The sequence below is a fragment of the Natator depressus genome, chromosome 11 (genome assembly GCF_965152275.1).
Source record: "Natator depressus isolate rNatDep1 chromosome 11, rNatDep2.hap1, whole genome shotgun sequence".
Lineage (NCBI taxonomy): Eukaryota > Metazoa > Chordata > Testudines > Cheloniidae > Natator > Natator depressus.
Window position 1 is genome coordinate 4,530,058 of NC_134244.1, and position 210,761 is coordinate 4,740,818.

The 210,761-nt window shown below is 46.3% G+C and overlaps 1 protein-coding gene across 1 annotated transcript; it reads left to right on the forward strand.

Moving 5' to 3' along the window:
- The first annotated feature begins 12,453 nt into the window (after nt 1–12,453).
- Nucleotides 12,454–176,054, forward strand: MARCHF4 (membrane associated ring-CH-type finger 4). The gene is made up of 4 exons (XM_074967045.1): nt 12,454–12,933; nt 134,938–135,093; nt 144,058–144,250; nt 166,954–176,054. The coding sequence occupies exons 1-4, from the start codon at nt 12,454–12,456 to the stop codon at nt 167,313–167,315; spliced, it is 1,191 nt and encodes a 396-aa protein (XP_074823146.1). The 3' UTR covers nt 167,316–176,054.
- Nucleotides 176,055–210,761: the final 34,707 nt, after the last annotated feature.

Consider the following 210,761-nt stretch of genomic DNA (forward strand, 5'->3'; position numbering starts at 1 on the left):
AGCTGTAGCTCACGAAAGTTTATGCTCAAATAAATGTGTTAGTCTCTAAGGTGCCACAAGTCCTCCTTTTCTTTTTGTGGATACAGACTAACACGGCTGCTACTCTGAAATCTGAGTGAGTATCACTGATCTAGGGCATTGCTTGGAGGCAAGAGAGTCTCCTCCCTCACATGTTTCTAAGGCACTACCGGTTTGCATCATAGTGATTCTTGTCCTCTTTTGACTGTAGTACTTCTGACACATGCCAGACTGATGCCCCTAACAGAGCCCCACTGAAAGACAGCCCAGGCCTTGTCAATACAAGCTTTCCCCAACAATGTGCCCCGGTGAGACCACCAGCATCTCAAGGGTCAAAAATCTCTTCTCGTTGAAACTGGTGTATATCCACTAACACGTCCCACTCACTGTGCTTGCATTTCTTTTTCGCTGTCGTTTCCAGCAGCACTCTTTATGGCAACACTGCATTTAAATTCACTCTATCCTCTTCCTCCCTATCTTCTCTCTTTCTGATATGAACCCTGGACTCATTCCTGAGCAGACACAGCATTTGTCCTCATGCTAAGGTGCACAGAGAAATCATCAGAAGGACCGATACATGTTAGTTTAAAATGACCTTTCATTTGTTGACTAGCATTCTATACATCTTGGATGTGCAATTATAACACCTACAAAGAAAAGGGCTTGAGACAACTGGTTATCTTGGTACCCTAGCCATCATCAGCCTGTTAGCTCAATATTTTGTACCCCATGTTTAAAAACAGGTTTTTATTGGTAGGATTTACCAAGCAATTCTGCTGCATGAATTATGGGTAGCCAACACGTGTGAGCATACATGTCCCTGAGGATGTTACCTATTTGTGTAGACTGAGGATTCCCCCATTGTACGTGCCTTCCCATCAGCCTCAAATGCACTGCATTATATCAATCTTTCCCCTTAATGCTCCAGATGAAGTCACTTGAGTGACATGACGTGCTCTTCCCTCTTAGTGCCTGGGACTGAGAGCTCTGCCGCCACAGAGCTTCCTACCTCTGCCAGCCTGGAGAGCTCATCTATTGTTGTGATGAAACTAATGAGATTATCTGGCTTGTAAATAACAGCTCTGCAGGTACTGCATTTATGCAAAGTGTGCATGTTTGTTTGCCATTCATGCAATGAGATGCCGTAGCTCAGGAGGTTATCTGGGCAGGCCAAGATGCGAAATCCTGGTATATGGATTTGCAAGGCTTTTGGGAAACAGCATCAGACATTCTAGTGGTCCATGTCCAGGCTCTTCTCCCTCCATTGTGCAATAATAGTGTCATAATGCAGAGGGATGATTTCATGCTTCCCCTTGTGCATAAGCACATTCCAGAAAACTAGTGGACAGAGGGGGAATGTGGGGTGTACATTTTCCACCTTGATTCTGGTAACCCAAAATACCTTGGGGAACCTCTGCAAGAGGATACACAGGGGGCATTGCTGAGTGGGGTTTAGATAGCAGGTGGTGTGGTCTGCTAATGGATTGATGCCCCTTTTGGCCCCAGAAATTAGCTAATATCTGAGGCCTTGCCACATTGTTTCTATTAAGAGGAGAAATTGATGATCAAGTAGAGTAGGGGCGCTAGGGGACAAGAGCCGAGGAAGCATTGTTCTAGCTCAGCCATAAAAAGAAACTGCAGAACTGGAATTAATTTGCAAACTGGACACCATCACATTGGGCCTGAATAAAGTCTGGGAGTGGATGGGTCACTACAAAAAGTAATTTTCCATCTGCTGATACTCACACCTTCTTGTCAACTGTTGGAAATGGGCAACGTCCACCTTGACTGCATTGGTCTCGTTAGCACTACAAAAGTAATTTCGCCTCCCTTGCTGTTCACCCCTTCTTGTCAACTGTTGAGAACAGGCCACTTCCACCTTAATTGAATTGGCTTGTTAGCACTGACCCCCCTCACTTGGTAAGGCAACTTCCATCTTTTCATGTGCTATTATATATATTCTGCTTACTGTATTTTTCACTCCACAGCATCTGATGAAGTGGGTTTTAACCCACGAAAGCTTATGCCCAAATAAATTTGTTAGTCTCTAAGGTGCCACAAGGACTCCTCGTTGTTTTAGCCTAGGCTCTGACACCCTGAGCAGTGGTGCTGGAACTAGGGGTACTGCTGCACCTCTTGGCTTGAAGTAGTAATAACAAACACCAAATATACGATTTCCATCATCAGCACCCCCACTATAAAAATTGTTCCAGCACCCTTGGCCCTCAGCAGGCCAGAGTAATAAGTAATTAAGCAGTCTTTAGTCTAGCCTCCTGGCCAAGGCAGACAGCAAACACAGTCTAGGGGCTTGCAGGCTTCTGGCTGGGGCAAGCCACAAACAAGGCACAGGCCTCCCAGTCTAGTGGGATTAGGCCACCACCTGAGGGGTGGGGTTGGTGGCAGGGGGACCCAAGTCCCCCCTACTCCACTGGGTCCCAGCCCAGGGCCCTAACAGTGTTGGGGGATCCTGCCACTGGGTCATCAGGGATCTTGCCAAAGCACACTGACTCATACTGCGACCACATAACCTGACTAATATCTGGTTCCCCGGACTACTTCCTACCCCAATCCACTGGTGTAGCTCCATAGTTTGCGGGTCCTCAGTCTCCTCCAGGTAAGTGGCAGATGGCATTCCCAGCAGCTCCTCTCCACTCTCAGTCTCCTCCTCCAGGGGCAAGGCGCTACACAGCTCAAGGTCTGGTCCAGAATCTTGCAGCGGGCTAGAGACGTCTGTTTCCTTTGCTGGCACTGGCCCAGCTGAGCTGAAGGTCCCTCCTTTTATACTTCCTGTCCCTCCCCTCTGCTTCTGGAGTGGGGGGCGGGGTTGGCTTGACTCCGCCCACCAGGAAGAGGGTAGTGGTCCCTCCGGCTCAGGCTCAGGGGGAGGCCATTCTGCCTCGCTACAATCTGACTAAAACAGGCTAAAAATGCAGTATGTGCAGTTAGAGCCCTGGATCAAACTTGACCTTACTCAGGACAGCACAACCACGTCTATAATGCTCAGAAAATACCTAAGGGCTCAGCCTGTTATTTCTCTAATGTCTAAACTCCAGGCCCCTCTAGGGTCTGCATTTCAAGATGATTACTGCACTTCTTGAGTAGTTGAAACTGCTTGGCCTTTGGCCTGGTGCCTTCTAAAGCTACTCAAGGTTCGTTATAATCCCCCTAAAATACACAATCTGTCATGTCTGATTGCTTAATTAAAGTCACAGATCTGCCCAGAGTCACCCATCGTTTTCAAAATTTCTAGGCAGATATTGGCTCAGGGCTTGAAAGCAGAAAACTCCATGCTTTGGAATGCTGGTTCTGGTAATGGCATGCACTCAGCTTGCAGTTTTGAATTTTGAATAAGAGGAAGAAAGGGAGGAAGTTGTCCCTAGGACACCCGTACAGAGAAGAGCAAATGGGTTATAGCGGGAAAAGGAACTTGGGTTCTTTTCAGGATCGTTAGTTATATAAATACAGTGAGATCGAGAGTGTTATTCTCCGTTGCGGGAATTGATGATAAAAGTATTTTCACATTTTTAACACCCCTTACCCTCTGCCCAAACAGAAAGTGAGTGCCCGGCGTCAGCCCAAAGCGGGCTGTGCTACCTAATGCTAACAGCATGGAACAGAAGTAAGAGCAACGCATACTTGGGAACACTAGAGAGAGTTCGGGGGAGGTGTCAGAGGCGTCAGGAAGAAGAATTGCAAAAGCTGCCACCATCTCGCGGTGGGGGAGGTTTAGGTTGGATATTAGGAAAAACTTTTTCACTAGGAGGGTGGTGAAACACTGGAATGCGTTACCTAGGGAGGTGGTGGAATCTCCTTCCTTAGCTATTTTTAAGGTCAGGCTTGACAAAGCCCTGGCTGGGATGATTTAGTTTGGGATTGGTCCTGCTTTGAGCAGGGTGTTGGACTAGATGACCTCCTGAGGTCCCTCCCAACCCTGATATTCTATGATTCTATGATCTTGCTTGACCAAGGAATCCATGGAAACTTGCTAATGGCTTACTCACCACAGTCTAAATGCAACACAGGCACCATGCAAACAGCATTAGAAATTAACTGAAGGGTCTTTTGAGAAGCTCATTTCAATCAATAGACAGGTTATTGTTAGGATTCTCTGAGCCAGTGCATCCTCTAGCCACCCCTAGCTAGCAGCATGCTTCCCCTCAGCAGATGTTCAGCCTCATGGACAGAACCCACCATAAACCCTGGCTGGAGCTGTCCACTGGCTTCGCCAGCCAGCTTATGTTAATTATATCAATATTATCTCCATTCAGGAAGAGATACGGGAAGCCTTGCTGTGCCGTGCACTCACAGGGGTACTTAGCTGATGAGCAGCTCCTGATTGTTCAGAGTGCAGTAGGAAACTTCAGCGATGGTTTGCCGGAGGGATGTGGCCAACAAGGCAATCAAAGCTGCCGCTGCACCATTAAGGAGCCTGAAGCAGAATAGGAAGCGCTGTGCTTCTATTGACTGAGGAGGTGGGTGGCAAAATGGGTTTAGGTGACTGTTTACTTTCTAAGTGATGGAGAACACAAAGGGAGGTTTCAATGGCTACTTTCTGGCTGTCTGATGCTAGCTGCCCAGGAAGCATTTTCTCTCTCTCTCTCTCTCTCTCTCTCTCTCTCACACACACGCACGCACGCACACACGCATGCACGCACACACTTGAATTGGTTGTGTTTCAATCAGTTTGCTGCTGTTCATTCATTCATTCTAATAACTCTTATTATTTTTTCCCATTTGAATTTTGTCTCTGACCTGCCAGTGTTTAAACAGCTTTTCAATACCGAGCACTCCGGTACATACAGATGGGTGCAGTACAAATAGACAGAGAGATTATAGTGAGGGTTTACTTGTGAATTTTGGTCAAACCTCTCTCTCCTTCCCTGCTGTTTTCTCTGCCGAAGGCTGGCCCCTTTGCAGGGAGGTTTTGTAAGTGTGGTACGGCTGCTGTTGCTAATGTATAAGGTGCTGAGGCTAATCCCAGTTTGCACTGTGATAGAGAATAAGGGATGGGCCTTTGGCTACTGAAAAAACAAGTTACTAGTCCAGATGATTCCCTCCAACTCCACAGAGCTCCTGAGCACACGGCATGGTTCTTCAGGCTGTGTGCTTGATCCAGGATTTGGCCCAAAGCAGTGTGGAATTTCTCTGCTCCACTGTTCTCTGATCAGGGTTTTTGAAGTCCCTGGCGTGTAATTGAATGGTAGCAGACCATTTCCCTCTGCACCCCCGCTATCTTCCTCATCCCCCTTATCAGAAGATTAGTCAATTGTCTCAAGGTCTCTAAAGGCCCCCTTACCAAAGTATGTCTGTAAAGAGGATAAAAAGCTTAATAGTGCTAATAAGGATTATTATTACTAGTCTTATCAATAATAGTTAAGGGGGAGAAAGATTATCACATCAGCATATTGGCTTACTTTGGGAGGGGGGGGAGAAAATCTAACAAACTGTTTCATTAAAAAGAATTAATTGCACAGCAAGTTCTGAAGGCCCCAAAAGCTCATGTTTATGCCTCTAACACGCATAATCCCTTATAGTCTGCATATCTAGTGGTTAGAGCAAGGGATGAGGCATCAGGACCCCTGAAGGCAGGTCCTCTCACTGCAGGACGAATGGTGCCCATTGATTTTGTGTGCTGTAACATGCAGGGAGGGAGCCAAGGCTGTATTCCTGACTGCCACTGACTGACTCTTTACTTTTTGGAAGGTTTCAGGGTAACAGCCATGTTAGTCTGTATTCGCAAAAAGAAAAGGAGTACTTGTGGCACCTTAGAGACTAACACATTTATTTGAGCATAAGCTTTCGTGAGCTACAGCTCACTTCATCGGAGCTCACGAAGGCTTATGCTCAAATGGATTGGTTGGTCTCTACGGTGCCGCAAGTCCTCCTTTTCTTTTTGCGAATACAGACTAACACGGCTGTTACTCTGAAACCTGTCATTGTAAGGAGAGTGATCACTTTAGATAAGCTATTACCAGCAGGAGAGTGGGGTTGGGGGGAGAGAAAACCTTTTGTAGTGATAAACACCCATTTTTTCATGGTCTGTGTGTAGAAAAACATCTTCTGTATTTTCCACAGTATGCATCCGATGAAGTGAGCAGTAGCTCACGAAAGCTTATGCTCAAATAAATTGGTTAGTCTCTAAGGTGCCACAAGTACTCCTTTTCTTTTTACTTTTTGGAAGTAATTTAGCCCACCAGTTTCAAATCTGAGTACCCTAAGTTAGGCCACTAAATCCATATTTAGGAACTGAAACAGTGTTTGAAACTGTTGGTCTTAACCTCTGTAGCAGGGTGGCCACTTACTGAGCACCCTTTCGTGGTCAGATGTTGCCTTGCAGGCACCCCGTAAGCCCCCTCATAAGCATGCCAGACAGTCTCTGTTGTCGCTCACAGCACCCTTTCTAGGACTGGTTTAATATCAAATAAAGTTCACACAGTCCTTAGAGTCCTTACTCAAAAATAATCCAAACAGTCCTCAAAAAGGCCCCAACACAAAGCTCTAAATCATAACTCAACAGTTCATAGTTAGCTTTGGTTCTTTTGCCACACCCAGACCTCTTCCTCTGTCAGGGTATTCCACCTGAAGCTGCCAGTCCCAGACCTTTCTGACTGGAGCTCTGGCCCTGGCTTTCTTCTCCTTCAGAGTGTCCCTTGTTCTGAGACAGAAAACAGCCTATATACTGCCCTCCTCCAGAGAGTTCCTCCCCATTGGCTGGAAGAGATGGGAGCCCCACCCCACCCTACACAACAATGCTCCTGAACCCGGGCCTTAAAGAAACAGTGACTTGGATTCCCCGCCCTCACCTCATCCAACTCCTAATTACCTGGGCCACTTCCTCTTTTCTGCTACAAGGCCATTTTCTAGGCCTTTGTTCATTCCAACACCTGAAACGGCGTCTTCTGGTCCCCTTTATTCTTCAAGGGCCAGTATACCCTGTTACAGCCCCTTTTCTCCCCATTTGTAAACCAGTGATAGTAATACATGTCTGTCTTTGTAAAGCATTCCGAGAGCCTCAAATCTATTATGGTTTTATTTATTTCCTCACGTTTATAAAAATATCTATGGGCAGCCGACCTGTGCTCCAGGTGCCTAGCCCGTACATTAAAATGCACAATATAATATAAAGGACTGCCCATAAATGCTCCCTCTGGAAAAACCTGAGGAGGGAAAAAGATGATAGCCACATTATTATTACAAGGTGGTTGGGTTTGTTTCAATTCTATTATTGGTGGAGGCATTCTGAAAATATTGGTGACATTAAAACAATTGAATAGGGCAGTAAAGGGAAGGAGATGGAGAGTCATTCTGGAGAAGCCAACCTCTCACCAGTCCGTCTGGAGCTCGGAAAGTCTCTAAAAAGCTCTTTACATTATTTTTATCCAATGACCCTAATAGAATAGGAGGATTTGAAATTCACAGAAGCCTTAATCTACTTTTGGAGGTCCTAGAAGGGCAATTTGTTCTGTTGTAAAAGACTCGCTTTTGAAAGGCATGGCAGACCGCAGTGATGAATGCTTTAACTTTACAGCATTTTGATGTGTCATTTATTTGCTGTAAATTAATTGCATCTGCTGTTTTCATTTTGCTGTGGTGAATAATCGGTTTTGCTCTATTCTTAATTAGATAACACTATCGGATCTTCTACGGATTGTGGTGCTACCATTTACTCATTTATTATACTTATTCCAAAGAAGGCAATCTCAGAACCCTCTCCAGGACCCAGTATAACCTTTGAGTGACGTTGGTATTCTTTTCCTATCGGCTGTAGGTATTGAAACCCTGTTGATGGAGGGATTTTTATGCAAGGAGTGGCTAGAGGATCTGCCTAGGATTACCAAAGGTTTACAAGCCTTGAAATCGCAATAAAGTAGTAATTTTTTCCCTTCTTTTTTGGTTTGATGATGCCTTGTTGGGTAGTGTGACAAAGTTCCTCCTCTACCTTGGTGGGTCTTGCACTTATTGGAGGATTTGCTCGCCTTGGAGCTTCACGGCAGCCCTCAGTTTGGCTGTTTTCGTGAACCCACAGTCTAGGTCAACTCCTCCTGTGTCTGACCAGGAGTTGGGAGGTTTGGGGGGAACCTGGGCCCACCTTCTACTCCAGGTTCCAGCCCAGGGCCCTGTGGAATGCAGCTGTCTAGAGTGCCTCCTGGAACAGCTGTGTGACAGCTACAACTCCCTGGGCTACTTCCCCATGGCCTCCTCCCAACACCTTCTTTATCCTCACCACAGGACCTTCCTCCTGGTGTCTGATAATGCTTGTACTCCTCAGTCCTCCAACAGTCCGCGTTCTCACTCTCAGCTCCTAGCGCCTCTTGCTCCCAGCTCCTTACACGTGCACCACAAACTGAAGTGAGCTCCTTTTTAAACCCATGTGCCCTGATTAGCCTGCCTTAATTGATTCTAGCAGCTTCTTGATTGGCTGCAGGTGTTCTAATCAGCCTGTCTGTTTTAATTGTCTCCAGAAGGTTCCTGATTGTTCTGGAACCTTCCCTGTTACCTTACCCAGGGAAAAGGGACCTACTTAACCTGGGGCTAATATATTTGCCTTCTATTACTCTCCTGTAGCCATCCGGCCCAACCCTGTCACAGTAGGTAGAGGAACCAAATTGGGTGGGGGGAGGGGGCGGAGATATCAAAACTGCCAGACACTGGTTCAAATCCAGGCATCATCTGTAGTCATCAAAAGTCATTGATGACTACATCAACAGCTGCTCAGTGGCCTCTGAAATGAGTCAGTCCACTGACTGCAATGGGATTGTGAAGATTGTATATCTGTAAATCATGCAAGAATTTGATCCTTCTTGTCCACATCAAAACTGGTACCTTTGTTCATGGCTTCAGCAGTGAAGACAAAGACTGAATCTAAAAGGATTGCTGCCTTTCCTCTCCTCTTTATAGGTGGTCTCTCCATATCTAGGTGGAGGCCCATTGGTGGGAGAACATGGCTTACAATGATCACTGCTGATGTAATTGACACACTTGGAAGGTGGATAGCTAATGGACTTCAGTGCCTATTGCTGTCAAGCCAGCTGATGAGTGGGCACAGCAACCTTATCTAGAGTTTTCAAAGCAGATGAAGCAGGGACTACAAAGCTACCCTGTGTATTGTCCGTGTTGTCAATTATCTTCAGCAAATACCTGATAGAATGATGAGTTCAAATGTATTTACTCTGCACCAGAACCTGTGCTTTATAGTAAAGGATACTTAAATAACAACACACTTGAAAAGAATAAATTTATTAATGAGCAAACCCTCCTGGCATGAAATTAAAAATATTGATGATCATACCTAGTAAACCATGAAATCCTCTGCAACTAATTAATCTGCTAGGGAAAAGTTCATCAGTGGAATTTTTTCATCTTGAAATTCTCTAAAATAAATAACTGCTACAGAATAAATCTGTCACATATAATATACATCTTGACTTCAACTGCACCTGAAAGTTTCCACTCATTGTTTCATAGGTCCCATCACAGAATGAAATACTAGTCGGAAGTAAAACTAGACCAGACAAGATGGATTTCTTCACACCTTGAGGCACGTGGTCTTCTAATTATTTAATAACGCTCTGATTCTACACTGTCTTCATTCATTCCTTTTTAGAAGGAATTAATTCTGTAGTTCCCGGTTTCTGAAAGGTGATCATACTTGTGTCACTAGTTGTTTTTGTTTTGTTTTTTGCAGGGGTCATGAAAGCCAAAGTTTAAAATGCTGTCACTTGGGATCTATGTATATACAGACACAAGCACACACAGACATATAAATGCAGACACACATAAAACATAGGCACAGATAGACACGCAGAGATACTTTCATGCACACACACATTCCCTTGGAAGCACAGATACTTAGACACTGATAGACATACACACAGACATTCACACAGAGATACATTCATGCACACACACATTCATTCATACACACACACGCACGCACATTCACACACAGACAGACATTCATACACACACACATTTGTACCCACATTCACACAGACACCCACACATTCATACATCCACACACATCCACACGGAGACATTCATGCACACACAGGTGTTCGTACATATACCCAGAGACATTCATATATACACACAGACGGTCGTACACTTACGCACAGAGACATTCATACCCACACATTTCATACACGGACACACAGACCCTCACACCCATGTGCACACAGGCATTCATATACACATACATTTGTACACATCCACACAGCCACCCACACACTCATACACAGACATTCACACAGACGTTCAGACACCCCCCCCCCGACATTCAGCCACACACATTTGTACACCCCCACGCAGACATCCCCACACACAGACATTTACACACACACACGCACGCGGGCGGCATGAAAACACCCAACCGAGACAGATTCACAGACAGGCTGTATGCAAACACGAACCCCACCATAACAACATAATACCTCCAGGAACGAATAATTTATCAGCGTGCAGCTCGGAGGCCAACGCAGAAGGCGGTTGCACCCCCCCGCAGCACAGTCCCTGTGTGTCTCTCTCCTCCCTCTCCCTTCCCTGGGCTGGTTGCGTCAGTCCCCCAGCTGCCTGACGTGCCAGGCCTGGGAGGGAGCTGTCCAGAGGCTCGTGGTGCTGAAACTGCCGCAGCACTGGCCAGCCCCTTTTCTCCTCCTCCTTCTCCTCCTCCTCCTCCTCCTCCTCCTGCTGCTGCTGCTGCTCCAGGAGCTGTTGGGTTCCCAGACACACTTTCCACCCAACCAACATCTTTTCGCCTCTTTTTCTTCCCAAATGGTCTACTGAAAGCGGTCGGCAACCTAGGCGGAGGGAGCCAAAGGCTGGGGGCAGCCTGAATTCTTGCCTTTATTCCCCCCTTCCTCTTTCCTTTTTTCTTAATTTTTCCCCCCCAGGGGGGAGGGGAGGAGAGAGACCCACGTTACGCCCCCCTCCCCTCCTCAGAGCCCCCACTTGCCCTGCACACACGCCTCCTTCCCCATTGCATCCAAGGGAGGTAGCAACAGCAGCATCATCACTGCAAGCCGGATGGGAGAGCTGAGAGGAGGCTGATGAGAGAGGCAGTTCGCTGCTGCCAAGACGGTAGGAGCTGCAGGCAAAATAATCCATGCGTCCCCGTGTGCCTGGCGCATTGTGTTTCATCAGAGGTTCTTAGACGGGGAGGAGAATTTTTTTTTTTTTTTTGCCAAAGAGACTTGCCATGGTTGAATGTCAATGCCAGTGAGAGAGAGGACAACAGCCGGAGGAGGAGGAGAGAAGGGGAGGGAAATGAAGCTGGGCTTGGTGGCGGGGAAAAGGAAGGAGCCTTGCCCTGTACAGCCAAAGGAGATTCCTGCAGTTGCAGAGAGAACCGTCCCTGCCATCCTCCATGCAGGCTGTGCCGGCTGCCAATGGGTTTGATGACGTCCCTGTTTGGTGAAAGGGGAAAGGAGACGTGACCATGTAAGATCCACCTTTGCCTGGTCAATTACATGCAAAGACTAGATCCGATTTCTACGGGTTTTTAGTCCAGGGGAGTAACAGCTGGGCAAGTACTAAGCTCCCCCCTCCCGCGCCAATTGCCATATTTGTGAGTGTGGTCCAGACAGCTGCTGGAGTGGCGGAGGTAAAATAAAACACAAGCAAATGCTTTGGGGGATAAACTCATTGGATGCTAATCGTGTCTCGCAGGACTTTTAATATTTATCATGAAACATTTTGAAAACAACAGCAACATTTGAATGAGCCGGTGAGGACAGTGTTTCAGACGTAGGGTGTTTTCACCCCCGTCCCCCCAAAATAATGTGAAGGACCTTTTGTCAGCGAAGGCAGTTTTGATCACGAGAAGAACAAAACCCAGTTTTGCATTTTATTAGCCGGCTGTGTCTCCCGTCTGATGCCACATCCTCTTGTACCATTTCAAATAACTCTGCTGCTAACAGCCAGAAGCAAAAGGAAATCCTTGACATGCCAAATACTGTTGCAAGAACCATATTTCCCTCCTTTCTCCACAGCCGCTGGAGAGACCCGACCCCGTTCGTTACAGGTGCAGGAGTTAAGACTTTCCAGGAGCCCCCGCGTTTCTCTGAACCCCCCCCCCCCGGCCCCCGCGGAGGGTTTACTTCTAACACCGGATTATTTCGAAACAAACTTGTGGAATTTGTCCAGTTATAAACAAAAAAAGAGGGGGGGGGGGAGAGGGGAAGGGCAGAGATAATTTTTTATCCTTATTAATGATCAGCGGGTTGCGGTGAATTTTAACCAGCTCTTCCTCCAGATCCATTTTTTATTAATTATTATTATTATTATTATTAATTACTGTTTTTAAAGAAAGAAAAACGACCCAACATTTTGGGGTGGGGAGCGGGAAGGGAGACACCAGCCAAGCAGCCCCCCTGGCTCCTGGGCTCCCCCCGGCTGGCTCCTCTTTCCCGCCCGTCCCTGCCCGGACGGGGAAGGCACATGTTCACACCAGCCGGCGTGCTCGGCTTCGGGGGCCGCCGCTGCGGATTGCGGAGCCCGAGCCAGATGTCGCGCCACCCGAGCCTCCTCAAGTGCCGCTGCCGCAGGCTGTTCAATGACCTGAAAGTCTTCCTGCTCCGGAGACCCCCTGCGCCCCCTCCGCCCTCGCCCCCCTTCCCCATGAACAGCGGAGCCCCCCGCCCCGGCGCGCAGGCGGCCGGCCGCAGCCCCCTGCCCGCGCTGCCCGGGGGGCGAGGGGGAGCCTGGAGGGCGCCGGCCGCCGGCGGGGGCGGCCCGGCCAGCCCGCCCGAGGAGGAGGGGAGCAGCCCGGCCGGCGAGCCCCCCACGTCCACCATGAGCAGCGCGTCCTCGGAGGACTTCTGCAAAGGGAAGGCGGAGGACAGGTACTCGCTGGGCAGCAGCCTGGACAGCGGCATGAGGACCCCGCTCTGCAGGATCTGCTTCCAGGGGCCCGAGCAGGTGAGCGAGCCTGGGGGTGGGGGTGGGGGGTGGGCGAGCCAACTTCCCAGCCAGGCGCTGGGGCTGGAGTCCTCTGTGTGTCTGTGTGTCCCTCACCCCCCCACCCCAGCGCTCCTCGCTGCTCCCCGGTAAGCTGGGTTTGCTCTTTGGAGAAGGGTGGTGCGGATTTTCTCTTGGGCTGTGAGCCTGGGGCGAAGGGGGTGTTTTGGAAGGGTCTGAGCTGGAGCTGCTCTGCCTTGCAAGCTTTGTGCAGGCAGGGGAAAGGCGGAGACACATACTAGCCGCCACACGCCAGTGTGCCCGCCAAGGGACTACCCCACACACAACTGCTCACCTGGAGAAACACAAAGGCACACCCAGAGACGGGCACAGACACAGCGCACACATGCAAGGCCGCAGAACTCAGGGCCACAAACACAAACAGCCACACATGCCCACACCAACGCCCACGCAGACGAGGCACCAAAAGACAGACATAACTCACAGCCCAGAGACACCACACACAGCACTATGCACAGACACAATACACAGACAGGCCCAGAGCCACGCTATGAAAAGACTTTGTTTTACTGCATGGACATAACGTGATACCTTGAAAAAGGTTTGGAAAAGGAGCGCAGCTTAACTCAGTCTAGTTCTGGTTCTCATTCACTGGATTTGGGGCCAGATGCAATTTTGAAGGTGACAGCAATGGTCTTAGTGCTAATTATTTACGGTTTCTTTACTTGCTTTTTGAGGTGTGGCCCTGATACATACATATCAACTTTGTTTAATAACATTGTGAACATTTAAAAACCTAGATGCTCAGATGTTGCATTTGAGTTATATCAGAATATCCCCAGCGTACTGGATAACTCCTTGATTTGTCTCTGGATTGGCAAGTGGTACTTTTGTTGATTTTGTGGTTTGCAGCTTGGCCTAGGACTTTTTAAAAGAGAAATGTCAGGTCTGGGGCCATGGCCTGAAGGCTTCCCTACAGAGTCAGAGAGAATATTTTATATATCGGGTAAAACTTTGAATGTCATGGCTTTATCTGTGCTAGAAGGATTGTGTATAATCAAAGTCTCACCTTAACTTCTCCTTAATTAAAGGTTTCAGAGTAGCAGCCGTGTTAGTCTGTATCCACAAAAAGAAAAGGAGGACTTGTTCGTCGCTAAGGTGCCGCAAGTACTCCTTTTCTTTTTCCTTAATTAAAAATACCCTTCTATATTTGAAAGATGCCTGGATCTGTTTAATTACTCCATCACTATCTATAAATGGATAATGACTCAAAGAACACCCAGAGGAAAATTATAGGAAAAGATCTCCATTGCATTAAATCCTATTAGGGTTTAACAGTCACTTCCAAGACTTAAAACTAAAACAGCAAAGTTGACATTCATTACACAGGAGCAGTTTTAAGGGGCAGATGGTTAGAGAGCAATGACTTCCTAGAGATTCCTTAGTAGAGATGTCCTGAGCCATTTTATACTGCATGGCAGGAATTCTCAAACTTTTTTTTGACAGTGTGGACGTCTTAATAAAGAGATTATTTGGCTGCCTGCGGACATCTCCCCCTCCCCCCATTTGCAATCATATAAAATCCCTGGGGCAACAACAGCAATTGATTATGAGGAAAAGTGACAGTAAGAAAGTATGAAATGCATAGTTAGCTTTTTAAAACACAATTTAGTGGCTGTAAATACACAGCAGGAATCAACACCACGTGACCAGGCAGCTCCCCGTGGAATGTTACCAAATAGTCTGCAGATTATCCTGCGCCCCCGCCCACAGTTTCAAAACCGCTATTGGTCAGGACTACGCTAAACTTTGAATAAAGCAATGGTGCGAGATTATACGTGCTAAGAGTGCGACCTAAAAACATTCCTTGGGACAGGTTAATAGTAGGCCAAAGAAGTTTCTCTCCACCAAAATGTCTAGGGTGCTGCACAATATGGGAAAAAATACACGGTAATCAAAAATAAAATGTGACATTTTTTTCACACCATTTTCTCCAAACTACAAATGATTAAAAGTAGATCAAGTATTTTAGCCTAGTACGTTTGGTGCATTTAGTACACGGGCAAAATTCACACTTAGTCTAAAACAGTTAAACGCAGCAGGAAAGATTACAGACCTGAGGCTTGATCCTTCAGCCCTAACATGCAAGTAGCCTTTACTCACCAGAATAGTCTCACTGACTGCCATGTAAGCTCTACTCACATGAGTTGCAGGGTCTGGCTGTAAGGCAAAGATCTTTGGGTCTGTAAGATGGTAGATCAAAACCGAAGTTCAGTTAAACCAGATTTTGCCCCATTCTCTGCTTCCTATTTTGGTAGCTCTGCCTCTGGTATAGTAACCCAGTGCCATGTGGCTGTGCTTAGGGTGATAGTATTGTGATCCATGTCCTGCCACGCCTACTAAAGGTGCCAGCATCTTGCATCCTCTGGTGGTACGCTCATTTGTGTCTCTCATAAGTAGGATGTTCGGTGTTGAGGGGACCTGACCCATCCCAGTGTAAGCCCCTATCTTTCCTGAAGATTAGTTATGTTTCTACAGCAACCCATCTGTATAGCACAGTCCGGCAGAATGAGCCCTCTTCATACCTATAGGTCTCTTAGATCAGAGTTAGAGGGCCAATGGGACATAGCCCTTTGGAATGGCTTATCTATTTGATTGATAGCTGAAGATGCACTTTTCACAACATGCTTTTAGAGGAGTAAAAAAAAAAAACAAAACAAATCACTCACCATTTCCAGAGGCAGTTTATGTCTGGCTTATTTTATTTTTTTCATCTCTTTTAAAAGCAGCACAGTTGAAGATATGTTCAGCTAGCTGCCTGTATATTTTAGCTATTTCACCTTTATAGTACTATCTGCACTACTGATCATTCTGCCCAGACACAGGAAAGGTGACGTCTGTGAGGCTCTCGTTTGTGTGTGTGAGCAAATAGATTCTAAGTAGAGTAAAAAGCCAGGTGACTGGCTACCTTGGGGAACAGGAATCCTTTAAAATAATTGGATGCTTATTTTTACACTTCAAAATCTACGTTGTATTTTAAATGTGAGGCTATTTGCTGACCATCAGCCAGTCTATCAAAGGGAAAAAGTGAGCAGATGTGACCTGCAGGTAATAAAGTTCTGTCACTACTCTCTCCTTTTGCTTCTCAAATCCTCTGACTTTGTTATAATAAAGCTACTTAGGGCTGGAGTCTGCCATCCTTACACTTTATTCTACAAGTAAGCTCATTTTCTTCAGTGGGATTACTTGTGGAGTAAGGCACGGTTCATTATGAATGAGAGTATCAGAATGTGGCCCATATTTATTGGGCCAAATCCTGAAGTTTTTAACCCAGAGCCAGATTCTAACCCCAGTTTCACCGGTATAAATTCAGACTAACTCTTTGAAGTCAATGGAGATACTCCGGAGTTGTACCAGTATGACTGAGATCTGAACTGGCTCCTGTTTTTATTCAGTCCTTATTCTGTTAAAACTCCCCGTGGGCCAAATCCTGAGGCCTTATCCAGTTTTTGTTCAGTCTTGATTCAGGTAAACACCTATTGATTTGCCTGTATAACAACTCAGCAAGGTTCTTTCAAGATTTGGCCTCTTAGAGCAACAACAGTGATGAACGCACATGATATTATACCAACCTTGCATGTAATTTTACCAGCCTGGGCACAAAATTTAATTGCCAGGTGACAAATGATGACAATGATCAAAATGAACAAAAATCTGAAGCCAGCTGCCCTAGAAAGGAATGGGCAAATAGACTTTTGCGAGGCTGCTTTACGCTTTATGGTTTGTTGGGAACAAAATCTTCATTATAAATGGACTTTTAGGCATTCTAGGCCTATTTACACAAAGTTATGGTGAGACTCCAAAAGATGTTTTAATCCCATTTTTATTTTCTTTGTTTAAATATGACAACACCAACAAAGTTCCTTACTAATCTGGCTTCTCAAGTAGGTTTTATGCAACATCTAATGCAAAACAAAGTCTGTGGGGATTTTCACTTTAAATTTACGATGGTCCAACATGTGAGAGGCCTCAGGCACTGAGTTACTTGTATCTTAAGCTCCTTGTGCGGTTGTGGTTCTTATGTATAAGCTGATTGTTTTATTTAAAACTATGTTGGGGGAATTTAGTAAGGAGAAAAGCTCTTTATTGTAAAAATGTTTTGACACTTGATGGTTAGTTGAAAGCAACCACTAATACAAAGAAAAGCATGGATTAGATGACCAGGTGAATAAAATGTCAAAGTAACAAATTCTAATCCTGGAAGGTGACTGTTTATTATAACCAAGGCTAGCTGTCAGAACAGGTGATTGCTTTTACTGAAAGGTCTGGCTTAAATTGTAAAATCTATCAGGCCGGCTTCTGATCTTGGCTATTCCATCAACTTTCAGGGAGTTATTCTGATTTTCACTGGTTTAACTGAGTAGAGACTCTGGCCCATTGCATCAATTAATTTTGAAGCTGTGAACCACAAAATGTGAGCATGAGGGGTAGCGGGTGGGAAGGAAGGGTCTTTGCATATTTTCTTCTGTTTTGCTTTATGTGCTCTGTTTCGCAGAGCATTGCCTGGCTCACTGGCAAAGTTCTCCCAGAGATAGAAACTAAAGATGAGCTTCACTGTGACAAATGTTCCTCGATGTTTCATAGGTGTGGATCTAAACTGGAGGCAAGCCAAGCAGGCCAGCAAAAAAATGTGGATAGAATAAAAAGCCTCATTCATATCAGTGGGTTGTGTGATTGCACATGTAACAGTGGGTAAACAATCCCTCTGTGGTTAGAGTCCCAATTTTGGTACTCATTATAAAGAAAGGAACATCATTAGAAAGAAAATCAAACTTATATCAGACTTGGAAATCAGTGTGGTTTCTTACAAATGGTCCTGCAAATGATTCATGGCTACATATATTTTCTAGCTGGCACTCTCCACTTGTTTATCTTTTCTCAGCTTAGTTGTACTTTGTGCTTCTTCCAGGGAAAGTGCTTTAGAGAGAGAGAAAGAGATTTGAAAAGTAAATAGAAATGAGACTGGGGTTGGCTAAGTGGGATTGAAGAACAGGATATGGACTCTTTCACGTCTAGGCGAGTAGTATGAATTTAGGTCAGTACTGATTAGAGATGGTCTGAAAGTGGAACACTGTATCCAGCCCCCCTGGATTTCAGGGCAGTTTGGATTCAGATCAAATGGTTAACACAAGAACAAGGGGACAGTCAATGCAATTAAAAGGTGGGAAATTAAAAAGTGATAAAAGGAATTTTTTTTCACATAATGGGTGACTAAACTGTGGAACTCACGACCACAGGAAGTCACTGAGGCCAAGAATGTAACAAGATTGAAATAGGGATTGGGCAATAGAGTTATCATAATGAATAATAACATTCTAGGAAGGAATATTAAACTTTGTGTTTCTCAGTTTATGCGAATCTCTATTAGAGGTCAGAAGGGGAGCAGATTGTTCCATAGCTGTTCATTTCTGGGTTCTTACACCTTCCTCAGAAGCATCCAGTATGGGCCACTGTTAGGGACAGGATATTGGATTAGGTGGACCTCAGGTCTGACCCAGTCTGGCAACTCCTATGTTCCTAATTCTAGAGCCAAAGCTCATGGTTTGAGCCCCTCCCTGGTCAAGATTGAAGATGCTACCATCCGATGGCTGTTCAACGGCATATATGAAATGAGTTAATGGGCTCTTAGCTGAATTCCTGATGCACAGGTGGGCACTTCACAAAATCCATGACCACCATTAGCCTTCTAGTTGGAAATCTCCACAGAGAAGCCATGAAACGACCCAGTCATGGAGATGGCTCCATTCTAGAGACAGTCCTATCGAGCAACATTGAGGACTAGAGGAACATATAAGGACATTTGTGCTCTGGTGTCCAGGCTATATCTGCCCTATGGATAAACAAAGGACTTCTGGGCCAGATTTTCCATTGGCTTCAGTGGAGTTACTTCTGATTTACATCAGGTTGAGAGCTGAATCAGGTCTTCAGTTTCCAGAGTCAAATGAAGCAGAAACAGAGAAAATACAGCACAAAATCATGACAAAGCTCAGGGCAGGGACATGACAAAGAATGAGAGCAAACAAGTACAGTTCTGAAATCAGTATTATACGCAAGGGGAAATATAGGTGTCTGAGTGAGAGAAAGGTGGGGAAAGAAATACTGAAGGAGCAGAGAAAGCACTGTTTTCTAACTTTGTGCTGAAAGTGACCCGAACATCTGTGTTTTGGTAGCTAATGTGTTGAGTCATATAACCGCAGTGTTCCCAGCTCGGGTCTCCAGTCCATATTCTTTTCATCTGCGTGTTTCTACATGATTCATTTTCTTGGTGGTAACAAGGGTAATATTCCCTGGAAAAGAGCCATTTCTGTTCAAATGAAGCTTAGGGTTGTTGGCATCATCTATCTGGATTTGGGTTTGTGGATTTAGACTCCCAGAAGTCAGAGATGGAAAAGATTTCTTGGGTCATCCAGTTCATATCTCTGCCCTTCAGGATCTGCTCTGCAGCTGTCTGCTCCTGCCCTTACACCTGATCATTATCATCAATTGCCTGGAATAACTGTACCTGTCCCAGGGTGAACTCCCAAATTCCTTGCTTGGGCAGAACTCCCTTTGGTTTCAGTGGGAGTTCTGCCTGAGTAAGAGCCAAATATAAACTGAAAAGAGTTCAGAATTAGACCTTAGTTTAGGGTTAGACCCTGTTTCTGTTGACTTCAGTGGCAGCTGGATCAATCTCCAGATCAGGGATGGGCAACTGGTGGCCCAGGGACTGCATTTGGCCTGCCAGGTCATTTCATTTGGCCCGCTCAGAGGCGATGGTGAAAATATTCTTTGTTGGGGCTGAGCAGGTGCATAGATACCAGTGGGCCTAGCACCCAGGCCCACCTAAATCTGAGCACCAAGCACAGTGCTCAGAGTGAAGGAGATTGCAGGGGGCAAGAAGTGGAGCCTGGGACTGGGAGCAGGAGCCATTGTGCCATGTTGCAGTGCCACCCATTGGCTCAACAACCTCTCCATCAGACATGCAGGGGAGGAGATCTGCTCTACACCACCTGGCTCCGGCTACTGCCTTCCCATTGGCTCCTAGCTCCCACAGCCAATCTGACTGTGGCCAGCCACACCCTGGCTGCGGGCAGGTTGGGACACACCTCTGCCAATGGGGAGGCAGTAACCAGAGCCGGGTGGCGTAATGGCAGAGCCCCTCCCCTGCTCACATGATGAAGGGGTGGCCAGGCCAAAGTTGAGTGGTGTTGCCACCGGGCGCATGGGGACTTGCTGCTCCCAGTCTCTGCCTCTGCTCTTTTCCCCTATGGACACAGGCTCTGCCATGCACCGGGCTCTCCATGGACACAGGCTCTGCCATGCACCGGGCTCTCCATGGACACAGGCTCTGGCTCTGTCCCACACAACTCAGCTCTTGTTACTTCCTTTCCATTGGCTCTGCTGGGGGGCAGAGGGGGGAAGAACCTGATTGGCTTTCAGCTCCGAAACAATCAGCTAATGGTGGCGGGGGTCAGTAAGTAGAGCTGGGTGGCGTGGGGCAGAGTTGGCGTCTGGGTTGATGGGGAAGACTGTGCCAGCTCAAGCTTAAAAATTGTTCTTCTCTGTGGCCCACCAAAGGGTTTTAGTGGATTTTGTGGCCCTCTATACCCTTAAAGTTGCCCACCCCTGCTCTGGATAGTCAGCGCCTTGCAGCAGGGACCTGATCATGCATGTTTATTACCATGCTGTGCACAGCTGTGGTCTCCTATAAATAGTAGAAAAGGAAATTTGTCAAGTTGACTTTTAAATACCCTAGGTGACAGGGCTTCCACGTTCTCAGGCTGCTGAGACCTTGGAGCCTATCCCTTTGCTTGTGATGCCCATAGCTACCTTCATCAGTAAATCGGCAATCTTTGTTCTCCTTCACCTTCCCACACACAGAAGGCTTCAGCTAGGAATTTGTCTGTGTTTATGTCACTGCACTTGGACAGACATTTCAAGCCATGATTAACACGAGAACGGCCGCACTGGATCAGTCCAATGGTCCGTCCAGCCCAGTATCATGTCTTCCAACAGTGGCCAGTACCAGAGGATTCAGAGGGAATGAACAGACCAGGGCAATTATTGAGTGATCCATCCCCTGTTGTCCCAGCTTCTAGCAGGTAGAGGCTTAGGGACACGCAGAGCATGGGGTTGCATCCCTGCCCATCTTGGCTAAGAGCCATTGATGGACCTCTCCTCCAGGAGTTTCTCTCATTCTTTTGTGAACCCAGTTACAGTTCTGGCCATCACAATGCCCTGGGCAACAAGATCCGCAGGCTGCACTTGTGGTTGATGTCAGTTAGTGACGGCACAACACACGTTGCTCAAGTTGTTTGCATCTATATCTTCCTTGTTTGTTATTTTTACCAAGACGTCACCTTCTCCTTGCAATGTTCACTTAGTACAACGGAAATGTAATTGCATTTCATCCTTCTGTCAAGTGTCTGCCGATTCTTGTGAAGAGGCACGAGGCTTCACAGCTTTTTGCCTCTGCTGCTGCTTGCTCTGCTCCACTCAAGGATGGCCCTGGTCTAGGAGTAATGCACTTGGCTCTGACAACAGTAGTGTGAGTCATAACAGTTAAAGTACATGAAATTATATTATATTATATTCCTTTGTGCATGCTACACAAAGTCTTTGAAATGTGTGCATAAAGCTTGCATTTTTATCCTGGTGCAGGGGCAAGGGGCTAGGACCAAGTCCTGCCGGATATAAAGTGCCTCCAGAAGGATGCTGCACACCCATAATGGCTTCATGGGGAGGTTAAGGTGCTTGGTATCTCAAGATTTTGTCCTTAGAAAGCGGCTGTTGCTTGACTGGTTCCTGACAATTCCCTGGATCTCTACCCAATTTCTATCCTCTTTGGGGTCTTGGTGGCTTTTGACGCTGATTAGCATACACCCCTCTTGAAATGGCCTACACCCCTCTTGAAATGGCCTGTCCCTCATCTCCCCATCCCTGCATCTTGTGGCTCCTTCCTCTTCTCCTCTCTGATTGCTCCTCCACTGGGGTCCCACAACGCAGTTCCTTCTTTGGTGCCTTCCTCTCCTCCCTTGACACTGTCTCAGAGTGATCTCATCCAGTCACACGGTTTCTTTAGGCCAGTGATTCACAGATCTGCCTTTCTGCTCTTGGCCTGCCTCCCTCCAGGCAGTCCCACACCACTGCTGGCTTCTGGACATCTCCTCCTTGGATGTCTTGCCATCAGCTTAAACTGAACGGGGCCAGAACTGAACTCTTGATTTGTCCTCCCCTACTCTCTTGCCTCTCCCTTTCTTTAGCACTGTTGACAGCTCTTCCATCCTCTCAGTCACTCAGGCCATTAACCTGAGTGTCATCTTCATCTCCCTCTTTCTTGCCCACCCCTCCAGGCTTTTTCCTACTCTATTTCTTTCCTTCCTGTCCAGACAATGAGAACGCTTGTCCAGATCCTCCTCATCTCCTGTCTTGATTACTGAGACCTCCTCCTCTCCAGCTTCCCTAACACTTACATCACCCAGCTCTGGTCCTTTCAAAACACAGCTATTAAGATCATCTTCCTTGCCCATCACTCTGATGGCATCACCCCCCAATGCTGAATCTGTCCACTGGCTCTCCCCATCTTTCACCACATCAAGTTCAAACAGTTCTGCTTTTCCCTTCTTGTCCACTCTTATTTCTTATCACTTCCTCCTACACAGCCCCAATTATCCCAGCTTTGTCTGCCTGTTTGTCAGTGTCTCACACAAATATCTCTGTGCTTAATAAGACATACTGTCTCTGTGGCATGCATCCCAGTATTAAAGAGAAAGATGCCTAGAGAGCACAGGGCAGAACTCTAGGGCTGCATTTAATGCCTCCCATGGATTGCAAACCTTGATCCTGTACTGGATCTACACTTCAAGACAAAAGGTTTCATGTATAGCAGAACTCCTATTTTATGAACTAATCAGGGAGTGAGGAGTTCATAAAATCAAAAAGTTCAAAAAAAATGAACATCTCGAAATGACAGTAGGTGTGGTGCATAAGTTACAGTTCACCACATTGCTTTCTTCTTGTCCTTTAAACCGCAGCAAAGCAGATTCCAATGCACTGAAGGAATCAGAATATGAAGGGAAATTGATTTGTTCTTCATTGACATCACTTTTGTTATATGATTTTTTTTTATCCCATCGGGGAAAAATGGTTTGTACAACTGGCTGTTCGTAAGATTGGTGTCTGTAAAATCAAGGTTCTCCTTAGCTTAGGGAAATATTTTGCAGGATATGTTCTTAGGTAATGGGCCATGCTTAACAACAGCAGCAGCAAAAAAGACACACTAGTTTGTAGAACTTTAAAAAATATATCATTTGCCTAAAATCTCCACTTTGGGTTGGGTATTACCATAAATTAAAGGATACTGTCTGATCTTTTTGTCAATTTCACTTGCAATGTTTACTCATGTTAAGGATGTATATCCATGGAGACCTTCAGTTACACAGGGAGCTTACTTGGAGGAATTGCAGGGAAAGTCACACTCTAAGTATAAAGGAGGAAGTGACATTTTGGGTCCATCTTTCACTCCCTTCTAGACTTCACTGGGGCTTTCTTATAATGGATTTGCACAAGGGGCAGAGTTAAGGCTATGCGTACTTCTGACTGCCATGCAGGCTTTGTTTTAATTCTGCAGCAGCGTCTAGAGGCTTCAATCAGAGATTAGGGTCTAGCACGCAAGGCACCGTACAAACAAATGAAGCAAAGACAATTCCTGCCTCGAGTGAAGTGCAGGACTAAACAGCCTCAACAGTTTCTTAATACAATTTTCTTGATGGCGTTTCCCAGGGTTTTCTTGTTAAAGGAAAAATCATTCAAAATCGGGATCTCTTTGGCCAGCTGTCAGTTGCACATCATGTCCCATGCAACTGATGAGGTCTGTGGGCAGCAGTTGGTGCCAGGGCCCCGGTCTCAGCAGCTGGAGAGACAGTTCACAGGAGGCTCTGGTGTAAACACAAAGCCCTCTCTGTTGCAGAGCTCTTCACCTGTGAGTCCGAGGGGCTGCGGCGTGCATGCCTTCGGAAGCCCTACGCCCATGCGAGTAGAGCACTGCTCCAGTGAAGCTCACAAACTGTGCAGGCAGGCAGACTGCAGACTTGGGGGGCTTCCTTCTTGTGATCCTGCACCCTGGAGGCTCCTGAACAGACAGTGAAGCGAGAGAGTGAGTTTGGGGGACCCAAAGACAGGGACCATTAAAGGGAGGGGGATTTTGAGGCCAGGAAGAAGTTGAAGCCCTAGAGATTGAAAGTGGGTTTGTCTTCTGCGTTACAAAAATCTCTATGCACAAGGTGAGTGAAGTTTTCCATGCAAACCCAGATCCGTTTGCACCGGCTCCAGCAAGCTTCTCTTGGCCAGGTGTCAGATTAGTAAAAAAAAAAAAAAAAAAGGAGGGGTTGGTTCTGGTACTGTCTCAGACTCTACCCACAATCCAAGCCTCACACAGTTGTGCAATAAGAATATCTTCAAATCCTTACACTATGGAAGAGTTAACCACGTTGGGATTTAAATGGTCATCATTAGGCTTCAGAGTTGACACCTGATTGACATAAATGGGGACAGCTCTCATTTCACATTGCCTGGAGCCTTGGGCTGACATCACGGCATCAGTCTATGGTTTGAAGATTTTTCTTCACAACCATGAGGGCTAAGAACAGAATTTCTAGTAAATGAAATCTTAGATTTGATAGCACAAGATGAAGCCTGCAAATAATAGCCGTGGTTTGTTGGTTTGCCGCAAGCCAGCCCAACTGGAACCAGTTTGCAGGCCCCCCATAAGCACTTCCTCATTGCCATTCTCCCCAGGTTTATATTCTGCAACTTCCACAGGTCTCCGAAAATGTGCAAGAGGATAGCTTCTCTCCTTCCCTTCCTGCTGGCTTCCTAAAGTCTGCAGGAACAGATCTCCTCTCTGGCCTCTCCTGTGTATGTCCGGTGGTTCACAGAAGAGGAACTGAGACCCTTGGAGGTATGCATGGGTTGAAGCAAAAATCTGTGAGCAGCTTATGATTTTTAAAGTGTTGCAATTCCATTAAATCAAACCCACTGATCACTAGCATGCTCCCAGACGCATAGATTTTACGGCCAGCAGGGACCATCGTGATCATCCAGTCTGACCTTCTGCACATCGCAGGGCACAGAACCTCACCCACCCAGTCTTGGAATAGACCCCTAGCCTCTGGCTGAGTTACTGATGTCCACAAAGCATGATTTAAAGATTCACAGCCCTTCTCCTCGGGGAGGGCTGTTTCCCTGCAAATTTCAGCTTTTTTACCTCCCAGTTAGTTTGGCTGGAGAGTTGTTTGAAAACTGTAACGTTGCTTTCAATAATAGGAAAAGATCCCCCCTCACTACTCTCCTATTCAAAAATTGCTGAACCCTTTTTGCAAAGACCACGCTTGGAAAATTTCAGCCCAGCAGGTGAATGTTTCTGAAAGTGATGAGTTCGGAAAATAAAGGATGAGTGGGAAAACCTACGGAGCAGTATCCAGAACAGTCACTATGGCTCGTATTCCCACACACAATGATAATTGATGTACCAATTGAATCCAACCTTGCCGGGGATGCTTGTCATTCAAACAGCATCGGCTGGGGCAGTCTGGCACTGAAGAGGTTAATGGGAAAAGGCTAGAAGTTAGGGCTAATTGGCATTTTTAGGAGCTTGGCTGATGACAGCTGAGATTCTTGCAGCCTACCAAGCTCCGCGATCATTCCAGCAAGCCCAAAGCAGAAGAGCCATGTGATAGGGGAAGCAATTATAGACCAAGCATAAATAGCTTGAGTGTAAATTGTGGGGAGAGTATCAGAAACAATTGGGCGAGATTTAATGAGAGAAAGAACGTTGATTAGAGGCAGCCAGCCTGGATTGGTAAGTGGCAAAGGGAACTAGACTGCTGGAGCTCTTCAAAAGATATTATTGTCACGGTAAACTTAGAGGAACGCAGCGGAAGATACAGGCTCATGGGTTTCCACCAAGCATACAGTACAGTTCCACTCCAGAGATTATTTGCTAATGTGAGCAGTTGTGTGCTTGTGTGTGTAGCTGAGCTTGTGGGTACATTTAAGGGGATCAGAAGCATACTGGGGTGAAAGACAATAGCTCTTGCAGCTGCCAGGACACTGGCTTGTGGGTTCTGTCCCCCCACAACTTGGTCTGGGGGAGGTGCTCCTGCAGTGTCGATGATATGGGCCAGCTGATAGTGTCAGAGGTCTCCGGTGGCACAGAAGATGTGGCAAATTAAAGATGGAAAAGGCCTCGACCACCTCCCTGACTGATACAGGACTGTTCTTTGCAGCACATGATGGGGCTTCATAGCTGTTCCCTTTGAAGGCTGTCGCACTTCCTAATAGAGCTCACCCTCAGGAAGATTTTCAGTTATACTCACCTTGAACGCTCCTGTTCCTAAATCTCTCCTGCTACTCCTGGTTACTTCCCCGCCCAACCAAATAATTCATCTTTCTTCTTAGCGTTTGCATTCTCTGAGCATTTGTAAGGTTGCTATGTCTCCCACCCAAATGTAGCTCTTTCGGTCTTCCCTCATAAGACAGTTCCTCTATGCCTGAGAAATTGTTCACATCTCACCTCTGCTAACTGGAGTTTATATTTCTGTGCTCTCCACAATGGGCCACTTAAGTCCAGCTGATAACCCTAGTTAAAAGCCAAGTGGCCGTGTCTTCACTGCTATGTTAACCTGAGTCAGCTAATGAGGGTTAGCTAACTTGAGTTAAGAACACACCTTTTTCACAGTGTAGGCATATGTCTACACAGCAAAGAAAAACCGGCGGCTGGCCAGAGGCAGCCATGGGCTTTTCTTTGTTGTGTAGACATACCTTTACAGACAGGACTCTTGCATTCTGTGTATGGTTCTGTATGTTCCTTATTAGTTACAGCATGGGAATTGGAGTCAGGACACCTGGATTTTGCTCCCAGGTCAAGTGGATAGAGCAGCATGATTGCCAACCTGGACTCTTGGGCTATGTTTACACTGCAATCAAACACCCACAGCTTGCCCTGGTCCGCTGAGTGGGGCTCGGGTAGCTATAAAATTGCCATGTAGACGGTCAGGCTCGTGCTGGAGCCTGGGCACTGAGCCCCGTGAAGGGAAAGGGTCCCCGAATGTGAAACTTCATTGCTTGTTTGTAAAATACTTTGAGAACCTCAGATGAAAGACAGTATATAAATGCCAAGTATTAGTATTATGAGTAAGCTGGGCATGCTGGCAGAGCATTAAAGAGTAGTAAACAGAGGGATGAAGTTGCAAAGTGAGGCCACATTGAAGCAGCTAGTACAGTATTAATGAGCTTAAGAGACAGCTTGACATTTTTATAGAGAGACAGACAGATGGGATTTGAAGCATAGAACAATGAAGTGAGGTCAGGGAGGTGAGCTGGCTTTATTTGGCCAAATTATTTTCCTGTCCAGCAGTTCTTTATCCTCTTGAACTGGCAAAGTGCCCTTTGTCGTTGGCCCTATCATGAATCTTCAAGATAACCACTCAGTAGCACAGCTATGGAGGACTGGTCAGGAAGAATGAGCTTGTTTATGGAGAACTGCCATGTGATAGGAAAGAAATTCTAACCATTAGCCGGATTTATCCTTGAAGTCCATGGGGTTAAGCTAGAACCAAGCTGACAATGTCTAATTACAGAGAGAAAAATGAGTCCATAAAAAGCAGTAATAATAAAATATCTTAAATATAATTAAAAAGAATAATTTACAGTCAAATAGGAAACTATGATCTTGACAACCAGGTGATGCAAGGTACGGCTGAGGGTCTGCAGCTCAGCATGGGAATATATGAAAAAGGAGATTTTCCAAATTTCTGTTTTAATTAACTGAAATTTAAAAGTACTATTAGCACTAACCAAAACAGCCAATATATTCTGCACCAACTTCAATCTCTTGCTTTCACCTGCTTTTAAATGCTGGGTTCTATTTTCCCAGTCGAAAGGTGAAATCAATGGCAACACTCCCGTTGACTTCAGGGCTTTCACCCTTGCTGTCTACAGCATCAGACTGGAATTCCTGTTGAGAATCATCCAGAGGGCAGCAACTTCCACGGAAAGGCCAGTCACACTTACGGAGAGATCATTCTTGGTTATGGAGAGAGTGAAGGAGCAGCAGACATTTTTCAAGCCATTTTTAAAAATCTGTGTATCTGTCAAAGGTGTTAGAACCAATCCCTGTTGGGGAGTTTAAGCATTTGTGGAGTGTTTATAGTGCATCACATTAATATATATATTAATCATATATATATATATATATATATGATTCCTGACTCTGCAGAGAGTATATGTGTGCATGTATGAGAACTCAAGAATTGTAAGGACAAGAGAAAGTGCCAGTTAATGGTCTTACATGTAGTTTGATAAATGTAGCTTGTAGATTGACATAACTGGCTTGATTTGCCTCTACCTTGCATTTGGCATCGGCCATCACATGTGCACAAAGTGACTGCAGAGTGATTGCAAAATCCTACCGTTCTGATCCGGCAGTGTTTTACATTTCCCTTGTTCTGGTGTAAATGACCATACAAGGTGCAAGGCAGGAGGGAATCAGCACTGATAATCTTATGCAACAGGCAAGGATGCAGTAACAGATGATTTTGTGGATGGAGGTCAGGAGACCTGCCTTCAATCGCTGCCTCCGACTCACTCAGTGTGTAACCTTGAGCAGGTGGCTAACAGTCAACGTGGCCATTGATTTTTGGGTGCCTCAGTTTTGAGTGCCCAACTCGAGACACTGTGGGCCTGATTTCCTGGCACTGGGCATGCTCTGCACCCATTGACTTTCTTGGATGATCTGGGTGTTCAGTGCCTCTAGAAGCTAGGGCCAAGGCAGTTGAGTCGTGCTTTGGAAAATGTTGGCCTTCGCTTCTCTGCCTGTTTCTCCTCTAAAAACAAAGGTTCTGTGGGGACTCCACTTCAGTTCAGTCACTTAAGGTGCACATGTGCTCCAGGAACCTTTGACTGGAGAAGGAGCACCCGCTGGGACGCACATCTCGAAGAACTCCAGGGACTGCATCGGGTGAGTAACCTCTTCCTCCCCACCTCATAGGAGAGTTATTAATTCATTGTTGTTAATTCATTACTCTTCGGAAAGCACTTGGAGATCCTCACATAGAATTCGAGTTTGAAGTGCAAAGAGAGGGTGCCGCTCTACTTACCATTGTCAGCTGTCTGAAGCCCCTACTTGAAAATTCCCCAGAGCCCTTGCTTAGCTGGTTCACTCTGGACTTGAAATAGTAACAGGCTTAATGCAAGGGACTTCTCTAATCCTGGGGGGCTGTGTGGGCGGTGTGAGCGATGGCTCGGAGCAGCAAACCCACTTATGCAAAGTGTTTCACTCTCTCGGCAGTGTAGCTTAGGAAGGATAAGATTAGAGGGGACCTCACCAGCAAAGTGACTAAAAGATTTATCTTATTCAGAGGGTTGGCTGGTACTTAAGGAATTTACATTATTGGGCTTTCTCAAATCTCTCTGCTGGCTGAATGTATCCTTCATGCAACAGAATCATAGATTTTCGAGGGTAAGAGACCTGTTATTACATCTCTGATCTGTACTCCCCTGGCTGGTACAGGATTGTTTCACACAGCCCTATTGCTCTGTCCAGACTCGTTTTAAATGTCACAAGTGATAAGGCTTCTACCAAACCCTTGGGAGATAATTATACACTCTATTAAGTCTCAGTGTCAGGACATTTTTCCTGATGTTCATTCTTGATTTTCCTTTGCTTAATTAATTTCATCCCATTACTCCTAATTAATGCCATCTGGAACCACCCACTCTTCTCCTTTCTTGGTATTTATACCTTGGGGAATTTGCAGTCAAGATGGGCTAAACCCCTTTAAACCTTTGGGGGCAGTTGGGATCCAAACCTCACAACTCAGGTCCATCTCTCTAAAAGGGATTCAAACTGGATCATTGGGTCCAGATCCATCCCTTAATTTTTGAAGAGATTTTAAAGAAGTCTTCTGTCCACCTAGCTGCATCTACAGTGCAGGTTAGGTCAACCTAACTATGGCGCTCAGGGCTTAAAATTTTTCACAGGCCTGAGCAATGTAGCTAGGTCAGCCTAAGTTTTAGGAGTAGACCAGGCCTTTACTCTTGTTGGAAACCAAGTTCCCTGTCTGGCCTGACATAGAATCATGGACTGGAAGGGACCTCGAGAGGTCATCTAGTCCAGACCCCTGCACTCATGGCAGGACTAAGTATTATCTAGTCCATCCCTGACAGGTGTTTGTCCAACCTGCTCTTAAAAATCTGCAGCGATGGAGATTCCACAACCTCCGTAGGCAGTTTATTCCAGTGCTTAACCACCCTGACAGTTATGAAGTTTTTCCTAATGTCCAACCTAAACCCCCCTTGCTGCAATTTAAGCCCCATTGCTTCTTGTCCTATCCTCAGAGGTTAAGAAAAACAGGTTTTCTCCCTCCTCCTTGTAACAACCTTTTATATACTTGAAAACTGTTATCATGTCCCCACTCAGTCTTCTCTTTTCCAGACTAAACAATCCCAATTTTTTCAATCTTCCCGCATAGGTCATGTTTTCTAGACCTTTAATAATTTTTGTTGCACTTCTCTGGACGCTCTCCAATTTGTCCACATCTTTCCTGAAATGTGGCGCCCAGAACTGGACTCAATACTCCAGTTGAGGCCTAATCAGTGCAGAGTTGAGCAGAAGTATAACTTCTTGTGTCGTGCTTACAACACTCCTGTTAATAGATCCCAGAATGATGTTCGCTTTTTTTGCAATAGCGTTACACTGTTGACGCTCATTTAGTTTGTGGTCTACTATGACCCCCAGATCCCCTTCCACAGTACTCTTTCCTAGGAGGTCTTTTCCCATTTTGTATGTGTGCAACGGATTGTTCCTTACTAAGTGGAGGACTTTGCATTTGTCTTTATTGAATTTCATCCTATTTACTTCAGACCATTTCTCCAATTTGTCCAGATCATTTTGAATTTTAATCCTATCTTCCAAGGCATTTGCAACCCCTCTCAGCTTGGTATCATCTGCAAACTTTATAAGTGTACTCTCTATGCCTAATCTAAATCATTGATGAAAATATTGAACAGAACTGGACCCACTCTGTGGGACCCCACTCATTATGCCCTTCCAGTGTGACTGTGAACCACTGATAACTACTCTCCGGGAATGGTTTTCCAACCAGTTATGCACACACCTTATAGTAGCTCCATCTAGGTTGCATTTCTCTAGTTTGTTTATGAGAAGGTCATGCGAGATAGTATCAAAAGCTTTACTAAAGTCAACATATACCACTCTACCGCTTCTGCCTTATCCACAAGGTTTGTTACCCAGTCAAAGAAAGCAATCAGGTTGGTTTGACATGATTTGTTTTTGACAAATCCATACTGACTGTTACTTATCACCTTATTATCTTCTAGATGTTTGCAAATTGATTGCTTAATTATTTGCTCCATTATCTCGCCAGGTTCAGAAGTTAAGATGACTGGTCTGTAATACCCCAAGTTGTCCTTATTTCCCTTTTTATAGATGGGCACTATATTTGCCCTTTTCCCATCTTCTGGAATCTCTCCCGTCTTCCACGACTTTTCAAAATAATCGCTAGTGGCTCAGATATCTCCTCAGTCAGATCTTTGACTATTCTAGGATGCATTTCATCAGGCCCTGGTGACTTGAAGACATCTAATTTGTCCAAGTAATTTTTAACTTGTTCTTTTCCTATTTTAGCCTCTTCTGATCCTACCTCATTTTCACTGGCATTCACTACATTAAACATCCAATCACCACCAAGCTTCTTAGTGAAAACCGAAACAAAAAAGTCATTAAGCACCTCTGCCATTTCCACATTTTCTGTTATTCTCTTTCCCCCCACTTTGAGTAACAGGCCTACTCTGTCCTTGGTCTTCCTCTTGCTTCTAATGTATTTGTAGAATGTTTTCTTGTTACCCTTTATGTCTCTAGCTAGTTTGATCTCGTTTTGTGCCTTGGCCTTTCTAATTTTGTCCCTACATACTTGTGTTATTTGTTTATATTCATTCTTTGTAATTTGACCTAGTTTCCACTTTTTTAGGACTCTTTTTTGATTTTTAGATCATTGAAGATCTCCTGGTTAAGCCAGAGTGGTCTCTTGCCAGACTTCCTATCTTTCCTATGAGGTGGAATAGTTTGCTCTTGTGCCCTTAATAATGTCTCTTTGAAAAACTGCCAACTGTCTTCTATTATTTTTCCCCTTAGACTTGCTTCCCATGGGACCTTACCTACCAACTCCATGAGTTTGCTAAAGTCTGCCTTCTTGAAATCCATTGTCTTTATTTTGCTGTTCTCCCTCCTACCATTCCTTAGAATCATGAACTCTACCATTTTGTGATCACTTTCACCCAAGCTGCCTTCGACTTTAAAATTCTCAACCAGTTCTTTCCTATTTCCTATTGTCAAAATCAAATCTAGAACAGCCTCTCCCCTCGTAGCTTTCTCCACTTTCTGAAATAAAAAATGGTCTCCAATACATACCAAGAACTTGGGCCTCTTGTTGGGCTGACTGCCCAGGAGGAAGTCTCTCTGTCTGTCTCTCACTTTACGAGAGAAGAAACAAACGAGGCTGAGATCTTCATCAACCAACTCGGCCCAATGCAATCTCAACATGCATTTTATCTTTCCAAAGCTTTCCACAGCTGGCAGGGTATGCAGCCTGAGTGATGTAATGTCCTCTCACTCTGCTCCAATGCTGATCTGTTGAGAAACCAAACCAAGGTGTTTGCTGTGCTGGAGGTGTGAGGTTCTTATGGGCAGCCAAGTTTCAGAGGTGTCTCACCTAGAGGCTAAAGAGAGAAATTCACCAAGAGCTGCCTGGCAGAGAGCCCCTGAGGGGGAAAGCCTACAGCGGGTACTGCAGCAGAGAAGTGGTTACAACGTTCCTCATTGCTGTGGGAACCCTGAGGGAAGGCAGCGTCAGTGGTCCAGGCTGATCTAGGGGTGCAGTTGACAGTTTCCAGTGACAGCTGCAACAGATCTGACCCCAAAATTTTGGTCATTACGTTGTGGGTACCTTTCCTTGGGGGACTCAGGGCCTGGTTAGGCTGGAGTGTTAGAAGCCCTGAATGTTCAAATCGACACATCAGTTGAGTGGGTTTTCTGCCCATCCAAGCCCCCGCGCTGACGTGAGTTTGAAAGCTTTCCACGCAAGGCAGGCTCATGCAGCATGTTCAGAGTGTAGGTCCATAACAACCCCCGCTGGGTGCAGGTCCATTCAGTGCAGTTGAAATAGGTCAGGCCTGGCTGTGAAGTTGGATAGGTTGGCCGCTGCCCAGTTTGGAGTTGCTACTGGTTCCTCTCCCCACACCTTAAAGGTTTGCCCGCCCCCCCCGCCCAGTGTGGCACTGATACACATGCTAAGGACTCTGCACAACGTCTTGTCTTCTCTCTTTTGTGAGGTTTTTTGTCTCCTTTGCACTCCTCAGAGCCATCCCTACGGGTTTCTGAAAGCACATCAAAGCTGGAACTCTGGACACACACACACACACACACCCCCACACGTCTTGGCTGAGTTCAGATACAGATGCAAGTGACTGAAGGAGCCCTTTATGTTCTCACCTGACTTATTCAGCCTGCTCTGCAGTGTCCCAACTTCAGTCTTATTGACCTTTAAGTGCCTAAGCTCTCCCAGCGTGAAAGCCTTCCGTAATGAGAGCAACAAAGCCACGGGCCAGTTGCAGACATTTCCGTGAGTGGCACATGGTGCTTAACTAGTGCACAGGAAGCTATTCATGACTGACTTTCCTGTGCATGCCAAAAGGCAAATGCGTGGGCTGCTCACTGCTTCCTTTCCGCATCTGTTGCCCTTTAAGATCAAATTAAAGCAGAGTCACAGAAATCAGAGATGGAAATGACTGGTTTGGTCACTGAGGGGCCACCACCCTCGCTCGTGCAGAATTGTTCCTGTTTCAGTGGGTCTTAAACATTTTCATATTGTGACCCACATGCAGCTTGTAGGCCTGATACCACATTTTCCCTTATTGCTCCATTCTGTCCCTCCCATCCCAGTATCACCAGCTGACTCTCCACACCCCAACTGGCTTTCTGTTTCCCCCTCTCCTCCCCTCTTCTGGCACCTGTCATTCTCTCTTATTCCCCCTCCCCCTAGCTTCTCCCCATGCTAGGGCTGTCGCCCAATGGCAGGTTCAGGTGATGCATTCCTTCTGAACCTCTCAGCAGGGAGGTGCTAAGCAGCTGATTGGCGGATGGGAAGAGAGGCTGGAATGGTTGCTCTTCTCAGCAGTTACTATAGCAACACTTCTGATGATTAGCCCAATCCTTGCAGCGGGATCATGGAAATTGCAGCTTAGGGTGCTCTGACCTTTATGATGGAGGCTGCTCCATGGACTACCTGGAGGTGTTCCATGGACCACGGTTTGAGAACTGCTCTCCTGCAACAGATTTTCAAGAGTGTATGTTTGAAGTGCCTTGTTTCCACTCACCCGGGTGGGTAGGGCATGGTGTTTTACATGCCCTTACCCTGGGGCCAGCTAGGGAGAGCCAAACTGGTTCGGATAGAATAAGAGCCATCCTGAAACATCATCCAAACTAGAACCAGACCGCCATCCTTTTAACTTTTTTGAGGCTTTACAAAACTTGGTTACTGTATACTTTTCTTTTCTTTAAATTTCACCCTCACACACACCCCGCCTATGCACTTTCTGGTTTTGTATGAGCCTAGAAGTGGACATACCTAATAATGGAAGAGGCTGTTTCATTTGTGTTTCTAACATGGTCAAATTCAAGAAGTACCAGAAATCTGTGAGAGCCTGTTCTCCCAAGAAATCCTGGACTTATTAGATTTCCAGTAGAAGTGGAGCTAGACCACAAAATTCACATCAGACCTTTCCCATAGCTCAGGGACATTTGGACCCAGGGATTTGATTCTCTCCATTAGAAATAGGGCCAACTGTGAAGTGTGGGTACAGAACTTTGTGATTACTCATATCTGGTGGCTAGGGTTGGATAATACAAGAACTAGGGGTCACCAAATGAAATTAATAGGCAGCAGGTTTAAAACAAACCAAAGGAAGTATTTATTCACACAATGCACAGTCAACTTGTGGAACTCCTTGCTAGAGGATGTTGTGAAGGCCAAGACTATAACCAGGGTCCAAAAAAGAACTAGATAAATTCATGGAGGATAGGTCCATCAATGGCTATTAGCCAGGATGGGCAGGGATAGTTCCCTTGCCTCTGTTTGCCAGAAGCAGGGAGTGGGCAACAGGGGATGGATCATTTGATTCATTCCGTCTGAGGCACCTGGAATAGGCACCTGGAATTGGCCACTGTCAGAAGATGGGATACTGGGCTAGATGGACCTTTGGTCTGACCCAGTATGGCCATTCTTATTTTCTTATGTTCTGATGGATAAGCATTGGATTGGTATCAGCCCTTTGGAAACCCTTATCTAACCTTTCACGCACTTGAATGGCATGTAGCCTTAAAAAGGCGGTAGAGGGTTTTTTAAACCAAGGGCTGGGTTTTAAAACCGACAGGTGTGGAGGAGCACATGGTTTGGGCGGAGACATGCCTCAGGGATGCCTTTATTAAAGGGGGAAATTTACATCCTAGTAAAAAGGATAGGAAAAAAGTTGGTAAAGTACAGGCAGGAGCTAGTGAGGAACAGTCAAATATAAAAGAGTCCCATTTGAATAGAACATCAAAGCAAGCAACTGAATATTGACAACATGCACAAGTGCTTATGTACACATGCTAGAAGTCTAAATACTAAGGCCAGGTCTACACTACCCGCCGGATCGGCGGGTAGTGATCAATCTATCAGGGATCGATTTATCATGTCTAGTGTAGACGCGATAAATTGATCCCCGATCGCTCTGCCGTCGACTCCGGAACTCCACCACGGCGAGAGGCGGAAGCGGAGTTGATGGGGGAGAGGCGGCCGTCGATCCCGTGCCGCGAGGACGTGAAGTAAGTGATTCTAAGTCGATCTAAGATACGTCGACTTCAGCTACGCTATTCTCGTAGCTGAAGTTGCATATCTTAGATCGATCCCCACCTCCCCCAGTGTAGACCAGGCCTAAGATGGGTGAATTAGATTGCCTGGCATTAAATGGATATTGATATAATAGGCATGGCAGATACTTGGTGGAATGAGGATAATCATTGGGGCACAGTAATACCATAGTACAAACCGGAGTGGCATTATATGTGAAAAGAAAAGGAGTACTTGTGGCACCTTAGAGACTAACCAATTTATTTGCTCATGAAAGCTTATGCTCAAATAAATTGGTTGGTCTCTAAGGTGCCACAAGTACTCCTTTTCTTTTTGCGAATACAGACTAACATGGCTGTTACTCTGAAACCTGTCATTATATGTGAAAGAAAGCATAGAGTGAAATAAAGTAAACATCTTAAATGAAACGAACTGTGCCAGAGAATCTCTGTGGGTAGAAATTCCATGCTTGAATAATAAAAGTATAGCAGTAAGAAAATACGATGGCCGCCTGACCAGGATTGTGACAGTCACTGTGAAATGTTCAGGGAGATTAGAGAGGCCACACAGGCAGAAAACACAATAATAATGGGGGATTTCAGCTATCCTCATATTGACTAGGTGTATGTCATCTCAGGAAGGCAGGCAGAGATGACATTCCCAGACACAACAAATGACTGCTTTGTGGAGCAGCTTGTCCTGGAACCCACAAAGAGAGTGGCAATTCTCAATTTATTCCTAAGTGCCACACAGTATATGGTTTAGGAGGTGAATATAGCTGATCCATTTGGCAATAGCTACCATTAATGTAATTACATTTAATATTTCTGGAGGGGGAAAAGTGCTAAATAAGTCAATTACAGTAGCATTTAACTTCAAAAAGGGGACCTACGCAAAAATGGGCAAGCTAGTTAAAAAGAAATTAAAAGGCATAGTCACAAGGGTGAAATGCCTGCAAACTGCATGGAGACTATTTTAAAATGCCTTAATAGAAGCTCAAACTAAATATATATACCCCCCCCCAATAAAAACAAGAAGAAGAAGAAGACCCCAAAAATGCCACCATGGCTGAACAGCAGAGTAAAAGAAGTGGTTAGAGGCAAAAAGGCATTCTTTGAAAATTGGAACTCAAATCCTAGTGAAGATAATAGAAAAGAGCATAAACTTGGGCTAGTCAAGTGTAAAACTATAAGGCAGCTCAAGAAAAAAATTGAAGACCGATGAGTTAGGGACACAAAAACTAACAGCAAAATGGTGGGTTTTTTAAGTACATCAGAAGCAGGAAGCCTGTCAAACAGTGACTGTGGACACTGGGTGATCAAGGTGCTAATGAAGCTAATTCAGGAAGACTCAGCCATTGCAGAGAAGCTAAATTAATTCTTTGCATTACTTGTCATGGCAGGGAGTGTGAGAGAGATTCCCACATCCCTGAGCCATTCTTTCTAAGTGTCAGAGTAACAGCCGTGTTAGTCTGTATTCGCAAAAAGAAGAGGAGTACTTGTGGCACCTTAGAGACTAACCAATTTATTTGAGCATGAGCTTTCGTGAGCTACAGCTCAAAATCTGAGGTATTGTCCCAGACTGAGGCATCAGAAGAGGGTGTTTTGGAACAAATTGATAGTCACCAGGACCAGACAGTATTCACCCAGGAGTTCTGAAAGAACTCACATATAAAATTGCGGAACTACTAACTGTGGTATATAAACCTGTTTCTTATATCAGCTTCTGTACCAGATGACTAGACGGTAGCTAATGTAATGCCTATTTTTAAAAAGGGCTCCAGATGTGATTTTGGCAATTAGAGGCCAGGCTGGAAAGCCTAACTTCAGTACCAGACAAAGTAGCTGAAATTGCAGTAAAGAACAGAATTATCAGACACATAGATGAACACAATATGTTGGGGAACAGTTAACATGGCTTCTGTAAAGAGAAATCATGCTTCACAAATCTATGACAATTCTCTGAAGGTGTCAACAACCATGTGGCCAAGTGTGATTCAGTTGGTACAGTGTGGACTTCCAGAAAGCCTTTGACAAAGTTCCTCATCAAAGGCTCTTAAGCAAAGTAAGGAGTCATGGGATAAGAGAGAAGGTGCTCTCATGGATCAGTAACTGGTTAAAAGACAGGAAACAAAGGGTAAGAATAAGTCTCTTTTCACAGTGGAAAGTGGTAAATTGTAGGGTCCCCCAAGGATCTGTTCAGGGACCTGTGCTGTTCAATATATTCATAAATGATCTGGGAATAGGGGTGAACACTCAGGTCACAAAATTTGCAGACAATATAACATTATTCAAGATAGCTAAGTCCAAACCTGAGTAAGAAGAGTTACAAAGGGATCTCACAAAACTGGGTGACTGGGCAACAAAATGGGAGATGAAATTCAGTGTTGATAAGTGCATAGTAATGCACATTGGAAAACATAATCCCAACTGTACATACAAAATGGTGGGGTCTAAATTAGCTGTTTCCACTCAAGAAAGAGAACCTTCCTCCCTGAGGAAGTAAAAGGCCGAGGCAAGGATCATCGAATCGTGGAAGTCAATGAATGGCTACGCAGGTGGTGTCGGAGAGAAGGCTTTGGATTCTTCGACCATGGGATGGTGTTCCAAGAAGGAGGAGTGCTAGGCAGAGACGGGCTCCACTTAACGAAGAGAGGGAAGAGCATCTTCGCGAGCAGGCTGGCTAACCTAGTGAGGAAGGCTTTAAACTAGGTTCACTGGGGGAAGGAGACCAAAGCCCTGAGGTAAGTGGGGAAGCGGGATACCGGGAGGAAGCACGAGCAGGAGCGTGTGAGAGGGGAGGGCTCCTGCCTCATACTGAGAACAAAGGGCGATCAGCGGGTTATCTCAAGTGCCTATATACAAATGCACAAAGCCTGGGAAACAAGCAGGGAGAACTGGAATCCTGGCAAAGTCAGGGAATTATGATGTGATTGGAATAACGGAGACTTGGTGGGATAACTCGCATGACTGGAGTACTGTCATGGATGGGTACAAACTGTTCAGGAAGGACAGGGATGCCAGAAAAGGTGGGGGAGTTACACTGTATGTAAGGGAGCAGTATGACTGCTCAGAGCTCAAGTATGATACTGCAGAAAAACCTGAGAGTCTCTGGATTAAGTTTAGAGGCCTGAGCAACAAGGGTGATGTCGTGGTGGGAGTCTGCTATAGACCACTGGACCAGGGGGATGAGGTGGATGAGGCTTTCTTCCAGCAAGTCGCAGAAGCTAGTAGATCGCACACCCTGGTTCTCATGGGCGACTTCAATCATCCTGATATCTGCTGGGAGAGCAATACAGAGGTGCACAGACAATCCAGGAAGTTTTTGGAAACTGTAGGGGACAATTTCCTGGTGCAAGTGCTGGAGGAACCAACTAGGGGCGGAGCTCTTCTTGACCTGCTGCTCACAAACCAGGAAGAATTAGTAGGGGATTCTTACCGTGGATGGGAACCTGGGAGGAGTGACCATGAGATGGTCGAGTTCAGGATCCTGACACAAGGAAGAAAGGAAAGCAGCAGAATACGGACCCTGGACTTCAGAAAAGCAGACTTTGACTCCCTCAGGGAACTGATGGGCAGGATCCCCTGGGAGAATAACATGAGGGGGAAAGGAGTCCAGGAGAGCTGGCTGTATTTCAAAGAATCCTTATTGAGGTTACAGGGACAAACCATCCCGATGTGTAGAAAGAATAGTAAATATGGCAGGCGACCAGCTTGGCTTAACAGTGAAATCCTTGCTGATTTTAAACACAAAAAAAGAGGCTTACAAGAAGTGGAAGATTGGACAAATGACCAGGGATAAGTATATAAATATTGCTCGGGCATGTAGGAATGGAATCAGGAAGGCTAAATCACACCTGGAGTTGCAGCTAGCGAGGGATGTTAAGAGTAACAAGAAGGGTTTCTTCAGGTATGTTGGCAATAAGAAGAAAGCCAAGGAAAGTGTGGGCCCCTTACTAAATGAGGGAGGCAACCTCGTGACAGAGGATGTGGAAAAAGCTAATGTACTCAATGCTTTCTTTGCCTCTGTCTTCACGAACAAGGGTCAGCTCCCAGACTACTGCACTGGGCAGCACAGCATGGGGAGGAGGTGGCCAGCCCTCTGTGAAGGAAGAAGTGGTTCGGGACAATTTAGAAAAATTGGACGTACACAAGTCCATGGGGCCAGATGCGTTGCATCTGAGAGTGCTAAAGGAATTGGCGGATGTTATTGCAGAGCCATTGGCCATTATCTTTGAAAACTCATGGTGATCGGGGGAAGTCCCAGAAGATTGGAAAAAGGCTAATGTAGTGCCCATCTTTTAAAAAGGGAAGAAGGATGATCCTGGGAACTACAGGCTGGTCAGCCTCACCTCAGTCCCCGGAAAAATCATGGAGAATGTCCTCAAGGAATCAATTCTGAAGCACTTAGACGAGAGGAAAGTGATCAGGAACAGTCAGCTTGGATTCACCAAGGGCAAGTCATGCCTGACTAATCTAATTGCCTTCTATGATGAGATAACTGGTTCTGTGGATGAAGGGAAAACAGTGGACGTGTTATTCCTCGTCTTTAGCAAAGCTTTTGACACGGTCTCCCACAGTATTCTTGTCAGCAAGTTAAAAAAGTATGGGCTGGATGGATGCACTACAAGGTGGGTAGAAAGTTGGCTAGATTGTCGGGCTCAATGGGTAGTGATCAATGGCTCCATGTCTAGTTGGCAGCCGGTATCTAGTGGAGTGCCCCAAGGGTCGGTCCTGGGGCCGGTTTTGTTTAATATCTTCATTAATGACCTGGAGGATGGTGTAGATTGTGCCCTCAGCAAGTTTGTGGATGACACTAAACTGGGAGGAGTGGTAGATATGCTGGAGGGTAGAGATAGGATACAGAGGGACCTAGACAAATTGGAGGATTGGGCCAAAAGAAATCTGATGAGGTTCAACAAGGACAAGTGCAGAGTCTTGCACTTAGGACGGAAGAATCCAATGCACCGCTACAGACGAGGGATCGAATGGCTCGGCAGCAGTTCTGCAGAGAAGGACGTAGGGGTGACAGTGGACGAGAAGCTGGATATGAGTCGACAGTGTGCCCTTGTTGCCAAGAAGGCCAATGGCATTTTGGGCTGTATAAGTAGGGGCATTGCCAGCAGATCGAGGGATGTGATCATTCCCCTCTATTCGACATTGGTGAGGCCTCATCTGGAGTACTGTGTCCAGTTTTGGGCCCCACACTACAAGAAGGATGTGGAGAAATTGGAGAGAGTCCTGCGAAGGGCAAAAAAAATTATTAGGGGACTGGAACACATGAGTTATGAGGAGAGGCTGAGGAAACTGGGATTGTTTAGTCTATGGAAGAGAAGAATGAGGGGGGATTTGATAGCTGCTTTTAGCTACCTGAAAGATGGATCCAAAGAGGATGGATCTAGACTATTCTCAGTGATAGCAGATGACAGGACAAGGAGTAATGGTCTCAAGTTGCAGTGGGGGAGGTTTAGGTTGGATATTAGGAAAAAAATTTTCACTAGGAGGGTGGTGAAACACTGGAATGCGTTACCTAGGGAGGTGGTGGAATCCCCTTCCTTAGAAATTTTTAAGGTCAGGCTTGACAAAGCCCTGGCTGGGATGATTTAGTTGGGATTGGTCCTGCTCTGGGCAGGGGGTTGGACTAGATGGCCTCCAGAGGTCCCTTCCAACTCTGTTATTCTATGATTCTAACTTGGAGTCATCGTGAATAGTTCTGTGAAAACATCTGCTGAATGTGCAGTGGCCGTCAAAAAAAGCGAACAGAATGTTAGGAACCATTAGAAAAGGGATAGATAATAAAACAGAAAATATCAGAATGCCGCAATATAAATCCATGGTACACCCACATGTTGAATACTGCATGCAGTTCTGGTTGCCCCATCTCAAAAAAAGATATATTAGAATTGGAAAAGGTGCAGAAACAAGCAAGAAAATTGATTAGGGTATGGAACAGCTTCCTTAAGATGAGAAATTGAAAAGAGTGGGACTGTTCAGTTTCGAAAAGAAATGACTAAGGGGAGGATATGATAGAAGTCTATAAAATCATGAATGGTGCAGAGAAAGTACTTGGGAAGTGTTATTTACCCTTTCACATAACACAAGAAATAGGGGTACCCAATGAAATTAAAAGACAGCAGGTTTAATACATAAGGAAGCACTTCTTCACACAACACACAGTCAACCTGTGGAACTCCTTGCCAGGGGATGTTGTGAAAGCCAAAAGTATAACTGGGTTCAAAAATGAATGAGATAAGTTCATGGAGGATAGGTCCATCAAAGGCTATTAGCCAGCAAGGTCAGGGATGCAACCCAATGCTCTGGGTATCCCTAAACCTAAAACTGCCAAACACATTTGACACTGGTCGCTGTCAGAGAGAGGATGCTGAGCTTGGTGGACCATTGGTCTGACCAGTATGGCCATTCTCATGTCTCGACTCTGAAAATAGATCATATCTTAAAACGTGTTAGCTAACCTGTTTTAACCAATAAGATTTTAAGCAGGACTTTACGCCTAGTAATAAGTCATATTTAAAGACCCATTAGCTGATTGTGGTCAGCTGTGGGTTGATTCCTAGATTTCTCATGGTAGAGATGACCATAATCAGCTTATTTTGATCATGCCATGTCTTGTCAATCCCAGGTGCAAAGTACTCCCGAAGATCACATTAGCTAGCACATTTTAAAACATTTGCTATTTTCCTAATGTAGACATGGGATTTGCTCAGACTAATGAAGGAACAGACATCAGAAAAAGGATGCAGAAAGCTAGAGCCAAGCATTTGGAGGGCAAAGTCACAGTACAACTTAAGAAGAGTGAGAAAAGTCTGAAAATGATCTCCTGGGTGTGTGGCCAGGCCTCCCGGGTTCTATTCTGTCACTGACTCACTGTGTTTTCAGTAAACGAGTGGTAACAACACGTACCTACCTCCAAGTGGCATTGGGAGGCTGTGTTAACTATTGCAAAGCACTTTGGGCACCCCAGAGAAAAGAGCCAAAGGAATTGTTTTTAAACAATTTCTAAAAATCTTAGTTTTCTTTTACTACACATTTTAGGCTTTCTATGAAAGAATGTACTCCCAATAATGGGATGTCAGATGTGCGCAGATGGCATATTTTGATTCAAAGCAGGTTCTAGTCTTCACCCACGATCAACCTTGAGAGGATACCAGCCTCACATTGTTCTTTAGAAGACAAAACACAAAGGGAAGCATTTTAGGGCCAAGCCCTCTTCAAAGAAAGAAGCGTAGCTGTCTTTCTCCGCTGTCATTGTTCTACGTTAGTTAAAGGAGAGAGCTCTGCCAAGAACAATTAGACGCAATGAGTTTTGTTCTTTCCCAAAGTAGGAGCTTTAATGTGGTGCTCTCATGGAACATTCGATTTTCATTTTTAAATGCGTTTTGCTCGGGAATTCGCTGTGCTTTTTAAAGGGACGCTGCTGAATAGATTAGGACTGGCATGCAGATTTTGTTAAAAAGAAAAACAGTTTCACAGACCTTAATAAATCCTTTCATGAAGTGTGGGGGGGAAAGTCATACACGAAATAGCTCATTTAGAATTAGATCCTTGTAGCATCGCGAAGAAGGCTGGTGCAGTGGTTAGCGAGCAAGCCTGGAGAACCAGGTTCAATTCTCTACTCTTCTTCTTCTGCCCCTGGATGAGTCACTCTGGGGCGGGAGCCACCAAGGTATATAGCACTTAACTCCGATTGAAATCAATGCTTTTTGAGGTGCTGGGTCTCTGTGCCTCGGGTTCCCCTGTGTGCAATGGGGATAATAGCGTGACCCTGCCTCACATGGGGGTTGTGAGGACAAATACCTTGAAGATTGTGAGGTGCTCAGATACTAAGGTAATAGCAGGTCAGATAAGTTCCTGAGTCAGACAGCTGTAGTATTAATATTGTTTTGGTCCTTTGTTCAGCAACAACAATATATTGGAGCTGTGGCGCACACAAAATGAAGCAGGCCCTGCTCAGAGAGCTTTCAGTCTATGGCCTGATGCTGCAAACACTTGTGCACCTGAGTTGTCCCACTGAAGGCAAGAGAATTAGTCCCATGCTGAAAGTCCAGTGTTGACAAGTTTGTGGCCGAAGGCACCAATCCTGCAGTCAGAACTGCCCATGCAAAGCCTTAAACAGGGCTCCACTCACCTGAATGCAATTGCAGGATCAGGGCATAAATAAGGCTCAGTTCCAAAGGATGTGCAAGGAAGAACAGAGGAGGAAATAAGGACATTATTGATTATTCATGATAACAATAATTAATAACAGGTTTCAGGGTAACAGCTGTGTTAGTCTGTTTGCAAAAAGAAAAGGAGTACTTGTGGCACCTTAGAGACTAACCAATTTATTTGAGCATAAGCTTTCGTGAGCTACAGCTCACTTCATCGGATGCATAATAATAAGCATTATTACTGATTCACTTGTGCAGTGTCAGGAACACGAGCAGACTTTTACCAATGCAAAAGAACTAGAAAGTGAAACTCACTACAAAGTGAAACGGACAGTTCTGCCGTTCCAGATTCAATAAATAGTTCTGAATAAAATGAAGCATATGAACAAACCCAGCAACAAATGAACAGCATACGAAGTGTAGAGTCAACTGGATTTTTAATGTTTTCCCCCTTCCAATAATCTAAGGAGCTGTTGGTGATGGCAGCTAAGAAACATTTTTCTAAATGTAGGCTGTATCCACAGTCCACTGAGATCATTAGGGAACAGTCCCATTGATCTCAATGAGCTTTGGAGCAGGCTCTAGATGAGATTAAGTGCCTTGCCCAAGGTCACATAGGAAAGCAGGCTCAGGGGTTGCTGGCTTCCAGTCCTGTGCTCAAACTACTGGCCCAGAAACAAAATTATACCCCTCTTCATTTTGCTGGCAAGCTGAGCTCTGCAGGGAAAAAAAAAACAAACCTTTAGCATCCTTAATGGGTGAGTGGTGATGGCAGGTTACTGATCCGGAAATGCTTACACTGTGTCAGAAACGTGAGTGTCACTTTACTCTTTTATGTAGAGTTATCTAAGGTCACTGTCAACATAGCTGGAGCCTACAGTGATTTTGGTTTTTTGTAATGAAAAATATTTTCTTAATTTCCTCCCAGCTGCTTGCTCCCCATGCCTGGGTGAGCTGATCCCCGCCCCCAGTGGCTGTGCGGACTGAAGGCAATAATTGGGATTATACAAAGTAGAGACCTGATCCACTGCGGGAGCTAAATTGCATTACGCTTCTTTCTTTGTCTTCTCTAATGGACAGAACTGGACGTTTATAACTTCAGCTGTGCCAAAGCTCACACAAAGGAGCATCACCCACATTGCTCAGTGCCGGGGTGGGAAACGCAGTCGGTGATGTACGAAACACGGGGTACAACCAACAGCCTACACCAAACAGCCCTCCCCAAACCCTTCTTACAGTAGCGGAGAAGAGTGTTAGATCTAGAGAGCAAAGCAAAACGAAAAATATAATCCAGGACCAAAGCATTCTACTACAGCTGCCTGAGGTTAGGCCTCGAATGCCATAGTTAGGCACTGAAATAAATGGCTTGATTTTTCTACCCCAGCTCAGATTCAGCAGGATAATCAGGTGTGTGTCTAACTTCAGATATGTGAGAAATCCAGCTGAAGTTATTGGAACTGCTCACGTTATTAAAGTTAGGTACATGCTTAAGATGGGTGCCTAGCTTTGGACATCAAACAACAATGCTCAGGTTTGAAACAATTTGGCCTAAGTTAACTCCCGCCTGTGGGTCCCCTAGTGCATCTTTTCTTCTCTGTCTCACTAAGGCTGTAAATCTCCCTTTACTTTTGTGACTTGTACAGGTCCGAGTGCATTGTCATTGCTTAACTAATAACAAAGCCCTTTTGACAAGGCGGCTGTTTGATGGGCACTGTGCAATTAGCTATGCAAAGCTGTAGCTTGTGTAAGCAATGGTTTCCATTTCATGTTTTATTTGCTCAGTTAACAGAATGGCTGGAAAATTCATTCTGGTTTTCCAGCCCTGGGTGTAGGTATTTCCTGTTTAATTTTATCTTGACAGCAAAGCATTGTACTTGAAAGGATAAAATTAATACAAGAAGCAAGACAATAGGAGATTGTAACTAGCGAGAGAGAGAGAGAACTGCCTTCTACTGACTAAAATCAAAACTGTATCCTATAGATCTTATACTGATAACAGCTCTTACAGATTCTCCTTTAGTTTAGCTCAAATTAGGAGGGTCTGTTCCTTTGGAATAGGAGGAGCTGAGTTCTTACCCGCTGTTGCTGAGCAGTTGGAGGCTTTGCTTGCATTTCCTCCCAACCCTGAGCAGGAATTATTCATGGCATTGCAGACGTGGAAGATGGAAAAGACCAGTTCGGTCAGCAGACATCCTCCTGCCACTGGAAGGTTGGTCCCTAGTTTAACCTGCACCTGCAGTGCTTTCTCTAGCCTAGGCATCTCCCACCCCCCTCAACTCCACTCCCTCCCGAGCTGTGACACCTGCTCCCCCGCATGTACCTGCTCCAGACATGACGCTCTGGGCCACAAACATCCCAGCTGCGCCTGACCTGTCGCCACTTTGCATGTACAAGTGTCTGCGTTAGGAGTCTAGGAGTCCTGTCCAGAACCCAAACCCTCCAGGTTGAAGTGCATTGTTGCCGCCACGGCAGGCTCAGCTGTTTCCTCCCTGCGTGATGAACCAGGGCAATGACTTTCCTTGTTTGAGGCAGAGCTCCTTAGCTGGGCTGCTCACTACCAGCAGACTAGAGTGCTGCAGTCCCCTTGGTGCTGGCCCCCGGCTGCTGCTATTCACAGACTCATAGAATGTCAGGGTTGGAAGGGACCTCAGGAGGTCATCTAGTCCAACCCCCTGCTCAAAGCAGGACCAATCCCCAACTAAATCATCCCAGCCTGGGCTTTGGCAAGCCTGACCTTAAAAACCTCAAAGGAAGGAGATTCCACCACCTCCCTAGGTAACGCATTCCAGTGTTTCACCACCCTCCTAGTGAAAAAGTATTTCCTAATATCCAACCTAGACCTCCCCCCACAGCAACTTGAGACCATTGCTCCATGTTCTGTCATCTGCTACCACTGAGAACAGTCTAGATCCATCCTCTTTGGAACCCCCTTTCAGGTATTGAAGGCTGCCATCAAATCCCCCCTCATTCTTCTCTTCGGTAGACTAAACAGTCCCAGTTCCCTCAGCCTCTCCTCATAACTCATGTGCTCCAGCCCCTTAATCATTTTTGTTGCCCTCCGCTGGACTCTCTCCAATTTCTCCACATCCTTCTTGTAGTGTGGGGCCTGAAACAGGACACAGTACTCCAGATGAGGCCTCACCAGTGTCGAATAGAGGGGAACGATCACGTCCCTCAATCTGCTGACAATGCCCCTACTTTTCCAGCCCAAAATGCCGTTGGCCTTCTGGGCAACAAGGGCATACATTCTCCCCCCTCCCTGCCCCGACCCTCGACCAGCATAACTTGCAGAAGCATGGAGGATATGACTGACCACAGACCGCATTGCTCCAGTGTTGGCTGGCCATGCCCTGCCTATGCTTCTCTTGCTGCTCCGGCTCCAGACTGGACCCATTGGCTCAGCTAGTAGCCACATGGAGCTTTCTTCTTGACCTGCCACGATCGTCTGTCTGAGCAAATTACCTTCCATAGCTCTACAAGGAGTCAAATTGTTCCCGACCGTCAGGCCACTGAAGCCAATGAAGTTGCACCAGGGATGCATTTGGCCCCAGATCTCTAAGGACCTCGTGTTTCTTTTCTTTGTGCCTCGAGCATTCTCACTATGCTGGGCGCCTGTGCCAAAGAGTTCAGAGTCTGAATCAGGCATACCTGGGCTGCTCAGAGCCTGAAGATCCGTGTTTCACGTGGTGCCAGGTTGTAATAACGTAAACCCAGGTGCTCAGCTGATGTAAACCAGCACATTGGCTCCAGTGCATCAATTCACACTGGCTGAGGAGCTCACCCATATAAAGTGTCCCATGGACCAGCTGAAAGTCCTTGATCTCTGTCCATCTTAGGTGCACAAAGAAACCCACATTGTCAAGCACCGAGGGGTTTTTTTTTTATTAATTGTTTTTCCCCTAGTGAATTTAGTGCTGGAGAAAGGCACTGGATTAACAGCCCAGAGGCTGAAGGTCTCTAGTTATCTACAGAATGGGCAGAGTATAGTGCAAGCTTCCCCTTGCCCAGATGTACTTAACCCAAAGCTGGGGAGAGAGAGGATCTCCGAGTTTCTTTTGTCTCCATGACACATTCAGTATTTGGCCTCTCTTCTGGGGCAGTCCTCAGGAGAGCCAATTGCAGAGCGCTTTTTTTTTTGTCATGTGAAATGATTTATTTTGTTGGTTCAAGTGGCCAATAGCTAGCAGGTTTCACTGGTTATCTTCTAAGGTGCTTTAGGGAAACTTGTATAAGCAAGGATCCCACAAATGGCTATTGAAACTGGTCCTTGTAATGTAGCTTAGCATCCTCCATCCTCTTTCATCCTGCTGAAAAGCCCTGGCATTCCCTGCTAGAGCTCTGCTGTTTGTCTGTCTGGGCACAGCTTTCTGCCAGGAGCACTCTCTCCTCCGGACTGAAGGACAGGTAGGCACTCCTATAACAAATGCCACTCCATGGGCTGGCAGTGGCATGGCAGAATGGAACCTCTGATCACATCCCCTGGAAGATAAGCTCACTTTTTCATTGGCTGGTGTTTGTGCTCTGTCCATTCCCAGTCCCGAGCAGTGGAGTGGCAGAGGACCCACAGCATTCCCCGAGCCCGTGTTCCTTGGGCATTTTTTACACTGTAATCCTATTCAGACTTCAGTGTGTAATTTAATCTCAGGACAGAGTCTGAGACTGGGAGTCAGGAGATTTGGGTTTTCTTTCCAGGTCATCCACAGACCCACTATGAGACTTCCAGCAGCTCACATCTCTGTTCTGCGCTGCAGTTTCCCCACATGTAAAATAATATCGACCTCACATGGCTACTAGGAGATCCTTGGATAGAAGGAAGTAAAGAATGGCAAAATATGTTATTAATGTGTCTGCATATGTACCTGTGTTTACCCAGGTCTACCCTTTGTACCTTTCCATTTGCCACACCCTGTTGGTTACCCTTACAGACTGCTAGAAAGCTGAATTCTAATGATAAGCACTGCATATGGGCCTCTGCTAGACAGCTGAAGGCATTTGCTCCAGCCCATAGCTTCCACTGAGTGTGGGGGCTGTCCAAGCAGAGCCCATGGTTCTAACTGTGCAACTCCCATTACCTCTAGCTCCTTTAGCCCTGGCTAGAGGTGCATGGGGTGAAATGCCTCTCCAGTAGCCTTGTACCTGTGGGAACTGATAGAACAAGAATGCTTACATGAAAGACACAGTGGAAACCTGTGTGTATCGCATTGGGGGTGTAATCCAGCTGCTTGTTCAGTACCAGTGGACCTCAGCTTCTTGGTGAAACCTATTTGCTTTCCTCCCTACTTCAGTACCCCCAAGTCACCTCTGCACCTGGCCAATTTACCATGCAGGTAGCTTTTAACTGTAGAAAAGGAGGAAAAGCTACCCAGGAAAGCTGCTGCAGCTGTTAGCTTTAGAACCAGAAATGGCAAGCAGCTGTGAACAAGCTGAATGGGAAAGAGGGAAGATCCCAGCTGGGCTGACAAGCGGATTTGGGCAACAAGCAGCACTACCCTCAAGGAGAATGATTTGTTTGTCTTTTCATTCGTGGAGCCTGTCTCAAACCATACTATCAGCAACCCAGCCACTGGGGGAGGGGAAACCCATTACAGTATGAATAATGCTGTGGCCTTGTCTATTTTGAAGAAACTTGCACCAGGGTAAGTGAATAGAATTAATCACACTGGAGTAAACAGCTAATATAGATATGCTGCATTGATAGGAAGTGGGGATTAAATCTAAAAAGAAGTTTTTATTTAAAGGAAAAGCAAAAAATAAGCTTTGGTTGAGGGAGTTCTTGTCCAACCACTTGCATCAAAACTGCCTAGCTCAGTTGTGGGTCTCCTTCTGGATATAAAATACATTTGAACAAATTAAGCTGTGCCCAAGTACCAGGTAGCGTTTGAGGTCTGCTAGGATGTTGCTCTCAGTAGTTACTTATTCAAAGGGGCATGATCTCAACCAGGGTCTGGGGCCCCCTGGGGGGCCATGAGCAGGTTTCAGGGGGTCTGCCAAGCAGAGCCAGCCTTAGATTTGCTGGGCCCCAGGGCAGAAAGCCAAAGCCCCACTTTCTGCTTGCCACCCCTGAACACTGGCCCTGGCTTTTATATGTAGAAAAATAGTTGTTGTAATACAAGGGGGCCGTGGGGTTTTTATAGGATGTTGGGGGGGCGCCTCAGAAAGGGGAAAAAGTTGAGAACTCCTGCTGTAGCGGTAGCTAGCTTCAGCTCTAGCTGGGAGCCTGTAGAGAGACACAGAAAGGACGGGAAGGGAGAGCTGCCCTGACGTGGTGTCGGAGAAGCACTGCCCCCGTTAACAGACCTGATGGAGCATAGCATCATGATGGCTGATTGGGGATCCATCACAGCAGAGGCTGAGTGGCAGGAGCTTAGCTATAAGCCCTCATTATTAAAAAAATAGCCGCGAATTAGCAGGAAACGCTGTGTAGCCCAGACACAGCTGCTAGCACCACTTTTGTTTATTCCGTGGAGTATTATCTAATAACTCAGTGGGCCCGGATTACCTGAGGTGCCAGGAGTCCTGGAGCTAAGCCAGCTCATTTATTTCACCTCTCCTCACTCCAGGAGAGGTAGAGCAGCACCTTGGTGATGTCTCTGGGCTCAGCGCTGACACAGCTCCAATGTAGCGCTCTGTACAAGTGCTCCCACATGCAGCCATTTAGATGTTCCCACAGGGGGTGATAAATGCTTGGGAAAGTGTTTAATTCTGTTGCACTGTATGTTTCTCATGCAAATCTCTGCACAGCTGACATGGTGGATATACTAATAAAGGGCTATAAGACAGCCAGGGGCCTTACAGGGTAAATCAGGTCCGGGTACTGCACTGAAACCTCAAACAAGGGGAAGTACTTTTTCCACACAACACATAATTAACCTTTGGAACTCATTGCTATGGGATGTCGGGATGGCCAGAAGTATAAATGGGTTCAACAAAGAAATAGATAAGTTCATGGAGGATATGTCCTTCAATAGCTATTAGCCACGATGGTCAGGGATGCATGCATGGGGCGACCCCAAACTTCTGACACTGGGAGTGAATGACAGGAATAGATCACTCCAAAATTTTCCTATTCTGTACAGTCTCCTTGAAGCTCTGATACTGGCCACTGTCAGAGACAGGATACTAGGCTAGATGGACAATTGGTCTGACCCAGTATGGCAGCTCCTATGTTCTTAGCTTTCAGAAAGTGGCATTGGAATTGGAAGCTGACCTGAATTTCACACCAAATTCCTATCTCTGTAATGGGCTCCCCAAAACACACACAAACTTTGGAGAGTTCCCACTCCAGCTCCGAATTCCTCAGCCAATTCAGCCAACCTCCACTGGACGTGAGGAATGAATTACACACTTGTTTAGGTGCAAGAGGAGGGTCTCTTGTCCTGAAGTATCTAGTATTTCCACTGCCGGAGTTGGGATCCTGGACTCTTGCAAGCCAATGGCTGGGTGTAGTATGGCAAATCCTATAATCCTATGCAAATATGAATCATTTTTACCCTGGCACAGGTAGTATGGAGAGTGATAAATGGGTTCCTATACCCTTGGGTCGCTGCATTAGACGTTACTGTACATTTAAATAAACCTCTCAGTGCTTTATAAAATATATGGGCTCTGGGTCCTTACTCAGGACAAATTCCCACTGATTTCAGAGAGATTTTTGGACTTCAGAGTTTTGTCCTATCAGGTGTATGACACACGACAGCTTGGTGCAGTGTAAAGGTTTTAACAGCATGAGTTTGAGATGGCCATCTATTGGTCCAGGCCACAGGATAACTACAACTTATCCTATGGTTCTGCCATTCGTAACATGGATTTCATGGCATACGTATGAATTACTTTGCCCAGCAATAGAGGCTCGCCACCTCCAGAGTAGTGGCTGTTTAGTCATGCACAGCAAAAATACATACGAGAGCACGGCTAGAAGTTAAGAATAACATATTCAGTTAAAGCTCCAAGGAGAATTTCGGCTAGTGAAATATAATTAGCTATGTGGAAACTGGGCAGAACAGGCATTGACAAAATGCCCAACCCTTTGTGAAAAGTGCCACGAGATCTTTACTGATGGCAAGAGAGGACCAAAGTCAGGGTTCCTTGGCTAAAGTCAATCTGGCTCACTATTAACAGTAAACAGTGGAGCGGCAATGGATAATCAGGACGGCTGAGTTCAATACCCAGCTGGTGGCTTGCTTTGTGACCTTGGGAAAGTCACCTGGACTTGTTTGTCTTCACTAGAGATTTTTTACCGTCTCCCTAACAGGTAGGCAGGTAACTTGAAGTCGTTAATGGATCATTAAGGTAAATGGCACGGTTATAGCCTGGAACAAATGTTTAACTTAGCATTTTAATTATCCCAAGGTAACTGGCAATCAATTAATTCAACCGCTCTGTGCCTCAATTTCCCTATCTGTTAAAAATAGTTAGGGATAATGCTACTTCTCCGCCCCTGCATAGCCCTACTGTCTACAGCCAAAAGGAGCTATCAATGCAGAGCTTAGCAATTTTAGCAACGAGCCTAGCCATGAAGTCAGCTTCAGGGAATTTATAGCCTTTCAGCGCTCCCCACCCACAGCACGTCCTCTTAATTAATTACGCCAACTGAATCCTTATATCATTATCTACTTGGCCGCAAAAGGCCCTCCCAGCTCTCCCTTATGCCTCAGTGTTTTATTAAAATTGTAATCTCCAAAGTAGTGAAAGCACCTGTTCAAGGATGGGTGTCTTAATGCCCAAATCTTTGTGACACCTGGCTCATAGGCAAAATTGGTGCTTTTACTGCTGATCTAGGGCCACTTAAATTAGCTGTCAATCATATGGGAGGATTCTAACTGGGCCATCCCCATTCAAATATCCAGCTCATATACTGACAGCCATTCTTGGGCTTGCTCTGTGTGACATTATGGGTGTAATATAATATCTCATTAAAAGGTGACACAGGGTCAGAAAGAGTTAATTAACTCACAGACTGACATGACCCATGGCTGAACTTAAAAGACTTGTTAGGAAGATATGTAAGTTAATAGACCTCTGAAATGCAAGCCTTCGTTGTTAGAGATAGAAGGGTAGACGTTTGCTCAGGTCTTGTGATGTAAGCAAACAATTCTTGTCTATTCCTATGGCTCTGATTCAAAGATCTTTAAAAGTAGTATTAACATTGAGGAAGACACTTGAGTGAAAGTGTTATTGTCTATATGTCTCTTGGAAGGTTGTGGTAACCTGTATCTGACCTGTTTAATGGATAAATTACCCTGTGCTAATTGCCATGATGGTTGGGAGACAGAAAGTTGAGCGTATTGTTTTCTCAGGACAAAAGGCTGCTGGAAATGTATTTAAAAACCTTGGGATACAATCCTTCTTCATCTCAGATCTGCTTTGGGTTTCAAGAAGGGGAAACATTAAGCCGTAAGAATTGAGATCCCCAGTCATTGACTGGACTATAACCTATGGACTATTTCTAAAAGGACTTTTGGCAACTACAAACTCATCTCTGCTAGGTATCTGAACCTCAAGAATGGAATTCAAGTCTGTCTGTATATTGACCTTTCAACCAACTCTCTCTCTTCTTTTTTAATACATTTTTAGTTTAGTTAATAGGAATTGGCTGTAAGCGAGTATTTTGGGTAAGAGCTAAGTTATCATTTGATCTGGGTCTGGAGCTTGGTCCTTTGGCAGGACTTTTTTTTTTTTTTTTTACTGGGGTGTTGGTTTTCATAACCATCTGTCCCCATAACAAGTGGCACTGGTGGTGATACTGGGAAACTGGAGTGTCTAAGGGAATTGCTTGTATGATTTATGGTTAGCCAGTGGGGTAAAACCAAAGTCTTCTCTGTTTGGCTTGTTTGGTTTGCCTTGGTGTGCAAAGGAACCCTTGGGCTGTAACTGCCCTGCTTTAAGCAATTTGTCCTGAATGGGTACTCTCAGTTGTGTCCCACCAAGGGCAGCATTGTTACACTCTGCAAGACGTGTTGAGCTGCAATTTGTGTGAAAGGCATTGCACAGAATAAAATGACATTCTACTGAGACAACAAATCCATCCTGAAGTGGCTGGATGTCACGCGACTATAACTTTGTGCCAGTGCTTCGATTTGTGCTCAAGCCCTGCGGTCTTCAAGCCAGTGGCAGCTGCATTCAGCACAGACATGCACTCACCCAAAGAAGAATGGATTTACTTAAAGCCAGTTTTGCTCAGAAGCCCTATGAGGTGCACAACAGTCTTGTGCAGGCAAAGTATCTGGTTAATAATAAATTACATTGATCGAAGATGGAGTCAGATATTTTTTAATTTGCATTTGTACATGGCGTCTGCTCCTGCATAGAGCTGCAGATCCTCCAAAAGACATCAGAAATCAGTTCCAGTCAGCATAAAAGGTTAGTCACAAGTCTAGTCCGGTGACTTCAGTGACAGCTGAGTAACCCATTCCAGTGAAAAAGAGAAAGTCAGTGCTGGTGGTTGGTCTAAAATTGGACCTCCCTTGCTTTCTTGCATCGCTTTGTCAAGCTCATCTAATTCTTTGTATTTCAAAACAAATGTTTCAGTACTGTTTTCTCTTTAAAAAGGAATAATGCAAATATCCCTTGAGCAGCCCTACAAAGCCAAACACATATGTGCTGCCCAGCACTCCAGAGCATTGATACAATAACAAACCAGTCTGTGCACGAAAAAGGAATTATTTCAATAAGAATGTAAGGACAGTCCTACTGAGACAGACCAATAGTCCACTGAGATCAGTATCTTGTCTTCCAACAGTGGCCAATGTCAGATGCTTCAGAGGGGATGAACAGAACAGATAATCATCAAGTCCCCTGTCGCCCATTCCCAACTTCTGGCAATCAGAGGCTGGGGACTCCCAGACCATATTAATAGCCATTGATTGATCTATCGTCCGTCAACTTATCTCATTCTTTGCTGAACCCAGTTATTTCACAACATCCCCTGGCAATGAGTTCCACAAGTTAACAGTACATTGTATGAAGCAGTACTTCCTTTTGTTTGTTTTAAACCTGTTGCCTATTAATTTCATTGAGTGACCCCTGGTTCTTGGGTTATGTGAAGGAGGAAATAGCACTTCCTTATTCACTTTCTCCACACCAGTCATGATTTTGTAGACCTCTATCATATCCCCCCCATGTCGTCTCTTTTCCAAGCTGAAAAGTCCCAGTCTTTTTCATCTCTCCTCATACGGAAGCTGTTCCATCCCCCTAATAATTTTTGTTGCCCTTCCCTGTATCTTTTCCAATTCAAATATACTTTTTGAGATGGGGCGATCAGAACTGCACACACTATTCCAGGTGTGTGCATACCATGGATTTATATAGTGGTGTTATGACATTTTCTGTCTTATTATCTATCCCTTTCCTAATGGTTCCTAACATTCTGTTCGCTTTTTTGACTACCACTGCACATTGAGCAGATGTTGTCAGAAAACTATGCACAAAGACTCCACAATCTCTTTCTTGACTGGTAACAGCTAATTTAGACCCCATCCTTTTTTTTTCTTCTTTTTTTGTCTGTATATTTGGGATTATGTTTTCCAATGTGCATTACTGTGCACTTATCAACATTGAATTTCATCTGCCTTTTTGTTGCCTAGTCACCCAGTTTTGTGAGATCCCTTTGTAACTTTTCGCAGTCTGCTTGGGACTTAACTATCTTGAGTAATTCTGTATCATCTGCAAATTTTGCAACCTTAGTGTTAACCTTAGTGTTTTTTCCAGATCATTTATGAATATGTTAAATAGCACTGGTCCCAGTACAGACCCCCCAGGGACAACACTATTTACTTCTCTTCATTCTGAAAACTGATCATTTATTCCTCCTAGGACTGTCAATTAATCACAGTTAACTCATGCAGTTAACTAAAAAAAATTAATCGATTTAAAAAATTAATCACGATTAATCGCAGTTTTAATTGCACGGTTAAATAATAGAATACCAATTGAAGTGTATTAAATATTTTGGATGTTCTTCTACATTTTCACATTTTATATATATATATATATATATATATATATATATATATATATAAAAATAGTATTCTGTGGGTCTGGTGGCACCTTAAAGACTAACATTTATTTGGGCATAAGCTTTCGTGGGTAAAAAAAACTCTTCTTCATCTTAATTTACCCATGGTTTTTTACCCACGAAAGCTTATGCCCAAATAAATCTGCTAGTCTTTAAGTCTTGTTGTTTTTGTGGATACAGACTAACACGGTTACCCCCTGATAATTGGATTCTGTGTTTTAATTGAAATTAAAGTGTATATTATTGTTTATTATAAATATTTGCACTGTAAAAATGATAAACAAAAGAAATAGTATTTTTCAATTCACCTCATACAAGTACTGTAGTGCAATCTCTTTGTGTGAAAGTGCAACTTACAAATGTAGATTTATTTATGGTTACATAACTGCAGTCAAAAACAAAACAATGTAAAACTTCAGAGCTTACAAGTCCACTCAGTCCTACTTCTTGTTCAGCCAATCACTCACAAACAAGTTTGTTTACATTTACAGGAGATAATGCTGCCCACTTCTGATTTACAATGTCTGCTGAAAGTGAGAACTGGCATTTGTATGGCACTTTTGTAGCCGGCGTTGGAAGGTATTTACGTGCCAGTTATGCTAAACATTCATATGCTCCTTCATGCTTCGGCCACCATTCCAGAGGACATGCTTCTATGCTGATGCCGCTCATTAAAAAAATAATGCATTAATTAAATTTGTGACTGTTCTCCTTGGGGGAGAACTGTATGTCCCCTGTTCTGTTTTACCTGCATTCTGCCATATATTTCACGTTATAGCAGTCTCGGATGATGACCCAGCACATGTTGTTCATTTTAAGAACACTTTCACTGTAGATTTGTCAAAACGCAAAGAAGGTACCAATGTGACATTTCTAAAGATAGCTACAGCACTCAACGCAAGGTTTAACAATCTGAAGTGCCTTCCAAAATCTGAGAGGGATGAGGTATGGAGCATGCTTTCAGAAGTCTTAAAAGAGCAACACTCCAATGCAGAAACTACAGAACCCAAACCACCAAAAAAAGAAAATCAACCTTCTGCTGGTGACATCTGACTCAGATAATGAAAATGAACGTGCGTTGGTCCACACTGCTTTGGATTATTATCAAGCAGAACCCGTCATCAGCATGGATGCATGTCCCCTGGAATGGTGGTTGAAGCATGAAGGGACATATGAATCTTTAGCGCATCTGGCACGTAAATATATTGTGACGCCGGCTACAACAGTGCCATGAGAATCCTGTTCTGACCTTCAGATGACATTGTAAACAAGAAGCAGGCAGCATTATCGCCTGCAAATGCAAACAAACTTGTTTGCCTGAGCGATTGGCTGAACAAGAAGTAGGACTGAATGGACTTGCAGGCTCTAAAATTTTACACTGTTTTATTTTGGAATGCAGTTTTTTGTACATAATTCTACATTTGTAAGTTCAACTTTCATGATAAAGATATTGCTCTACAGTACTTGTATTAGGTAAATTGAGAAATACTATTATGTTTTTTTACAGTGCAAATACTTGTAATCAAAAATAAATGTCAAGTGGGAACTGTACACTTTGTATTCTGTGTTGTAACTGAAATAATATATTTGAAAATGTAGAAAACATCCAAAATATTTAAATAAATGGTATTCTGTTCTTCTTTAACAGTGTGATTAATCATGATTAATTTTTTTAATTGCTTGACAGCCCTAGTTTTCTGTCTTTTAACCAGTTAATGATCTATGAGAGGACCTTCCTACTTATCCCATGACAGCTTACTTTGCTTAAGAGACTTTGGAGAGGGACCTTGTCAAAGTATTTCTGAAAATCCAAATACACTCTATCCACTGGATCAACCTTGTCCACATGTTCGTTGACCTCCTCAAAGAATACCAGTAGATTGGTGAGGCATGATTTCCCTTTACAAGAGCTGTGTTGACTCTTCCCCAACAAATTGTGTTCATCTATGTGGCTGATAAGTCTGTTCTATAGTTTCAACTAATTTGCCTGGTTCTGAAGTTAGGCTTACTGCACCTCTGGAACCTTTTTTAAAAATTGATGGTACATTAATATCCTCCAGTCATTTGGTACAGAAGCTGATTTAAATGATAGGTTATACACCACTGTTAGTAGTTCTACAATTTCATAGTTGAGTTCCTTCAACTCTTGGGTGAATACCATCTGGTCTTGGTGACTTATTACTATTTAAAATTATCAATTTGTTCCAAAACTTCCTCTATTGACACCTCAATCTCAGGACAGTTCCTCAGATTTGTCACCTAAAAAGAATGGCTCAGGTTTGGGAATTGCCCTCATAGCCTCAGCTGTGAAGACTGATGCAAAGAATTCATTTATTTTCTCTGCAATGGCCTTGTCTTCCTTTAGCACCTCGATCATCTACTGATTGTTTGCCAGACTTCCTGCTTCTGAAGTATTTAAAGAAAATTTTGCTGTTAGTTTCTGAGTATTTGGCAAGTTGCTCTTCAAATTCTTTTTTGGCCTGCCTTATTCTACTTTTACACTTAACTTGCCAGAGTTTATGCTCCTTTGTATTTTCCTCACTAGGATTTAACTTCCAATTTTTAAAGGATGCCTTTTTACCTCTAACCACGTCTTTTACTTTGTTGTACTGTGGTACTTTTTTGGTCCTCTGACTATGGTTTTTAATGTGGGGTATACTTTTAATTTGAGCCTCTATTATAGTGTTTTTAAAAAGTTTCCATGAAGCTGGCAGGCATTTAACTCTTGTGACTGTTTCCTTTTCATTTTCTTTTAACCAGCTTCCTCATGTCTGTGTAGTTCCCCTTTCTGAAGTGAAATGCTACTGTGGTGGGCTTCTTTGGTGTTTTCCCTCCTACAAGTATGTTAAATTTAATTACATTATGGTCACTATTACTGAGTGGTTCAGCTATATTCACGTCTTGGACCAGATCCTGTGCTCCACTTAGGGCTAAATAAAAAATTGCCTCTCCCCTTTTGGGTTCCAGGACTAGCTGCTCTAAGAAGCAATCATTTATAGTGTCAAGAAACTTTATCTCTGCATCCCGTTCTCAGGTGACAGGTACTCAGTCAATATTGGGATAGTTGAAATCCCCCATTGTTGTTGAGTTTTCTATTTTTGTGGCCTCATTAATCTCCCTGAGCATTTCACAATCACCATCACCCTCCTGGTCAGGTGGTCAGTAGTATATTCCTACTGCTATATTCTTATTATTCAAGCATGGGATTTTTTTCCATAGAGATTCTATGGTACAGTTTGATTCATTTAAGATTTTTACTCTATTTTACTCTATGCTTTCTTTCACATATAGTTCCATTCCCCCACCATCATGACCTACTGTGTCATTCCTATATATTTTGTACCCTGGCATTACTGTGTCCCATTGATTTATCATCGTTTCACCAAGATTCAGTAACATCAAGGTTTTGTGATGCCTATTATATCAATATCCGCATTTAATGTCAGGCAATCAATTTCACCCATCTTAGTTAGACTTCTAGCATGTGTATACAAGCACATATAAAATTTGTCACTTTTTCAGCTGTCTGCCATTATCGTAGATTCATAGAACTGTAGGGTTAGAAGGGGCCACAAGGGTCATCTAGTCTAACCCCCTGCTAGGATGCAGGATTTAGTGTGTCTAAACCATCCTAGACAGACGGCAATGATCCAGCCTCTTTTTGAAAGCCTCCAGTGAAGGAGCTTCCATGACTTCCCGAGGCATCTGTTCCATTGTCCTACTGTTCTTACAGTGAGGGAGTTTTCCCTGAGATTTAATCTAAAACTGCTATGCTTTGGTTTGAACCCATTGCCTCTTGTCCTGCCATCTGTGGCAAGAGAGAACAGGTTTTTTCTCCATCTTTTTTATGGCAGCCTTTCAAATATTTGAAGACCACTATCATGTCCGCCCCCTTAATCTCCTCTTTTCCAAACTAAACATAACCAGTTCCTTCAGCCTTTGCCCCTATGGCATGCATTCCATCCCTGTGATCATCTTTGTCACTCACCCCTGGATCCTTTCCAGTTTCTCTACATCCTTTCTATACATTGGTGACCAAAGTTGGACACAGGACTCCAGCTGCGGCCTAACCAGCACCAACTAGAGCAGTACTATCACCTACTGTGACTTGCATGCCATGGCTCTGTTAATGCAACGTAACATTGCATTTGCTTTTTTTTTTTTTTTTTTTTTTTTTGCAACAGCATCACATTGCTGACTCATGTTGAGGTTGTGATCCACCACAACTCCCAGGTCCTTTTCAGCAGTGCAGCTGCCCAGCCAGTTATCCCCTGTTCTGTATTTGTGCATCTGGTTTTTCTTCCTTAAGTGTAGCAGTGCACATTTGTCTTTGTTGAATTTCATTGTGTTTTCTCTAGCCCAGCTCTCCAATTTATCAAGATCCCTTTGAATTTTAGCTCTGTCCTCCAAAGGGTTTGCAATCCCCCGTCGCTTTGTGTTATCTGCAAATATGATCCGTATGCTCCCTACTCCTACATCCAGGTCATTAATAACTATGTTAAACAACACTGAACCCAGAACAGATCCCTGTGGAACCCCACTTGAGACCTCCCTCCAATCCAACATCATTCCATTAATAGTTACTCTTTGTTTGTGGTTGATTAACCAATTCTGTTATCCTCAGTGTGAGGGGATACCATGACATCATCTGGAAGGAGTGTCCCAACCATGGGATCGTTTCTCTCTGCTCCATTTTGATGATCTCCTTCCCTGAGTCTTTCATCCTCCTCAACAGCATAGAGGCCGTCAGACTGGGGGTGGGACCGCTTCACTGTGTCCCGGAAAGTCTCCTTGACGTACCTCTCTATCTCCCTTAGCTCCTCCAGTTCAGCCACTCTGGTCTCCAGAGCCTGTATTTGGTCCCTGAGAGCCATAAGCTCCTTGCACTGAATGCACATACATGCCACCTGCCCACAAAGCAGGTACTCCTACATGCTGCCTTCCATGCAATAAACTGGATGGCTCCCTTTCAGCTGCAGGGCTTCCGCCTGCATTCTTTTTACACCTGCAGCTTTTGGGGGGGGGGGTCTTTGTTTTTTTGGCAAGTGGGAGCAAGGAGCAGTGTGCTTATTGCCCTAAGTTTAGAGAATGTTAATCAGGTGTATCTAGCTCTTTCGATCCCGCTCTAAGTTTCCCTCACAAAACTCCCATTTGCTAGCTTCTCTGGTCGCTTAGGAGCCAGCTTTTTAAACCCCTGTTTTCCCTGAATAGCTCTGCCCCCTGGTTAAGGTTTAATGGGTGCTAAAGGGCTTAGAGATCAAAGCCTTGTCAAGAAGCTCTTAGCTTTGCCTAGCAGGCCGCTAGGCTCAGCACGTGCCCCCCCCCCCCCCAAACAAACAGACCGCACTATATACTGCAGTCAAGCAGCAAGCACACAATAACCAAGTGACAGATAACAAACTCACCCCAATGGGTCATGTAGTCTCTCCTCCATCGCCTGGAGAACTCCCTTGCACAAGTCTCCTGTTTGCTGCTCCTGGCCGCTAGCCAGGCAGTTGTTATGTCACGGAGTGCGGGAGGGAGGAAGAACTGGGAACCAATGAACAATACCTTGACAGGGCCCCTTTGCAAGTAATTTTTGTTTATCTCAGCAACACACAGATCCTCCACTCCTACTCTGTGTTGTTTCGGTCTGATGCACTGTTCATTTATAAGTCTTTAAACACCCTTTTCCTACCTAACAATCACCATCTTTCTGTTCAGCTTTTCAGCGCGCGAGGGTGCAAAGAGGAGATTTACAACAGAGTTCAAGGATCCCCAGGGCCCAGACTGTCATAGCTTTATCCTGGCAGTCTTCTAATGATGGCTCAATGTATAATTGCATTTCACCAGAACACTCTGGGTCTCCCAGGATATCTGTGCTCATGACTTAGGAGAAAACAAACTTCTGTGGCTTCCTAACCCAAGCTTGTCCAGGGAGCTGACCAGAGAACTGGCACCTTTCTTGCTTCTCTCTGGCAGCCTGCACCCCAAACACCCACCTCTCCCTGCTGGCAGCAGCTCCACGGCTGGGGGAGAGACACCTCTCACCGGGGCAGCCCTGCACGCCCCAACTTGCTCCCTTTTCCACCCACCCTTACCTCTCTCCTCTCCAGGTCCCTGTGGCTGCGTGCCTGCGTGGCCCTTTATAGCCTGCTGCATGGCCGTGCAGCTCAGAGGGAGCTTAGCTGGTGGACTGTGGCATTCAGCCCGGCAGAAGTGAAGATGTGAGTTATCTGACAACTGTGCAGGATTGTGCATAGCAGTAGTCACAACTTCTGTCCGTTGCAGCCCATTTTAAGGTTAGAAACTGCTGCTTTCTTGAGTGAAGGTGATAATTTTTCTCAGCTGCAGATAGTATTCTTGACCCATAACTGGTGACTCTCAGCTTATGGTCCTGATGTTGGTACAGGATGGCATCTAGTCCTTTACTGGAAACATCTGCATGGAGAATAAAGGGTGAGGCAGAATTGGGATAAGCTATTATTGGTGGCTGTACCAGGCAGTTAACGAGCTAGTTTAAAACACCTGGGTGTTACTCCGTTCAGGTAACTGGCTGTTTGGAGTGTATTGGCCCAGATTCCTTGCCCTTTGACTTCTTTCTTTTTCTGAACCCCACTTTCAATCTGATGAGCCAAACTAGTAAAACGTAATCTGCTCTTTCTTCCTGTAGCAATGAGTTGTAAAACCTTACCTCTTAATGCCAGTAATGGGACAATCGCTGATCTTCCAACTCTTCACAGTGTAAGTGGCTTGTTATGTGTTTGATTAAAGCCAAACCACATTTTGTTGCAATTTTACTGCAATTTGTCCCAGAAATGCCTAGAGAGACACAGATGTCTCTTAAATGCTCATCTTTTAGCTGGTATATGAGCCCTTCTACCTCCATAAGGAGGTAGGGAGAGCAGCAGAATGAGGACAATGGACTTCAAAAAAGGAGACGTTAACAAATTCAGAGAACTGGTAGGTAAGGAAGGAAATCTAAGGAAAAAAAGAGTTCAGAAGAGCTGGTAGTTTCTCAGAGAGACCATATTAAAGGCACAACTGCAAACTATACCGATCTAAAGAAAAGATGGGAGGAATAGTAAGAGGCCACTATGGCTCCATCAGGAACTCTTTAATGACCTGGGGGGGTGGGGGGAAGGAAGCACACAAAAAAATGGAAACATGGACAAATTGCTAAGGAGGAGTACAAAAGACTAGCACAAGCATGTAGGAACAAAATCAGAATGGCTAAGGCACAAAATGAGTAACACCTAGCAAGGGACATAAAAGGCAATCAGAAGAGGGTTCTTTAGATAATTAGTAGCAAGAGAAAGATAAAGGGAAGTGTAAGTCCTCTCTTTAGCAGGGAAGGAGAACTAATAGCTGATGACATCAGAAAAGCTCAGCTGTTTAATGCCTATTTTGCATCAGTCTTCACTAAAATGGTTAAGGGAGACCAGAAACACAACACAATATTAACCTAAGGGGGAAGGAATGCAAGCAAAAGAGGGAAAGAACAGGTAAAAGAATATTTAGGTAAGTTAGATTTATTCAAATCAGCAGGGCCTAATGAAATTCACCCTAAGGTACCTAAGTAACTAGTTGAAGCAATCTCCAAACCAATAGCAACTATCTAGTGAGGTCCTGCAGTATTGGAGAAGGGCACAGGGTATCTATCTTTAAAAGGGGAAACAAAGAGGACCTGGGGAATTATTTACTAGTCAGCCTAACCTCAATAGCTGTAAAGATACAGGAACAAATTATTAAACAATCAATCTGTAAGCACCTAGAGGATAGTAGAGTTATAAGGAATAGCCAACATGGATTTGTCAAGAACAACTCATGCCAAATCAGCCTAATTTTGTCCTTTGACAGGGTTACTGGCCTAGTGGATAGCGGAGAAGCAGCAGACGTGACATGTTTTGATTTTAATAAAGCTTTTGACACAGTCTCACATGACATTCTCATAAGCAAAGTAGCAAAATGTGGTCTAGATGAAATTGCTGTAAGGAATGTGTACACCTGGTAGAAAGACTGTACTCAAAGAGTAGTTTTCAATAGTTCACTGAAAAACGGGGGGGGTTAACTCATGGGGTCCCACAGGGGTCAGCTCTAGGTCTGGTATTATTTATTATTTTCATCAATGACTTGGATAGTGGAGTTGAGAGAAAGCTTGTAAAATTTGCAGAAGACTCCAAGGTGGGAGGGGTTGCAAGCACTCTGGAGCAAAATAACCTTAATAAATTAGAGAATTAGTCAGAATTAAACAAGATGAAATCCAATGAAGATAAGTGCAAACTACTTCAGTTAGGAAGGAAAAATGAAACGCACAACTACAAAATGGGGAACGACTGTGTAGGTGGTAGCACTGCCAAAAAGCATCCAGGGTTTACACTGAATCACAAATTGAATATGAATCAACAGTGTGATGCAGCTGCGAAAAAGGCTAATATTCTAGGGTGTATTAACAGGAGTGTCATATGTAAGACACAGGAGGTAATTGTCTCACTGTACTCAGCACTGGTGAGGTCTCACCTGGAGTGCTGTGTCCAGTTCTGGGTGCCACACTTTAGGAACGATGTGGACAAATTGGAGACAGTCCAGAGGAGAGCAACAAAAAATGATAAACGATTAGGGCTATGTCTACACTGAGCACCTTACAAGGGCACGGCTCTTTATCACTAGGAGAGAACTCTCCCGGCTACAAAATAAAACCGCCTCCAAAGAGGGGCAGTAGCTTCGTCGCCGGGAGTGCGGCATTTTTGTTTGTTTTTCGTTGGTAAAACTTTTGTCATTCAAGAGGGTGGTTTTTTTCACACCCCCAAGCGATAAAAGCAATAAAATGACAAAAGTGCCAGAGTAGACAGAGCCTTAAAACACCTGGCCTATGAGGAAAGGTTAAAAACCCTGGGAATGTTTAGCCTTGAGAGAAGAAGGCTGAGCCGGGGCCTGCTCCTCCAGTGTGTGAAAGGCTGTGATAAAGGAGATAGTGATCACTTGTTCTCCATGTCTGCTGAAGGTCGGACAAGAAATAATGGGCTTAATCTGCAACAAGGGAGACTGAGGTTAGACATTAGGAAAACCTTTCTAACTATAAGGGTAGTTAAGCTTTGGAATCAGCTTCCAAGGGAGGTTGTGGAATCCTGTCAGGGGAGGTTTTTAAGAACAGGTTGGACAAACACCTGTCAGGGATGGTCAATTTTTACTTGGTCCTGCCTCAGCGCAGGGGACTGGCCTTGATGACTTCTCAAGGTCCCTTCCAGTCCTACAGTTCTTTGATTCTATAGGAATGTCTTCTATCTCCCTCCCAGTCATGGTTCTTGCAAACAATTAAATCCTCCCCTCTGCTTCCAGAGAAAACTTTCTTTACGCAAAAGCTCTTTTCTGTTTGCATTAACTTCTGGCAGCTTTTCCTGGAACAGTCTGAAGTAGCTTCTAGGTAGGTTTGTCTCTCAGAGAGGTCGGATCACTGTAGATCAGCTTCTCCTGTCTGTGCTTGCCAAATATTACACTCTCTGTCCAGGCATAGGTTTAAAACTGAGCTCTTATCAAACTTCATTTTAAAAAAGACAGTAACAAAGGCAGCCTGCATTAGCCCCACACCAGCTCAGTCCCATTGGAACACCATTACACGCTCCCTGTGCTGGGATCACAGCTTTTTTGCTTCCCCACTGTGTTCCTTTTACTACTTCAGCAGCGCTCCAAACTCTTCAAGGGGCAGGGCACAGGTAAATTAACCCTGGCTTTCCCTTATGAGCGCCATATAGCAATGCAGAGGAGATGGAGAACAGTGGAACTCAGTTGTTTGGAAGGCTGTTGGAGCAATAAGATGGGTCAAATATTTGTTGGACGAGGTGGGTTTCCAGGGATCGAGGAGACCCTGGAGTTCTTACTGCGGATTGAAACTGCACGTGCAATTGCCTGCTTAATTTGTATGCACAGCTACTGAGATTACATGAGACAATTGAGTACCTGGGCACACCAGAGGCTGGTTAGACAGATAAATACAGATATGGTCATATCACTGTGGTAGTGTGTACAACAGCAATAACAGCAAGTGGGAATTAGATTTTACACTCATTTCTGCATGTACAATCGCACAAGCACATTTTGAAAAGCAGGTCCTAACTGTCAGGGGAAAAGCAGCAGGGCCGAGCTGATAAGGATCTTAGAGGTACTAGAAGAGAATTTTCTCTGGAAGGTATTTTTAGTCTGAATTTGCCTAGTTGCAGCATCCAGGCATTGGATCTTGTTATACCTTTGTCAGCTAATCTGAAGAGCCATTTTACTATCAAATCTTCTCCCTGTGTAAATATAGATCATGATCAAATCACCTCTTAACCTTCTCTTGACTAAGCTAAATAAATTGAACTTCTTTAGCCTTTCACTAGAAGGCAAGTTTTCAAGATCTCAAATCATCCTTTTTCAGAGTTGCAGCCGAGTTAGTCTGTATTCGCAAAAAGAAAAGGAGTACTTGTGGCACCTTAGAGACTAACAAATTTATTTGAGCATAAGCTTTCGTGAGCTACAGCTCACTTCATCGGATGCCACAAGTCCTCCTTTTCTTTTTTCAAATCATCCTTTATAGTTCTTTTCTGAACTCTTTCTAATCACAAAATTGTAAAGGGAGCTTGGGAAGGCAGAATGAAATTACTCAAACTGGAGTTTGGCCAAGACACTGACGTTGACATCAGGGCATCAAAATAAGGACCAGCAGCTGCCAGTGACCATATTCCAGTTGAGAGGACTGAATTTTCTAACTCTGGGCAGTGGTGTTTGAATATGAAAGAGTGGGATCTTCCTGCCCCAGTGAATGCTGTTTTGCCTGCTCCCTGTGTATTCAACAGCATTATAAAGAAGTCTAAGGGTATGTCTAAACTGCAAACGAAAACCTATGGTGCCAAGACTCAGTGCCTGGGTCAACAGGCTTGAGCGTGCGGGGCTCGGGCTGCACGGCTAAAAATAGCAGTGTGGACGTTCCTGCTCGGCCTGGCACCTGAGCTATGAGACCCTCCCGCCTCGCTGGGTTTCAGAACCTGGGCTGCAGCCCCAGCAGGAACGTCTACCCTGCTATTTTTAGCTCTGCAGCCTGAGCCCAAGTCAACTGACCCAGGCTCTGAGGCTCAGCACTGCAGGTTTTTCTTTGCAGTGTAGACGTATGCTGTGACAGACTGTACCCTTATGTTCATCACTTTTACAAGACTATGATAAATTTTGTACTAAGTATGCCTTGTGAGGTATCATTTTAAAACTCATAATTTGCTGATCATTATTGTCCTGGTCAAATATGTGTGGCAACGGTTGTATATAAAGATATAAGATTCTACTGGATGGCATTGCTGAGACATGCTCCAAGTTCAGAAAAGCAGGCGCAGACCAGTTATTCAGAGACAAAAGACAAACTGACGCCTCAGCCAGGGGTCAGAATAATCAAGTGGACTATCACCGGGTTAAGCAGCCATTCTTTGGCACGAAGAAGGGTGTGAGTGAGAAATTTACATCTTGCCGGATGTACCCTGATTGTACACCAGGTTGCACCCTGGGGAATGTCACATACCCTGAGGGGTTTTTTTTCTTATCTTTTTCAAATTAAAATGGCTCCTGTCTGGATCTGGTTCACTTAGGGTTAATTTCTAGCTTGGAAATGTTCTAGTTTGCATGACTCTCTTGTTTGTTTCTTGTGTATACTTTGTCAAGGAAAGGCTCATCTAATGTCAAGAGGTTTGACACAAATTAACGATGCTATCCTCAGCCAGATCATGCTTCGTAGCCTGGCATTTGGCAGAGGCTGTGGAGCTAGATTTAAAAATACCCCTCAAGATGCTGTCAGCATTCTTTCCTAAAGGTCTGATTCAAAGGTTGGTCATAAGGATCTGCTCAGCATTTTCTTGACTTTCTCAAGAGTACACGGCAGGGATACATCAAGCAGTTCAACTAGAATAAGGATTTACCCAAATCTTCGCCCAAAACTCATCTTGTAACTTACTGGAAAGTTGAACAAGTTCATTAACTGTTTCACTTTCCCATTTTCATGAGCCTCTTCCTTGCTGGTTCTGGAACCAGAACGTTGAAATACTATGAGAACAGCTGGATAATTGTAATATTTCCAACCCGACTAATGCACAAAGTACAAAATCTCATGAAAGCAGTGATCCCAGTGAGACTTCCAGTCCAATTTTGCAAATCCAAAATTGTAATGTACTGGCTTTATTTATCGACCTGTTCAACACATATATCACCCCCAGAACCACAGTGTCTGAGTGCCTTCCTGCAAAGTATTATTTTCCCCATTCAGCAGATCATAGAATCATAGAATATCAGGGTTGGAAGGGACCTCAGGAGGTCATCTAGTCCAACTCCCTGCTCAAAGCAGGACCAATCCCCAACTAAATCATCCCAGCCAGGGCTTTGTCAAGCCAGGCCTTAAAAACCTCTAAGGATGGAGATTCCACCACCTCCCTAGGGAACCCATTCCAGTGCTTCACCACCTTCCTAGTGAAATAGTGTTTCCTAATATCCAGATGAGGAAGTGTGGCACAGAGACATTACATGACATGCTCTAGGTCACACAGGAAGTCTGTGGCAGAGATAGGAATTGAACCTAGATCGCCTGAGGCCCAGTCTAGTATCTTAACCATGGTTCTTACCTTCACCTCTGTGTGAGTGTGATATTGCTAGTGGTTTGATCAAGGGTATCAAAACCTTCCAAAAGTGGTGGCTGAGACCAAATCGGAGCAAATCGGTAGTCTCTATTTTCCACGCTGATAATAGAATCACACAAAACTCTCCAACTGTTGAGTTTTGTGGTGAAATTGTGCATTATGACCCATAGCCAACATAAATATCTCCGTGTCATTCTTGACTGCACACTGACCTTTCATGACCACCTCAAGGAAGTGGCCTCTAAAGATAAGACTTGTATCAACATTATTCAAAAGTGAGTGGGAACCAGCTGCAGCTCAACTGCCCTGGTGCTGCGAACATTGGCCTTGGTCCTGGTGTACTCAGTTGCAGAGCACTGTGCACCGCTGTGGACTAGAAGCTGCTTTACCCAACTTGTGGATAGGCAGCTGAATCAAACTGACACTCCTCACAGGAACTTTAGAATCAATGCCACTACCGTTGCTTTCTGTCTTAGCAAACATTGGATCTCCAGCTGTCCACCAAGATATAGCCAGAGCACAAGAACTTAAATGCACCGAAGACTACCCAGAACTTCCCATCCGACAGGTATGGATAACGTACTGCAACAACACCTGAAATTGCGAAAGCCACTGTGGACCACGTGACCACCTCATGGCTCTGGATTCAGCCAGGGAACAGCAAAGTGACTGGATCTCACCCACTCTCTCAAAAAAGCACATTATTACTGACCCCAAAAGCTACCCTTCCCGTTTCGACTTGCCAGGCAGACTTTGGACCACACAGAACTGCATCTGAACAAACCATGGAAGATGCGGCTACTTGATGCACAAGTGGAAAATCAAAGACTGCCTTTCATGTGACTGTGGTGAAAACATCCAGAGCCTCAAAAACACCATAATGCAGTGCCCCAGATATAGCTTCAAAGGTGAATTGGACGATATCCACCCAGTCACAGAGGAGGCCTTGAAAGGGCTTATGGACCTACAACTGCATCTATAGAATGTTGCTCTGCAGATGCCATATGCAAGAGAGAGTGAGATCAAGGATTTGGGGCTAATTACTGCTATCAGCTAATGGAGTATACTAGAGGCCTTTGTTCTTGGAGTTGAAATGGCTCTAGTCTCAGATCCTTGCTAGGTGCCTGTATGTTTTACATAATGTTGTCTCCATAATGTTGTCTCCAAAACTTAAGTTGAAATTCGTGCAGGCACCTGAGCTTTCCATGGCTTATCTAAATGGAACCCCAACGCCAGTACATGTTAGGTTCTCCCATCGCTAGTGTCTGAAGAAGGGTATTGAAGGGATCTTCAGGTGTGATGTGCCTTTTCAGCAAGGAAGATGGTAATGTAAAGAGTGACAGTGACTAAGACCCTATCACCCAAAAGATCACAGAGATTGTGTGGGCTGACGTATGACCATAAATCTTGATACGATTTGGGACCACAGGGGCCATAAGCTGGTAAATGTGGAATAAATGAAAGGTCCCCAGAGTACGGCACAATAGGCTTGTGTGCAGTGTCCATTGCAAGTGGCATCACAAAATGCTTCAGAGTCAGTCAAGCCATAGGCTCAAGAGGGAAGGAAGTGTTTTAACAAGATATTTAGAAGACGCTAACGGTTCTGTGTTTTGGATAGAAAAAGGGAGAGATCTGGGAGTGATCATAGCCAGGCTGGTACTTTGGGAGACTTCCAGTTTAGACCCACAGTACTGCATGAAGTAGTGCTGATTGATTCAAACTGGTGCTCTTCTCTCTGCATCAGAACTGACCCAGTGCCCTAGTACAGTATTAGGGTGTCTTTATGGCTGGAGGTGCCAGCTTTCGGACGAACAGTAAGACCTCTGGCGATCATTAACAATTCTAGGATGCTTTTTGAAAGAGCATTGAAACTGCAATGTCCAGGTCAGACTCCAGTTTGGCTAAGTACTGTATTTGCCGCCCATCTACATTTCCCTACTGTTATTAAGCTATTGATGATTGTTTATTTCCAATAGCGCTCATTGTGTGCCATACAAATATAAAGCGAGCCCAGGCCCCACCCTGAAGCACTTACAAAGAGTTACCCTCTTTTTCATTTCTTATATTTAAAACCTGTGGTGGTCTGACTGCTAGTATTCTAACTAGTAAGAATCATAGAATATCAGGGTTGGACAGGACCTCAGGAGGTCATCTAGTCCAATCCCCTGCTCAAAGCAGGACCAATCCCCAACTAAATCATCCCAGCCAGGGCTTTGTCAAGCCGGGCCTTAAAAACCTCTTAGAAAGGAGATTCCACCACCTCCCTAGGGAACCCATTCCAGTGCTTCACCACCCTCCTCGTGAAATAATGGTATGGATGGTACGCTTCCCCAGATTCATGGATGCATGCACCACATGCCTACTATGGGCCTACTTTTCTTCGTGTCCTGTTAAAACAACAGAGTGAAGCAGGAGTAGTGGGGAAAACTTTGTGTTCCAGCTGGTTCCTGAGAAAGGATCCAGACACGCGCAGTTACAGGCAATATTCATACTAAAAATAATCAATCCTTCTACATTCTAAGAAGGAATCGAAGGAGGTCGCTGTCCATAAAGAATTTTACTGAAGTCAATCCAATCTGTAACTTAAAGCTGGTCAAATGTCCTAATACCGAAGCCAAATTGTTATCTAATGTCTGAACCACAACCTCAGGGTCAATTACAAAACTTCCTCCTTTGATTTTCAATTTTTGTGTGGTGGCTAACCCTTTTCTTCCCCCTACCTCCAACAGAGATATTATAATACAAACATCAGCAGAACACTTTTGATCAGCAGAAGTTTACCAAAAATGGCACATGATAATTTCAAGTCTTTCATAGAATCATAGACTATCAGGATTAGAAGGGACCTCAGGACGTCATCTAGTCCAACCCCCTGCTCAAAGCAGGACCAATCCCCAGTTTTTGCCCCAGATCCCTAAATGGCGCCCCTCAAGGATTGAACTCACAACCCTGGGTTGAGCAGGCCCATGCTCAAACCCCTGAGCTATCTCTTCCCCCCCCCCCCCTTTCAGGACTTTTCAACACAGAACACATCGTAATGAGTAATTTTATGAGACGATATTTAGGGCTGTTTAGACCTGGGGAAATTTCTTTCAGGCGCTTTCCCTGTATGGCCTTTATGGGTGTTCATCCTCACAGGCATGCATACTTGCCACATTTGCACTTTCACACCCTAAATTAAAGAACATAAAAAGGCTAGGGGGATGGCATCGTTGCAAACTCTTCAGCTCTTGCAGTCTCCTAGTCTCTCAGAGTAGGATCTAAGACTGCAATCCCGGAGCCAGATGGTGATTTTTCTGCTGGCACAGGCCTTCTCCCTAGCAGGCCTCCTTCCTGTGCCAGGTGAGACTGATCAAAGGCTGGAGTGGCCTGGTCACTAATGTGATGAGTTCCTCTCCCCAATGTGATTAGTCTTGGGGATTTTGGCAGGGGGGTCAGTCTTCTGTCCGTTGGCTTGTCGACCTAAACAGTGAGTTTTCTTTGCCTTATCATTAATTCATATAAAATTTTGCAAAGTTTGCAAAATTCACTTAGTCAGCCTGGTGGCACCTCACCCCATGGTCTTTGGGCAAATCAGGCAGAAGACCTACCTTGCAGCCATTCAACTTGGTCCAATCAAGTTTGAACTAGATCCCCCTTAGCGAGCATTACTTTGGAAAACCAGCAAATTTCAAAATATTTGGTGTTTTGCATACTACAGAGATTACAAGTCTGTGACAACCCCCTCCCTCCACCTCAAAATATCAAAAATCCAGACCTGAAGAAGAGATCTGTGTAAGCTCAAAAGCTTTCTCTTTTGCCAACAGATGATATTACCTCGCCCACCTTGTCTCTGAAAATCCAGATACACTTTTGAGGAAGCTGACATGGCCATATCTGTCCATGAAAAGGTCTTGAGATGGCATAGCTTAACAATTTTACAGAAAGTTCAACATAAAAATCATATTAAAAATACCTACTTGGAAAAAACAAAAACAAACCAAAACACCTAGCAACACCCAGTCAATCAACATTCATCCTTCAGCAAAATTAAAAATAAGTCTGATCTTATGATCAGTTTTTATCGCTTTTGGTTTCTTCTTTCCTTTTTTTGTGCCTTTCTATTCCGGAACTAGGTTATATGTCAGACAGCTTATTGTTTGGAATCTATATTTTGACAGAGAAAAGGTACTTAAAGCTTATCAAGAAGATTCCCACTTTACACACACACCTTTTTATATAAGATCTGTATCCCAATATTAGATCTGCATTCCAATATAAGCTATTCCTCTCACAAAGCTAGGCTCTGTCAGACCAAGGGCAGTTCAAGAGTCAAGAACTCTTCACTGGGCTTGATGTACCACCAGCCCCATCTTACTTAAGCTGGGGCATTATACACACAAATGCCATAGAACCATAGGGTTAGAAGGGACCGCTGGGGTCATCTAGTTTAACCCCCTGCCAAGATGCAGGATTTGTTGTGTCTAAACCATCCCAGACAGATGGCTCCAGCCTCCTTTTTAAAACCTCCTGTGAAGGAGCTTCCACAGCCTCACAAGGCAGTCTGTTCCACTCTCTTACTGGTTTTACAGTTAAGGCGTTTTTCATGGCTTTTATGGTGTCACAGAGAGAAAGAGAGGCCATGACCCGACCACTTAGCACTTATAGCCTAAAACTTGATCTTAATCTTTGCTCAAAATCCAGCTGGCAGCTAGTGCAGCTCATGGAGCACTGCTGTCGTGCTCTCGGTAGGCAATGCCATTTAATAAGTGGGCAGCCACATTCTCCATTCACCGAAGCTTCTGAATGACCTTAAGGTGTAGCCTGACGAGCACATGCGACAGTCCAACTGCAAGGTGAATGTGGCCTGATGTCTACGGTGAGGTCTCCTCATCTGAAAGAAAAGGATGCATGGAAGGCTGGAGGCTTCCAAAAGGAGGCTGGATACCCATCTGTCTGGGATGGTTTAGACACCACAAATCCTGCATCTTGGTAGGGGGTAGACTAGATGACCCTTGCGGTCCCTTCTAAACCTACGGTTCTATGTGTGTCTGATTCTATGACCTATTTGGCAAGTGCAAATGGTAAGGTCCTGATAACCATAATGGTCCAGCTGAAGCCAGCAAGACTCTTAAGTCTGTGAGTAAGCCGTTTGAGTTCAGTGGGACTGTGTCGAATAGCTGTGTAAGATCAAAGACCAAAAGCATTCTTGGAAACTGCTGCTCTCTGAACATTCAAATGCAGCTGTGGATCCAAGAAGCAGCCCAAGTCACAAACCTGAATACCAAACAAGCATCGCCTCGGAGACTCTCTTTCTGGTTACTTCATCCACCCTATAAATATGATCTCAGTCTTGTCTGATCTTGAGTCTTAGCCGGCTAGATGTTGGTTCTGCCATAGACTTGTTGTGTGACCTTGGGCTAGCTGCTTAACTGCTCTGCCTTCATTTCTCCATCTGTGAAATAAGGATAATGCTTCTTCTCCGTCATTCTGAAGGTGCTTTAAGTCATGTAGATGGAGCCTTTCCATTAACTTCGACATTGTTGCTTTGCACTTGACAGAATGTTACGGAACCTTAAGCTCGGCAAGCGTGTGTAAGCAGCTGTAGCCAGTTCACTGAATGGGGGGCAGGAAATAGTGGGCAGGGATGTGCCAAAGGAGGCACAGAAGGTGATCCTGGATGCAGCTGATGGACCATCCCACTTTCAGTTTCTATTTCCACCAGCAGAGAAAAGAGGATGTTGCTAACTAGGGGTGGGCCCAAGGCAAACTTCAGACCCAGCCTCCTTTCTGGGCCCCACACTTTTTAAAAGTTTGGGTCCAAACTTTGCACCTCAAGTCCATCCCCACTGCACATGTTGCTGGAAATAGTTAATTGCACAACAGCAGAGACTAATGCCACCCGTTCTCTCTCTCCTAATACCCAGCAGGGTCCAACCTTTCAGTCAAAGTCAACAGCCTTCTGAGCAAGGTGAAGAAGGTTTCTTGTCTTGTCTCACGCTTTTCGGTCAGCCCTGCCATATTTAAAGACCTGTGAATGTGTATCACCCCACCACTGTTTCATCCCCACTGACACATCCCTTACCTACGCTGGACATCAGCTGTGATTTTCCTCTGTTCTCACGGCCTCAGCAAGTCCCACCCTTGCCCATCGGCAAGTCAAGACCACAGCACAGTGAGCAAGCGCCCCCCAACCCTACACACCCTGAGCCAGAAAGGAAAAGAGCTTTCAGTTCTCCCCAGCTGAAAACTAATGGATTTAAATACACTCTCTCTGAATGATCTGCCCCGAGACTGTGCTGTTGGGAGGTATAAATTGCCCAGCTCCTGCCTGCTGTGCTGAGAGCACTAAATGACACACCAGGCTTTTTGGCCAATTTGGGTTATTTTTATGAATCAATTTTTATTTTTTTTAAGGCTGCAGAAGGGTTTTTTTTGCTCCTCCCCCCCTTTGCCCCACCCCTTGTCTGTTTTTTAATGGAATGCATTTAGAGTTCTTTTTTTATACAAGATTATGGCATGATTGGCTGTGTTTAAACCTATTGTCTCTGTTGAAGTTTTTGGTACGGCTGGGGTTTATTTTTGCGCGTGTGTCAGGGCCGAAGCAAGAAGAGAAAAAGGTTTGTTTCTCTGAGTCATTGTGCCTGCAATGAGAACCCTTCCTGTCAGAAAGGAAGCCCCGTTGCCACAATGACACCGCCTGCGTCACGCAGAGGCTGCTCTCAGAGCAGAATGCATGATCTTTTCAGGCTAAGGGGGAACTTCTCCCCCTACCCCCAAAGGAAAAATGAGTCCTTCCTTGAAACATCCTCACCCAGGCAAGGGACACCATTATTGCATTTGCAGTGCCATCCTTCTGGAGCATATTCGCCATGCCCAATGTAAAGGCTTCATGGGGGCGGGTAAAGTTGGGGACAGAAGGATGGAATTCACTCTCTCCGCCCCTGGGAAGAGTGTGGGGCTTCCATCTAGGTTCAAGGCGCTGAGGCAGTTGTGAGCTCTGCCCTATTGGCCTACTCAGAACCTGTCAGGAGGCAGAGAGCTCTTCCATCCCAAATGGCTGCTCTGTCCATGACCCGCTCAGAGTTAGTCTTAGTGGAAGGCTGATAGGCAACTGCCTAGGATGTGTGTGGCCAGCCCCCTCCCCTAACTAGCTGGGACAGGTTTGGGGGTGGTCTTCCCTTTTTGGGGTGTCCTCCCCACCAGGTAGCAGCAGCTTAGGGTCCTAGAGTGTCTGGCACTGGCCTGGACCCACTCACCCCTTCCAAGAATAAAGGGGCACTTCCATGGTGCTGAGGGCCTTGTGGTGAGTGAATATTGCCCTTTGTGCACTCCTTAATGACAAGGAGGGTCTCCAGGGCAGGGCTTTGTCTCTGGCGCACGCGTGCGCACACACACACACACACACACACCCCCGCTGGTTCCCAATGTTTACCAGAGTTCCTTAGAAACATTCCCCATCATTTTCTACAATGCCACGGTCAGCCACCAGCCCTGGAGACAGAGAGTCTGTGTGTACGGACAGGGCAGGCTCCTCACAGGACTCCCCTCAAAAGGGGAGATATCTTGTATTTATTGCTGCTCAGGGCTGGAGTACGCCAGCCCCTCAGGGCCAGTAGCATGCCAGGTGTACCACCACACGGCGGCAAGCACGGTAGGTGCTTCAGCAGCTAGGCCTTGTCCCAGTAGCTACTCAGACCCATGGCTAAGGGAAAGGGTGTTTTACGAGGGCTGGCAGGAAAGGGAAAGATTGCGGATCGCCTAGGTACAGAGGCTTGAACAGTTACAGTTCAAAGTGAGCGTTAGTGGCCAAAGTTTGGGTCCCTGGGGACAGTCCAATTGAAAGTCAGGGCTCTTAGGACCTAGTGCCTGGGGGCCCCTCTTCCAGTCCAGTCTCTGTTCAGCCAGGTAGGAGCTTGCACGTTTCAGGCCAAGCTCAGTTGGTGTCTCCTTTGGGCCCCTTTGCACTGGCTCCCTGCCCAGCACTGCTGCTCTCGCATAAGTCCCGCACAGACCTGCACCCAGCTGTGATGTCTGGCACTCACCGTCTGTTCCACATGGGACTCGGCATCCATTCCTGCCTTCAGCTTCTCTCTAGCTCTGTGCTTGCCATGCCGCCATTGCTCCCCGTCAAGGAGAGCCCCGCCACTCCCTGGTTCAGGACCTTTCCTCTTACCTGGCCAAGGGAAAGGGATGTGCAGTGAGGAGGAAGCTGATGGGAACTGTAGTCCTCTGCGTTACAGATCCATCACGCTATGCAAAGCAGAGTGTTGGCCTGCAATGGAGACAATATGGAACTGGAACCAGGGGGATATCAGACTGGGGAGGGAAACTGGAGGGATGGACAGAAGACCAGAGAGATCACAGAAGCGGAGTGAGCAGACAGAGGAGCAGGTAGACACAAGGTGATTGGTATAGAGGGGAACAGGTCTATGGGCAGTCTGGAAAATCAGGAAGATGATTCTGAATTGCATCCAGAGATGGACTGAAAACCTGGGAAGACAAGGATAATATTGATCCCCGGGATATTGCCTGTCCGTGAGTTAGGCCTGGGGGGTTCCTGAAGACATTTGCGTGCTTTAGGTAGCTCAGTGCCAACCCTGCAGCAGATTGTGTAAAGACTTCCTTATCTAACATATTGATCATGATTAACTCTGCTACAATGTGTATCAAATTGATTAATACTTATTACTTATTCTTATTGCTTGATACTTGGTACTGATTTTAGTCCACTGAGCTGGCTTATAAACTTGCCTCAGACACTAAGATGCTGACATACTCCAGAAGATTAGTTTCCTTATGCCACCATGGGAAAGGAAAGCTTCTGCTAGGGGTATTACAATATCTTGGGGAATGGGAGGGGGTCTGGCACAAGCCCATGTGACGTTGGCAGACCCGTTGCTGCGACAGCAAATAGCAAAGTGCCATGGGCCCAGATCCTCAAAGGTATTTAGGCTCTAAACTTCCATTTACCTTTGAGGATCTGGGCCATGAGTCCTAGTGGTGCTGCCTCATGCCAACATGAGTGCTGAGAAGGAGTAGGTTGTAAGTTGTGTGTCCTCGATTGGGATTGGGACTGGAGTGGAAGTCTCCTGTAACTGAGCCTGGCACACCAGTTGTTTGGCTCTTCCCATGCCCACGCGAGTCTCCTCCATCCGCCTCACAATCCCAGTCAGCTTCGCCCAGGGCCTAGGTGCACAGACTGTTACCTCCACACCAGTCTCAGCTTCCTCTGTGGCTTGAATTTAGATTCAGGTGTGTTTGGCTCAGAGGGGGCTGATGCAGGGGTGCTGGAAGCTCCCTAGAAGTGGGGGGACGCTAGTGCCTAAACCATAGAATCATAGAATCTCAGGGTTGGAAGGGACCTCAGGAGGTCATCTAGTCCAACCCCCTGCTCAAGCAGGACCAGGCTCCAACTCAATCATCCCAGCTAGGGCTTTGTCAAGCCTGACCTTAAAAACTTATAAGGAAGGAGATTCCACCACCTCCCTAGGTAACACATTCCAGTGCTTCACCACCCTCCTAGTGAAAAAGTATTTCCTAATATCCAACCTACACCTCTCCCACTGCAACTTGAGACCATTACCCTTTCAGGTAGTTGAAAGCAGTTATCAAATCCCCCCTCATTCCTCTCTTCTGCAGACTAAACAATCCCAGTTCCCTCAGCCTCTCCTCATAAGTCATGTGTTCCAGACCCCTAATCATTTTTGTTGCCCTCCACTGGATGTTTTCCAATTTTTTTCACAGCTTTCTTGTAGTGTGGGGCCCAAAACTAGACACAGTATTCCAGATGAGGCCTCACCAATGTAGAATAGAGGGGAACGATCACGTCCCTCGATCTGCTGGCAATACCCCTACTTATACAGCCCAAAATGCCATGGGCCTTCTTGGCAACAAGGGCACACTCATAGATTCATAGATATTTAGGTCAGAAGGGACCATTATGATCATCTAGTCTGACCTCCTGCACAACGCAGACCACAGAATTTCACCCACCCACTCCTGCAAAAAAAGCCCTCACACCTATATCTGTGCTATTGAAGTCCTCAAATCGTAGTTTAAAGACTTCAAGGAGCAGAGAATCCTCTAGCAAGTGACCCGTGCCCCATGCTACAGAGGAAGGCGAAAAACCTCCAGGGCCTCTTCCAATCTGCCCTGGAGGAAAATTCCTTCCCGACCCCAAATATGGCGATCAGCTAAACCCTGAGCATATGGGCAAGATTCATCAGCTAGATACTACAGAAAATTCTTTCCTGGGTAACTCGGATCTCACCCCATCTAACAACCCATCACAGGCCATTGGGCCTATTTACCATGAATATTTAATTACCAAAACCATGTTATCCCATCATACCATCTCCTCCATAAACTTATCGAGTTTAATCTTAAAGCCAGATAGATCTTTTGCCCCCACTGCTTCCCTTGGAAGGCTATTCCAAAACTTCACTCCTCTGATGGTTAAAAACCTTTGTCTAATTTCTAGTCTAAATTTCCTAGTGGCCAGTTTATATCCATTTGTTCTTGTGTCCACATTGGTACTGAGCTTAAATAATTCACTGTTGAATAAAACTGTTGACTCATATCCAGCTTCTCATCCACTGTAACCCCTAGGTCCTTTTCTGCAGAACTGCTGCCGAGCCATTCGGTCCCTAGTCTGTAGCGGTGCATGGGATTCTTCCGTCCTAAGTGCAGGACTCTGCATTTGTCCCTGTTGAACCTCATCAGATTTCTTTTGGCCCAATCCTTCAATTTGTCTAGGTCCCTCTGTATCCTATCCCGACCCTCCAGCGTATCTACCTCTCCTCCCAGTTTAGTGTCGTCTGCAAACTTGCTGAGGGTACAATCCACGCTATCCTCCAGATCATTAATGAAAATATTGAACAAAACCGGCCCCAGGATCGACCCTTGGGGCACTCCACTTGATACCGGCTGCCAACTAGACATGGAGCCATTGATCACTACCCATTGAGCCCGACAATCTAGCCAGCTTTCTATCCACCTTATAGTCCATTCATCCAGCCTATACTTCTTTAACTTGCTGGCAAGAATACTGTGGGAGACCGTGTCAAAAGCTTTGCTAAAGTCAAGGAATAACACGTCCACTGCTTTCCGCTCATCCACAGAGCCAGTTATCTCATCATAGAAGGCAATCATGGCCCTGCCCATTCTCCGCCTCTTCTCCCAATGCCCCTTGCTCTGCCCTACTCCCCAAGGCCCCACCCTCACCCCACCTCTTCCCCAAGGCCCCATCCCCTGTTCACTCCTCTCCACACTCTCCCTCCCATAGCTTGCCCTTAAGGCAGGTAAAAAGTGATGGGGACATGCCCCCCTAGCTTCCCCCCATTCCAGTGTCCCTGGGCTGCTCCCCATCCATCTCTGAGCTAAACTCTTCTGACCTCCATTTACTCCTCTAATTCGGTGTCGGTTGTTTTGCCAGGGAACGTAGTTCTCATTTTCAAAACGCTTTGGGCTTGTCAGACAGAAGGCGCAATGGAAGGGCAAAACATAGCAACAACTAAATGTCCCCCTCACCGTTCAAGGCCTTCCCTTGGTCGCTGGAGAAATAATCCATGCAATGTCATGAGCGGCAGGCAGTTCGGCAGCTCCTGTTCCCACCCTTCCCTTCTCTAATACTTCACTGCGTTTGAAAGCTCTTTTGATCCACTGTCCCATTGTTGTCTCATGTTGGCAACTGTAAGTTACAGTGGTCAATTATGTTAACGAACAGAGTTTCTCCTCAGCAGTATCTGGTTGCCCGTGGGCCCTCCCTATGGATTTCCCCTTATCCAGGGACAAAGTCACCCCTCCCCATCCCCCCACAGCCTGTCCTTTTGATTTTCTTTTTTGGAAGTTTTTTGACATCTGACAACCCGTTGCCATGGCTACCGGCCTATGCTGTGGCATTAGACTTTAAGCAAGACCAGTCCTTGGGATTTCAAAGTTCCCTCACATCTTCAGCGGTCAGGAGGCTGGCTCCCCAGCCTGCCTTCCTCTCCGGCATGCCTATGAGGCAGAGAGAATGAGGTTAAAGTTTCCCTTTAATGAGCGAGTGACTGAGCAGAGAGTGCACGACTACATTTCTATATATTAAAGACGCTGAAAGAGATTAAAGGAAACAGGCTCTGCTAACGGATTAGCAGATTTGTGTATTCAACTGTCTCTTTCAATTATTATCCACCTAATTACAAGCATGATGGAAGTCCACTCAGTGAGGATTAGAGAGAGTTGGATCTAGCAGCCAGGGATCTAGCTAGGGCCTCTGGCTCTAGACAAGGTGCCTTTATGAATAGTTGGCACCTTGCTGCTCTTTCACAATACAAGGCAGAACAACCCCTCTCTTCTTTTATTGGGTCAAGAGCAACAGAGTCTCTTCATGAGGATTCAGGCTCTTGGTACTGCCTTCTTGTAATGGTCTTTTTATTCTTGATCCAGAGCACAAATAGGCCTTCCAGCAAATAAGTGAGGGTGGATAAGTTTATGGTCTAGGCACAAAACTTGAGGGCGTTGGAATGGGTGTCAAGCAATCTCAATTTCATCCCTGGCTTTGCCATAGGTTGCCTGCACAAGTCACTTCACATTTCTTTGCTGCAGCTTCCCCTTTGGTAGAATCCCAGAGGATACCAAAGAACTTTTCAAGAACAGACATTGGTGCTTCACCCATCCCTGAAATGCAGCCACTGGCATGGCAGGACATGGCATCTGTTTATTCATAGATTCCAAGGCCAGAAGGGACCATTGTGATCATCTAGTCTGACCTCCTGTATAACACACACGACTTCCCCAAAATAATTTGCAGAGCAGATCTTTCAGAAGAACATCAACTCCATCGGTGCTGGGAGTAGCGACAGCACCCCATGGCTTGAAGTGGTTTCTATCATATGCAGTGGTTTACAGTTTGATTCAAAGGCTCTCAGCACTTCCACGATACAAATCATTCCAGTGCCCCGATCAACTCTTCGCTTTAAAAATTGCCAGCGATGGAGAATCCATCACAACCCTTGGTAAATTGGGCCCATGGTTAATTATTTTGTTAAAAATGTAGACCTTATTTCCAATGTGAAATTGCCTACTTTCAACTTCCAGTCACTGGATCTTGTTATACCTTTCTCTGCTAGATTGAAGAGCCCATTATTAAATATTCCACCCCCTCCCCCCGCATGTAGGTACTTATAGACTGCAATCAAGTCACCCTTTAACCTTCTCTTGGTTAAGCTAAATAGATTGAGCTCCTTGAGTCTATCACTATAAGGCAGGTTTTCCAATCCTTTAATCATTCTTGTGGCTTTTCTCTGAACCCTCTCCCATTTATCAACATCTGGCTTGAATTGTGGGCACCAGAACTGGACACAGGATTCCATCGGTGGTTACACCAGTGCCAAATACAGAGGTAAAATAACCTCGCTGCTCCTACTGGAGATTCCTCTGTTTCTGCCTCCCAGGATCACATGAGCCCTGTTGTGATCACATGTTGTGCTGGGAGCTCATCTTTAGCTGATTATCCACCAGAACTCTGACATTTTTTCAGAGTCACTGCTTCCCAAGATAGAGTCCACCATGGTGGAAGTATGTCCTGCATCCTTTGTTCCTAGATGTATCCATTTACATTGAAGAGCACACTGCAGCGCTCCCCAAGAATTCAGGGCAGGACGTTGGCTCAAATTAAAATGTGGCCAGGACATAGAGGTTAACACTGCTATTCCTGCAAAAAGCACCCCAGGATCAGAGATGGTCCCTTCTCAGAATCTCATGCTCTTTTGAAAGATGGCACCCCTGGCAGCGCAGCACTGCACGATACCAGGGTAGGACATCGGATCAGTTCTGACTCAACAGGAAGAGTGACACTAACACCACGTACATGGAGATCTTGGCATGTAAGTGTACTGACCGTGCCAACCTTTGGGTAGCGTGTGAGATCTGACAAGACAGTAGCCCAAGACTGTGCGACTGCATCTACAGGAGATGCTTGTCATGACTCCCAGGTTGCGTTAACAGTTTGATCAAATAGCACATAGCTATTTTTTTGATTTATTTTGTAAATAACTGGCAAGAATTTGAAACACAGCAATCAATAGGGTTAAAGTATCACACCGGACCGTGCTAGATACATGATTTTCAATAACAGGATTTTTAATTAAGAGAAACCCAAATGTATATGAAACCACAACAAAGTCAGTCATTTTATCTAGCAGGCTTCATGGAATTTCTTTAGCATCAAGCGATGAGGCAGAACCCCTCCCCCCCCCCCAAACAACGCTTTCTGGGTGTGAATTGAGCCACTAGAGGGAGTTTGGACTGTCCCAGGTGCTTAACAGAGACATATTGAAACTGACAAAGGCAAATCTAATTCACCATTTTAATATCAGGGCTGCAGAGTTCAAACAGAGTGCATCCCTGGTTACCACAGCAGCTCATATCAAGACAGATATGCAGGAAAAATGTGATAAAAATCAGACTCGCACTCCTGAGCATGTGGGTTTTTTTACTGAGGTTGCTAAGGGTGGAGGTGACACAGGAGATTTTACTACAGAGAAAAGGATGCATTTTTTTGTTGGTGCTGTGGCTCTAAGTAAGTAGCATGTTCAAGGCAGTGGTTATTTTTAGGGGATGATGAAATGACTATATTTGTAACATAAATACCAAAAGATAAAATTCTAGCACTGGGACAGCTGGATAGTCCAAGACGTTGTTAGCAGGATTAAGATTAGATTAAATCAGATTTTGGACTAGATTTTGTACTGTACCATTTCGGTTAGGCGTTGTACCAGTACAACCCGTAGTGTGGATGCAGTCATACTGCTATAAAGGTGATCTATATGGGTATCACTTATTCCCCTTTCCTTACATGACTATCCTGCATAAGCACCTTTAAACCAGTATAACACACTAGGGGATCTACAGCAGTATAGTTAAAGCAGTACAACCTTTTGGCTGTAGACGAGACCTAAGGAGCTTTTCACTTCTTGGTCACAGATGTAAATCCAGCATGGGTCAGGAGTGACTGAAAGCTATTACCCTTTGATGGCTGTTCAGTGAATAAGTAAATGGACCCAGTCTAATTCTACACACCACAAACCCCACTGAGCACTATCTGACACGCTTGGTGATCATATTGGGACTGCCCAGGGACATTGACCTTTTTCCTGTCCACTTTTAAATATCCTCAGCTCTAGGGATCCCATCATTTCCCCAAGGAGCTCATGCCCTGGTCCTGACTGTTTGTTTGTGATTTTTTTCCTGTTCCATCTAACATTTCCCTCTGCTCAGTTTGATCCCATTACACCTAGTCACACCACCTTGGATCTCTGGTGTTTATTCCCTTCAAATACTCAGAGCTTAATTCTATTGCCCTTAGGTCTCGGTTATGCTATGGCTTAGTGTGGACTTGGAAATGTATGTGCCTCCCCATGGACTCAGCTGCCTTCTCTACAGGAGGAGGTTCCTGCGTCACAGGCCCACTGTCATCCACCCTAGATTGTAAGATCCTTGGGGCAGGGCTGGGACCTTTGAACAGATCTGAGCACATCTGTGGTGGTTAATAAATAACTTTGTAATACACAAGGAAGTGTTGGCACCTCTACTCTTACTGTGAGGACATTAAAACACATCTCAATATCTAGTCTGCAGCATGTTGGGTTCACCTCCGAGGCAGAGCGAGGCAGATCCAGGAACGCGACAGGGGAACAGAGAGAGAGGGGCTATTGATTTCAAAGTCTTTACGTGTTGGGAACTCCTTTGGGGTTCTGCTCACATGCTGTTACAACGCGAAGGCCTTGTGAACCCGGCTGCATGGCCGAACACCTCCTGCATGCCAGCCGGGCTCTGCATCTCCCAGGTGCTCGTCTGCTTTCACAGAGGCAGGGGGAGAACTGAGGGCAGAACCTACTGGCCGAGCAGAAGCTGCCGTGGTAATTGTTTGCTTTTACATCAGCCCAGCAGGGGAAAAATAAAGGTTGCACTGGTAATTTCCCTCTGGGAGCCTTACAGTCAAATCCCCAGTGGGTGTAAAGCAGAGTAGCATTGCTGACTTCAATAGCACCACACCGATTTATACCTACTGGGGATGTGCCTCTTAGAACTGAGCTTTAACGTCAGCATTGAGAGCTTTAGCAAAAAATAGATTTGACTGCATGTTCCTGTGAGCTCTGTCCTCTCTCTCGGGCCGTCCCAGGGTAGGTCTATACTGCAACTAAAAACTTGCTGTTGGTCCATGCCAGCTGACTTGGGCTCAGGCTAAGGGGCTGTTTAATCACAGCATGGTCATCATGGCTCCGGTTGCAGCCCAAGCTCTGGGACCTCTCACACTTCACACAGAACCACCATTCAGCTCTATACGACCCAAAAGACACCTTCAATTCAATTCAAATGGAGGGAAACTCTGAAGTAACTCTCTACAGGGTCAAATTTTGGTCTGTTACACTAGTGTAAATCCAGAGTAGCTCCACTGACCTCAGGAGTTACATTTAGGTCTTAAAATATATAGGGGGAGAGGTGGCCACTTGCCCGGGAGTCAGAACGAGAAAGCTGGTCCTTCAGCTCTGATACTACAGACCTCTACCATGTAAGTGCTCTAAACTGACCCACATAGGAGGTCCTTGCTCCTCTCTGTGAGCTGGCCACTAGAGACAGTGCCACCCAGTCCTGTGTGGTATGCACAGGAAGCCTTTACATTGCAAGGGGGCAGTCTTGGGGCACCTGGAGGAGAGGCTAGGTTGGGTCTCTAGGGCAACACCCATCCCCCCATTACCCCCATCCCCTTCACCTATTCCCCCCATCTCCAATTTAGTATAGATTTGTGAGCAGGTCAAGTATTCCCTTCACAGCAAGGACAGATCCAGATTCTTGCAGTGCCCAGGCCTACCAGCAAGCAGTGGGGGGGGGGGGGGATGAGAAACAGCTTGGCTTGAGGGCTGTCTATACAGCAAGCCCCAGCAGAGAGGGAACAGAAATATTCTCCCCTGTTCTGGTGTTTAAAATCAGGCTGCAAACCCACTCAGGACCCTCTGGGTACGTCTACACTACAGAGAGTATCCCAGCATAGCTATGCCGGCAGAACTCCATAACGCAGCATACATAGGTGGAAGGAGTTTTACCATCGGTGCAGGAGCACCATCTCACTGAACCACAGTAGCTACTGACACAGTTGCATCTACACTGGGGGTCAGGTTGGTCATACCCCGGACCGACATTGCTTTGGTTGACCTAACTTTTAAGTGTAGACCAGGCCTCCATGGCTCAGTGCTGCTGCTGTTCCTACTGCATTGACTTGGAACGTCTACTTGTTATTTAAAACATCCAGACTGGAAACATTATACAACTCTCAATTGAAGGTGTTTGGTTGGTTGGTTCTGTTTTGAAAGTTAGAAACAGATGCAGCTTAGAAAAAGAGCCTCTGCAGGTAAATTCCACTTTCCAGCTGGCCAGAGGATGAGCACGGCAGCAGCATCTGGAGATCCCAATCTGAAATAAAACAATAAATAAGCGGAAAGGCCTGCTGAGACTCCTGCATTTGAACAGACACTCACTCGTTCTGGATTAATTTTGAGACATTTTAAAAAAATACCCAACCCCCCCTGAAAAACACACTCAGCACTTTATTTTTATTTTTTTTTAATCACACTGGTTTAAAAATGTCCGAACTTGGAAGCCTCAGATGACTCGTGTATTAGAAACAATAAATTACATGTTAGCCAGCGCAATTAGGCTCAGCCCAAACGTGAAATGCTCCTTTTGGAAAGTCAGCAAAATCGGGTGAGCTTTTTAATTTGTTGAATTACTTGAATCAGTGGGTAACTTATCAGCAGGTTAGTTTTTGAATCTTGTCTGCACATTGGATCTAGGGCTTAACTCTTCAAAAGCTGAGATCAGTGGGACTCCCTGCAACAGTAAGTACTCTGGCTCAGCACATGATCAGCCTCCTATCCCACCAGGGCCTTTGACAGGTCTGGATTTTTTTCACAAATAAAAGTTGTAAGTGATTGAAGATGGCATAGCAATAAGAATCGGTATGCCATATTAAATATACTGTAGTTATATACTGCCTGTGATTATTGAACAGATACGTTAATAAAACACGTCAAATAATTCATAGATTCATAGATATTAAGATCAGAAGGGACCATTATGATCATCTAGTCTGACCTCCTGCACAATGCAGGCCACAGAATCTCACCCACACACTCCTGCGATAAACCTCTCACCTATGTCTGAGCTATTGAAGTCATCAAATCATGGTTTAAAGACTTCAAGGTGCAGAGAATCCTCCAGCAAGTGACCCGTGCCCCATGCTACAGAGGAAGGCGAAAAACCCCCAGGGCCTCTTCCAGTCTGCCCTGGAGGAAAATTCCTTCCCGACCCCAAATATGGCGATCAGCTGAACCCTGAGCATATGGGCAAGATTTACCAGCCAGATACCCAGGAAAGAATTCTCTGTAGTAACTCAGATCCCACCCCATCTAACATCCCATCACAGGCCATTGGGCCTATTTACCATGAATATTTAAAGATCAATTAATTGCCAAAATCATGTTATCCCATCATACCATCTCCTCCATAAACTTATCGAGTTTAATCTTGAAGCCAGATAGGTCTTTTGCCCCCACTGCTTCCCTTGGAAGGCTATTCCAGAACTTCACTCCTCTGATGGTTAGAAACCTTCGTCTAATTTCAAGTCTAAACTTCCCAATGGCCAGTTTATATCCATTTGTTCTTGGGTCCACATTGGTACTGAGCTTAAATAATTCCTCTCCCTCTCCGGTATTTATCCATCTGATATATTTATAGAGAGCAATCATATCTCCCCTCAATCTTCTTTTGGTTAGGCTAAACAAGCCAAGCTCCTTGAGTCTCCTTTCATAAGACAAATTTTCCATTCCTCGGATCATCCTAGTCGCCCTTCTCTGTACCTGTTCCAATTTGAATTCATCCTTCTTAAACATGGGAGACCAGAACTGCACACAATATTCCAGGTGAGGTCTCACCAGTGCCTTGTATAATGGTACTAACACCTCCTTATCTCTACTGGAAATACCTCTCCTGATGCATCCCAAGACCGCATTAGCTTTTTTCACGGCCATATCACATTGGCGGCTCATAGTCATCCTGTGATCAACCAATACTCCAAGGTCCTTCTCCTCCTCCGTTACTTCTAATTGATGCGTCCCCAGCTCATAACTAAAATTCTTGTTAATCCCTAAATGCATGACCTTACACTTCTCACTATTAAATTTCATCCTATTACTATTACTCCAGTTTACAAGATCATCCAGATCCTCCTGTATGATATCCCGGTCCTTCTCTAAATTGGCAATACCTCCCAGCTTTGTATCATCCGCAGACTTTATTAGCACACTCCCACTTTTTGTGCCGAGGTCAGTAATAAAAAGATTAAATAAGATTGGTCCCAAAACCGATCCCTGAGGAACTCCACGGGTAACCTCCCTCCAGCCTGACAGTTCACCTTTCAGGAGGACCCGCTGTAGTCTCCCTGTTAACCGATTCCTTATCCACCTTTCAATTTTCATATTGATCCCCATCTTTTCCAATTTAACTAATAATTCCCCATGTGGCACCGTATCAAACGCCTTACTGAAATCTAGGTAAATTAGATGCATTGCGTTTCCTTTGTCTAAAAAATCTGTTACTTTTTCAAAGAAGGAGATCGGGTTGGTTTGGCATGATCTACCTTTTGTAAAACCATGTTGTATTTTGTCCCAATTACCATTGACCTCGATGTCCTTAACTACTTTCTCCTTCAAAATTCTTTCCAAGACCTTGCATACTACAGCTGTCAAACTAACAGGCCTGTAGTTACCCGGATCACTTTTTTTTCCTTTCTTAAAAATAGGAACTATGTTAGCAATTCTCCAGTCATACAGTACAACCCCTGAGTTTACAGATTCATTAAAAATTCTTGCTAATGGGCTTGCAATTTCATATGCCAATTCCTTTAATATTCTTGGATGAAGATTATCTGGGCCCCCCGATTTAGAATCATAGAATACCAGGGTTGGAAGGGACCTCAGGAGGTCATCTAGTCCAACCCCCTGCTCAAAGCAGGACCAATCCCCAATTTTTGCCCCAGATCCCAAATGGCCCCCTCAAGGATTGAACTCACAACCCTGGGTTTAGCCGGCCAATGCTCAAACCACCGAGCTATCCCTCCCCCCATTAAGTCCCATTAGTCCCATTAAGGTGTTCGAGTTTCGCTTCTACCTCAGATATGGTAATATCTACCTCCATATCCTCATTCCCATTTGTCATGTTACCATTATCCCTAAGATCCTCTTTAGCCTTATTAAAGACTGAGGCAAAGTATAGATATTCTCTAATTATACATAATTATTCCATTATTGCATGAAATTTGACCAATCGTTTGTTGTATTCCCGAGAATTATATAGAAAAATATTGACGTTAGTAAATGTTACCCTAAGAATACACATGCTGTTCAACAGTTTATTGAACATATAATGTATTATAAGAGCATGGTTTGTATTAAGCAACACACTTATGCAAAAATGAGAGAACAGATGGGAAAATTTGCAAAGTTAACAATGTAAGAGACCTGCCATTCTTCGTGCTGGTGACGTGTAGTTTGTGTCCAATGGTGATGCTACTTCCTATTGGCCCATCAAGTTAGCTTGCTGCAGTTGTGACCAATCAGAACCTGCAGAAAAAGTCTACTCCTCATATGCTGATGATGTGGGTATCCATGGTTTTCACTGGTTAGTTATTGTATATTACACCAGGAACAGTTTGCTATTCTCTCTGTATTGTGGAATAACGAATGGTCATATTTTCACAGCATGCACATTGAATGTAATATCACATACAGAGCTCAGTTTATGGCACATACAGAAATAGATTTTAAACATATTTCCCTGCATATATATTTTGCGCATGGTTCTATCATGTTAACATTTATTTTCTCTTCAATTGTCTGGAGACGTAGTCAATACCCCCCCATATTTCTTTGCACTTCTGTTGAGCCAGCAGAGACAGTTCAGTGGCTTAGAGAGTGGCTATTAACTTGAGAGAGCGGAGTGCAATACCCTGCTCCATCAGAGATTAACTGTGATCTTGGGCAAGTCACTTAGTCTCCCTGAGCCTCGGTTTCCCCTCTGTGAAATGGAGACAATAGCATTGCCATGCCTCACCAAGGTGTTGTGAGGATAAAAATGGTGATGGTGATGGGACCATTCAAGTACCGAAGATAGATAATTACTGAATAGATCTGAGCCCAAACTAAAACCCTAAGTTCTCAACATCCCCAGCCTCCAACAAAGTTTTTATTAAGATCAGAACTTTATTAGCTCTCATATCTGTAATGGGCTGAACCAAATCGCCCCAGATTCAAACACCTTCCTAACTTGGAGAAAGTTCAGGTTCAGATTCAGACCCAAACGGGATAGCTTTGGGCCCAGTTCTAGTAGGAATGTCTTGAATTTGGCAATATTTCTAATGCCAGAGGGCAGTTTCAGATCTCTAGAGTTCTGCATCTTTAAATACTGCTCTCTCTAGACATTAATGTTCACTAATGTGGAAGCATCCCAGGGGCCCTCTCAAGAGATTTTCCTAAGATCTACATTTTCTACTGTGTCCCTTCCCTTTCTCCAAATTTCAAAATTGAAACTGCTCCCTGACTTTTCCTGGGATGCATCCCCAGAGCTGTCTGCTTTCAGATTTCACTTCCTTTTCGAAGACTGGAAACCGGTTGTGCAACTGGCTGGCTCAGGGGACTGGTAATGGGGCACTGAGTTTTTCATTTCTAGCTCGCTGGTTTAAACCCAGATTAGCAAAGCGTGAGTCTGATGCCTTGTTGGCTTCTTATATGAAAGAGAGTTGGTGATTTCAATATCATCGCCCGTAGACAAGGGAGAGCTGGGCCTGTAAGGGGGTAAAGCTCCAAGCTCTGGTCTCGGCCTGAGACAGGTGACTTAGGGGCTCGTGGTGGCAACCTAGAAATGACACCTCTTATATAGTGAGAGGGATCTGCAGGAGAGCCAGGATGGCAGTAGGCTGGGGAAGTTTGAAGTGGGAGCCGGGGAGAGATCCACAGGAAATGCTGGGAGGATCTCCAGACATGGAATACTGGAAAGGATCGGATTGGGCTCAAGAAGAGGCAACCAATCTAGACCTGTGACCCAGGGGTAGAAAAGGACTAAACCTGAAGTAGGAGAGGGGATTATGTATGAAGCCCTGCTGACTGGGGAAGGAACTGCTGGTGTCTGGGAGGGCCAAGTGAACTGCTTATGTTGTGGAACCAGAATGGCTTAATAAATTAGACTCCAAGAAGAGGAGCATTAATTAAAATGCCCTGGCACATGTGAGTTGATGGGAGAGTCAGAGGGGAAACGGAGGCTGGGGCGACTGTGTTGCCACACTGGTGAGTGGCTTCCTCTGGACTGCAATGCTTCCAGTGTCACAAACCCATTAACAATGAGAGCGCTCGCTGGCACTCCGGCTGACTAGCTCAAGGGAGTCCAAGAACTGAAAAGGGAGGGGGGCACTGAACTTCCCTCTAGCCCTTGTCGTAACCCTTCAGAGAAGAGTTGAGAAGGAGCATGGAGGATGGCTGAAAAACCACTGTCCTGTCCCGTCTTGAATTGCAGAGACCTCAATCAACATGCAAGTCACTGTTTAAAATAATGGGGAGAAAACCCTGGAGGTTAGTGTGGCTAACATGCAGCCATTGCATTCTCTGTCTCCTAAAATGAGGCATTTTAATTAAAACCTGCAAATTGGACATCACATTTAGAATCATAGACTCATAAAGTATCAGGGTTAGAAGAGACCTCAGGAGGTCCTCTAGTCCAACCCCCTGCTCAAAGCAGGACCAATCCCCAACTAAATCATCCCAGCCTGGGCTTTATCAAGCCAGGCCTTAAAAACCTCTCTGGATGGAGATTCCACCACCTCCCTAGGGAGTCCATTTTTTCTAATGCAGTAGGGTTTTGTCTATACCCTGGGAGGGTTTAACTAGTCTCAGGTCCACTGGGGTTATTCTGCATGGCAAGTCCCATGTCAGTGGCCTGATTGTGTCTTTGCTGTTGTGCTTCACCATTTTCTCAGCACCCATTTATAGTTGTTATGCTCAGCTTATCGTAATTAAAAGAACATGAAATGCTGTCTATTTCCACCAAAGAGAGCAAGAGGAAACTCCACTTACTAATCGTCACTTTCCAGCAACTCTAGTTTAGCTAACCTGTGCTCGGACAGGTTGCACAAATTATACTAACTGTAAGAAATCCCCATGGCTTGTTGCTTAGGAAAACCAGTTACCAATTGGCCAGATGAAAAACCGAAGCTGATTTTGACCTGTGTAGATCCAGAGTGTTCAGTTGGTCTGTCTGGATCAGCTCATTGGGGGCTGCAGGGAAGCTTGTCAATGGAGATCTAGATGGATGATAATTTGGGGGATTGCTCATTCAATGAGATTTTCTATTCCATTTCCTCCCGCTGTTCCTGATTGATAGCTCTTGCCCAGCCACAGTGGGAATTCCTGCATCACTGTCCATTACTCATTGCTGCCGGAGTTACTGTGTGCAGATGAAAGCCACAGAGGTGACTGCATATTGCATGTTAACATGGGATTTCAAAAAGAGATGGGAAAGGGGGCAGGGACAGCTGTCTGTTTTTACCCTGCCTTCCTTTCATCCCAGGGACTAATGCAACTTTTTGTCAACTTTGCAAGAGCAGGACTGTTAACCTCTATGTCCTTGCCAAATTTTAATGAGGGTAATTTTTTTTTCCTGCTTTAAATTAATTGGATGTATGTAAAGTGCTTTGAACGTGAGGAAGAAAGTGTATATAAGCAGTACTAAGTCATTATTAAACCCCCCTGAAGTTGCAGTTAGGAGCAGTCTTCTTCATTTCCTATCCTAAACTTTGTATAGTGTTGGTGTTAGCTGTCATGTTCCACCACAGAGACAGTTGCATTTCAGCAGTAGGTGATGTAATAGTCATTTGGGGTGAACGGTGCTATAGAAAAGTAACATATGATTATTATTCTGCATTAAAAATGGAAAATCACCTCAAGTGTGTAATTTTATAGGGTTCTTGGGGTCCCCTCAGATCAAGGTGCTTTATAAATATAAAAGATGATGCATGGGAAACCCTATGACTGTTCCCCCGGTGGGAAGTGGAGTAGATAGAGATTTCAGGTCACTGAAATCAGCTGTTGATCAGGGAACCTTACTACAATGAGTGGAATTGTGAGCTATCAGGTGGGGTGAGTGGGCTTCTGGAAGCTTTGAGGTCTGGATGAAATAAAAACAACTTCCCACAGAAAGCATATGGGGGAGACAAATCTCGCAGGTGTCATGTCTGAACGTTCTTCATTCCCCAGATGTCACCTCTGTCCTAGGTCTCCGCTGCTCGGCTGTTGTGTCTCCACTCTCTTGCAGGAGATACAGAGTTTTTAATAAGTGTTAGGCATGCGCTCAGTGCTGTCCAAGAAACAAAGCTAAAGATGGTCCCAGCCCCAAAGGGTTTACAGTCTAGAGTTGGACATGAGACAGAACCCACTGGGAAATCCAGAGGAGGGGAGACAGTGGTTGCTATTATAGTAACTATAAAAGCATTTCGTGGAGGCATCAGGGAAGAAGTGAGTCTTTTGTGGAGAGATTTGAACCAAGAGAGGATGGTGCCTTGGCAAACGGGGTAAGAGAGTCACTCCATGTGTAAAAGGCAACATGGAAAATGATCCAGACAGGAATGAGAGAAGGGAATGAATGGGGCACCAAAACTGGCTTTGGGGCAGGGAACACAGCAGTGTGGGCTGACGTGAAGTGGCACATGGCCTGGAAATTGAAAACAAGAATTCTGACCTTGATGTGTGTTAGGATATAGATATTCAGGCCTGTCTGCAAAGGCCTGTACTTTAAGAATTTAGGTGTATTCTTATCACTTGGCTAGTTCTAGAGGTACAAAAGAGAATCAAAATCACTGTCTGCCGGTGTAAGGGCCTTTTCTTACTGTGACAGTCTGAGGCCCTGTGCTTAGGCTAAGGCCTTTGGCTAAGCAGCAGAGGCAGCCATAAGCTAGGAAGCGACCGGTCACATCCTCACATCCCAAACTAGTCACATTGAAAGAAGGTGCTAGTGGGCTGTTAGGAATACAATCCTGTCCTGATAATGCCTATCACCTCCAGAGAAAGGGAAGTGCCTAGAAAATGTAAAAGGAAACAGCATCCTGTCTGGCAAGAACTCACTTATCAATACTGGGATGTGAAATCCTCACTTCTGTATTGTTTTGTCATTATAGTTCCCACTTTGTTATTGTTTGTCTGTATAATCTCTGTCTGATTCTGTGATTGTTCCTGTCTGCTGTATAATTAATTTTGCTGGGTGTAAACTAATTAAGGTGGTGGGATATAATTGGTTACATAATTATGTTACAATATGTTAGGATTGGTTAGTTAAATTTCAGGAAAATGATTGGTTAAGGTATAGCTAAACCGAACTCAAGTTTTACTATATAATCTGTAGTCAATGAGGAAGTGAGTGGGCCTTGGTGGGAGGGGGTGGGTGTGTGTGAGGGAGAGAGAGATGGGAACAGGGTATGGGGGTGGAGAAATTGGAACCATGTTTTGCTAAAGGGGGAAATGGGAACAGGGAATGAGGGTAAGGAAATTGGAACCATGTTTTGCTAAAGGGGGAAATGGGAACAGGGAATGGGAGTAAGGAAACTGGAATCCTGTTTGGCTAAAGGGAGAAATGGGAACAGGGACACAGGTGTAAGGCTCTGTGGTGTCAGAGCTGGGAAGGAGGATACTAAGGAAGGAAACTGGAATCATGCTTGCTGGAAGTTCACCCCAATAAACATCGAATTGTTTGCACCTTTGGACTTCGGGTATTGTTGCTCTCTGTTCATGCAAGAAGAACCAGGGAAGTAAGTGGGTGAAGGAATAAGCCCCCTAACAATGTGATGCTCACAGGGGAAGGCGGGGGAGTGGTACAAGGATGGGGTGACGTGGTCAGATCACACAAGAAAGGTAATTGTAGGGACCAATTTGGGATTGACTGGAGATGGGGGAGTTGGGTAGCAGGGAGGTGAGAGAAGAGGTTGCGCTGATCAAGATGTGAGATGATCTAGACTGTCACTGAGTTTAGCTAAGAAGGTTCCCTCCTCTGGCACCTTCCAGCTCAATCTACTCCAGGCAGGATGATGAGTCCACAAATTTTGCTGACTACGAGAAGACTGCATGCAGGTCGAAGGCAGGATATGGCTCTCCCCAGTGTGGTCATATCAGGAGCCAAGTACCATTTTCAGAAGGGCCCTGTCTGTCCTCCCCACCCTCCAACTTCCTCAACCGCTTGCTGAAGAAAAGCCAAAAGCCTAATCAATCTCATGATCAACATCCCACCGCCTGATACTTTCATCCCTTCATGTCCTCAGTGTACTGCTCACTGGGGCCACCTACTGCTGGTTGAAGGGACGTTGCTTGGCAGTGGGGTATGGAGCACGAATCAGAACCTCAGCCTAGGTCATTGAAAGGGACCCAGAGTCAGAGTTCCAGGTTTTGCCCGGGTAACCGCTTCTGGCAGTTTCATACAGGACAGTTCTGGACTGACTCCCATATACTGTGACTACCTGTGTGAGTGGTTTCAGATAGGTAGGTGCATGGAGTCCTACCTGCCTTGAAAGCGTGGAAGAGAACATACACCCAGTTAGAGGTCTGTTGTCTATGGTGTCTGCATCTCGTCTACGTTCTACCTAGGGTCTTCTCTCAAAAGGGCTGCCATTACAGAAACCAACTCCATAATTTAAAGTGCCAGTCCTATTTTATTCACCTAGATCTTCACCCCATCCAGCCTTCAGAACTCCTGATAAACTGTTGAAAATGATCCAAGAGCTCTTTATGGTCTTTTGTGTAGTAAATTTAATGTTAGTCTTGCCATTCTCCCTTGCTGGTCTGCAGCCGCTCACACTGTGTATAAAAAAAATGATATAAACTGAGGAAGAAATAAAAAGCGAAATATTCTGTAGCACCCCGCCCCCACCCTCCAAAGTACAAGTGTTTTGATTCCCAAAGAAATTATAATAATCTAAAACCGACAGTATTTCTGTGTGTGTGTGTGTGTGTGTGTGTGTGTGTATTCAGTTTCCACTAACTCTTAATGAGAAAAGTTATCCCTACGAAAAGATAAGTATATTCAAAGAAGATTACTGAAGGTGAGTAGTCAACTGATCAAAAAAGGGTTTTCTAGGCTCTGTAAACATTCAAATTCTAGTTAACATAATTGTTCAGGAAAATGCAAAAAAGCTTTCCCACCATGGATGTCTTGAAATGGACAGGTTTCAGAGTAACAGCCGTGTTAGTCTGTATTCGCAAAAAGAAAAGGAGGACTTGTGGCACCTTAGAGATTAACCAATTTATTTGAGCATAAGCTTTCATGAGCTACAGCTCACTTCATCAGATGCATCAAATAAATTGGTTAGTCTCTAAGGTGCCACAAGTACTCCTTTTCTTTTTGAAATGGACATTTCCCCATTAAGATCCAGGGAGGAAACTGTCCAGCTACTCAGGAGGAGGAAGGGAGTTGTGGTGGGGTGTTTGTGTGCCATAGAATTACTACCTCATGCTGTGAAGCAGAGCCTTTCACAAACGAATTAGGGCTGGGCTGGCTCACTGCTTGCATGGGAGACCTTCGGGTGTAGGACGGGGTGTTAATGAATCAGACTTAAACCCAATAAACTGGTCAGAGTTAAACCCAATAAACTGGTCAACTCCCACCTGCTTTCCCACCCACCCCTTATTGTAACAGCTCTGTGCATTGCGAAATTGCCGTATTAAGCAATTAGAGCCAGTTACCCGTACCCTCATATGAGTAGACTTATTAATTTTAGTATGGACATTTATGCGAGTATGGCTTGTAGGGTCAGGCTCCTTGATTGCACTATATATAGTGACTATGAACTCACACACACACACTGTGATATATGCAAATTTCCAGTGTACAGAGGAGCCTGCACGAAAGAACCCTCTGTCACAATTCTGGGGGTCACCAGAAGTTGACGTAGTTACACAAGTTCTACTTATGTTACATCTTGAAGAAATGCTTATTGTCAGCTGTGGTGCAGTATTTTTTTTTAGCAGCTGTGTGAACCAATAAAGCTGGTTCCCTGCCTCAATCCTTCTGCCATGATCTATCTCTCACACTGGCTGTATCATTTTGGGGAGTTAGTTTTTAGTTGTAGCTTGTGCCTAGAGGTTATATCCACACAGGGAAATGAAACATTACACGGTGCCAAAAACATTGCCTCCTTACATTGTGTTTTGTATTTTGGAAGACAGGCAATACCAAATTCAGGTCAGTCCTTATTGCAGCAACAGCAGGACCCCTGATTAATACACAGCACAGGGTCTCATCTCTAGAGATAATACTAGAGATCACTTGAGAGTTAATATGCATGGCTAGGCTATTGATGGTTTGGAGACAACATTGTGTGTGATATAAGGCAGCATGGTCCAGTGGATAGGGCACTAGACTGGGACTCAGGAGACCTGAGTGCTGTTCCTGACTTTGCCACTGACTAGCTATATGCCCTTCTGCAAGTCACTTCATCTCTCTGTGCCTCTGTTTCCCCTCTTGTCTATCTAAGACAAGAAATGATGATGGGTGTTGTAAAAAAAAATCTGTTGTGTGTTTCACTCTCCTTGCCTACTTGAGACTGTCACACAGACATACAATCATTTAACATCCTGGCAGTATCACTCCCATTATTGACTGCATTGCAGATGGTACGATTATTTATTAATATGTTTTTAAAAAATCCTAACAGCGTTTCAGCAGCGGACGGCTTTTCATCAGGGTTCCCGCTCCCACTGAAGTCCGTGGGGAGTTTCACCGTTGACTTGGATGGAAAACAGGATCAGGGCTGCACTTTGTTTGGGGACCGTCTTTTTGTTCTGTACAGCACCTAGCACAATGGGGTCCCGGTCTGTGACTCGGGCTGCCAGGTGCTATGACAATACAAAGAGTAAACAATAGTAATAACAAGTGCATGCTCTTTCTCTTTCCTTTTAGATGCAGAGGGCATAGTTAGGACTCAGGTGGGGAATTAGCTCTCACATCCACATTAACCTGATTTTACAAAATGTATAAATAGTAGAACTAGTCTTCAAAATAGCGTGGGCTGAAACAGAACCCACGGTCCCAACACACCCAGTCTCTGGAGGAGTTTGGAACCTGGATCCCGGATTTATGGCTTCGTCCTGTCCCTGCAAACACAGAGGAAGAGAAATGACGGAGGAAACTTCTCAATATTTATTTATTTATTGGCCTTGTAGCCGTGTTGGTCTCAGGATATTAGAGAGACAAGGTGGGTGAGGTGATATCTTTTATTGGACCGACTTCTGCTGGTGAAAGAGACAAACTCTCAAGCTTTCACAGATCTCTTCTTTGACGCTTGTCTCTCTCACCAACAGAAGTTGGTCCAATAAAAGATTTTGCCGCACCCACCTTGTCTCTCTATTTATTGATTAGCATTTCTGTGGCCCTCATCACTGCAGGGTAGCATCTGAACATCTTCAGCGAAGCACTCAAATTCCATGGTAATGAATTGGATCTAGATTAGATTACTCTGAAGAGACGCAGCCTTTGCTTAGAGTTTTAGGCCATCACCTCCCATTGCCTTCTCAGGATATGGCCAATGCATTATTCCGTCTCTCAAAGGTTATAGTTCAAAGCCACATCATTATTTTTCATAGCCAGATAATATGCTAAAATCCTGGCACTGACCTCACTTTCCTGGAGGCAAGTCTAGCAGACTTTGTGACTGATTGTCATTGCCAGCAGGCAGGGGCATCACGCCTGAGCAGGACCGTCTTTGTATTTCACAGGACAGAGCGCATCTTTGGAGCTTAATATCTTGGGCCTGATAGCAATAACCCCTAGCTCTCTCATAAAGATTTCTGACCTGTACCTGAAAGCACTTCACAAAGGAGCTCAGTATCATTATGCCCACTTTTACAGATGAGGAAACTGAGGCAGGATTTGTCACCCAGTAAACCAGTGGCAGAGCTGGGGTTAGAACCCAGGTTTTCTGTGTCCCAGTTCGGTGCTTTATTTAGTAGACAGCTCTGCCTCCCTATAAGCAGCTCCCATGATGTGTGTGCCAGGCTGCTGATTTATAATGCTTTTCTAGATTTGCCTCATAGAAATGGATGTTATTTCAATTCAATTATTGCGAGATTATGCTCCCCTTTGTAGTACCAACGGAGTCAATTTAGTAACGGTTAGCGTGAATAGGTACATTTGTCTTATGCCCATGAAATTACAGTGTAGTGAGAAGGGTGTCCTGGGAATAAAACATTATTATGGAATGTGAAAGGGGTTGTTTTTTCAATTCCCTTTTGTGAGGGATTTTGTTTGACTGACAATAGAATCATAGAATCATAGAATAACAGAGTTGGAAGGGACCTCTGGAGGCCATCTAGTCCAACCCCCTGCCCAGAGCAGGACCAATCCCAACTAAATCATCCCAGCCAGGGCTTTGTCAAGCCTGGCCTTAAAAACTTCTAAGGAAGGGGATTCCACCACCTCCCTAGGTAACGCATTCCAGTGTTTCACCACCCTCCTAGTGAAAAAGTTTTTCCTAATATCCAACCTAAACCTCCCCCACTGCAACTTGAGACCATTACTCCTTGTCCTGTCATCTGCTATCACTGAGAATAGTCTAGATCCATCCTCTTGGTATCCACCTTTCAGGTAGTTAAAAGCAGCTATCAAATCCCCCCCTCATTCTTCTCTTCCATAGACTAAACAATCCCAGTTCCCTCAGCCTCTCCTCATAACTCATGTGTTCCAGTCCCCTAATCATTTTTGTTGCCCTTCGCTGGACTCTCTCCAATTTCTCCACATCCTTCTTGTAGTGTGGGGCCCAAAACTGGACACAGTATTCCAGATGAGGCCTCACCAATGTCGAATAGAGGGGAACGATCACGTCCCTCGATCTGCTGGCAATGCCCCTACTTATACAGCCCAAAATGCCATTGGCCTTTTTGGCAACAAGGGCACACTGTTGACTCATATCCAGCTTCTCGTCCACTGTCACCCCTAGGTCCTTCTCTGCAGAACTGCTGCCGAGCCATTCGATCCCTAGTCTGTAGCGGTGCATTGGATTCTTCCGTCCTAAGTGCAGGACTCTGCACTTGTCCTTGTTGAACCTCATCAGATTTCTTTTGGCCCAATCCTCCAATTTGTCTAGGTCCCTCTGTATCCTATCCCTACCCTCCAGCGTATCTACCACTCCTCCCAGTTTAGTGTCATCCGCAAACTTGCTGAGGGTGCAATCCACACCATCCTCCAGATCATTAATGAAGATATTGAACAAAACCGGCCCCAGGACCGACCCTTGGGGCACTCCACTAGATACCGGCTGCCAACTAGACATGGAGCCATTGATCACTACCCATTGAGCCCGACAATCTAGCCAACTTTCTACCCACCTTGTAGTGCATCCATCCAGCCCATACTTCTTTAACTTGCTGACAAGAATACTGTGGGAGACCGTGTCAAAAGCTTTGCTAAAGTCAAGGAATAACATGTCCACTGCTTTCCCTTCATCCACAGAACCAGTTATCTCATCATAGAAGGCAATTAGATTAGTCAGGCATGACTTTCCCTTGGCGAATCCATGCTGACTGTTCCTGATCACTTTCCTCTCGTGTAAGTGCTTCAGAATTGATTCCTTGAGGACGTCCTCCATGATTTTTCCGGGGACTGAGGTGAGGCTGGCCGGCCTGTAGTTCCTAGGATCATCCTTCTTCCCTTTTTTAAAGATGGGCACTACATTAGCCTTTTTCCAATCTTCCGGGACTTCCCCCGATCGCCATGAGTTTTCAAAGATAATGGCCAATGGCTCTGCAATCACATCCGCCAATTCCTTTAGCACTCTCAGATGCAACGCATCTGGCCCCATGGACTTGTGCACGTCCAGCTTTTCTAAATAGTCCCGAACCACTTCTTCCTTCACAGAGGGCTGGCCACCTCCTCCCCATGCTGTGCTGCCCAGTGCAGTAGTCTGGGAGCTGAACTTGTTCGTGAAGACAGAGGCAAAAAAAGCATTGAGTACATTAGCTTTTTCCACATCCTCTGTCACTAGGTTGCCTCCCTCATTCAGTAAGGGGCCCACGCTTTCCTTGACTTTCTTCTTGTTGCCAACATACCTGAGGAAACCCTTCTTGTTACTCTTAACATCCCTCGCTAGCTGCAATTCCAGGTGTGATTTAGCCTTCCTGATTCCATTCCTACCTGCCCGAGCCATATTTATATACTCATCCCTGGTCATTTGTCCAATCTTCCACTACTTGTAAGCCTCTTTTTTGTGTTTAAGATCAGCAAGGATTTCACTGTTAAGCCAAGCTGGTTGCCTGCCATATTTACTATTCTTTCTACACATCGGGATGGTTTGTCCCTGTAACCTCAATAAGGATTCTTTGAAATACAGCCAGCTCTCCTGGACTCCTTTCCCCCTCATGTTATTCTCCCAGGGGATCTTGCCCATCAGTTCCCTGAGGGAGTCAAAGTCTGCTTTTCTGAAGTCCAGGGTCCGTATTCTGCTGCTTTCCTTTCTTCCTTGTGTCAGGATCCTGAACTCGACCATCTCATGGTCACTGCCTCCCAGGTTCCCATCCACTTTTGCTTCCCCTACTAATTCTTCCCGGTTTGTGAGCAGCAGGTCAAGAAGAGTTCCACCCCTAGTTGGTTCCTCCAGCACTTGCACCAGGAAATTGTCCCCTACAGTTTCCAAAAACTTCCTGGCTTGTCTGTGCACCTCTGTATTGCTCTCCCAGCAGATATCAGGATGACTGAAGTCACCCATGAGAACCAGGGCTTGCGATCTAGTAGCTTCTGCGACTTGCCGGAAGAAAGCCTCGTCCACCTCATCCCCCTGGTCTGGTGGTCTATAGCAGACTCCCACCACGACATCACCCTTGTTGCTCAGGCTTCTAAACTTAATCCAGAGACTCTCAGGTTTTTCTGCAGTTTCATACTTGAGCTCTGAGCAGTCATACTGCTCCCTTACATACAGTGCAACTCCCCCACCTTTTCTGGCCTCCCTGTCCTTCCTGAACAGTTTATACCCATCCATGACAGTACTCCAGTCATGCGAGTTATCCCACCAAGTCTCCGTTATTCCAATCACATCATAATTCCCTGACTTTGCCAGGACCTCCAGTTTTCCCTGCTTGTTTCCCAGGCTTTGTGCATTTGTATATAGGCACTTGAGATAACCCGCTGATCGCCCCTTGTTCTCAGTATGAGGCAGGAGCCCTCCCCTCTCACACGCTCCTGCTCGTGCTTCCTCCCGGTATCCCGCTTCCCCACTTACCTCAGGGCTTTGGTCTCCTTCCCCCGGTGAACCTAGTTTAAAGCCCTCCTCACTAGGTTAGCCAGCCTGCTTGCGAAGATGCTCTTCCCTCTCTTCGTTAAGTGGAGCCCGTCTTTGCCTAGCACTCCTCCTTCTTGGAACACCATCCCACGGTCGAAGCATCCAAAGCCTTCTCTCCGACACCACCTGCATAGCCATTCATTGACTTCCACGATTCGACGATCCCTACACCGGCCTTTTCCTTCCACGGGGAGGATGGACGAGAACACCACTTGTGCCTCATACTCCTTTATCCTCCTTCCCAGAGCCATGTAGTCCGCAGCGATCGACTCAAGGTCATTCTTGGCAGTATCACTGGTGCCCACGTGGAAAAGCAGGAAGGGGTAGCGGTCCGAGGGCTTGATGAGTCTCGGCAGACTCTCTGTCACATCGCGAATCTTAGCCCCTGGCAAGCAGCAGACTTCTCTGTTTTCCCGGTCAGGGAGGCAGAGAGATGACTCAGTCCCCCTGAGGAGAGAGTCCCCAACCACCACCACCCGCCTCCTTCTCTCAAACAAAATAATGTTTGAACTGATGAGCAGAAAACAAAGGAAATTCTGCCATGGAACAGAACTGGAAATTCTCTCAGTACTGCCATTGATGGGGAAATTGCTCACACTCAGCAGCAGTTTCATGTCGTAGGGCAGGGGTGGGCAAACTTTTTGGCCCGAGGGGCCACATCTGGGTGGGGAAATTGCATGCAGGGCCATGAATGTAGGGCTGGGGGTTGGTATGCGGGAGGAAGTGCAGGGTGCAGGAGAGGGTGTGGTGTGCAGGAAGGGGCTCTGGGCAAGGGGTTGGGTGGAGGAGGGATGTGGGGTGTGCGAGGGGGCTCAGGGCAGGGGGTTGGGCTTCGGGGTGCAGGAGGGGTGTGGAGTGAAACACAGATCATGAGGATTTGAATGGAATCAGGAGAACTTTTGAACTTTTGAAACTGAACAGCTAAAAGCCCTTGAAACTCACACTTGAGGAAACCTCAGTATAAAAGTCTGCAAAAAGTCACATACTTATGTACTACAATACGACACAATACAGTACCTCACCAATGTTCCCTGTTTGCTAACTCACACAGGTACAGTTAGTTAGGTACAGTTAGATCTAAAGAACACCACCAGATAGCTAGGGCTTTCCTAACGGACAGCCTTGAGTATCTCCTGAATGACATAAAAGCCTCTCGCGCCCAAGTAGGACTGAGTGAGCCATCAGCAACCATCAGTTCAGAGGAATGGAAAAATGACTCCTCAGAGGAAATGCACCCTGAGGGATGGTCATCTGTGAGGAACATACTGCTAATCAGTATCACTTATACAAAACTTTTACAAGTGGAGAGGCTGTCAACTTCATCTGCTCTCGGGCTCTCGTGACACCTACTGCTGGCATTGTTTGTATTTTGACTGACCTCAGCCTCAGACAGGTTTTCCTTAAGTGTCTATCTAGCTATTATGGTTGCAGAGAAAGCCTCCATAGTGTGAGATGAGCGTAATCAATGAGGAGACCTCTGCCTGAGTTTGCAGAGAGCCTGAAAATAGCTCTGAGGTGTGAACTGCCATGTTCATTTTAGCCGGGGGGGTGGGGGGGTGCTCGGATGCCACTGATGAAATTCTAAATGGCACCATGGTAAACTATTTCACTGCTCTTCCAAGCATGGAAGAAAAGAGAGGAAGAGGGAGAGCTACCCCAGGGTTTCCCAGCATGTGTTGGGGTGGGCACAGAAGATAAGCAAATTAAGATGTGCAGACCTTTAACAACACTCGGCAGGGTTGCGGAGGGGCATGCTTGGTTTCATTTTCCTGAAAGGGACTGGGAGGCTCAGCTTTCAAAAGTTCGTGGTTAAGACATTCTTGGGTGGGCAGGGCACTTAACAGGGAAGCATGGTGGGAATGTGGATGTGAGGCAGGAGCACCATGCATAAACGTTTTTAGGGAAGCACTGAGGTGAGCTTCTGTTGGGAAATATTCAAAGCTGATCTGAACACTGGAAGTACTGCGCTACAGTCCTATTGCCTTCCGTTCCCCTCTACCCTGCAGGAAAAGAGCGTCTTTTAACAGGAATTCAGTATTACTCAACAGAATTCACTGTGCAGTGCAGATGGACTCGTATGACCTGAGGGCTCCTGGACTGTGTGAATGTAGAAACATTGTGCATAAAAATCTTTAGAATGAGGCTGGATATATTTCACGGAGCAGCATTTTCAGTGACAGCCATTAATCCCCTAATGGTAGATTTTGTATCTGATAAACAGGGGGTAGCAAAGAAAAGAAAATCTTGTGGAAAAAGTTCAAAGCTTGAGTTCTCATTTTAAACTGGGCCATGTCACCTGTCTGACCAGAGCCTAATGAATCTTCCTGAAAAGACTCCACCAATATTTAAGCATCCTGCCAGAGGAAAATGCTCTGACATGTGGGGCGGGTATGGACTCACTCCAAGCGCTGCAGGCTGTTGGTTTTCCCCCCCACACTCAATAGTTGTGAATTTAGTAATAAAGTTAATTTGAATTTTTTTAAACAGTCTGTTCTTCACTGCTAAATGTCTGCTTGGGAATCATCCTTATGATGTGCTATGAATACATGTCCCAATTAACCAGCAGGCTGAGGAGAGGGGGAACGGGGAGGCTAAGAAAAGCTATAACATGCTGTCTCCCAGGGAGTCTCAAAGTATTTTACAAACGTGAACTTATCATCCTGTGTGGGAGGGGAGAGTTTGATATTTTCTTTTTACAGGTGGGGAAACTGAGGCAGGTGATTTACCCAAGTTCACCCAGAAATAGAATCCAAATTTCATGACTCCCAGGTCTGTGCTTTAATCACTGTCTCCTTTCCCCTGTTGGACTCTATTGTGGATGTAATGTGCATTTTACAGTTTGATACCCCCATATTGTTTCAATATTTCACAAAACTCAGAAGCCTCATTTTCAGAGAGCTCTTAAAATCCTTTTCCTCCCCTTCAATCCGCTGGTGCCACTTCTGATTTCACTCTGAGCTTCAACTCCAAACTCAACACCAAACTCAACAGTGCTGAATTTTACCAGATCTCAAGCCAAAACACAATGAAGCTACCAGTTCCTTGTGGTTTCTGCTAGGGATGGGCTCAAGCTGTAGAATGCAGAGACAGACTTGGATTTTAAACTTCCTAAAGTTGGGTTTGGATCCAGGGGTTCTGGATCAGGCTGTCTCTGATTTCAGCACAAGCCTGTAAGTTGTTCTCAGGTTCATTTCCCTTACTAAACTTTCTGACTGAGCTGGGCTGAAGTTGGTGGCTGTAGCAGAAGCCAAGCCAAGGTCAGTGATATGTGGGTTTGTTGCTGTGTGAAGAACTCTGCTCCCCATATATGTATAATCATTTACTATTATATATTGGTGTGATGGGGTGGACTAGGTCCAGAGGCCCCTTGCTGGAGGCCTCGGTGTCCTGCCACACCCGTCCTAGGAAAGGAGCAGCAGAGGAGTCCTCCAAGCAGCCTAAAGTGGCTGCAGGGCAAGCAGCCAATCAGGGCCCAGGAGGGCCATATAAAAGGAGCTGCAGCACCAGAGAGAGTCCTTGTTGGCATTGGAGGAGTGCAGATGGTCCTCCTGGCTGGCCAAAGGGAACTGCAGCACCATGGACAGCTCAGTACCGGCAGGGACCAGGGTAGTCAGCGAGAACTCCTGGCTAAGTGCTGGGCCTGAACGCAGATGAGCCCTGAGGTAAAGGTGAAGCTTTGGCAAAGGTTGGGGTTGTGGGGAGGTGGCCCAGGGAACTGAAAGCAGTGTCGTTAAAGGGACATGGTGGCATGTGGCTGCTATGCTTAGGGTCCCTGGTCTGGGACCTGGAGTAGTGGGTGGGCCTAGGTTCCCCACGTAGGCCACTGGGGAACTGGCCTGCAGTCAGACAGCGAGAAACCCCCAGAAGGGGAACTGAACTACTGGCCGCCGGTCTGGGGTTCCGTCCACCGGCTCCTGCCAGCCAGGGTCCCGGCCGCCGGCTCCGCTCAGCCCGCTGCCGGCCTGGGGTTCTGTTCACCCCGGCAGGCAGCGGGCTGAGTGGGGCCGGCGGCTGAGACCCCAGCTGGCAGCAGTGCCAGTAAAAATCGGCTTGCGTGCCGCAGGTTGCTGACCCCTGCTCTAAGCTAATAAGAGCATAGCCAACCTTAAGATCCCAGTTGCCTTCCATGTTGGATTTAACACTTTGGGTGCCAGTTCCTTAGGCAAGGCCCAGCCCATGCCAGCTACTAACTTTAGGAGAGCACCGCATGTTGCAAGGTGGGAATAGAGCCCTGGGTGCGAATGAGGAAAGGTGACCCTGACACACACAGTCCTAAAAATATTTTCACCTTCCCAGTTCTGTAGAGTAAAACTAACAATTGCCCTAGGTTTTCACATGACTGTCCCCGAACAGATGGCTTTGTGCTGTTCGGCAGCTGCTGTCGCCTGTCTGGGACCTAGTGCCTGTTCCTTTTTGTGTCTTACTCCTGATGCTGCAGCTTCCCGTGTTCTCTTTCCTTGGCAATTTCGCACTTTCCTCCCTTTCATCGCATTATTCATAGAATCATAGAATCTCAGGGTTGGAAGGGACCTCAGGAGGTCATCTAGTCCAACCCCCTGCTCAAAGCAGGGCCAGTCCCCAACTAAATCATCCCAGCCAGGGCTTTGTCAATTACTATTATTCCGAGGCCACTGCTTCCAGTCTGCCTCCCCTGGTGATATTCTCCAATACAAATGCAGACAAGGGCTGACAGCAACCCCCTTCACCTGCCAGGCCCTTGCGGCTTCGCTCCTCTCACTCTGCAAGTTACCCAGCCATGCAGGGGCGGACGTTGGATCGCCTTGGGGTTGCTCTCACTCCAATCCAGAGCTATGCAGTTTCTCTTCGGGATGCTTGTAAACAGGAGCTGACCTAATGTCCCAATTTCCTCAAGCGCTGCAGATTTTAACATTCCTCCCGCACCTGCAGCACAGCCAGCTAGAAAAACGCACCCCTGTATTGTTTTAACACCATAGTATTTTCATTCACAGTGGGCATAACCTAGAAGCAGCAGCTACCCTGAAGAAAAATAGCCAGGCAGGGGGAGAGAGAACTGGGCAGAACAAACTGTACTTGCGATATGCTCAGCTTCTGAAACGCCACAGCTAAGAAGCATTTTTCCAAGATCTAACTCCTATACATTCAGATGAACGGCGTTAACAAGGCCACCAATGTTACACCTCAACCACCTCAAACTGAACCACAAGGAACTTCAAATTTTGAGGGATCTCTCCCCCACCACAGTCTCTGTTTTATTGCAGTGTTTGGGATAATAATAAGTCTGCAAATGAGTTAGAAAAATAGCTGGTTTTTACAGAGCCCAAGCTAAACAACCCGAGTAAAAGGGCAAGGGAGAATTTCAGTTCTGTGTTCCACAGGACATCAATAAGCATTGCATCATCAGAATGAACTTGCATCGGCTGATCGGACCCTAAAGGCATGACCTTGCTAGATGCTTGGAGAAGCAGGAACTGTGTTCAAATTAACCCTTTCAAGGATGTCACACCACATCTGCCCCAGCATCATGACAGTGGGGCATGTCAGGGTTCACAGGCCATTGTAAATTTCTGACTTGGGCCACAGTTCCCTCACTGACCCCTTTTTTTCCAGCTGCTCCTCTGTCTTGTCTCCCGCTTGCTAGTTCCTCCTTTGGTCCCTGATGTACAGTTGCATTCTGCTCTGCCTGCAACTCCAGTGCCAGGAGGGTGAAATTGACTTGCATCCTGATCCTCGAAGCACCGGTGCAGGGTGCCTCCGTGGCTGAGATTCTGCTCAATTTCACTCTGCCACTGCTAGAGGCCAGGGAACAGGCTGAGCGGCAGGGGAGCAGAGGGGAGTTGAGTGCCAAGCAAGGAGAGTTTCTGCAGCCAGGATCTGGGGCCCGTCAAAGCCCCTCGCACACAGGGTGATGCAGCGTCCTTGCAGACAGGCTCCAGGGTTTGGTTTCCACCTCACTCCCCCCCAAAAATGTAGAAGTGAATTTACTGCTCATGAAACCATGTAATATGACGGATCTGCACCAGCCATAGCATGGGTGGGTGTCATGCAAGCATCTCTGCATCTCTGCCCACACACCTTAGTCACAATTTCCAGCACCCTGCTCTTCCATTCCTGGCCCCACCCAGCTGGGCCAGTTCACCTCTGTCTTCCACTTGTCGTTTTCATGCACCCCCTTAGGCGCATGTGTCTCTGTAAGTGTCACAGCAACACAACCCCAGTGTATGGTGGGGGGAAGCGTTGTGGGGAAAGTGGACAAAAGGGGCTTCAAGGCTGGCATCGTAAGAGGACAGAAGCAGGCGAAAGGTTTGAACTTGATGGTGGAAGAAGGGGAGGAAGGAAAGGCTTCCAAGAGGAGGGGGATGTGGCTAGTGTGACAGGCATGAAGAATGACCTTAGCAGTGGAGTTTTTGCACAGACCAGAGGGGAACACTGGCTGTCGGGGAAGCCAGCAAGGAGTAAGTTGTAGTAGACAAGATGGCTGATGAGAAGAACCTGGACTGTTTTACCTCTAACGTTCCACTTCTGGATTCTTCCCCTTGCTCTGCTATGATCAGTCGTTGCCTGCAGCCCCCGACGGTGCGGACATTGTCCATTGAGCCAAACCTGGTGTTTCTCTTACATTGTGTATAAATGGGAATTAGGATAAAACCCACCAAACCTGTTTTCACTGTAGTGACTAGTCAGGATTTGTCCATTCACTTCTCCAAGGGTGTGTATTAAGGGCACTCTCCACCTCACTCCCCTTCTTTAACAAACGCTCATGTCTATAATGAAATGAAGATGCAGTGTTGCCTTGTCATTAGAACACAAGCCTGGGCGCTGGAATATCTGGGTTCTTTTTCTGCCTCTTCGACAGACTGACTGCATGACGTTGGGCAATTCACATACCTTCTCTGTACCTCCTTTTCCTCGTGTGTAAAGTCGTGGTGATATATCCCCTACCTTGAGAGGTATCGATCCATTACTGCCCAGACAGCAGCTGGGGATCTTTCAATGGAAGGTGCTGTAGGAATGCACAATATTATTCAACTCAGATCCTTTAAAACTATGCACAAAAATCACATTTGGGATTTCCATGTAACCATGCCTGGAACAGTGGCTGATAAGAAAACAAATAACACATGACAAAGTCTGCGTTGGTGTTAGGTAGAGCAGACACAGGCTCTTGAAGACTGTGTTTCCATTCACACACTACTCCTGAGGGATTCTGAAGGACACCATCCTGAACAAGTATTCCAGGCAGGTGCTCATTGTTGGTAGGAATTTGGCTTTCTTCCAGAAGAGGCATGGGTTGCTCAGAATAGTCAAGGCTGGATGCTCACTCTGATTATTACAGCAGTGAATTAGCTACATCAGAGTTGAGCACGAAGAGTGGCTTGTCTAGTTTCTGCTCCTACATGTAGCAGCCCAAATTTAAATAATTTGCATGGCTAGAGCCCTGATTATTCGAGGCACTCAGAGCACTTTACAAATGTTAATAAATGGCATGTCCTGAACACTTTTGGAAGTGGATAAGAATCATTACTGCCATGTTACAGCTAGAGAAACTGAGACCTGGTGATTCGTCCAGGATTGCACAGTAAGTGACTAGCTGAGCAGCGAACAGAGCCCAGAAACCTGGACCCTGCCCTCCTACACTAATCAGGCTACAATAGTGCATGCACTGGCAGACGATTCTATACCATAGCAGGTTGCTGAGTACTGGCACTGCTGTACCCCTAGTCCACATTCCACTGCCCAGTGTTACGTGATTGTGTAGTGGGGTTCTCTCTTATTGCCTGGGATGCTGAATGTCTTCAACTGCACTGACTTAGCACCTTCCTGGATCAGGCCCTTAACAGCAGATGGAGACGCTGGTTAGGGTAAAATAACGACCGACATGAATCTTCACCATAGATACTGATCCAGTTTGAACCCAGCTGCTAGAAGCTGGAAGAAGCTTTGCTAAGTGGCACTCATCTGTTAATAGTCATTTTTAATTTTCATGCCTCCACTCTTCCCCATTTCCAACAGGGCTAGAAACAGAAGTTGGGAAACACCATAAGCCGGATTGTTCTCAAAGTGCTTCTGCCCTGGCAAAGCCCAGAACAATTCATCTCATGGCATGTCCCGCTTCATCTTTGCAAGTCAGTCATTGAGACATAGGCAACGCTTATTTTTCTGAACACCTCTGTCTGTACATCCAACCCCACTTGAGTTTTGCCCCTTGTTTGTTGTATAGCTCACACACAGGCATGGGGGGTGAGGGGGAGCCAGAGTGGTCTCACTGTATCCTATTTTCGATATATTGGTATGATCAGTGACGTTCTTGGGAACCAGAAGATTGAAGGGCTGGCAATGTCAAAGCAGATATCAGCCTACAATGTGCTACTAAGAGTTAATAGCTTGCTGATTCGAAGCATGAATGGAGTTCATGTCCCTGACAGCAATGGAAATGTGCTACATGGAGAATATATAATGTACTGTCCTTGATGCGGCCACACAACTCCCACTGACGCCAGTCCGTGTTTGCTGTGGATCAGGGGCATGATGTGACCTTACGTACCAGGGAGTTGAGATATGGCTTTGAATGTGAACATAGTGTTAACCTGGAATGGGACATTTGTGGACTAGACTCTGCTGACTTGCCTGTCTAGAAAAATTAGAATGCAAAAGTGTGATAATTTGGGCTTTGTTTCCAGGGAATTTTTGCTATATTCTGTATTAGTACATCCATAGTAATCAGTATTGAGCCTTCCTTAGCATATTCATAGATAGGGTAGTATGACCTGAAAGTGTGAGTTTTACATCCTTACTATCTCCATTTAGGTGCCACTGAACTCTCTGCCGCTAGGTATTTGTAAAGCACCTGTCTCTCTGATATCTCCATGCCAAATGCATCTGCACATCCTATTGCTGCAGGGCAGTAATTGAAGAGGCTTCAGTCACATCAAGGTTCTGAGTCAGTCCTGCCGGAGCAGAGAGTCAGAGTTAAGTGGCATTGTTTCACGTTCTCTGTGTATACAAAATCATCCTACAGAATTTTCCACTGCATGCATCCAATGAAGTGGGCTGTAGCCCACGAAAGCTTATGCTCAAATAAATTTGTGAGTCTCTCAGGGGCCACAAGTCCTCCTGTTCTCTTTGAGGATACAGATTAACACGGCGGCTACTCTGAAACCAGAGTTAAGTGGGTCACAAGTAGGTGAGCTCTGTTGTGTCTGGCTAACTTCACACTGCATGCAACGCCCTCTCTGAGACCTCTCTCCATCTGGGTAGACCGGGATTAGACTGAGTGCGCCTCTGTCTTTGTGCTCTACAGCCGCTTCTCTTTGTAGAGCATTTTCTTCTTCTCTCTCTCTTCCACCTGAATATTAGTAAAGGAGGAAAAAACATGCATCAGGAGCAGTGTCAATTAATTCATGGGAAGAGACTGTAGGGAAGAAGGCACATGTTGCATGTTGTCATTAATCTAACCTCGTGCTCCAGGACGTGCACTGTAATTGGGGTGGGGGGAGGTGCCTATCACCTTTTAGTGGTTGACTGTAGCCTACCGTGACAATAAAAGCTCTACGACCAAGTAATAGCTAAGGTTCTATTTAGCTCAAGTGGTTCCATTTCCAGTGCTTCATGCGAGCATTTAAATGCCATTTTTTCTATTTGTACCTATGGCTTCATTACAAAGGCATAAGCTAATGCTGTGCTGGGGAAGGACATGAGTTCTTTCTCTATGTCTAGTGAACAGTTTGCTAAGAGACTGATGAGGGCCTGGGGGAAGGGGGTTGCCTTCTTCTGAAACATCGTATTTTAGCCATTGCCAGAGACAGGATGCACCTTAGTAGAAGGATGAGTGGTGTGATTCAGTATAAATGATCTGGAGAAAGGGGTAAACAGGGAGGTGGCAAAGTTTGCAGATAATACTAAACTGCTCAAGATAGTTAAGACCAAAGTAGACTGTGAAGAACTTCAAAAAGATCTCACAAAACTAAGTAATTGGGCAATAAAATGGCAAATTAAATTGAATATGGATAAATGTAAAGTAATGCACATTGGAAAAAATAACCCCAACTATACATACAATATGATGGGGGTTAATTTAGCTACAACTAATCAGAAGAAAGATCTTGGAGTCATTGTGGATAGTTCTCTGAAGACGTCCACGCAGTGTGCAGCAGTAGTCAAAAAAGCAAACGGGATGTTAGGAATCATTAAAAAAGGGATAGAGAATAAGACAGAGAATATCTTGTTGCCCTTAAATCCATGGTACGCCCATATCTTGAATACCGCATACAGATGTGGTCCCCTCATCTCAAAAAAGATATACTAGCATTAGAAAAGGTTCAGAAAAGGGCAACTAAAATGATTAGGGGTTTGGAACAGGTCCCATGTGGAGAGAGATTAAAGAGGAAAGGACTTTCCAGCTTGTAAAAGAGGAGACTAAGGGGGGATATGATAGAGGGCTATAAAATCATGAGTGGTGTGGAGAACGTGAATAAGGAAAAGTTATTTACTTGTTCCCATAATATAAGAACTAGGGGCCACCAAATGAAATTAATGGGTAGCAGGTTTAAAACAAAAGGAAGTTCTTCTTCACTCAGCGCACAGTCAACCTGTGGAACTCCTTGCCTGAGGAGGTTGTGAAGGCTAGGACTATAACAGGGTTTAAAAGAGAACTGGATAAATTCATGGAGGTTAAGTCCATTAATGGCTATTAGCCAGGATGGGTAAGGAATGGTGTCCCTAGCCTCTGTTTGTCAGAGGGTGGAGATGGATGGCAGGAGAGAGATCACTAGATCATTACCTGTTAGGTTCACTCCCTCTGGGGCACCTCGCATTGGCCACTGTCAGCAGACAGGATACTGGGCTGGATGGACCTTTGGTCTGACCCAGTATGGCCTTTCTTATGGTTGGAAATAGGACATTGGACTCACTAGCTAGTCTAATAACCTGATCCAGGTAGAGAGACACCAGAGTACAAGAACCAGTGGACAAATCCCATGGCAAGGGAGCAGAAAAAGAAGCAGTTTGGTAACTCGCAATAAAGACTAACTCCAGGGAGCCTAATCACTTACATTTTAACAGAGTATCTTTCATGTGGAAGGATCCAAATGTGTTTTTTCTCTTCAGTCACCATTTGAAATGCAGCCATGTCTGGAGTGGATAACGTCAGAATTTCCTAAATGTTGATAATGCCAATCAGCAGTTTACATTTGGACAAATGTATTCTCCAGAATGAAATTATTGTAGGATCCAAGTAATAAATCAGCCAAATGTAATACTGAGTAGCTTTATGCTGAGTGTGACACAACTTCAGAGCAGCCTGGTATTGTATGTGCATTTCTCTCTCTCTCTCTCTCTCATTTACACATAAAATAAACCTTTGCAGTGCAGAGAATTTGTTTCTATGAAGGGAATTTAATTTTCAGTATCTCCAACTGGACTTCCTAGTGTACACCAATGGTAACTATACTGTTCTCGATTACGTTTCTATCATCTCTCATCTGGTGTTTTAATACTGTGCCTACCACTGTGATATCTGGCTGTCTTCCCCAGCTGAAACGGGAAAACATTGCCCAGAAAGGTAATAGAACAGTGTTTTTACCTGGAGCTTTCCTGCAGTACGAGAGCTCTGCTTCAAGTGGAATGAGTCACCTGGATCATGGCAGCTTCACTTACAGAAGGTCTCTGGCTGGGGCAATGTTGGAAGATTGAAATCGGTGCTATGCAGCTTCCCGATGTGGGTGTGGAACCAGCTTCCATGGTGCCTTCAGTTCTAGCTATCTGAGCCTTTTCTCCTGGGAAGTTGTCATGCAGATTGGGGGGTGAAGCTGCTCGTTCTCTAATCAATTCCTCTCCCATGTTTTATTTTCCCTGCCCATCTCCTGAATTGGGCCTAAGGTTTATGAGACCTAGGACATGCTTTCTCTTCTAACATCTGCTTCCCGCAGTGATGGGGGGAGCTGGTGTAGCTGCTGCCTATAGGTTATACCCATCCAGGCAAACAAAAGCCAACGTTTTGATTTAATGCCAAACATTAAAGCAGAATTTGAATCCAGGACTAGAGATTCATCTACTGCAATCCTGAATTCCTGGTATTCTCACTTTCACTTCCTCTCCCATTCATTTCTGCTATCAGACTTAAAAATCATTTCCCTGCTTACACACTCTGTAGTAACAAGGGACGTGATCTCACATAAATTGGGATGTTCTTGGAACCAATTTAATCTCTCCTAATTGGCAGCTGAAGGATGCATTATCTCAGATGCCATGTCCTCCTGCATGAATCTTATACCATTTGGCGTGGCCAAGGTAATCGAAGGGCTCTACATGAGGGAACTTTACAATTGCACATATTGTTCCGACAGTTTGTGGGATATAAAGGGGAAAAGGCTCAGGTCAAATCTTAATGAAATACTCCAATTCCATAACAGCAGCAAAGCTACGACGTAAACAAATCACGTTGGTTATTTTCCACAGCAATTACATTGCTGTCAATGGCTCTGTATCAATAGCTTGCTCTCTGTTGCCCTGGGGAAGAGCTGAGAAAGTTATCTGGATGTCAAGAGACTTCATACTCGCCCTGCACGCCGTCTTGTAACCAATAGTCACCCAAGCCACGAAGGGCATTGCTTTCAATTTTCATCAGGCTTACCTGAGGCAAATGATCTTAAGCTATCGAAAACAAGGGGACTGTGGCTCAGACAAATGGCAATAGGGCCTTTTGTCTCTAGGGTACCAGTTAGAATCCAGCCAGCTGGGTCGTGACTGCTAGTCATTGCTTAGTGGCCTGTGTGGAACTGAATTGTTGCCTTCATTCAGGACAAGAGCCAACATCTCAAAACCTACCATGTCATTTGGCAGTGTTATTGGCAGTCTCAGTACAGCGCCAAGGACTGAATGAACTATGGTTGGAGAACACATCTAGGCATGGTAGAGATGATCCCTCCAGAACATGATTGAATTGCAAACACACAGAAAGATTGGCCTCACTGTATCAGCTCTTCCGACTGAACTGCTCTGCTGTTAACATTGACCACCCCATCCCTTAGATTACCTTCCCCACAAGGCTGTGGAAATAGACAAGCCTTGCAATGCGCCGTGAAAGCCAACACATTCTGCCTCTGCTGGACCAAATTCCAGAGACGTGAACATCTCTCTGCTGGTCGCATGCACACCCTGGCACACTTCTGCTGCAGGGAACCCCTTCCAGTCTGGGCCATGTTTTAACTGGCATGATCAGGCCCTGTGCTTGGGACAGGGGACCTAGACTTGTCAGTTTTGTTTCTGTTTAAAGCTGGTTTGGTTCCTGGTTCTCTCCTGCCCCTGTCTTTGGTGCATTGTTTCACAGCACTGCAGGGCAGTGGTTAAACAAAACCACCTGTTTTCATTGCCTTTCTAAATTAATCTTGATGAGAACATTTCTGTGTATCTATTTCTGTATTTAGTTAAAAACCTTAATTTGGGGCTTAAACCTGGTTAGCATTGTCTACAAAAGATTTTTACACTGTCAATACTGGGCATATATTGTTGTCCTTCCATCATTGTTGTATTGCATTATTTACTTGGCTTCCTATATTAATGGGCCAGTAAGGCTCCTATCCTGAATGACTGATTTATGGCTCTGTTTAGTATGCTCCTGCTGTTGCTATGACAATCCACTAACCAAAGAATCGTGGGGACCAGTGCCAAACAAACCACCCTCTTTGTCATTTTGCAAAGCTGGGTGACCATGGATGGAAAATTCTCTCACTCTCCCATGGAAGCCCCTGAGTAGCAGGTCTTGCACAGCTGCAATTTTGGAAGTGGCCATTTAGCTGCTCTAATGCTGCCAGTGCCCTGTTGGCCACTTTATTGTTCACTAGGAAAATGAGACTATCAGATGAATGTTAGAGCGTGGGTCTAGCTAAGCTTCCCAGCCTGAGTCTTTAGATGTCACACTAGAATCGTTTCCACTTTTCCAAGAAACAGTATATTGCTCTATTTGTTCTGCTGTTTTAAAGTGGAGTCTGACATTTGGAGGGGGGTCTAATACGTACCAATTTCTATGGATTTGCCATGGCGGCTTCTTTCAGCACTGCGGATGGCATAATATTTTCTGAAATGCCCAGAAGCTGAGTATTTTCATGAACAGCTTCCTGGGGAAGTGACTCTGAAAAAATTCAATTATTTGAATTAGGAGCAAGTAGCTGATAAGAATCCTATTATACGGTGCTCACATGCTGAAGGCATTAACTTTATACTTTGAACTTTTAAAATACGCATCGATGGATCTGATTAGGATTGAACATCTGGAAAGGTGAAGGTCCCAGTGGATTAGAGATAATAAGGGATAACTGGCAGGTTGATTTTATATTATTTTATTTTTGCATTAAAAAGAAGGAATATATTTGGGGAAAAAAATCTGTTTAGCAGCTCCTTTTTTCATAGAGAAAAGCCATTGTGTTAAAAAGGCTTATAATGGGAAAACCTCTTAATTGGCTGAAAGTTATTACACCAAGCCATAACAAAGAGGGCTTTATTGTCCTGTATCTGCATTAAAATCAACAGAATTCTCTCAATTTACACCCATGTCGCCGCAGGATTTGGCCCGTTACTGTGTATCCCATACAGAAATAGCAAATCTAGACTTTGTCTGAAAGGCTTTGATTTTTATACCTGGGAAAATGACAAAAGCCGAAGGAACAGAAGTAGAATCTTCACGAGGAGTAGTGTGTGTGTGCGTGGGTGTTCTCTAATGTGCTGTATCATTTTGTCTCAGAAAGTGGAAGCTGCCTCCTAGAAATTTAAAGGTTCAGAACAGAGAAAATAAAATCGTAACAGCTACAAACACCAGACTGAGACGGCTTATATTGATGTATCCTGGGATATATTCCATTCCATTTATGTTAGCTTGGGTCTGAATCTGAACTTGGTAGCTCTGTTTAACACCCTCAACACTGTGGTATCTGTGCATCAGAGCTTGGGCTCATAACTTTAATTGCTGTTATGATTAACACTTGATGAGGTGCTAACTACATTCAGGTGATAGTTCTCTCACTTGAGTTGACAAATCAAAAATATGGTTAATCATATTTGGATGAATTAGGTACTGGAACACACTAATAAATAACATGGGGTTTTCTTTAATTTTTTTCATATGAATCATTAGCTTATAGAGATGAGCAAATAATTCACAATGACTATTTATCTGATGAATTTAAGCCTCCTTCTGTTGATGGATTATCTATGTCTAGAGCACAAATTCATCAAGCTTATTTATTATTCAAAAGTATTAGGGGCTTTTGTGAGTAGTTCTCTCCAAGTATACACTATTTGAATTTTGTTGCTTGGTTGATTGTGATTGGTCAAATAAGTCATGTGGTATTGCTTCTGGTCTCAGACTGGATTTGTGCTCAACCCTTAGGCAGGCATATTTATGTATGGCAATTTGTTATACTTTGCACATGCTCACCCATGCAGGGTTGAACACTCTTATTCTGTGGAAATTGTGCCATCAAAAGTCAATGTCGTGAATGCCTTCAGGGTGAGAACATGGCAGGAAGTCACTTAATTAAAAATGTTGAGTGAATATTTGCAAAACATTTCCTGGTAATATTCACCTTGCTACACTAATTTAGTGATAATTTGTTATCAGTTGACATTTTTATTGATAGACATCAAATCCTGGCCCTTTAAAATACCTTCAGTCCTGTAGGAAGGATGCATTTTCACCTTGATCAAGCGGTCCTTCAGCCCTCATATAGATTGTGCCTATCACAACACATCTTCCATTCTTCTCTTATCCTGGCCTTCCTTCTCTCCATGTGCGGTCTCTTCTCAGTCTTTCTTTCTCAGCTAATGTCACACATTGCCTCAACTTATCAGTGAAGTTTTTATAGTCCTCGTTGCAGTTATCTGAGAATCCAGTCTTCCTTGGAAATGTTCACTTTCAGGATTGCCTTATTGAATATTTTTGGCTGCTGTCTCTGATTTGCGATCTGTAGCGCTTTCTTCTCCACCTTTACGTTGAAGTTGAGCCTCACTCTAAGCAAACGATGGTCACTACCGGTGTTGAATGATGGCATTACTGAGACGTCTTGTACAATGAGCCGCTTATCAATCAGACTATATTTGATCTCGTTCTTGTTCTTCACATTGGGTGTGATCCATGTCCACCTTCTCTTGGCCTTTTTATTAAACCAGGTGTTACCAATGAGCATTTCTTTTGTCTCCGCCGGAGTTGCCAGTTGCTCTGCTTGTGAATTCCGTTTGCCAATGCCATGCCTTCCAATGAACTTTTTGCCTTCTTTCCCTCTTCCACCCTTGGTGTTGAAGTCTCCCATTGCAATCATACGTGTGGATTTTTGAGCAAGGGTTTCCTCAAGCTCCCTATAGAATTCTTCCACATCACCTTCACTTGTGCTTGTGGGAGTGCAGATCTGGATAATCTTGAGGGTGCTATTCTTGTTCAGTTGAAGGTACATCACTCCAGTGCGTGATGACTTGAACTTGCAGGAGATGATTTTTTAAGACCATTCCTTGATGATGATGGTAAAACTGATTCCTCCAATGTTTCTTGTGCCTTCTCCTTTTCCCAACATGACGGTGCTTCCCTCTCTCCACTTCGCTTCCATCTCCTTTCTTCATCGTGTTTTGCAGAGTCCAAGGACATCACAGGTTGTCCTTGCCTTCTCCTCCATTAGGTGGTTGATGGAGTTGTACAGTCGTAGGTACACACTGAGAGGGCAGTCCTTTTTCTGGCTCCTGAGATTCTTAGCAGCCTCTCATTGATTGAACTCCGCACCACCGGTGTAGAATGGAAGGAAATGAGGCTCATTTATTCATGTTGTTTTAGCCATTTCTGCAGCCACCCACTGGCTATGCTGTCAGTGGCATGTTTACCTCCTCAGCTTAGCTAGCACCCAACCTTAAGAAGGCAGACAACTGTCCCCTCCCTGGGTTGGCAGTCTGATACCTTAATAGCATGGTAGGACCTACTGGAGAATACACTCTGCTATCATCACTGTCAGGCAAGCCAGGGTCACCACTGTGCCACTTTGAGACATTGAGGTAGCATGCATTTTAATTTTAGTTAATTTTACAGGAACTCAGTGTTATTGAATGGAATTGACTCTAGAAGGCAGGATGAATTTAAAAAGGTAGGAAGGATGGTTTTATGGATAGGGCACTGAATTGGGCTTGGGAGATGTTGGTTCATTTTCTGGTTCACCCATGAATTTTTGAGATCTTGGTAAGTCACACAAGGTACTCTCTCCTTCAAGTCCCTGCGAGATGGAGATAACTCTGTACCTTGCAGGAGTGTTGTGAGGATAAAATCCATTAATGACGAAGGTGCTCAGAGGCTATGGTGGTGAGTCACATAAATTCTGCATACCAACGTCTGATATGCATTTTACAGAAATGTGGCCCAGATCCTCAGCTGGTGTGAACTGATGTAGAAATACACCAGCTGAGGATCTGGCCCTGGATGTTTTTTTTTCTCTTAGAATTAGCAGATCCCAGGTCTATTCTGCTTATTTTTATCACTTAATGATTCAGATCCAGATAGCCAGCAAGTCACCTGCAGCTCACCATCAAGAAGACTGAATGGGGTGTGGGACAACACATCCCGAGTCCACTGACAGCAGGGACATTAGGGCTGGTTTAAGTATTGGGACAGGTTGCAGTGAGAGTTAAGTATTGCCCCAAACTGCATGTTTGGCTGCCTAGATTTTCTAGATCTTTTTTTTTTACTTCTTGGATTTACTTTAATTGACCAGTGTAATCAATTGTATAATATGTTTTAAAATATTAATGTATTGGCCAGTAGTCCTATTTCAGGGAGGGGTCATGAAACCCAAAAACCTTATACATAGAACTGGACAGGATTCATCTGTGAATCCAATTCAACATCTAAGAATCATTGCCTTGCTCACACGGAGTGAATGTAGTCATGCAAATGTAGTCACTGCTCAGTTAAACAGTTTCTGTTTCCCATATGGCACTGCAATAAAGCAAGGACAACGCACCAGTTCCTGGAACGCTTGCAAGAGGGTCACAGGATGCAAGTTGGGGGAGGGAGTGTTTGACGATTTCCTAATGGCCAAGTGTCCCCATCACACAGCCTGCCACCACACCACGGCAGTCTCAGCAGAGAGGCAGAGGTATATTGGAAGGGAAGTTTCCCCTGCCATTGTCCATTCTGTATCTGCAGCTGAAAAGAGGAGGGTTTGGTCTCCCGGGCTTTCAGTCCTTCCACTTTTCATTAGCATTTTTACATCCTTACTAGAACATTGCATGGAACAATGGGTCCCCAGTGACCCTTCATCCCTTGAGAAAAAGTGTGTTTCCCATTGCCTGGAAGGGCCCACCCTTAAAGGAAAGTGAAATGCTTTCTTTACAAGCTTCGTATGGTTGGAATAAGTGCCATGCAAACCCTGCCAGCATTAACTCACTGTCTTCCACCTGTAGGGGCCGAGATGCCTTGGATGCTTTAGAAAGGACGTCAGTCTGCCTGGTGGGTGTGGGCATCATTGCCAAACTGCTCACATGTGAAATGACACTGCTGAGATCAATCTTTTTGCAGGAAAGGTTTTGGCTCACGTCAGAACATTTACCGTTAAACTCAGGGCCCTTTTTAAAGGTTCCCGTCTTGTTCCTGAGACACTGCATAGAGGTGCCGGGCTTCCTGACTGCTCACATTTAATTTAACTCCTCGGAGCTTAATCACCTTTCTCTGTTAATCAGTTAAGTAGTTAGGCCAGAGCTGTGCAGCTGAGCCGTCCCTCCAGCCTGTTCGGCTGATGAGTCATTGCAGCGCAGAGGCTGGTGTCTAATAGAGATGGAATCACTCCTCTCTAATGCGCTGGGCTTTCAGTACCAAGGATTTTTTTTTCACTCCCTTTTCCTCCTCGTTTCTGGTCTTCCTCTGTGTCTTCATTTGTCACTCTTCCCCTCCTGCCTCCCCGGTGCATGGCTCCTCTAAGCATTAGCAAAATGCCATTCTTTCCTTTTCCCGTCAGTGAATAAAGTGTGGTGTTGATCTCTCTAAGGCCAATCTGTGTCTGCAGGAAAACTAAGCTCACCACTGCTTGATGGACCCCATGTTGCTCTGCTTCACCACTCAGAAACGCAGGGTAAGGAGGATCCCTTCCCTCCCATTCTGCTGGGCCGCACGTAGCTGTTAGTGCAATGGTTCCTGCAGCTGCAGGGCAGCTTCTCCAGACTCCTAGACTGACCAGTGCTCACTCCGGTAGGGGAGCTCCAAAAGAGGAGCGGAGGACTTCAGTGCACAGGGAGGCAGAACGTTGCTTTCAAAAGTGCTGTGAATTCATCCATGTACCCAAGGCGAAGGCAGTTGACTGCTCCCCATCCCAAAGAGCAGCGGTTCCCAAACAGTGGGTCGCAAGCCCAAATGGGGTGACGCCATCAGCAGATGGGGGTCGAGGTGATCCCTCTATGGCGGAGGACACCGTGTTTCTCCACATTGTGTGATCTCGCACGTATGGTGCGTGCAAGGTTGTGGTGCCTGGAGGACGCCATTTTGGTCTACAAAATGGCATCCTCTGTACAGTGTGACCTCGTACACGCCATGGAGACGAGGTCACGCTGTGTGGAGGAGGCCATTTTGTAGAGCAAAAAGACATCCACCATGCGATGCGACCTCACACGTAGGCAGCACGCACAGTCACGCTGTGCAGAGGTCACCACTTTGCTCTTCAAAATGGCGTCCTATCTGTCATGGGTCCCGGCTGTAAATATCTCATTAAAATGAGGTCGTGCTGGTAAAAAGTTTGGGGACCCTGATGTAGAGCCACCAGAAGTTTCTCCAGAGCCAGGCTTTTGCCTGTCCGATGGGTCATTGCACTAACCAACTGTGAGGAGGAAGAGCACAAATCTTAACATGCCACTCGGCGGTTTGGAACCCAGGCCTGCAAGCAGCTGCCCGGCTGAACAGTGCTGCCACTCGCGAGACTGGCAGAGTGAGACTCCTGTGTTAAGGCAACGGCAGAGCAATTTCCATCTGGCTCTAACAGCCAGGAAAGCTGCAGTCTAATATTTTAGAATTACAGGGACACAGGGAATATAAACTATTATTTCTATGCACTGCAGAAACACCCAGAGGCTCCAGTCAGGATCAGTGGGCATTGTATGATTTTTCCTTCTCGCTCTGAGTTAATACAGTAGATTGAGGCAGGACTCGTGTTGCTGAATTCTATAACCCATTTGGAAATCTTGGATCCTAAATTTGGAACCCAAACTGCTCTCTTTTGAGGCCTGAGCTCCATTTGGCTCTGGTGAAACACAACTGATCTAGGCCTGCCCCACAACTGAAAAGCCCTGGAATTTTGTGGCAGTGTGTCAGGGGGCAACATCGTGTGCCTTCCATTCAAATCCTAGTGACGGGTCCGTGTGCGATGTCATCTGGTAGCCAAAGGCTGTGACATTCCCACGCTCTCACATACCGAGCGATCGACCGAGGATGTGATCATTTTGTCACCTCAGACACACGCCAAAAGCTGCCCACCCTAGAGCTCTTACATCAACAGGAAAATGTCTCCCTTCTTTGCAGGTGTGCCACAGGCACGTTCTGTGGGTGGATATATCCCTGTGCTGCACCCAGAGCATCAGAATTTCTCTGCAAAAATGACAACTTTCCAGCTGAGACAAACTCAGATTAATTTGGCCAACAGGGCACTCTTACCAAGTCACCCCCAAAATGTCAGATTTTTATTCATGCCAGATTCACAGATGCACCCAAAATACTGGTGCCTGCTCACCCTCACTCTCCGAGGGAACCCTCACCGCTTGGCCGGGCGCTCATTGAAGTTGCATCCCTTTTGCTGGTTACACGAACAACAAGCTTGTGCTGCTCATTTCCTCCTTGTGTGGTCACTGGGGAGCTGGTGTTTAACAGGACAGGTCATAAGCAGCTTCTGCCTTTCCAAGAGGGTCAGAACTTCTAATAACTGACGGGTTTTAATATCCCCGTTAGTAATAGCAAATTGCCATGTGACTGCCAGCCTGTGCCTTCTCCTGCCCATTTGGTTGCCTCAGTATATGGGCCACATAATACAGTGGCCGCCGCACAAGCGTCTCCTCGTGGCCAAGGGTCACTTTGCAGGCACCCTGTTAGCCACCTTTGGCAGGCCCTCTCATGTGGCTAATAGCACCCCCACCCACGACTGGTTTAATAACAGAAATGGTTCAAACAGGCCTCCACAAAATCCATAATCATATAACACACAAGTTCTCTGTCCTGGTTCTTCTGCCACACATGGAGCTCTTCCTCTGTCCCAGTCTGCACCCTTCTCAGCCAGCTCCCACCTCACAGCCAGCTCCCATTCCCCTCTGAACCCTGGTCCCACAGCTCCCTCCTGAGCCCCTAGGCCCTTGGGGCAGGGACCCACCACTTGAGTTAGCTCCACTCCTCTGGGGTTGCTCTACCCAAGCAGCACCTGGCCCAATCACTCCTCCTCTTCCTGCCCTCTGACAGGCCTTTATAGCCCCAGGTGTAGCCCTGCCCCCACTAACTGGTTCAACTGGGCCCACCTGCTCTGACACAGGGACCTGCGCCTGGTCTAATCACAGCCCAGATGCACCAACCATCCAGACACAAGCTGATGAACAATTTACCCTGACAATACTCTGTATACACAAGCGGAAACCTCCTTTGTTTAACTGCCCATCCCGTCCCCCAAGGGATCATCACCCCATAAACTCTGCCCACCCCATAGAGTCCCCGTCCTTCCCCAGGCAAGAGCAGCGCTGTGTAATGAAAGACCATGCCAGTGTAGCAATAGGGTGGCTGCTTTTGGCCTCTCCGTGGATGCTGAGCTGGGTACAGGAGGACAGAGGGGCTGGCGGGGACTGTATTGAAAATGTCCTGAACTCTAACAGTCAGTGCTCTCTCCTCTCATTAAAACAAAGTCTTTTTGGAGGGGGTTTTATGGAGGAGGAAGGTTGGCATGGACTTTTATGCTGCCCCATGTAGGTCCCACAGCTGGCCCTGTGCAGTCATTGTACCAAGCAAGGGCATAACTGGGCCCCTTTCTCCCAATGGTGTTGTCTGTTCAGCATGGATATTTCTCACTCCGTTTTCTGCTAGCACTGCGCCTGAGAAAGAGGGAAGTGGTCTACAGGGGCATGTCTTTGTGTGCCTGGTACGTGTTTACGAAATGCTATAAAACCAGGTTGGAACCCACTTCACATACTCTCTGCTGAAAGAGCTCGGTTGCCCTGGCACGCTGCTGAGCAACAGAAACAATTGTCTGGAATTTAATTTCCTCCCTGCTCTTTTATGGGCTGTAGTGTTTTGCCGCTGTAGCCTGATGCACTCGTTAGAAACCGCAGGTCTCTCCTCATCTGCGAGCAAAATAATATCCCAGCCCAGCCCCCCCCCCCCCCCCCCCCGGTCTCAGGTCTGCTGTGACTCACTGGCAATGCTGCTGTGCGTGACTGCATAGCTTTTCTCTCCACAGGCTCTGGTTGTTACTGGGGAGTCTGCACGCAGGGCCAGCTTTCTGTTCTGCAGGACCCCACCCAAGAAGAACTCAGGCAGGCTCTCTGGACCTGCAGCTGCCAGGGGGCCCAGTGGGTGGGAGGGAAAACTGCAAGTACTCTCCTTAAACACCTTTTACAAACCCAAACTCCGCCCACAATCTCATAGTAACTAGATGTTTCGGCTTATGTGGTCAGCAGTTCACTTCTTCACAGTATTGCGATTTTGATGGCCATTGTTACACTCCAGAGTTAACCGCTGCCTGAGTGGACTGGGGAATAGTTCACACCGCTCACAGCTACCTGTCTGCAGAGTCAGGAAGACAGCCCCACATCAGGTCCCATTCAGGTTATTTTCACAGCCAGAAGGGCTAGAAACTTTCTTTTTAAAATGAGAGCCAAAAATTTGCATCAGTTGCTGGGAGACTGGAGGGGCACTCAGTACAGAATGCCGCCGAGGGCCGGACCTGCCCGAAGATGGAGGGTGGTTTAGACTCTGACTTGGCTCCCTCTCCATCCTATGTTTGAATTGGATTCAGTGCTTAACTACGGAGAATCTGGCTTAGAGGCCTAAGGTTGAATGATCATTTAGCTTGGGACCAGGAAGGAAAATACTATGACAAACTGGCATCACCTTCCCCTGAAGAATTCAATGGGGAGATCATTCATTATGATCAGGCCTTTCTGTCCCCGTGAGCACTATGGCATTGAGAGACCCTTCCCTCTTCCTCCTGCTTTCCATTGTGCTTGGTCTTTTTCCCCATTTGCTCACCATCCTTTAGGCTCCTGTCCTGCTGGGACGGATCCCTCCCCAGAGGTCCCCCAGCATCTCTGGGGTGGACACTAGCTAGTATATTGCAGGTTTGAGTCGGAGGGATTGCTGTGATGAAGCTTTTGTTCCTTCGGGGCTCTGTTTGAATCATCTGTCCCAAGCCACTGCCCAGAGGATTGTTTTGCTGCCCTCCTTCTGCTCTCCTCAAATACCCTCTCCATGTTGTCATTTACCTGAGATGCGGAAGTGTTTGGGAATAGGGATTCTGTCTACGGTTCGTAAATATCCAATACAGTGCTAGGTCACTGTGGCAAGTGGATTTAATGCTGGTGAAAGGCAGCCCCAGATACCGAAGTCTCCCTACGTCACCGGGAGCAGGCCTAGCTTCCCCGCCCCAGCAATGTGCTTTGAGCCTGCCCTGGAGGGTCCACCCCTAGAGAAGAGGGAGGGATTTGGAAACAGGGAGGCATTCAGTTCTTGGCACCCTCTGCCTGTCAGCCCCATTCATGTTTGCCAGCCAGAGGAGGGGCACAAGAGTGGCTCTGGATCCCAGTGCTTGGTGCTCCCTGGCCCCTGCACCATCTCTGTGGCAATCCCAGCCCCTACTGCCCTGTGTTGCTCAGTGATTGAGCTTTGGGCCTAGAGCTCTGATTTCAGTTTCTAGAGGTCTGGTGCATCCCCTGAGAGCAGCGGGCATTGGCTGCAAACAATGAAAGTTTGTTTTGTCCTAAAAAGCACTTCTTGTGAGGGTTTGGTTGCTGGACTATTAGAAAGAAAAGGAGTACTTGTGGCACCTTAGAGACTAACCAATTTATTACTCCTTTTCTTTTTGTGAATACAGACTAACACGGCTGTTACTCTGAAACCTGGACTATCAGAGGTTCCTATGGGATGTGGATTAAAATAATTTGGTGGCGAGGAGACAGCAGCGTGGGGGAGTCATTCTGTGCCAGGGTGTGGAGAGCACAGTTGGTGTTGCACAGATTGCAGGATGATCTGCTTTCTCAGCTCTTTCCTTACCCATCCTTTGATGCGCTGGGTTTTTTTGGTTTTTTTTTCCTTCCTCCTTCTGGACATTCTGGCTCCGTTCCTTCAGCCTCAAAGGCGGTTCTGAATCCCAGCTGAGCCGCTTAAAGAGCTGGTGAATTCTCTCCTTAGATAACCCTTTTTCACTCCTAAATGAACCATCCTCCAGGGGGTAAGGTGGCACATGGACCTGTTCTCACCTCCTTTCTAGTGACAGCTGAGCTGTCGATCGGGTGCTCGTGCTGGTTTGGGTAACAATGATCGGCTGCCATTACGTTGCACTCTGAGCTTCATTATTGTGTACGTGGTCTCTCACCTTGCCTGTCGCAGGGCTTGCTTCCTTCACCAATTGCAGCAACGAGCAGCCGTCTGTTTCATGAGTACCTGGGCCTTGTCGGGCCTGTGGTCTGTCCCTTCTAGTAGGAATCCGTATTTTCCATCTGGACGGTACTAACTCGGTCTCTTCTCCCCACCTTTTATCTTCAGTAAATCCAGCGCTGGTGAAGTCTGCAAGGCTGAAATCTTCTAGCCACGGAACAGGTGGTAACAAGCACAAGCCTTCCCTGCCAGTGCACCTAACCCTTCCACAGCCAGTGCAGCCTCTACTGGCTGTGTCTAGCCTTTTGGGGGAGCAGTCTCCCTCCGCTAAAGCTGGTGTAGATGGGCCACAAGCTTTTTTTTTTACCCCCACGCCATTTGAGGAGCCTAATTCGTTACAATTTTTGTTTCAATGGCTCAGGGAATGGTCACAAAAATGACACAATGTGTTATATTTTCCGAAGTGATTCTTCCTGTCTCCGTTGCTGGCTGAAGCAATGTTCACACTGCATTTGAGACACTTCATTGAAATGTGTGTTAAGGTTTAATAGGCAGAGGGGCAGTTACTGTAAGTGCATTAAAGACAGAGTGATTATCAGTACACATTTATTGAGGCTCACCAGCTATGTAACAACATGTTTCTCTTTGCCACTGTGCTTCAGTTCTCTGTAATTATGTTCTTAATATAGAAATCTTCTGGCATTTGTTTGCCATAATAAAACTTCCCATTACATTGAAATTCAGTGTGAAGTTAAGTGTATTTAGGAGGCTTAGTTGAAGGCTTGAAGTTAAATATTTCCAGTTTCCAAGCCATACAATCATCATCATTGAGATGGAAACTTTCTTGCAGATCAAGCACCATCCAAGTCAATCTCTAGCTAGATCCTTAATGTGGGCTGGCTGGATATTTAGTTTATGTCCATCACTGGCGATCTTATCGTGCCATGTGATCATCAGCGGTGTAGCGGCATTCCTTGGTAAACGGGTAAACTCAAGAGTAACTCAAGTCCCCAGAGTCACATGCCGGTGCCTGCTGGAGTCAATGGAAGCTTCATGTACTTAAAGCCCTGGCTGGGATGATTTAATTGGGGATTGGTCCTGCTTTGAGCAGGGGGTTGGCTAGATGTCCTCCTGAGGTCCCTTCCAACCCTGATATTCTATGATTCTATGATCTGATGACAGAATATAGCCCTGAGTGTCTAGTGACTCCTTTATATCCCGCTAAATGCCTTTGTCCATCCTGGAGAGTGGATACTGACAGCAGTGCTAATGAGCGATGCTGCTTTTTATGATCTGAGCAGGAAAAACAAATTGCTCAGCAAAATCTTCAGACTTTAAGCTCCCCCACCTGATAGCCACCAAGTGGCTCCAGTTTGCTGTGAGCATGCAATGTGCAAGCTGAGCTCATGGGACAATCTAGGGCCAGATTTTAATGGGTGAGGCCAATACTGTAATTACGTTAGCACCTGCAAATGTGGGGGGTTTTTTTGGTGCCTCCACTGGACAGAACACTGTGAACGTAAGTGACCATGCTGAGGGCAGTCCCCGCTTTGGCATGCACCAGTGCCCACTGGCTTGCACCGATTGCTCTTTGCATGCACAAACAAGGTTGTATCTAATTTGGTGGAGATTATTTAGGAGGTCATTTTTAGAAGCGTGGCCCTTAGAGCTTCAAAATTGATTTTTGCCTAACAAAGTTGTGATGCTGAATCGTGGCCATGGCCACTTCCAATCATTGCTTTGAAATACCAGCATCACAAGGGAACACAAACATAGCAACAGTGTGATGCAGGGACATTCTGACAGGCCCAGATTATTGATCTCAAACACCCATCTATACACTAGATTGATTAATGATGGAGGTTTCTCACTATAGGCACATACAGGGGCTTCGTTGTGCCCCAGGAGCATTTCGTCCCCTGCATTTTCTACGCTGATTTACAGTTCTTGGTTACTTGTACCTGAAAATTGGTTATTTGTACTTCTTGATGTGGTATAAATTATTGTCAACTTTCCAATGCGCTGGTAGAATTGAGCCATCTCGGGGTTTGGAACTTTGGCTTTACAGAATCACACACCCAGAGCTCAATGTATTTATTTCCCCCCAGGTCCGCTCAGAGTATTGCAGTGACGTTTGCCCTCTCCCATGCAATCTGTTGAAGGGACAAAGGCAAGAGGAGGAATAATATTTTTACTTTTTTTTCTTCCTTGTGTTGCTAATTGCCCCTCCAAAATGTAAAAAGGAGACTTTGGGGGTTTTTTTGTAAAAGCCTGCTTACATTTTTGCCAGTGACACCGTTTTTTATGCATTTCACTCTGGACTTATCTGTTACTTTTGTTGTTTATAGTCAGTTGCACTTTCTAGTTATCCTGCACAAGCCATATTGTAATTGGGCTTCCAGCACTGCAGGGGAATGTTTAAACAGGAAATAAAATGACTGACGTAATGGAGATTAGACTTTTAGGTCCCATAGGCAGGAGCTATACTGTCCTGGTGATACCCCATCTAGAGTCCAAAGAAGAGACTGCTACAGAGAAACATCACAAATTTCACCCTGAGGTCAGTGCATGCTGGGATAGGACTTTGAGTGTTAATATTGAGTGATGTATGGATACCCCTGCGGTGTAGACATGAGCAATGAAGCTCATACATACAACCTTTGATACTGAGCTTCAGGCCTTCAGTTTAAGGAGCTCCAAGTTACCAGGGACACAGGGTGCCTCGTCTGCAAAAGGCCCTGCAGACATTTGGCACTATCTAACTTGGAGATGGGTCACGGCAGCCATGTTTTATTATTTAACCACTTCTCTTGTGGCAGCACCTAACAACCACTGCCAGGCTCAATTCTGTTGGCCGAGGTGCCGTGCAAATATTTAGCAAAAGAGAGTCCCTGCCTCAAAGAGCTTACAGATTCAAACCCAAGACTGGGGAGGTTTGGCTCCAAGTTCTACACTATCTGAATCATCAATGTTCAGATAAAAGCTTTAGCTTTGGGCCCATTTCTAATTATATATTTGATATCATGAAAATATGGTTTCTCTGTAAGTTTTGTAAAACCCTCCCCCAATGGCCCTCTGGGTCTCACATTCCCCAGCTACTGCCTGAGTGCAGAAGGCTGTTTTCATCTTTCTGTGCTTTGGGAAGGCTGATTTAGGTCCTGATTTTTTATTTTTTTTCCAGAGGTGCCGAGCCTCTGCCACTCCCGTTGACTTAGACTGGGGCAAGAACTGTCTTTGTTTTCTGTGTTTGTACAGCACCTCGCACAACGGGGTCCTGGCCCATGAGGGTTCCTAGGAGCTACCACAATACCAATAATAGATCATTAATAATTGACTTGAACTGGAGCTGTGGGGTGTCTCTTTGCGTCTCGAAATCTCTCCATGGGGTTTCAGATAGAGTTTCCAAAACTCAGACATGTAAAGCCACTGGCCGCTTTTTGACAAATATGGCCTTAGTGATTTGCCTGAGGTCCTACATTTTAGCGGCATAGTTGGGAAGAGAACCCTGGAGCCCTGGCGCCCAGTTTTAGGCTCCAACAACACTGCCTAATGGTGTTTTAAATCCTAGTCTGTTAATATATGCATCATGATGCAGATTCCCCACCCCCTTTCCCAATTAAATTCAGGACTGTAGAAAAATTAGGCCTGCCCCATGAAAACTGGGGCAGGTGATAACCCTATGTAGGACCCTTAAAAGCCAGGCTATTTGGCTACTTTTACTACTGGCAGTGAATGGAGATTGGCCTGTAGGTCAGGTGTCTGTCTGCATTTGGAGTAGAGCAGGCAGGGTCCTCAGCAGGAATGGATTCCTCCGGGAAGTTACTTTCTGCTGATGCTTTAAACAGTGGTAGGAGCAGGAGAGTCATAGTGCAACTATTGATCTGTGATAGTCACCTCTCTTCTTTCCTGTACTTTAAACTGAGCCATCTGCTTTGCCTGATGCTGCTTTGGCGGCATGTGCCTGGCTTGTGTGCACAAGGATATAGACACAGTACATGGAGATATTGCCGCAACACCAGTAAAGATGTGAAAGCAGCACATGTCTCCGTGGGTCACCTCAGACTTGCCTCCATCTCTCCGTTGGCTGAGCCTCAGGACTCTATGACTCCACTCGTGCAAGCAGGTGTAACTCCTCTAAAGTGAGCGGAGTTGAGCCCTCATATGCTTAACAGCAAATTCAACTTTCAATCCTGTATACCCCCTCAATGGGGAGTTTAGACCATCATTACCATTGCCAGTGGCTAAAAGACAGAATTTCCTTTCACATACAATAGGGTGAAATGGGTCCCCTTATCTTCAGGCCAGGGACCGCTAGTTTGATTACTCCTGGAATAGGTGAGTGTGACTTTGATTGGCAGGTGATTGCGAGAGGTGATTTTTCGAGTGATGGCTCATCCCCCCCCACCCACCCTTGAAGGGTATTTAGGTGTTCCGGGAAGGGTTTCACATGCCGAATCTTGCACAAAGCTGTGGGTGCAGCCTTAGGAGAAAGAGCAGGCTTAAAACAAGTTCTCTGTGGCTGGAGATCTGGAAGGCCCAGCCTGTGGCTTGGCATTCCGCAAGCAATGCTGCACCTGTGTAAGATCTGCTGCCGCTCTTGCTGATGTGCTCTAGCCTTCTTGAAAGCACTGATGTTGATAAGATCCTCAGGTGACATATGCTGACACAGCTTCATTGACTTCAGTGGAGTTATGCGGATTTATATCAGCTGAGGAGCTGGTCCATATGTGCAGAAATAAAAGTAGGAAAATATCCTGGATCTACATCTACTCATCTCTCCCCCAACAGGGATATGACTCAATCCAGGGACCTGATTCCTTTTTTAATTTACATCAGGTTTACCCCTGTAATTCCATCGCCTCCAATGACACCATACCTGATGTATATATGAGAGGAGAATCAGTCCAAAACCCTCTTGATTCCTCATAAGCTAGATAAAATCCACACTGAACTTGTGAATGTATTTGAAAATCTGTAGCTATCAGGCACTTGCCCACCAATTTGCCAGAGGAGAAGAGGAACTGTTTAGGGTGAGCCACGTGGTGGAATGTAATTCAACGGGAAATGTAGGATACCGTTTCCTGACATTGAAGTGTCTTTGTTGAATAGTTCCATGGATCGGTGAAATGCACGCGCCAGCCTTGTCTGATCAAATGGATCAGCGAGAGAGGCTGCTGGAGCTGCGAGCTGTGTTACTTCAAGTATCACGTCATTGCCATAAGCACAAAGAGCCCTCTGCAGGTAAAGGAAGCGATGGAAGGTCCATTGTTGGAAGCACTGGAGAGCATGCTGTGTAGGGAATAATCTTACACTGCCCAAGAGAAACGGACATGATCTAATTTCCATCTCTAACTTCCCTGAGCTGTGTCTCCTTGTTAGGATCACTGTTGTGTGTAGCTTTTTGTGAGGGTCTCTGTGCAGAGACTCCTTCGTGCATTAATGACTGTTGATGTGTTGTTCTAGAGCTTACTGTGAAGTCTGGGATCAGACTCTTCTTTTTGCTGTGCGAAGACTTTATCCCTTTACTATGCCTGTCGGTTTGGGGCTTTTACAAACACCTGCTGTGTACAGAACTGGGCCTAGCCATATATAAAAATAGCTGTGAACCAACCCCCAAAACATCATAATTCATGCTGCTTTGGAGAAGCTAGCAATAAATCAGGTTTTTGCTGGATTTACAAAAACAGAGAAACTGGGGGCTTCGGACTCAGAATTTTTCACCATATTCTCATAAGTGACAGTAGCTCTCTGTGGATAGATTTACCATTCTGAGAGAGGAGTTTTTTCCAGGCTGGTTCACATACATCCTTCACCTCTGGGAAATGGAGATCAAATTTGAGAAATTTAAATGAATTCTGACCTCTTAACTTAATCTCCCCCCAGGTTATCTCTATTCAATTCTAGTCTTTATAGGTTCTTATACCACCCTCATCACCTGAGCACCTTCCAGTTGTTAAGCAACATTAGGTGATGTGACTAATCTGCCCAGTGTGGTTCCTTCTCTCTCTCTCGCTCATCCTCACCCCAGTGGGAGAATTGTGCATGGAGCAGAGTGTCTTTTGGTTTGGTAGGTTTTTGGTTTTGTTGGAGAAGGCAGGTCCTCGAAGTGTGCCTGGAAGTTGGAGCAGAATGTGGCAAAGCACTAACAATCACATGTCAGCCAAGCAGACCTCTCGGCAGGAGGCATGAAAACATTCAAAGCAAAGCCACATGCCCAAACTTCCAACTGAAGTTAGCACAGCTAGTTTGAATTCTTGAAAATGAATGCTACTGCTTTCCCTCCTGCCTCTCCCCGCCCCCACACCTCCATTTCACAATTTTGCTCTACAATAGGCATGTCTTCGTGAAGGAAGTGGCCTATTTCCAAGTGAAAACCGCAATTCTTGAAATTTCTAAATTCTAACCTCCCTTTGCATGACATTCAATTTGTAATGAAAGCCAGTGACAGTCAAAATCCAGCTTGCCTTTGTAGTGTAAAAACAACCAGGTTGCTGAAATTTCATGGAAAATGACAGTTCTGGGTCACATAATGGAGCCGAATGAAGTGATTAACATTTTGGCATTAGATTTCATAAACACAAGTATCACTCCTGCCAGCTTTGCTCCCAACCTTGAGTAATGGTCTCAAGTTGCAGTGGGGGAGGTTTAGGCTGGATATTAGGAAAAAAATTTTCACTAGGAGGGTGGTGAAACACTGGAATGGGTTACCTAGGGAGGTGGTGGAATCTCCTTCCTTTGAGGTTTTTAAGGTCAGGCTTGACAAAGCCCTGGCTGGGATGATTTAGTTGGGGATTGGTCCTGCTTTGAGCAGGGGGTTGGACTAGATGACCTCCTGAGGTCCCTTCCAACCCTGATATTCTATGATTCTATGAACCTCCAGGGGCCGTTGCACTTGATCCTTATGAAACCCGTGGGAGTTTTTTCCATTGACTTCAGTGGGAGTGGAACCTGGCCTTTAAAGTGAGACTTAGGCCCGGTCTACACTGGGGGGGGGGGGGGGGTGACGAGAATAGCATAGCTGAAGTCGACCTATCTTAGATCGACTTAGAATCACTTACTTCGCGTCCTTGCGGCGCGGGATTGACAGCCGCTGCTCCCCCGTCGACTCCGCTTCTGCTTCTCGCCATGGTGGAGTTCCGGAGTCGATGGCAGAGCAATCGGGGATCGATCACTACCCGCCGATTCGGGGATAGAAGGGGGATAGAAGACTTGTCTGTATCCTAGTCCCATATTGCTGACTCAGCCTTTCTGCTGTTTACATACAATAATAAAAGAGGAGAGGACAACAGGTCTGTGGGGGATGGAGGTAAATCTGGGACTTTAATAGGATGCCCCATGTATTGAAGCATGGCTTAGAGATGCAACCTCAGCCTTTCCCTGTCTTCCAGGAGACAGTCTCACCCAGCCTTTTAAAAAGCCGTTAACCTTCTGAGCAAAGCTAAACATCGAGCAGGGGTTCAAAATGTGGCTTTTAAACAGCCAGAGGTGGGGGCTAGAATTTAATGGTTTCCCTCTAACAATTGGAATCAGCCAGTGCGTAGATTGTGTGCCAGGCCATAATCTTGGCTTCCATCTTGTTTGTTCCAAGTGTGGAAATAGCAGGATCCACGTGTTGTCTGGTGTCTAGGTTTTCGAATGAGCTGTCCTCTTGGACTGCATTGGTAATAGAATTTTGAAACCCTTTCCCCAGCAGGCTATAGGTACAAATGAGGAGTGACCAGAGATGGGCCCATGCCACAAAATTTTGATCTGGGTTCAAATTTTGAAAATTTGCAATGGGGACTTTGGTTTGGGTCTGTCTCTGGTAATCATTTACTATCTTCAGTGGCCCATGTGACATGAGTTGATGCTGGTCTCAGTCCAGGGGTCAATGTCCACTTCACAGAACCACCACCATGCCCAGCACTCATTAGACCCCACACTGGCAGTCCCAGCAGATAGACCAAGGACTGAATGGACAACAGAGATTGATCTTCTCTCAGGATTGTGGCTCATTGGAAGGGCAATGTGGAGAAGTTTGCATTGTGTTTAAATAGGCCATCAGTCCCCAGGACAGTCTGTCCAGCACCTTTCAACAGCAGGGAACTTCATGAATAAAATAAAACCCAATCGAAGAACTAATAATGGACTACTTTGGCCAAGACTCCTGAGCCAAGACTCTTCAATTGCAAAGGGGAACCGCAGCCAACTTGCCTTACCGAGCTGCCTTCAGACCTGTTTGGAAGAGGTAACCCTTGCTGACCATCTGTCTGTCTCTTTCCAGGGGGAGTTGTTGAGCCCGTGTCGATGTGATGGATCGGTGAAATGCACGCACCAGCCTTGTCTGATCAAATGGATCAGCGAGAGAGGCTGCTGGAGCTGCGAGCTGTGTTACTACAAATATCACGTCATTGCCATAAGCACAAAGAACCCTCTGCAGGTAAAGGTACTAGAGACATTTCCAAGTTTTCTTTTCTGTTGTTGCTGCGCAGAGGGACGTATGGATGGACTCTTTACGAAGTGGAGGAGGGCTGGTTCAACTCCCCAGCAATCTCTTCTTGCTGTCCCCTGGGATCTCCAGCACCCATTCTTCTCGGTCTAGCATATTTATTGGGCCTCCATTGCTGTAGCATTTGAGCACCTCACAAATCCTCTGTGAGGTAGGGCAGGGCTATTTATCCCCATTTTACAGCTGGGGAAAGAAGGCGGAGAGAGGCCAAGTGACTTCCCCAAGGTCACACAGGAAGGCTGTGGTAGAGTGGGGAATTGAACCCAGATCTCCAGAGTCACACCCTAACCACTAGACCATCTGTCCTCCCCAGAGCCCAAGCTTGCCAGCTCTGGTCCCCAATAGGCCCCTCACCCGCTTCTGGTTTGCATGCCATCAGGGATATCGGAGCTCATCCCTACAGTCCTGAGGTTCCACTGGCCTGTGCCTTGTGCTGTATGAGCTAGGTGTCAGTCACAACCAGATCCCAATGGTAGCTTTTGAAATCCACTTCGCCCAGGTGTAAATGACTGTAAGAGGCTGTGGAAAATTGCACCTCCTTTCCTCAGATTTCATGAGCTCTGGTGAGTCTCAGGAGATAGAAGTTTCCCCGAGTGCATTGCCCTCAAATCTGACCAAGAGGAGGCAACGTACTTTGAACACAAGACTAAGAATCGAGAGACCTGGATTCTAGTCCTAGTTCTCCCTCAACCTACTGTGTGGCCTTGGGGGAGTGATTTAGTTTCTCCATGCCGTAGCTGCTCCATCTGTAACATGGGGGTGAATGTTGTCAGTGGCTTATTATTATTTGGACAGTGCCCGGAGGTTGGCGAGTTGCTACCCCCCTTTCTAGAGCACTTGGAGTGTCTCGGATGTCAGGCACCGCATTAGAGCAAGGTATTAATAGTTCTTCTTCAAGGGCTGGTCTGTGTAGCTATTCCACGGCTGGTGGGCGCACGTCCAGTGCGCTTTTCGAGTCAGCAGTGTGTGACACCGCACTGAACCAGGACCCATTGTAGCTCCAGCACAGGGCCTACCTAGCCCAGCTCTTTGGAACCAGAAGGGTCTTGTTCCATTTGGCGTTTGCTTCTGAGGTTCTGCCTAGTTTTACTGGTCCTAGATCGGGTCATGTAAATGGCCTCTCAGCATCATTAGGAGGGACACTGACTCCTGTGAACAAGGTCCCACGATGCCCTCAGCACCACTGAGTCTCACTTAGGTCTCATTAAAAAAAATTCAATCCTGCTGCTATTGAACTCAGGGGAATCGGAGCCGGCACTAGGCATAAGCAGATGAAGCGATAGTTTGGGGCCCCCTATTTGCTTTTTAATATAAGAACTTGACTGTTTTAGTGTGTGTGGGGGGGATATTCCTGTGTAGGGCCCCCAGCGAGCTACCATTGGCACTGGTGGGAATTTTTGCCACTAACTTCCCAGGGAGAGCAGAACTGGTCCCTAGGATTTAAGAGGGATTTAAATAAAATACATGGGACTCGTGTGGACGTTACAGGAGCCAATTCTACCCTGCAAGGAGTTCTCCTTGCTCCATGGCTCAGCAGGGCTTCTGACACTTGATTTTTACATGCATTGGGCTCAGGTTGTCAGCACTTTCATCACAAACCCAGAGCCCGAGGAGTTTAATTTCTTGGCTCAGATACCTTGGTCCTGACTGAAACTCGAGAGGGAGGACTTGGACAAAACTGTATGGTATTTTTAAAGCTGTTTTGCGTGTGCCTGAATGTTGCAGGTATCTCAGATCAGAGGCTGACATTAGGGTCCTGCCACAACACAGATGCTAACGCTTTGTGCTGACGCTGTGATAGAACCTTTCCTCTGAGGATCTCCAAGCACTCTGTAAAGCTTGGATAAGTTAAAGATTTAGTCCCGGATCCTCAGCTGATATAAATTAGCCTAGCTTCTTTGAAGTGAGAGAGACAAGTGTCCATTCCCCAAGCTTCAGAAACACTGCACTTTTTCGGAAGCTCTTTGAAAACCTGGCCTTATTAAACTCTGGGCAGCTGTTGCCATGATCATAAAAAATGATCAGGCGATGGCAAGAAAATAGAGCTTAGAGCTGTGTGAAAAGAAAAGTGGAAACCATAAAAACTGTGAGGAGTTCAAGTTTTTGTTTGGACGTCACAAACTTGGTGGAAACGTTGAAACTTTTTGCTTATAAATAGGAGCAATCTGAGTTAAATAAATACAATATATCATAGGATTAGAAGGGACCGCAAGGGTCATCTAGTCTAACCCCCTGCCAAGATAGAGGATACTCATTCACAGCTGAAGGCCGGAAGAATTATACATACAACACATACTCACATATACATCCCACTTGCACTGAAATACATACACATCACTACATAGCAACAGACGCTTTCATAGCCCCGTAAGACAGACACACATATTCAAATAGTCACTCGCATAGATGCACACACAAGCCCAAATATTGAGGTCCATATATGATTTTGTGCACACAGATGTCTACATGCACATAAATGGGCCATGCAATAAAAGAACAAGAACAATCCCTACAGTTGATTTGTGCATGCTAATTGCTATCTGGAATTTAGATGCCTTTGTCCTTAGTTTAAAGCTCTGACTTTGCCAAGCTTCAGTGTTTAGGTACTGTTCTGTAGAACGCCAGGGAGATCTGAAGTCCTCTGTTTATCCAGAGAACAGGCATAACACAGGCAGTGACAATGTGAGCTCTCACTACCCTGCCAATGTGCATCAGTTTTGACTTGGAGAGTCCACTGCTCTGTCTGAGAGAGTTTAGTCCCACAGCCCATTTTGTCCTTGGCCTCTCTGCTGAGGTGCCAGTTTTGTGGCATGGACATCGGTCCGTTAGGTCTGGACTGAGACCCACCCACTCATTTCACACAGGCCACCAAATGAAATGGCTTTTGACCACTGGGATGGATTTGAACCAGTGACCTGGAGGTGACATAGCCTCATGGCCCACGACCAACATCCTGAGTCACCTGGTCCCATTTTAAACCCAGACATAGCCTTAGTCAATCTGTGGGTCCTGTGTTTTCCTGTGGCAAAGACGGTACCAAATCGGTGAGTGTACTTTGCATTTGTGTGCATGTGTATTTCAGCATATCCTCTGTGTGTGTGTGTGTGTGTGTGTGTGTGATTGCATACTATATGTCCTCTGAGTACACTGTGCAATTCAACTTATACTCTATGTATTTCAACGTGTGTGTGTTTGTGTGTGTGTGTGTACTTGGATGGGAGACCTGCATGGACGGTATGCACATGTGGAGAGTTGTGTTAGGAGCCGAGAAGCTACAGCAAGGGAGCAGAGCTCATACTTAATTAACCAGATTCCTTACAACCTCTGAGCTGCTATGATGCTTCCATATCAGACAGCATCTTATAGGCACTGCTTTTAAATGAACCCTCTGGCACTGGCTGCTGGGATTTCCCAACATTAAGTGAGAATGCCTTAGAGCAATGAGAGCTGCAAACCTGCCAAGGCCAAGGGATTAAAGTCAGAGAGAGTGAAGCTCAAGTCTCCAATCCAACCTGCCAGGTGGTAGCTGCTTAGTCAGTGAGCAACAGAGGTGCTTCCAGGAGCTCAGAGCGGCTGGGTGGCTTGTTACACTCACATCACTGAATTTGGTAATCCCCAGTGATGGGTAAAGCAACCCTAGGACTAGCAGGTAGCTTTAATCTGTTCCCTACTGGGGTCTGTTGCAACATTTATGCAGGGATATATTGTGGATTGGATCTTTAGTGTCTACAAGGTCTGAACACACAGAGTATCTGAAACATAGGGCAGCATTGCAGGTGTGTTTTGCACTGCATCCCTGCATCCCAAAGTGGAGCCTGATTCTGCTCCCATTTACACTGCTGTGTAACTCTTTTGTCTTGGGAGTCACTCCTGATTTACATTAATGTCTCTAAGAGCAGAATCAGACTCTTTGCTTCAGACCCATTTTATTTTTGCTAAAAACAAACTCCCAGATCCAAAAGCTTCTGAGCTCTGGAGAAGTTAAAATCCAGCCACAAATGTCTCTGGTGCCCCCTCTGCATAATGGGTCAACTGACCCCCTGCTCAGAACACCCAAAAATTTGGGGAGTATTCAAATTAAGATTCTGGTCCTGATTCTCCTCTCACTGACACTGATGTAATTCAGGAGTAACACCACTGGAGTAAATGAATATTTGCTCAATGTCTGCCCTTCATCAGGGCTACTGTGTCCACATCAAGTGTGGCTGAAACCCAGGAGTCTCCCAACCCCAGACCTAACTCCTGGGCAAAAACCCAAAGGTGATGAGATTGCTGGAAGCGGCAAGGAGAGCCGCAAAGGAGCTACTGCCTCTGTGGCAAACAGCTCATTGTCACGTTCACTAAAGAACCAGAAAAGGAAAAAAAACCACCACAGGATGCAGAAGGAGGGTTGCGGAGGCCCTGGGAGAGCAGTAACATGATTTCTGCATGTCTTACAGGAGACCAGAAGTGCTCCAAATGACCAGCTGTGTATCTCCAGGAAAATCTCAAACTATCTGTATTTCTCTCAGAATCTGAAAATGGATCTGTTCAATAGCGAGGCTCTGGATCCTCATAATTATAAAGGAACGTGTCAAATCCTGTAATAAACTAAACTGGCTGAGGCTGGGGTGGGAGAGCTTGGTGCAGGAAATAAAAAATCCTTCCTAGGAAGCAATATTCTCCGTTAGAGGCATATCAATTTTCTTTGGCTAATTATATGGCCTGATTCTGCTCTCCCGGACACTTGCGTAAATCCGGAGATCACTAGAGTCAAACCGATATGAGAATCAGAGTAAGCATAGGCACCGACTCTGTGGGTGCTCCGCGGCTGGAGCACCCACAGAAAAAACAATTGGGTGCTCAGCACCCACTATAGCTGTTTGACGGGGCCATGCTGATCAGCTGTTTTGGTGGCTGCGGGAGGGGTTTGGGGGAGGACGGAGAGCAGTGACTGGACGGCAGGCGGAAGCCTCAGGGGAGGGGGTGGAGTGGGGGCATGGCCTTGGGGGAGGGGGTGAAGTGGGGGTGGGGCCTCGGAGCGGAGCATCCCCTGGGAAAAATAAAAATCAGCACTTAAGAGGCTAAGCATTAATATCATTGAATTTGTATTGCAATGGCAGTTGCATCGGACACTGTCAGAGATCAGGGCCACATTGTACTGTCCCAAGCACATAACATGGGGTTATGACACTGTACAAAAGATGATGAATGAGATAAATGATGGGCAAGGAGGAGAGGAGGCAGAAGGATGATACTGGTTGGTATAGCAGGCAGTAGTCTCAGTCCACCACCTTCCTGGCCAGTTTACATTACAGTTAATTAAAAATTTCAGCTTTGGGTCTAATATTAATATTCAGAGGTATTTTGGATCTGAAGGTTTTGTAATTTCGGTAAAACAACAGAACAAATATTAAGAGGAAAACTCAGTCGGAACTTTGCCTTACTGTCTAGGTTATTTGACGTAATGGTCAGCTTAGATTAGTGATGGAATGGTGTTTGAAAGAGGTGGCCTTCGAGGAACGATTTGAAGGAGAAGAGTGTGTTTTCCAGTAAGCGTGGCACTTTGGCCATCCATTGCATAATTGTGCCTCAGAATCCTTTGAAAAACAGTGAACTGGGAGTTCGCAAGGTTCTTGCAAAGAACCCTTTATTTGATGCTTTCTGTTACAGCAGAGCTCCTAGGTCTGCTCTTAATGGTACGGGTCCTGGGATCATCCGAAGAGCTTTACTTAACAGGAAGTTATACCTCCTGAGATCCTAGTGGAATGGAAAGAGAGTTATCATCTAGGCACCAAACAGACTACAGACATGGTTTTGTTCTAGTTCTGACTTAACTGTTTTCTCACAATTGCATGCATGAGTTTAGTGCTGGTGAACAGTGCCAACTAGACAGCCCAGGAGAATGAAGAGTTCCTGTTAGCCACACAACAGAGAGCCGCAGTACAAGTTTCCCCACTGCTGACCTATAACCCTGAGCTGCAGGGAGCATATCACAAGCAAGTTCAGTTTGCACAGCCATTGGTTTTACTGTAGGAATGGAGCCAGTCAGTGTTGACTGGAGGAGGAGAATGGCTGGTGATTCTCTATAGGTGCTCAACCTGTCCTCATCACCTTGGTATCTGGGCACCTTCCAACCGGGCATTAAGTGATGTGACTAACGTCTCTCTCTCTCGTGTGGTTGGTTCTTTCTCTCCTCCTCTCTCCTGTGGGAGAACTGTGTGTGCACTGGCGTGTTATTGTTTGGGACTTTGGGTGGCTTTTTAAATGCACGCGCTGCTCTGGGTTAGGGAAGGCAAGGTCAAAGACACGAACCTGGCGCCGAAGGTGATGAGGTTTGTGATAGTCTTTAGTTCCTGGGGAGCACGTGCCAGAGCCTCGGACCAGCCCCTAAGCAAGCTCTATCTCCTGCATAGATGCTCTTTGCCCTGATGAGCTGACACTATCCATCTCACTTCGTTTAGCACCAGACAGCCAAGAGATGACGACAAAGCCTGGTTGTTGGCTCTCAGTGCCAGATGCGAACCAGGGACCTCTGGTAGCAGAGAGAGAGACGTTCTAGCCTCTGGAGCCATCCAGTCTCTCTCCCAACTGAGTGATCTGGATTTGGGAGTGAGCTTTTTTTAACCTCTTGACAATTGACATTTAAAAGACACTCTTTTGCGGGGGGCACGCCTGGCTTAGGGGGCTGGTAATGGAACACAACTTCACTTCTAGGTCATGGGTGCAAATTCAGCCCAGGGCCATCAGTGACCACAAACAGTTATCATTTACTGGCATGTGTGAGGTGAGTTGGTAGATCTCAGTGCAATGCCCAGTGCTGGACCAGGGGAAAGGATTTTGCCCAGCCTGGAAGGCATCCAGTCTGTGATAGAAGCTTATTGAAACATCTCTGACGGTGAGATTTTATCTGTATTCAGTTTTCTTACTGTACTAGGTTTAGACTTGCATGTTTTATTTTATTTTGCTTGGTAATTCACTTTGTTCTGTCTGTTACTACTTGGAACCACCTAAGTCCTACTTTCTGTATTTAATAAAATCACTTTTTACTTATTAATTAACCCAGAGTATGTATTAATACCTGAGGAGGGCAAACAGCTGTGCATATCTCTCTATCAGGGTTATAGAGGGCAAACAATTTATGAGTTTACCCTGTATAAGCTTTATACAGGGTAAAACGGATTTATTTGGGGTTTGGACCCCATTGGGAGTTGGGCATCTGAGTGTTAAAGACAGGAACACTTCTGTAAGTTGCTTTCAGTTAAGTCTACAGCTGCTAGGGGACGTGGCTCAGACCTGGGTCTGGGTTTGCAGCAGGCTAGCGGGTCTGGCTCAAACCAGGCAGGGCACTAAAGTCCTAAGCTGCCAGGGCAGGAAAGCAGGGGCAGAAGTAGTCTTGACACATCAGTTGGCAGTTCCCAAGGGGGTTTCTGTGATCCAACCCGTCACAGTATAAACTGGAGATCCTAAGGCATGGCGTCGTTAACATCACACTTGTTACAGATTTAGTCAAGTGCCTCCTCTAGGACATTCCCCAGACTACTCTGAGGGGATCCACATGTGGGGTGTGCTTTCAGCCTCCAGAGTCTGAACAGAGTCCATGCACTGCCCCTAGCTTGGGGTCTCTAGGCACTCTCTTGGGATACCGTTCCTCTGTCTAGCACCCCCTCCTGAGAACTGAGACCTTTGCCAGTCAGCTACCTAGCCCCTGAGACCATTGCTGACTCTTCAGAATTCCCTGTAGCTTAAACAAACTGTGTCCCAGAATTCCAGCCATGGGGGTATTCCAGATCCACAGGGTTACTTTTCAAGGGCATGTGATATGTGTAACACAAAACGCACAGACTTTGCACAGGGTTTTAAAACACCATTGCTCTTTACATAACAGCACGAGAGAGAGGTACAGCTCTATACAAAATAATAGCCATGCCTTTACACATTTCTCTGCCTGTTTGCTCACCATTATGGAGAGATCTTTGGGCCAGGGGAGAGCCCTCTGAGGTGCCCAGGAACCTTCCTCTGCAGCTTCATGATGTCTCTTCTGAAGCATGGATCCCTCTCCACCCCAGCTGTCATTTTCTGACCTGGGCTGTTCACAGTTAAACAGGACCTCTCTGCTACAAAAGCATACTCATCTCTTCCTCTCTCCTGTCCAAAGCTTCCTGTTTGGCTCATGAGTCTCCTGCATTTATATGTCCCACCAACAACACCTGGTTCCTTTGTTCTGATGCTGGCAATTTTCCACTCTCCAAACTTCAGCTGGCTGTTGAGGGGCTGGGGAAAACTAGTTCCCCTTAGCATACCCATTGTGTGGTCACAGTACAGTCACTAAGGTTAACTACTCTCCATTGTCCCTATTCCAGTGGGTGCATGCAACAAGCCCTCTCAGCCCATGGTGGATTCTACATTTTACACAGAAATTCCATGATACAGCAAACTTCATAGTAACAGCTTGATACTATCAACCAGAATTCATAAACCGTACAGACAGATCCCCCAAATCATCATACCACTGTACTTGACATGAGAGCAGGGGCTGTTCGTTACCCTCAGCGTCTGGCAAAAGTCCATCTCAGGTAGTTGCCCTCTGCCTCCCTGGATTCCCTTTGCAGTTTCAGTTGGATACAGGATTCTTCTTCGCTTCCAGATCCAAAATGTGGAACATGGCTGTGCTCTTTTAAACAGCTGCTGTACTCCATCCCCAGAGGTGACTGCATGTCAGTGGTGGGTGAAGTGATCCATGTGTAGTGTTTGTCTGTCGAGTTGTAAAGCACTTTGGGATGGGAAGCCACCATGTCATTGTTTAAATGCTGGTGTTCACCACAGATCTAATCTCCTGTCTTTTCCCCCTCCTTCCCTCTCTCTTTGTCCCTGAATGTTATTTCCCCTTCCTCCCATCCCTTCCTCCCCTTGCAGTGGCAGGCCATCTCTCTGACAGTCATTGAGAAGGTTCAGATAGCAGCAGCCATCTTGGGTTCCCTCTTCCTCATCGCCAGTATCTCGTGGCTCATCTGGTCGACCTTCAGTCCTTCCGCCAAATGGCAGCGCCAGGACCTGCTCTTCCAGATCTGCTATGGAATGTATGGCTTCATGGACATTGTCTGTATAGGTGGGTGAATGAATTTCACAGGCAAGGGGATGCAGCCCACTGGCTCCCTCCACAGGAAGGAGCGGGAGATGGCACGTGGAGAAGGGGCCTGGCTGCTATACAGATCTGTTTGGATACAGCCCCCTTGGCCATTACTGCACCCTCTTTACAGAAATAACCCGGTTCTGAAGATTTCATCAACCTTGAGGTATTTTCCGTTTCTGGGGTGGCGTGGGATCTGGAACGTCCCCTGGGCAAATGCAATGAGGGTCGAAGGCTGTAAAATGCAGCCACTTACACAGTAACAACAGCTGTGTAGGAATCTGAGAGCACTGGGCTGATTGAGAAACATCTATTTACACTGAGCACGAGGTAGAGGAAACACTTTCCTTTCACTCCCAGAATTGGGGTGAACATTTTTTCCAAAGGCAAAAATGGGACACACTCAGGAGCCCCACCTCCTTCTCCTCCTCTTCCCCCTGAGGCTTCACCCCCTGGGTGGAGCTTGGGAAGCCTGAGCCGCTGTGGGGAGCCCCAGACCCTTTACCGGCCAGGGGGGCCAGGAGCAGCCCCCAGCCCCTGTCCCCACCCCCGAGGGTATGCTGCCCAGGGCAGGTGGAGGGTCTGGGGCTCCCCACTGCAATCCAGCTCAGAGGCGCCAGAACTGGGAGGGACGGGGGGGGGGGGCCATAGCCCTCCCACTTTTTGAAAGTGGATGGGCCGGACCCCACCCCCTACCCCTTCTCTTCCCTCCGAGGCCCCACCTGTCCGGCCAGGCTAGCATGGAGCCCAACTGGGGAGCCCGGGCAGTTGTGGGGAGCCTCACAGATCCTCCATCTTCACATGGTGCAGGGGGGCTGAGAGCAGCCCCCAACCCACGTCCCCATCCCCCAGGCTTCCCGCCTGGTCCGAGACTCAGCGCCGGCTCACCACAGCTGCCCATGCCGCTCTCCCCGACCCAGTTCCGGCACGGGGAGGGCCTCAGAGCCGCAGCCGGGCCATGCTAAGAGCCGTGCGGGCAGCGGTGGGGAGCTGCGAACCCCCACCTGCCCTGGACAGAGGGACTGGGGGGCGGGGACACAGGCCAGGGGCTGCTCTTGGCAGGCCCCCTGCACCACAGGCAGGTGGAGGGTCCACCAAGGCTCCGCACAGCTGCCCGCATGGCTCTTAGCATGGCCCAGCTGCAGCTCCGAGGCCTTCCCCGCACCAGAGCCAGGTCAGGGAGAGCCGCACAAGCAACTGTGGTGAGCCTGGGTCTCTCCACCTGCCCTGGGCGGGGGGCCCGGGCACAGGCAAGGGGTTTCTTTCAACCCCCCACCCCAGGCAGGAAGAGGAGGGGCAGGGCCTTGGAGGGGCAGGGTCTCAGGAGTTGAGGGCCCCTGCCCCCCCACTTTTGGGAAGGCTCTGATGCCCTTGGTCCGGCTCCCTGGGCAGCTCTTACCACAGCCTAGTTCTGGCTTCCAGCCTGGCTAGTGGGTGGGGCCCCATGGCAAGGGGGGCTAAGGCCCAGCTTAGCCCCCCACCCCCCAGGAAGAGACTGGCACCGCCCGTGAGCAGGCAATCCAAAACAAATACTGTCCCTGAGTCATTCAGCCGAGGCCCAGGACTTGAACTTTCCATTTTGTGACTGTCCTGCCCAATTCAGGATGGGTGGTCACCCTGCCCAGAAAAGCCCTTGCTTGCGGGGACCCAAAGTTTGCTAGACTACAGACTGCCCTGGCATCTTGACAAGAGACTGAAGGCTACACCTGATAGCCATGGGGGAACATATAATGCCCACACCCAGCGACAGGTCATACACAGTTGGACCTGGCCATCTCTTTGAGGCACTGCATGTGCTGGGTCGTGGGCCTTGCAGCCAGAGACCCAGTCTCCTGCATTCTGCCAGCTGTAGGAGAGGGGACCCTGCTTCCAAAGAAGGGGCGGAGGTAATGAGTTCAGTCCTGCTGTGTGCATGTATGGAGGGAAGGAGGTGAGTGATGGAGCCTGTGTCCCAACCTTGGCTGCAAGAGATGGGGAGGAATCCAGGACCACCACCACCCCCCTGCCCCAGAGGTTCATCTTTATACCAGCCCAGAGCTCCCAACACAAAGCAGATCAGACTGCACACCATAGGCGCTAGAGTTCTCACTGCAGGACCCCCACGACCCAGAGCCCCTGAAGCCACAGGTGTGAACTGGCCCTGCACAGCTCCAGAGCATCTGCCTGCACTTCCTTGGCAGAGGGACAAGATTGATGCTTGACTTGAGCAGCAACAACAAGCCACTCCAGGGGAACAGTAGGGGGATCAGCAGACCCTTGAGGTCAGGGTTAGGGCAGTTTGGCAGGGCACGTGGATAAAGGGCTGCACCTGGCAGAGCACTAAAGTCACTTTTCCACGACGGCAGTGAAGTCAGTGCGGCTGGCTGCTTGTCCCGTATTGGGCAGGTGTTTGCTCTGCCACCTGCAATTCGTGTAAGGTGGAGTGAAGCTCCTTCTTGCCAAGTCTCATTGGTCAGCTCTCAGTCTCCTTTCCAAAGGCTCCTTGTCAGCAGCCCTGCTTCTCCCCGCTGGGTCAGTGGGACTGGACCGGAGCTCTGGTCCCATTCCTCAGCCCACCCTGCAAACTTATCCTCCGCATTCAAAAACAGCGCGCAGGAGCCTGGGCCAGGCCCCACCTCGTACAGCGCTGGTTATTTAGCTCTGCCGGGATTGTTTGCTCATAAGGACACCCATGAGGTGCTCCATGCGCGGCATTACAGCCTTGCAGCTACTCTCCTGGCTGCGCTTCCTCGCCGCTGTCTGATACGCAATTCCCAGACGCAGTCATTCAGGCATGCTACAGTGAGAGGCCTTTGCAGTCACAAGAAGGGGCGTGTCTGTTTCTGCTAGGGCTTTAAACAGGACCCCAGAGCCCCAAAAAGCCACACTCCAGCCGATGTGAGTAGTATCCTTCTCTACTGTAGCCTCTCGCTATTGAGTGAGACCATTCAGCTCAGCCGGCGGCTGCAGCAGCATATGGCTGTCCACCATCAGGCCTCAAGGTTGCAGTTGCTCCTGTCCCCTTTCCATTGCAGGAAATGGCTGGGGGGACGTGCATGGCAGCAGATCCACCTTCTCCACCCCCTCCAAGCCCACCGTGCGCTGGGATGCACAGAACAGGAGAATGGCCTCTGTGCACAGGCCGCATACCCTGGGCTAGGCCCTCCCAGCTCAGGCTGCGGATGAGAGCAAGATTTGCACCTCGGGGATCTGTTCCTGGGACAGAAATAACACAACTGCAAACTTCTCATGGTCTTTCAGTGCTTAGAGAGTGAAGCTACCAGGATCTTAATCTCCCGGTCCCTGTAAGGCACTCCCTGAGGCGGAGAAGTTTAAAGACTCATTCAAGTGCCTGCAGGTGCACAGCCCCGATCTTTGCAGCAGCAGGAGATGGTATAACGGAGGCACGAGCCAGGCCGACTCCGCTCTGTTACATCTGTCAGGCTCGGAACGTGCGCCTGTGTCCCAGACGTACACACAGGGAGTCAGATAACAGGGACGCAGGTTACGGGAGTGGAGACAAACAGTCTTGAGCACCATCAGTTGCTCTGCTTTGTCATTGTCCAAACACCGTAGACACTGTCTGGGAGCGAGGAGGAGCAAGGCAAAAAGTAACCTCCCTCACCAGGATTGATCGATTTTCCCTGGGGGGGGGGGGGTGGAAAGGCTGCCTGGATGGAGCGCTGCCAGGTGCTTCCCCTGATGCTAACGGGAGTTCTGCAGATAAAAATGCCCCATTTGAAAAGTCAAGGAGAAGAGTCAGACAAACCCTGTGCCAGCGAGGGAGTTTCAGGCCGTGTCCTCTGCATGCAGCCTCATTGTGCCTGGGCTTAGTCAGCATGTATGATCCCCCACCAGCAGTGCCTAGGCCAGTGTATGACCACCCCTGGCCCACCAGCAGTGCCCTCCCAGGGCATATCCCAGCCTGACAGACTTGCCAACACCCGTGCCAGGCTCATCCCTCCATTGGTGTCATGGGATTTCCTTCAGCAATGAACCTGGGCCCATTCCGTTCATTACCCTTCTCGGCCATGTTCCGGTGGAGAACGGGAGCTAGTTTAACTCATCACACACGTTGCTCTCCACTTTCCCTCGGGGGATCAGGGGAATGGTAAAGAAAAAGGGGGTGTCAGAGTGGGATGCGAGAGAAAGCAACCGTTTGAGCACGGTGGCAGATCGTATTGTCCTCCCATCCCTGTTTGGGGAGTCGGGGGAAGGAGGAGGAACCCCGGTCCTCTGGCTTGTGCACCTGGTTTGAGTATCTGGCTTGTGCACCTTCTTGGCTGTTGATGGAAGTGAAAAACTCTGGCTCGTGGATGTCGGTAACATGATTATCGTGGCTGTGATAAGGCTGAAAACCTGCGGGAAACTGATTAGCTTGTCTGTGAATGGGAGATAAGTATTCCCTTGCGGTCAGTGGAGAACAAAGTGAGCCGATCGATCGTTGACAAACAGAGAGCTTAAGTTTTGATTGTTTTTAAGGATCTGGGCTCGATTTCTCCTCTTCTCCTGGCCTTTTGTGGAGCGTCCCCTTTTGCATCACCACTGACGTCACCCGTAATCAAAGCTGTCAGCTTTAGGCGATAAGCCTGTCGCATCCAGAGGAAGAGCAGCCTTTGCCTTCCCAGGCAGCCCTCAAAGTTGCTGCTTGCTGCCGCTTATTCCTTAACCTTTTGCCTGCCAGGTTTACAGGAATTCAGCCATGACAGAAATCCCTGGGCCAGTGGCTTTTCATTTCCAGCGGAACAATGGTTACTCTGTGCAATTGTAACGCCGACAGACCCTAGTCGTCAGCACACAGGATCGAACCGAGGACCTCTGGAGCTTGGTGCATGAGCCTCTACCGCATGAGCTAAAAGCCAACTGCCTGTTAGCTAAGGCTGTAGTGCAAACTATAATATCTCTCTCTATATATAAATATATATAATCTCTCTCTCTCTTCGCCACTACCCAACTGCCAAGTCCCCTACTCCTGTGTTTGCTTGTATTTGTCTTTCGTGGGGGATCAATAACCATGATGCTGGCATTCAGCAGCAGTTCGAGCCTGCTAGTTTGCCATCACTGCAGTGACAGGGAGAGGGTGGCTGCTAGCCATGCTGGGCCAGGGCCCTGCTTTCATCACCCCTGCGTTGAACCAAGTGACCCGTGAGGCCTATGCTGAGACTTGCGAGTGTCCCTCACTGTAAATGGACCCAGCCACAATCTCCTGCATTGTGCCCCCACACCCCTGTTGTTTTCAAGGAGGCTGCCCCAGTCTAGCTGGGAGGAGAATTTGACCTGCTGTGTTTAGCGTCTGCCCCAGTCCTGCTCTCGAAGGGAAGTGGGGTGAGACGCACTCCCTGCTCCAGGGCCGTTGACCTGCATCCTTATCTGTCAATGGGAAGGTGATCCAGACACACATGGTGACTGTCCAGTACTTTGTTAAGTGAAGTGATGCTACTGAGATGGGCACCCAGCACACAGACTTGTAGCGAGGCTTCTGCATAACCTGGACTTCTGGGGTCCTGCTTCTTACTGCCTACCTAGCCTGGCCATCCTAGGGCCCGACAGGGTTTTCACCCAGCACCGCTGACATCTCCCATGGAACGCCCATGCTTGGCTTGCAGCTACTGGGGTTCCTTGTCCCTTTTGCAGCTCCAATGGCCTCGCTAGGGGGCTGCTGAGGGTAAAGGAGCTTCAAAGGAGCAGCCTGCAGTCAGCTTCTCCTTACCCCCTGTCCACACGGCAGGACAGAGAAGTGGCTAGAGGCAATCCTAGGCAGTGATTCCAGCAGGGCACCCTGGCCTTGTTTTCATAGATACACTCATTTGTTTGGCTCTCCAATCCACGCACAGACACGCAGCTGGGACTCAAGAGAGCTGGGTTCTGTTCCTGCCTTTGCCCCAGCCTTCCTGTGTGACTTTCACCCCGTTACCACTCCTCTCTGTGCCTCAGTTTCCCCATCTGCAAAAACAGGAACAACAATGCTCCCTGCATCATGAGCCTGAATGTAGTGCCAAGGGCCATAGGAATAGCTGGACACCACATTTCCTTTGGCGTGTTATGGCTTCTCCTCCATCACCCCTAGCCAATCTCTGATTCCCTCGACCCTATTTTCTTCCCAGTTTATGGACAACCACATCTCCAAGGTAGGTGCTCAGATGGAACAATGGTGGGCACCGTAAGAACTCAAACAGCATGTGCTCTTTGGAGTCGGGATGATCATTTTTGTTATGTACCAAGCCCTTAGCTTGAGGGGGGGGGCCCAATCCTTGATTAGCACCTTTGTGCACGACAACAAATGGTCACATTGGCAACTGCAGTGCATATCGGTGCACAGCGTTTTTAACATACGCACCCTCTGCTGACTGGCCAAACATTGTACAGTAGGTCCTACGTAAACTGCGACTGTTCTTGGTCTCCACCTGCATTTTCCCAGTGACAGAGTGGTTAAATTTTGAAACATGAAACATGTATTATACAGCAGAATTCTGGGAACGAAATTCCCCAGCAGTTCCTACTGATTCTTGTGTCGGTACAGTGTTGTCCGTAGATCCCTTCAAAAGCTATAGACCTGTGTCCCAGCCTCCAGTTTAGAACTGTTCTAGGTTCTCAGTATATTCATGTACAAACAGCCTGCCGTGGCCTAGAATGCCACAGGGCAGGTATGGCTGCAGAGCTCCTGCCGTGTAGGACATGGGGTCTCTCTCCTGTGTACGTGTGGAGTTTCACAGCTGGAAAAGGCACCAGTCTGCAGAGCACCTGAACGCTGCCACCTCGTCTACGCCAGGCAAGCACCTCTTCAGTGCCTCCCCTCTACAGAAAGGATGTGAACAAATTGGAGAGAGTCCAGCGGAGGGCAACAAAAATGATCAGGGGGCTGGGGGCACATGACTTATGAGGAGAGGCTATGGGAACTGGGCTTGTTTAATCTGTAGAAGAGACGCATGAGGGGGGATTTGATAGCAGCGTTCAACTACCTGAAGGGGGGTTCCAAAGAGGATGGAGCTTGGCTGTTCTCAGTGGTGGCAAATGACAGAACAAGGAGCAATGGTCTCAAGTTGCAGTGGGGGAGGTCTAGGTTGGATATTAGGAAACACTATTTCAGTAGGAGGGTGGTGAAGCACTGGAATGGGTTCCCTAGGGAGGTGGTGGGATCTCCGTCCTTAGAGGTTTTTAAGGCCCGGCTTGACAAAGCCCTGGCTGGGATGATTTAGTTGGTGTTGGTCCTGCTTTGAGCAGGGGGTTGGACTAGCCGACCTCCTAAGGTCCCTTCCAACCCTAATCTTCTGAGATTCTATGCTGTCGGGATGTCATTCAGCTTCCTTAGGTCTGCCTAGTCTCCTCTCCACTAAGCCCCAAACCCTTGGCTGGCCAGTCATGTGGCACAAAAGGCAGTGCATGGGCAAAGGCAGGATTTCATGGCCATTTATGTGGCTGTGCGGTTACGCAGGTAAGAGGTGGAGGGGCTTCAGTAGGTGGCGCTCTTCTCTTGAAGGTTATACCGATCAATGGTCTTCACAATATGGAACTGGGGATGGTGGGCCATACGCTCAAAATGTCTGTTTAACTTGCAGCCCTTTGGGTTGGGCTGGAATGGGGCACACCAAGCTAGATCAAGCGGCTATGGGCATGGCTGACAGTTTGTTGCTTAAGCAGCAGAAACTCATGTGTTGAGATCCCAGGTTCAATCATTGTTGCCCACGCCCCACCGAGGGGTGTGGTGTCGTATTTGCAATACAGTAATGGAGTCCGGTTTCTTGCACCTCTCTAGAACCTTTCATCCACAGATCGGACATGGACGTAGCTTAGCCTTGCCACGCACCACTTAGGGAATCCCTTCACCCACCACTGAAATGCAGCCACATCTGGAGTAACACACGTCTGCTCTTCACCAGCAACACAAGTGTCTGACAGCAGGTGAAGAGTGTCTCCTCCAGCTGAACATCTGGGGGACTCTCAAGTCGGCAGATGTCCTCTCCTGAGTTGGAGTGAGGCCAGGACAGGATAAGACCACACCCGTACTGATCTAAAAAGCATTACCTGATCTTTAGGTAACACAAGTGGGCTGGACTTGTAGCAGCTCGTTGCGCCTAGCATCAGACCAAACCATTGATCGGTATAACCTTCAAGAGAAGAGTGCCACCTACTGAAGCCCCTCCAAGTACTCCTTTTCTTTTTGCGAATACAGACTAACACGGCTGTTACTCTGACACCTTTTACCTGCATTTTTTCTTGATGATCTCCCACCCAAGTACTAATCCTGCCCCAACCTACTTAGCTGGAGAACTGTGCATTTGGCTCCTGTGGCCTAAGGGATAAATTCTTGCCTCTCCCTGTTAAGAGACCCTGCAAGAAGCGGCATGTGTCCCTGCTTCTACCCTGGGACATGGCTGATTGCAACCTCCTTGACTCCGTATTTCCTCAAAAGACCCAGGGCTCCCATCACATTCTTATCCAATAAACTTCACTTTAACAAGTGAGAGAGATAGAGAGATCAGGAGCTGAGACGTGACTGAAAGGGGAATGCAGTCAGTTCCGGGGCTGCTTTGTGCCGCCGGAGGCAGTGAAAGGAGGAGTGGCAGTTCTGGAGAGCAGAGGTGGAGAGGGATTATCATGGTGCATACAGATAGATATAGGTAGAGATATAATCAGATAAACATAGCCGGAGCGAGTCTCCTTGGGTCTCAAGCTGCTGAGCAGGGTGAGTGGCAGCTTGGAACTCGGCCACGCATCCTGAGAGGCACCTGGCCATTAATTAAATGGCAATTCGGGGGGGGGGGGGGTCATCTGCCTCCCTGTCAAGGCACAATTAGGGAAAAGTCAATGTTTGTGGATTAAAGTGGTATGTGGGTTCAGGAGGCCTGGCCATAATCTCCTGTTAAACAAAGAGTGTTGCCAGCTAATGAGAGAGCAACCCAGCCTAGGGAAGAAAATCACCTGAGCAGCTCAAGAGGGGAGTGGTGTTTGGGACAGCCGATGAGCAGATCACGAGTTGTCCTTGGCTTCCATTTAATTAGCATAGTTGTAGGGGGGTTGGTTTGGTTCAGCAGCCTAGTGTATGATATGACTAGACTAGCCGTGGTTGTGTAGGTTAGGACTGAGGAGGGCTGGCAGAGCCATGTGTGGGCTCTGGACTGGAAGCACTCTTCAGCAACCTTCTCTCTTGACTCATTGCTGTCAACCCCTCACTTTTATAAGCACTAAATCCTCATGTTCTTAGACACTTCACCCCTTTGCTTGGCCCTCGGTCCCTGAGGGTATTTGCCTTCGCACCAACAGCTGCTCTGCAACTCAGCAGCGCTGGAGATCAGCAAAGCACGGCCATTCATCCTGCCAACGATTTTTGTTGGCACGCTGCGGCAATCCATCACATACCAGGAAGTGTGCACCCGCTGCTTTTAATCCCAGCTGCCAGGGAGAATGATCGGAGGCATCCAGTCCGCCTGATGGCATCTCTGCACAAGTGTAGGTAATAAGAGAAGAAATCAATAGCCAATTAAACCTGATCCACAGCATTTGATTTTTCGGGGTGTGATGGGAACAGTAATTAATGGAGTTTCCTTGAGACAGTCACAATTCAAGGTTTCCTGTCAAGGCTAATGTGGTTTCATTGAACTCTGTCTGCTGCAATGTACGGTCTGCGGAGGTGCAGGGCTGGAGGAGCCGTTTTGTGTGTGGTGAGCCTGGTGGCCTGCCCCTGCCGATGGCCTGGTTAGATGGAGGTGGAAGGCTCCCGGATATCGCATGCACAGGACACAAGTACCTTCAGGAACAAAGCTGGGAAGAGTCACTTTGGCAGTAGGGCCCATGGGGATAATTTAAGGAGAGGTGCCAAACATGTGCACTGACCCCCCCCCATGGCAGACCAGTGGTTTTTGGGGAGCGGGGGTAATGAGGCTGGGATACTCAATGGCAGTTGGGCATTTTCAAGGGGTTAGCTGGGGCTCGTCCCTCTCCGGGGCGGCGGGGAGCCACACCGCCTCACTACGTACCGTTGATGTCTTGGGGGAATTAGTCCGGCCGCGGGAGTCTCCCTCGGCGGCCCTTGCGACAACTGCAATAAGGACAGTAAGCCCGGGCCCTCGGTCAGAGCCGGGCAACAAGGAGTCAGGCGCTCAGGCAGGGGCTGAGCTGTAGCAGTATACACAGTAGCAACAGGCCCAGGCCCCAAAGGCCCTGGGAGAAGGGGAGACGGCCAGCCGCGAGGTGGGTGGCAGGGGGGACGCAGGCCCTCCCACTCCACTGCGTCGCAGCCCGGGGCCCTAGCAGCGGCAGAAGACCCGCTGCTGTGTCAGTGGGGATCCCGGCCGCAACACACTGACATGGGCTCTGGCCGTGCTGCAGCCAGACTAGGGTTGGCTGCCCCCCGGGCTACTTCCGGACTCCCCCTCTTGAGGGACGTGGGTTAGGGTGGTGTCCTCAGGGAGGTCCAGCACCATGGGTTCCTCGGGGTAGCTGGCCAGGGGTAGACTCGGCAACTCCTCCGGGTGGCGGGCGTGGGGCAGACCCCGGCAACTCCTCCGGGTAGTGGGCGTGGGGCAGACCCCGGCAACTCCTCCGGGTGGCGGGCACGGGACAGGTCGAAGGCGTCTGGCCTCGCCGGCGGCTGTCTTCCCAGTGAGTTCTGAGGTCGAGCCTTTATACCTCCGGGGCGCCGCCTGACCCTCCCAGGCTCTGCCCACTCTGGTGCCTGGAGGGGCTCGTCTCTCTCCAGGGTGGCGGGGAGCCACACCGCCTCACTACAGGCATCAACTTCTCTTAGGCCTTGTTTCAAATTGCAGCCTATTGCCCAAGATGGATCTCCCAACTAACAGGTCCAAAATAGAGCTGTCAGGCAGGGAGAGAAACTAGGCCCTGCTAGGCTGAGGCACTCAGATTGTGTGTGAGCATGGGACGGGGATCTTTAACTGCAAGTAGATGTTGGTGTGTGGATCACCTTTAAATGGGGAGGCATTTCCCTGCCCATTGCCTAGCAGCTATGAAGCAGGTATCAGCTTGTGTTTCAGCTCGGCTGCAGAATGTTGTAGCGAGGCGCACACACGGCGCTCTCCCTCTCCCAGAAATATTACATTAGTTCTTTCTCTGTTTGTTGTTTTCCTTAAAGTGAAATAAGTTCTCTAAGCTGAGACATACACGCTTGGGTCTTTGTGTCTGGAAAACACAACTGTGGGGAAGTGAGACAGCACTCCTGTAGCTACCCCACCCCATGCCCCATCTCAAGGGAGGTGGGGGGGGCTGAGTGTTCGGGGTTTTTTTAATGAGGAGCCTCCACCTCGGCCATCTCTTCCTCATGCCGTGGAAGAATACTGCAGCTCAAGGGCTGGAGTAACCCACCAGGATCCTTGTTGGGAGGAAGTGCATGACTGGAGGAAGCTCTGGGCTGCTTGGAAATGGAGCTTGAAGGGAGGTGGGTGTCTTGTGTATGAGTTCCTGACCTTCTGAGCAATTCACCACCGCCTTTTTCTGATTTCCTTCCGCAGCCCTCACGCAAACACATGAGGGCCCAGCCACACACCCGCCCCTGGCCCCAATGCACGTCCTGTTTAACGGCTGGCTGGGGCTAGCACCCCCTTTATGGTTGCAGAGACTAGGTCCAGGCCCTGTCAGCAGACCAGGCAGCTGGAATAAAGATGAAAAATTGGAGTCCTTTCTTGTGCTGTGGCAGAGGCCACGATCCCTGTTTTGTGTTGTGTCCGGTCGGGACATCCATCAGGGACACCTGTACAATCCTTTCTGGGGTGGGTGGGAAAACCGGAGCAACTACCTGCCGGGTCAGGTCTCCTGCTCCTAAGCCGTTGCGCCGCGTCTCCCTTTAAAAACCACTCATTCCCCTTCTGTGTGTTGCGGTACAGCTCAGGAGGCCAAGTGGCAGTCGCACGCTCACACCGACTGGCTGCGTGGCAGGCAACCAGGAACATGCGAGGCACTCCAGTACTGAGGAATGCAGCCCCGCCGCTTCTGAAGGGATGGGACTGTTTTCATCTAATGCTGTGTTGATTGTTCAATCAGGGATTGGAGCAGACAGGCCGCTGGGTATTCCCCAGCAGGCATTTCTGAATTTGATTGCTAACAGTTTGGCAGCTCTCCACAGGCCATGTACAGAGCCAGTCAACCGAGATGGGCCTCAACCGCCAAGTCTGGATCCACTTCTGAACTCTCTATGTTGAGTTTGGCATTGGGCCCATCACTACTAATAAATTCAGAATGCCCAGCTATTTTATTCAAAAGGGTTCCCTTTTCTATACATTACCTTCAAGAATGCTTGGTAATTTTCCTCTTCATACAGTGCCTCTGTGCAAAAGGACCCCATAGGTCTGTTTGGTTGCAAATAACATGTGGTGTTCTCCGCTCCAATGAGTCCGTTTATTAGTATTTAATGAGGGGGAAATAAATGATGTTCTCTGAAAACATCCCAATGGCCTACGTTGTGCTTCAGAGGGGGATAGAGAATGATCCCGTGTTCTTGCCCTTCCACTAAATACTGCATTGGAATAAAGTGCGTGGTGGGACTGGGCCCCGCTGCCCTCTAGGGTTAGAATCAGAAATGTTCATCTGTGTGTCTGCTAATAGCAAATAGAGATTCCCCTTTAGCTCACATGGGGAGGACATCCTGTACTCTCAATATAAATGATACCATAGTGCAAATAGTAAGGCCAGAACTACTCTTCAGACCATCCACTCCAAGCACCTGCATTATGCCAGGCTGTTTTTCCCAGCTGCGTGCCTGCCCAGTTGTCCTCGCTGTTGCAAAGGTTTTCCCTTTGTCCAGGCCAAACCTTTCTGAGTTGAACCTGCAGTGCTTGTAGGTATGTCTGAGCCTTCTGCTGGTAGGTTGGGTTTCTGCCCGCTGCTGCACCAGAACAGGACTCGAGTTAATCCTGAGATGGTTTTAATTGGTCCTTGTGGGGGTCTGGTAAGGAGTAGGAGGTGGATCAGCACTGCTAGGTGAACTCACCAGATCATCCTAACTCCATCCAGGAGAAAGAGAGATAAAAAATGATAAAAAATGATAAATTGATAAATTTATGATAAATGATAAATTGATAAAATGATAAAAAATGAGTCTGCTCTACAGTGTTAGCTAAGAGCCAGCTGGCTTTTAGCTTATGTGGTAGAGGCTCGTGCACTAAGCTCCAGCGGTCCCCAGTTCAATCCCGGCTGCTGACAACCGGGGTCTGTCGGTGTTACATTTAGTCTTGAGAAAAGAAGACAGAGGGAACCTGATAACAGTTTTCGAATGTGTTAAGGGCTGTTATAATGAGGATGGTGATCAATTGTTCTCCTTGTCTACTGAAGCTAGGACAAGAAATAATCAGCTTTAATCTGCAGCAAGGGAGCTTTAGGTTAAATATCAGGGAAAACTTTGTACCTATAAGAATAGTTAAACTCTGGAATAGGCTTCCAAGGGAGGTTGTGGACTCCCCATCATTGGAGGTTTTTAAGAACTGGTAGGACTAACACCAGTCAGGATGGTCTAGGATGGTTTATTTAGTCCTGCCTCAGTGCAGGGGCCTGGACTAGATGACCTCTTGAGGTCCCTTCTAGCCCTACAATTCGATGAACTTGGTAATGAAGCTCAGGGGATTCTGCGCAGGGAGTTGTCGTTGCTCGCTGGATCAAGAGAAGCTTTCCTAGCCAAAGAACAGGCCATTGAGTAAAGTAGAGAGAGATACTACATTCTGTGCCATTCTGGCTTTCTTCAAACTGGTCTAATTGCAGCCGAAGGATCTGAGCTCAGGTCTGCCCATCTCTTCTTCTTAACATACACACAATGTGCCTCAGGTGGCACGTGACCAGGATTCATCACTGAATTTGGTCCATTGGTTGGATCATTCGCTTCCACGGGCCAGGCCGGGGACCAGCAGGGAGTGCAACAGGCATGCTCGTCTGTGCCCGCCCGTACCGCCCACTGATGCATGAGATACGATTCCATTGACTTCACGGCTGTGGAGGCTGTGGGTAGAGCAGCGCGTGCTGCAGGTTACAGGGCAGGGGGAGAGGGAGGCAATTTGCAAGATTGTGACAATAAAGTCATTCTGCCTGAGTGTTTTCTCGTTTGGGTATGAGAAGGAGCTCATTTATTGCTGCCTTATTGCTACACGTTGTCCTTTAATCTGTGGCTTTATTATGTCCATGATTTATTTATTTAGAGCAGGGGTGGGGGTTAACTTCCAGCCAGCAGCAGGGAGTAAAACAGTAATGAGAATCGTGCTCTGGTCAGGGGGAGGATAGGCCCTGGCTTGTTGTTCAGGTGGGTAGAGGCTGAAGAACCGGACTCCCAACTCTCCGGACATGTGTGAGGGATCCCAATAGTAACTGTGCATGCTGCTGTGTGTCCATTAAAGCTCCCCTGCCAGGTGTGGCATCCTGCAGAGAGCTGGCTCTGTTGCTTGCAAACAGACCAGGCTGGGTTGCTGTGCTCTCACGAGCACAGCTGGGTTGGGCCCAGTCGAAACTTGGTGGAGAGACACCCTCCTTAGCAACACACACTTTTGCTCCAGGAAGTGGTGGAAGGGAGTTAGCAGGCAGAGCACCTTCTTCTGAGTCAGCCCGGAACCCCCGCCCCAGTGTGGTGCTAAGGGGTGCTGTGTGGCAAACGTGCCACCTTTCAAATGAGCTGTCACACCGCGCACCTGACCGCTTATAGGCAAGAACACTCCCCTGGCACCTCTCAAGCGACCAGCTGCTAGCCCCAGCCTTCTGTACAAATTCCAAGGTGGGTGATTCCAATCTGCCATCTCAATTCCCCTTTCAGGTTCAGTTGGATAAAGTGTTCTTTGTTTCCCATCCCAAACATCTGTGTGGGTTGCCGCTAATTGCTGCTGGAGCTCAGTGGCGGGGGTAAAGTGTTCCCAGGACGTGTCGTTTATGTATCAGTTTGGAAGGCACTAGACGACTGCAAGCCGTTATGTTGTCATCGCCTGGAAACTGTGTCCCTTGCCTCGGTAGCATCCTGCAAACTAGAGGATACATACACACACACACACGCATTGTAATAATCCTTCTCCTTGTGGAGCAGGCGGTGTTGCAACCCTTTGAGATCTTGACCCGTTGGATTAATCTCTCCATTGTCAGGATTTAGCCTCTAGCTGAAACTAAGGGTAGGCATTAGGGGTTGTAATGTTGTCTGTTTGTGGTGTGATGGCTTCTGAGAAGGGACCTGCTGCCCACGGAGTTCCACCATATGGTACACAGGAAGCAGGGAGCGAGGGGAGGTGGCTTAGAGACAGCAGCTGCCAGTTTTGGGAACCAGGCCTTCACTGTGTTGTCTGAGCCTTTGTGGAGGAGCCATATTTGAACCCAAAGGCTTTGCAAGAAAGGAAGAGTCCCCAAACAGATGCCAAGACCTTTCCCCTAGTGCCAAAGCCACCCGTGGCCTCAGTGAAATAGACCATCATGCTGGCTAGGGATGATGTAAATGGGATACCTGTGGGAGAAATGTGCTGCTCTAAAGGTAGGAGACTAAAGGGAACAGCTCCGATGCTACAATGATGGGCCCAGTTGAGGAAACTGAACAGAATAGCAGCAACATTGCAGCAGCATCCAGAGGCCTCATTGTGGGCCGGGGCCCTATTGTGATGGGTGCTGTACAGATACACAACTGGGAAGGGTGCGTAGCCCCAAGAACTCACAATCTCACATAAGACGAGACACAGCGAGTGAGTGAAACAGACAATAGAAGGGAGGGGGAAATTGAGAAGGAGAGACATGGTGAGGTAACATGTTACGAAGGCTCCCGATGTGCAGAAATGAACCGTTACGAATCACGTGACAGTGGTTTCTCCGTTGTCGCTTTGAATGGTCCGCTCAGAACAGCGAGGTGTAATAGCGCTGGCTGGAGACCGGTGCAGCACACCATGCTCTTCTTTATCCATCCAAGCACCAGAGCCACATCAGACTTATTGCCTGGCCTTTATTAGAAACTCTTTCCCGTGCTTCAGTTTCTGACTCCTGTGTTTCACGTACGCTGCTTCTCTGAACAGACGCGCAGGATTAGCTGTCTGCAGGCAGCGGATTGTGGAAATGAAATTTTCCATCAGCCATAGCTCCGCTCCTAAGGCTCAGGCTGATCACCCGGAAAAGAAACCTCTCCAGTTCTGTTTGGGGACAAAAACAACATGATTGAAATCAGGAACTTGGATAAATAAAATGAGACAAATTCCTTCTTCAAGGAATTAATGATCCAACCCCGTGCTCCATGAGCCTCTGCTCTCATGTCTTTGCTGAGTGTTTGTGAAATTTCATTGGTGTAAGTCTGTCCATCCAGCCCCTTCACCCCATTCTTTAATGGCCTCATTGTGTCTGATCTGAAACTAGGCTGTAAGCGCCTTGGAGCAGGGCTCATTTATTATTATTATTTGTATTACAGGAGCAATGCCCAGCCAAGGATCGGGGCCCCGTTGTGTTAGGTGCTGTAAAAACACATCAAAAAGGAGGTCTCTGCCCCAAAGTACTTACAATCTAAATATAAAACAAGAGGCAACAGGTTGATACAACAAAGAGGGAAAAGACAAGGTAACAATGAGATGATTATGGGTAGCATGGTAAGCAGTGGTCACAATGCCCCAGCTGCCTACCCATTGGTGGGTTTATCTGCGTTGTGAGGCATTGAGCTCACTTTTGGGAGCTGTAACATAATACATGAATATTCTCTTTCTCTCTCGGCACAGGTCTGGGCCCATACACGTGCTCAAATACCACGGTGGTGAGCATGGAATGAGAACCTGAATAGAATACGGAATTCAACCAAATAATAAGGAAACGAGATAGAGAGTAGGAAAACCTGCATCTAATGGAGAGAAAGGACTTAATAGAAAGAGCGAGCTCTTTGCATGTGAGGTGGCAGGCTGCCCTAAGCCAGAGTGCTAGATTTAGGGCCTTATGCTCCCTCTCAAACCAGGTGGGAAGGGGAGTCAAACTGGGTGCCCCACATATGAAAGGTGGGATGGAAGGAAAAATTCCTCAGCACCCCTGATTCTGCGGGAGCCCCTCCTTGTTGACACCACAGAGCTGGGGCTTCATGTGGTGGCCATATGCCCCAACATGGTTCTCTAGCAAACTCAGAGACTTCTATCCTGAAGAGGGAGTTTTTGAAAGGAGCATCCTGAAGGAAACGGAGGGGAGCCATGCTGTGATGCAGGGAGTGGGGAGACTGGGCAGCCAGGCCAGAGGCACTGCCCCCCCCAAGCATCCTGAGGTCCATGAAATTTCCCCATGGGGCATCTTGAGGGTTCAGAACCCCACCTGCCCATTCTGCCTTATGGAATGGCTCCTAAGCACACATGGAGATTCCAGCAGAATTTGGCTCCTTTTACAGGTTTCTCCAGATAAACAAGGCCTTGAATTGGGAGGATTCTCCCCAGTTAGTAAGAAAGGTCCTCAGAGTGATGGTACATCTGGGAAGAGTGTCTCTGGAGCTGCCTGCAGGAATTCGAGTTATATTTTAACCCAAATTTGTTTTGATGAAAGCATACAATTTCTCGCAACTTGATATTAACTGGCTGACTCCAGCTCTCTCTTGGAATTTACTGTTTCAAATGAATCACCTTTACTTCCACCCCTTGCCCACTCCTCTGCTCAGTTCCCTTTTAATTTTATAGCTTCCTGAGCTCGGCACTGGGAAATCGATAAGTAATTTAGAGCCCGGCAAATACAAAGGAAAACAAGTTATTTTGCACTTTTATGAATATTTGAAGCCAGAATTGTCTGAAAAAACAGGGGCTCAGTCAACGTCACAACCGATCCACCAACGTCACACACTAAACAGCATAAGATCATAGACATTTATAATTGGAAGGCTAGCAAACAAGAATTTTTAAAACTACCCTCTTGAATAAGGCTGTTCAGTAATATTTGTGGTAAGCTAATAAAAGAGGATTTACAATCCCAGCTCCATGCTTAATACTTGGGAGAATGGATCTGATTCCATGGAGGGTATTTTACAGCTGAGGAGAAAATATCCAGTTGGGGTTCTTTGACCCAGGGCTTAAAGTGATCTCAAAGAAATACTGAACCTGGCATTGCTCAGGATGGAATTTTATCCCCTTTTAGGGATCAGACAGCTCATTTAAATACATACCTAATGTCCCTTCTCAAGGACTGACCCACTTTAGAGCTGCTTCAGAGGTCTCTGTTTCCTTGTCTGGGTGTGGAATCTGTCCAAAATATCCCAGAGGAGTGCTGCTTTTCAGGGGTCTGTCCTATGCCTGATGTTAACAGTTCTGAACTGTATTTCAGGGGAGGAAACAAAAATCAGACTTTGTGTGACAACAGTCAGGTGCTGGGTTGTGATAAGATGACCCATGACGAGAGCTCTTCAAATCTCAAGAAGCAGGATGGAAAAAAATCTGTGATACTCTAAACTTGACCCACAGTCCAAGCTCCGTAGTTCCAGAATAGCCAGCTGTTAATATTGTTACCTTTTTTGATGTGAGCAGCTAATCAAAGTTCGGGGCCCTGCACGTTGTGCCAGTTGGGAGGAGAAACTACATCAAAGAAAATACCAGATTCCATCATCAATCTTGTTTATTTAACATGAGCAGCAGTGAAATAGTTAACCATGTGAACACTTGTGTTGTCAGAAAGTCTCAGAGCCAACGTCCCACTGAGGGGAATGGGGCACTTCCAGAGCTATCATTTGTCTGTCACACAGGAAGCACTGCCTCAGGTCACATTCTGAAGGTCTTCTTCACAACCAGGAGGGCTAGACACTCAATTTTTATTTAAATTGGAGCTTAAATTCTGCAGATGCTGAGCTGGACACCAGAACAGTGCTGATGCAGTTTCCCAATCAGGGGACATCTGGTAGACACTTTCATCCCTTTCTAGTCATGCTTTGATTATCAGGTTGGAACAAAGCCTCTATAGCAAAGCATAGCTCTGTTGAAATTGGCCAGTTTTACCCATTTCTCATCCAACCCTTAATTAGCCCACAACTGCTCAAAAATGTTGTGAACTTTTCAAAGAGTTTCCAGCTTATTACAAATCCCAAAATGAGTGGCATTCCATATGGTGGTGAGTGCCACTGGCAAATTTCACTAGGCCCTAACACTGACCTCATGACATCTTTTGCAACACCATGTTCAAAATTGCTGGCGGTGACAACTCAGTCATAGTCCTGGTTAATAAGTCAATGATCTAAACGGGATGTTGTCCATTCATTCACTTAAGGCAACTTGTGCAATGGAAGTGCAGCTACCATACGTAGCTGGGCATGCGGATCAGATGGTTGTGCGTGCCTATGTCTTTTTACGAAGCTAAATGGTTACCAGCACATGCATATACCCACTATACAGTATGTGTGGTTGTGGTCCGTATAGGGGCAATTGCAGTCAGGAGGATATGTACACATTTAACTTCAAGCAAATAGGCCTCCATGTTTTGAAAAAGGATCCTTTCACATTGTACTTGTAGGTTACATTTGATTATCGCATCTTTAGGTCAGTTTGTAACTTGTCCCCAGCTCTCAGCGATTCCCAAACCTTTCCCCCTGCTGATGCCCTACTCTCTCTGACCTCTTTATTATTTCTTTAACATTTTTATTGCCAAACAGCCTCAGCCAGCTCAGAGTCCATTGTGCTAGTCAATCTACAAAGAGATAGTAAATGACAGTCCTTCAGAGTTACATTCTGAAAGACAAACTCTTTTGCCATCCATTTTCTAGCTGCCCATTGGAGGTTTGGATGAGCTTTTAAAGTAAATGTTTGTTCTAATAACCTGTTGGGTGCAGCCTTACATCTCAGGACAGGAAGTGCAACCAGTTGGCTGTATCTCATGACAAAACCATGACAGCCATGACAAAACACTCTGATGTTCCAATGGAGTTCACTGGGGTGTCGGATAGAATGGAGGAGTGCTGGACAGAGGGCAAAACAGTTAAGGTTTGGTTGATCAGTGATGGCACTAAATAGTTTCCCTCTGATGAAATGCAGTTCCACATGCACAGTGTTCCCATGTTAAGTACAACTAGGGAGAATACTTCAAAATACTTAAGTGCTTCAAATATTCTGTACTTAGTACTTAAGTACATCGTAAAGGTAGATAAAGCACAATGGTTTTTTTATCCACAGGTGCTTTTTAAAAATAGGTGATTGAAACAATCACATCCCTCCTGGATTCTGGTTGGCCTCCAGCACCCATTGTCCTGGCTTGGGAGCTTCAAGCCCAGCTCTTGCACCAACCAGGGAGGGTGGCAGCCCACCCCTTTCACTTCTGATTGATCACTACAACCAGCAAGGGGTAGACTCACTCCCCGGCCCAGCTCAGTAGCAGTGGGGAGACTTGTTCGTAGTGTCTGGGGAAACCCCAAAGTACAAGGCCCCCTGTTTGGATACTTTTCTGCAGCAACGACTCTGTGATGGGTCAGTGTCCAAAGAAAAAAATAGATAAGCAAATTCTTATAACAGATAAGCTCATTCTTATCATACAGGAGTGGGAAGTACTTGCACTTGTACTTTTACTTATAAATACATAAATGCTATTTCCATGGCATACTTGTACTTATAAGTACTTCTGCAATGGCGTGCTTGGCACTCATACTGAAGTCATTTTAATTAGCACTCACGGCTACAAACCCACTGTGAAATGCAAGTGGCGAGGTCAAGTTCCAGGCTTTGGCACAACTTGACTTTGACTCTCATTCCACAGTGCAGGAAAGATGTGGACAGATTGGAGAAAGTCCAGAGAAGAGCAACAAAAATGATTAAAGGTCTAGAGAACATGGCCTCTGAGGGAAGACTGAAAAAATTGGGTTTGTTTAGTCAGGAGAAGAGAAGACTGAGCAGGGACATGAGAACAGTTTTCAAGTACATAAAAGGTTGTTATAAGGAGGAGGAAGAAAAATTGTTCTTCTCAACCTCTGAGGATAGGACAAGAAGCCATGGGCTTAAATTGCAACAAGGGAAGTTTAGGTTGGACATTAGGAAAAACTTCCTGTCAGAATGGTTAAGTCCTGGAATATATTGCAGAGGGAGGTTGTGGAATCTCCATCATTGGAAATTTTTAAGAGCAGGTAGACAAACACCTGTCAGGGATGGTCAGATAATACTTAGTCCTGCCATGAGTGCAGGGGTCTGGACTAGATGACCTCTCGAGGTCCCTTCCAGTCCTATGATTCTAAGAGTCTTTCATTCTCTGCTGTTGCATTTATGCTCATGAAAGTTCACAGGCTGGTGAATGGGGCATCTCTACCTGGAAGCTTCTCTCATCCTGATCTGATCTTGATCGTGGACCAGAAAGAGTGAACCAACAGTACCAAGAGAAAACAAACAATCCAGGTGCTGGCCTGACTCAGTGTTTATCTGTCTGTTGGAATACTTGCAGTAGCCTGGCAGCTATTGTGTTTTTGTAATGGGTGAACCACTGTACACCGAACCATCCAACAACGTCTGATCTGGAGGTTGATATGAATTACTTTTGTATAACATCCTACTTTAAATTAAGTGTTTCAGACCAAGATTGAAATTTGATTTATTGAATAATGTTACAATATGTCAGCTAAGCCCGCACATTTGCGGTGTCACAGTTTCTATCCCCAGGTCAGTAGGATATGCTAGTCCAGTGTGTGGGGAATCTATCTATATTTGGCTAAGCTAGCTAGCAAGGCATTTATACGGTGCTATTCTCTACGGTCTCAGAGCAGCTGGGTAGAGTCCTGTATTTAGAATATTACTACTACTTATTTAGCACGTAGGTTGCATATTTTATCTTCCAGATGATTTATGGAGATTAAGTAAATAATTATCACAATCCCCCTGCAAGGGAGTTGAGTATTTTTACTATCCTGATTTGACAGACCTCATAACTGATGCACAGAGAGGGGAACTGACCTATCCAATGTCTCAGGAATGAGTAGACAGGATTAGACATCAGGAGTTCTAGTCACAGTCACAGTCCTGCTCTAACCACTAGACAACACTTCTGTTATATCCATGTGTGATGTTTGTCTGGTGGATCCAGAAAATACAATGTGTGCAGGTAGACAGATTCCAGAAAAACACACACACACACACACACCCTGTCCCAGACACAATATTAGTGAAAATGCTAATGATGAATAATTTGCATGGTTTTTCATCCATCAATATCAAAGCACTCTCCAAAGAGGAGTACGTATCATTTATCCTCATTTTGTAGATGACATAGCCAAGACACAGAAGTTAAGTCCTTCTCCTGTGATCACACAGCAAGTCAGTGACAGTCAGGAATAGAACTGTGGTCTTGATTCCCAGACCCTGTGCTCCAGGCACTAGACAACCACTGCCCTGCTGCTGCTATGCATGCAGCTAGATTTGATTTACACATTCATGTGATGTTAGCCCAATGGCTGCCAACAGCACATAGATTCCAGGTATACCCCCCATGCACACATTTTCAGCTGAGTTATGACCTACAGCATGTATGGCAGATCAAACCAAGAGGTGCATTGGTAAAGGGATATTGTGGTGCTGTATAGAATAAGCCATCCTGCTGCATGTAAGATCCATTTGCTGACTGCTGAGATCAAACTGTGATCTGTTTAATCCAGGTGGAAGGCGGTCCGGCTGAGCAGAAGGACTTGTGCTCTGCCAGTCAGTAATTAAAAACCTTGGTTTATCGTTGAATGCACACTGACCAAGAGAGCTGTGTTCATGGGCCACTAAGCAGGCAGCTAGAGGGAGCGATGCTGAGCTGTGTTTACAGCTTCTCTCTAAAGTTCCTCTTGTTTTTTGCCTTCCCTCCAGGTCTAATAATACACGAAGGGCCCTCGGTTTACCGGATTTTCAAACGGTGGCAGGCGGTAAATCAGCAGTGGAAAGTGCTGAACTATGACAAAACAAAAGACATGGAGGACCAAAAAACAGGGACCAGGACAAACCTGCGAACCTCCTCCCAAACCAACCATTCGTCCTCCACCGGTGGTACAGCCAGCAACTCCGCTCCAGCCAACAACGGGGTCCGGGGCACTAGCCATGCCAACGGCACCCTGTCTGACCACCACTGTGCTTACACCATCTTGCATATACTCAGCCAGCTGAGGCCTCACGAACAGAGAAGCCAGTCTAGCACGAACAGAGAGCTCGTCATGAGGGTCACAACAGTCTGAGCAACGGAATTCAGGAGGCCTTAACGCGAAGTGGAGGAGACAAAGAACTCAAGAGCAGAGAAGCATGGTGTGCCTTTAATTTTCTGGGTAGCTGCACAAGGTGTAAGCAGCACTTGGCCAACTGAGGAAGAAGAAGGTGGAGGCAGAGCTGCACACTCATGCTAAAGAGGTTAACGTTTTCCAGCCAGTCAATATTATTTTTTAAAAAAATAACAAAACAAGTGCAATACGGACTAACAGCTAACTAGGCAGAGGTTTGGGGAAGCCGAGGAAGAGCCGGTATTAGCATGTCTTACAAGTTTTATTAGCTGGGATGGGTAATGTTCTGCACACACACACACACGCCCCACACGCACACAGACACACAGTGTGGGATGATAACAAACAGAAGGGGAATGACGGAAGCGATGTATTTGGAGGAGTTTTCAGATTGTGTTAAGCAGGGATCTGAGTCATCGTTTTGTTTCATAAATCATTCCGGAGCCCTGTATTACTCGCGATAGAGTATTTCCACTGAAATGGCTGGGGATTTTTCAGTTTTAATATTTGAAAAAAAATCCATCCATATTTCACCCAAACAAAAATCGGCAAGGGGTTCGGAGAATGGCGTTGGGAGCGGGTTTGACAGACATTTTTTGGCGAAGTTTGTACAGATGCATGGTGGGTGTTTGAAGCACAAGCACTGGTATGATGACCCCAAATCCCACATTCAAACCTTCCCGCTCACAAAAACCATCCTCCAGGCAGACTTTGAGAAAGGAGGCTGCTCCGGGTTAATTTCCTCTCATACCCCATCACCCCCGATTGATTACATTAGGCCAGTCCCATCTTCACAGCTTTCTCCTGCATCTGTGATTCAGACTCTCATAAGAGGGTTTTTTTATCTGTATATCCCTGCTGCTCAACTTGCAAGAGAGTCTCACTCAATCTTATAGGTTAAGCCCTTGATATCCAGTCTGCTGAATGACTGTGTGGAAAAGACTAAATGATGAGCTAACAAAGACTTAGTCTGAAGAGGGAGCACAGTCCCTGAGTGAATATATTATTCTTTTAATAAGTCTCCTTCTCTAGGAGCTATCCACGAAAGTACCAATTGCTCTTCAGGAACATCCTCTTTCAATGCACAATGGCTGAATCATTTGTGGGTATTAAAGGGACACTGTCAAGTACTTTTTAAATAGTTTTTAGGGGCTTTTTTTTTTTTTTTTTTTTTTTTTTTTTACTCTCCATCATTTGTCATATTCTCTTAAAAGCTTGAAAATAAAAATTCTTTCCCTATTGATTTTTGTCCTTTTCCATTTGGCCCACACTGTTCTCCCCTGGCCAGGGCCTTGCCCCGCTGTGCCCTCACCCCGCCCTGCCCCTCTCCTCCCGACCGTCTACTGCAGCCAGAAGTCAAACATGGCTGCGCCCTGTTTACTTTCATGTGCCCCAGCATTGCTGATGGTGCTGCACCACGGCCCTGGAGAACAGAGCTGTTTTGTTAGCGTAGCCGAAGAGCAGAAACCGTGCCAATGCAGAGCCTTAACTGGTTTTGGAGCAATGCCACAGCAAATCAAAAATAACCAACGCCACAATGGTCAAACCCGGTGCCTGGAGTTAGCCACCAAAACCCATATGTAAGCAGATGAACGAAAGCAGCCTGCTTTCCAGCTGTGCTGGCGGTCTCCTGCCTTAGGGGTTTCTATTACCACCCTTCACAATGGTATCTGAGCGCCTCTTGCAGCTTCTGTTGGAGCCATGGGAGTTGATTCATGCCCCTACATATGGATTTAGCTGATGGACTTTGGGCGCCCGGGTTTGAAATTGCCGGCCTGAAAGCAATTTAGCTCTCAGAAGGGATAAGCATTTTAAGGAAGGTCACATTTCTGGGCCTCCATTACTTGACAGTGTCCCTTTGAATATCAGAATGCAACGGAACAGGTGTCTTTATGGCAGATGACGTGTGGGTTCTGAAACTCCAGCCAAGTTGAGCTCTGCCCTGAGATAAGACTTAATCCCAAGACAGCTGATGAAATGAGGAGCCATGCAAACAAACATGATTTCTGGGAGGCCAGTGTCTGTATAGCTGACCTATCTCACTGTCTACCAAAGAGTGCTTTTGGTTGGGGTCGGGGCTGTTTTGATGACCTCTGAAAAGTGCTGTCGGGAGCATGTCTCTTACGGGGCTGCTCCTGTGGTAAAGTCTAGCAAAGTCTGGTTAACGCAAGGGAACACAGCAGCCTCTTCGTGCCCCAGGGGCTTTTCCAAAGGGCAGTGTTCTTGTCACAAGAGATGGCCACTTGTGATGCTCTGACAGGGGTGGGGGCTGTCAGACGTAACAGTAAGTAGTGTCATCTGATCCCCCTCCAACTCCCATTATGGGATAAGGAAAACCAAATTCCTTTCACTGGGGTTAGCAGGTTGGGAGTTTATAAGGTCAGAAGCACATCTCACCATGAAAGGGAGGCATGGCCTGGTGGGCTGAGCACAGGATGGAGTCATCTCACTCCAGCTCTGCCACCAACTCTCTCTGTAGCCTTGGGCAAGCCCCTTAATCTTTCTGGCTCAGTTCCCCATCTGCAAAATGGGGATGATAATACTTACCTACCTCACAGGGGTGTTTTGAGACTCAATGTTTGCAAAGCCCATTGACATGATAAGGTAGTGTGTGTAAAATAGATAGCAATGAGCTGGTTAGCAGGAATGAGCACCCACTGCCCTTTGCTGGACAAACGTCAAACTGCTCAGCTCGGTGTATCATAGCCCCTACACTGTTACCAGAGAGTCCCCTTTTGCTGAAGTGGTAGGGTGCTGCCACTTTTGCATGACGTTCTGAGTGGCTGTAATGTGCAGCATAGTGACGACCACATGGTCCTACTTGGCCATGGATTTGTTACAACATTTTTCTATACACGTGTTCTCCATGCAATGTGCTTAGAAATATATGTTCCAGTTACAACTGGCCTGTCTGGGTCTGGGCTGTTCAGTGGCTGCAGCATCCCTCATGGGTGGAAAACCCTTTCATTTGGCTACGGAGCCCAGTTTCAGAGACGGTGACCTTCTAAGCCCTTCCACAATGGTTTAAGAATCAAAGACCTATTTCAGCTGTTTAATAGCCAAACCAAATGAACAGAACACGCAGTCTTGCCAAGTCCATCAATGACTGGGCATCAGATACTATGGTGACAAGGAGCACTTAAGTACCTAGGTAGATAAGACGTTAGCTAAAGGAAGTTGTAAACTAATTACAACACTTTCTTAAGCATAGATTCCCAAGGCCAGAAGGGACCACTGTGATAATCTAGTCTGCCCTCCTGTATCACACAGGCCAGAGAACTGCCCCAAAATAATTCCCGTTTGAACTAGCGCTCAGGATCTTCGCTTTCATTCCATCAGCACAATCTCCTAGAAGCCAGGTGTAATTGGAACCTCTGTTTTTAGAGCAGTTTATTCTTGAGCAAAGTGCTTCTGAGTTTTACGAACATCTAGGCTGCTGGTCTGAGAGCGATGGGTGCACGTTTTGGGGTTTTTTTATTATTTTTTGGAGCGGCTCTGAAGATGGCAGGAATAGCAATGAACATCTATGTTCCATGGCAGAATGCGCTCTTCTCTCCTCCCCCGTCCCCTCATTTCTGCTCCTATGCAGGACAATAAAAAGTGCAAAAATGGAGACGTGCAAACCACACCATGGACTGGCGGGGGTTTGCAGAGGGCAGAAGGGACAAGATGACGGAGCTAAACAAAGCAGTTCTATGGAAGGCATCCCTTTCCTGGCATCACCCCACCCACACATCACTGCTCATCTTGCCTTCTCTTTCAAGTACTCTTCACTTTGCCTCGTTGTCAAAGAGTTCTTGTTTGTATTTTTAACGCCATTCTTACAAGGCAGTGAGCCCTGCTTCCCTCAGATCATGCTGTTTTTGCAAAGAACTCAACAGCTGTTTTGGGGGAGGGGGGTAGGGGCAAAACCCCCATCGGGCATTCCTGTGCTCTTGTGCTTCATGGCACGGTGAAACAGTCAGAGGTGGCTGATGGAGAGACGAGGGGTCTGAAATGATTCGTGGTCATGCTAAATTACTCACACTTTGTTACATTTTGTTCCTGATTTTCTGTCAGCTTTGATGGGTCACTTACTGCCTTTTTGGAGAGGTTTTGCTCTGTGTGACTTCTCTCAATTCTATCCTCTTTGCCCAAAATTTCGGTGGTGGCCACAAGCCTCCATTGCTCTTCCAGTCTCTCCACCAAACACCCACCCTCAAGCCCATTCCTCCCACCTCCCCCATCAGAGCACAAGCACACACTTAGACTGTAGTAGGGGGTCTACGTGGTCCAGGCTTCCACTTCTTCTGACGCCCCTCTGGTCAGGACTCACAGCCCTTGCTGTGTTTTGTTTTTTCAATATATATTCACTTTGAAACTCATAGTTTCCTGCTGCCAATCAGCTCCCACAGGACCAGTTGATCAGGAGGCTCAGAAAGCCAATAAAACACTCCATTCCCCGCTTCAAATGTCAGCACTGGTGGGCTGGCTCTCAAGACACATGTCTGAATTTCCCTTTTGCCTTGCTTTAATAACGCTAGGCCTGTGCTTTTCTACGGTGGGCCTTGAAGATGCACCTGTATCATCCTGCTCCTGTGGCCAGGCCCTGAGGAAGAGCACATCACTGTTGCCACAAATGTCCCAAGAGATGCGTGCTTCTGGCATTATTCTGGATCAGGGACACTGATGCCAATCTTTTCTATGGGGAAGAAATAGTAGTTAATACCTTTCCTGGCTTTACTAACTGTATTTTCACTCAGGGAAACAGGAACAAACCTCCTCAGACTTGCCAGATCCCTGAGGATTCCTTCAAACCCCAATTCCTCCAGTAGGCCCCATATCACAGCCAACCTCCTTCCGGCTGAGAGAGCCATCGGCTGGAGACCATCCTGAGGGCCGCTGTCCACGTACAGTTGCCAGCGGTCCCTCTTTTCAAGGGAGAGGCCTGATTTTTTTCCAGTGGACGTGCCACGTGTCTTGTAGGGCATTGGGTAGCTCACCACAGGGTGAGCGACACCGAGAGCACAACGCCGTAATGCAGCATCTCTGACTCGGCGGACAAAGTATTCAAGGAGGTAGCTCACCTTCACTCAGGATATAAGCAAGCTGCCTCCATAGCACTGTCACCCCATGGATCCAGAGAGGTGGGACCAGCAATCAAACCCAGGACTCCTGCATTGCAGCTGAGAGCACAAGGCCAGTCAGCCAGCTAATTCTTCTTCCCATTTCATTACAATGCCAGCATGTTACCAGCAGTTCCTGTTAGCATTTGTCAGCTACGCACAGTGAGGGAAAATCAATGTAAAACACTGGAATATTCTGATGGACTGAGCCCTTGGGGCCAGCAGTGCATATGCCCTAATGGTTAGTGCCAGGGGACCCTAACCCCCAGTACCAATGAACCCCACTCATGACGCACTCCCTGCTATTCTACTCCCATGTTGCCAAATTCCTTTTGCCAGTGCAGCTCTCTTGGCATTTGGCAAAACCCTGCCTGCCCAGACTGTGGCTTCTCATGAGTAGAGATACCTACAGCATAAACTATAGGATGATTTTGCAACATGGATAAATATCTGTAGTGTTTTGAAACCAGCACTTGTGACCAAAAGCACTCACATTAGAATCCAGAGATAAACAACTAGTGCAGAAACCTACTGTATTGACCATTTACCTCCACTTCAACGCTGAAGGGAGATATACTGAATAAAGCAATGGTTTCCTTTACAATAGTAACCATTTGATGGCTTCCAGAGCATTCCCTCCGGTGATGTGAGTGTAGTTGATGGAACAGTGTCTGATCTGACATCTATCACACTGTATACAAGTAGAAAAGACCATGAAGTTTCTGCACTGTTAACAAAAACATCAAAAATATCTTGATTTATTATTCAACTTACCTCCAGGTCAGCGGGTGAATTTCTTCTTTGAAGAGAGAATGAAGTTTCTTCTTCCAGAACGGGAATTACAAGTTTACAAAACTATTACTCTTCTTGAGAGGGGGGAAAAACAACCGTGAAAGAATGTTTAGTTTATTGAACCTAAAAAAAAAAAGTCTTGACAGAAGTTAATTAGGTAGATAGAACAATGCAGGACCTTACTCTAGGTAGGCAGAAGAAGGAGAAAAGAAATCCTTGCATGGGATTCTTGGCCAATCATTGATTAAATGTTCAGTCAATGTGTGTGTGAGACAGAGAGAGAGATACTTGGGTCTTGAAGTGCAGTGGATCATAGACGAAAGGCCACTTGAAATTATCTGAGCCATACTCAAGCAAGCACAAAGATATGAAAGCACAAACGCCTGGAACCATACAAGTCACAAGTTTATTGACAAGAGGTGGGGGTCCTTGAACATGGGGAAAGAATAAGGGAGATTCTTTTCTATGCCACATTGAGAGTGTTGTTTTCAGCTTGTTTACTACCTACCTATAAACAACCTGCTTTTCAAAGTGTTCTGGAGAAAGATGATGTTATTCAGAGTATAGAGAACTGAATAAACAAACAAAAAAGGAGCCAAGGAGTAAGGAGAGACTGTTCACTACATTTTGTTACTGCTACACACCAAGGCCTTCTGTATAGAACAAAACAAGGACACTATTTTTATTTTGCTGCCTGCCCAGTGCCCAGTCTTTGACCAACGGTGGCCTCCAAAGCCACAGAGCCTTCCTTGAGCTCAGATTTCCACCAAGTGACCAGAGAATTCCTCTGAGTGGTGGTCAAAGCCAGCAATGGTGTTCCTGTGTCTATCCAAGGTGTTTTCCCCCATGATGACGGCAGCTGCTTTCTCCGCTTGCTGGCTTTATAAACCAGCAAGTGCACCTTTCACCTTGTGCCATCACAGGAGGGTGGTGATATCAAAACGTCATTTGTGATGATGTCACATCAGCATCCTGTGCAGTGATGTCAAGGTGGTTCAAAAGTAAAGTAAATATTTTTATGCAGGCACCAGAGGGGCACTGGTAACTACAAAAACCAGGTGTCACCCAACTGCGGTAACGGGTGCTGTCAGAGATCCTTAAAGCTCTACTGGTGGGAGAGTGTATTCATCCCCACAAACAGCATGTGCCTGACACCAATCTTTAAAGCATCATAGGCCTTTAGGGGCCAGGAACGTGGATACAACCTCTATGTGATCCACCCTTTTTGTGGTCAAAGACACTTGCAGAGCTACCTCTAAGAGGAGCAGTTCCATTCAGCACAGCAGTCCCTTGACTACCCAGCCTTTCATTTTTCCCCTGTAAATTTTCTGTTGCCTATTCTGGTGGCTCTGGTTTCTCCTCTCCTACCTACACAAGACAATAGCTACATAGCCCACCAAATCTCCTTACCCCAGCTCCGCTCTCAAGAGTCAGCTTTCAAGTGAACAAAAGCGGTGTGCACAACTCCAGCTGCCCTACAACTGCCTGTGCCTTTGATCTCGTGAGAGAAATTTGGAGTTTCTCTGCACCTGTGGTTGGAGCATTTTGCCCTGGATCCTACAAGTTTTTAGTCCTTCCTTCCTCTCACCCACCACATCCTCATCCTCACTGGCCCCTCCAACGTGAGGATCAGTGACACTGAATGGCAAAGTAGCTCTTTGAGACAAGAGGTATGGAGAGCCCTCCTTCTCCTGGATGGAGACACAAACATCTCTCCACTTCCCTTAAACTGGTGTGTCCAACAGAACCTCGCTCTGGCAGGGCCTGGCTTTGGAACAGCTTCACTCTTAGGCTTTGTCTTCACTGCTATAAATGGGGGGGGGGGGTACCTCAGGGTAATGCACATAAGCTACCTGAGGTAAAAAAACACAGTGAAGAGAAGGCACTTTAGTTTTATCATGAGGTAGTTTACTTCACAGTAAAGTGCTTTGTCTTCACTGTGTTTACTCCTCGGGATAGCTTACACCGGTACCCTGAGGTAAAAACCTCCCCTTTTTATTGCAGTGAAGTCACCGGCTAAGGGGCAGGCACATTGCAATACACTGACCCAGTTCAGGACTTTCATCCTTTCCCAGTTAAGGAGGAGGGAAGAAAGGGAGCAGCCAGAGGGGGGAAAGCAAAAGGCATTGCCTCCCCCCTCCTCCCCCCCAACTGCCCCATTCATGTATACTTACAACAAATAGGCTAATTCTGCACCTGCTCTGAATCACATTTTAGTCCCTTTGAAGGCCCTCAGGAGGGCTGCAATCTGATCCTCTACTGAAGAGGGTTCTGTCCTGGGGGGTGACATGTCCCCTTATGAATCACTGAAGCCCATTGATAAGGCCCTGTATGAATCATGATATCCACAAAGTGATGAAAGTAAAACTGCATGCCCATATGAAAACACTTCATTAGAAACTCTCTATGGAGACTTCTGTGTGTTTGGGAACCCTGATTTTTAACAGGAACCAAGGAGGAACTGCAGGCTGCAATGTTAGGCTTAAAACTCAGTCAAGAGGGAGGGATTTGCTCCAAGGAATGACCATGCTGACTGTGTTACTGTCCTGTCATTCTCCTGAATCCCAAATGGAAACTTCTAAGTGCTCTTCATGAGCTGATGTTTATTAGAAAACTATTCTTAGGTGTTTAAGGTTGTTTTCTAATGAAAATATACATAATAAAAAAAGAAAATGAAAGACTCTGTTAATCTTCTCCTCTCCTTCTCTGTTAATCTGTAATACACACTGTGAAATTTACCTCCTCCTTGTTTGTTTATTGCCATTCCTGGTCAATAAAAATCTCTTTATTTCTTTCCATGATTCACACGAGACCTTATCCAGTGGCCTTTGTCGTCTGCCTTCACATGCCAAATTGAGGTCAACATTTCATTCAGAGGATTTGAAAAAATAAGATGAGGCATTATTGTCATTGTTACCTGCTATGATTTATCATTTGTTTAATCAATCTATACTGTGGAAGCCACTAAAAAGCCCATATTTGCCAGTCTTTGCTACAGAGATAACATGGAGACTTCCTAAATACAGGGGGAAACCATGATAAGCTCAGCTACCCACTGTGTGGCAAGCACTGGGAAATGCTGACATCTTAGCAGCATCCACTGTAGGCATGCAGAACCTTCTGCAGGGAGAATAAAGAGATGGTCTCCCCACAATGAGTTTTCAAACAAAGAGGTAGCAGAATTCGTCCCTAGGCTAGAGATACAAGGTGGGTGAGGTAATAGCTTTTATTGGACCAAGGGCATCCCATGGGAGGTATGTCATTAGGTGAATTTAGCATTCACAAACACGGCCAGTCAGCCAAGCTCTGGAAACTGAAGGGGACCATTTCTCCACTGAGCAGGCTACAATACAAAGGCATTCATTTTTGTGTCGGTCCCTCCCAATAAAGTCTCACAAAACGATTTAAAGCAAGAGGTGGAAAGGAGGGTGAATGGAGCAAAAGAGAGCAAGTGTAAGACAAAGAATAGATTGGAATGAAAGAGAAATGGAGAAGTGAGGAGAAAAGAGAAATGGTAACAATGCACATAGGCAGCCATGCAGGCCAGGTACAGTGAGGGCAAAGGTGGGGGGCAGGGATGGGGGAGACAGGAAGGGGGACTAAGAGGAGGTAGGAATGGAGAAGAGGGTGGGGAATGGGCTTTATTGTCTGTGACAATGATAGGCTGAAGAGAAGATGTGGTAGAGAAGACGGCAAGACTGGCCCTTGGGAGGCTCCACAGCAGAAAGGATGAGGAGAAGCTGTAATTCCACCTCCAGCAACACCACCAGGAGCAGCCAGTGCTGGAGAGCCAAGATCAAATTGGAGGATTGGGCCAAAAGAAACCTGATGAGGTTCAATAAGGATAAATGCAGGGTCCTGCACTTAGGACGGAAGAACCCAATGCACAGCTACAGACTAGGGACCGAATGGCTAGGCAGCAGTTCTGCGGAAAAGGACCTAGGGGTTACAGTGGACGAGAAGCTGGATATGAGTCAGCAGTGTGCCCTTGTTGCCAAGAAGGTCAATGGCATTTTGGGATGTATAAGTAGGGGCATAGCGAGCAGATCGAGGGACGTGATCGTTCCCCTCTATTCGACATTGGTGAGGCCTCATCTGGAGTACTGTGTCCAGTTTTGGGCCCCACACTACAAGAAGGGTGTGGATAAATTGGAGAGAGTCCAGCGAAGGGCAACAAAAATGATTAAGGGTCTGGAACACATGAGTTATGAGGAGAGGCTGAGGGAACTGGGATTGTTTAGTCTGCGGAAGAGAAGAATGAGGGGGGATTTGATAGCTGCTTTCAACTACCTGAGAGGTGGTTCCAAAGAGGATGGTTCTAGACTATTCTCAGTGGTAGAAGATGACAGGACAAGGAGTAATGGTCTCAAGTTGCAGTTGGGGAGATTTCGGTTGGATATTAGGAAAAACTTTTTCACTAGGAGGGTGGTGAAACACTGGAATGCGTTACCTAGGGAGGTGGTAGAATCGCCTTCCTTAGAAGTTTTTAAGGTCAGGCTTGACAAAGCCCTGGCTGGGATGATTTAATTGGGGATTGGTCCTGCTTTGAGCAGGGGGTTGGACTAGATGACCTCCTGAGGTCCCTTCCAACCCTGATATTCTATTCTATGATTCTATGATCAGGTGTGAGGTGCTCGAGCAGCCCAGAGTGAGCGACGGTAACAGAAGCCACGTTAAAGCCCATTAGGAAAAGAATAGAGAGAACTCTGAGCCAAGAGAAGAAGGCCATTGTCCCTTGCCCCCCAGAATGGGACAGGGTGTATAAGGGCAAAAGGCTGACCCAAAGCAGTGAGGTGGGAGAGAAGGTCACCACCAGCTCCAGCATCTTGCTGAGGAAAGGAAGTTGGAGATGGGGTTGTTGACAAAGGAAGAGTCAGGCAGTGTGCGTGTGGGAGATTTGTCATGGGGCGAGGGATAGGAGCCTGGAGTGTGCAGGAATGAAAGATGAGATGGAAATGGAGAGGATGAGGCATTCATACAAAGAGAAAAATACGGGTCTAAAGGACAGTCCCCTCTAGGCGACAAGGTGGGCCACTGCTGGGTATAGTGGATATATGAAACGTGGGTGCCTGGTTGCAGGGGGATTCTGGTGGAACGAAGCTGTTGGGTTCATGGCAGCAATCGTGTCAGGTATCTCTTCAGACACTGAAAGAAAGAGACTTGCCAGTGCCTGATGGCAATCAGTGGAGAGGGAAGTATTTGCGGTGAGGATGGGGTTGGCGATCAACGATCGAGAACAGGGATGACACATCACCGAGCCCCTGCAGCAAGGATGGGGCTCGTTACCAGCATTTATTTCTACGGCAGTAAGCGCCAAAGGCCCCAGTCAGGATCAAGTCCCCCACGGTATTAGGTGCTGTGAAAACACACAGCGCCTGGCTCTGAACTGAGGTGTCCGGTACAGCACAGGTGGCAGTCAATCAAATGTCTCCTACCCTGCCTCTCCCATGTGTCCCCCTGCCCGCCACTGACCCCCTGTTGGCAGCTCCAGCAGTCATGTGGCTACTTGCCATCCACTCTTCCAAAGAGCCCAGCTAGGGCTTGTGGCAGGGCACTGCTCGGGGAGCCACAGTCAGCTCCTGCCACCCCAGCCCCAGTCAGGGGAAATGGGTTGGGGCTGGGTAAATAGCCTAGGTTTACCTAATCACTGACTGCATCTGCCAGCCTCATTAGGCAGGAGCTATAAGGCTGGCAGGCAGTGAGTGAAAAGGCGGGTGGAGACCAGGAGGCTCAGGGAGAGGTAGGAGCCTGCTACGCTGTTGCTGACCAGGCCTGTGTTAGGCCAAGCCATTGTAAGTAGCCTGTATATAGCAGGAAACTGGTGGTGGGAAACGGACAGAAATAAAGAGCACGGGGGTTTTGCCCGCTTGGAGCATCCCTGAGTCTGCGAGGAGCAGGGCGGGCCCCCCGTTAGAGGGCTGAAAACCTTTTAAAAATCGATTTTCACAGTGTAAGGTTCGCTGGACTCTGGGAAGCCCCTGCAGACAGGCAGACGTATATAGTGTCTTTTTCACTGAAATGTCATCGCACTAGGACCAGGGGCAAAATGAGGGAGAGTGCCCAGGCCCTTCCCCCCTTGGCCATAGACTCCAATCAGGGTTAGGGGCAGAGGGTGTGATGGGTCTGCCTGGGACTCAAAACTCCCAGAGCTGCACCCCAGAGGGGTCTGCAAAGAACATACACATCCCCAGCAGCCCCCACTCCCTTCCATGGCTGGGCAGCTCTGTGGCACAGGCATTGTGTGCGGGATTATGTACTTCGGGCCCTGCCCACAGCAGCGCCGCCCCCACCCTGGAGTTGCTGAGAGAGGCCAGGCTGCTGGGGTGGCCAAGTCCACAATGCAGAGGTGCTGGAGTGGTACAGGCCACTCATCCAGCATAGGGACCCCAGTTCCAAGGTGGGAACCCTGGGCTTGGAAAGGTGGGAGGAGCCTGGGGCTGATGGGGCTTCAGGAGATGGGTGGTCCCTAGAAGGAGAAGCCCCACCTACCTACCCCCACGTCACATGCTTAGCCCTAGGGAGATCCCTCCCCCTCCAAAATCAGCACCTCCTGGGCCCCCTCCTTAGGAAAATTCTGGTTGTGCCTCTCATGAGGCCCGAAACAAACTTTCTCTGCAACGAGTCGGGAAGGCCTTGCATTCTGCAGGCTGCAATACACCACAATCTTTGCAAATTCAGCAGGTTTTAGAAGCCTGGGGAATCCAAAATGCTGACTAGCTGCTGAGGAGGTAAAGGATCGTCAAGACAACAGGGAGGTTCGAGTGTTATTTCAGACTGTGTTCCCTAGAAGAGAAACAAGAGTTGTGCCAAACCATCATGCTGTGGGCTCCAGCTGCAAAACTCAGATCTGGCTTTTGAATATCCCAGGCTTCAGACAGGCAAAGATCCAGGGGCTTTGGTCCACCATTGTAAAGATGAGGACAATTTGCAATATCCAGTTCTAGTTATGAGTTGGGATTTCCATCGCCTACAAAGCCCAGCCCAGTGTGAACATGATGAAAGACATTTACCCTGGTAAGTACTTCCCCTAAAAATAATACCCTGGTCTGTGGATTCAAAGCAAAAGAAAAACTTGACATTGATCCAGGGATTACAACCTTTTCCAGGTAGGTTTCAGAGTAGCAGCCGTGTTAGTCTGTATTCGCAAAAAGAAAAGGAGGACTTGTGGCACCTTAGAGACTAACATTTATTTGAGCATAAGCTTTCGTGAGCTACAGCTCACTTCATCGGATGCATTCAGTGGAAAGTACAGTGAGGAGATTTATATACACAGAGAACATGAAACAATGGGTGTTACCATACACACGGTAAAGAGAGGGATCACTTAAGGTGAGCTATTACCAGCAGGAGAGCGGGGGGGGGGGGGTTTGATGTCTGATTTGTGTCCATTTATTCTTTTACGTAGAGATTGTCCAGTTTAAATGGACACAAATCAGACATCAAGAATTATAACATTCAAAAACCAGTCGGAGAACGCTTCAATCTCTCTGGTCACTCGATTACACACCTAAAAGTGGCAATTCTTCAACAAAAAAACTTCAAAAACAGACTCCAGCGAGAGACTGCTGAATTGGAAGTAATTTGCAAACTGGATACAATTAACTTAGGCTTGAATAGAGACTGGGAGTGGATGGGTCATTACACAAAGTAAAACTATTTCCCCATGTTTATCGTCCACCCCCCCACACTCCCACTGTTCCTCAGACGTTCTTGTCAACTGCTGGAAATGACCCACCTTGATTATTACTACAAAAGCTCCCCCACCCCCCCACTCCCCCGCTCTCCTGCTGGTAATAGCTCACCTTAAGTGATCCCTCTCTTTACCGTGTGTATGGTAACACCCATTGTTTCATGTTCTCTATGTATATAAATCTCCCCATTGTATTTTCCACTGAATGCATCCGATGAAGTGAGCTGTAGCTCACGAAAGCTTATGCTCAAATAAATTTGTTAGTCTCTAAGGTGCCACAAGTCCTCCTTTCCTTTTCCAGGCAGTAATTCGTGGCATGATGGGACGAGCTGCTGTCCAGTGTCCAGAGGATGTCACTACCTGAAGGACGTGACTGTCAACAATCTACATTTTTACTGACAAAATAAGTCAAGAAGTAGGCCAGATTAAAAATTTTAAGAGTTCTTGTAGAGCCTGATGTAAAACCCACTGAAGACAATGTGAATATTTCCATTGATTTCAATGGGCTTTGGATAGGGCTCAGTCTTGACATTTACAGTTTCAAAGCCCTGTTGAGTTCATACAACTTTTGTTTATATAGAATCATAGTAGTGCAAGATGGAAAGACCTGTTAGAGAGGTCGAGAGACCTACCAGGTCAATAAGTGCTATCACTTTGCCACAGTGAGACTGAGTCAATCACACATGACAAGCTTTGCAGAATCCACCATTGCAACCACCCATCCCCCAAAATAGTCAGTACTGGGAGATACAGATTAAAACGAATCCAGGTTTTTCAACATTAGGGGAGTGCCTCTGTAACAGGGCGGTCTGCCTTTAAGGGCCTTGGAGCCTGGGGCTAGCCAGCCCTGTTTGACTATGAGACCCAGATGGAAAGGGGTTAGGTGAGGCCTGGAAAGGGCTGAGAGCACTCAACTGGACGGAGGGCAGCAGGAGAGAGGTTAGCTGCTGTGACGGGCCTGGGAGCAGTGAGAAAGGTGCAGAGTGAAAGGCTTCTGGGCCACTGTAGCCTGTGCAGTTCGGGGGACTAGTGTTTTGTGTTACTTTGCAAGATTTTATTTGAATTACTAAACCATGCCCTGTGGGAAAGGCCTGAAAGAGACTTTGGCGTGGTGCTAGCTGGTAGGCCTTCCTGGACCAGAGACAGGCCGCAGCATCTAGACGCTTACTTTTCAACAAACCTAATTGAAGTGTGTAAACCCATGCATGAGTTAGGCACCTCAGTTGCTAAGTGGGCATACCTCACTCGCCTTGTGTAAGAACAAGGACCAGACGTGTGTGCCTACATTGGACCCTCAGGTGCATTAGTTAGGTGCATGCAAAAGAATGGGCATGACTGTCTGCTTGGCTGAGGAATCATTTGTACCACCCTCATCACCATAGCATCTGTAAACTCCTAGCTTTGAAAACCTGACACTTGTTGCCTGTCCACCCTTTGCAATCTCAGGTGCAGAACACCCTGGACGTACCCACGTCAACCCAGATGATACCCAGGGAGGCAATGTGGTCTCGTGGGTAAGACAGCAGACCAGGAGATGTGGTTCTATTTTTGGCTCTGCCACTCACACACTGCTTCACTGAGGATCAGATTTCCAGGTGTTCCACACTCACCATATTGGGGCCATATTTCCAAGCTTTCAGCACCCCACAGCTCCCCTGGGAACCCCTATCACTGGATTTTCACATGCACTTGGCACCCATGCCTAGTGTTTTTGAAGGTCTGGCAGTTTATCTTCGTGCCGAAAAGAGAGCTAGTTGAGCACTTTCGAACAGCTGATACTTAATTGCTCTGTGCCTCGGTTTCCCCATTGATAAAATGGGTATAATGAGATTTACCCAGCTCGGCAAAGCACTTTGAGATCTATGCGTGAGTATTTCAAATTATTATTTTATGTCCCAAGGGATAATTCCTCATTACACCTCAAATACTGAAAACATTTTAGCCTTATGCATCTATGCCTGATTCGAATCCCCCTAGTTAAGTATCTTATAATGGAGGCTAATTAAGGTGCCACCCTTCCTCTCATTTGGAAAGTCACTAGAAGCAACAATGACCTAATGTAAACAGGTTTCAGAGTAGCAGCCGTGTTAGTCTGTATTTGCAAAAAGAAAAGGAGGACTTGTGGCACCTTAGAGACTAACAAATTTATTTGAGCATAAGCTTTCGTGAGCTACAGCTCACTTCATCGGATGCTCAAATAAATTTGTTAGTCTCTAAGGTGCCCCAAGTCCTCCTTTTCTTTTTGCTAATGTAAACAGTGTCTCGTTATTTAATCCACTAAATAATAGCAGATGTCTAAAAACACATTTAATTTTTTTAATGCTCACTGCCCATTGTATTTTGAAAATGCAGTGATCTTTATTGTTTCATTAAAGTCTTATGGTCCTGCTGAGCTGGCTCGTGTCGGAGCTCAGTGGATCAGTGTCAGTGATCTATACAGCTGGAAAGAGAATGAGCTTATTTAGCACCGCTTTTTCCTCTTTGCAAGTCCCCGAGTGTTTTTCCCCTCAGAATGAATTTCATGCTGGTGAAAGATACAAGACTGGGCGCTCTGGAGAGGCTTCTGTATTAGCAACAGATGCAGTAGCTCTGCAAGCTACAGCCATGCTGCCTTTCAAATGTGCCTCAGTCTCCACAAACCACCACTGAGTGGTGGGAATAGAGTTTGGTCCACACAGTCCTTTAAATCCTTGGTTTCCCTACTCATCCTGCCAGAGGGGGGCCTCATTTTTGAGAGGCTGCCCCCGCCCCCACCATAGGAACTGGTGTGCGACCACCAAGCTTCAGTCCAAACAAACAACACAGTCCTGCAATGGATCTGAACTAGGGACCTAGAGGTGCAAAGCTGAACAGCTCATTACTGGTCCCCTGAGCCATGCAGCCGAGATGAAATTACTATAAGGTAGGTGCACAACTGGTTGAAAGACTATACTCATCAAAGAGTAGTTATCAATGGCTTGCTGTCAAACCGGAGGGAAGATGTAGTGGGATCCCACAAGGATCAGTCCTGGGACTTGTACTATTTTATATTTTCATTAATGGCTTGGATAACAGAGTGGAGAGTATGCTTATAAAAATGTGCAAATGACACTAAGCTGGGAGAGGTTGCAAGCACTTTGGAAGACAGGATCAAAATTAAAAACTGGAGAACTCGTCTCAATTCAACAAGATGAAATTCAATAAAGATAAGTGCAAAGTACTTCATGCATGAAGGAAAAATCAAATGCACAGCTACACAAAGAACCGTAACTGGCTAGGTGGTCGTACTGTTGAAAAGGATCTGGGGGTTATAGTGGATCACAAATTGAATATGTGATGCACTTGCAATAAAGACTAACCACATTCTAGGGTATGTTAATATGAGCATTGTATATAAGATCAAGGAAATAATTGTCCTGCTCTACCCAGCACTGGTGAGGCTTTACCTGGAGTATCCATAATCATTCCAATTTGCGCCTGGTGAACTTGGATACTCACACGGCTTCTTACTTCAAAAGAATCTCTCTGAGCTTTGGGAAATCATTCATTTGTTTAAAAACTACAGCAAAAAAACATTCTTAACGTGACTGGAAAGGGAGGGTAGAGAGAGGCTGTTCCTGAGGAGGATCGGAGCATGTATGGCAGGTCCATGGGGACAGTTCTGATCAAAAGGTCTGTTTCAAACCAGGGTGAGCTTCCGGCTTAGAAAACATCAGCTGGAAATATTTAACCCGGGCATATACCTGTCAGTCTAAGCAAAAGAGCAAAACACATACAGGGTAAGACTGAGTAGTAGCAGACTGAATATAGCAGTAGGGATATATTACCAACCACCTGACCAGGATGGTGATAGTGACTGTGAAATACTCGAAGATTAGACAGGCTATTAAAATAAAAAACTCAATAATAATGGGGGATTTCAACTATTCCCATATGGACTGGGTATATGTCACCTCAAGACGGGATGCAGAAATAAAGTTTCTTGACACCTTAAATGACTGCTTCTTGGAGCAGCTGGTCCTGGAATCCACAAGACGAGAGGCAATTCTTAATTTAGTCCTAAGTGGCACACAGGATCTGGTCCAAGAGGTGAATAGCTAATGTGACACCAATTTTTAAAAAGGGCTCCAGAGGTGATACCGGGATAATTACAGGCCGGTAAGCTTGATTTCAGTACCAGGCAAACTGGTTGAAACTATAGTAAAGAACAAAATTGTCAGACACATAGATGAACATAATTTGTTGGGGAAGAGTCAACATGGCTTTTGTAAAGGGAAATCAAGCCTCACCAATCTACTAGAATTCTTTGAGGGGGTCAACAAGCATGTGGACAAGGGGGATCCAGTGGATGTAGTGAACTTGGATTTTCAGAAAGCCTTTGACAAGGTCCCTCACCAAAGGCTCTTAAGCAAAGTAAGCTGTCATGGGATAAGAGGGAAGGTCCTTTCATGGATTGGTAATTGGTTAAAAGATAGGAAACAAAGGGAAGGAATAAATGGTCTGTTTTCAGAATGGAGAGAGGTAAATAGTGGTGTCCCCCAGGGGTATGTACTGGACCCAGGCCTATTCAACATATTCATAAATGATCTGGAAAAAGGAGTAAACAGTGAGGTGGCAAAATTTGCAGATGATACAAAACTACTCAAGATTGTTAAGTCCCAAGCAGACTGCGAAGAGCTACAAAAGGATCTCTCAAAACTGAGTGACTGGGCAACAAAATGGCAGATGAAATTTAATGTTGATAAATGCAAAGTGATGCACATTGGAAAGCATAATCCCAATGATACATATAAAATGATGGGATTAGCTGTTACCACTCAAGAAAGAGTTCTTGGAGTCATTGTGGATAGTTCTCTGAAAACATCCACTCAATGTGCCGTGGCAGTCAAAAAAGCAAACAGAATGTTGGGCATCATTAAGAAAGGGGTAGGTAATAAAACAGAAAATATCTATTGCCACTATATAAATCTATGGTATGCTCCCATCTTGAATACTGCATGCAGATGTGATCGCCCCATCTCAAAAAAGATATATTGGAATTGGAAAAGGTTCCAAAAAGGGCAACAAAAATTATTAGGGGTATGGAACGGCTTCTGCATGAGGAGAGATGAATAAGACTGGGACTTTTCAGCTTGGAAAAGAGAGGACTAAGGGGGGATATGATTGAGATCTATAAAATCATGACTGGTGTGGAGAAAGTAAATGAGGAAGTGTTATTTACTCCTTCTCATAACACAAGACCTAGGGGCTGCCAAATGCAATTAATAGGCAGCAGGTTTAAAACAAACAAAAGGAAGTATTTTTTCACACAACGCACAGTCAACCTGTGGAACTGCTTGCCAGAGGATATTGTGAAGGCCAAGACCATAACAGGGTTCAAAAAAGAAGCACCTGGCATTGGCCACTGTCAGAAGACAGGATACTGGGCAAGATGGACCTTTGGTCCTTATGAGGAATGAACAGTCATCTTGACGGGGGCTGGTCTTCAACACACTGAAGAGGTGCACTCTGTAATATTTTTTCCCAACAGTCTCCATCCATCACCTGTGAATGCGGCTACCTAGAATTACCCCATCTTTTCTAGAGTGCTTGGCAGGGCACCTGATATTGATGACTCAGGTCCACATTTTGCTATAATCTGAGCAGCAGCAGCCATTCTCCTTTCTCCCTAACTCCTTTTCCTTTGTTTAAAGTGAATTTAGCACAGGTGAAGGTGTCAGATGGACAGCCCTGGAGCCCCCTATTCATGCACTGAACATGGTCTGTAGCAGTGCTTCCTCCTACAGACAGCCCCACTTCTGTGGTTGATTCCTGCAATGAGACTGCCAATGGGAGGGGACGCAATAATGGTGGTGTGGACACCCAACACTGAGATCATCAGTGCATTCCACACAGGCCACGTGACAGCTATCACACTGTGACAACTTCCAGGCGAGTTAGCCCCGCACTAATCCTCCGAGATACCCAGCCCTCTCACAGCATTTTGGAGCTTCACCACCATTTTGCACAACAATTATTGTTTCCTTGAGATGGGGCAGGTGTATATACGTACTGTACAATACAGCCATGGCTTTGGTGGGCAGTTTGCCACAGTCTCTCATCTCTGGAATCTGTCACCGTGTCCCCCAGCCTTCACTGGGTTTTTGTTTGTTCATATTTATGAGGTTATGTAACTGTCTAGCATTTTTTATTTAATCAGCTGAAAATATATTGTTCCAAATTCTATTAATAAACAGTAGGGCTGCTCCTCTGCTATTTGCTGGATTCCTGTACAATGAGGATCACAGTACTATCCATAAGCACCAACTGGCAGCTTCATTGGATCAATAACATTAATGAATTCAGAGGTCAACATTCAACCTCGGCCAATTATTCTGCTGGGGTGGCGGGGAAGGAGTGGTCCTTAAAAAAAAGCCCCATAACATCTTTCATTCAAAATAAACCCAGGGTTTTTTTACTCATGTTTTTAATGGGTTTTGTGCTCCTGCTAATGACTTTAAAAGCTAACACCCTGCAAACCTAGCCAGCTGAATGAAATCTTCAAGTCACCGCTTGGGAAAAATCAAATCTTTCGCTTTGCCCACCTGGCACTTTGCTGAGGCTGAATTGTTCTTATTATTTTGAGTGACTTTAGAGCTGGAGAAAGGTGCTGGATTGACAGGATGGAAAAGGACACGGGCAGTGTGCCTCAGTGCTCACTCCGGTGGCTCCCCATCTACTGAGCATAACGTCCCCTCTGCGCAAAACCAAAACCTATAACGCAAACACCCCTTAAAACCAACCAGCCAGACACGGGCCCCCAGCAGAGTCTTTCCGAGCTGAGAGAAGACGCCATGAAGTTCACTAGAAACCTCACTATTGATTTCGCATGGAAGGTGCTCAGATGCTGGTAGATAGCAGTGTAAGACCATCAGATGGAGAGAGTCTCCATGGTCCCTTCGCTTTGGCTTCTCTGTCAACAGAGCTAATTGTAACAACATTTTCTGGCGACGTGGACGTCTGCCTACGACAAACTACCCTGACAAACTGAGAATCACCAATTCTTTCCAGCAAACAGCCACCACATGGTAACAAACAACACTGACTCACTACTTCTGTTAGGAGATGCGGCACGATCCACCGACTCTTTTCACACAGAGTCCCCATTGGAAGCTACATTTGGCCATCTCCAGCGTAGTCTAGAATGATGCAAACCAGCCCCCTACCGGTGAAAGGCTGTAATGCTCCATTTCCAGGTTCCTGAGCCAGCCACTGTACTGACGCAGAGAGGAGAATTCACTGGCGCCACATGAAGTAGGGTAAGAGAGATGATCTAGTGGCCAGAGGTTCTATTCATTCCTGGCTCTGCCATGAACTCCCTGTGTGATCATGGGCAAGTTACTGTGTCTCAATTCAGTATGAGGGATAATACTCCTTGACCTCGCAGTGGTGGTGTGAGGATAAAGTCCATTCATGATTGTGGAGCAATGAAGCTACACAAAGACAGAAAGAAGGGCTACAGATCGAAATGTTTTGGTAGGACACGTTCACAGAAGCATATGAAAGGCTACTCAGCTCACCAGAAGCCAGGTGGTCAGACCAAGGAATCAGAGGTGAAATTCCACCCACTACACAGGGCCCATGCACCACTGAAATCCAGTTTTGAGGGCACAAGAACATGAACATCCCAATCCCTTCTTGCATCGGGGAAATATTTCAACATGTGATCACACTTCTGGTCTGATGTGGAGCAAAGAGCCAAACGATGTACTGGTCTAGGTTGGCATTTTCACACAAGTCTTAAGGGACTCAGGTGCCTCTGAGGGATATGGGCCCTAACTGCCATTCAAATTAGTGGCGCTTAACTCATTGAGTTTCCTGTGAAAATGACAGCCCTAACCCTTGTGTGCCTTAACAGCTCATGGGATTGTTAACCTAACATCCATCCAGCCCCTCTAATGTTCCAGGCCATGCTCCACTCCTCCCTGTCAGAAACCAAGGAGGGCCCCAAACATTTATTGCCAAAAATCAGAGTGTCTCCCCAGAGGATGTCCTGGAGGCAGGGTAATTCTGGAAAAGAATGATTAGACTCATTTAGCACCTGCTCGCATGACAGGGCAAGGGCAGTTAGATTGAATGTGCCCTTTATGAACCGTCATAGAGCGAGAGACCGTAATAATGAATGAGTTAATTACGCCGGCATTCGAGGGCCAATGCTACCCATCTGCTGCTTTGATTAATTAAGACTCTGACGGATGACAGAGACACCCCTCTCAGGTCTGAAAGCAATTAATTGGCAGAATCCTCAATACATCTACCGGTCTCTCTGACTGAGCTGGCAGAACAGACCCCTTAGAGCAAATCTCAGAATCGAGACCATCCTGGCTGAAACTGGAGTTTAAAATATCCCCCACAGGATGTTTTGCTTGTAACACTGAGACGTCAGGACTACCAAATCGAATGCATTCCCACTTTCTCTTTCCTCTCAAAACCAAAGGGGTGGGGAGTCTGGAGCTTTGAGTTATTAGAAAGATCAGTAATGGACCCAGATGGGTAAGGGAATTGGTAATTAATTATTATTATTATTATTATTTGTATTACTGTAGCACTTAGGAGCCCTAGCCATGTAGTAGGACCCCATTGTGCTAGGTGGTAAACTTATATTTTAAGCTCCTTGGGGCAGAGACTGTCTTCTTATTCTGTGTTTGTATAAGACTAGTGACAGCAGATGCATACAGACAGACGGGTGAGTTCAAGCAAACAAGTCAGTACTGGTCCTCATGACAGGCATGACTGGACTCCATTCATCTCTGACATGAAAACTCTGAACTTCCAGGTGTGGGTTCAAATCCCCAGCCCAGATCCATTCTCAGATTCACAAGTGGCTCCATCTTTCTAATGAGCCAAACCAACATGCTAGTTTCCAATACTCACCATACTTGCGGCATTTTGAAATCTGGATCTGAAGTTTGGAGCTTGGGCTCATCTCTCCAGAGAAAGGCTCCTCTGAGCTCTCTTGATTTTTTTTGCACACGAACAGACAAGTTAAAGCTGCCCAGGAGCAATGGCAAATCCAACCCCACTGTGAAATTGTCAAACAGATGCTCAGGGCTGAGCCAGAACCTGAGAGAAGCAAAATAAAGAGACTGGGAGGAGGGATGTAGGGTGGCACAAAGGGATAGAACTGGGAACCAGGAAAAGAAATGCAGCAACGGACTCTTTCTGCACCATGAGCTCTCACAGAGTGCAGAACAATCTCCCAGAGGGAAGGGGTGGAAGCCCCATGGCTTGTCCATTTAAGACTAGACCAGACAGAATAGTGGAGAATTTACCATAGAGGAAAACCTGCCTTGGCCAGGTGGGGAGAGAATGAATTAGTCTTGTTTCATCTGTACTCCTCTGACAGCATTACTGGCTGGGAGTGAAGTGCCATCCCAATACACCGTCACATGGGGAACCCGAATGCATTTCCTCATTCCCCAGGCTGACTAAGGAGACAGCATATTAACCCGCTGAGGAGGACAGAACAGTAGGTCTCTGGCTGGGGGAAGGAGCTGTGTTGGTGGACTCCCTTGGAAATCCAATCCAACCCTTATCTGTGGAAGGGAGGCTCACCACAATATGGGGATTTTGAGTCACAGGGACTCCTCTGGGTTCAGAAAAGCCACCCTGGCCTTGGGTGTTTGGGAATAAATATCTAAATGTACCCAGGGTGCGTGCAAGCTCCTTGGATGGTATTTCCACTGGTTTATTGTTGACTTTCCTAATCCTCTTTCGTCATTCGCAGGGTTTACACTACGTGCATTGCAGTTTTATCTGAGTGAGACTCTTCAGTGACTGCCCTTTCTATCCATAGTGTGATGCCTCCTATCTGAGAGGGAGCAAACTGCAGAACAGAGACTGGAGGTGTTGGAAGTCACCACCATACTTGGCAGGAGGACAGGGTCGGGGGATCTAACAGGTACTTTAATGATCAGAATGACAGGCCACAGAAAACAGAAGGGAGGGAATTAATCTTTTTGTGCATACAAGGGACTATCAGAAGTAAGATGGATTTTGATCCATAATGGCTATTCAGCCTGTCTCTCCCTCCCAAGGTCTCCTGTTACAGCAGACAATGAGGCTGTGCGACAGATGATCAGATCACAAAGAGCACAGGATGGGGAGGAGATGGTACCCAAGGTCAAAATAGCACTGAGAAAAGGACAAATGAACAGTAATTAAAGATTTAAACCACCCATATGTAAAGCGAGACAATTCATTCCTACATTCCTAGGCAGTGCACTGGGCTTTAGCACTGAGGAAAGCTGGAGACATGCAGATTAAAATCCCTTTTTTGGCTTTGAAAAATTTAGGAGTGAACAGAATAAACCAACAGAGCAACACATTTTGTAGACTGATGATGACGATAATTTACTTTTCAACAGAAGGCTGCATACAACAACTTTCAAAGTATACAGAATGCACAACACATAGCCTGCAGCCCCCCTGCTTCCTGCTGCTGTCCCATCAGATCTTGCAAGCTCAGCGTGGTTGGGCTGAATGGGGATTTGGCTGGGAACACCTCCAAGGAGCACTTTGCTTCAGTGGGAAGTGGTGCTAGCAAATGGCGTGCTCTTGTCAGAGGCCGTACAGAGCTAATGCATGGTTTGGGGGCCATTTTGCAGCCGGAGTGCTGGGGTTTAGAGGTCTTCCCTTCAACTCTTAGCCTAAACTCTAATGGTTCCTTTGCACTGATTAACAGCTCGTTGTGACTACATTGCAGAGGTGAATGAAGTGGTCCCTGTATAGTCAAATCTGTGGGATGAAAGCTGCTACCTACCATGAATGCAAGATAATATTTATTAGTAATGATTAGCTAATATTCATCATAAGACAGTTATCATTCAACCCACCAGTGAATTGCAGTCACCACGGAGTTGAAAATGACAGCTTAACGGTACACAACGCTACACAATCACTGATGACAAGAAATGCAGAATACTGCTTCTAATGGACATTACAGGCTGAATATTAGGTAGGCAGACTCTAGTTGCCCATATTGGAAATTGACCAGGACACAGGGATTAGCCCTTCTACTGTTGCATCCCCTAGATACTACAGGGAATATTTATGATTAAGGCTAAGATTCTGTCACACATATTTTTAGTAAAAGTCACGGACAGGTCACAGGCATAAAGAAAAATTCACGGAAGCCCATGACCTATCCGTGACTTTTACTAAAAATATGCACGACAAAATGGAGAGCTGCAGGCTCTCCACATCACCCAGGGGGGCCTGGTTTGGAGGTGCAGGGTCCCCACACCACCCACGGCAGCTCCAAGTTCTGGGGCAACCCAGCTGTCTGCGGGGCACCCACAGCGGCTAGGACTTCCTGGGAACCCCAAAGCTGCCAGGAGTTTGGGGGTCTCCCCTCCGCCTCAGAGCTCTGGGCACCCCTGCCTCTGCCTTGGCTGGGAGCTACCTGCAGGATGCCCCTGCCTCCCTCTGCAGCTGGAAGCTCAGGCCCCCGAAGTTCCCAGCTGCCAGGGTGGCAGGGGACCCTACAGCTCCCAGGCTCTGGGGGCTCAAGTCACGGAGGTCTCTGGAAGTCACGGATTCTGTGACCTCCAGGGTAAAATCATAGCCCTATTTATGATAGATAAATAGATGTGAACAGTGCCCAGGATGGGCATGTTCTGTGTTTTATGTCTCATGACCAAAGCTTTAGTTCAGTAATCACTGCAAGGGAAGAGAGCAAAAGTAAAAGATGTCGAATGGAAAGATGAATATGAAGTAGGTTCACTTAAAAAGTTTCCCCATTTTAAATATAGGGAATGTTTCTCCAACCAGCAGCATCTTTTAAACTTCTAAAGTGCAAACACTGTAAATAGGGGGCTGATTTTCCAATTACACAAAGAACAAGAGATCAGTGAAGGAACCAAATGGGCCTGAAAAGTGAGATGGTAAGGAGGCAGTTTCTAACAGATGAGGCAGACATTTGCTAACACAGAGATAGCTCTTTGTCTTCATGTGCACAAAGGGGAATGAGAGACAGATGCCAAGCACAGACCTAGATTTCCCGGGGGGAAGAATGGTAAAGAAATCAGCATCGGGACAAACCAGATGTTCCAGGAATTAGAATTTCTGAAGAGTAACCAAAATGCACAACAAACCCTTATCATTCAGGTGAGCTCCAGCTGTCGCAGAGACAGAAAGGGAGAGAAAAGGCTAACCTTTTATCCAGCCTCTTTTAACACCCTCTCTGGGAAATGCTTATGAGGTAGTTGGGTAGCTCTATAAATCAGTAGGGATAATAGTGAATCTGACCCAGATCTCAAGCTGAACCATGGCTCTGTTGTCTGATTCTATCTGAGCCAATTCAATAGGGTTCCAAAAAAACGTGTTCAATTGTTATTGGTTCTTTTTCAAATTTTGGGCCCTCCACCCCCTCCTTGATTTCATAGATTCATCGATTCTAAGGCCAGACGAGACCACTGTGAGGTCTAATTTGACTTCCTGCATAACACAGGCCAGAGACCTGTCCCAAAACAATTCCTAAAGCAGATCTTTGAGAAAAACAGCCATTCTTGACTTAAAAATTGCCCGTGCTGGAGAATCCACCAGAACCCTTGGTAAATTGTTCCAACAATTAAAAAAATGTGTCTTATTTCCAGTCTGAATGTGTCTAGCTTCAGCTTCCAGTCATTGGATTGTGTCAACAACAAGGAGTCCGGTGGCACCTTAAAGACTAACAGATTTATTTGGGCATAAGCTTTCGGGGGTAAAAAACCCCACTTCTTCAGATGCCCAAATAAATCTGTTAGTCTTTAAGGTGCCACTGGACTCCTTGTTGTTTTTGTGGATACAGACTAGCATGGCTACCCCCGATACTGGATTGTGTTAGACCTTTTCCTGGCAGATTGAAGAGCCCATTACTAAATATTTGTTCCCTCTGTGAGTATTTATACTCTAGAATCAACTCCCTCCTTAACCTTCTCCTTGTTAAGATAAATAGACAAAGCTCTTTGAGTCAATCACTGTAAAGCAGGTTTTCTAATCCTTTAATCATTCTCATGGCTCTTCTCCCATCCCTCTCCAATTTATCAACATCCTTCTTGAATTGGGGCACCAGAACTGGATGCAGCATTCCAGCAGCAGTTGGACCAGTGAAAACAACCTCTCTGCTCCTCCTGGACCTGGGAATCTTTCATTGCTAGTCCCAAAGGCCTGGAGAAAATGGACACTGAAAGTACTTCCACATGACAGTGGAGAGAGAGGAGAGTTTGGGGAACACCAGCATTTTCCCACCACTGTCATGGAGCTGACAGTACATCTGTAAAGGATACATTACGGGGAACAATCAGGAAGGATAGGACTAAGTCTAGGTGAATACCCCCCCCCCCCGACGTTCTGGTTAAACTTGGATTTATGCTGGAAATGGCCCACCTTGATTATCATACACATTGTAAGGAGAGTGGTCAGTTTGGATGAGCTATTACCAGCAGGAGAGTGAGTTTGGGGGGGAGAAAACCTGGATTTGTGCTGGAAATGGCCCACCTTGATTACCATGCACATTGTAGGGAGAGTGGTCACTTTGGATGAGCTATTACCAGCAGGAGAGTGAGTTTGTGTGTGTATGGGGGTGGGGGGGGTGAGAAAACCTGGATTTGTGCTGGAAATGGCCCACCTTGATTTTCATACACATTGTAAGGAGAGTGGTCACTTTGGATAAGCTATTACCAGCAGGAGAGTGAGTTTGTGTGTGTGGTTTTTGGAGGGCGAGGGGGGTGAGAAAACCTGGATTTGTGCTGGAAATGGCCCAACTTGATTATCATACACATTGTAAAGAGAGTGGTCACTTTGGATGGGCTATTACCAGCAGGAGAGTGAGTTTGTGCGTGGGGGGGCGGAGGGTGAGAAAACCTGGATTTGTGCTGGAAATGGCCCAACTTGATTATCATACACATTGTAAGGAGAGTGATCACTTTAGATAAGCTATTACCAGCAGGAGAGTGGGGTGAGAGGAGGTATTGTTTCATGGTCTCTGTGTATATAATGTCTTCTGCAGTTTGCACAGTATGCATCCGATGAAGTGAGCTGTAGCTCACGAAAGCTTATGCTCAAATAAATTGGTTAGTCTCTAAGGTGCCACAAGTACTCCTTTTCTTTTTGCGAATACAGACTAACACGGCTGTTACTCTGAAACCTCTACAAGTCTATGAATTTTCAAATGGGCCGGTGCACTGCACTGGGCTCACTTCCTGCGAATAGTCTTGTGACCATGGGTACCAGTGAATTTTTAGTAAATATTGGAGACTATTAATGGAAAGTGACATCTGAATTCTTATACTTAAGTATTCTCTCCAGAAACCTGGTTGGGAGAGTTACACTTAGTCAAAAAATAAAAACATACCATGTGATCTGTGGGTCCCATCAAACCCCAACACTGCTGAGATTTCCAATACTGAACACTTGCAGCAACAAGCCAGAACCCGAGAATTATTAATTCAGTAATTTCTGATACAGCTGGGGAAATCATAAGCTGCATACAAGACAAACCACAAACAGAACAAGAGGCAAAATTTGTTGAAGAAATGATGAATTATCTGCTCAGCTGCAGTTAGGATTTACATCAGTTAATGCAGATGGGCAAACTGGTCCAAATAAAAACAGGAGCAGCTAGAAGTTTCAATCCAAACTCAACCCAAAGTTTTCTCTGCCTGTTTGAGTTCAGTATAACTCTCCTCCCTCCCTCCCCCTAATAATTATTAAATTTTTGCTGAATGCCTCTCCATTTCTGGCTTCTGTCTGGGACCAAAAGCCAGAAAGTCCAAAATACGAGAGAGGTTATTCTCGCTGTGTTTCCAGCTTGAGCAGAAGCAGAAAAGTTTGGGAAACCCCAACTCTAGCTTTATAGATTCCAAGACCAGAAGGAACCACTGTGATCATCTAGCCTGACCTGTGTAACACAGGCCGGAGAGCTTTCCCCAAAATAATTCCTACACCAGATCTTTTCGGGAAAAAACAAAAAAATCTGCTCTTGATATAAAAATGGTCAGTGATGGAGAATCCACCCCAAACCTTGGTAAATAGTTCCCGTGGCTAAGTATTCTCACCGTTAAAAATTGAAGCCCAATTTCCAGTCTGAATGGGTCTAGTTTCAGTGGTTCTCAGGAGATCGCTGGTTCTCATAGACCACTGAGACTGAGATACTTCAGTTAACGATCAGAGAAATATCTAAACCAAACCCAACCGTCAGAACTTTCAATGTCTGCCAAGAACTGGTAATTAACCCTTTCCGTGCCAGTGAATGGCCTGTTACATCCATGAAATGCCTTTTGCCAGCATGGATGCGTGTAATTTCCCCAACCTTCAGAGTTGTTCTGATCCAGGATTCTAAGCTCTATTTCTATAATAGGCTGAACTAAATCTGGGCTCAGAGGCCCATCCATCAAGTGTCTTTGCATCTGAGGTTTTGATTCAGGCCCATCTCTCATTTGGACTTTTACTTTTAAAACTGCCACCCCCAACAAATCAAATTAAATAAAATGAATATGGATCTTAGATCTATGTCCATCATGGGGTGAACTGAGGACAGTTTCACAGCTTTAACTTTGAATTTCCTGCCTATCGGTATCAGTTCAAGAGAGGCTCCTAACATTAACTTTCTATACTGTGCGGATCAGGGTGATTCAAAAGAACCCAGTGCAGCCTGACACACTGCAAAACATGTGTCACATTGAATCAAAAATTCACCAGCCAATTTCTGTCAATGCCTCTCTTTACAGAGACGTAATGCAGAAACCATGCCACTTCCTCATCCCCTTTCCCCTAAACCAGCAGATACCCCAGTTCACACAGCATTACTGTCACCGTGGGAACAGAGGCACTAATTAGACTAGCACATTAGACATTTGATAATTGCATTCTCAATTCTCAGTGTTACAAGACTCTCCTGTGCCTTTAGGAGTCAGGAAAAATGGAATATTCTTCCTCTGGAAAAAAAGATCTCCTCTGATCTCGTGTATTCATTGGGTTGGCTGACAATCTGAAATAGTACAGCCTTCCCTTTGCTTTCCCAGCATAATGAGGTATGAGGGTTGTATACAGGGCCTGATTCTACCCATACCTATAGCCGAGAGAATGATGGATTTTTCGGTTCAGGAGCTGAAACAAAGAAACTGAAGAAAAAAAATTGTTCTGAGTAGAACAAAATGTTTCATTCAACCCAAAACAATTGTGTCATGGTTTTCTCATTTCATTTTGGTTCATTTTTAGATGTTTTTCACCCTCTTGTTTTAATTAGCTAAATGTAGAAACGAAACACCATGTTGTTTTGAAACTGTTGAAACGTTTAGTTCCCTGATAAATGCATTTTCTGGCAAATTTACTATTCACCAGAAAATATCGCCCAGCTCTGCTTATGCTTACATCAGCATCAATTGAGAATGAATATCTCCAGAGAAGTCAACAACAGTCCAAAGGTGTTAATTCAGCAAAATGGAAATCAAAATGTAGCTCATGTTGTTTATCTTGGGCATTGGTAACTTGCCTATTACTATACTGTGTAGTATCATTTATATATATGTACACAGACACACACACAGAATAAGTATGAGTTCAGAGTTAAAATCTGCATTTAAACCTGAACTTAACCTGAACTTTCCTAGAGTTTGGGAGTGTCTGTATTGGGGCTTCCATTGTAGAGATAGGTCAAAGTGTGAAGATCAACCCCTAGATCTGAACTTTCCAAAGGGCAAGGTGGTAAGACTGGATGTGGTGTTCTGTTTTAGTCCATCTCTGATTCAGTTTGATTTTACGGACAGGATATTTCCCTCTGAGACCCAAGCTAATGATCTCCTGTCTAACCTAAATCTGGACAGGTGGGAGGGAAAGAGTATAGCATGGCACACACTGTAGGGAAATCCCTGGCCAGTGAACCTTGGGTCCAACACAATGCTTGTTTTTGCATCACAGCTGGTTATACTTAGGTGCTTTCCATGCCTTTTTGGTAGCAGTTATGCTCATAAATATAAGGTGACTTACCGGTGTTAAACACAGTTTGGGATGCTCAGAGTTGTTCATGAAGAAATTTGTATTTCAACATTAACCAGTAATAAAGAGCAGCCGTTATGTTATATCCTTAAGCCATATAAAGTATTTATGTACAGTACCAGGTACATCACTCCGAGAAACCCTTCCCTGCAAATACATTAAGAAGTGGGGTCAGGACTCTCTCAGCTCTCTCAGGTTCTCCCTTGAAAAAGAGCATTTCTAACCTATACAGCAACTTTCCCCCGCAGAGCTCAAAGCGCAGAAAATATGTTACTATCCCCATTTCAGGGATAGGGGGAAAAGAGGCACAAAGACCCCAACATTGTCCAGTTTGCCCAGCTTGAGGCTCCCTTGCCTGATGTTCAGAGAGGCTGTGCGCCCAGAACTCCTATTGAGTCCAGTGGAAGACGCAGGTGCTTGATGCCTCTGAACATCAGGTGAAAGGTATATCAGGATGGACATCCAAAAGGTAGGGCACCCCAAACTAGCAATCACTTGTGAAAATACTGGCCTGAGCAACCTGTCCAAGGTCACTGAGGGAATCCATGCCAGAGCTAGGAATTCAACCCAGGAGTCCTGATTCCCAGGCCCCTCTTCTAACCACTGGATTCACCCTCCCATTGCATTCTATGGCTGACTGCTAGAATACAAGATCCATAATCTGCATCATTATTGATCAGCAAGGTACAGAGAAATCCCTGGGCATGAATGTTCCTATGTCTAGACATCAGAAGTGCTCTTCAACCATCACCTAATCATAAGCAGTCACTTGGGATGCAGTGGACTATGCAGGGTATATGGGAATAACACGTTTGTATGAAAGTCTCTTGAGACTAGAGAGCTCTTACAAACTTCTCATGGAATGAAGGGGAAATGAGCAATTAAACACCTTTGATAGCTTTGCATCATGTTTGAGATCAGAAGATTTTAGCGCACCGATCTATCTGAAAGAAAATAGATTTGTTCCCTTTTGAATCAGGGTCACGGGCACCAGTGTGAGTCAGCACAGCCTTGTGGGGCTTCGGGTCTCACGAGTCAGCTGAGTGCAATAAGAGACTGAAATTCCCTGAATGGAGGAGAATGGAGAGGAAGGTGTTTTCACCTCTTGGTTATTAAGTGTTGCATTTCCCTTAGAGAAAGAGAGTGAGATAGGCCGCGTGGGGCCTGTGCTAATGCAGAAATCAGTTGAAGAGGCTTTGCAAAAAAACTAAACACAAACCCACCTCCAACAAAGACGCCTTTGTCTTTCTTTTCTTTTAATTTCTAGCAGCAACTATTATTAATAATAATAATAAAAAACAATTGGGAAAATGTACAAAATACTATCCCAGATCCTGTCTCATACTGAGACACACTCAGGGCAGGCATCGGGGAACAAGTTACACCTCTTGGAGTCTCATGATGCATCTGGGCTGACCCCAGACAATCAGAGTCAATTAGAGCAGCTCCTAGACGGCTCTACCATACACGAGTAGGTTTATGGTCCCTAAGGGAGTACACACTAACTGAGAACTGGCAGAGTGCGGGAACATTCTGCCCTGGCTCCAGGGCATGTGTGTAGTGTTTGAGGGGCAGGAGGCAAGTTCATGTATTGTAGATTTATAGATATTAAGGCCAGAAGGGACCCATAGATCATTTAGTTCAACCTCTTGTATATCAGAGACAATAGACATTCACCCTGTTACTCATGAATTGAGCCCAATAACTTGTGTTTGACTAAAGCACGTTGGCCAGAAAGGCATCCAGTCTTGATCTGAAGACTTCAAGAGATGGAGAATCCGCCACATCCTTGCTGGTTTGTTCCAATGGATAATCACCCTCACTGTTAAATATTCGTGCCTTATTTCTCATTCAGATTTGTCCTGCTTTAACTTCCAGCCATTGGTTCTTGTTGCGTCTTTCTCAGATCAAAGAGTCCAGTATTTTCTCCCATTATATACCATAATCAAGGGGTCTCCTCTGTTGTCTTTTTGATAAGCTGAACTGATTGAGCTTCTTACGTCTCTCACTGGAAGGCATTTTCTTCAGTCCTCGAATCACTTGACTGTTCCTCCAGTTTTATTCATCACACTACTCATCAGTTTGCAGTGCCTCAGCTATGTGAGTGCAAACTATAAATGGCAAGCTTCACGGTCCGCAGAGAAAGCGACAAATAATTATCTTGTCTCGGACTCCACTCAACATCAACCCAGGTTTCACTGACCATAAAGGCAATGGTGCTTTCTGAACTGGTTTCGTACCAGCCCTGGAATCTGTTCTGCAGCGGAATTTCGGTGGCATTTGAGAGACAGTCCACCATGTCAGTTTTGGGCAGCCGCAAAGCATGACACTTGTTGTTGAGGACTGCAAAAGGACCCGACTCCCCGGAGGTCTTTGTGCGTTGAACACCGTTGATGAGAACGCTGTGACTTGGCTTGACCGGATTGCGTATGCCAAATAAATAGATAGCAGTGTAAGTGTAGCTGTAGCTATGTTGGTCCCAGGATATTGGAGAGACAGACAGGTCCCAGACCTGAAGAAGAGCTCGGTGTGTCTCAAAAGCTTGCCTCTCTCACCAACAGAAGTTGGTCCAATGAAAGATATTACTTCACCTTCCTTGTCTCTCAGCAATGTAAAGCATCCAGAACAAAGGGAGGAAATCTGGACCAGGAATAAGGCAGGAATTTCATTGAGGGTTTGAACAACAGCACAACCCATGCGTGGTTTGAATCTGTAAATTGAGAGGCACAGGCAACTTGGTGGCTCAAATACAGCACTGGGAGCCAGGAACTTCTTTGTTCTGATCCTTGCTTTGGCTGTGTCATTTAACCTCTCGGCCTCTGTTTTCCCTCTGTAAAAATATTCCCTACTTCAGAGAACTGTTAAGGGGGCGAGCACGATCTAGTTGTTGGAGCGAGGAACTTGAAAATCAGGAGTCCTGGGTTCCACTCCTGATGACACAGGTAGCTTGTTGAGAGACCCGGGCAGGTCACTTAGTTTCTCAGTTTCCTCTTCTGCAAAGGGAAGAGAATACTTGCCCACCGTTGTGAAGCACTGTGAGATTGCTGGAGGAAAGACGCCACAGGAGTGCAGTGTATTATTAGGATCCATGAGTCGTGTGCAAAGTGCTATGAAGATTAAAGGGGCAATATACAAGCATATGTGCTTAGAAAACCCAGCTTTTTTTCCTGCTGCAGTTTCTGCCTTTCCCACAGTTGGTTCCAATATGTAGCACGGATACACGGCAAGACTTGGGAACTTTTAAACTGCACATCGTAAGTGCTCAGTTTTATCACCAGGTGGCCTGGGCATGGTGCTCAGACAGCACTAAGGTGATCAGTCGATATACATGCTGGGATTAGATTGGATTCAATTAGATGAGATTACAGAACTACTGAATTTGGGATTCTGGTGATGTGATAGAGGAACTTTAGCCTCAGTATAGATGTACATTTTGAATATATATATACAAGGCTAGATTGTGATCGGTTACATCAGTGTATATCTGGATTCACTCAGAATCTGCATTGTAGCCTCACTTATCACCTTCCCCTCAATCCCAGTTTAAGGCCATGTCTACACAATGCATGCTATGGTGTAGCACTGTAACCCCATAGTGCAGACATAGACTACAGCGATTGAAGGGGTTTTTCTGTCACATAGGAACACCACCTCCCCAAGCGATGGTAGCTAGGTCCACGAAAGCATTCTTCCACTGACCTAGCTGCGTCTACACTGGGAGTTAAGTCGGCACACCTCTGATCACTGTGTTGATCTAAGTTTTAAGTGTAGACAAGGCCTAATTGACAGCTGGAGTCTGGCCTCAAGGAATTTAGCATGAGGACATTCGTTTTGCAGAGAAGCAGCGGCAGGTGGATGCCAGAGAAAGCAAAGTGAGCTGGCTGGTCATGTCGCATTAGGAACAGGACCGAGGTTTGCTTGACTGCAAACTTCATTAGCTTTGGCTTTTAGAAATATTAGATGGGTCACTTTTTCCTTTCCTTCTGCAGATCAATATGAACCTCCTCATTCATCGAATTGTACCTGCAGGGGCTCTTCACAGCTCAAGTGTATTTGTCTCCGTGTGCTGTTAACAGCATCAGGCACAAAGACCACTTCATTACGAGATCATCTGGGCTTGATCTTATCTGAACTATAACATCACCGTGTTAGTGGATCGACTGCTCAGCAGAACGCACGAAGCCAGCTGACTCAAGGTAGCTCGAGGAGCAGAGTTCAAATCCAAGCAGCAGCTCTGCTGAGACAGAGGAAGCACTGGCAACGAATTTAAAGTACCTGTGGGGAAATACATGCGCCAAACCCTGATCAGAAGCCAGCTTTCTCTCTGTTTATGTACTTACACGACCCTCATCACTGTAGTATCTGAGCACCTCACTGTACCCCAAGGAGGCAGAGAAGTACTACTGTTCCCATTGTACAGATGGGGGATTGAAACAGCGTAGATTAAGTGGCTTGACCAAGACCATGCGCAGAGTCAGTGGCCGAAGCCCAGAATCAAATCCAGGTCTCCTGAGTTCCCATCAGGTGCCTTATTCACTAGACCATCTGTTCTGTCCTACTTTCATAATAGCTTTCATACTAGTTGGCAAGGTGCACAGGGCGTTTTTTTGTTTCCGGTATCCTGGGAGGACCCCTGCTCTCTGAGAACTGGGAGCACTTTCAAAACCAGTGAGAGATTCAGAAGGGCTGTGTGAGCCACAGAGAGTAAGCTAGCTCCCCCGCCGCACAAAGTTAAAGCCTGGGCCTAGATCATCCACCCCCCTACCTGGAAATACCTGTGGGGAGAAAGAACCTGTGAGGTTGGCAGGTTTCTTCAGAGTTCCCACTAAGTGCTGGACCGGGGATTTACTTGGCCTATTTCTCCACCCTCATGCAGGGCCTGGGGTGGAGGGGGATGGGACCCACGCCCATGGGAAGGGTGAGGGGCACATGCAGCCAAGCTCCATGTACAGCCCTAGGGGGAATGAGCCCCTCCCCCTCCACGGTTATACAGTTTAACCAGTTTTAAACTCAAATGCTTCCACAGCCCTGTTAGACCACCCCCGGGGTCCCCAGTGGGGAACGGTTCCGATGTGTTTTCCAATGCACCAGAATACTCCTGCTTTGTGAAGTGCAGCGAGAATGGACGAGCACATACAGTGAATTGACACCTCACTCTTCTGTCTTAGAACACTCCATGCTTGGAACAGCCTCCCACTTCCCGGGGGCCAACCACCCACCCTAATTTCCTTCAGCCCTTGCCTCAAAACCCACTCCTTTTGCACAGCCTCTCCCCACTGAGCTCTCTCCCCTCCTAAGCAATCACCTGATGCTTTGGATTCATCTGAGGGCTTGTACATGCTAGCGCTTACTTCAGTATAACTTAAGTCACTCCAAGGCGTAGAAAAGCTATCCCCAAGTGACGTAAGTTACACCGACCTCAGCACTGGTGCAACTCCGCCCTGGAGCAATTCTAGTGTCACCTTGCCCCCAGTAAGTGGGGTAAGGACTGTGTCTTTGGCGAGGTAGCCAGCATATTCATTAGTGTCAGAACTGCAGATAGAACCCAGGTGTCCTGAATCCCACGCTCCCCTAGTCAGACTTGTTCCACGATATTAGACAAGTCACTTAGGCATTGCAATGCTGAGCGCAGTAACTCCTAAATACCTTTACAAATATGGGCCTAATTTAGGAGCCTAAATATAGTTTTCAAAAGGGACTTAGGAGCCAAATCCCATTCGCTGTTGATGGGATTAGGCACCTAAGTACCTAAATCACTTTTGAAAATGAGATTTAGGCTCCTAAATTAATTAGGCATTGCAACACTGAGCGCAGCAAGACCTAAATACCTCTGGGCCTTAGCCTCTCTGGGCTTGAGTTTATTCAGCTGAAAAAGGGGGGGACAACAGTTATTCTCCTTTATAAAGTGTTTGGAAATCTTCAAAAGAAAAGTGAGCAATAAACACGGAGAATTAGTGACATTCTGTGTTGGTAAAACATGACGTACTCTTATGAGACTCTATTGTTAATAATTACGTACAGATACTTCTGAAATCTTTCTTTGAAGATTCCCGATAAAGGAAAAACTAAGCCAGAGAGTAAAATAAACAGCGTAATAAATACGACAGAGAAGGGAAAGAGACGGAAGAGATCAGGCAAATAGAATCCTCAGGCCATTATTTACAGAGGTTTCTGATTAAATTAAATGCACAAGTGCAACACCCAAACTGTCAAGTATTAAATAACAGCAACGCAATGCACGTCACACTTGCATCATCTTGCAGGCCAGGCTGACATTCAGGAGGTAGCGATCACAAGAAAATTCAGGAAGAGGTGATTATAGGTCAGCATGGTGACACGCTCAGGAGATCAGAGACTAGTTGTACAGGAGGAGCCAGAGGAAATGGCGTACCCGAGTGGTACGAGCACAGGGGAGGACAAATTGACATGACAGATACGCAGTACTCAATTGGAGAGCGAGCACGCTGCTAAAGAAAGAGGGTTGCTAGCTGGCTCAGCACAGGAGAGATCAGGCTGGAAATACTGATCAAGTCACAAGTTAAAAGGGCTTGAGGAGTTTCATTCGAGGCCCCCTGGGGTCATTCGCCAAGTACAAAACCTCTTTGCCGTTCACTGCAACAGACCATTTTGGCGTGGAAGAATCCTCCAGCTGGAGCAGCAGGAGGCACCACCAGCCAGTCCAGAGGGCAGGAGCGGGGAGTCACATCCAGAAGACAAGGGGATGCTGGAGCTAAGGAATGGAAGGAGACTGCCAGGCGAGGAGCGAGATGAGGCAGCGCAGCTGTGCGGAGACCCAGATTCTCTGGGCCAAGTTAAGAGGTGAGCAGCTGCTGTAATGCTCACGCCAAGGAGCCGGAAGAGCACCGCAGGAAAGCCAGATAAGCAGGAAGGGGAAAGTCAAGGTGGTCCCCGCACACCATATTTCTAAGCGATGTCTTTTACCAATGAACCAGCAAGCCCTACGAAGCTTCACGTTGTCCACCTAGTTATTACTGTCCTGCCTAGGAGCCCTCGCCATGGAGCAACACCCCCGTGCTAGGTGCTGTACAAAACATACACCAAATAGACAGCACTTGCCCCCAGAGAGCTGACAATCTAAGTAATCTAGGTTTTCAGACTGCACCTGTTGTGGTAGCGAGTGGCACCTTTGAGAATCTCTGCCGATGAGTGCTGTGTTTCCAGGCACACGTAACAGTCTCTCTGCCCGAGTTTCCCCATCTGTAAAAAATGGAGCTAACCAAAGTTAAACACCGCCCACTGCTGTCTATCAGTTCCACACTCCAAGCGCTGCGTGTATCACAGCGCTCTGTGAATGACCAGCATTACTCGAGATGTTCGCAGGCCAATGCCGACGGATCGATAAAACAGATAAACTGGGGCAGAGGGGGACCAAAGCGAGCGAGCCAGAGAGCACTGCTGTGAAATTTGCCCCCGCCATGCACATTCCAGCTTGAGACATTCAGCATGAAACACTTGAGTTGTTCAAACACCAGTTACCAAAGCTGCTGTTATTTCAAACAACAAATTATCTTTCTTTTAAAATCGCGGGGGGAAAAAAATATTATCCAATGGAAGTGCTTTTTGCCATTTATTCCATACATAAGAGGCAAAGTACCCAAAGCATATTCTGTGCCCAAAGGCCTGCTGAGCTGGAGAGCAGTGTGACTATATCTCCAAGTTCTATTAGTAAATATAAATTATGCATTTCCTCTCGGGGTATTAACAGCCAGCTGGCCAGCCGATAAGCACACTCCAGAACTCGCAATGTGCCAGTGAACAAAGCAGCACCCTCAGCCTATAGCATGGAGCAAACTACTCGCTGCTGCTTATCCAAAGTCACAGCAGCAGGAGAACAGAGGGAAGGTGTATAATGGGTCTATTTCAAAGCTTTAGAAATCAATTTCGGAGGCATCAACCTCTTTTTATGGTGGGCTACCAAAGGAGGGGAGTGTGTATCGAAACACATGCACACATGTGCCCACAGGGAATTTCTGCCCTTATGTTTATGCATGCCGCTCCCCCCAAAGTGAATTAAAATTGGGCCTCTATATCATCAGATATTGACCAAGTCTGGCCACACGCAGTGCGGAGAAAGGCCAGTGCCCTGGAGCAGAGACTAGCAGTTCTGTATCACACACTTTCGCACTTTCTCGCCTCATACATACACGCACCTGCAGTAAGACATGGCTCATTCACATTAAGGATGGGGACACCTTTTCCTCGTCTCTGAATTTTGTGAATTACGGCTAGATTAAGAGTCTCACAGTCTCGACCTGTGTGAGGGGTAGCACCTTGCTGCACCTCTCCTCAGGAACAGCCCTAGGAAAACTCAGAGAATCACAGTTGCAACCCCACTTCCCCCACGCTCTTGGTGGGAAGTAAAGTCCTGGAGTCTTTTGAGGCTGCGTACTCCCCCTTTGCACTGGCTCAGCCGAGAGAGAGGTGGGGTGGGAGAGAGAGTATACATCTTGCCACTTTTCAACCTTCTCCTCACCTATTTGCAGGGACAAGCAGTGACCCACCAAGGCTGTTCTCCCCCTCGGACCTGGAGCAGCAATCGAGACAAACTGCACAGAAGGGTAGGGGGGACACCCAGGCAGGTCACTTAACTGCCCTCCACAGCAGAAGCTGGGAATGAGCGACAGGGGATGGATCACTTGATGATTCCCTGTTCTGTTCATTCCCTCCAATGCACCTGGATTGGTAACTGTCAGTAGACAGGATACTGGGCTAGATGGACCTTTGGTCTGACCCAGTCTGGCTGTTCTTATGTTCTTATAGCAGCGTTAGGGCAAGTACCAATCATGCCCTTAGACCCCATGTGAACACTAAAGCCAGGGATACTGTGTCATCGGGAGAACTTTGCTCAATTAGACAGTTTTCTGTAAAATGTTTTGTAAAAAGATTGACGCATCAGAGAATCCATATCCTTGTACATTATGAATCCTTAGCAATATGCCCTCACCACAGCACGACCGTCCCAGCTGGGTAACCTTTGCTGAGAAGTGAGGGGAGAGAAACTACTGGGCATGTAGATCAGTGAGGTTTTACGATGTAAAATTTTACAGATGGGGAAACTGAGGCACAGGGAAGGGACATGACTTGTGCGTGCGTGCGGAGAGAGTGTAAATGTGTATGCACGTGCACTATGACTACATTACAAATAATGCCAGGATCCAAGGGGAGTGGCAGAAAAAGACTGCACAATGGTAAAACCAGTTCCTGCGACGGATATAGTGCCTGACGCGGAAGGCTGTGGGCGCTCTGCAAAGCTGAAGAAACGATGTCAACCCAAGGACTTTTCTGTTGCTCAATAATATGGTCCTCAGAGCCTGAGTGCATCTGCTTGATTAATGCAGGAGCAGTCTGTTCCTATTTTCCCTGTTGCGGGCAAGAGAACTAGGTTCTATTCTTGGCAATGTCATTGGCCTGCTGTGGGACCTTGGACAAGTCATGTCCCTTCCCCGTGCCTCAGTTTCCCCCCCTGTAAAATGGGGACAATGATCCTGACCTCCTTTATAAAGCACTTTGAGGTCTACTGGTGAAGAACACTATATAAAAGCTAGGTATTATTCTCCACCTCTCCTAGTAAATGTTATGACCTCACTCATTCACCTTCCTTATCTCCAGACATCATTCTGTGACTAACTTTCTCCATCAGTCACTGATTAGTATTGTCTAACTAGCTGCCTCCCTCTCTCAGCAACATTTGCTTTGCGTGTGCGTTTCTGTGCATGGCGCACACTGAAAGCTGTTGGACTGACAGACACAGAACAGGTAGAGCACGGACAGCAGCTGGTCAGGTTTCCCACATTCACTGTCCTGCTAATGTGTTTCAAACCTAACCCAGAAGGGCCATCTCCAGGCATGACAGGGTAGGTTCTGTTACTATATCCCATTCACAGTCTTTGGCTTCTGTGCAAAGACTGCAAACACAGGGGAAAATGAGTGGAGGCCGTGACAATTATGTAATGGGATTATCAACACCTGACTCAGCAATCATGGCACACAGGTCACTGAAAAGCCAGTGGATGGGAACAACCAGAACTGGGTAAATGTTACCAAAAAAAAAAAAAAAAAAGTTAAAAAATTGGAATGCATATTCACCGGCAAATTCCCTTCAGCTGTGTTCATGCCTCTTTAGTGTAAAAAATCCATTTGAGAAACGGAAATTCGGTGATCAGAAACAGAATCCTTATTAATGAGTTAGTCAATCCAGTGACACGTTCCCCCCATTTTAGTGACAAATCTGGGTCATTTTCAGTCTGGGCTGGAGTCAAACCTTCAAGACGTGTCCACTTTCAGAAACAGGATACCAGCCTAGATGGATCCAGTAACATGGCAAATCCGAAATGAAAGATGCCTCAGCATTGAGATGCAAAGTGGCAAACAGCAGCGTCAAGTCTCTCCTTGAAATACGCAACGAGCATGCTTGTCCATGCAGCCAGTATCTGCTTTTCAATTCTCCTTGTGCTGCTGCGAGGCTCTGCTCCATGATTCTTTTCCAGAGAACAAAATAACTTCCCCTTGAGGTATCCGCAGCTCTCTAGAATCTGAAGTTGGCCTTGTGCCTTCCAGCACACTCCTTCTATGATGTTTCCATCTATACAGACCTGTTGTCAAGAATGAGGATTCCTCACCACTCTTATCCTCTTTCTGTTTGTAGTCCAAACCTTTTCACTTTCGCACTGCAGATCACATATCTTACGTCTTGTCTACATGAACATTTATGTCGTGGCAAGCTGGGGTGTAAATCTACCCACTCTAGCCACGCACTAACTATGTGGAACCTGCTGACGTGCACTAACAGTTCATTAGTGTGCTTTGATCTACCTTGCTAGGTTACTAGGGATTAAAGACAATCTGACGGGTAAGAGTTATTTTCCATTAATTCTCAAGCCTTTGTCACTCTCACCTGCAGAAAAAAATCTATCCTGGACAAGCTATAAACCATTCAGGTGACATTGCCTTGCTGGGTTAATCCCTCTTCCTATACATTGATTTTGTCACCATCTGAAAGTGTCTCTGTAACCACCTGCATGAATGGATTTTAAGTACGCCAGAGTGTGTCCCCAAGAATGGTAGGTGAATGCTCACTGTGTAAAGGTCTTTTTGGACGGTCATCAACCACAACGTACTTCTAAGTCAGCTTCCCAATATTATAAGAGGCCAGGTGGTGGGTGTAAACTCCGGAGCCATCATCTATCTCCTTTCAAAAATTATTAAGTAGAATGATCTACTGGGCATTTTTCCAGAACTCCTGGGTCTTTTCTGCTTTTAACACCAGTCCCTTTTAGTCACAAGTTTTGCTGCTGCCTTTGGAATACTTACTACTGAAATTTTATCTTTTCCTCCTCAAGCCTTTATGACCATGTTTTACTCCAGTTCCACTGGCATCACAAATATGTTGCTCCTTAAGTTAGTTTTCACGACTCCGTTAACAGTAAACTTGTGCACTTACATACACAATATGGTTGCAATTCAGCCAAGTATCTCAAAGCTCTTTTACACTGACTGCCTTCCCTGTGAGACACTGCAAGGAAATAAAAGTTTCCCCATCTGCAATGGGAGGATAAAAGAGGCACATAGAGGTTGAGTGAGTGGCCCAAGGGCATACGACGAGTCTCCGGCAGAGCCAGGAAGAAATCCCATTTCTCCTGACTCCCAGTCCTCGATGTTAACCATCAGACTCCCGCCGTCTCTCTCTCACGGTAGGGAAAAGACTCCGCGGTAAGCAGCACAATGGGAAATCTTTACTGAAGCTGCCGGACACAGACGGAGACACTGTGCTTCTCTGGCTCTGCAGCTCTTAGACTGACTAAATACAGCCTTGCTGCCTAGCGTCACCACACAGGGTCTCTTGAAGCCCTGGCCTCGACAAACCAGGCATGGAAAGGACTACAACACAGCCTTCTTCCTCCCCTCCTTGAAGGCCTGGCTATAGAGTCTGTCCACTAGACCTTCCTCTCTCGTTGTAATGCAGCCATAGCAATATAAAGCTTTTTTTAAAAAAGCAGACCATTGATGCGCAAAACCACTTTGCCATTCACTGCAGCGGGTCATGTTGGTCCTTGCAAGTGCAGATCTCCATGAGTCTTGCTCGTTTGCTGGCAAAAATCAGAAGCTTAGAGCAGAAACCTACCAGGAGCCATTTCATCAAACCCTTCATATAAAACACACATGCATTCCAAGGCGATTTTGCTGTTTCATAAGTACATTTTGCATTTACTACTGCCGCATCCCATTGAAACCCAGTCCTGGTTTACAGAGAGCACTGCGGGCTCTTGTAGTTCAACGGGCTGACTGTGGCACAGAGACAAGTGCATCAATCATATGCAAATTGCCACATCACTTAAAATGTTTTCTTCCCTAAAATCTCCTGCCTCCTTTCCTCCCTCTCCTCTGAGGCCGGTATGATTTATCTGCTGTTTGTTGTTAATCTTGATAAATTTGTCTATACAGATTCCCTACACTATGTATAAACTGCAGCCCATCCATCCATGAAGGGATAAGAAATGAAGGAGCTGCTTAGCTTTTAGACCATGATTGGAAAGTTCATTAAAGTGCTGGGGCTAAGGTTATATATACACAGTGTGATAGACTCAGGCCAGTTGGGTACAGCAGAGTAGCAGAAGGCAGATATACTGGCCACTGGGTTAACAGTTTTCTGTTCCCTGACTGACCAGAGCAGGGGCTGCTCCAGGCTAATGAGAACACCTGACTCCAATTAACCTGCAAAGAGTCAGGTGAGGCCATTAAGCTAATGTGATAATGTAAAAGGGCTCACTCCAGTCAGGCAGAGAGGAGAGGAAGTGTAGCTGAAGG

What these genes read in the sequence shown, in the direction of transcription:
- MARCHF4 (XM_074967045.1), top strand. Translation starts at nt 12,454, where the DNA reads ATGTTCACACCAGCCGGCGTGCTCGGCTTCGGGGGCCGCCGCTGCGGA. An exon ending in GCTTCCAGGGGCCCGAGCAG is followed by an intron (nt 12,934 to 134,937) that starts GTGAGCGAGCCT and finishes GTCTCTTTCCAG; the next exon opens with GGGGAGTTGTTGAGCCCGTG. An exon ending in GCACAAAGAACCCTCTGCAG is followed by an intron (nt 135,094 to 144,057) that starts GTAAAGGTACTA and finishes CTCCCCTTGCAG; the next exon opens with TGGCAGGCCATCTCTCTGAC.